Source organism: Lytechinus pictus, chromosome 19, assembly GCF_037042905.1.
Source record: "Lytechinus pictus isolate F3 Inbred chromosome 19, Lp3.0, whole genome shotgun sequence".
NCBI classification, from domain to species: domain Eukaryota; kingdom Metazoa; phylum Echinodermata; class Echinoidea; order Temnopleuroida; family Toxopneustidae; genus Lytechinus; species Lytechinus pictus.
Window position 1 is genome coordinate 15476731 of NC_087263.1, and position 288358 is coordinate 15765088.

General features: G+C 37.3%; 7 protein-coding genes across 9 annotated transcripts; 5 read left to right on the forward strand and 2 right to left on the reverse strand.

Moving 5' to 3' along the window:
- Positions 1-5074: 5074 nt before the first annotated feature.
- LOC135157616 (uncharacterized) lies at positions 5075-12831 on the reverse strand. Of its 2 annotated transcripts, none has more exons than XM_064113930.1 (3): positions 12709-12831; positions 7907-8012; positions 5075-7160 (listed from the first exon to the last, which is right to left on the reverse strand). In XM_064113930.1, exons 1-3 carry the CDS (start codon positions 12780-12782, stop codon positions 7008-7010), a joined length of 333 nt encoding a protein of 110 aa, XP_063970000.1. In that variant the 5' UTR covers positions 12783-12831; the 3' UTR covers positions 5075-7007. The 2 variants fall into 2 exon arrangements, with proteins under 2 accessions (XP_063970000.1, XP_063969999.1); XM_064113929.1 differs by lacking the exon at positions 12709-12831 and adding an exon at positions 10660-10754.
- A 30831-nt stretch (positions 12832-43662) lies between these two features.
- LOC135157675 (receptor-type tyrosine-protein phosphatase eta-like) lies at positions 43663-55342 on the forward strand. Its single transcript, XM_064114085.1, has 4 exons — positions 43663-43715; positions 45416-45771; positions 48908-49171; positions 51542-55342. The coding sequence occupies exons 1-4, from the start codon at positions 43663-43665 to the stop codon at positions 51841-51843; spliced, it is 975 nt and encodes a 324-aa protein (XP_063970155.1). The 3' UTR covers positions 51844-55342.
- Positions 55343-59951: 4609 nt separating this feature from the next.
- LOC135157676 (fibronectin-like) lies at positions 59952-75242 on the forward strand. Its single transcript, XM_064114086.1, has 9 exons — positions 59952-59958; positions 63425-63712; positions 65237-65503; positions 67350-67619; positions 70402-70671; positions 71411-71701; positions 72315-72575; positions 73405-73695; positions 73933-75242. The coding sequence occupies exons 1-9, from the start codon at positions 59952-59954 to the stop codon at positions 74310-74312; spliced, it is 2325 nt and encodes a 774-aa protein (XP_063970156.1). The 3' UTR covers positions 74313-75242.
- On the forward strand, positions 74133-174966 carry LOC135157577 (tenascin-X-like). Of its 2 annotated transcripts, XM_064113700.1 has the most exons (52): positions 74133-74211; positions 82480-82767; positions 83394-83648; positions 84324-84608; positions 84964-85109; positions 86108-86228; positions 87222-87355; positions 87988-88144; positions 88968-89225; positions 90037-90170; positions 91637-91787; positions 92757-93005; positions 93872-94150; positions 95118-95375; positions 96148-96332; positions 97025-97130; positions 97466-97627; positions 101257-101367; positions 102180-102446; positions 103029-103292; positions 104574-104870; positions 105611-105711; positions 110639-110795; positions 112012-112181; positions 113988-114099; positions 115113-115367; positions 116717-116995; positions 118909-119175; positions 120456-120740; positions 122423-122656; positions 124836-124936; positions 127466-127643; positions 128414-128704; positions 129475-129723; positions 131181-131477; positions 131942-132196; positions 132680-132804; positions 133463-133598; positions 136408-136501; positions 137865-138022; positions 139127-139399; positions 145052-145351; positions 146803-147108; positions 148451-148594; positions 149996-150142; positions 151921-152181; positions 153482-153727; positions 162679-162794; positions 163614-163824; positions 164273-164542; positions 165443-165724; positions 174794-174966. In XM_064113700.1, the coding sequence occupies exons 2-52, from the start codon at positions 82740-82742 to the stop codon at positions 174877-174879; spliced, it is 10233 nt and encodes a 3410-aa protein (XP_063969770.1). In that variant the 5' UTR covers positions 74133-74211; positions 82480-82739; the 3' UTR covers positions 174880-174966. The 2 variants fall into 2 exon arrangements, with proteins under 2 accessions (XP_063969770.1, XP_063969771.1); XM_064113701.1 differs by lacking the exons at positions 74133-74211; positions 174794-174966 and adding an exon at positions 168015-168101 and having other exon boundaries at positions 82647-82767.
- A 10017-nt stretch (positions 174967-184983) lies between these two features.
- Positions 184984-191417, reverse strand: LOC135157677 (uncharacterized). The gene is made up of 3 exons (XM_064114087.1): positions 187093-191417; positions 185968-186125; positions 184984-185195 (listed from the first exon to the last, which is right to left on the reverse strand). The coding sequence occupies exons 1-3, from the start codon at positions 187320-187322 to the stop codon at positions 184984-184986; spliced, it is 600 nt and encodes a 199-aa protein (XP_063970157.1). The 5' UTR covers positions 187323-191417.
- A 28153-nt stretch (positions 191418-219570) lies between these two features.
- On the forward strand, positions 219571-245747 carry LOC129282821 (uncharacterized). Its single transcript, XM_064114088.1, has 6 exons — positions 219571-219726; positions 221981-222145; positions 238992-239070; positions 241717-241816; positions 243825-244869; positions 245626-245747. Exons 1-6 carry the CDS (start codon positions 219669-219671, stop codon positions 245745-245747), a joined length of 1569 nt encoding a protein of 522 aa, XP_063970158.1. The 5' UTR covers positions 219571-219668.
- Positions 245748-252299: 6552 nt separating this feature from the next.
- Positions 252300-276453, forward strand: LOC129282531 (uncharacterized). Its single transcript, XM_054918422.2, has 5 exons — positions 252300-252669; positions 260294-260989; positions 267565-267700; positions 269550-269679; positions 270544-276453. Exons 2-5 carry the CDS (start codon positions 260602-260604, stop codon positions 270679-270681), a joined length of 792 nt encoding a protein of 263 aa, XP_054774397.2. The 5' UTR covers positions 252300-252669; positions 260294-260601; the 3' UTR covers positions 270682-276453.
- The last annotated feature ends 11905 nt before the right edge of the window (positions 276454-288358 follow it).

Genomic DNA, 288358 nt, shown 5'->3' on the forward strand with positions numbered 1-288358 from the left:
TTCAATGTCACAATATAGACTTTATCGGTCAACGTTTCATAATTTGAAAATATCTAAAGTTATCCACAATGCAATTTGACAAATATAAAATTTCGTGATGTTATTGAAGCGCCTCGACTCGTTCAGATGCGTTCAAACGCAACGTCCCGTAATGGTCAGAGTTGTATAAACATGGTAAATACTATGAACAATAGTGGTTTTAAATTTGACATGTTGACAAAGAACAGCCCTGTATTAGAAGTCGAATCTATCATAAACTAATGTCCCATGACGGTTTAAGTTTCAAAATTTCTTTGGGAATTGGTGAAAACTTGATCCTCTGTTGTATGACCGACAAAGGAGAGTAAGACTTGACAAATTGTTGACTGTAATAGTTCCAGAGACAAACAGATGGTTTACTGACCTATTTTTTCGATGATTAATTATGTAGATCATGGCAAAATAGGAGAGTTCGTTAGTTCACGAGCCACGAGTGAAGCGAACGAGAAAATATTCTAACCCCTCTTGATACGAAAAACTATAAATTTGAGGATAGATCTTGACAATATATCTAGATAATATGATATTACATTCGTTTTCCATTCCCTTTTTTACATTGTGTCTTGATGGTAGATATGAAGGGGGGGGCACATGACCCCAAGCGCCCATCTATACGCCAGTGATGAATAATATCGTCATTAGTAGTAGGAGATAGGAACGAGGAAAATTAGTTGAGGAGTAGGCTTAGTAATACTCGTCGTCGAAATAGTAGTAGTAGTAGTAGTAGTAGTAGTAGTACTACTACTACCAGTAGTTTAGTATAGTAGTAGTAGTATAGTAGTAGTACTAGTAGTAGTAGTAGAAGTAGTAGTAGAAGTAGTAGTAGCAGCAGCAGCAGAATTAGTAGTCGTAGTAGTTGGTGTAGTAGTAGTAATAGTATAGTAGTAGTAGTAGTAGTAGTAGTATATAGTAGTAGTAGTATAGTAGTTGTAGAAGTAGAAGAAGTAGTAGCAAGAGGAGGAATAGAAGAAGGCGAAGATGGGGGAGATTAATTTTATTATTTTGCGTGCAACAACTTGATCTTGAAAACAGCATGAAATAGTCACTGATAACCACCGCTATTCTATTGATTTATCTCTTTATGTAATCTCTTTATGGGATAATCATTTCTCACAATCGGATTATCCTCTCATTAATCTTTTACTGATACCAATATTTCAATTGCCCTATACCTCATTTAACCTTGATAATCGCATTTCCGCTTTGGATAAAGCAACCATGAGGATGGACTTAACTTTCACTTAAGTAGACAATTGCCTCAGGCTTATAAGAATACACCATTGTGCTAGATTAACGGTAATTTTACGACTAAGTGGTGCCACCGGAAGGTATTTTCTACGTCTTAAATTTCAAATATCATACTTGATTTGCTCTCTTCGATTTGAATAAGAGAAACACGCTTCTCGATGTCTATGGAAGGTTAAAGGTATATGTTCAGATAATCATCCCGTCATGACTTTGTCTGCATCCCTTTTAAAAGATGAGAAACCCCTTACAATAAGACCACATTGGAAGCCTATATAAACAAAGCTGTGAAGGATCAAATATTCCAATTAAAACCTAATGGTAATGAGAAAACTGTCCCGTAATATTGTCCTTGATCAAAACAAGCAACTCCCAAATACCTGGGTTTGGAGCCAAGTTCTATCGGTAAATTGCCACTTCGTCCACTCACCACATGGTCTACCTTCATTTAGTCTAATGCCATTCCGTCCAACATTTCGTCTAACAACCATTTGGCCCAATAACCATTTGGTCCAATCATCACTTCGTCTAGTCACCAGTTCGTCTTTTACCATTTCGTCTAATAACCAGTTGGTCAGTAACTAGTTGGTCTGATACCCATTATCTTTACATCCATTTTGCACAATGAACACTTTAGTGTAATTAGACCAAATGGTATATTGACTAAATGGGTATTGATCCAACTGGTTGTTAGACGGAATGGCATGAGCCTAAATGAAAGTACATCATTTGGTGAGTGGACGAACTGATGGTAGACCAAATGATAGTAGACGAGTTGGCAAATGGACCATCTGGCATTAGACGAATTGGAAATAAACCGTTCTATCATCGTTGTGGCCCCACAAAAGGACTATCCCATAATGTACAGATGAAGAATTGTGAAGTGTCTGAAGCTGCCATAAGGAAGACCACAGTTATGCATAAACTAATCGGGAATAAACGGATGTGCGATACAAAAAAAAGGGCCCTGCGATTTGAATTTAGCGAGTTCTGTCATCGATAAAATGGAAATTGATAGATTGAATTGACTTTCAGTTCGCTGCTATGCGACCGATCTCCTAGCAATACATGTAATGGACGAAGTCATTATTAACGCCTGCAGTCACACCTACGAAACCGATTCCAAACCGACCTATGATATCCCATTGGAAATAACGTAATAGCTTTGATCGGTCTAGAGTCGGTTTCCCTAGTGTGACTGCAGCACAATGTCCGGTCACACCAACACATCCGACTCCAAACCGACCGATGGTACGTCATTGGAAATAACGTAATACGTTTGATCGGTCTGGGTCGCATTCGGCAGTGTGACTGAGCATTGCCGATGATTAATCAGGCACTGTTTCGATGCCTGCCACAGTGGAAATGGGAAATTTGCTGAAGGCCATTATCATGATTGAGCCGATGAGTTTAACGAAGGTTGATCGCAGATTGGGGGGCCCTTCCCTTTTTTTAAATACGAGTTTTATTGATTGCATTGAGTCTTGTTACGAATTACTACACAGGTATAGCAATTATGCATGCTGCCGCGGATACTGATGATGATGGTGCTGATGATGTGATGATGATGGTGGTGGTGGTGACGATTATAAAGATGGTAATGATGATGATGATGACGATGCTGGTGATGATGATAATGATGATGTTGATGATGATGATGATGATGGTGAAGATGATGATGGTGATTATAGTGCTGCTGCTGATGATGATGATGACGATGACGGCGATGATGGTGGTGGAGGGATGGCAATTATGATGGTGGCGATGATGATAGTGGTGTTAGTGACGATGGAGGTGGTGGTGATGATGATGATAGCTATTTAGAGGAGGAGGATGATGACGATATTAGTGATAACGACAGTAACAATGTGAAACACTTTTTTTTCGTGAATTTTTTTGTTAGAATTTCACGATGTTCACAATCTAATTCTAAAAAGTCAAATATCACACGAACTGTGAGTAACTTTAATTGGTTTCAGAAACAAACTAAACCCCCTGGGTTTTTTTTTAATCTACTTTTCGCATGATCGAGTGAATCATTGTTGCAAACGTAACTAATATTCTATAAATCCACCTGTTACAGAGGACAAGGTTATAGAAACGTATGAAAAGTATTTGATAAAATATTCCTTCCCCAACTTAGAATATTTTAAACAAAGAAAATAAGACAAAAAAATGGGTCAGTATAGCAGTTATTTAATAGTCATCAAGGTTTCTGTTGTGGTCGGGTCATTGTGGCTGGAGATGTCACCGTGTGACGTAACAGGAATGCCTTTTTAGCCCCCTCAATTGCAGCATCAAAATAATGCGGATAACTCTGGTCCTCCTCCGATTTTACGACCAAATTATGCTGCTATTAGCCGCATAATTGGGGTTATATGTCATCCGATACGACACGATTTATAAAATAATAATCGCATTTTGCTTGGAATGTGAAATTTCCAAGAAGTAAAGTTATTACATTTGAAGTTTGGCATTATGTTCAGAACAATCAAATCATGATTTTGCTTTGCGGCAAGGCCTGTGGTCGGAGCAAAGTCTAAATCGGCATCAATTCGCAGCCGATGATGACGTCATTAAGATTTGGAATTGCATTTGCTTTTATTACTTCATGGAGGCGCGAAATAGCCTGAATGTCCTTTTCTGAAACTCTAATCGCTGAGACTTTATTGGTTAGAATGTTCGTATCAAATAATATTACAATTTCTTTGAAAGCCGGATCGCAACGAATCGCATAGTGTGCGCCGGGCTTAAGGTGGAGACTGGACTCCATACACTATGACGTGGTTGTGTGTGTGTGTGTGTGTGTGTGTGTGTGTGAGGGTGTGTCTGTGTGTAGAATCAGCAACAGCGTTATGAGCCAATCTAGTCTCCTACTTCAGACTCAGCATAATGCACTACGCGCAAACCAAGGGTCTTTGCCCATACAAACTAACACCGGATATCGATTATCATAATTACCACTGCTTCTCCCTGACCTTTAGAGTAAAAGTAGATCAATTTTTAATTGCCTGAGTGGGGACCTTGGCTTTGGTGGCAAATCGCCTACAGTGGGCGTTTCGTAAAGCTGTTCGTTTAGTTACGCATGACTTGACGCACGACTGGAACACGGTCAACTTTAAGCCAATTACATGAATTACGGGGCCTGAAACAATCTTATGTTTCCCTCATCTGTCTGACTGACCGTAAAAAAAAAGAAAAAAATGTTGCTATTTTCTTTTTGTCTTCCTTTATTTATTTATTCATCCATTTATCTATTTATTTATTCATTTACTCATTTATTTATTTATTTATTAATATATTCATTTATTTACTTACTTACTATCTTCTTTCTACTTTTATTTATTTATTTAGTCATTATTTATATTTATTTATTAATTAATAAATTAATTAATTTATTTATTTATGTATTACCTGTATGCAATGAGTACACAACGGATGGATAGCATTTTCCAACAGACATGACAGATAGCAAGATTTTTTTTACGTTTTACATCCTCTTTGCATCCGTAAGTGCAGTGAAACCGAGCCTTTAGTTATCACGTTAAAATCAGCACCACATGACCACCACAGCCATGAACACGACAACAGTTTGGAAAAAAAATAAGGGCTATGGAAAATTATCTCTTTTTTTTTTACAAGGGAGACAAGAAGTCAAAATAGTGATAATATCCGCCGAAATAATGACTCGCGAAACTGTCCTTGGAGAGTTTTATTGCATGCGTAATCATATTAATCATCATAATCAGAATCATTGTGATTATATCCATAAATATCATCACCATTAACATTACCGTTATCGTCATCATCATCGTCGTCATAATCATTATTATCAACATCTTCCTCCTCGTTATCATCTTCTTTATCATCATCAACAAAATTATTTCCTGAGCATCATCAGCATAAACTATCATCCCCATAATCTTCCTCATTTCCATCATCATCGTTTTCACTGTCATCATAAATCATCATCATCATTACCATCGTCATCTTCACCACCACTACCGTCACCATCATCACCATGATCAGTCATAATTATTATCAGGATCATCATCACTACCACCACACCATCACCATCACCATTATCACCACAATCAGCACCATCATCGTCATCACCACCATCATCATCACCATCGCCACCACCACCACCACCATCATCGTCATCACCACCATCGTTACCATCATCATCCTCAGTTTACCTGTTGGTTTGAAAGAAAGCGTAGCCATGTCAAGCTGAGGAGGGGGGTCGTAAAAAGTTATGGCGTAGTATCCGGACCCGGTGGTAGGCAGTAGGTCAATCCTAGTCTACAACTGTAGACCCACATCTGCAGTGTGTGTATCACAGCTGATTCAAGGAGTCTGCATAGCAGACTAGGTCTACTAGAGCCTGCAGATCATTAGAAATCTATTATAATGTTTCGCCGATGATATTTAAACTAACGAAAAAATGTTTTAAACATGTTTGTTAACAAGCTATTTGGTTTGTTCGTTTCAAAGATTGTATTTGTCATGAAATATTTAGTTTAAATATAAGAATCCTACTGATGACCTTTGCACAAAGAACTCTATTTGACCGTAACTCAAAATCAAACTTATTTCCCCACCAATCAATAGCGCGTACAATGGGGATTGCGTTTGCTACGTTTCAAAGCAACCCCTTGTGCCCGGCCCTTTTTGAAGAAATGGTCACCACTCACCTTCAGCATTACCATCAATCAATGAATCATCGTCGTCGTCATCTTTATCATTATAATCATCATCATTACCATCATTATCATCATCATCATCATTGCTAGTATCATTTTTATCAGCATCATCGTCATCATTATCATCGCCATTATCATTATCATCATCCCCAGGGCCCGATCCCCACCACCACCACCACCATCATCATCATTACCAGCATCATCATTATTCTTATCAGCATCATCATCATCGTCATAATAGTCATTATCATCATCATCATCATTACCACCACATCATTACTAGCATCATCATAATCATCACCAATATCATCAACACCACAGCCACCTTAAAATGCATTGTCGTCATCGACATCATTGTCATCATTACCATTATCATCAGCATCATCCTTATCAGCATCATCATCACTACTACTATCATCTTCATCATAATCATCATCGTCATCACCACCATTAATACCACCATCACCACAATCATCATCTTCATCAGTATCAGCATCATCATTACTTCTATCATCATTACCACCACAACCACTTTCAACGCCACCATTAACTTTCTCCTCCACCGCCTCATCATAATCATAACCACGACCGCCATTTATTTATTTATTTATCTATCTATCTAAAATCTTTATACAGGATAATATATAATAATAGATAGATAATATATACACTGTCACAACATCACAACTAAAACCATCATTATGACCACCACTACTACCACCACCACCACCGCTACCACCACCATCACCATCATCATCATTATTTCTGATCATCAATCAGAGCTTTCTCTGCCTCAGCACCTTCTCTCTGGAATAATTTGCCGTTATATTTAAGAATGATACCATCACTGGAGACCTTCAAATCTAAACTGAAGTCTTATCTTTTCTAACGGTATTAGTTATTGGCACTTTGACACTCATCCAAACTTTCTTTCTTTTCTTGTGCGCCTCGGAATATAATATTTCTAGATAGATGGCGCTATATAAATGCCTATTATTATTATTATTATTATTATCATCAATTCCTACCAGGCTCTAAGTTAGCCCGACAATATCCCATGGATGGGTCCATAACCTTCATGGTTGCATTGAATTCCTCGGAGTCGGATACCCGGGTGTATAGACAGACGGGTGTCGGATGTTGGTGAAACCCGGCTCCATGCACCGTTATCTAGGAGGAAATACAGTAAAATAAGATTGCAAAATTTAAAAATGAAGGATGTTAAATTTTCTCTTTTCTCTTGACTTTTATTTCTACAACATAAATATGGTGTGAGTGTTTTGATCGAGATATTCGTCGCCGTATCCTGGGGGCCGTTTCATATAGCTGATCGCAAGTTAAGGCGACTGGTGATCATTTCTTGTGGTAAATTATATAAACCATTAAATGTTCATTGGTGATTATTTAGAGCGTAAGAAAGGTTCACTAGTCGTTCTTAAAGTCGCTCTTAACTAACTAACATATTTATAAAACACCCACCGGGGCAATAATTGTCATTGGCAAAATGGGGCTCAGGAGTTTTTAAACAAAGCAATGACGTACAGACAGTGGGGGCCTAAGAGGCCCATGGATACCTAAAACAATTCACAACCAAGAAAAAAGGGAGAAGGTGAAAGAAACGGAAAGTTAAGGAATATGAGTGAAATATGAAACAATGTTCTGACTATTAATGAAAAATCCATAAAATAAGTTTTGCCCCATACGCCATGTCTGGCCCCACAATTTGTTCTGCTTTATGCGCTTCTGCCACAATCAACCTTGTAAAAAAAAATGTCGGGTATATCCAACGGTTACATCGTTTTTATACCGTATAACGAACTGCGCAGTGATATAAGCCTAACGAGAGCGAATCTGACCAATCAGAAGCTTTGTTACTAATTGCTCATCTTACATAGTTACAAAGATCTATATCTTACGTTGTAATCCATGTTTTCAGGTACAGCTGACGGCTTTATGGTCACAACGATCATGCAGTCAGTATGATTCCCCGCACATATATCACAGTTGTCAATGACAGCACCACTGAAGAAAATAAAGTAATTATCAAATTAAGACATACAATTACAACAAATGATTGATACACAATTACAACAGGTGGAATGCCTCTGGTGGTCTTACCTGCAGCAGTGCTGACTTTGAAAACTACTATAACTCGCACAAGATGTTCAGTGATACACTTACAGAGATATGATGGTAATTCGACAAATACCCCCAACATGGCCAAAGTTCATTGACCTTACATGACCTTTGACCTTGAACATGTGACCTAAAAGTCGCACAGGATGTTCAGTGATACTTGATTACTCTTATGTCCAGGTTTCTTTAGTCAGATCCATAAACTTTCAAAGTTATGATGGTAATTCAACAGATACCCCCATTATGGCCAAAGTTCATTAACCTTTAACCTTGGTCATGTGACTTGAAATGCGCACAGGATGTTCAGTGATACTTGATTACTCTTATGTCCATGTTTTATGAACTAGACCAATAAACTTTCAAAGTTATGATGGTAATTCAACAGATACCCCCAATTCGGCCAAAGTTCATTGACCCTAAATGACCTTTGACCTTAATCATGTGACCTGAACCTTGCACAAGATGTTCAGTGATACTTGATTAACCTTAAATGTCCAAGTTTCATGAACTAGGTCTTTATATTTTCTAAGTTATGATGACATTGCAAAAACTTAACCTTAGGTTAAGATTTTGATGTTGATTCCCCCAACATGGTCTAAGTTCATTGACCCTAAATGACCTTTTACCTTTGTCATGTGACATGAAACTCAGGCAGGATGTTCAGTAATACTTGATTAACATTATGGCCAAGTTTCATGAACTAGGTCCATATACTTTCTAAGTTATGTTGTCATTTCAAAAACTTAACCTTCGGTTAAGATTTGGTGTTGACGCCGCCGCCGCCGTCGGAAAAGCTGCGCCTATAGTTTCACTCTGCTATGCAGGTGAGACAAAAATGATAATTGTGATAGTAAGGATGATAATGATACAAATGTTAGTATAGTCAGTTTTTATATAGCGCTTAACACATGATAAATATATTTCTATGCGCTTCAGAAATAAATGGAAAAAACAGATGTGTCGGTGAGTTCACACTGTTGAGTTACAATTTTGATAAGTAGGTTTCAAGGGCCGTTTTGAATTTGTCAACTGAATCAACTGTATTTTTAAAGGAATTTGAACAGGGGCTGCATGAGCAAAGGAATGTTCACCATATGTTGTTTGTTAATATTGGAGGAACGATTAATACATTCTTCCTATTGATAATGAAAATGAAATAAAATAAAAGACAAAATACTGGTAAAGATTGTAGTAGTAACAATGACAATAACAATGATAGCAATAGTGGAAGTAAAAGTATGAATATGAATACAACCCGGAATACAGTAAGGCTAACAACGCCCGCTCGTCGCAAGCATATTGGGTATTTATTATGATCGACTGAAAATTGCCAGAGCCATGATCCAATTCAGATATTAATAATAATAAAAAACACCGGATAATGTTACAAATAATTATCCGAATACTTCGATACAATGATTGCAACAAACTAATTAAATGGCCTAACTTTCTTAGTCTTTAAAACTGCTTTTTTTCAATACAAGGGCATCATCCTGTTAGCCAAAGTAACTTAAAAAAATCAGTGCTCCTTGTTTGTAAAATCGATTTTATTCGAAATTGCGAAAAAAAAGTAAATACTCTACATTGTTCTGAAATACGTATAGAATAAAGGACTTTTTCAAATAAAACTTTGTTTCTTCCTCATTATAATAACATGTGAAAATAATGAATAACATGAAATCGTTAACATTATTGAATCAGAATTCATACATAAACATTTTAAATTGATTATTCCAAAAGTAAACTTCAAATTAATCTGTACATTCTTCTTTAATAATTTATTATCACAAAGGGAATAGTTATACAGCAAAGCAACTTCTGGAAATCTCTATGAATATGAATATAAAGCACATACAGAGTTATAATCTATAGATAAATATCAAGTTGCACATGATTTTTTTCCTTTACACTACCATTAAATCAAAATAAGTTGAGAAATTTATAATAAAATACACACACACAAAATAATCACACACTCAGCTACGCTTCACCCACCCCCATAAAATAATGCATGAGAAGAAGGGAAAGGAAAAGGGAGAAAAAACAAAAGCAAAATGAAATAAAATGGAGAAGTTTAGGATTCGTTTCATTCTTCTTCGCCATGACGTAATAATAAGCGAAATGTTGAGGGGCGCTCCCTTGGCATATACGATTACAAACTCATTTTGCATGGTATATGGTATTTGTTTGATAATGTTGTGTGAGACTTGGAAAAGCACTATTCTGAAATCTTGTGTTTATATACACTGCAAAAAGCGCCGGTGTTAATTTAACATTAGCCCGGTATCTATATCGGTCCTCACCAGAGAAGCGCGGAAACACCAGTTAAGAATCAAATCGATATTGGTTTAATGGGTGTTAGTCTAACGCCAAACTGGTGTTGTTTCAACACCTCTCTGATGTGGTCTAGGCCGGTGTTAAATTAACACCGGCGTTTTTGCAGTGCATGTTTGTGTGTACACGTGGAGACCTAGTTTCGGCGTCTGATGCTACAGAAATTGGCTATGGTATAGGATTGCATTTGTTGACGTACCTGTTTGGCTCTCCGTCACATCCTATGCATGACGTGTCTTCTCCGCATTCGTTGCATTCATTCAAACCTTCATTCATATCTAGCCCTGTACCACCGAGCACTAGCGTACCTACGGGGGGGGGGGGGGGCAGGGGGGCACTCTGCCCCAACTGACGAGCCACAACCCATACAAAAGACATATACCTGCCCCCCCCCCCCTGACGAGCTTAAAAGACCTTTTTTGCCCCCCCCTGACGAGCTTGAAGACCTTTATTGCCCTCCCTGACGAACTTGAAGACCTTTTTTTTTTTTTTTTTGCTTGTCAAATTTTTTTCTGTTACGGAAACCTTAATTTTTTTATTGAAGACCTTTTTTTTTTTGCTTGTCAAATTTTTTTCTGGTACGAAAACCTTTTTTTTGCTTGTCAAATTTTTTGGCGGCCGATTTTGCCCCCCCCCCTGTGAAAAATCCTAGGTACGCCACTGCCACCGAGGACGCAGTAGCCACATTCGTTGATCATGGCTCCGGAGTCCATATCTAGAAAGGATGAAAATCGATCTATATAAGCCCCCCTTTTTTCGCAAATTACATTTCTTTTTCATGCTTTTTAAATTGGATAGGAACTAATTTTACATTCATTTTTCTGAAAAGATGATGATGATAATAATAATAACGGTATATTTACCCAGGGTAGCCACTTCAGTTCCGAAAATTGTTCTCCCAGCGGGCCCTGCTATTATTATTACCCGGCTAAGCTTGGCTACCTATTCAGATGCACGCAGCTTTTTGAGGAATTACTTCCTGTCGGTACCCATTTACCTCACCTGGGTCGAGTGCAGCACACTATGGATGAATTCCTTGCTGAAGGAAATTATGCCATGGCTGGGATTTGAACCCATGACCCTCTGTTTCAAAGTCCGGAGACTAATCCAATGGGCCACAACGCTCCACAAAAGATGTTGTGTCAGTGATTGCCCTTCCGAAAACTATATATAGTTATATATATCACAACTTTGGAACTCTCTTTTTGGAATCCGTGCGCAATAAACCGACACATTTTAGTTTCAGTAATGGGTTAAAGAAAATTCTTCTCCACAAATATAAACCGCAGATATCCAACGTCTCTACTTAAGTAGCATTCTCTTTTTATTTTTATTTTTTTTCTTATTTTCTATTCCCCTCTCCTCACATTTTCATCTCCTCTTTTTATTCTTGATGTGCAGATTTCTTGTTTGTTTTGTCTGTTCTGGTCTTTTGGCTTGTTATCTGTAGTGTTTGTTTTGTTTTTTGTTTCTCTGTCCTGTTTTGTCCTGTCTTGTCCTCTTCGGTACACTGTCTTTGTTTTGTTTTGTGTTTTTTCCCTATTGTCTTGTTAAATTTATCTTACATACAATATTTGAATCGTTATCTTGTATGTATATATATTTGTATATGGGTATGAATATATTGTCTTAATTGTATTAATTTTTGTATAGTGCATAAACATACGAAGCTTGACCCCATTAGTAGTCTTCAAATATTCTATTGAACATTGTTAATTTCTATTTGTATTTGATAAATTTTAATCAGTTATTTATTTCAGGGGACTCACATAAACAAGCGAAGCTTTCCAGTGAGTTCCCTTTTTTTCATTTCTGTTATTCATATAGTATTTTGTTCCTACTTACTTTGTCAATTTGTTTGAAAAATGAAGAAAAAATAAATTCAATCAATCAATCAAAACTAGTCCCATATCATTAATATGCATACATATTTGTTAATGAGCTGTATCAACTTACAAATGTTTGGAATGGGATGTTTTGTTGTCGTCATGTTTTAAAACCTTCTGTGAAACCTGTTGTATATCGCATAAGAGAATTATTAAAATGTAAGTACTAAATCTCCCAGCATGATCATTATGTGGACCACAGCCCTCATGTCCTTTATGCTCTATTTCTCTATTTCTTTAAAATGTAAATCCGTTAATTTGTATCTGATTTATATGTCTTTTATTATGTATTGGAAATGAAGTAAAAGGAATGAATTGAATTAAACGCCTGCAACCCCAATGAGTATAGGTATTACAAATACCTCAAGGAACACTTCATGTCACAATCTCTGTGATCGGATGAGAGGAATGATGGGGCGCCATCTTCCGTTGACATGGAGCAGGCGTTACACGCATCTTGGTCGAAACCTTTTGAGGGGCATCCTGAGTCCTGAGAGAGAGAGAGAGAGAAAAAAAGTGTTATTCAATTTAATTATCATCTTTCCTTCATCTATATAGTACATTCTCATTTTACATAACCTTGTCGATCACTTTTTAACTATCTGATATGAAATATCGCCCCCGAATACGCAAAGGTCAAGTCCACCCCAGAAAATGTTGATTGAATAAATAGAGAAAAATCTAACTAGCATAATGCTGAACATTTCATCAAAATCGGATGTAAAATATACGGAGCCCGGGAAGGGACATTGTAAAAATATTTTTATCTCGTTAAAACGAGATAGTTATCTCGTTTTAATGAGATAGTATCTCGTTTTAATGAGATAGTATCTCGTTAAAACGACATAGTATCTCGTTTTAATGAGATAGTTATCTCGTTTTAATGAGATAGTATCTCGTATAAGTCCATTGCATACTGGAACCGGGTAGTCCCTGTATTAAGCCTATGGGAGTGAGAGAATTCAGTAGTCCACGGGTTAACAACATAATACCCGCGAGGCTAGACTAGACTGCGCGCGCTGGCGCTAGCGCGCTCGCTGCTTAATGCAGTAATAGCGTATATAGCCAGGCGGCCATGCCATGCCAGGCCTTGTACGTATGTACCAACGAACGTAGAGGGCAGCAACACACAAGCGTGTTGCTCTAAGGAAGGTCAACTCCGCTCGAATTTTGTGACCACTTTAAAAAATAAGGTGGGGTTTTGGGAAATTTGTCGAGTTGATTTTTTTTCATTTGTTAATTTCAAATATTTTTTAATGAACAATTATTAGATCGGTTATTCTGGGTATAAATATTAAAAATATTACTTACATTTTTAAAGAAAATATTTAGCTTAAATAATCATGATATTGAAATTTTTCCTCATTTTGGAATATTAAGCCTGTGACGAGGATACCTCGTATCTCTTATTTTCTTCTGCTGAATTTCGCTGCACCACTAATAAATGCATAGACAACCACCGTAATAATCGAGGTCATTTTTCTGGCCTGGGTGCGCCGAGTCTGGGCCGGTCGCGCAGCTAGCTAGTGACGTTGATGATGCGCTGGGGCTTCAGGCGACTCGTCATAGATCTAGCAACTTAGACAATGACGTCTAATTTGCCTGGCCTGATTTGAAGTGTAATGGCTTCAGGGCTGATGTTTATCCACGATGATTGTTCAAGGTTAGATTTCAAATTTTAAATGTCATTTGACTTTTAAGTCTATAAATCTGAAAAAAAGGCGCTGTATCCCCGAAATCCGGGTCTAAATTTCAACTCTGAGTCCGAGACCATGGCATGGACGGCGAAAAAACAACACATGCATCGGATGCATTGCATTGGCTGCGCGCTGCGCTGCAGCTGCACTGTGATGATGGGTTCAGCGAAGAGCTCAGAGAAAATAAGGTGGTTATATTCAATCCCGAAATGCTTTGCGAGTGGTCACAAAATCATCTCGACGCAAATCACCTAATACAGCCGTCTGGTGAAATCGCTGATAACAACAATCACCGATTTGGTAATGATTTTAGTTTCCTGAAACTTATATTTGTAAAGTTTTAAATATCAAAGTATGTTTTTATATGTATGTATATTCCTCAACATATTTTTTAAGTTATCTTTGATATTGTTGTAGTCATATTCTTTCATATTCGTTTTTTGATCGCTACTAATTTGTTGTTGTATTGGATCGGCATTTGATTTCGTTGGCATGGACAATAAAATACGCGCGCAGCTCAGCTGCATATGCGCGTATCGAGTTGACCTTCCTTATAGCAACACGCTTGTGTGTTGCTGCCCTCTACGTTCGTTGGTATGTACTACTAAGTTACGTCTACGGTAGATCGACTGAATTCAACCAGAAGTTGCCGGTTGCAATCGCGAGGATTGAAGGTTAGTTCACTTCTTTTACTTATTTATGGCCGGGTCATTCAATGTAAAAGTGAACAAACAGCTAATTTAACAGATTTGCTCTTTTTCGCGATCAGTTCTAGATCTGTGTAACGTTAATTTTAAGACTGCTCAATTAGCAGACTGCAGTCCCCATCGGAAGCGCCCTGTTCTGGGGCCCGACGCTTCAGGCTCTCCGCGGTCTGGGTCTGGGACCTTGGGCTTGGCCTGCTGGGAAGGCTGTGGTCATTTTGCAAGCTAGAGACAAAGTAAACTAGATCTAGACGTTACTTGTTTACGTCATATCTCCAGAGTCATTCCAAGCGGTCATGTTGGATTCTCCTGTTAGCACGTCCACTCCCAAAGCCCAAAGAGCATTGCAGAACTCTGTGGCATTGAATACATCCTCGTTGTCCCTAGAAGAGATGACTTCCTCACAAACCGGTTCCCACATGCCACTCATATTGCCTATTTCCGGGATTCTCTGGGCCAACTCTGGAAGCACTTCAGAACAGAGGTATTCGTAGGAGTCTATCATACGATACTGTGTCCAGAACCCACCTACAACGTCCAGGATGTAAGGTATCGTCAGTGCCCCATCTGGAAGGATCTCTCCTGGAGTCTTGAAGGGGTACCATTCATCCATTGGTGGTTCTGAACTTCTGACATCGTGGAAGTGGGTGTGGTTTGGGCTGTTGCCAGAGCAACGACCCAAAGCACTGTGAACGTTAGCGTGGAAATAAACATCTTGGTATAAAGTCACCAAATGAATTTACAACTCTTAGTCGCCAAAGGCTTGTACTCAAATCCTTTCGGAATGTTTACCTGTATAAATAAGAAGCGAAAAGACCACTTTAAAAATGACGATTCATTGGCCCTCGGGGAGGGAGAGACGGGCTAGATTGATCTGTCCCATCATGTCGAATGGTGCTGTTGGTCATGGCGATATACCTTTATATGAAATTTGCTCTCTGGACAATGAGCTATTGTTGTTCCTATCTTCATTTCTCAGCAAACATTAGGCTTAGGTTATGAATTCGCTGCACTGGCTTCCTCTCAAAAATCGGATTATCTTTAAGATTTTGTTGCTTGCTTTTTTTAGTATTCTTGGATCAGCACCAAAATACAGTCTTTCATTTATCAATTACTACAGACCAAGTAGGTCTTTGCGCTCATCCACTTCTGGCTACCTTGTTATTCCAAAAGTTTCAAAAACTTGGGGGAAAAGATCATGTGCTTTTGCATGCCCCACTTTGTGGAATAGCCTTCCTGAAGACATAAAAAATGTACCGCTGTCGAGACTTTCAAAAATCTTCTAAAAACTCTTTTATTTAACTGTTAGCTCTTTATGCGCCGTGAGCACTCTACAGAGTGGATTTGGTGCTTTTTAAGTCACATTATTATTATTATTATAATTATAACTCGTGGGATCCATGATTCTTGTCAAGGAGTAGAAAACTATCCATTATTCTGTATTGGGGCGTGAAGCCCATGCCTCTGACCTTTAGCCCTAAATATATAGGTCTCAGAAACCAGGAAAGGCTAACAAGAACAATTGGAAATGAACACATGATAGTTAGCATAGCTGTTGCACCAGTTCTTGTAGAAAATAAAAATGGGATGATAACATAAAACGTTAACTCTTATTTTATGCGACAGACAATATTGATTGATTATCCTACCGTTTGCAGTTAAAATTACAGCAATCGAATCGAACAGTGGCGTGGGAACTGTCTGAATCACCCAGTGTTTTTTGTTGAGCCCATATGAAGTTGGTATTGGGTACCGTAAACTTCCAACTCCATTTAAAAGACCAGTTCGTAGTGACTTTATGGACAATTTTGGTAAAATGAGCTCAAATGACCTTTCATTTCTTTCTGAAAGGCAGATTTCAAAGCAAGATATTACGTAAGCATGACTTACATAGCAGGATGAAGAAATTGAATAGACCAGGTGACTAGAAAGCACACCAATGAACACTCTATTTGTGACATTTCTACTTTGAATGTATATTATAGCATATTGTATAATCAAGAAGATTCTATGTCTGGAGTTCCAACAGGCAACAAATTTATTCAAGTAGCTGTTCATTTCTAAAGATGCACAAAAGAAAGATCGGCAATAAGGACCTTTTGATGTGCGCCTTCGAAGCCGCCAGTTTCAATGAAGAAATCCGAGGGGTGAAATTTTATGAATATTCATTTGTATAAATTTTTCATGTTTCATATTAATAAACAAACTTAAGTTTGAATGCATGACAAAACATCAATCACCAAGCACTATTACGACGAGATATTTGCCCATATTATATCAATTAACCTTTAATTAGCGAAAATAGAAAGAATTTGACCTTTACTGAAACCAGATTTTAACACTTTTCCGATCGTTTGCGGCGAAAATGTGGTCGGTGGAATATTGTTATTCATTACTGTATATGCCAGATGAGTGCCCGCACATGTCCAGTCGAGCAATTTGAGTCATATTTCAGGACATATTGCATAGTTTATTTTCGCATGCCTCCGAATTATGTACTACACATATAACCAGACCAAGATGCGGCGAAAAAGTAATTATCATCACAAAAGCATATTTCCCTTTATGTATGACCTATATATAGCTGCGGAGTCATGCGGGAATCATTTGTCTACACAATTGCAAGAGATGTTGAGCAAAGTGCATGCCTGACATACTTTTTGCTGGCGGTTCTTAACCTTGTTCAAAGTGATTTTATTTGCTGTTACTCCATCTCATTTGAAACCTCCTTGGTATAATGTACTTGGCAAACTGTGAAATACCAGTCATTCGTGGACGCATTGTTGTTTTTTGTGGATGTAAATGAAAAACACAATTCAAAAGAATATAATCAAAACATCATCGTTGGTGCTTATCTCATTAAATTTTAAACCACCATGTCACTTTAGTACCAATGACCTTCCTCTGATCATGCGCAGAGTGGAACTACGAACTGGATTATTGGAAAAACTATCAAACACTAAACAATTTGTCAGATTTCATATATAACAGTTCACTTAATTGCTGTAACGTGTTCTTGAATATGATGTTACAATAAATGTAATTAATTTAGATAGGCCTGCTTAAGATTGATTGATTGATTGATTGATTGAATTTATTCTTCTTCATTTCAAACAAATTGACAAAGTAAGTAGGAACAAATCAGAACATGATTAACAGAACTGAAAACGACAACATTTCTATAAATTAAACGTATATCAATAACATCATGTTGATATTCTATATAAGAGTATTCGTTTAGTTATTCGTAGATCAAAAGTTAGATGACTGTTATTCAAAGTGCTTACGTAAGAGAGATTTGGATCTGATATAGATGACCGAGTTCGGTTCTGAAAAAGAAACGCAGCAGCACAATGCATCATCCCATGGACCTATGAAGAGATGGACATTCATCGCTTAGATAATGAATTCACCAACAGGTGACTGTAATTGTCATCTGAATAACATTCTCTTCATACTACTTTTCTTTGGTCGTATGATCGTCACCGTGAGAAGGGACTGAAGCAGTTAGTGATTGGAAATTTATATTTCACAAATTATATGCGCAATAGATAACAAATCACTTAAATCATGGGAAATCGATGTGCAGTTCTTGTTAACCTTTGGTAATCTTAGTTCCATGTGTTTTATTTGGGGGAAATGTCTGCATATTTTAATAAACATTGTAGAGGCAATATTGTGATTGATTGTTTACCATTTAACAGTTTAAAATTTAATTTTCCGAAGTTTCTCCATAATATTCCAGATATACGTGGCACATAACACGTATAGATCGTGTATCTCTCAATGTTATTGAGGTCCTTATGTGTGAGCGGTAGTTAGCGGATCGAATAATATCATATTTTATATCATGAAAATCGTCTGCTTCTCAGGTTTGCTGCTCCATATATGAAGCATGTTGACTGAAGGGCACATGCTGAAACAGGGTATCAGCCAACAAAAATCAAGACCGGGAAACTGTTCCGTCTTTGAGTGATCAGATACCCTTGGTAGTCATGGTAATTGCTATTGTTACAACACCTGTGTGTTCTCATCAGGTGACGGTGACTATCATTGGATCAAAGAAATGCTCGCGTTAATCGTCCAGCTTTTCATAGGTCCATGGTTTGTCCAATGATCCCGTACTTAGCGCAAACGCTTGGATGTATCATCAGAGTTAGAGAAAATCGGACGTCCAATTTTGGACTTTCATTGAATATTATTTGAGGGCATTAGTATGAACAATCTAGTTTAGACATGAAGAATAAAAATGACATTTTACACGAGCCATGGCTAGCAATATGCTTCCAGTTTTGAAAATGAGTTATCCTGAAATGACTTATGAAAAATCTTGCAATTGCAGAAAATATCTTGAAGTTATTCGAATGGGATACGATAATACTTTCTGTGCATTTTGATTAATCGATTATTAGGGATGTTAATGTCATGAATTATTGAATTATGCATCTACTCACTGCATCAAAATTACAAATTCTACCGTCTAACATAATTTTTGTGAACAACCGGAGAGAGAGAACACAAAATGTAAATGCATTGATCTTACTGATTGAGAAAATATTAAAATTATTGTGCGCGTTTTGGACATCCTGATATTTATCTACGGAATTTTTTTAGATAACTTTAAAAATCCTGGATATTTGTATATTGCAGGAATTTTCCTTCAAAACCTCAAAATCTCCTGAAAATCAAAAGTTGAACCACGGGGCTTGCCTGTAATGCCTGCAGGGATTGAATGAAGCTATGTGCACTGCAAAAACTCCGGTGTTGATTTAACACCAGCCTGGTATCTATATTGGGCTACACCAGAGAGGCGTTGAAACGACACCGGTTTGGTGTTAGGCTAACACCAATTTGGCATTTAAGCAACACCAATTAGTGGTAAACAAATATCGGTTTGATTATTAACTGGTGTTGTTTCAGTACTTCTCTGGTGTGGCCATATATAGATTCCGGGCTGGTGTTAAATCAACACCGTTTTTGCAGTGTAAGCAATACAATATGGTCGTGAACGGCCATAAAAATTCCATGAATTAAACCCATATCATAAAGCTATACTATGCGAAACAAAAACACCGGTGTTGATTTAACACCAAACCGGTGTCGTTTCAACACCTCTCTGGTGTGGCCCGATATAGATACCAAGCTGGTGTTAAATCAACACCGGCGTTTTTGCAGTGTATAAGAGTATTCGTTTAGTTATTCGTAGATCAAACCTAGATGACTGTTATTCAAAGTGCTTATTTCAAGCAGTAAGAAAATGCAAACAATTGTTAATGTGTTTATTACATTTTCTATTCATATTTTATGTTATTCTTATCATTATCTTTTTTGCTATATATTCTTATTATTTTATTAATTTGTTTATTACACATCATTTTTAATTCGTATTTCATTTCATTATTCAAATATTTATTTCATTTCTATTTTCATTCATTCATTAATTATTTCTTCTTCTTCTTCTTCTTTGTAGTCTGCTTCCTTCAATCCTGAAGATTCTTGCAGAACTTGGTAAAGTGTGTGTCACAAGGGTAAAGTGCATGTGCCAAATATATACTTATTTATCTCTATCCTTATGTAATTTATGTATTTATTTATTCATTAATTCATTTTTTTATTTGTTTTATTTCTTCCCCCCTTTTTTTTTTTTTGGGGGGGGGGGTATTTACTATGAATAATGGTAATTCATGATGATGAAATCTAACATTCCGTAGACTCTCATCTTCGAAATACCTTCCCCAATTTTGTATATTTCCATAATAATAATAATAATAATAACTAGCATTTAGTACGCTCTCCATAGTTAACTATATCACAGCGTTTACAAACGATTTAAAACAAAAGTACATAATAATTACAATACAAATACACGCAAAATGAATTAATCGGAAAAGAGGTATGTTTTTAGAAGTTTCTTAAATTGATCTGGAGAGTTTGATGATTTAATGAAAGTGGGGATGTTGTTCCATTCTTTAGAAGCAGTAACACTAAATGTGCGATCACCTGTTTTTGTACGAGTTTTTGGTATGGCAAGTAAATATGGGTCTTTAGATGAACGGAGATTAGGGCGAGTTGGTCTATGGGAAGCAAGGCTATCTTTGATATATTTTGGCATCTGGTTATTAAAGGCTTTGAAGACAAAAAGAAGTAATTTAAAGACAATTCTCTTCTTTACAGGGAGCCAATGAAGAGATTTAAGTAAAGGGCCAGGATCATGACGTCGGTCCACCTTAAAGATAATACGGGCTGCCCAGTTTTGTAAACTTTGTAGGCGCTTCAAATACACTTGGGGAACAGATGTTAATATGCTGTTACAGTAATCTAATCTGGACAAAATATGACAACGAACAGCACTGTGGCAGGTTTCTTCAGTTATGTACTTTCTTATCTGCGATATGTTTCTTAGATGGAATCTGACAGATTTACATAATTGATTAACTTGTTCTAACATATTCATATTACAATCAAAGTAAGCACCAAGGTTTCTAACAGATTTGGATGATACAATAGTAGTAGAACCAATACCAAGGCTAACATCACTTAGGGAACGAAGGTTATGACTTGAACCTATGACAAGAAATTCAGTCTTTCCTTCATTGAGTTTAAGTCTGTTAAGAGTCATCCAACTACAGATGTCTGTGACACAAGCACAAAGAGTCTTCTTCGCTTCATCTACACTGCAAACCTTAGGATCAAACGTTACATAAAGCTGTATGTCATCAGCATAAGTATGGTAGAAGACATTATGATGGCGAGCGATGTCTCCTACAGGTAAGGTGTAGATACAGTAGCCGATCGGCCCAAATACAGACCCCTGCGGCAAGCCTATAGAACTCGCACTACACTTAGATGACTTCCCACCTATTTCTACTTTGGTAGTCCAGTCTGCAAGGTAGGATTTGAACCACTTGAGTGCAATACCGTTGACTCCTAACCTGTTTGACATACGAGATATCAAAATTTGCCTGTCGATGGTATCGAATGCTGCTGATAGATCAAGTGACAACAAAAGTGCCACATGACCTTTATCTAAGGCAAACATTATATCATTTTTCACCTTCACTAGAGCTGTTTCCGTACTGTGGTGTGGTCTGTATGCCGATTGGTGTTGCTCAAACAGGTCATTATCAGCCATGTGATCCATAAGTCTTCGACATACAACCTTTTCAATGATCTTTCCAATAAAACTCAAATTGGACACAGGTCTATAATTGGAAAGACAGTTCCTGTCGAGTGATGGCTTTTTAAGAAGTGGTCGTATAACTGCAGTTCTCGCTGCCGCTGGAAAGTTTCCTGATGAGAGCGAGGAGTTGACTATCTTGGTTATGATGGGAAGAAGATCTTGGATGTTTTCCTTCAAGAACCATGTAGGAATGGGATCCAGGCTGCATGACTTACTTGCAGAACCCTTGATGATTTTCAATATCTCATCTTCAGTTGTCAGATCAAAACAGACCATAGGAGATGATGAAAACGGTCTAGATTCAATCGAGGTCCCGGAACATGAAGTGATATCCCCAAGACTTTCATGAATCTTTTCAATCTTGTTGGTAAAGAATGTAGAAAACTGGTTACACAAGGTCTCCGCACAGTCATGGAAGGGAAGACACATATTCTTTCTGTTCAGTAAATAGTCCAATGTCCTGTAGACTTCCTTGGTATCAGAAGAAGAAAGTGCATGTTGAAAGAAGGACATCTTTGTCCTGCAGATCAGATTTGATGTTTCACGCTTTGCAATTAGATAGCTATCATGATCTATTGCAGACTTGCTTTTCTGCCACTTCCTTTCAGCTCTGCGCCTTTTCCGTCGAGAAAGATGGATCTCCTCGGTGTACCAAGGCATTCTTCTACGTACCGCACAGGTCCTTTCTGTCGATGGAGCCAAGGAATCAATAAGACCACGCAGCGTATCATTGTACCAGTCAAAACTATGATCAGTATCCTTATGTTGTGAAAACTTCTGAGTCATCGTTTGAAGGGAATCTCTGAATCTGTCCCTATCAATTGCTTTATAATTACGAGAGGTTCTTGTGATCATCTCTTGCTGACTGACAGGGATTGTCAGCTCCAACCTCACTACAGAATGGTCAGACATCAGCATATCTTGCACGCTGCATCTCTTGATTATTGACTCAGATTCTCTGGTGAAAACAAGATCCAGTGTGTGTCCCCGCGAATGGGTTGGACCAGTAACATGCTGATGTAAGCCGGCCGCTGATATAGCCTGGAGAAAACCATTCACATCTGTCTTAGTAGGATTGTCTATGTGGAAGTTGAAATCTCCAAGCAAAATTAGTTTGCCTGGGATTACATACATATTAGTCAAAAATATTAGATAACAATTTACTAAGTTCACTTTCAAGTTCAAGAACACGAATTCTGTTTATCGTTCAACTCCCAATTTCAAGGCCCTGATGGTGAGAATATTATATTATCACCCCCACCTTCAAAAAGTATTTCTTGTACCAATCGGTGCTTGTTACATTGCGTATTTATTAAGATACACATGTTGTAGAAAATCAGAGAATAGGGGGCCGGTTGCACGGAGCTCCGATTTTTGTTACCAATAAATCAAACGTAAGTCTCTCATACGCGTATTTCATTGGTTGAAAATCAATTAACGTTTGATTTTTGGAGATACCTGTGATCGCATCTCTTTGTGCAACGGGGCACTGGACAGACACGGACTACGTTTGTCGAAATGCAACAAATAGAATTGATTTTATTTCACCGATTAAACTAGGATTTTCTTTCCGAAGGTTAATATTCCTACCCCAGCTGTTCGCTAAAACACATCGATTTCACACCATCATTCGGTCTGCTTTAAGCAAAACAGACGCTATCGAATTGAATTGAATCATGGCAAATATCACTGACATGCATCCATAGCGATAATACCAAGATTGAAATCGAGGTCAATCCAAACTGAATAATCACCGTTTATTCATTTTCATCGATAATTCGAATGAATAATTATCGAGAAATATGCAATCAAACATAACATTACATAAAATTATTTATGATAGCCCTTATATACACGATCCTTTATAATGGGGTTAATCATTATTTTTGTGCAAAGAATAGTGGAGTTTTTGTTATACAGAGGTTTTACAGTTGTCCTACAGACTTTCTGTATCATCAGAAAAGGCCTTAGTGTTGTTGTACAAAGTGTTATTGTTGTTTTACAATGACAATAGTGAGTTGTTGTTCTATAGATAGTAATTGTTCATAAATCACAGTGATCATTTACAATATCATATCTAAAGGCAAACTCCAAATGTTGTTATTCAAAGTGTAATCTTCGTTATACAGAGGTTAAATTTCGTTGTACACTCCACTCTATAAAAATACTATTGGGTAAAATGCTCCATGAGGGTAATTATGTGTCCAACCAACATTGGGCATTTCTTTGGGGCATTTTAATTTATCCAGTGTGATGAACATTTCGCCCATTCTAAAGTAATTGCTGCTTATTCTTTAACCTTACTGGACAATATGCTTCCCGCATTGGGTAAAATACTGCCCCAAATTGGTTGGACACACAATTACCCTCGTGCTGGTAAAAATTTTACCCAATATTGTTTGCAGTGTATACAGAGTGCACATGGTGGTGCAGTCATTGTTGGTAATTGTTGTATTGGGGTGTTCCCGTAGAAGCCATTTACAAAGTCATAAATGAAAAGTTTAGCTGTTGTTATAAAGAAGTTCATTGTCATTATACAGAAAGTATATACGCAAGCATTTCTGTATAGAGATCACCATCTACAAAATCTTCTATAGCATAATTGTTGTTTTACAGAGGGAAAATGCTGTAGATCAATATACACATTTTCAGTTATAAGCGTAAGAATCGCCTTGTTCAGATTGCAATACTTATTTTTGTGATATTATATTAAACATGAAATATAATACAAAACTATAATATGTATACTATGTGAAAGCCATAGTATAGGATTGTCTTCGGTTATACTTTTGTTTGGCTCTAACGCTACCTTGTTTTTATGGATAAACTGATGTTGTCTGAGCTTGTAATGGTAATGGTGGTGATTTTTACCTGATTGCTAAGAAAGCATGAATGCTTGTAAGCAAGCAACCAGAGGACCGACGGCTTAAGGTCCTCTCCGAGGGACCTGGTAATGAGGATTAATGCCTTACCGAAGGGAACTAGCGCATCAAGTGGGAATCGAACCCGGGTCAACGGAATTCGAAACTCGTGCTCTACCGACTGAGCTATCGCGCCTCCTTGTAATATCCTAAGTCGAATTCCTGGTTTACTATGTACATTACAATTTCTTTATTTTTATTAATTAATTTTTCATTTATTTATTTATTCATTCGGGGGGGGGGGGGAGGGGTTGGGTAATTATTATTTATGCCCTAGTAATCATGCCCCCTGCATATGAAGTTGTGATTAACCTTTACAGACAAGTATAAGTTGTTTTACAGAGCTTGATATTGAAATCCCACTTGATTAAGCATCGATCGTAAATTAAAGATAGTAATTTTTTTGTAAGCTAAAAAACAACATTTGTGCTCAAAAGTTAGTGAACCCTGCACAAAAATGCACTTGTTCATGCTGAGTGCTGAACGTAGACAACAACGGTACAATGTTCGGCGAGCCCAGAGGAACACAACTTTATTAATGTAATTGTTTATCACCTGACTTCACAATTAAATATCTCAAACCTGGCATATCTTGAACACTTTAATATGTTCATTTTCTGGTGTCGTTCACCTTCTAAAATAAGGTGAATGATCCACTCCTCGAAGGGAGTGAATAATATTTCACTTGATTAAGAGTGACTTTCACTTGTCTTTGAGTGAGGTTCACCCTTAAAATAATAGATTTGTGTGAAACATCCGTACGTTCACTCTAAATTTACTCCAAACTGAATGTTTCTTGATTTCAGTACCAAGGAAGATAAAAAGAGAGTAAACATTTTTTTTTCAAAGAAATATAAACTGTATTTATTTTTGATCGTTCAATGATATTGAATTGTAAAATAAATTATTCTATTGAATTAGAAAATAGCTACTCACCAATTCAGATGACACAGAAGACAAAGAAAGACGGGAAATTATCCTCCATAAATTAACAGGTACATGTGTAGGCTAATGTATATCACGAGAAAAACAAATGAATATGATTGAAGGGTAAAAAGGGCGCGGATGATAACTCGTAAACGCGTTACTGCGCATGACCGTCAGTAGCGTGATCTGATTGGTGGGTTGTATTGATTTCTGGAGAAAGAAGGGAATAAAAAAAGAAAGAGTTAGAGAGAGAGAAAAGGAGAGGAGGGAAAGAGTTGGGGGGAGAGAAGATTGTAGAGAGTATAATAATATAAGTACTAGGCTAGGTACAAAATACTCGGATTTGTTTACAGGAAAATATAATTTCATAAATTATCCATAATTTCTGTTCGTATTTATATTTTACAATGCTAAATGGATTTAGCAATGCTAAAAGTTTTTTTTTAAATGTAATTTCAGACACGATCTATCAATCCAAGTGTGCTTCTAAATCCATTTGTTATAAGGACGTCATTATAAACTTCATTTTCAACGTTATTTCTATAAGACGTTAGTACGGACTACACTGATAATCCGTCGTGTTTATAAATTCACTTACGCGTCATCATCATCGTCGTCATCATCATCATCGTCATCATCATAATCATCCTCATCATCATTATCATCCTCCTCCTCCTCCTCATCATCATCAACTACAACAACAACAATAACAACTGTGGAAAACAACTCTTCGCGCTTCGGGGTCGCTGAGCGATGTCAGAAGTTGACGCCCGTGACATATTCTGCCCAAATTTGGCAAAAGGAAGCTAGTGACACATCAGTCAAATTTGAGTTAATGTTGTTTCTGAAACACCCTTTGTATGTTGCACGTTCAGGCAAAATTTGAGGAAGAAATTATTGTTCTATGGAAAGATATTGAAAAAAAAAGTTAAATTGCATTGATGCCTATAGATGTAAATGACGAACACACATTGCTCATTTACAACAAATGATACTTTTGTAACTTGCTTCCTTTTGCCAAAGTACGGCAGTATTAGGATCGGTCCATGAATGATCCTACAAGGGTTCTATGGTATTTGCTCCGGCGACAATAATGTTCCGCTGCAAATTCCACACATTAATGAAATGACCAACTTCAACCCTGGATCTAACACTCTACCCATCCAAACACACAACGTAAAACCCTATTGCAACCCTGACCCTATATCTTAGACGAAATAAAGCTCGGAGCAATTGTCGCCAGAGCAAATGTCGTGTCACCCCTAAAAGAAGCTTGACCTGCGGTCACGGCCTCCAGGTGGGTGTTTCATAAAGCTGTTCGTAAGTTAAGGGCGACTTTAAGAACGACTGGTGAACCCTTCTTATACGCGCTAAACAATCGCCAATTCAATAATATTTACCACAAGAAAGGATCACCAGTCGTTCTTAAAGTCGCTCTTAACTTACGAACAGCTTTATGAAACACCCACCCGTGTTGATCTTGGTCTCATAAATGGGAAGATATGCAAACTACAGTGTGATAATTTAGCTCCGACGATTTCAACATTTTGTGCTTGTCAAACATGGAGAACTCGTGTTATGATATTGACCAAATTTCAATTCATTTATTTATTTAATACTTTCATTAAAAACAAACATATATAAAGACATAATAACATAGACAATATATAATAGAAATAATTATGACATTAATAGTAAGCAAAACGATACGAAGAAAAACAAGAATGAAAAATTACTTTACTCGGATAGAAATGAAAATATAAGGAGTGGCAGAAAGGCTGAGCCTTTGAGCCTTATATAAAAGCCAAGCTCCAAACATGATTATAAACCAAAGTATAAATAACCGATCTAAACAAAAGATAAAATTTAAAAGGTACGTGCATACATGCAATCATCAACACCTATTTACAAAAAAATGGACAAACACACAAACACACCCACACACACCCTCTCACACATACACCAAACACACATCTTATTGAGTAAAATCATTCCACCTGTGAATAGTTTTGAAGTAAATAAAATTTCATTTTCCTTTTGAAACTATTTAATGATGGGCTTAATTTTATATCTAATGGTATGCTATTCCAGATTTTGGGACCTCTGAAAAAAATATTATTTTGAGAATTTGATGTTCTTACTAAGGGCATGTTAAATTTTTCTGCATACCTGGTTTGATATCCATGAATATCTTTATTCAACTGAAAACATTGTCAAAGAGAACTTGGTAAGATTTTTTTTGTAGCATAAATACATTAAAATTGCACTATAATGATAAATATATAAATCAGGCATTCTCAGAGTTTTCAGGCTATGAAAGAAAGGCATGGTATTGGCAAGATATTGGCTATGTGTAACAATTCTTATTATTTTTTCTGCAACAGTAGAAGTCTATTTGTATTCTGCATACTGGAACATGCCCATATGATAATACAATAATATAATTATCGTAACTGCTCTTCAATGTATTTTAATAGCATTATTAAGCGCCTTTTGCATATCCCCACTTGCTCTTTTGTATTTTATTACATGAAATTAGGTTTGTTCAAAATTTTCCTACCAAGAACTAAAACAATTGGATTGAAAATTGATTAAGTGCATGAGTTATTTATTTCATCATAAAGGAGACCCATCATTTACACATGTATAAAAATGAAACATTTATGATTTCATGTAATAACATTTGAAAACGGAAATTGGAGATGTGACATCATCAGCCCACCTAATGAATATTCATGACGATGTGCATATAACTGTTTTCACAAAATATTGATAAAATTTAATAACTTCGTTATTTGTTGTCTGATTTTGATGAAATGTTCAACATTTTGCTCTGTGAATTTTACTCTATTTATTTAGAAATGAATATTTTCAGCCCGGACCATCTCTGTAAGCTATAACAAGTTGTATTTTGAATGGGCAATGCTAAAAAGGAGGGGCGTATTCGCCCTTTGCACCTCGCCTGCATGGATCCGCCACTTGTACCCCAATTATTGATCCCTCGTTATGGGACATCCACAATAGTGCATACCGCACTCTCATAATTCTGTGAAATACTCATTCATATATTTATTTCTTCTCATCCTTTCCATATTCAGCACAACGCCCGGGGGTTTTCGTTCAAAAGAAAGCATTCCGATTCGGGCTCATGATTTCGCACAATAATCGTAAATTGCATCGAACTTGTCGATGACACCCGTGACATGGTACACCCACTTTGGAAAACAAAAACACGGTTTACTTACCGCGTCCCAGTCAAATATATTGCTGTACACACGCGTGACAAAAAAAAACGCTTTTAAAGGGGGTGTTTTTTCAGTTTTGGACGCGGGCCGCGCGTGCACTCGTAAAGGGTATCAAAAACACCGATTTTCAAAAAGGGGGTAGTTTTGAAAACTGGTCAATGGTCAATCGCAGGGTCAAACGTGTTTAAGGTATGTTTTTTCCCCCAAGCTTTTTCCCCGGGGTCATATTCTGGCGACAACTTGTTTAGGGGCCAAAATGCGAAAATAAAGCCCTCGAAAAACTTGTTTAGGGTGTTATTTTGCACACAGAGAAAAACTTGTTTAGGGGGTGTTTGGAAATAATTTGGCCACGCGTGTGTACAGCAATACATTTCATTTCATTTCCAACATGATAATGTAAGAAATACAACATAGTATTCATGCAAACAATATTCATTGACATAATATTTCTTACATAGTATTTGGTTTCCACGAGTAGATTATTAGCAAATAGGCAAATTATAATGCGTTATCAACATCTTTGGAAATTGAAGATCCACTAAAAAGTAAAGGTTGTAGTATTTAGACCTCGCCTTTCAGTGTGCAGTGCATGTGACTCAGTTGAGTTAAAAACAATCATGATCATTATAGTTCAATCTAGAATTGGGCTATATGAATTTAATTATGATTCCTTATTCTATCGATTCAGGTTTTAAATTTTAGCTTGGATTCGTCCAAAATTTGAATTAAAAGGATTGACAGTATATGATGGCGCGCACATTTTTTGTCTTTTAATCTATCATCTTTTTGTACCCTTTCTTGCGATTACTGGAAACATAATGAGAGAGTGGGCCAAAATGATTATCGTTTGGTTTGTAGTGATTTAGCTTGAAGAAGTACGAGTTTATACTCATAAAATATGCATACCGATATTTTGCATAGAAAATGAAAACTCTGTTCAGAATCGGGGCGACAATAGTTGCAAATCAAAATAAATGCCAAGGATTAAACACATCTAGAGCAAATTCCGATAGGGACTCGACCTATGCATTCCAATAGAAATTTCCCGTTTCGCCTCGCATGGAAATCTCCAAAAGGGTCAAAATCTCTATAATTATTTCCATATTTCTATTATACGCAACGAGCGACATAATACAGTTTATTTGCATGATAAACTTCGGGACCGGTACGGGTGTTTTGTTATTAATGCACGGCAGCGTGAATGTCTTCCAAAAGAAACTTGGGTGTGTTACGAATAGAGTTATGGAGGAAAAATGCAGTATCATATTTAGAACACCTTGAAATATGTAATATGAATCGTATATGGAATTGTGGCGTGCACACACAACAGGAGTGTATGTCCCTACGTGCATCGATCGCTGTACATTTTGGGCGTGCCGGTCCAGAGGGATCAAGTGCAAACTTCTCGAACTTTTAATTCACTTGCCCTCTTACCAAAGCAAAGATAAATGAATTCTAACCACCACTTTAAACCAACATTATAGTGAGATTTTGAGAGTTTTGAAAATTGGATTCCCTGTCGGAGAGTTTTAGGGGTGCAAAATCAGACTTCTGTTCATGTCTATCAAACCAGGGTATCTTACATTTCGTGGAGTTGGGGTGTGAGTTTACCCCCCTTGCGGGGTGCGACCTTTACCAATATGGATTCACGGATATCAATCTTTATCGGGTTCTGTCTCGTGTCGGTAAGTTATCAATATATGTATATACTTACCCTTAGCTTTTTATTTCAAGTGCCTAGGGCCTAGCGCTAATTACAATTAAGATTACTGTATGCCATTTAAAATAACAATTAAAAAGATCTAGATGTGGGTAAAAGGGAAAGGATTATTCGTAGAGGGAGAACCTTATATCAATATACCAAAAAGTTGGAAATATCTATCTTTGGTGCATGTAAGACCTCTTCAATACATAACCCAATAATAGCCTCTTTTATCTTCTATATAATCTGTATTTTGGTTCTGAGGATATGACATTTTCGTCATTTAATTAATCTAAATGACCAATTTCTCATTCTATAAAGTTTTTTTAATGTCTTTTCAATGTTAATAGATTTTGTATGTACACAATACAAATACAAACAATGTAATAATTGATTTTACTCATCTGTTACTGTTCAAGAGAATAAAAAATGGAATAAAATACGGTATCAATAAACCTGATGTAAATTGCATGAATAAGGGAAACTTATATAATATATAGACAAGAAATATAGCATAGAATTATTCAAGGCATTCGGTTATCGATACTTATTTGGGAAAACAGACGTTCTCCAATGGCATGACGATATGATAGTTCAACTATAGAAACCAAATACGATTTGAACAGTTACTCTAGTTTAAGCTAGGCTTCTATATCACAGTATGATTTATAATTACCCCCCCCCCAACTGAGCGCCCACTAATTTAGAAGACCGAGACATACATATAGTCTTTGGTACACTGTAAAAACTGCGGTGTTAAAACTGACAACAGTTGGTGTTAATAGAGGACCATGCACACCCCGAGGTGTTAAAATTACACCCTAGAGATTAAAAATAACACCAAAGCGTGTAAATGTAACAACCAATGGTGTTGTAATGACACCTATAGGTGTAAAACTAACACCACCAATTCAACACCGGTGTAAAATAACTGGTGTGGTCCTCTATGTACACCGGTTAACACCACAGTTTTTGCTGTGTAGGATGTCTTCGATCATGCTTTTATTGAGCCCATGACCACCGGTTTGTAAATTGGGTCTCTGCCTTTCTGCCACTTCGCTGTCATGTCACATTTACTTTATTACTTATTGACTCGGTAGGCCTATATGTTTACAGTTGCACGTCAGTAAATTGCGACATCATGACACATAAAAAGTTTCTATGCCTGCGATGATTTTAATGAAACATTCATAACAAATTATTGCCATAAAAGAGAAAAAGGGGAGATACAACTACATTTTATTCATGAATATAATGATTTATATCAAAATTAACTCGGAACTTATTGTACAATAAAAATACCAATTTATAATAATCGTATATAGAAATAAAGATTAATTGATGAGATTAACAAGTTGACATTTAGACAATCATAATAATAATATATCATAATATTTCACAGATTTAAACAAGTATACAATTAATTAGAATGTAGGAGCATGGTATCATAAGCAAAATAAACTAAGTTGTCTTTTAATAATTTGTATTTGGAATACCAGGTGGAAATTCTTCTTCTGAGAATTTTGATATTGTACATGCTAAACCATACATATTTTCAACTATAGATGTTGTGTAAAAGGTTATTTATCATATTTATTATTTCAAAAGAAATAGAAATAACGGCGTGAGATAGAACGCACCATGAATAAGCAATAAAATGGGTTTATTGTAGATCTCGATGGATCGAGGCATATTGAGCTGATCTAAATTTTGTTTTGTATAAAATAATGTATAATATTGTTTGCAATGTATTAAATGTATTTTGAATTTGATAATATGATTTGTGAAGAAATATTGAACATGTCGAATGAAGACTTTCTTTGAAAAAAAAAATGCTACATGAAACTAACTTGACAGTTGATATAAAAATGTGCTCGATAAACAACTTTCATGTTATATTTTGAAAAAGTCTTTTGCAATGAATTTTAGTGCAACTCTTGTTAGGATTGTGACTTCGTTGGCATCTGGATTAATTAATTCAAAATATGCCTTACTTTGGCTCAAATCAAAATCAATTTCACAACGAAGAATACTATCTAAAGCACACACCTATACTACAATACTACACACACAATTCGGGAGAAATTTGTCTTTCAGACCTTCATACAATTAATTATGTGTTCTCGACATGATTTGTCTTTAATTAAATTGATGATTTGTGAGGCATTAATTGTTATCTGACTCATACGGTATTTACGAATGAGGAAGAAATCGTGTCATCGTCTTGCCCCCCCCCCCCCCTTCAAATTGCCACCTATTTGAGAGGGGATGCATAACGGATATGAAAATCATAATTCAGTTTCCATTATCCTTTTCTATAAAGCATGATGGAAGTTGTTGTCTATCTTGTCTAAATAGCTTATATTAATTTTGACTCTCATAATCAATAATAACGATAAGGTTGGGTAGACATTTCGACGTATATGGGGGGGGGGGTAATGAATAATGTTTGTATGAGGTGCTTATTTCATTTGTGATTATACTACGTAATAACTTCGTACTCTCTCAGAAGTGAATTAAAAAACCGAGCATAGTTTGAGTTCAACGTAAACTGTAACCATTAGATAAAGAACTGACATAAGAGAGAAATTATCAATTGGATCCGTTATGTTATTGGTTAGAATGGCCTATGGTTTGGATAGGATTGTTGTTATGATAGAAAAATCGCAATGGAGAAACTTTAAATTGAAACAATGGCGATAACGGCCTGGATATCATATTCTCACCCAAAATAGACGCCCACACAGACATGCCCCATCTAACAACACACACTCACACGCGTGCATATACTTCTGTCTGACCGTACCCTTTCCCACTTTTTTTTTTCAACATGTTTTTATTAAGGATTTCATTCAAATGGATTACATAAACTCCAGATAAATACAAAAAATTACAAATCTTCATTTTATATCAACAAGGATATGCAATAAAAAATACATATATATTTACCAAAAACTGAAGCAAATAAGGACGGAATGAACTTCCTTAAGAATATACTTTTATATCTAAAAAAAAAAACTAACTAAACTGAGCCCCAACTCTCTATATATTCTAATAATAATTAATATTGATTGACGAAATGATTTGCAGGAAAACAGAAATCAACATACATGTATTATCATTGCATCCCATTTTACATCAAGTTTCAACATAACTTTATATAATTATACACACATACACACACCAACCTTAACACCCACACACACATGCACATACCATACATACGTAAACAAACATAATATATACGAATCTGTATGTTAACGTTTAACTTTTCGCGAAATAGGATACAGAAAGAAAAGAACCTGCAAATCATATTGATACAAGAGAAGGGGAATTGAAAAGAACTAGTAACAAGAAAAAAAGAAAATCATCAACATTCACACCAGGATTCACACTCGCACCACACTAGACACATCCCACCTGTTCACATTCAAATCTCTTTTCACCTTCTGTTCATCCCATTTCTGTAAATGTAAACTTAACTTGCCTTACTTCGTTGCCAGGCGACTTTCTTCCTCTATACATCCCATAATATATTTTTGTATTTTAATGAATGAAGGTACCCGGCCTTCAGCTCTGGAATTAAAAATTGCATATTTAATAAAAAGAATAACAAAATTGACACATTTAATTCTACAAGAATTTCCAGGTAATCCTAAAATATTTCCTTCCAATTGAAAGTTCTTAATTCAACTAAACAAAAATGATCAATACAAAATTGCCATAGAGGTTTAACTTTTATGCAATTCATGAGTATATGAAAGTACGATTTAGTTTTTGTACAACAAAACGAGCAGTAATTATCTCCCACGAAACCAAATCTCATCAAATGTTCTTTTTTATATATTTCTCCATGTAAAACCATAAACTGAAATTCCCTTTGTTTCCTTATAAGAGTTGTACTCCTGATATATCAAAATAATTTACAAATTTCTACATCAGTAAAATTAAAATCACTGTGACCATCCTTGAGTGTTAATTTGTATAGCTCTTGTAGATTGGTAATGAACAAGTTATAAATTGTTTTTGATTTAATTACCTCAAAAGCTGTTTCCTGTTTTCCAATATTCATTCTTATCTCAAAGTCTACGAAATCAATTTTTTAAACTTTATTGGACTATTAAAATTTTTCCAACTTGCTGGTATAGCGTGCACAATATCTATTATTTGGAGAAGTTGATTCCCACACACGCACGCACACCCACCAGCACACCCTCTCATCCACACACACACCCTTATTTATTTTAATGTACATAATGCCTTAGACCACTTTAACCCCGACTTAAAAATTTCATTGATGCTTGATACAAGAGCACGACCACGATCAAAGGTAGCAGCCTGTAATAACGCAGTGCCTGCTGAGAATTGAAACCCCGGCTTGCAAAGTATGAAACCAGCACCTCGTTTGCCTTATATATCACACGATATATGGGAAGGTGGGGCATAACCGGCATAACGGACTCTAGGGGCAAAACGGAATTTTGAAATTTGCACAAGTTAATAAAGTACGCCCTCTTTACAAATTCTTTGAAGCTAGCAGACGACATGGCGACATAAAACCATGAACTTTCATCAAGCAATATATGAGCACATCCGAGTAATGTCTCTTAAAAAAAAAGGAAAGAAATGCACCCTCGTGATCTAAGGGAAGGAGATGACTATAGAGCTATAAAATATGTAGTTGCTGTATCGATTCTTATATTAATCATTAAGATATCAACGTTAGACACACGTTTTTGGACGCCTTCTTTCCTTCGGGGATTTTGCATAATTGTAAACCTTTTATAAGAAAATACACCATTTTAAACAAAATGGACTGTAGACGTAAAAGACGAAATGAAACCATTTTGCTCCAAGTATGTTCCATTTTGCCTGAGTTGAAAATTACATTGTATATCACGCGCTTTAAGATCAGTTGCATTGTTTGTGGTAGTTCATGTAGTTGGAACCTCAATAATAACGTTTAGGTGTATTGTTTGCAGGTCGTCATAAAGATGGCCATGAACTACAAGCGGAAAACGACAAGACAGACACGGGATGAAGAGGCAATGAAGGGTGCCATAAAAGGGGGTGGGGTTCATTTCGCCCCAGTGGTGGGGCAAAAGGGATTTTTCTTTTGGAAAATAAATTCGAGTTTCTCTGGAATTTACACCTAGAAATTCATGAATTCATTCATATAAGAAAAAAAGTACAAACAATATTTATCTGAAATTGTAAGTTTCATTGTCTTTGCGCCGTTAATGACGTCAAAATGCACCGCCATCCTAGGCAACACACTCACACCCAATACCCACACTCACACCCTTCCATAATTTGTCCTCACGCACGCACACACACACACTGTGCGCTAACACCAAGGACATATCATAATCGACCTATATTCTTTATTGACAAGATCATCATCATAATCGTCGTCATTATCATCGATATAATTGTCTTCATTGTCATCATCGTAATCATCATCTTCTTCACCATCATCATCATCTCTATTATCATCGTCATGCCCATCATCATCATTATCTTCATAATCACCGTCATCATCATCATCATCGACATCATCATCGTCGTTGTCACCATAATGATGTATATTATAACATTAATTCAAGTAAGAATTTTAATCATTATGTGCCATCATACACAATTCGAAAACGATTATTATATATTCATATTCTGAAACATATTTGCTTTACAATAACAATCCGTCTTCCGCAAATTTTATGTTTAATGTACTGTATATTTCTGTTTTATTGTGAAAATTTCTCTTTTATAGTTGCCATATGGAAAAGAAAACTAGATAATTAAAAGCAAGTAAAAAAAAAATCAAAGTCAAATATCAAGCCCTCTCTGGAAGATACTGCTGTTAACAGATTTACGACTTAAGAATGACAAAATTAAAAAAATCAGTCCGAATTGGTAACACCCATTATTCTGATTCAATGTTTCCTTACGAGGAGTTTTATGAGTCATTAGGGCTCCGTATCACAACGGTTAGCGATTAATCGCTAAATGAAATGGCCTATCAAGATCATCGTTGCATGTGCATTTTGCCTTGTAGAGTGACTAGGAACCAATCAGAATTGTTATTTTAGCGATTAATCGCCAACCTTTCTGTGACGGGGCCCACTTTAGTGACCATGCTTCGTCAGGAAGCATCTTTTTTGCAATCACTACGTAAACCTTTTCTTCAATGCATCTATTCTTTTGAAAATGCAAGTCAAATCTCAGTGGACAGCTGAAAGGTTTTTGTTGAAAGTCGGTTGACTTCGACATCCAGCAAATCGTCCGAGGATTCGGACCGGGTGAATAATTGTAAATATTTCGTTACGGTCCAGAGTCCAGGACGAAATAGGTTTCTTGATGCACCGATTTTCGACAAAGACTGTTTTGTCATTCTCTGCGTTATAGAAAGAGTCTGCAGAGTGATTGCGAAAATGCTCTGGGGTCTGTTGCAGAAAGAGTTGCGTTTAAACGCAAGTCAAAAAATCAATCGCAAGTCCCAAATTATGCGCGCTGTTGATTGGTTGAAAATCAAGTTACGCATGATTTTTATAGTTGCGATTGATTGCAACTCTTTCCGCAACGGGACCCTGGTCGTAGTAGTACCGCGATTTTCGACCAGAAAGGATACAAGAGAGTGACTATGAGGGAGAGAGGGAGGGGGGGGGGAGAGTACTGTTGTAAACGCTTTAAAAGGGTGGGAGCGGGGGGTACTCAACGCTAAAACTAATAAAACTCCAATCCCTCTTTTTCATATCTAAAAATATTTTGGTTCAAGATTTGAAAACATGACATAATATAATATATGAAGGTAATACAATAATACACAGGGTGTTTCTACATAAAGGTAACCTAAGTTCAAAGGTCAGTATAAGATTTCGATTCTACATAATTGACTAACTCATCAAAACCAAAACCAAACCCTTACAACAAAGTTGGTTTCGTGCATGTAACCTCAACTTGGGAAAAGTAGGTTTTGTAGCTGCAAATACTCCGGTGTTGATTTAACACCAGCCCGGAATCTATATGTCCACACGAGAGAAGTATTGAAACAAAAGACCAGTTTGGAATCAACCCGATGCTATTTTATTACTAATTGGTGTTGTATAAACACCTATCTGGTGTTAGAACAAAAATGAAATTGGCGTGGACATATATAGATTCCGGGCTGCTGTTAAATCAACACCACAGTTTTTGCAGTGTACTCTTCGCCTTCGAAGCAAGGTGACAAATTAAAGTTGATGACTTACTCAATTATGTAGAATAAAAATCACAAGAATCAATAATGTATTTTTAATAATTATGGCTAACCTTTGAGAACTTCGGTTGCTTTTTTTTCATAGAAAAATCCTGTACATAAAAACTTTATAGTTTATTGCAATATTTATAGGTCCTTGCACACATTAGTTATTATTATTGTTACAATTTTGAAGCAGAAAATTGATTATGATTATAATATTATGCAAAAAAAAACATACAACTGATATTTTGTAATCGTTAATACAAAAGTAAGGCGCCGGGGCCGATTCATCAACTCTCCCCTTTCAAATTCAATAATGTATTGATCAATATAAAAAAAAATTGCCCTTCAATAGCGGTATGAATTACCTTTCGAATAAAAATCATGCATTTCACACACTAGACTATTGAAAGAAACGGGTAAAAACCTTTCTTTTACAGTCCTAATATAGACAGGAATTAGGAAGTATGATCATTAAAGCATGCAGTGAGGAGCAGCTGAAATGAAACAAAGATGGAAAATTAGAATAGCATGAAAAGTAAAAAGCATGAAATAAGCTGGGTAGGCAAAATCGATAACGTATTGTTAATCGGAGGAAAAAAAACCTCGCGTTGTTAGAATTAAAAAAGGGCACTAATCAGGCAAAAACGGGTCACATAAAAAAGCGGTGACCCCCCCCCCCCCCCGCATTTCGCACGAAGTCCACAGAGATACGATCTTACGTATACGTAAGCTCCCGAAGGGAGCGACGAAGTCTTAGTGGGATGCCCTCAACGTTGATAAATAAAAAAATAGGAGAGCGAAAATTAAAAAGCAGACGACAGACATAGAAAGCGCGAGGTGTGATGCCTGAATCAGGGAAGTATTATAACACTTCCCTGCCTGAATGATGGCCTGTTTTGCCTTTTGGAATGGAAGGGTGAGCTCCCCTACTCGATCATGTCGATCGTATGTCATTGTAAGCACCTCTGAGTGGATGAATTTTGATTCGATCTATCTTGAATTGAGGTAATTGGAAATGGTTCATTTATTAATTTGGGGCATGATTTTTATTTTGTTGGGTCTTCAGTTCAAGACTCAGACAAGACCAAGCCCTCATCACGTCTCGGACAAACCCAGGGGCAGGGAGCTCCCGCCCGCGCAGCGGGCGGGAGCCCAGGGGCTTACGGGAAATTATAAGATGGCAAATATAGCGATCTTAAACGCTTATATATAAGCGTCGAAATTTATAGCCATCTCCTTGTATTAGTCTATATTATACGACGTGTCAAATTGTAGCGAACTAGTTCGCTATTTCCACCTCTCCTACATATACGATAGGAAATTGTAGCGAACTAGTTCGCTATTTTTCGGATCTCCTCGATATATACGATTGGAATTGTAGCAAACTAGTTCGCTATTTTGGATCTCCTTGATATATAGACGAGGGGAAATTGTAGCGAACTAGTTCGCTATTTCCAGATCTCCTCGATATATACACCAGTGGGAATTGTAGCGAACTACTAAATAGTTCGCTATTGTTTGGATCTCCTCGATATATAGACGAGGGGAATCTTAGCGAACTAGTTCGCTATTTTCCAGATCTCCTCTAGGGCCTATATATACGATGGGAATTGTAGCGAACTAGTTCGCTATTTTTTCGGATCCCCTCGATATATAGACGAGGGGGAATTGTAGCGAACTAGTTCGCTATTTTCCAGATCTCCTCTATATATACGATTGGAATTGTAGCGAACTAGTTCGCTATTTTTTTCAGATCTCCTCGATATATAGACGAGGGGAAATTGTAGCGAACTCGTTCGCTATTTCCAGATCTCCTCGATATGTACACCAGTGGGAATTGTAGCGAACTAGTTCGCTATTTTGGATCTCCTCGATATATAGACGAGGGGAAATTGTAGCGAACTAGTTCGCTATTTCCAGATCTCATCGATATATACACCAGTGGGAATTGTAGCGAACTAGTTCGCTATTTTTTCGGATCCCCTCGATATATAGACGAGGGGGAATTGTAGCGAACTAGTTCGCTATTTTCCAGATCTCCTCTATATATACGATTGGAATTGTAGCGAACTAGTTCGCTATTTTTTCGGATCTCCTCGATATATAGACGAGGGGGAATCGTAGCGAACTCTCTCGCTATTTTCCAGATCTCTTCTATATATACGATGGGAATTGTAGTGAACTAGTTCGCTATTTTTTCGGATCTCCTCGATATATACACCAGAATAGTGAACTAGTTCGCTATTTTCCAGATCTCCTCTATATATGCGATTGGAATTGTAGCGAACTAGTTCGCTATTTTTTCGGATCTCCTCGATATACATACGACGGGAAATAGTAGCGAACTAGTTCGCTATTTCCACCTCTCCTCAGACGGGGGGGAATTGTAGCGAAATTTTCGGATCTCCTCGATATATACACCAGGGGGAATCCGAAAAATAGCGAACTAGTTCGCTACAATTACCCCTCGTGTACATATAAAGGAGATCCGAAAAATAGCGAGAGAGTTCGCTACAATTCCCACTGGTGTATATATCGAGGAGATCCGAAAAATAGCGAACTAGTTCGCTACAATTACCCCTCGTGTACATATAAAGGAGATCCGAAAAATAGCGAACTAGTTCGCTACAATTCCCCATCGTGTATATATTGAGGAGATCCGAAAAATAGCGAACTAGTTCGCTACAATTCCCCATCGTATACATGTATGTATATAGAGGAGATCTGGAAAATAGCGAAAGAGTTCGCTACAATTCCCACTGGTGTATATATTGAGGAGATCCGAAAAATATCGAACTAGTTCGCTACAATTCCCCATCGTATATGTATATAGAGGAGATCTGGAAAATAGCGAAAGAGTTCGCTACAATTCCCACTGGTGTATATATCGAGGAGATCCGAAAAATAGCGAACTAGTTCGCTACAATTACCCCTCGTGTACATACAAAGCAGATCCGAAAAATAGCGAACTAGTTCGCTACAATTCCCCCTCGTGTATATATTGAATAGATCCGAAAAATAGCGAACTAGTTCGCTACAATTTCCCATCGTATATGTAGGAGAGGTGGAAATAGCGAACTAGTTCGCTACAATTGGCCACGTCGTATAATATAGACTAATACAAGGAGATGGCTACAAATTTCGACGCTTATATATAAGCGTTGAAGATCGCTATATTTGCCATCTATAAAATACCGGGGGCTTACCGTGTATTTGACCATACTCACGGGACTAGCGTGATTTATGGTCTAAATATTTCTCCAAATGAATTGTGAAATTAGAAATTATGCACTTACCACAATTATATGGATGTAGGTCTAAGACTCTAACGAGTGGCCGTTTCCTGACATCTGGGCACAAACTGGAACCTCATCTCCTACCCCGTCTCGATCGGCCATTTTGTTACGATTCATAACAAAAATGGCCGATCGAGACGGGGGTAGAAGGAGAGAACTCCCTGGGTTAGTCTCGGACTCGAAATTGGTGCGGTGATTCACGCGGGGTGGTCTTGGTAGTCCCCCGGGCCAGGCCGGTGCTAGACAGCTGGCAGCCGTCTGTTTCGAATTTGAGGAGTTTTAAAAAACATTTTTAATTTCTCCTTGTACACAGACGGTTCGCTATCGTGCAGCCACCATTAGGGGGGGGGGGTGGTAACAGTGCAAAATCCCCCCTACTACGGGGCTCATCGAGACTTATTATGAAAAGAAATGTAACGTTAGGCCTACCAAAATAAAGATTATTATTCTGTTTTGGCCTGCATGAATGGGAAAAAATAAACTTAAAAGAGGAAAAAAACAGTGACTAATTACTTCGGCTGTCGTGCAAATTCACTTCCCTGTTTTATCCGAACTTAATACAAAAACAGGTATGGCCATTGAGTCCCCTGTACAGATCGAGCTAACGTTAACGTTAGAACTTCGGTCTCTGTATTTGGTGAGTGGAGCCAACGGAGTTCAGCGGAACAACCAACATAACAGAGACTGAAGCTGTTGGGCTAAGCCGGTGCATGCATGCATGCCCCCACGACAGCACAGGGCAGGGCGATTTAGGCCTTGCAATGGATTGGGCTGGTGGTGGTTGCTCCAACTTCATGATCGTTTGTGAGAAAATTATTGAATTGATAATCATGAAACTTATATTACTGGTGTTTGACATGTCATTAGCATGATTAATTTCACAGATTGAATTAGGCCTAGATCTAGATGGTGTTTCTTTTGTCTGAGACTTTGCTAGATCTATATGCAAGCAGTTTGAAACTGAGAGTGAGACTCTGACCCATATTCTGAAGTCAGGTTTAACTTAAACTCAGGTTTAAAGTTGTGGTTTAAGTATGGAAAGCCAATTGTTACATAAATCACTAACAGTAGAGATATCATACTTCAGCTCATTTGGCTCTCAAATCATTCATAATTGTCGAGGAAGTATAAATATATTATTGTCTTCACCATCAATGAACCAGGAAAGAGCATGGTAAACATACATGTAGGAAACATACAACTTAATAAAAATGTTGATACTTTTGGCTTCCCATACTTAAACTACAACTTTAACGTTAAACCTGAGTTTAAGTTACACCCGACTTCAGAATACGGGCCTCTGTGTCTGTGAGTGAGCTGAATATGCAAATGGATATGGCAATTGCCATTGGCATTGCTTGGGCATTGTTGGAAAAAAATGGGTGGTTTACTTCTAATAAACGAGTAACTAACATTGTGTTATAATTTCTGAAGGTTTCCATGGCGAAGAAGAATAGTGTAGTAGGTTTCACGGTACACCATGTATTTTTTCTTGGGCATATGTTGGTCCTGAAAAGGACCACCCAATCTCGACGTTTCGACAAGAACACACTTGTCGAAACGTCGAGATTGGGTGGTCCTTTTCAGGACCAACATATGCCCAAGAAAGAATACATGGTGTACCGTGAAACCTACTACACTAACATTGTGTTGTTACTAAATTGATTGTGTGCCTAGAATGGCAATATATTACATGTACTTCCAAATCAGAGTTATCCATTTTGAGTTGAGTTGAATCAATAATCATTCATGCACTTGCATAATCATTCATGCACTTGTGCAATATATATCTTGGTAATATATCTTGGTAACAAATATTCTTTTTTTAAAAAGTTTTTGTTCAACTTGCTCTCAATTCTCATTTCTTTATCTCTGCATCAATTTTCATCACAGTTTGCTCATAGTTCAAATGTGAATGAGCTCCTGAAGATGATGGGGTCAAAGGTCCTCTAAGTCTATTGAAAAAAAGGTCAAGTTTTTGTTTAAATTGCTCTCATTTATTTATTTCTGCATCAATGTAATTGCAAATGATCCTGACCTTGGGTAAAGTGTGTAGTTGACGTCTTCCCAACCTTTTTAGCATTTTGTCTTTTAAAAAAAATATGTGTAGACAGCTGGTAATGTCTGTTCCGAGGAGTTTTTATTTATTTTATTTTTTATTTTTCCTCGCACACAGATGGCTCGTGATCATGCAGCTGCCATTAGGGGGTTAACAATGCAAAATCCCTTGACGGGGCTCATCGATTTTTGTTTTTATTTCATAAAAGTACCGGTGGGTATATAAAAAGAACTGGACCAAAATAAAGATTATTATTCCGAAAATGCATCAAAACAGGTAAAAATAAACTTTGAAGGGGAAAAAACAGTGACTTCCCTGGTTTTTCCGAACTTAACACATAAACATATGGCCAATGAGTCCCTGTACAGATCGAGTAAGAACTTCACTCTCTGTAATTGGTGAGTGGAGCCAACGGAGTTCAGCGGAACAATCAACATAACAGAAACCGTGAAGCTTTTGGTCTAATTTCTGTGGTGCACTCACTATATGCTGTGCTTCGCAGAGGTGTCACCTCCATATCTTATTGTAAACTCTACAAATTTCAGAATATGAATAATGCTTTGAAAATCAATGTTGAATTTAAAGGACAAGTCTAACACCCTAACAAAAAGTTGATTTGAATAAAAAGAGAAAAATCCAACAAGCATAAAACTGACAATTTCATCAAAATCATATGTAAAATATTTTTTTTTTACATATTTGTAAGTTTCATTTAATTTCACAATTCACAGTTATATACCCTTGACTGATGGCATCACCCACTCACTATTTATTTTTGTGTTTCATTATAAGAAATATAAAATATTTTACTTTTCATTGTCATGTGAATAAAAACTTTCTTCTTCCCTGAATATGTGGATTTACCATTGTACTTACATATTTTGGTTCAGGCAAGTTGGCAATAATTAACAAATCTGTAAAAATGAAAATATTTCTTAAATTCAAACAATAAAATATTAGAACTTGTGAGTGAGTGACATCATTGACTCTCTCATTTGCATATCATTGAGTTGTGTGATCATCCCAAACAAGTCTCTTACATATTCCACTATCTAAAAAATCCTGGTGCGATCGATCCTTTGCTCATGCTAGAGCAGCCCTGTGGAATTCACAACTACAGGAGCTGAAGCTAGAGCTCTGCAACATCATTTAAGGGTAACCTAAAATTGCATTTGTTCACCAGCAGGTACTAGGTAAAACAATTCCTCATTTATAATGTACCTTTTCTTATACTTAGACTCTAAGTTCTCTATATACTTTTATGTTTTGCTCTCTTAGCATTTAATGAAAATGGAAAAGACTATGTGAATCCTATGTTTTATTAGTATAACGTTTTGTGAGAAATTAGGACAACTTTAATTATTTTGAAGAAATTTTCAGCGTTTTGCTTGTTTGATATTTGTGTATTGTCTATGAATCTGTGTGAATATTCATTGTGTACGTATGTGCAAATTGGATCAGCTATACCAAGCGAGCATGAATGATTGCGACTTGATAAAGACTAGTCAGTTCTGGTTTACACATGTGAACATGATGTTGCTCTAGTCTCATTTTGTGATAATTTCATAGATTTGCAGGAATCAGCACCAGGCCATGGGCTATCAAAACATATAAGCCTGTTCACGGTTGTAAACTGCGCACGAGCAGAAAAAGGCCATTTGAGATAAACCATGAAGGTGGCTTTCAAATTCACTGACATAGGCATTTGTGATTTGATGAATATTCATGTATTCCTTTCAAAATATTCATTTTATCACATCCAAGCTGAAGAGTAATAAATAGAGCCTTCACAATCACTGGTATTTGACAGTAGCCTATAAAGCAATAGTCAAATGTGCCATAGGCAGACAATAAAACAGATTTCCAAACTTTATCCCTGATGTAGTATTCTGGTCACCTGGTCTATACTAATGCCTTTTGTTCTTAGAATTTGAATACTCTACCGGTAAAGCTTACGCAACATCTACATTTGAAAATGATAGTGCTTATCCTAATGAAAAATCACAAAGGTCATTTGAGAAAAGTTGATCATGAGCTAACCGTGAACTGGCTTATTGATTCAAATCAACATTTTTCTAGGGTAGACTTGACCTTTAAGGATTCATGATACTAAATCAAAATATTTCTTCATATTAATCAATGTCTTGCAGCTTGCTATAGCCCAGACGCCTGGTCAGGTACAGGGCCTTGCCATCGACGGCATTCAGCAGTGGGGATTCAGCGCATCATGGCAAGAGCCACTGGACGGCAACACCCCAGTGCGTTACGATGTAACCATTGAGTTGACAAACCCTGTTAGAGAGGCTTATGAGATCAGTTTCGAACCGGCTGCTGATGGAGTGTACGAGGTGGGCCATCTCTACGATGATAGCACTTACAGTTTCAGCGTGGTAGCTGTTAACTCGGACGGCCAGGCGGGAGAAGCAGTTGTTGAGAGTAATATTGTTATTCCACGTAAGTATTAATACTTCACAGGCGAGACAAATACATGTAGGCTGGAGCAAAGGGTGACTCCTAGAGAACACAAAACTGTTTTTTCAGAATATTTTCATACTTATGTGACACATATAAACGCTTTGAAATTTTTGTTTGAACATTTTGAAATCAATGTATTTCACTCCCAAAAAGGTTGGATTCAAGCCCCCATATAAGTTGCAAAGAGGCCCTTTGAATGCCGGCTTCTTTATGATGAGGTGCAGGTGTACAAGAAGCCGTTCTGAATGGGAGAGGGGGTATGGGGCAGGGGAAACATCCAAGAGGGCCAGCCTGTCACAAAATGTTGATGGCATATGCTATGGTTATGGGAGGGTTGCAAATTAATTTTTATTTCAAATTAACTTGAAAGTAAGGGAGAAAAGCAATTGAGCATATCATGGGGGCCCTTTTGCATCTTTGAAGGGTTTGGGTCACCATTTTGGTGAATTTTTCAGATTTTTAGCAAAGAAGTGTAAATTTCACAATTTTGGAGAAAGTGGGGGTGAGGTGGAGGTAACAAAGGCAACTACCCCTCCCCTGTTATTAACACCGGGTGTTCTGGTGATGACCCCCACATGACCCCGGCCAAAATATTTCAAGTAAAAAAAAGATAAACAAAACCACTCTCAGAAGCAGAATATCATTTACATTGTGATTATACAGTGCGTATCAAAAAAAAGTTTACACTTTGAAAAAGCCCTGGGAATTCAAAAATATACAACATGTGGGTAATTTTTTCACATATAATCTTGGGTTTGGGTCTCATCTATCCAATGAAAGTAAAAGTTTTGACAGAATGTTACACTTGAGTGAGCACTGTCCATTTTTGTAAAGCTCGCAGAAATCTATATGCGCAGAAATGCTTGTTTTCACGCTGTGTCAAGGGAAAAGGGCGAAATCAATCTTACCCTGCGAACATTAAAGCATTTTGTAACGATCTTGCCACCCAAATTGAAATTTCAACATTTAGTAAACACAACATTACCCATTTTGTGCCAGCTGGATCTGAGGATATACCGGTAACTGAATCTGAACGAAAGTTTATATCAGACATCTCCAGCATTTTTTCACTTAGTTTTTATCATTTAAAGTGGGTTTACATTTCATTTTTGTCTCACCTGCATAGCAGAGTGAGACAATAGGCGCCGCTTTTCCGACGGCGGTGGCGGCGTCAACACTAAATCTTAACCTGAGGTTAAGTTTTTGAAATGACAGCATAACTTAGAAAGTATATGGACCTAGTTCATGAAACTTGGCCATAATGTTAATCAAGTATTACTGAACATCCTGCCTGAGTTTCATGTCACATGACCAAGCTCAAAGGTCATTTAGGGTCAATGAACTTAGACCATTTTGGGGGAATCAACATCAAAATCTTAACCTAAGGTTAAGTTTTTTAAATGTCATCATAACTTAGAAAATATGTAGACCTAGTTCATGAAACTTATACATAAGGTTAATCAAGTATCACTGAACATCCTGCATGAGTTTCACGTCACATGACCAAGGTCAAAGGTCATTTAGGGTCAATGAACTTTGGCCGAATTGGGGGTATCTGTTGAATTACCATCATAACTTTGAATGTTTATGGATCTGATTCATGAAACTTGGACATAATAGTAATCAAGTATTACTGAACATCCTGTGCAAGTTTCAGGTCACATGATCAAGGTCAAAGGTCATTTAGGGTCAATGAACTTTGGCCAAATTGGGGGTATTTGTTGAATTACAGCCATAACTTTGAAAGTGTGTTGGTCAAGTTCATAAAACTTGGACATAAGAGTAATCAAGTATCACTGAACATCCTGTGCACATTTTAGGTCACATGACCAAGGTCAAAGGTCAATAAACTTTGGCCGTAATGGGGGTATCTGTTGATTTACCATCATAACTTTGAAAGTTGATGGATCTGAGTCTTGAAACTTGGACATAAGACTAATCTAGTCTCACTGAACATCCTGTGCGAGTTTCAGGTCACATGATCAAGGTCAAAGGTCATGTAAGGTCAAAGGACTTTGGCCACTTTGGGGGTATTTGTTGAATTGCCATCATATCTCTATAAGTGTATTGGTCTAGTTCATAAAACGTGGAAATAAGAGTAACCAAGTATCACTGAACATCTTTTGCGAGTTATAGTAGTTTTCAAAATCAGCACTGCTGCTATATTGAATCGCGTGATGCAGGTGAGACGGCCAGAGGCATTCCACTTGTTCATTTAATACTTGTTTCTCCACACTTCTCCCCAAGCTTAACAATGATTAACAAAATGAAAATCAAGCCTAAGCCATTTCATGTAAATCACAGCTCAGTGTAAAGCAAATATCGTCTCGATGGCCTCGGTGTGTAGGGAAATGGGGTGGGGCGCAATGCACTCTTCAAAGTTTTTGGGCAAGGAAACAAGTTTGAAAAGGTAAAAGATATATCTTAAAATCAATTTTACTACCTAAATTCCACGTTTTCTTCATGATTACGGTCTACTTTTATTTGCATAACTATTTCAAAGTTCTGCGCAAATCACTGTTCACTAACTTTTCGAAAGTAAATGGTGCTCACTCAAGCGGAAATATTTTTCGACAATTATATTGTCATTTGCTTTAATGGATCTGTACCAATGTTAAAATGTGGAGAAATCTTCAGGATATTACAAATGTATAATTTTACAGAATTTTTTTCAAAGTGTAAACTTTTTGCTACGAAAGAAAATATCAATCTATTCATCTGAACTTTATGCTATCATTGAAATCGAGAACAGTGTCACGTCCGATCCGGTAAGCTCTGTCAGCTCGTGAAATACGATAACATCAATTGTGCATCGGCACTAAGTGGCAAAGATGATGATTTCCCCGCCAATTCAGATGATCTGAAGAAGTATCCCGGATGGGACGTGAAACTGTTCTCCATTTCAATGATATTAATACCTCAGTCACATTTTATTCATTTTTTATTCAAACCACCTTTATGTAGCTGGTACAAAAAAATGTTGAAATGGCCGCCCTAGGAGAAACATGACTGCAGCATAATCAGATTTATTTTCGCTTTCGCAAGTCAACTTTCTTCCTGGATGAATCAAAACGTACATCAGCTTAATCTTATTTTTGTTATTGACTCTTTTTAGCATGCCGCATTTGCCTCGATACGGCTGGACCTAACTTTTTCAGCTTCAACATTGAACCCACGTTCAGTGAACCTATTCGTTTCGTTGGACGATCGGTGGATGCGACATCAAGCACCGTCTATCCTGCCAGAAACCTCGCCGATGGTATTTCTTCATTATTTTACTTTCAGTCAAGCTCTCCACTTATACCTGGTGTCCTCTATGAATTTGAAGTGCGCAGCGAGAGCGATGATGCACTTCTTGCAGCATCACGATATAGAACAAGTGAGTAAAAACAGTTAGGATGGTATTCTGCTAATTAAACCTCGAGGTTTAACCCTAGTCTCAACTATAATTTTAAACCACACTTCTATGGAATGCTGGGCTGCTTAATATTTCTTCCATATTCGTGGCAATTATACGGTATCATTTAGTTCATTAAATTCCATAATATTTTTGTAGTTCCCTATTCCTCCCATTTCGCAATATAGGTAATGTTTGACAAAGCATTTTGTGGAATTAGAATGATTTTTAATTGGTGAATGCATGGGTTGAGAACTGGCACTCCAATGACTCTATACAAGTCTGGTCTAAGCTAACCCAGGTTTAAAGGTCAAGTCCACCCAAGGAAAATGCTGACTTGAATAAATAAAGAAAAAACAAACTAGCATAGTGCTGAAAATTTCATCAAAATCGGATGTAAAATAAGAAAGTTAGAACATTTTAACCCTAATTCTCCCAGGGGGGGGGGGCATAATGGCCCCCCTCAACAATTTTCGCGATACATCTGCTGCGCAAAATTTTTTGACCTCGCCGCTCCCTGAATTTTTACTTTCAAGTCTCGCGCAAATTTTGAGACCAAATTTGTGACGCCCGGGTACGCGGTTTACGACATTACGCAACATTATGTAAGTGCATGTCAGACCCAAAATTGCTCATAAACGTGATTTCATGTACAAATCCAATGCAAATTGTGTATTTAGCCAAAATTCATAAATGTATAATTTTTTCTACTTTTACTGATTAAACTTAATTAATTAATTTTGCCTTGTTTATGATCAGAATTAAGTCTGGAACAATTTCCATTGAAAAAACAATAAAAAAAAGCAAAAAGTTAAAAAAACAAAGAAATACATAAGAAATAAAAAAAACAATAAAATACATAAGAAATCGGTCTTGATACCAGAATTTTTTTCATTCACAATTGTTAGGAATGCTATAAAGAATATTTTCACCAAAAAATAGCATTCTAGGAGCTTTATTTAGTGAATCAGAGCAAAAAGTATGATTTCATGAATAAATTAGCATAATTAATTCATATAAAATAAAAATACATAAATTCAGTGAAATTACCAATGGAACTGCATAGATTACGTCATTCTCTACCATCATGCAAAATTTCGTCGTGATCGCGCAATCCACGGCTGAGATCTTAAGGGGGGGGTCATAATGCCCCCCCCCCCCGGAATGACAAGAATCAAAATACCCCGAGAGATTTAGGCTTAAAGTTTCGCTTATTTTTCACAAAACAGTGATATGCACAACTAAAATGTACATTCTAATATTTTTCATGTTTTAGGGGGCTAGTTCTCACAACTGACATGTATTGCTTAAATCTGTAAAATGTGCATTTCAATATTTTTCATGTTTTGGGGGGCTACATGTAGTTCTCACAACTTACATACATGTATTGCTGAAATCTGTAAAATGTACATTTTAATATTTTTCATGTTTGGATAAGCTTTAACATTGGATTAAAGTTTCCAGGGCTCTTTTGAGCCTTTTTTTTTTTTGGGGGGGGGGATTGAAATCGCTCGAGGCCCTGTGTAGTTTTTTCCCCTGCATCTCAGTCTTCATAGACAAGACAACAGGGACGGCAGGAAAGATGCAATGAAAAGACGCATAGCACCCTTATATGCAGATTCATACTAAAAGACATGGCACAGATTTTTGGGAATGTTGCCTTAATTATTACATGTAGTATAAATCACACAAGTAAATACTGTAAGCATAGTAAACTGTTAGGATAAAAAATCCTAGGACAGCCAGCAGCTGGAAATTGAGTGGGTCCATATTCCTTGCACCGTTGTCATACTGTTTTTATTTGGTGCGTCATGGTCTGGTGGTTCTGACTCTCGCCTTTCAAACAAGACGTGGGTGGGTTTGAATCCTAGCCAAAGCGTGTTTTCCACACTGTGCTGCACTCAATGCAGGTGAGTGAATGGCTCCCTGTCGGGATTAATTCCTTGAATGCACTGAGCACCGTTGAAAACAGGTGGTTCGAGCTAAAACCGGGGTAATGATAGCAGCGCTTTGTATCCTCAGGCAAAAAGTGCTATATAAATCCAGCTACTATCATTAATATTATTTTCTTAAAATATGAATATTTATAGTATCATTTCATTTTAGCATTATTATAATTAGTATTCTGACCCAGTAGGATGCAAAATGTATTGTACTTGTATGTTTGAATTTGCCAGAGCCATTATGAGGCTGCGATGAATGCAAGGAATGCTCTCCAGGGAGTGGAAATTGTGCACTTTTCATGCACATTTGAAAGGAATCCAATGACCGGAGTAACAATATGCTGTAAAGCGCTTTACGTCGATATAAAAATATATATATATTATTTTTCATTCCCTTTCATTTTTTAAGCTCCGTACCCTGTAAGGAACCTTCAGGTTGGCATCACTGGACTAAGCGTGACCATAGAGTATGAACAGCCGACCCAAATACGTGAAAATAGCTTTGGGTACAGGATCTCTTACAATGACGCTCAGGGCAACCCATTAGAGCGCCTTGTGGCGACGGAAGACACGTCCGTTGAAATTACTGGTTTGGAAGTGGGAGTTTTGTACAGTTTTGAAGTGCAGTCGTACAGTGGAGAGTTTGGTGACCGGACGTACTCCACCATTGAATCACAAGACATAAGCATAGGTAAGTATCTATCGGCTTAATCCTATTTTAGTGTTTGGGTTTTAACTCTTATTTGCATATATACATTATGCTAGTCTTCACCTTTAAAGGTGAAGATAATAACATAAAGTTGTTTATTTAAATACGTTAACACTTCATATTGACTGGATATTATAATTGCACATGGAAACAAACACTCTTTATTATTAAGTTCTTTGTTTTATTAAGTAATGCATCTAAACATATATTGCCATTTTATCTGATTTTATTTTGTATATTTGTAAACCCCGACTAGTGAGGAGAGCTTCATAACAGAAACTAGTTTTTCTTTTAGTCATCCTCAGGCACTAGTCGGTGGTAATTTATTCCTCTTGTATATATTCTTATTGTCTTTTGCCTGGAAATAAAATAAATAAAATAAAAGGTGTACTCCAGATTAAGAATAGTCTTGTAATGATAAAAAGAGTGAAATTAGCTATTCAAAATGATGAAAATTTCATCAAAATCTGATTACAAATACTACAGTTAAACAATATTTGTGAAAACAGTTAGGCACAAGAGATTTAATCCTCCTTGCGTGCGAACGGGCTCTGAACGGGGATTCACGTTCAGAATCTTACTGAAATTGTGAGCGGAGAAGTCTATTGAATTTCATTGTCTTCTCGCACAAAAGGAGTGTGCCACTGAACGGCAAAGCGAACGGTCGGATTATCAATGAATGAATACATGCGAACGTTCAGATTATCACAACGCTGGGCGCACACGCTGGACAATATTGTCGAGTAAGAAGGATTGACCAAACTTCGCGCTTTTTGAAATTAGACGAACATATACAACTTGTTATTCATATTTATATTGAAAGTTAATCAATTTGACATTCAGAATAGATTGTTGGCCTATCATTTCAATTAATTTCCCGAGTATGAAGGGATGTTGAAACTTTGAGTTTTTAATTTTTACGAATGGTATTCTGGATTTTTTTCAGTAACATTCACAATTAAAAACTAGGGACAAATCGTTGGGCGATCATTTCAAAACATTCCTCGAGTCTAAACGTAGCGGTTTCTTTATTTTTTCGATCGTATTTTGGTATTTCTTCGGTTACATTCGCAATTAAAAACTCAGGACAGATCGTCGGGCGATAATTAATTTGCAAGACAGTTCCAAGTATTTAGTTCCGAAACCCGGGTCCGAAACGAATCGGGTTTTTTTCTTTTTATTCTTACAAACGCATTCAAATTTCTTGAGTAACATTCAAACTCAATCAATGTAAAACGCAGGACAAATCGTTGGGCGATCGTTTCATAGCATTTCCCGAGTATGAATGGATGTTTAAACTTTTCATTTTCTTTCATCTATACGAACGTATTCCGGCATTTTTCAGTAACATTCACAATTTGAAACTCTGGAATTTCCCCGAGTATGAAGGGCTGTCTTAACTTCAGTTTTTTGTATTTATGTTTCCGAACGTATTCTGGTATGTTTCGGTTACATTCAAAAGAATGTGCGATCATTTTAAGACATTTCCCGAGTATGATAGGCTGTCTAAACTAAAGAGTTTTTTTAAGTTTCCGAACGTATTTTGTTATTTTTCAGTTAAAAGTTAATCCACATTACTTTTTTAATAGAACGTTTGACGCACATTTCTAAACATGTCCCGAGTATAAAGGGATGCCCAAACAGCATTTTCTTTTATGACGATCTTACTACGGTATTTATAAAGTTAAATTAAAAGTTAACATATTTGACATTAAAAATAGAACGTTTGACGCACATTTCTTAACATTTCCCGAGTATAAAGGGATTCTAAACTTTGCGTTTTTTTATTTTTACGACCATATTCTGGTATTTCCCCAATTCTACATTCACAGTCTATTATTCAGAACAGATCGTTGGGTGGTCATTTCCAAACATTCCCGGGTATAAAGGGATGTCCAAACTGCATTTTTTTGACAAACGTATTCTTGTATTTATTTGATTAAATTAAAAGTTAATCAACCTGACATTTTGAATGGATCGTTTGATTCATATTTCTGAACATATCCCGAGTATAAAGGGATGCCCAAACAGCATTTTTTTATGACGATCGTACTACGGTATTTATAAAGTTGAATTTAAAGTTAACATATTTGACATTAAAAATAGAACGTTTGACGCACATTTATGAACATGTCCCAAGTATAAAGGGATTCTAAAGTTTGCGGTTTTTAATTTTTACGACCATATTCTGGTATTTCCCCAATTCTACATTCACAGTCTATTATTCAGAACAGATCGTTGGGTGGTCATTTCCAAACATTTCCCGGGTATAAAGGGATGTCCAAACTGCATTTTTTTGACGAACGTATTCTTGTATTTATTTGATTAAATTAAAAGTTAATCAACCTGACATTTTGAATGGATCGTTTGATTCATATTTCTGAACATATCCCGAGTATAAAGGGATGCCCAAACAGCATTTTTTAATGACGATCGTACTACGGTAATTATAAAGTTAAATTAAAAGTTAACATATTTGACATTAAAAATAGATCGTTTGATTCATATTTCTGAACATGTCCCGAGTATGAAGGGATGCCCAAGCAGCATTTTATATTTTTTGACGAACGTATTCTTGTATTTATTTGATTAAATAAAAAGTTAATCAACCTGACATTTTGAATTGATCGTTTGATTCATATTTCTGAACATGTCCCGAGTATTTCCTGGTATATCCTCAGTTACATTAACAATTTAATGTCAAAAAAAGATTGTTAGGCGGTCATTTCTAAATCTTTCCGGAGTATAAATTCGTACCATGATACCGCATTCTTAGTACAGTAGTCCACTTTCAATCACTTAACATTTGTACAATTTATACTAATCTGCTTTTCCCCTCTCATAACTTTTTGGGTATATCTTCAAATCTCTCTTATACTTCAATCCATGATCGCATATTTTCACTTCACACTGTTAAAAATGAAGTGGTACTTTACCACTTAAAGTGCTTGCATAGTAACTGCACTACAAGTACTGATTGTAGTGCAGTCACTATACAAGCACTGTAAGTGCTAAATTAGCACTTCATATTTTTGTAGACCACTCTTCATCCTTTTGTCATAACTCTTGATTATCTAACTTCCATTTCCCTTTTATATTTCCAAATCACCACTCCCCCCTCACTCAGCTCTCTCTAAAACCCCCAAAGAAAAATCTGTAAAAAAAATGCTGTTATACAAATGAATCGTGTACGTTATCAAACTATTATTTATTCCAAGAATACATTCCATGGTAAAATACATTTACATTCAACAAATATACGTAATAAATACAAACTTAACTCCACAGCAAGCAGAAGTGAAAAATTGATGAAATATGGCAAATGAAGAAATTTACTATTACAAACCAAAATAAACCTAAATGCTCATACACAACCATAAACGATAACATTGAGTCTAACAATGAGTCTATGCCACAAACGAATACTAATGGCAGGTAACGAAACCAACGAAAACCATCTGTTAATGCACATGCATCGACCCAAAATTGATAAAGCATTGCCCAACGAAACAAAATAAAAAAAAAGATTTGGATTTTGAATAACATCAAAAATTAAACCAAAATAGACCTGTACGTTTGTTAAACTGAATGGTAAAATTTAAAACATTTCCATTTCAACATTCAAAACTGAAGGTAAATGAAGATAATTGTGGATTTTAAATAAAATTAAAGTTAAACCAAAAGAGATACATATTTTATTGAAGGGTAAATTTAAAACTTTCAGTTGCAACATTCAAAACTGAATTAGATAATAAAGGCAAATGAAGATAATTGTGGATTTTAAATGAAATTAAAAGTTAAATCAAAAGAGATCCATATTTCATCGAAGGGTAAATTTAAAACTTTCAATTGTAACATTCAAAACTGAATTAAATAGGCAAAATAAGATAATTACAAATATTTTATCGAAGGGTAAATTTAAAACTTTCAATTGCAACATTCAAAACTGAATTAAATAAGGCAAAATAAGATAATTACAAATATTTTATCGAAGGGTAAATTTAAAACTTTCAATTGCAAACATTCAAAACTGAATTAAATAAGGCAAATGAAGATAATTAAAAATATTATTGCACATGCATCAATAACGAATTCAGGCAAAATATTATCATATGAAAATTCCAATAGAAATGTCCACATAGCACACGTAAAGAGTTCTGACTTATCATCCTGTGCAACACCCCCCCCACCCTCTACCCCAGTTACCACCGATTTAATATGGTTGTGAAGGCAAAATCCTGTGATCGCAACCATCGAGCATCCTAACCCCCCCCCCGTATTATTACTTGTGAACGGAGAAGGAGAAGAGAGGGAACGAGGTGAAAATCAGGTTGAATTCAGGACATGGATGTTAATATGCTAGGCACTTGTTCAACATGCTATCCATCATTTAACTTATTTCACAACAATGACAATTTAACCATTGATTCGATTTACTGGATTGAATTTAAACATGTTATTTCTAAAAACGTATATGTAATTTTGATAACTTCCAGATGATAAGTTGGAAAAAGCTTCATAAAACTCAGACTTCAGTTATTTCCCTTCCTGCTGATGTACTGGTATGGATAGCCCCCCCCCCCCGACCCTTCTCCCCATTGGTGTTTCATTTGTCTCTTTTTCCTCTTTTCTTTCATTTTTTTCCTTACTTTTTCTCCCCTTTCTCTTTTCCCGTTCTATTTTAACCCACCGGGAGGGCGATGGGGGCACCCTGCCCCCTTCGCCGCCTGTTACGCCACTGCTTGAATCAGTGCTTCCACTTTTCAAAACGGAACTTCCTGGAATTTTCAGAACGTTCTCCAGTCTTCCATAAGTTATAATTCTCTTCAATACACAGTCAAAAATATGAAATATAGGGCTCAGTGCTGTAATGGAGCCCAAAATTATTGACATTCTGATTAAATAGATCTAATTTTGTTGATGGATTTTGACATAATATTCAGAACATAATATCATTCCCGAAAATGATAACTTCCTGGAATGATCCTGGAAAATAACAAAACTCCCGGAAATTTCCCGGATTCCAGGGAGGGTGGAAGCACTAGCTTGAATACGTTTTTAAAAGAAAGTCCAAAACGCTCAACCCTCACTCAAAATAACTGAAATCTTGTTTATAACTCGGGCGATACCTGATTATCTTATATCAGGTTTTTCTTATTTTTCTTTCCACTTCTCCCTTTGGCTCTTCATTTTCCTTTTTTTTCCTCCCTTTCTTTCTCTCTTTTCTCATTTCCCGTTTCATTTTAATCTACCAAGAGGGAGGGGGAGTGGAGCAGCCTGTCCCCCCCCCTTCGCCGCCAGTTACGCCATGGCATGAAGATGTTTTAAAAAGAGAGAGAGCCCTCTCATGAACCCTCACTAAAAATAACTGACATCTTGTTATAGCTTTAATAGAGCGTTTGTATTGTGTACACAAAGGCCGATCCGAATTTGGCCTGGCAGTGACTTTGCCTAAGATCGATATACTGTACGTCATTGTTCGGACGGGCGAGCTCTTTTGCCCTGGATTCAGAGCTATTGTCTGTTGTTTATACATCACTCAATTAATTTAGGGCAATTTAGGTATAAGGGATGCTACTCGGGGAATGCCAACGTGTTAGGATTCTTACCACTCGTACCAATCAACTTTCAATTTCTTAACTTGCACCCTTTACAATGTCCTTGCTCGCACGACGATGTCATAATGAGGGGGGGGGGGTAAGTAAATATAACAATTGTTGAATTGGGGTTTGGCCACTCATGATGAGAGAATATAAAATCAAACATACTCAGACCAGTCAGCTTTCTCTCAACAAGAACATTTTTTTCCACTCGCATTTCCAAAAAAAGGCAGAGATTACTTGATATTTCGTTTAAACATTTATTAATCTGTTCATGACGACGGAAACAAGAATATTACACACTGAATGCACTAGTTGATGGATTGTTATTCTAATTGAAATTTGAAAATAAAACCTTAATACAACGATACTGAATTCACTACTAATGTTTATTAAAGGATGGCTTGTGGGGAAAGTTGTTCACATGTGACATCCCACATCTTTGTCGCATTGCCAATTAGAGGATCTAGATCGCAATAATGATCTAAACACCAAATGCTCACAATTTTCTTATTATCTATTAAATTTTTCTCACTTTTGTTGATTTTTTTTTTTTTTCACACAAGCTAACATTTATCAAAGGTTTCATTTTCGTTTAAGGTCAAGCTAAAATACACTTGGTTGGTTCAAAATTGAGATGTATACACAGAAAATTACAATGAGATGCACTGAAAATGTCAAAAACACACTTTATATTGCAGTGTTGATATTGAGATGTATAATTACAAAAATTAAAATACACCTGAATGCACTAATTGTAGTATGTTTCCAAATTTTTTGATAGATGAAATGAAAATAAAACACATTATGAAACAATTGACACTCGAAAATACAACTGAACGCACTAATTGTAGCAAGTGCCCATATGTATATGTAGATGTATAACACGAAATAATAACAAAATGAAATGTGGCACTGTTTATAAAGCGAAAGGCCGCCGCTAAAATACATCTAAACGCACTTCATATTGTAGTAAGTATTAATATTGAAAAAAATGAAAATATGCCTGCCCTGAATGCACTAATTGTACGTTTCCAAATTTTTTGATGGGTGGAATGAAAACAAAACACAATATGAAACAATTGACACTCGAAAATACAACTGAACTCACTAATTGTAGCAAGTGTCCAAATGTAGATGTATATCACGAAATTAACAAAACGAAATGTGGCACTGTTTATATAGCGAAAGGCCGCCGCTTAAAATACATCTAAACGCACTTCATATTGTAGTAAGTGTTAAAATTGGCCACAAAAAAAAATTATAGTAAGTGTCCAAACTTGGATGTATTGTAGTCCAAACATGAGAAATTCACAATTCATATCAATATTTTCACTTTAATCAGTGAGCTTTCCGTCTGTGATCGTCAACATCCTTCTTGCTTGTGTACACGTATTTGCATCCTTCTTGTTGACAGCGACCCAGACCTTTATTGTGAAAAAGTTGCAGGTGCTCACATGGGAGGATGCTCTCTGAAGACAAAGCCTCGATGAATGTCTTGAAATGGCCAGGGTGCGATGTGCTGGGTGAAGGCGAAGGAAAATTCCTCAAGCAAGCTAGAAGTTCTGATGAAGCTCTTGGTGGATGAGATGAGCAATGGAAACATGAAGACAGAGTACATTTGCTGAAGATAATGGTGCCGATTCTGCGATCCATGTGCCTGTGTGTGAATTTGTACAGCTCATTAACAAGTGCATCCGTCCTTAAAGCACGAGTAGATCCACCAAGTACCCTTTTGACTTCATCGTAGTTGGCGTAAGGCATTGGAGGGGAACCACTTCGTACACAGTTGATGTTCACCTTGTGTCCTGCAAAGCAGAGATCCCTCCAATAAATGTCTCTGATATGGTCCATAGCACGATCGAACACAATGTCTTCTTTGGCCTCCTTCTCGTCCTTAGCCAGTCCACTCTGCTGACATGGTGGCTTACGTCCTCCCCAGGCAATGTCGAAGGCAGGTATACCGATGTCAGGACGTACAAGGTGCCCAAAGGTGCTCGATGATAACATTATCTTCCGAAGTACGTTTTAAAGGACATTTTTTTCAGGTAATATTCCATCATTTCATACCGTAATTTTATTGGGCCGGACCAGAAAAAAATGCGATATCTAGGACTACTCGTTCGTATTTGAAAGATATAGATAACATAGGGAGCTAAAATCAATCCGAAGTATGTTTTTAACAATCTAGGACCTTTTAGAGGTTCATATTCCATCATTTCATGCAGTAATTTCATGTCGGGTCGGATAAAAAAGATATAGATAATAACGCAAGGTATCATTTCCGACTCGAAACTCTTCCGAAGTATTATGTTTTGAACAATCTAGGACATTTTTTTTCCCGGTAATATTCCATCATTTCATACCGTAATATTATTGGGCCGGACCAAAAAAAAAAATGTGATATATAGGCCTACTCGTTCGTATTTGGAAGATATAGAAAACATCTTCCAAAGTATGTGTTTAACAATCTAGGACCTTTTTGAGGTTCATAATCATGGAGTGATGTCATGACGGGTAGGATAAAAAAGCGATACTCGTATAGATAATAACGCAAGGTTTCAATGCAATATTTTCCTGACTCGAATATGAGTCTGTGCGGATCGGAACTCTTCCGAAGTATATGTTTTTAACAATCTAGGACCTTTTAGAGGTCAATATTCCATCATTTCATGAGGTAATTTTATGTCGGGTCGGATAAAAAGGTAATACTCGTAAGTTGTTGAAAGATATATTAATTACGCAAGGCAAATAATAACCAGATTCTTTCCGACTCGGCACACTTCCGAAGTATTATGTTTTAAACAATCAAGGACATTTCTCAGGTAATATTCCATAAATCATGTACCGTAATGGTCGGAAAAAACAATCAAGAGATACTCGTATGTTGCATGGACCCTATAGATAATAATTACGCAAGGTTTTCTTTACGGGTAGGAACTCTTTCGAAGTATGTTTCTACCTTTTTGAGGTCAATATTCCAGAATTTGAAACCATAAGGCGATATTGGGTCGGATAAAAAAAAGTCGATATTCGTTCGTTGTTGGAAGGTAGATTTGATTCCCTCCGCCTCGAACCTCGTCAGAAGTTATGAGAAAAAGAGAGAGAGAGAGAATGGCTGCAGGGAAGAGAAAGATGGAAAGAAAGAAGGGAAAGAAGGAAGGATAGAAAAAAGAAAGAACAAAAAAAAATGAGAGAAATAAAAACTCAGGGGAAGAGAAAGAAAGGAGAGAAGGAAAGAAAGGAACGAATGAAGAAAGAAAAAAAGAAAAACAGGTAAAAGGAAAGAAAAGAGAAAAAGAAAAGGTAAAGGATGGAGGGAAGGAAGGAAGAAAGGGAAAGAAAGAAAACGAAAGGAAAGAAGAAAGAAAAGGATAGATGGAAGCAAGGAAAAAAAGAAAGAAAAGAAAGATAGAAAGAAACAAAGGAATGAATGAAGGAAGGCAGAAAGAAAAAATAAGAAAAGGTAAAGAAGGAATGGACGGAAGGAAGACAGAAAGAATGAAAGGAGGGGGAAAAGAAGGAAGGATTAAAGAAAGAGGTAAACAAAGGTTGGATAGAAGGAAGAAAAAATATAGAAAGAAAAGAATGACAGAAAGAAAGACAGCTATAAACAGAAAAAATGAATGAAAGAAGGAAATTTAAAGAAATAAAGATATATTCAAAAGAAGGAAAGATAGGCAGAAAGAAAGAAAACAGTGAGGAAAAAAACTCAAACTCATATCCAGTCATAAATAAAGAAGAAAATATATCATTTTCCTTGGCTAAAAAAAATAGTTACGAAAGAAACCACGTTTATCAACATACTCACAAATGCCCATGTTGGACTGTCAAACAATGCATTTCAGTGTGTGTGATACAGACGATCATTCGAAACCCGATCTTTTTCAAGCATAAGAGAAGTGAAAATTTCTCCTTTTACCTCTTACAAATGACAGAGCTACCCAATTTTTTTAAAGTATGGACATTACAAGAGTTTTCATTGGTAAGAAATGTGAATTTTGACAGTTCTTTGGGAGATTTCTTCCAGATCAAACTTCGTAGAAACCATGGGCTGCGAGTACTAGGCGCTAGCTCGCTATACTGCCATAGATTCTCTGTGTGTGTGTGCTGTCTGAGCTGTGTGTTAATTGCAGAAAATGGCGCAAATTTTGCAATTCGAATCATGACTTATAAACTTTTTTAAAAGAAGAAATTAATGATATGATTTTTTTTCTCTTTTTCTTTTCTATAATTTTGATGGTGAAATATGGGGAATATTCTATATGAGAATTTTGCTTGCCCGATTCGGGCAATTAGTTTTTGTCTTTGCTTCAAAACAATCGGGCAAGCGCTTTATAATATGTCGCACCCTGTATAATAATGTTTAACCTTTTGAGGGCAGTACTCCATAATTCTACACCCTCACAAAATCCCTTTATGTTCGCAATCTATTTTCAAATTCATGGGTACGACGCGGAGTTGGATGAAATTGCCGTCATACCCCCAAGACACTCGCACATCGGCGCTCATAGAAGGCCTTTCATGCAACGGCATATTGCAATTTTCGCCACCTTCGTCGCTTGGGTAAAATCCTAGATCCGGCTTTAGCTCTGCTTAGAGGATTCTGAACGCATCCGGTTCGATCCCGTTCTGAACGCAGTACTTAAGTGCTCTTCTATTGACTCCTTTGTTAATAGTAATCCTTGCGTTCGGGTGTATGCATAGGGCGCTACGAACGCATTCATAGCAAGACAATAGAGCATTCCGAACGCGCACGAACGAACGTGATATTAAATCTCTTGTGCCTTAGCAAGGGTTACTTCACTAAGTTCAGTAATAACCTGAAATCAGAAGGAGTGAAAAACAAATAGGCACATCAATTGTTCCAAATAATAGCTTGAATCACACATTTTACAGCCTTACATGTAGGTAATAATAATAATAATAATTTTTTTTCGGGAATCATCAAATAGGTTGCCCTTAAAAGAACCATATTGTCCTCGTCAAAGACTAGGGCCAGTATGATTCTGTTGCTGGCGACATATCGGAAAGGCCACTCAATATTATATAAATATACCTTCTGGACAATTTATAATATGAATGTGTGGCAATGCTATATTGGTTTTGACAATAGGGAATCTTGTTTGAAATTTGGATTCACATAATTGGGTAGATATTAACAATTAGAAAATCATTGTGCTAGAAGTACATGTAAAAGGGCAGTATTGCTGATCAATATCATAAATATTTTTTTTGTTTTATCGGGGATCGAGCGTAAGGTATCGTTCTTTGCAGTCATCTTGCCAAACAACAACAAGTGCATCATTTAATTACGAATGTATTATTTCTTACTGTTTGATGTTTTAATATGAATATAAAATGAAAGCAAACAGTTTATGAGTAAACGAATTGAAATAAAAGATAAATAATGATGGAGGTACGAAACATCCCTGGGGAACACCCCAAATTCAAATAGTTACTTAATTGTGATGATTGTCTCTCTGCAGTTCCTCATACTCCAGGTGCCATTCAAATCGAGGACACCACGCAGACTAGCATAAAAAAAAAATAATTTCCAAGTCAGCATTGCTGCTACACTGTATATTCAATCATGCAATGCAGTTGAGAGTGCCAGAGGCAGTCTACTTGTTTCTTCTATTTCTTGCTGTAATGTAATTTCTTTTGCACAGTTCAGGAAACTTTCTTTCTCAAATTCCTCAATGAGTCACCAGGGATGTTTGTAATGATATAAAGTGAACGCAGTTGTTTGGACATAAAAATAAAACAAATCATGCACTATCGCCTTTGATGATGTCACTCATCCTCCACACATTGTATGAAGTCATTTATTCTACCTAGAATAGGACAATATTCTTTCTTTGACCATCGATTTCCAATCAATGGTAAATTGGAATGATTGATTCATAATTTGTCTTTCATTCTGCCGTTAAAGATTGCAAATTTGTGAACTGCATCACTACTCTCTCTCTCTCTCTTGCAGCCCCACTCACACCGACCGTCAAGATTTCCATCGTCTCTCCAACCACCATCCTAATACGGATCACCCCAGCCACTGCTGGCGTGTTAGACTACTACCGGGTCGACGTGGCAGCCAGGCAATCTGCCCTTGGGGTCGGCCCTGACGGCATGGCAAGCTTTGAAATCCCAAGGGAGGCCTGCCCAGAGGTGTTTGTCACTGACTTGGTCCCCAGTGGAACGTACGATGTCGAGGTCGCCGCCGTTGCCGGGGAAACCGAGAGCAATGTTGTAACCCAGGATTTCTCTTTAGGTAAATATGAAACACTCAAGCAAATTCATGTATCTGTCTATTGCCCTTCCAGTGGTTTCAGGTTCGATGTTGATGCTGTTGTTGATATTCGATCGAGGCACAGTTCTGGGAAGTGTTAAACGTAGGTGGTGATTTTCACCAACAACTGTTATTAAATTCTGAAGTCCTTGCACTCTGAAGTCTCTGATAGGCTTAGAACAAAGTAATTGGTGAAAACTTGACATGATATTTTACACCAAGTCAACATTGGGGAATTTTTTAGGAAGCCAGTGAGGAATTTATCAGAGTTTGGCACACCGTGCAGTACTGCTATTAACCCTACTTTGCAACTTTGAATTCCTACGAAGAGCTCCCCCCCCCCCCCTCTCCAAGATCTCTGCCATGGATCGGGCGATTGTTACGATAATTTGCACGAAAGTAGAGAATGGCGTAATGTACGTGGTTGTATAAGTGAATTACATTAAATATGTATATTTTATTTCATATGAATCAATTATGCTAATTCATTCATGAAATTATATTTTTTCCTTTAATTTTCTAAACAAAGGTCGTAGAAGGCTAATCTTTGGTGAAAAGAAAATTCTAGTACCAAACTTGATTTATTTATAATCATTTTTAAATTTCTTACATATTTTTTTTTAGAAATTTTTTTTTTTCAAAAAAATTTGTCTTTGACATTATTTCAACCATAAATAGCATCAAATTAAATGACTTGTCAGTGAGAGTAAAAATAATCACTCACATATAAATCTTAGCTGAAAGCACTTGTTGACTTTGTAAATGAAATCACGTTTTTGAGCATGTTTTCAGTCTGATATGTTGCATAATTTCTAAACTTCTTACCTGAGCGTCAAAATTTGGTCTCATAAGTTGTGCAAGACTTGACAGTAAAAGTTCAGTTGACGGCACGGTAGAAACATTTTGCGCTGCAGATATGTTGTGAATACTGTCAAGGGGGCTTAAAAGGTGAGGGTGAAGGTCCATATACATGTAGATTATAACTCAGAGATGCTAGTATTTGCCCGATTTTCAGGTCCCGACAGCATCCTATTTCAGACCTTTCAGAGTGTGTATTGTACAGTACATATTGTGCTGGCTCCTTTTCAGTCCCAGGAAATAAAACTGGGCCCTGTTGCATAAAAGTTACTATTATCATGGTGACTTTGCCATCCAATGGGAACTTCCCTGAAATGCTTGATTCTGATTGGCTGATTAGCTTTGTTACCATGGTAGTTACCATTGGATGACAAAGCTACTATAATTCTTATAGTAACTTTTATGCAACGAGGTCATGGGCCCCAGTGACACAAGGTTAGCGATTGATTGCTAATTTGAAGGAAGAAAGCTGAATGGTTCCTGGTCAGTCTGTTGAGCAATATGCGCATGCAACGATGATATTGATTGGTCATTTCATTTAGCGATTAATAGCTAACCTTTGTGTTGTGGGGCCCTGATTGAGTTCTCAGGTGATAACTTGCATTAGCCTTTGGTAACAATTGCTGTTTTATACTTGATAAATTTCAGAGCCAATGATGCCTGGCCAGTTATATGTGAACGACCGAAGCCCCACATCCTTGGAAGTAGTCTGGGGTGCAGTCACCGATCAGACCTTCAACAACTATCTTCTCTTCCTGACCCTTGGGAGTGTCCAGGTCAGAGCCGAGGAATATCCCAGCAATGCAGAACGTAGAGTGTCCTTCGATGGCCTCATCGCTGGCACATCATACAATGTAGAACTTTTCGCCGAAGGAGAAGAAGTGACATCCCTCAGCTCTCTAGACACGTCTACAGGTTTGTTGTTGTTTCATGGTGCTCTCTTTCAAAGAAGAACTGGGGCCCGTCTTACAAAGAATTGCGATTGATCCGATCAATCTAATGTAGGATGGGGGGTCGGGTGTCCGGACACTTTATCTTTTTGAAGCCTTCTTTTTTGTCTTTGGATTACACTAAAAATATGAATTCAATACTTGTAATCATCTTCTGTTTTGTTCTTTATAATATTTCCTAACGTTTTGTACTAAAAATTGATGAAACTTCGCTTGTAATTTTTTCCAAATGACTTTCTAAAATTGATCGTCCGGACACACAACCTGTCCGGACACACAACAACTGGGTATATATGGAAATTCATCAATGTCATAATTTTTTTCTACCGGAAATTTGCAAAATGTCCTTTGTAAATAAACGAGAACACACCAAATTGGATATACATTCATATCTGGAATTTTTTTGAGCAAACGTGCATTTTATATGTTGACTTTGCTGACTTTCCATAGTTGCGATTGATTGGATCAATCGTAACTCTTTGTAAGACGGGGCCCTGGGCTCCGTCTGATAAAGAGTTACGATTAATCTGATCAATCTCATGTATATGGAAATCCATTAATGTCATAATTTTTTTTTCTTTTAGACATTTGCTCAATGTCCTTTGAAAACAAAGAGAAGCATACTGAATTGTCAAGAAAACGGTGAATGTACATGTATGAATATACATCATTTCTAGAAAATATTTTGAACAAACATGTATTTTGGATGTTGACGTTACTGGCTTTCCATAGTTGCGATTGATCGGATCAAGTGCAACTCTTTGTAAGACGGGGCCCAGATCTGCCATTCAAACATAATTATTTGTTCCATTGTTGCATTATTTTTTTTTGTAGATGATACCTTATATACAAGTTCACAAGAGACATACTGTGAGGCCCTTAATTTGAATTATTGATATTTTCTCACACTTGCATGTACAGCATTTCTGCAACAAATTTTCTCAGGAAATTATCATAAGCTGCTAGAAATTCCTGGGGCCCGTTGCAGAAAGAGTTGCAATCAATCGTAACTCTAAAAATCTTGCGTATCTTGATTCTCAACCAATCAACAGCACGCATTTGGGACTTGCGATTGATTTTTTTTACTTGCGTTTAAACGCAACTCTTTCTGCAACAGGCCCCAGATAGGCTGAGGAAACAATATGCTCATTGGTACCCATGAACGCTGACCCAATATTGGGTGGCAGACACTTTGAATCCCATGAGCTGCATTTTAATTTTCATCTTTAGAGAATGAACCTCGTCAGTGTTATTTAACAAGCATCTGAAGGCAGTGGCCTGTATTGTGACCATTGTCTAACTCTGTGCCAAATTTATGGGAAGCCGAAAATTTCAACATTATTCTTGCAATGTATATTTCTTTTGGTTACTGTGCCCTTTCCTAACTTTCTAACGATGAAGAAAGCTATCTCATTTATCCTTCCAAAACAGTTAAGAATGATTTGAGAGAAAAATTAGCTGATTCATTGAAATTCTACCGTTATAGATTTATGCCACTATGGGCTTTCCATACTTAAATCACAACTTTAAATCAGAGTTTAATTAAACCCAACTTCAGAATACAAGTCAATGTTTTTAATTCAGTACTTGATTTATAGGGTCACAGTGATTAACTCATACTGAAATTTACGCACAAACAATGGGATATCTAATTTAGCGTAAGAATCGGCCAGCAAACAGTCTTTCATAAAGTCAGGCATAACTTGTACAGACAGCTTTGTGAACAACAACCTACATGTACACTTGGAAACAGTGACATTTTTACTGAATCAATTTAGAATGACCTGAGACTTTTATGTACATCTCTACAGCACCGTATGCCCCTGCCAGCTTGTCCTTCCTGTCTGTCGAAGGTCAAGAGGTTGTGGTAGGGTGGCCTCTGGCAGACTCTTACGTTGATTACTACGAACTCTGCTGGACCCCCTTCAACCAAACACGAATTCTGGAGCGAAGTGTGACCCAGACCGTTTTGACACTCGACCAATCAGATGTGGAGTACACCATCTCCGTGCATTCCGTAATCGAACGTGAAGGGACACACCCTCTCAGGAGCGAGGCCGTCTCTCGTTTCATCACTATCGGTAAGTGGAACGGAATGTAGAAAGGTACGTCAAATGAAAATGCTTGGTTAAAATTTGAATCTTCAATAGATTGGGTCATGTGGTCCAGTGGTTAGAGCATTGTTCTCACAATCGCAAGGTTGTGAGTTCGAATTCCAACTCTGCCATTGTCTCCACTTTGAAAAAAAAGGCCCGAGAGGGATATCTGTCATCTATTAGGTCAGCCGCTATGAATGATTAACCTAGACGTGAAATTTTTCCATGACGAAAACCTTTCATTTGAGAACACTATACCCCAGTTTCCCTCAATCAATTCTCTTCTCCAAGTACGACAAACCATAAATGCCCCAAGCAAGCAATTTAAGTATCAAAACACCTGTTTCTTGACCTCGGTCCGAAGATAACACAACAGCCCGAGCAAAGCATGCCGTCATTTTAATTCACTTACTTTCCTTATTTCGAGGTCGATTTTCTTCGTTCGAATTGAAAATGGACTAACATTGGATTTCTGAATACAGTATGCCTTTAAAAACGTGATTAAATATCGATTACAATAATTTCATTCCTAAGGTCCTACTACAGGCAGAGAAGTCTTACGTAATAGCACAGCTGTTGTTTATCATTTCGTCGATCTTGGCTCAACGCTCATAATCTGGCCTGTGGAGTTAAAATTGAGACAGCAGGGATTACCTGGCCTAGCGGGGTTGATCAGGCGGGTGTTTCATAAAGCTGTTCGTAAATAAAGAGCGACTGGTGATCCTGTCTTGCGGTAAATGGTACACACCATTGGCGATGATCTAGCGCGCGAGAAAGTATCACCAGTCGTTCTTAAAGTCGCTCTTAACTTACGAGCAGCTTTATGAAACGGCCCCCTGGGCTTGGAAATGATTTTGGGATTTACAAACGCAAAATGGGGTATAGAACCGCAGTTTGCAATCTGAACTGCGGTCTTTCTCCAAACAGGGGTTTGACGTAATGCATAGGTAATTGGTTATGTACCAGCTTGGCGTTAACCAGCAAAAGCTGTCCTGCCGAGTTCCTACGGGAGGTACCACATTATAGATGGTGACAGGACATTTGCTCCTGTGACAAGTGCTTTGGGCTTAATTTCGTCTAAGATGTAGGGTTAGGGTTGCAATAGGGTTTTATGTTAGGTTTCGGGTAGGGTATAGTGTTAAATAATACATCTGTAAAGCGCTTAGACACGTAATTCCGATGTATTCAGCACTATATATGAGCGAATTATTATTATTAAATCCAGTGTTGACTTTGTTCATTCGATTAGTGTGTGGAATTTAGAGCGGAGCAATTGTTGCCGAAGCAATTATTGTCATGGATCCATATAGATAGATCAATAGATTTTATTAAATATATGTACATCCTGTCTAGAATTAGAAACTGAAATGATCATGAATTACTAATCAAAAGAATCACAACGACATTAAACAATAAAGAGTATATAACATTGGGCATCGAGAGGTTACACAGTTCCTAAGGGTCATACATGTACTTCATACAAGTACATGTATGCGACTGTCTTGTTAGTATTTGAATTTGTAATGTGCATGTACATGTATACTGTTCCTACCACCACTCTTTCGCGCATCGCATGCGAGCAGAAACGCACTTTGTAGGGTGCATAAGGGCGTTTCTGCACCATTGATGTGCGCTTTAGTATGGTGCTAAGGGCGTTTCTGCATCGACACAACGATATATGCTTTGATGTAACTTTGATGGAACTGTTTAATAGTTCACTTGCGTTTTTGTCTCACCTGCATAGCAGAGTGAGACTATAGGCGCCGCTTTTCCGACGGCGACGGCGGCGGCGGCGACGGCGGCGTCAACACCAAATCTTAACCTGAGGTTAAGTTTTTGAAATGACAGCATAACTTAGAAAGTATATGGACCTAGTTCATGAAACTTGGCCATAAGGTTAATCAAGTATTACTGAACATCCTGCCTGAGTTTCATGTCACATGACCAAGGTCAAAGGTCATTTAGGGTCAATGAACTTAGACCATGTTGGGGGAATCAACATCAAAATCTTAACCTAAGGTTAAGTTTTTGAAATGTCATCATAACTTAGAAAATATATGGACCTAGTTCATGAAACTTATACATAAGGTTAATCAAGTATCACTAAACATCCTGCATGAGTTTCACGTCACATGACCAAGGTCAAAGGTCATTTAGGGTCAATGAACTTTGGCCGAATTGGGGGTATCTGTTGAATTACCATCATAACTTTGAAAGTTTATGGATCTGATTCATGAAACTTGGACATAATAGTTATCAAGTATTACTGAACATCCTGTGCAAGTTTCAGGTCACATGATCAAGGTCAAAGGTCATTTAGGGTCAATGAACTTTGGCCAAATTGGGGTATTTGTTGAATTACAGCCATAAATTTGAAAGTGTGTTGGTCTAGTTCATAAAACTTGGACATAATAGTAATCAAGTATCACTGAACATCCTGTGCGAGTTTCAGGTCACATGATCAAGGTCAAAGGTCATGTAAGGTCAAAGAACTTTGGCCACGTTGGGGGTATTTGTTGAATTGCCATCATATCTCTATAAGTGTATTGGTCTAGTTCATAAAACGTGGAAATAAGAGTAACCAAGTATCACTGAACATCTTGTGCGAGTTATAGTAGTTTTCAAAATCAGCACTGCTGCTATATTGAATCGCGTGATGCAGGTGAGACGGCCAGAGGCATTCCACTTGTTTATTCTTATTTATACCATTGATCTCAATGATGCGAATTATATATATTCGTTGTTGATTATCATCCTTATCATATAGATGAGGGTTTGGAAGGCGAACTGAATGTGACTGATTACAATTCGTCTTCGATCTCCGTCGAGTGGAGCGAAGTAGTGAGCATCGTGTTTGAAAGCTATGGTCTCCGGGCTGTTATACAGGGCTTAGGGGTAATGGTAGAAAGCGAGGTACCCATCGTGGATCCGAGGACATACACCTTCATGGGCCTAATACCTGGTGTGAGATACACCCTCAGTAATATCTTACGCGGCTCTGACCCCACTGTGACGAGGATGGTGCATCAGAGAACTAGTAAGTTACTGTACATGGCGCCCTCTCAGGTGAAGAATGGCACAACTTAGACTGATGATGTGCAAAAGATGTTGTGTGACATAGTGGGCTTTGAACTCCACCATATATTTTTATCTTCTTTTGTTCTTTGTGCCTCTGGCTAAATCTACAGAACAAAGTTCTGGGGATGTTTTGCAAAGATTTAACTATAATTTTGAGATTTTTATAACCAATTCTGATATATATTCTCTTAAATATCACAAAGTTCAATTTGATTCAATTAGGTAAGTATGCTGCTTTTTCATTTACGTATAATTACCTGAACATGTGACTCCTGCATCATTGATTTTTATCATGTTAATACATTTTAACCATTGCAATCCAGTCTCTGGACTGCAAGAATGGAAATATTCAATAAAATCCTTCAATCAGTCAACCCAAGTCAACATTCTACATGAACAGAATAATAGTGCTTATGGTGCACCATTTGAGAAGAAAAATTTGTAAAGAACATGAAAACATTGCAAGGATCTGGGGCCTGTTTGATAAAGAGTTGCAACTGTTGTAACTTTGCCATTATGGCAACTACCATTGCAATGGCTCAGCAGCCAATCAAAATCAAGGTTGCCATGGTAGTTGCCATAATGGCAAAGTTACAACAGTTGCAATCCTTTATGAAACGGGCCCCAGATCTTTTAGATTTGTTCAAGATTAAGACAATATCTCTTAAGATTGTTATTGATTTCTACGCCCTTCCCAGGACCAAGCCCTGTTTCTGGCCTCGTCGTGACTTCAGTGACGTCCCAATCCATTACCGTCACCTGGCAAGAAGTCACTCAAGGTGTTTTCAATGACTACGTCGTCACCTACGCTCCCTCCGACAACCCTACTATGGTCAGGTTTGCCAATCGCATTCCTAACAGTGGCGACACGGTTTCTGTCATCGACGGGCTGCTCCCCGATACATCGTACCAGGTGACAGTCTACACCAGTAGTGGTATAGGTCAGGACCAGACGACCAGTACAGAAGCATCCGTTAGCCCTACAACCAGTAAGAGCGGTCCCACCTTCTTTAACAAACACCAGAGGCCCGTAACACAAAGCCAAGCAATCATCGAATATTTTTGGCGATTGATTGAATTGATTACAATGTAAAATCAATCATGAAAATTAAGCGTAAAATTAATTAATAACCTTTGGGTTCTTTGGCTCTGGAACGGGTTTCACAAAGACTAACGATTGATCATGGAGCTGATTTGTACAATTGATCGTGTACAATAATCAATGCAATCAATCGTAGTAATCAGCCCTACGATCAAACTAAGCTTTGTGCTACAGGTCCCTGGAGTTGTTTCGCAAAGATTCAAGTCTAACATACAGTAGGGTCGCACTTAAATTTCATTTGTCCGCACTATAACGCATCACTGCATTTGTCAAATCATGCACATGGGACGCGCACTAGCATGTATCCATCAATGAGGTCACGATTTGAATAACATGTGCATGTTTAATAGCCCTACCACAAACTACTGGGGTCATAGTGATACAGCACTCAGAAAAAACTTAATGAAGCACTATATAAATGTTGCATACTATTAGAAGTAGTATTTGTTACTTTCTAAAACAAAATAATTGAAAAAATAAATGTGTGTTTTCTTTTTCAGCCGCCCTCCCTGAATGCTCAATTCAAGTAATAGGAACCACATTTACTGAGATCACCGTTCAGTGGGGTTCATGTCCCAACGTCTTCGGTAGCTACCAATTGACCTTTGACCCTAACCCCAACGACCTGCAGCCAGGGAACGTTCCAATAAATGGAGAATTTGAATACACTTTCTCCAACCTGGTCCCGGGACAGAGGTACATTGTTGGAATCAGAGACGCCGGCGCGAGTGAACCGTACGCGACGGACGCTGTCTATACAGGTACGTGTGCTGTGCTCTCTGCTTGGACACACATTCTGTAAAAAGATATTATAAATTAAAGCAAGTTTATATCACAAGAGCTATATATACATGTATCTGGAATGACTCTTTACATCTGTTACCCACCCTTTGAAAGTGAACAACTGAATTATTGGTTAGTTGAAATTAAATTTTCTCTTGGAAAGAGAAAAGAGGAACAAACGAAAATGGTGGAAATCAGATTGAGGTGAACACAACTTTGAGGTGCACACCAGCCACAGGTTCGGCTTGGATGATTCTAGAAGCTTTCCCCTTTTTATATAAAGTTTTTTTTAATCCTCATCTAAATCTAGTAATCTTAGGTTAACCTCTTGACTTCTGAATCCTGTAATTCCTGTATCGTTTCTTCAAGGTCCACCCAATTCTTGAACATGTAGGTAATGGGTTAACATGTTGATTACTGAATGTTGTGATTCATATTGGCTTTTTACAGAGACCACCCCGGGGTCCGTTACAGAATGAGTTGCGTTTAAACGCAAGTAAAAAAATCAATCGCAAGTCCCAAATGCGCGCTGTTGATTGGTTGAAAGTCAAGTTGCGCATGATTTTTGGAGTTGCGATTGATTGCAACTCTTTCTGCAATGGGCCCCAGGTCCTGTAGGCAATAGGTTATTCTGTTGACAACTTAATCCTGTAATTCCCTTAAGATTTATTCTAGGATCACCCATCAGTTCCATCAGGCAGTGTGTTAATTTGCTGACCACTGAATCCTGTAATTTCCATATGGTTGGTTCAAGGATCACTCAGTTTCAGTAGGCAATGGGTGAAGTCTTAGTATGGTTTTCTGCAGATCCCAATTCACCCACCGTTCTGGTGGCAGCAGAGGTAACGACTTCCAGCCTCACGGTCCAGTGGACTCCTCCCGTGGGTGAGTACGAATCGTTCAGGCTGGAACTAAACGGCATGAACGGGGTGCAGCAAGCCACTTTGGGAAGGGACCAGATTGAAGAAGGCAGCCAGCCTTCCTTCATGTTTGATTCTCTGAGGCCAGACACACCTTACACGGTCAGCATCTGGACTGTCGTTGGAAGCGACAGCCTCCAGAAGAGCAGCGCTCCGTTGGAAGAAGAATTCACAACAGGCAAGTTAAAGTCATTGACCCTATTCTGAAGTGCTGTTTAACCCTATTTAATTGAACTATTTCAGGCCAGTTTCTTTTACGGGGGGGGGGGGGGGGGTTCATGTATGAAATCATTTAATCTTAATCATGCTTTGACACCAGCACCAACACCAAACCTTAAAGTCACCCCTTGTGTGATTGAATCCCCTGGAGTTTAGTTCCCCTTTGAATCATGTCCTATTTACAATTTGACTCTAGATGCCTTGGAACCTCGGCAGCTCTCAGTCATCGCCGTTGGCTCGCTTTCCATCACCGTGGTTTGGGGAGAAGTGACGGACATCGACTTCGCTGAGTATGTCATCCGGTTTCAACCATCCACCGGTAGTGCGATTTACGCAAGAGTCCCAAGGCATCAGCCAAGAGAGGCCACTTCATCTAACCTACTGCCTGGCCAGCTCTATACCATCTCACTGCTTGCCATCCAGGAGGACGGTTTGCTGGATGTCCCGTCTTTGAGTGATATCGATCAGCGCACAGGTAAGAATTTGCTTAATAGTTTCTACATCATATCATACAGTCTCACCTGTGTCCCTTTGCATAAAAGATACTATTTTGGTAACTTTGCCATCCAATGGTAACGACCATGGTAACGCTAATCAACAGCCACTCAAAATCAAGGATTCCATGCAAGTTACCTTTGCATGGCAAAATTACCATAATGGTGACTTGTATGCAACGGGGCCCTTGGCCCTGTCTTACAAAGAGTTATGATTGATCCGATCAACCTCAACTCTATGGAAATCCATCAATGTCATAATTTTTTCTTCAGGAAATTTACACAATGTCGTTTGTAAGCAAAGAAAAGCACACTGAATTTTCAAGAAAACAATGAATATATGAATATACAGCATATCGAGGTAATATTTGAACAAACATGCATTTTAGATGTGGACGTTGATGGCTTTCCATAGTTGTGGTTGATCTTTTTGTAAGGCAGGGACCAGGAGGGTGATTCATAAAGCTGTTTGTAAAGTCACGCAAAACTCTATGTACGGCTGGAACATATGTTAGGTACTACATGTATATACTTTTATCTTGTAGCATGAGAAAGGGTCCTTTTTTTAGATAGTTCTTTGGGCCTGATGTTGCCATCATAAAATGATGAAAAGTGACCCATGACTGCCACATAATAAACCATTTATAAGAAAATGATGTCACGATAGTAATTAAATGGAATGGGCAGTCAACCCAAAACCAAATAAAGCCAGGGGCTGAAGCCTCTTGCATCTGGGACTAAAACAAGTTCTCCCCTTCACAGTACGAATGGGTGCAAGCTAGGGTTGTCATCCCAAAAGGAAGCCTAGTCAGCTAGGAGCCAATCTTGACCTTGACTTCTAACCTCCCCTATTTTTGTGGGTCAGGTCATTCCTAACTTTCAAACAGCTTTATGAAACACCCACCCGCTCCAGCGAAAATGGGTGACCTGTCTATAAAGACATTTGCTTTCCGTTCATTAGGAAGCATCTACTTGCACATTCCCGTCTGCTCTAGCACCACCTGTTTTAGCCAAAATTCATAAATGTATCATTATTTCTACTTTTACTGATTAAACTTAATTAATTTTGCCTTGTTTATGATTAAGAATTAAGTCTGGAATGATTTCCATTGAAAAAAACAATAAAAAACAAAAAGTAAAAAAACAAGGAAATACATAAGAAATTCATAAAACAATAAAATACATAAGAAATTTATTTCCAAACCAAAGTTTTTTTTAATTGCGATTGTTAAGAATGCTACAAAGAATATTTTAACCAAAAATTAGCATTCTAGGAGCTTTATTTAGTGAATTAAAGCAAAAAGTATGATTTATGCATAAATTAGCATAATTAATTCATATAAAATAAAATCTCATTATTTTTGAAAATTTTACCAAACAGCCTTGTAGATTACATCGCACACTATCAGCGTCCCCCCTTTCCTAAAAGAATACGTTTTCATACCTGCCAACCATTCCGATTTTGGCAGAATTATACCGATTTTTCGACCTCCATTCCGAATTCCGAATTTTCAAACCAAAATTCCGATTTTTGGGGTAATCAATTTAGTGTTGAAATTATTGAAACGGCTGTATGATGCGACTAACGCATGCACGGCTGTAAGACGCACAAACGACTGGATGATTTTGTAGTGTGGGAGTGAGTTACATGTAGAGAATGTGTAGTGGGCTAGTGGTATATTGCTTACATGTAGTCTGCTGCGCTGATTTAACGGCTGCACACCGGCGCAGTTACTCTAACTTTTAGATGTATCCCACGCAATTTTAACATTGATCTGTACTTTATTTTTTCGAGCAATTGAGCCTTCGGAGTCGGAACACCAAATCTACTTGCTTCGCTTGCCTAAACTCCCGGCGCCCGCTGTGTTGCTGCGCCTCAGTCTCGCCGGCGCATGCCGCACCGCAATTGCTGTGGTGGGTGCGGGTCGGGCGCATGCAGCCGTTAGTTTCGGCTCCGTTTTTGTCATTGTTGAAATCTGCTTTCTTATACCAACAAACACTTATCCATTGTACGTTATGATGTAACCTTATCCTCAAACAGTAACCCCTGTGTGATGAAATAACATGAATAAGATTGTCAATGTTTTGCTTATTTCCCCTTGATGCATGATTGCATTGATGATGTTTGTTTTGTTTGTTTGTTTTATTTTATTTCTGCGTTCACAATACATTATCAAAAATTATTTACATTGTTTGCAATATATAAAACAATCCATAATGTTTACAACATAAACATAATAATTAGAAAAAAAAAATGGTTTGGGTATATACTTCACATTACATAAAATAGAAAAAAATGATTTGGGCATATACTTCACATAAGGATGATAATAAAAAGCAGCATAAACAAATGAACGCAGGAGACCGCCATCGTGAGCGGTTAAGCTTGTAGTTGATGGCGGCCTCATAAAAAGGGTTCGTGACTAAGATCGGTAATTGCTGAACAAGTGGGTGCGATGCAGGTGCAGGTGCGGGTGCTGTAAATAGCAGTATAATTATTGTTATTATTTTTAATTTATAGTTTTTGGTTGTTAATGAGAATCAATTTGAAGTGTCGGATGAATAAGATTGAATTATATTTTTTTTAAGAGTTGATTTTAATGAGTATAAAGTAGAACAAGATTTAATATTGTTTGCAAGATTATTCCAAATGTCTGGACCATGATGTCAAATTGATTTAGAGGTAATTAACAGTCTGGGGTTTGTGAGATGAAAGTTTCCAGATGTACGAGTTGGGTAGGTATGGACAGAACTATTGAACTTAAACATGTCATCAAAAGACGATGGGAGTAGATTATTGATATACTTAAACATAATGATAGCTACTTGAAGAGTGTACAAGTCGGCAACTTTCAGTGTTTTCTGTTTGAAAAATAAAGGGTCAGTGTGAGCCAGGTAATGCGATCCTGTACAAATGCGATTAATTCTCTTTTGTAATCTAAAAATAGAAGTCAGCTTTGTAGAGCCACAATTAGCCCAAACAATGTTACAATAGGTCATGTACGGGAGTACTAAGGAATTATACAATAGGAATAAAGTTTTAAGAGGCAAGATAAATTTTAACTTAGAAATAATTCCAATGCTTCTTGAAATACACATTGTAATATGGTGCAGATGCTCATTCCAAGATAAAGCTTCATCTATGATGACCCCTAAAAATCTAGAGTGCGTTTTACGTTCTAATGACTTGCCGTCAATCTGTAAGTGAATTTGAGTGTTAGAATTGTGAGAATGATGTTGAAAATATATGTAATGAGTTTTTTGTGTGTTCAGAGATAATTTGTTAGCTTTGAACCACTGTGATACTTTATTTATTTCATGATTTAAAATATTGTATAAGGAAGTGAGATTTTTATGAGAAAAAAAAATATTTGTGTCGTCAGCGAATAATACAAAAGATAAAATGGATGATGTATTAATAATGTCATTTACATATATTAAAAATAATAGTGGGCCTAAGATGGAGCCTTGAGGGACACCACAATGAATTAAAAGTGAATCAGAGTCGTGACCATTAAATGAGACGTATTGTTTTTGATTTCTTAAGTAATCTTTAAACCAAAGAAGGGATTGACCCCGTACGCCATAATAGTTGAGTTTTGAGAGTAGAATGTCGTGATTAAGTGTATCGAATGCCTTACTAAGGTCACAAAATATCCCAATGACATGTTCTTTGTTAGCAATGGCGTTTGTAATTTTGTCATAGATTTGAATTAATGCCAAGTTTGTTGAGTAATTCTTCCTAAAGCCATATTGAATAGAATTTAGCAGATTGTGTTTGATAATGAATTTATAAAGTCTATTATATACTATTTTTTCTAAGATTTTTGATATAGTTGGGAGAAGAGAAATGGGGCGATAATTACTAATTTCATGGGGATTGTCTTTTTTGAAAATTGGATTGACTTTGGCAATTTTGAATAAGTCGGGAAAAACTCCTTGTGATAATGATTTATTAAAAATGTTACTAAGAGGATTAGCAAGTGGGTGGATTATTTCTTTTAAAAGAGACATACTACCGTAAGTAACAGTGTATTAACCGCACCCGTGTATTAACCGCACCCCCCATTTTCGGATGGAAAAAAAAAATTAAAAAATCATTTAAAAAAAAAATAAATAAAAAAAAAAAAAATTTAATCAAACTTACTTTCTATCTCTAATATGCGTATTTAAGAAAGAGTCAAGAACCAAAAAATATCGAAGAATTACTGGTAAAAAATGATGGGAAATCAGCACTTCGTCACTTATCTGCAAGTTGCCGATATTATTGGCCACTTCCACACTCCGAGTCACCTCACACACACACATATGGTACCGGTGTTCATTGCAAGTACCGATACCAGCATCAACATGGGGGCTCACCCATACGAGAAGATCGTTCATATCATATTTCCTGCATCACAGCCCCACTTTTGCTTTCAGAATTCTGTCTAGCATTCAATGTCTTGACATGAATTTTAGACAAGGGAATACGGGAAGGTTCAAGATACGAGAAATTTGCGATTTTGTTCAGGTGTTTTTCTTGTCTGCTTTGAACCACTACCGGTAGTTCTCAATACGTGTGTGGCGGTATCTTACAGACAGCAAAATAGGAAAAAAAATACTAGTACCGGTATACCGTATTTTCAATGGGAGCTCTGGGCGGGAATAAAGTGAATAATAATTAAAAATAAAAAGTCGGAAGGAGTGAAGATGGGGATTGAAGATTGATTTTGAGATGATGGATGATAGAGAGAAATGAAGGAAAGGCAAATAAAAGAAATTAATTGTCAAATATTACCAATAATTTGTCAAACAAAATAACTTCCACGGAAAGTTAAAGCGCCAGCTTACGTTGACGTTGCGATAAACATTACACATGCATGTCTTATTCGGCTAGCTGCACCGCGCTGTGCGATCAATTGGCATCTGAACTTTGCCGCGATGACTAAAAAATGACAACAAAGACAGAGTCACACCATTAAAAAATGTCAGTTTCATGAAGGTAGGTGCGTTTGTTACCGTGATATAACTTTGAGGGACATTTACGGTAGATACCGGTAGTCATAGTTGCTTCCCTTTTATACCCGCGGCTCATACCCCTCTAAACGGGATTGCCCCAAGCGGCTACGCTCGGCCACCCGACGCGAGTTGAAAACTGGTAGTGGTATCGGGCTGAGATTGGCTTGGCTCAGACCTGTCACCGTGTATAAACCGCACCCCCGACTTTTGATTCTGTCCCGCCGAGAAAAAGGTGCGGTTAATACACCGTTACTTACGGTAATTATATCATGTCCATGTGATTTTGAACTGTTAAGAGACCGTGTAATGTTGATAATTTCAGTGGGGTCCGTAGGGTTAAGAAATATAGAGTGTGGATTTGATTCGTGGAGATAGTCGGTGAACCGCGCATTAGGGCTATTAATTTTGCTTGCAAGTTTGGGTCCGATATTTGTGAAAAATGAATTAAATGAATTTGCATGAAGGGAAGTGTCAATTTTAGAACCATTTAAAGTCATATCATCAGTAGGAGGGGGGGGGGGGTCTGTCTTTGTTCCCATTACCTCTTTAATGATTTTCCAAGTTGCATTAGTGTTTGAACTGGCATCCTTTATTCTAAAGGCGATTACGTGTTTGTATTGATTTCAATATACCTCTTGTTATCCAGGGAAGTTTGGGGATTTTTTTTCGATTATTTTTAATTCTACCTATTGGGATATTCTTATCATAATAATGTTGTAATTTATCATTAAAGTGATTATATGATGTGTTTGCGTCATCTTCATTATAGACATCCTCCCATTCCTCAATTATTAAGTCTTGTTTCAATAATTCAATATTACGTTTAGATTCTCTTCTATATGTATGTTGGTTAAATGTTTTGATGTAAGGTAGTTTTAACTCACAGGTTAGAAAAATTGGTAAGTGGTCTGAAACTTCAGAGCATAGAATTCCACCTATCATTTTGTTGTTCATGTTATGTACGTTGGAAAAAATGTTGTCAATTTGAGTTGATGAATTTGGGCTGATTTTAGTGGAATTATTTATAAATGAATGGAAGCCAAATGAGTACATTAGTTTCATGAAATTGTTTGATTTATTATTGTCGACTGAGGGTAGGAAATTGATATTAAAATCACCAAAAATAAAACAATTTTATTTTCATTACTTATTATATGGAGATATTGCTCTGTTTCCTCATAAAAAGAATCAAAATTAGAACCTGGTGGTCGATAGATTAGACCTATGACGACATTTTTAAATTCTGTGTTTTCAATTTCAATAAACAAAGACTCAGCATTTAAGAGTTTCACATCGGAACGGATCTTAAATTTTAGTTTTTCGGCTATGTAGAATGCTACCCCTCCACCTCTTTTTCCTGTGCGGTCTGCCCTAATCAGTTTATAATCTGGTAAATTAAACAAATCTGGTGAATTTTCATGTAGCCATGTCTCGCTAATACCAATAACAGAAAAGTTGAAATTGTTTAACGTGTGCAAGAGATTTTCAAAATATTCAAAGTTTCTATTCAGACTTCTTAAATTTGCGTGTAAAAGAGAAATATCATGATTACTACTAAATATGTTGTAAAATTCTTGAGGTGTGTAATATTTACTGTTGTGTGAATTTTCTATTAAATTGTCAGGAATAAAGGAGAGAAAGGAGAGTGAATTCATCCAAATTGATGAAATGTAAAGTACCAGAGATTATGTAAGGGGATATACTGCGATCGTGCTTGTGGTGAGGGTGCATGTGTGTGTAACTGTGGTGCTGATGTGCAGTTAATATAAATGAAAAATATGTCTACAAAAATAACAAGACCCATCTTGGTCAGCATATACAATATAGGATGCAGAACGGCAGAGCTCAACCACCTAAGTACATAGATACATGAGTTGAGATCATTACACATAAATAATAAACGATCATAATACAAATGAATTTGTATTGATAGTCAAAGATCTAGTATGTATTAATTGGCATGATAAAATCACTCCCATTAATTCCATGTATTAACACAGAAGGCGTAAAGTTTGAATAGCCACGCCCTCCCTGATCAGATAGGTGAATGTTTGTGTGCTAGTTTAATATTTATGGATAATTATGCGTATGGGCCTGTCTTATATTGGGAAATAATGAAGTTTGTTTCGAAGCGCTTATCTATCTGCCTTGAAGTACACGATCAGTCGCGCGTTTTGAAAGGTACGTCAAATCATGCATGAAATAGCCACACCTCCTCTGATCAGGGAGCGCTGTATACATGATGTGTGTATAGGCACACATATTGAATTTAGCAAATTGGACAAATCAATATAATTGGTCACATACAATGTGAAATCAACCCGTCTATCCCCTATTGAATATTCAAGTCTCGTGTCACAATAAAGATTGATCATGCATGTATAACACTGCCCTCTCTGACCAGATACTTGGGTACATGCGTGTTTTCATATTAGGACTCATTTGCAAAATAAGAATTTTGTAAGCTCACATCAATTATATCAGTTAATATGAATGTAATAACCTGAATGCCGGGCGTAGGAGGCTGGATAACGTTAGGCTGGATAAATAGATGTTTGATTTTTTGGCACATCAGTTTTTAATAATGTAGGGGCAAATTAAATCTAAATTCATCATAAAAAATATGCCCAGGCCCAAAATTCAATTGAATTCTTGAAATTATTTTTTTTTTCTAATTAAAAAGAGAATCTGTATATTTTTTTACCAATAGAGGGCCTCACAAAAATATGCTCAAAATTAAAGTTTTTGAGAGCTCTGGTGAACAAGAAAAATTATTCCTTACAGATTTAAATGAAAACAAATCACACCTGAATGAAACTGGGTGGGTTTTTGTCACAAAAGTGATATTTTAAAGACCTTTTTAAACTTTTGAATTGATAAATTAAGGTCGACTCTATGTAGGTCATCCTCTGGTGTGCTTTAAAAAGTGTAGGGAAATGCTACTTTTACATGCTGAAAATGCAAACAGTCCCTACCGTTGGAGCGGGCCGGACACCCGCTCGGCGCCCTCGTAGCTTTGATACTGATTTTTTATTATCAAAGGTTGGCAGGTATGCGTTTTGGTACAAGACTGTGCTTTTGCACATCAGGTGAATATATATCTTAAGCTTACCTGACATAGCAGAAAGACGTGGGGTCAGATGAATAAAATGTAGTAATTGATTTATAGACAAGTTTAGTACTCAATGTTGACATGTGAGGAGTCGTGATATACGAATTTTACTATACTTCATTCCACATCTTTCCAGCTCCTCTGCCTCCTTTCAACCTCGACACACAAACTTTGCAGGAAGAATCTATATATTCCATAATTCTGTTGTGGACCAGGCCCCTGAGTATCATTGACCACTACGAGCTGACGTACAGTCCAGCCGATGGACAGAGCGATAGGGTAATCACCCTGGACCCCAGCGCCTCGGCCTACACCTTCGGGGAACTGACGCCCTCCACGACGTACAGGTTCACTATCAAGAGTGTGGCCGGTGAAGATCCTACACAGACGGAGAGTATGGAGGTTTTGGCGAGCCAGCAGACATGTAAGTCATCGTTTACATTCCATTTTATCTTGATTTTACTTCCAGTAAGCAATGTGTGGAGCATTGTGGCCCAGTAGATTAGACTCCTGACTTTGAAACAAAGGGTCTTGGAGTTTCCATTAGCAAGAAACTGATCCGCATTGTGCTGCACTTGACCAAGGAGAGGTAAATGGGTACCTGGCAGGATTAATTTCTTGAAATGTATGTGTGCTGTAAATAATTATGGTCACCAAGCTAAAGCTGGGGTAACAATATCCAAGTCCTTTGGAAGTGGTACGTGACATTATAATCATAATGTGATAAAGGCTATACAAAAACTATTTATTGTATTTTTTTATTTGTATATATATAGAAAATGCGCTGCTTTTGTGAGAAAAAGTACTTGTTTTGCTACTAGATAATATAACTTGCGATAAGAATATCTTGGACAGTGAATTACATGTAGAGTATGTGTTATCATTCAAGTGGGTCTATATTACAAGACTACACTGCTCAGGATGTTGCATTATGGGTAATGAACCTAGTCAGATAAAGGTACATGTAGCTGAGGACGTGAGATGGTGCCATTAAGGTCGCTGGTCCATAGCTCCTTTAAACTAATCATTTTTTAAATCTCTCGTTGATAGTGTCATCCCCTCTTGGTGACCTCATCCTACGTCGTAAGACCACCGATTCCATCACCGTCACTTGGGGTATTGGAAACATTGCTGTCGGTGTTCCTGAGGGGAATTACGTTCTGAAGATCACGCCAGGCAACCGTGACGTGCTCGCGACCAACGAAGAGAGGAACGTTGAATTTGACATGCTGGACGCGGCAACACTCTACACCATACAGCTTACAGAGGACGGCAATGTGCTCAGCAACCTCACAGTACTAACAAGTATGTTCTGTATTGATGAATATACCATTTGTCAAACGATCTCTGTCTATCAAATTTGGATACTGGTAACAACTACGTTTTAATCAACAAGATTGTGTGTTACATGTACATTACCATGTGTGCGTCAACATTTAAACATGACTCTTAGTCATACTTAACTTTTTGTGAAAAAATTTCAGATGTTTTAAAATATTTTTTTTAATTTGTTTTTTCAGATTTGTTGGGTTTTTTTTTTCATGAAATCCTTTGCCCAAGAACATTCTCATGCTGTTTTTACTGCTTTTGTAAGTCAAATGATAAAACTATCATGCACACTCACCATGAAAAATCACTTTCGATTTCTTTACTATGCAAGAGCTTGTAAACCCGGCCTTGGACTTCGGCGGTGACTTAGCGACCCTTGGCTATTTTTCAGAGGGGAATATCATGCCTGTACTTTGTATCAGCTTATTTTGCACATCAATTATTCACAACAAGTGAAAATGATTACTAAAATGGTTTACTTTACCAATAATGCATGGGGAACAAATTCAATTAACGTAAGAAGACTGCAATTTAAACAGAGTCTTGAAATTTTTGCTTCTCATCATTTGAATGCTGACCTGCACCACGGTCTAATTCAAAACAGATTTCAGTATACGGTCCAAAGAACCTCTTGCATTCTCTTTACGACAGACCCTGTTTCACCGGCAATTTTGGGTATTCAGTCGGACGAGACGTCGGCTACAGTGTCTTGGAATCGATTTCTTGGTCACGACGTCGATAATTTTGAGGTGTATTACCGCAAAGCTTCCTCCATGGGCGAGTATACCCTAGCAGGTGAGGTGGACGGAGAGACGCAGTCACAGAGCCTCACCGGTTTGGATCCGTCCACAGAGTATGATGTTCAGGTCTTCAGCGTCGTCACAGTTGGTGATCAGACAGCAAAAAGTGAACCAGCCGAAATGCCATTCACCACAGGTTAATCTTCCTTGCCTATTTCTAACAATCATTTTAGGATTTATTTGATAAATGTTAATTCCTCAAATTTGCAATATCTTAGGATTGATTCGATCAGTTTTTATCATGTAAAATTGCAGGCTTTACTTGATCAATTTTTAATCCTCAAACTATTAGTATTCAAAGCTTTATGTCAGCTATTTTTCCTTCCTCAATTTGGCAATAGCTAAGGTTTGTTTAGCCCAGCTTTTATTTGTATCATTTAATGGAGGTAATTGTTTACACTGTAGCTGTGTTTGTTTTTGCTTTCAGTGCAGTTATGCTCGATATGGTATATTATTGTCGTAATCTTTAATTTATCTATTCAACGTCACAGGTGCCTTCGATCAATTAGAGTTGAGTGTCACAGACGTCACGACCACCTCAGTCTCTCTTATATGGGGCACCTGGGAGGATCGAGACAACTTGCCAGACTTCACAAATTATGAACTTAGTATCATTCCCCGTGATGTGAAAGAATTGGTGAGTTCTTAAAGACCGTCTTTTCGCGAAGACTGAAGCTTTCTCTTTTTGGAGGGGAGTGTTTTGTCCACATGTGTTACAACCGATTCATAAAGACTGAAATTTTCTCTTTTTAGGGGGCATTGTTTTGTCCACATGTGTGACAACTGAGAACCTGCCGGTATAACGTCACATTTCATTTGGTCATAGTTTGCCATGATGTTTGTTATAAAGTATAGGGAATGTGCTACTCTTTTGTCGTACACTATCAGAGAAAATAAGTGTACGTGTAGGTTTGCCTAATTTTATTGTTGGGCTTATAAGCTAGTTTGATATCTACGCACTCATGTTTTAGAAATAATATAATATCCATTTTAATTTCCACTCTGAGATTGATTTTAAGCCTTAAACTTATAACTCTCTGTAAAGCATCCTTCTTATATGCATCTTTGGGGTGCGTTGTGGTCTAGTGCTTATGACTCTCACCTTTTGATCTGAAGACGTGGGTTGGATTCCTATCCATGTCATGTTTTTCTTCAGCAAGAAATTTACCCACATTGTGCTGCACTCAACCCAGATGATGTGATTGGGTAACCGGTGGGAAAAAATTCCTTGGATGCTTGAGCGCCTAGTATAATAATAATAGCAGGGACGCTGGGAGAACAATTTTGGGAACCGAAGTTGCTACCCTGGGCAAATATACTGTACCATTATTATTATTATCACATACATGTAGTCAGTTCTTGTATAGCGCATAACACATTATGAATAATGTCTCTATGTGCTTTCAAAGGACTTGGATATTATTACCCCGGCTGTAGCTCAAGCAGCTTTTACGCGCTCCGCATTTCAAGGAATAAATTCCTGCCAGGTACCCATTCACCTCACCTGGGTTTAATGCAGCACAATGTGGATTAATTTCTTGCTGAAGGAAACTACGCCATGGCTGGGATTCGAACCTATGACCCTCTGTTTCGAAGTCCGTATTATCATAATTATTACTATCTTTTGTGTTGTAGATCCCCGGCCTGGATGAATTCAGAGCTACGTTTGACAGGTTGATACCTGGACAGGAATACACAATTCAACTCAAATTTACCACTCTCGCTGAACCTGTGACTCAAATCGTCCAGAGGACTAGTATGTATTCCACACCTTCAGAAGTGCTGATCCCAACCCCCCCCCCTCGCTAATTGCCCCTTCTCTCACAGAGAACAAGTACACGTTATGTACAGTTTTAGAAGAGGCAATTATACCCCTGTCTAGCTAACGCCCCTCCCTTGTCGAGACTGAGTGCATGTATGTGTTGAATGGTTTTATAGGAGACGATCTACCCCCCCTGCTAATGTCCCCTCCCTCACAGAGAGGAATTGCACATTTTCAGAAGTGATGATACATGTACTAACTCCCCTCACTAAATGCACCATCCCTCACAGAGAAGAAGTACTTACACTGTACAGTTTCAGAAGAGGCAATTATACCCCTGTCTAGTTATTACCCCTCCCTCGCCGAGACTAAGTAGATGTATGTGTTGAATGGTTTTGAAGGAGATGATCTAACCCCCCCCCCTGCTACTGTCCCCTCCCTCACAGAGAGGAATTTCACATTTTCAGAAGTTATGATCCTAACCCCCATCATTACTTGCTTCTTCTCTTACAGAGAACAGGTACATGCAATGTACACTCTTAGAAGCGGCAATTATACCCCTGTCTCGCTAACATCCCTCCCTCGTCGAGACTGAGTGCATGTATATGTTGAATGGTTTTGAAGGAGACAATCTACCCCCCCCCTGCTACTGTCCCCTCCCTCACAGAAAGGAATTGCACATTTTCAGTAGTGATGATCCCAACTCTGCTCGCTAATTGCCCCATCCCTCACAGAGGACAAGAATGTTCTGCACAGGTTTTAGAAACGACAATCATACCCCAGTCTAGATATTGCCCCTCCCTCTTCGAGACTAAGTACATGTATGTGTATGTGAGGAATAATTTGATATGTGCTTTACAAGATTACTACAAAATGTGACATTTTCTGCTTATATCACAGAGCTAGACCAGTATTAAACTGGAGCTCATAACATGGGGCATTGGGTTCAGTTGTACTTGAACTTGTGTATTTCTTTCTTTTTTGCAGAACCTGGCCAGCCCTTATCTCTTACATCACCAAGAAGTAATTTTACAGTTATTGATCTTGCCTTTGAGCCTCCAATCGCTGGGTTTATTGACTTCTTTAAACTCATGTACTACCAGATAGATGGTAGTGAGCAGGTAAATGTATTTGGTTCTCTTCATTTAAAGGAAAATCCATCCCAAATAAAAAGTTGTCTTTAGAGGAACAAGAAAAAACAGACAAGTTGATAGGTGAAAGTTTGAAGAATATCGGACAAAGAATAAGGAAGTAGTGAATTTTTCAAAAGTTGTAAATATTGGTAATCACTATACCAGTGGAGACTTCAAATTGGCCGCATTTGTGATGTCATAGTGAAGTAAGGGCAAGGAGTACTCATCTTTGTTATGCACTAAATAATCACCAATGAACATATATTGGTGAACATCATTTACCACAACAAAGGATCACCAGTCGCTCTTAACTTACGAACAGCTTTATAAAACACCCACCTGGTAACATAAGTGTGGTATGATTTATCATTCAAGTGGGCCTGTATTACTACACAGTTCAGAATGTTACATTTATAGGCTGGTCATATGTAGGTAGTTTAGGACTGGAGGTGGCGCTATCATGAATGCTGGCTCGTTTCTCTTTTAAAGGGTATACGAACCTGAAGCCTAAATAGCTCCACCTCAAATACGTAACCGATACATGGCCAGGTTCACCTCATGCGAAATCTTGTACCATCGAACTCATGCCTAATCGCTATTCCTATACTGTATCCTCACAGACGCCTATCATGGAGGAATTGTTAGCTGCTGATGAGACGTCGTTCTCAGTCGAGGGGTTGCAGCCAAACACATCCTACTACTTCAATCTGACTGCTAACAGCGGAACCCCAACGGACTTCACTACAAGCCTCCCAAGAGAAGCCATTTTCACCACCAGTAAGACAATAGCCAGTTTCGCACCGCAATGCAGAATACATTAAAGAACATAGAAAATGTATTGTCACATGACAAAGGGCAACCAAGAAGTCTTTGTTGAAATTCAGTGAATTGAAACAGCAGTTTCGTTCTGGACTCTGGACGAACGACACAGTTGCAGTTTTTCGTCAGCTCTGAATTTTGATTGAAAAATGATAATGATACAGTTATTAATTTTGGGTGGAAACCCCCAAATTGCATTGGATTTGTAGGTGAACTTGTGTTTTTAAGAAATTTGAGTCTGACATGGACTTGAATGATTTTGTGTAATTTTGTAATTGCGTACCTGGGCATTGCAAAATTGATCTTAAAAGTTTCATGAGAGAAAAAAAAATTACTGAAACAGATTTTTTCACCAAAAAAAGTTGAGGGGGATTCTTTACTGCCCCCCTCCCATTGGACTATTAAGGTTAAAATCTTCATAATGGTACAAGGTAGATACACACACCTGAGGACTGTTTCAACAATATTTTTGTCTGACAAGTTGTCAGATTGGACAATTTTCCTTGATTTTGATTGGGCGAAAAGCGCTGCTATTACAGTAACTCTCAGATAAAATGGCCCTTTCTTTAATGGTGAAGACAACTGTCATACTTATCCTTTACAAGCAGTTAATAATGTTTTGGGAGTCAAATGAGCTGATACATTGAACCTCCACTGTTAAAGATTTATGTAACAACTGGCTTTTCATAGTTGAACCAGAACTTAAAACCAGAGTTTGAATTAAACCTGACTTAAGAATACGGGCCTTAACATTTTACCTTGTATTTTCATGTTTGATTAGGTGCTGTACCAGAGCAAACGGTTGTATCTGGCTCCATCACTTGCGACACCATCAAGATCTTCTGGTCGCCTGACCCACAAGACGATGTCCTGTACCGAATAGCGATTTCACCTGGCCCGTCCACCGACGAGTTCAGTCGTATGCCGGAATACACCTTCATGGAACTCGACGCAGCCACCGAATACACCATTTCAGTGGCCGCTGTGGCGTTTATTGCGAATTATCGCTCTGACTATGATCCACTAACTGTGCAGACCCGTAAGTTCAGTTTTACTATTTTGATAGATGTAGCAATTCAGGGCTTTGTTTCACAAAGTGTTACAATTGATCCAATCAAGCTCAACTGTATGGAAATCCATCCATACCATTTTTTTGTACAGGAAATTTGCACCATCTCCTTAGTAACCAAAGAAGATCACATTGAATCTTCAATAGAATGATGAATGTACGTGAATATACATCATATGTAGAAAATATTTTGAACAAAAATGCATTTTAGATGTTGATGCTGCTGGCCGTCCATAGTTGTGGTTGATCGGATCAATTGCAACTCTTTTAATGATGGGGCCCAGTTCAAGTTCTATTGCAACCAGGGGCCCATAACACAAAGCTTAGCAATGATTGTAGAAAGCTTTTCTACGATTGATTACATTGACTACAATGTACAATCAATCGTCAAAATCAAGCGTACAATTATTTGCTAACCTTCGTTACGGGACCCAGATCGCATATTTTGCAGGTTGGTTTATCTACATATAAAATGATTGAGAATTATACATTTCACATTTCAAAGATTGGTTATCAATGTTGATTTAAATGCCAAAGTACATGTATGATCTTAAAAAGTCAACACTCTTTAAAAAAGAGCTTAAGTTAAAATATTGATATACATACTGAAAAAAGGAGCTCTGAATAAAAGCAATTTAAGAGTTGTGCCTTATTTAGGCATTTTTAGAAGAACCATTTAAACTAAAAATATTGCTTAGATTCTTTCTTTTTCCTCAAGACAACATTAAAAGAAGTAAACTTGTTTATACATGTAAATGGTACTTTTTTTATACATGCACAGGTCCGAATGGTCCCGGAAGTATTACCGTCAGTGACACAACAACCACGACAATCGAGATTACGTGGGCACCACCAGTAGACGGCAATTTTGATGCTTACATTGTCTCTATCTCATCTGAAGGTGGTTTGCCTAGGGTAAGTCAATAGAGTATCAACGTCATCAATTTTCACTTTTTGCATTTCAGCGTTATTGATACCATATTTTGGTAGAGCATGATGAAAAACCCCCACAAGGCAAATTTGGTGGGAATCAGTCCATGAGGGCCTTAGATATGATATCATGTATACATAATTAGACCCGTTGAAGTTAGTGTATTATTGGCCTGGTTCCTAACATTTAGAACTTGGCCAAAATTACATTGATATCAATGGGGCTAATTATGCATTCACGAGGTCGATCATATCTAAGGCTCCCCATGGACCGATTCCCACCAAATTTTGGTAGTGGGTGTTTTTCATCATGCTCTACCAAAATATGGTATCAATAAATCTGAAATGCTAAAAAAAAAATTTATGATGTCATGTCTTTGGTACTCTATATGCATATTCATGAGTTCATAATATGTGAATGCCCCTTTGCCAATGAAATTTGAAATATTGATGCATGCATGTATACTATGTGCATGTCATTATTTGTTAGTATGCAGATGTGAATATTCATTAGTTTGTGAATGTGATGCTTTCTTTTGAAATGAAAATGATAATTCATGAATGTGTATGTTGTGTCTTTATTGATTATGAACAACATTAAGCTTAATGTATACATGTAAATGATGATTCAATTACAATTATCATAATTATGTATATATTCATCATGAATATCAATAAGAAAATGATGTTGCAATTGTGGTGCATATTCATTTGTGAATGTGAAAATTAATTCTGTAATCAATAATACATTGCTAGACCATTCTGTAATGAGTATTAGTACATGTAGTGTATTCCTATAAATATTTATTCTGTAATGAAAGTAATGTATTTCTATGAATATTCATTCTGTGATAAAAATACATTAATGAATGTGAATAACTAACACATTTCTATGAATAAGAATGAAATATTGAAGATAAGTATGTCTTATGTATCACATCAATATTTGCAATGTTGTGAACACAATTTTTTACATGAAATTGACATTCCTTGCATTAATTTATTGTTATATTTATCATCAAATATTCCTTTTTTTAACAATATCTAGATAGATTCTTGTCATTTGATTGGTTGTTTGATGTCGATCATTCGGCCCATTTTACAATGACGTCATCGTTTGTGCTATTGAGGATCTACATGTACCATCATAGAGTTTTAGATCCATATGATTTTGTCCATTGCGTGCTCGCCGAGACTCATTTGCATTTGAAACGTGCTTTACTCTCACATGGACAGTGTAATTATGTGACAATCTGTGCATCCACATTTGTGAATTTCAAATGACAAGGATCTATTTTCAGGTTTCATATAAAACAAATACTGAATTTTTCTTTCATTCGTGCCAAACTTCACCTAATGAAGTATTCTGTCCATTGCACTTATAAACTTTCACTATTTGTATATCATTCTATGATTTTCAAATTGTTATTATCTTCATTATTATGATACAGGAGTATGACGAAATCCCTAGGTCGGAGGAAAGACGACTTTCTATCACCGGACTTGATGCTGATGTCCTTTACACCATTGAAATCGATACAGTGATCTACGGATCACAAAGATTGATAAGCTGCGAGACTGCTTCTATAGATGCCAGGACAGGTAAGTGCTCCATGAGCTTCTTGCGCTACAAATTAAATGGATGCTCCAGGCTGAAGATATTTATACCTCAATAAATTAGTCAAGAGTAAAATTCACAGAGCAAAATGCTGAAAATTTGATCAAAATTGTATAACAATAACAAAGTTATTGCATTTTAAAGATTTGCATTATTCCGGTGAAACAGTTCTAGGCATGTCTTAATGAATATTCATTAGGAGGGCTGATGATTTCATAACCCCACTTGTTCTTTTGTATTTTATCGTATGAAATTAGGTTTATTTAAAAATTTCTACCAAAAACGAAAACAATTGGATTGACAACTAATTAAGTGCATTATTTATTTATTGCTGCAACTTATTTCATCATAATGGCGACACAGCATTTACACATTTATGAAAAAATGAAACAATTATGATTTCATGTAATAACATAAGAAAAAAGGAAAGTGTGCATGTGATATCATCAGCCCACCTAATGATTATTCATGAAGACATGCCTAGAACTGTTTCACCGGAATAATGAATATCATTTATTATTATCATTTCAATGGAATAATGCAAATCCTAAAAATTCAATAACTTCGTTATTTGTTATCTGATTTTGATGAAATTTTCAGCATTTTGCTCTGTGAATTTTACTCTATTTATTTAGATATAAATATTCTCAGCCTGGAGTATCCCCTTGATAATCGCCAACAATGTCCATGGTGAAGGGGGGAGGGTATATCAACTACCCAATTTTAAAAAGTTAATATCAATTGCACATTCATTCATAAATTCCAATTATGTAAAATAAACTCAAGTATCATCTAATTTGCATATCTGATAAGAGTGTGGTGACTTTTTTATTATTCTCCTGCCGCTGATTTTTGATTAAATTTCAAATCTGTAATATCTAGCACCCTCTCCCTGGGATGCATTTCGTTTTCATTTAAAAGATTCTTTGACCACATATCTTGCAAATTTCTAGTTGCCTTGGATGAGGGTCAGATCACAGTTACAGCCTTCACAACAAATTCCATCACAGTCATCTTTGGTAAGAAAGAAGATGCTAGGGGATACATTGTAGCCTTGAGGAACCTCGATGGTAGCACGCCAGTGGAACGTGAAGCCAACCTGCAACCTTCGGCTCGCGCTCGTGTGACCTTTGACATGCTAACTCCAGGAGTGAATTATGCTATCACACTTGACTCGGAAGGAGAGATTGAGCAGAGGACACGTAAGTATTTCTTTTTCATTTATTCCCATATTCTATTAAACAACAGAAAAAGGCATGACTAAAACAACAAAAATAGACAATATTAACAATTTCAAAGTACAACGAACAATAGCGCAGTCGGTAAAGCGGGGGTTTCTGATTCTGATGACTTGGATTTGATTCCTACTTGGTGTGCTAGTGTCCTTTGGTAGGGCATTAATCCTCATTACCCTTGGAGAGGACCTTAAGCCATCAATCCTCTGGTTCCTTGCTTACAAGCATTGATGCTTTCTTAGCTATCAGGTAAAAAAAGAAAATCACCACCACTACCACAACCAAAGAAACAAAACATGTAAATCTGAATATGGAGGGATTGTCAAAGCCAAAGATGGTTATCAAGGGGATCCCAGAATAAGATTATTAAAACATGTATTTCAAGATAAGAGAGACAAAGACATAAAGTGCAGAGAGGGGGAAGGATTGATAGAGAGAGAGAAGGAGAGGGGAGAGAGAGGGAGAGAAAGAGTGGTATAAGATGATAACTGAAAATATAAGGATAAGGAAAGAGTTGATGGTGTCTTAAAAAGATTGAAATCAGAAAATTACATTTGATGGAAAAGCATCCCTATCAAGAAAAATCGCCGCATGTTTTGATTTGTGCTACCCACTCTACTAGATATTATTGTTGCCATTGTCAATAATTTATTATCACTTACATTTATGACTACTAATTTTATGATGATTATCATTTTCATTCATGCAGTTATCATTTATATGTTTAACTGATTTTTTTTTAAAGTTAAAATTGTAAGTTTATCCCTTCATCGTGTGCTGCTAGTCAACATATTTGAATAAATGAATAAATGACTTTCCTCTTGTATGATCAGGACCTGTACCGCCTAGTATCGTCCTGACTCCAACCTCCACCGTCACGTCGTTTGAAGTCGTCTGGAACCTACCACTCGGAGTCTACCACAATTTCCTTCTTGTCATCACCAACCCCGATGGCACGACTAGGCCAGAGGTTGCCCTCGGGCCAACGGACATCTCAAGGGAAGTTGATGAGCTTCTTCCGGGAACAGAGTACTCAATCCAGCTTTATTCCACCGTGGGAACGGGAGATAGCTTGATCCGTAGTGAGCCCACTGAAGTTCAAGGAATGACTGGTAAGGTGCTCCGGTGACAATTGCCCCTGCGACAATCGCTCGAGTCTTGATATCTCAGACGGCATAGCGTTAGAGTTAGAATTATAATAGTTTTTGGTTAAGAATAATGTAAAGATAAGGATTTGGATTTGGACTTAGTGTTGATGTTTGTTTTTATGTTTTGCTTAATGTGCAAATTTTCCATCAGAACAATTGTCGCCCGTGCAATTCTCATGTAACCAGTCAGAGAGTAGTTGGTAATGTCACTCATTAAGCCTGTTTGAGACTGACTGATTTTGCTCTAACACATGTTTTTTATCGACTATAAATGATTATTATCTGGATATTTATACAGCATTTAAGACATACACGTTGCATATCTAAGTGCTTACAGATTGACTATCACACCAGCTTTCTGATTCAATCAGTCATTCCTGTACACAGTGTATGCACATCCTCCACTCCCTGGGGAGTTTTCCAGCCAGTCACCATGTAAGGCGCTCACAATGCTGAACAAGCTAATGTACATGTACAATGACTTCATAACCATTTCATCTACTTTCATAAATAGATGAAGTGGAGATTAGAATCTGGGCATTAGAACAAGTGATAGTTTGATCACATGGTGCTACTTAAACATATTGATGACCTAGTGCGCTTACCCATGATTACCTTAGACAATATGAGAAGTAGTAGACAAAGTTGATTAAAAAATCTGGTGTATGTTTGCATGTATACGTTTACTTTGACCATAGGAAGTAACTCAATATATACTTTATAATATAATCTCTAAGTGCACTGGAAGTGGTCTTTATAGACCAAACCACGGACAGTCTAGAGGTTGCTTGGGGTGCCAGTCCTTACCGTTGTAACTTCCCTCTTTTTGTTCTCTTTTTCCACTTATCAGCACTTGAGCACATCCATGTGGATTAAGCTCCTTAGGAATATTCTTTATTATTATGAGTATTAATGTTGTCCTGTTTTATAGAATCTCTAAGTGCGCTGAAAGTGATCTACATAGACCGGACCACGGATAGTCTAGAGGTGGCTTGGGGTGCCAGTTCTTCACCCAACCCCGGTGGGTACAGGATCTTCTTCCACCCTGAAGGACAAACCGACACCACACCTCTTATCGCCCAGGATAGAGACATCAGAAGAGGATCTCTTCAAGCCGGGCAGCTGTACAACGTCAGCGTCGTGCCCGTAAACTACCCTGAAGAACTTGGAACTCTGGCAGTCAGAACAAGTAGGTTATTGTCAAAAGACCTTCAGACTCTAATGGTTTAGGCAGTCATGCAAGTTCATTGAAGTGTCTGATTTTTTTCTCATACAGTGTATTACAAATTTATTTCCCAATGGATATGATTTAGGAGCGCACCAAGTTGCACCTATTTTGTTGTTATGCCTCAGCCAAGTGAAGTTGTTTGCAGGAGGCATCATGTTGCAGTTTTTTGGGTTGCCCATTACTCTTTCCCATTTTGGTTCTTTTGATAACTGGAGACTTGTTTGATCAACTTCAGACAGGGTCCAAGTGTGCATACAGAAGTGAAAATGATCTGATTAGTTTTGGGGTATCAAGCTTAGAGGGACAAAGGTTACAGAGGTCATTGTATTCATTGTTAACTTGTTCTTGCAATGATTTGAGAGACACAAACTTCAAAGTTTCTTCTATTATATGTATCACATGTTTAGTGTCTCAAGGACAAAGGTCAAAGTTTGCAAGGTCAGAGGACAATTTTGCAATAACTGGAGGACTGTTTAAGGGTTAAATTTTAAATGTGGCTCATTTACATAATATGCATATGAGTGCAGATAATCTTGTAGATTTAAAGTGAAAGGTCAAAGGTAACACTGGTCATTAATCTAGATTTAAAAAAAAAATTCTGGCAATGGCTGAGGCATAAATTTCGGCTGTGTGTTGTCGATTATGATCACATTTTAAACTTAATTCATGTTGCTTTATGAATGATCTGATTGGTCCCAGATATTGGCATTTATGTTTTCTTATTTTTGCATAGTTCCTTTTGCTGTTCGGGGTCTGGAACTGGCTGGGGATCCCAGCTCTATATCATTTGCCATTTCTTGGATCCAACCGGTGAGCGGAGTTTATGATGGCTATGTAGTGTACATTGCAGGCACAGACAATGTAGAACGGCAGATAGCCAGAATAGGTGATACTGATACGACACAACTCCTTATTGAGGTGAGCATACTACATGTATGTCTTCTACTTTGAAGGTGAAGTGAGATGACCAACACTGCATGTGCTTTCTAATTGTCTACCTACATCTATTCTTAAAATATACCTTTTGAAATAACTATTAGTAATCCTGAAAATTAATTAGCCAATAATTTAATTTCATGAAATAATCATCATTTTTTGTACGTCCTATCCTAATTTTATCAAGGTTCGGTTATTTTCAGTAGCCACTCAAGCCATGAGAATTTGAGAGCATTGCACCTTTTAATATGGCACAAAGACCAATCATGCCAGGGGGCCGTTTCATAAAGCTGTTCGTAAGTTAAGAGCGACTTTAAGAGCGATTGGTGAACCCTTTTTACGCGCTAAACCATCGCCAATTCAATATACCATTTACCACAAGCATGACAAGAAAGGTTCACCAGTCGTTCTTAAAGTCGCTCTTAACTTACGAACATCTTATGAAATACCCACCAGGAATGTCCCAAATGTAGAGGGGAGGGATGGACATACTTTTCTTATTTTCATACTGTGTTTCTGTTTTTCTTTCTTTGTTTAATGCGCCTTGTATCTAATGAAAAAGCACTATATGAATAGAATGTATTATTATTATTATTATCATGGAAGTGACCAATGGTTCCTCAAATCAGGAAGACATTCCAAAATTGTTTTTCTCTGTCTTTCAACCTTAACAGGACCTGGACCCGAATCGTGAATACATCGTGTCCGTCTATGCCGTTGCAGGCTTTGACCAGTCTACAGAGGTCCTCAGCGAAGTCACCAAGGCTGATGTCTCAACTGGTAGGTGCTTCATAAAGCTGTTTAACTTTTACAAACTACTTTACAAACGACTGTAACATCTCTTTAGGTGCTAGCTCAACTGCTTAGTGATATATTATTTAGCACAAGAATGAGTCTTCTGTCATGCATAAAGTTATTTGTAACTTGCCATCAGCTGTATGAAACAGATGATCGGTTCTGTTCAAACATTCAGTCAATGGAATAAAGATCTTGGTGTCAAGAGCATGTCATTGGAACTTTAATGTTAGGATCAAAAATATACTTTTGCTTGGTATCCTTTACCTGACAATAAATTGCTGCTATTGACATAAATACTTTTTGCCTTATTCATCAAGTGTCGCTGGATCCGCTGGCATTGGAGACGTATTCATTGACTGAGACGACGATTGGTGTTGCCTTCGGACCGGCCAGTGAAGAAGACCTTGTGGGCTCTTCAGGATACACTTTGGCATTGACACAAGAAGGCTCAACCATCGAGGCTACCAACATACCAATTGGTAAGATCAAATATGACCCACCAACTCAAAACCCATAATAAGTAACCAGGGAAGGCCCTCTCTTGAATAGCTATAATAGTTATTTTGGTCTCCAGAAATTAAAATTCCCAAATTTGCTTGTGTTAAAGTTTATCCTTCTTCATACCATAAAAAAATCGAAGTTGTAAACTTTAATAGGATAGAGGAGTTTCTTTGACACCACTTGTTTTCTGGACTGGTTGGAAGTTTCACTGAGTTTGCAGCGTGTACACAACTCATGCTTGAGTGAACCCCAAAATTCAAGCCTTGTCTTCTCATGAAGTTTGCTCTTTGAATCTCTCTCTGAGTTCCTTCTACAGTCAATCAAGTACTTGTTTGAGTTATTGTCGATCAATTTTGACAATTTATATATCTAAAGCTGAGGATGCGCTTTGTCAATCTCAATAAAAAATCTTGAAAATCAATTTAGGTGACTTATTGGATTTTAGCAGGCAGGTCATAAATCACTCATAATATTTTTAAGTTCTTTAATCCATGCCCTTTCAAATTGGAGTGCCTCTTTTGGAAGCATATTGGAATTGAAGAAATTCCATAGCCATTTTTTTTAAATGCAAAGAGAAAAAAAAATCTTGCACAAGATATGCGCTTCTGATTGTTATGAAATCAAGTTATTTGAGTTAACTTTAGTTGCTTTTAATTTCATATTTTCTGCAAGGGGCAAAAAGCATCTGAAATGTATGAATATACATGTAGGTGGGATTGAAAATTATTTCCCTTTGAAAGACTTAATGATTCTAGATATACAGTTGTTGGACCTATTATAAAGGCATTTTTATACATGTAAGACATAACATGTGCATGTCAGTGTATATGGTAAAAAGCAAAATAAACTTTAGACATATGATTTTTGTTATACAGTATGTACATGCATATATTTTGGATGTAATTGACCTATAAAGACGTATGGTAAATAAGAAGTATGTCACATAAGTCAAATTCAGTTCAGTTCAGTTCATTTATTTGTCTTCCAACTTTGAGTTTGAATACATGACAAACATACAAGTGTGTATGAAACAATAAGCAGAGTACATGATAAAACATACAGGTATACGTAAAAGAGATTATGCAGAAAACATTGTTTTTAAATACATTATACAGCTTAAGACAGAAAAGAAATAAATTTAAGGAAGACGAGGAGACCTAAGTGAAGCAATACTTGTAAATTAAGGTTCCTCATTACGAATTCAAAGAACATTAGATAAACAACACAGAAATGGCAATATAATATAATATGATAACTAAAGAGAGATGCGGGGAGAGAAGAGGGACACATTTATGTACAAAAGGGACAAAAAAGGGGTCATGAGGACAGGGACCAGCCAGGCCCGGGAAAGGGGGGGATGAAACGTATTGATAAATTAGCATTAACTAATAAATAACACACACAAAAATAGGCTTTACGAATCACTTCCATAGTTACTCAGTAAATAAGATTTCAATTTTCGTTTAAACACTGTAGAACGAACTGACAGCATGTGTAATGTCAGGGTCAAGTGCATTCCAAAACCTGGGTCCAGTGCAAACTAGAGTGCCCAAAGTGAATTTTGTTCTTGCACGAGATATATGGAGAGTGGAAGATTGTCTAGTATTGTAATTGTGTACTTGACTATTTTTCTTAAATATCAGTGCCAGGGCTGAAGGGAGACTTCCTGAATCAATTCAATTTTCAAGAGATCCTAGCTGCATAAAGTAAATATCTTCCACTTTCAATAAGTGATTGTCATGAAATAAAACATTTGTATGGGCACGATAACTGACATTACATATACTTCTAATAGCTCTCTTCTGAACAATGAATATTTTTTGCAATTGCATTTTAAGTGAGTTGCCCCAGGCAAGCACACCGTAGTTTAAGTAAGGAACAATTAATGAGGAATATAATATAAATAAAATTTCTTTAGGGAAAACTGACCTCAACTTGTATATAACACCAGTATTTTTTTACAACAGTTTGCAGAGATGATTTACATGGAGTTTCCAGTTCAATTTCTCATCAATTATTAACCCAAGAAATTTAGTTGAGGTTACTCTTTCAAGACAGACATCATTAAACATTACATTGCCAGGCAAAATTTTTAAGGAATTGCTAAAAAGCATATAATTCGTCTTTTGAAAATTAAGTGATAATTTATTGGCTTGAACCCACAAGATAACATTCTTAAATTCACTGTTTCTATCAGGGTTAGAGGATTCCTATGTGAAAAAAATACACTAGAATCATCAGCAAAGAAAATAAAGGATAATTTGTTTTATGAATTTTGAAAATCATTTATATACAGTATGAATAAGAGAGGTCCTAGAAGAGACCCCTGAGGTACACCACATGTAACAGTTTGCAAGCTGGAATTAATTCTATTCAAAGATACAAATTGTCTCCTGTCAGTGAGATAACTCCTGAACCACTCAAGGGCAACACCTCTCACTCCATAATGGGATAACTTATGTAGCAAAATTTCATGATCAACTGTATCAAAAGCCTTGGAAAAATCTAAGAATATACCAATTGTGCTCAAGTAATTATCCAAGGCAGTGGCAACCTTATCAACAAAGTGCAAAATGGCATGTGTAGTTGTATGCTTCTCGCGAAACCCAAATTGAAAATTCGAAAAGATATTCGACTTTTTAAAGAAATGTATGACCCTTGCATGTATGAGTTTTTCAAGGATTTTTGAAAAAGATGTCAACAAAGAAATTGGACGATAATTGGTCAACAATTCGGGGTTGCCTTTCTTAAAAATTGGCACAACTTTTGCAATTTTCATGCTTCTAGGCACAATGCCATTTGACATTGAAAGATTAAAGATGTGAGAAAGAGGTGTCAAGATTCCTACAATAACATGTTTAATAAGTTCATTTTTAATATTATCACAGCCTGGGCTCTTTTTACTTTTGAGAGATCTAACCGCATCAGTCAACTCTTCCTCACTTGTAGGCAAAAAAAATAGACTTTCCAAAGTAGGCTCAGACAAGAAATCAACATAGGTTTTTTGACAGGGTGGAATAGCCGCCTGTAAATTTTACAATATTACAAAAATAATTGTTGAACTCTTCTACAATAACACTGTTATCATCCACAACTTGATCATTTATAATTACCTGTTTTATCTTTGAAACCTTAAGTGGTGCTTTAAAAACATTTCTGATCACTTTCCAGGTATCCTTAATATTATTAAAAGTCGCTTGGAATTGAGCACAGTAATATTGCTTTTTTGCATTGCGCAATGTAGCAGTTAAAGTATTTCTATAAGCTGAATATTTTCTATAAAAAAATGCTGACTTTGTTTGTTTATATTGTTTTAATTATACATTATATTGTAATAATGATCATGGTTTTTCATTCAAGAATGTTGAATAGAGATAATACAGTGCATTAGACTTAAAGAATATTGCTTGTTGACATAATAAGACATAACATATATCATACCTTCATGTATGACAATATTTTTTTTTACATGTACATGTATGTATGAGGCCATAAAAATAAGACATTTAAGAATTTTAGACGTGGTGATACATATAAGGCATCAGAGATTTTTGTGTAATTTGTAAGTTTATTTTAAATAGTTTTTTTTTCATTGTACCCATTACAGATGGTTCTACGAAGTATGTCTTCACCAATCTTATACCAGGGACCTTATACATTGCCCAGGTGGAAGTCAGGAACACTGATGTTCTTTCAGATGAATTGGGCATTAGAACTAGTAAGTCACTCATTTGTCTTGTGTGTTCATGGTAGAGTTCATATCTATTTGTTGCAATATGTATTGTGTGGGTGTGTGTTTTCTTTTTGTCAGACGTGTATCAATCTGATCCAGTGGCGGACTGTGACCGGAGGAGACAAAGCAATGGAGGGACACAGCATTGTTCACAAACAATACAGTGCCCCTCCAACCAATTGTTTCCTCCGGGTCACGGTCCGCCACTGATCAGATCTGATTATTTACATCTTAAACCGACCTTTAACATCACCCTCTGAAAGATGCGACCAAGGCTCGAACCTCAGCATCAATTTGTAACTTTCCCACGTAGCTGGGATAACTGGCCCATGCTATGCTACAATGCCCAGTTGTATTTTTTGTGGAATTTGAGAAAATTCAGATTAAGGGCAACAGACGATTACATGTTAAAGGGAGATTACAATGTGTTTTCATGGGGAATTCGACACCATTGGGGTATAAATCATCCAGAGTCGAACAAGATTTTGCAATAACCAGCAGATGCTATGTAATGCCACTGGGTATTACCTATGGGAAATTGTTTCCCTGCATTCCGAAGTTTGGTTAATTTAGGCCATGGTCTATTTCTGCTAAAATTGCATGTATGGGAAGCTGAAAATTTCCAATCATTGTAACTAATTTATCTATTTCTTTCAGTTCCTCTGCAAGATTCCAATTTTAGGGACACCATGGTTTCAGAAGATGAGATCTTGCTCTCTGGATGTCAACACTGAGTTGTGATGAATGAAGTATTAACTTCAGCTAATCATTGTCACCACTTTTACTTTTTCTTGTAGTTCCTCTGCAAGCTTCCAATTTCAGAGACACGATGGTTACAGCAGATGAAATCTCGCTCTCCTGGACGCCTGCTTCGGGTAACGTTGATGGCTACGACATCACCTACACTCCTGAGGGTGGTGAGGAAGTTACCGTGTCCGTCGAACCAGATCAGACCAGTGCCGTTTTGAGGAACCTTGCTTCAGCTACCGAGTACATAATCCTGCTCATCTCCAGGGCCGGACCAAGTACCTTTAGTGAACCTCTGGAGTTGTCTGTTACAACAAGTAAGTATGGGGTTTGATTCAGGTCATGAAGCCAAGGTCAAAGGTCATTTGGGAGTCAGTATTAGAAAACATGCTTTTGGGGAAACACTAATTACAGTTTCTAATTTTCAGTGGTTCGATGGTCTGCTGTGATGACCCTCTGGAGTTGGTTGTTAAGAAAAATAATAAAGGGGGTCCTCTGTCCAGACATTATGCAGAGAAACACTTTTGCTCCTGGTTCTCTGAACACAAATACATGTACCTCAAATAACTCAAAAATTTGTAGAGTTTTGTCCTTTTTTGTCTGATATTATTTCTTTCAAACAATCTATGAAATACTACTTATGAAGTTCTTGAAATTTGCTTTCTTTTCTGTACAAAAGACCTGATGGAAAGTGGCAAATGTACATGTAGATAAAATGCATTGCCAAAGAATGCGGGTGCTGTGATCGAATACCCATTACTCAATGCAAGTACACAGGTTATTAACATGCGACGATCTAATGACAGGGGTAATAATATATTTTGTACATGCAAAGCGCTTCGAAGCCCACAGTATTAAGCACTATATAAATGTAAATTTTTTTTCTTCTGAATTGTCAGGATCTGCCCTTCTAACCCTGCAACAGAGCCCCGATCCTTCAACCGACGTTGTCGTGGACTGGGACGAAGAAGCGGGATCCGTCCTGAAGTACGTGTTGACCTATGACCCCAATGATGGAGAGCCAATCTCCCCGATCGAGACCACGACCCCTGGCCCCGTCTCCATCACAGGCCTGAATCCTGGCTCGCAGTATGTCTTTACTCTCTCTACTGTTCTTACCAACAATGTCCAGTTCTTCTCCAGCAGTGTCTCTCATATTACAGGTAGGTAACCCACAGTATTCTGCCATCCCGTGGCACAAGGAACCAACTCTGTGGAATAAGTTTCTTCGTGAATGAGGAAAAAATTTGTCATTTTTTAATGCGGAAACATGTAGAGGTGCTTGCTTTTGACATGTCTGTATGGTTCCATGACATTTGCTCTGGTGACTATTGCTCTGCTCAAAATTCCACACACTAATCGAATGACCAACTTCAAGCCTGGGTTTAATACTATACCCTACCCTAAACCTTATCATAAACCTAACATTGCAACCCTAACCCTACATGTACATCTTAGATGAAATTAAGTCTTGAGCAATTGTCACAGGAACAAGTGTCGTGTCAATGACTGTATTTCAGATATTGTGGGCTATGTGACTCTAATTTCTTTACCATCGTGTTTAGCATACAGGAAATATCCCAAATCAAGATAAAAGTAGATGTTTTAAAAACAAAATCAGAGTTGCTTCCTTGTGTCATGGGATGGCAGTATGTATTTGCGATAGGCAGTTTTATATGGGGGCGATTCAATAAAGCATAAACACTACACTATTGCCACCTGGGCCCCGTCTTACAAAGAGCTGCGATTGATCCAATCAAGCACGACTATGGAAAGCCAGCAACATCAACTTCTCAAATACGTGTTCAAAATATTTTCTATATGTATCATTTTCTTTAAAATACAGTGTGCTTCTCTCTCTTTACATAGGACATTTTGCAAGATTACTTTAGAAAAAAATTATGGCATTGATGGGTATCCATACAGTTGAGTTTAATCAGATCAATCATCACTCTGTACGATGGGGGCCCTGGGCACCGTCTAACAAAGAGTTGCAATTGATCCGATCAACCATATCTATGGAAAGCCAGCAACATCTACACCTAAAATCCATGTTTGCCCGAAATATTTTCTGGACGTGGTGTAAATTCATACATTTGATTCGTTATTGAATTTACCTGAATGATAGGAGCCGGTTGATGTAGAGATTACAGATGTGACGACCTACACAATCTCACTGTCCTGATCTCTACGAAGCCTGGGACATTATACTTTGGCGAAACCTTTGGACATGTTGATGTGTCATCGAATTTACTAATTCACCTCTATGATATTGTATTGTTGTAGTCCCAAAGGAGCTGGTCGATGTAGAGATCACAGATGTGACGACCTACACAATCACACTGTCCTGATCTCTACCAAACCTGGGACATAATACTTTGGCGAAACCTTTGGACATGTTGATGTGTCATCGAATTTACCTCTATGATATTGTTTTGTTGTAGTCCCACAGGAGCCGGTTGATGTAGAGATTACAGATGTGACGACCTCCAGCATCACTCTGTCCTGGTCTCCACCCAGCGAAGGACAGTTCTTCGGCTACATCTTGAACTACAGAGGAGACGGTCTTTCATTAGAGCTTGGCCGCACCCCTGCCACCAGTCTCTTACCAAGTTATCAGGATTCTATTACCCTCAAGGGCTTGACTCCGCGCTATGATTACAGGATGGTAATAGCAACATACGTGGATTACGATGGTGTGACCTACACCAGTAATAATGTTACAAAGATTGACCGCACATGTAAGTGAAATATAACCCAAAGCCTATCTGTAGCTTTGTTAAATCCCCCCAAAAGTGCATGTCGCTATTCATTTCATTTCTAGATTACATTAATCCATGTGCCTCAAGGGGGTTGTGATATGAAGGATATCAACTAACTAAAAATGTGTTTTATTGGATAAATTTACTGATTTTTCAAAAAAGAAATTATTTGAGTAGTTGGTTGATCAAAATAAATGTGAACTTTTGTCTTGTGTATATAAAACACCTCGTGCATGGAATGGGCTGAAAGTTTAAGGATACTATCTGTCAGTGCCTTTCCTATAGCCAATAAATGAAATATTTGAATTTTAATGAGTAATAGATGCATCAATGACTACTATGCTTAAAATGTAAGATTGTAAAAATGTATGATGACATTGGATTATGGTTCACATTACTGACCCTGATAAGATTTGAAGTGTCTCATTTGCATTTTTCAATAGAGAGGTAGGTGTAACAAAGTCATTACAGCAGAATAAAGAATTCAGTTTTTAGCAGAACAAACAATCGCTTTCTTCATGGGCTATAATACCCCACTTGTATTGTAACATACATGTACAAAAGTTGGGGTAATCTTCCAAATAGGGATTTCCCGGTATGCCCTTTCTATTGGCCTAGTGCAAAGATACCATGTTGCTTTACATGCTCGATATAGCATTATGTATGATTATGATAATTGTTTTTATATATCTTTTTCTTATTTTTCTCTCTCTTTCTAGTATTTTCATCTGATCTGAACATTGTGGTCAAGTTTGTAAACCAGACATCTATTACATTTGAATGGCAGCTTGCAGTGGGAGCAGACGGCTACGAAACAATGGTAATTTTACATTGATCCATTACCTTCCCTTCCCTCTTCTGCCCTATGAAAAGAAAAACATCAAGTATCATGGAGATGACATTCAAGTAGAGCTCCTAGCTGCAGCTCATGTCATCCATTTTCCATTTGGAGTTTTATGAAAGGAAATACAGTGCCGTCCGTGGGAAACGTCACAGTGCCCCCTAGGGCGAACGCGGTAGCCCGTAGCGGACATTTGAGGGGAGCGGACGAGGGAAGACGCCCGCGTCCGCTCTCCTAGGACATGAGTGCCCTAGGGGAGCACCCGAGGGTAGTGCCCGCGTTTATCCTAGGGTGTTTCCCTAGGATGTTCGGCCGTGCATTCTTGGTCGAAAGAAGAGGTGTGATTTGACACATTCAAGACTGCATGTGATTTTTATCTCATATCAAGCATAAGTTTTCGATCATTTATCGTGGATAAAATCTGTTATGAAAACTACAAAGTTTTGGGTTGATAACTGGGATTTTAGGCTTTTTCGCCGAATTACTTATTGTGTTCGATTACACACTGGCACCAGCTTAAAGGGTCTTTTCCTATATATGAATATTCTTCCTGTGGTGTCCGTTATTTCATTCACTGACATGGTAAGTCGTGATCGTAAATGAGTTTCTGACAAAGGAGCAGGTATTTGTCGATGTTGACCCTACATTCCGGAGGTCGTCCTCGAACTATTTACTCTATTCTTTCCCTGCATGGTCATCCTTTTTTATATACCCTGACATGCCTTTCAGGCGCGGATCTACGAGATGCAGATAAAAGGGAGAAAAAGAAAGCAAAAATGAAAGAAAAGGCGAAAATGAAGGGATGGATTGAAGGCAAGAAGGAAAGAGATAAGAGAAATAGAAAAAGTGAGAGAAGGGGAAAGGGGAGAAAGAGAAAATATAGGGGGGGGCAAAGAAGAGAAATAAGGAAAAGGTGAAATGGAGAAGAAAACAGAGGGGATGAAAAAAGGGAAGGTGAGACAGAAAGAAAAGAGGGAAAAGGAGAAAAGGAAAATAGATTGAAAATCGAACGGGAGATGAAGAGACAAAGGAAGAAAAGGAAGGACAGAATGAGAAAGAGAGAATGATAAGGAGGGGGAAATTAAATAAAATGAAGAAGGGAGACATAATAAAATGGAGTAAAAAAGCGAAGGAGGGAAGAGAAGGAAGGGTGCAGGAAAAGGTAAGAAGTACAGGGGACAATAGAAGTGGGACTTAAGAAAAAAGTAGAGGAAAAGAGAGAAAGCGGGAAGAAAAATTTGAGAAATTGTCCAGTTTTTCATGTCAGAAAATACTTTAGTAACTCGCACCTGCCCATTTTTACGCAGATGACAAGTATTGAACATTCTTGCGCTCAATCTTGTAATTATTTTCTCTCACCATGCTCACAATTTCCTGCTCTCGTTGCATCAATTAAAAACTTGTCCCGAATTAACATCCGCTCATTCAAGAAAGAAGAATGAAAAATGAAAGAAAAATTCAAATAGGAAGGGATGGAGGGGAAATGAGAAGGAAAATAGAAAAAGTGAGAGAAGGAGAAGGGAGCGAAGAAAAAAAGGGGAAAGGGGAGAAAGAGAAAATAGAGGGGGCTTATTGTTTCATGGTAATATGGATACCATATAGTTCTGCAGTACTTAGTTATGAAACTTGTTTTACTCAGTAATGCTCACGCGTGATGATTGAAAGGATTTTCGACTATATAGAGGCGAACCGGGACGGGGCTTTCATTCTTTAACTTGGCTTGACTAACTCCGTTGTTCCCCGAAAAGAATTGTTAGGTTTGATAGTTAGCGTTTGCGTGAGCACCCACCAAAACACTTAACAAAAGAAAAGAATGGTTTGTATAGCTCCATTCTTGCTTTGTCGGCAAGTGATTATTAACTCGTCAAGTACTCATTCCACACACTACGTCATAGTAGCTTTCGAAAACATACTTTTACTTGGGTATGTGTTTAAACATTGAAGCTAAATGTGCTAGAAATTTTTTATATAGTTACATTATGTAAATAGCTTTTGTTGGTTTGCTCTGAAGCGCATTGAGCATCCAATCAAGATGGAAAGTGCGCTTCACAAATGTTATTTTTAGCTGCCATATAACACTGAAGTCTGTATTATACCAAGCTGTGTCTTGGTTTTATAATTTCCAATTCATATAACAAAATATATTTCGAAGGAAAATCTTGCTTTACTGAAATAAAATAAATAAATAAAAATGTTTATAACTTTAATTGATGTCGACTAATCTATCAATATAAAACCGCAGTTCGTAAATATGATAGTTTAATCTTTACTTCGACGTCAATCGTGTTATTATCATAATTTAGGTGCATCAGGGATATCAATATTCGTTTTAATCCCATCTATAATTTTGTATAAAATTGCGCGAAATATATGCGTTGTTCTCATCATGAAGCTGGAACCCCTCTTCATTTTTCTCATCCTCCTCTTCCTTCTTCTCCTTTATTATTTCCACCACTTTCATCTCTTCCCAATTCGAATATCTACCAATGCAACTTAAAAACCGCAATAGAGAGCAGGTAATTTAATCAGATGTTTAAGCAAAAAGATAAATCTGTTCCATCTGTTACATTTTGGTAAATTCATATTTTTTTTATCGGGTGAGGGCTTTAGAGACCCGATTTGAACCGAAATGAAAAGAACATCCTCATTTATTGTTGTTAACGCATCAACAAATTAATCCCCCCCCCCATTTCTATGAACATCCTGTCATAAATTGGGAAGCGGATGTGATCAAAGGAGATCAAAGGTGTGGGCGGGGAGCAAGACTACCAGACTGTTGACAATAACAAAAGAACCACATAACAAATCGATGAGCACAACCAGTTTTGTTGGTGTTCGCTTTTTGCACGTCTACTTTGTATGATCTTGGTCATACTAGTATTCGTTTTCACGTACCTTTTCATTCCCTTTATTAGGGTTTTATCAACCATGTCAACGAATTGACGATTCCAATATTGACCGCACGTTTGTTTTAACCTAATGAGAATTCGCAAATGCCCTTGATATTCATAATTCTGTTTTATTTTTAGTTTGTCATTAATGTTTGTTAACATTCACTCTGTTAATAACTTGTCAATTTTGATTTACAAAAAAAAATCAAGTCTGCTTATTATAATGTCTTTTATCTATTTTAATTTTTTGTTTGTTGATATGCCTTTCTTTCTTCTTTCCTGATTCCACCCTGTGCACCCCGTTAAAACTCAAGGAAGAATGTTTCAAATGTTTTCTAGTTCTTACACTGTTCATAATAAGGAGATGGGATTAGGTGTACAGTTCACCACGCTGAAGGGAGAGGAATGGGTACGTATGGAAAAAAAAACTTATCGATCCCAAAAGATAGAGAATTGATCTCCATGACATTAAATCACAATTGTGTCCTATATTTTTTAAACAAGTTTGTATGATACATGTATGCCTCCCACGTAAGGCGTAAGGAAAAAAGTTTACCTAATGTATCAAATTAGATTAATTGATTAGATTCATTGCGGTAAATGGAAAACAATAAATTCGATGTTCCAGCCAGGGTGACCAGATTTCACAAAATTAAATACGGGACAATCGACAAAGCACTATGTACCATCGGATCGACCGAGCCAGGCCAAAAAATCAACAAAAAGGCTACACAATGTTAGACTTGTTAACAAAATATATTAAGAAAGGGGAAGGGAGGGTGAGCGGAAGAAAGAAAAGAGAAAAAAAATGAGGAAACAAGAAATGAATTGAGAGGAAAGAAAAAAATAAGGAAAAATTAAAAGGAAAAAAGTTTGAATAAAAGGATGAAAGAAAGAATAAAAGACAGATAACGGTTTCCGTCATTACTTGAAATGAATAAAGAAAGAAAGAATTAAAATAAAGATAGGGAAGATGAATAAATGTGTGAAAGAAAAAACATAAGGAGAGAAAAGAGAAAAGTAAGAAAAATGGAGGAAAAGAGAAAGAAAGAAAAAGAATTCCTTCATTATTTGAAAGAAACAAAGACAGAAGAAAACATGAAGGAAGGAAGAAAGGAAAGAGGGAATAAGGGAAAAGAATTAAAAGGGAAAACAGAAATTAAAAAATGAAAGAAAAGAAAACAAATAACATCTAAAATAAAAAAAAAATAATCTACAATAGATTCCGAACACGCTAGTTTAAAAGCATAATGGTCTATCACAAGATAACCAAAGTACATGCACATGGAAACATAATGCAATGTACGTACCCTAGGGTACCCGAGGATAAGTGCGGGCACGGCCAATATTATATAGCACGCAGGAAACTGCTGGCGCGTCTAAACACCCTAGTGTGCTCCCCTTGAATACCCTCGGTTAGACGCGAAAGCCCCCTAGGGTGTTTGCGTGCTCGGGCGTGACGTTTCCTGCGGCCGGCACTGTACATAAAATTCTTTGATCTTTCAACTCTTTTGGTAATATTAATCATCCAATCTTTGAGATTAAGTCGCGGAAGTGCTTGCTTAGTTTTTTATCAATCGCGCACACAACCATTAAGATCTTGCGAATAACCCCCAACTCCCCCTCCCGCTAGACTTTGCAACTTCAAAGTATATCACAGGCTATACAGCATTAAAATTTACACAGCTGATACGAAACTGTTAATAATAATTATTCCGTTCTTATATGGCTCTTAATCCATTGGAGTGACGTCTCTGATATATTGTTGTATCCTGGGGAGCATTCCAACAACAGTTTCTAGACTCAAGCGCTAGGAGTACTACATAAGGTCTTTGCATCCTACCAGGTACCCATTTAACACCTGGGTGGAGAGTGGCAAATTGTGGATTGATGCCTTGCCAAAGGATGCTAGGCCATGGTGGGATTCGAACAACCCTCTGATTACAAGGCAAAAGTCAGAACCGCTACACCATGACGCTGTTATAAACTCATTTTATAATTTATTTTTTTTCCAGGTGTTTGACCCCACATCAGGAGGAGTGGGGTTTCCACTAACTGTACTGAATGGTATCAATGAGAGAACGGTTTCTAACTTAGTCCCCGGAAGGAATTATCAGATCTCTGTTTCTGCTTTAAGAGTGGATCAGAGTGACTCGATACAACAGAGAACATGTAAGAGACAGTTTGATTGATTGATTGATTGATTGATTGGTTGGTTGGATGGTTGGTTATTTGATTGATAGATCGATGGATTGATTGATTGGGTGGTTGGTTTGTTGGTTGATTGATTGATTGATGGATGGATGGATTGATGAATGGATGGATGGATAGATAGATAGATAGATAGATAGATAGATAGATAGATAGATAGATAGATAGATAGATAGATAGATAAATAGATAGATAGATAGTTGGATGGATGGATGGATGGATTGATGGATGGATTGATTGATTGATTGATTGATTGATTGATTGATTGATTGATTGATTGATTGATTGATTGATTGATTGATTGATTGATTGATGGATGGGTGGCTTGATTGATGGATTGATTGATTGATTGATTGATTGGGTGGTTGGTTTGTTGGTTGATTGATTGATTGATGGATGGATTGATGGTTAGATAGATAGATGGATGGATGGATTGATGGATGGATGGCTTGATTGATGGATGGATGGCTTGATTGATGGATTAATGGATTGATTGATTGATTTGATGATTGGTTGATTGATTGATTGTTTGATTGATGGATTGAAAATCTCTGACTTGCAGCCAAATGGCTGAATTTCACAAAATCCACTCTGTCATGCTGAGAGTTGAATTTAGACAACAACATTACAATGTTCAGCGAACCCAGAAAAACAAATTTTATTTCATGTAAAATTTTATCACCTGACTTCACAATTATTTAAAACATGGCAGAACTTACAGAACTTGAAAACTTTATATATTATTCATTTTCTGCTTTCACTCACTGTTTAGCACCACTGTAGAGAATAATATGCAAAAGAAAAATCATGTTTTGAGCAAACTATGGTTTGATGTCCATGTGCAAAAATTGAAAGTCATTTTATTTTTCAGGTGAATATATCTACAGACACACCATTTCTTAACCTCATTTCTAAAAAGAATATTTTATTCATCATATTCCATAATCAGTTGGAATTTATGGAAATCATATTCTATGATACATGGGGGAACTGCCCGCATATGATGTTGCATATGAAAAACATAACAATTCATAACTCTCTTGCAATTTGACGGATTTTCATGGTCTCCAATATTTTTCTCCCATTTTTTTCATCTTTTATTAAAACCAACCTACTGTCAGGGTCAAATTCCCTTTTTAATGCAATTCTGATTTTGATTTTGTTACTTCATTTTCAGTACCCAATGCACCAAGTGACGTTAGTGTGGAGCCTGAGGCAGCAGCATTAACTTTGTCTTGGGATCCAGTCCCTGGAGATGTTGACGGTTATTATGTCTTCTACCAGCTTGAGGACAACCCCTACCAGATATCAGAACTCTTTTATGTGGAGGATTCACCTAGTCCGATGGTAAAATATTGTCTGATGGTTGAGAGTCAAACTTCAGTTCTGAGTGTAATTTTGGCTAGAGTGAAAATCTGTTAAAATTGCAGCTGGAAAATGATCCCTGCCAGTTATGAGAACTGTTTTACATTGGCGATCATTTACCAACCATATTTTTTATGGTTAATTTTAACACTCGAGTCTTGGTGTGAGTGTAGCTGAAATTGCTGATGACAAACTTATTCTAGATATGAGTCTAGCATGACATGGACATTTCAGCCGGAAGACTTCCTTTCTCAGACATTAGAACTGTTTTACATAGATGATCTTTCAAGTCCAATGGTAGTGTATTGTCTGATAGTTGACTATAAACTCTATTTCTTTGAGGTCTAGAAGAGTTTCGTGACTTGAAAAAAAAAACTCTTACTACCAAGTAGAAATGACCCATACATAAAGTATATTCCATATATCAGAACTGTTCTATCCAGCCCACACATTTCCTTGCTCTATGCCATCCACACTTGCCTATTCTCTAGTCTATGGTACTCACACACATTTACTTTTCCCGTACTTGATAGCATCAATGGACCCACACTCGCAAACTCCATATTCCATGCAACGAAAACACACTTGCCTTTCTACATATATGGAGGGTACCAACACACCAAACTCACATTTTCCATACTCTGTCCATCCAACACTAAACTTTATCCCATTCACCCACCCACACACACCTCTGTACTCAATCCAACACACACCCACACTCAATTTCTTCCCCACTCTAACCCACCCAACCTTACTTCTCCCGTTTTCTGTGCCGCCCACACACCCACTCTTGCCTTTTCCGTTACTCCACAGTGTAGCTCATCCACCCTCACACTGCACTCAACTTTTACCTTGTCTAAGACATCCACATGTTCAGTTCTTGAGACCACTGACATGCCCACATCCACATTTTACACACTTTATTGCACCTCCCACACTTACATTTTCCCCAATCTGTGCCACCCACACCCACCTTTTCCCAACTCCATCCCTCCATACATCCACATTCGCTTTTCTTTTACTCTAGCTCATATACTGGGCACTCTAATATTTTCTATTGGCTGGTCTATGATATCACACACCCACACGTACCTTTACCATACTGTAACCCACCCACACTCACATTTTTCATACCCTATGCCACCTACCAATACAAACACTTTCCATACTCTATCCACCCCACCCACACCCACTTTTTTCCCTGCTCTAACCACCCACATACCCACACACGTTCTGTTTTCTATCCCATTCAAACACCCACACTCACACTTTCTCTAATCTATCCCACCCAAACACACACACACAATCTTTTCCCCGACTGTAGCCTGCCCAAACCCACCTTCTTCTCTGACTCACCCACCTACACTTTCTTTTTCCTAGTGTAAGCCACACACCCACACTCGCCTTTCTCTACTCTATCCCACCCACCCACACTCTTTATTTCCCTAGTCTGGGCTCCCACTCAACCACATTTCAACTTTATCATACTCTAACCCACAAAAAAGGCCTACACTTCTATTTTTCCTACTCTATCCCACTCTCAAACCCACACTCACTTTTTGCCTACTCCACCCCACCCACACACCCTAAACTTTTTTCTCTAATCCGTCCCACGCATATATCCTTTTTGAATGAGAGCGCTATTAATAACCAATCAGCAACCCACACACACATTTTATCTTCCCTATACTGCCTACACACAAAAACTTCACTTTCCTTCTATTGGGCAACATAATTCTTCTTCATGTGAAGTTATTTCTCAACTACCAGTATGGTTTGTTCTTTTAGGTGCGAATTACAGGATTAAGACCTCTCACAGACTACACTTTAACCGTTACATCATATTCCGGTGAAGGTATTGAACGTGAAATCAGCTCCACAGTTGTCGAAACTGCCACAGGTAATTGATTCCTCTTATTACCATAACAAAGGCAAACTATTTGAAGATTTCTGTAATCCTTGACATCTACAAAGAATATGCAGTGTACCATGCTGGGGGCTGTTTCATAAAACTGTTTGTAACTTAAGAGAGACTTTACGAATGACTGGTGATCCTTTCTTACGCGCTAAGTAATCACCAATGAACATTTAAGTGTATACCATTTACGACAAGAAAGAATCACCAGTCATTCTTAAAGTCGCTCTTAACTTACAAACAGCTTTATGAAACACCCACCTGTTCATGAGCTTGGGACATCAGAGTCCTTAGCTTTGCAACTTCCTAATATTGCTAAATTTTGTGCATGTTTTTATGAACAACTGGAACCTGATGGGTGTTCCATCAAGCTGTTTGTAAGTTCCGAGCGACTTTACAACAACTGATAACTGTCTCTTGTGGTAAATGATATGCTGCAAATTTTCATTTAAGTTGATTAAGAATGGATCACCAGTCATTTGTAAATTCGCTTGTAATAAACAAATAGGTTTATGAAACACCCACCTGGGGACCGTTTCATAAAGGTATTCGTAAGTTATACTATTTATCAATACATTTGGCGAATTCATCTGAAGGCGGCCATTGATGCTCATTATTCTCATGATCTTTATTCACATGTATCTTTGTGTACATTGCTCTGAATGTTATCGTCACATGCTTAAATACGGATTCAATCTTGTGTTTTTTGTGCTCTTGGATTTATCATGGATTTACACAAAAGAGAAAGTGCCAGAGATTTTACTGAATCTGAGCCTCAAAAGAAAGAGGATTCATTTCTTTTTAAGGATTCTGTTCTTTATATTACATGTACCTCTTCAAAGAAATTTGTACCATGCGGCACATCTCAAATTATTTTATGTCAAAATTGACTTTTGAGCCTCCAAATTTCTACTTTTTACTTCGAAAGATTGGCAGCTCTGCTTGTATAAAATAGGTGCATAGATGGGATGACGTTTTCATGATTCTTCCCCTTACAGTTGACTACAGACCTGCTGAGATCGTGATCGAAGAAGTAACAACCGAAAGTATCCGTCTCTCTTGGGGTGTGTCCTCTGATCCAGCAGCAACCGGCTACGTCATTGAGGTATCTGGTGGGGATGACGTGTCCAGCTACTCCAGGGGATTATTCCAGCAGAATATTGTCATCCCCAACCTCACACCCGGAACATTCTACACTGTTACAGTCACGGTGACCGGAAGCGGAGAACAGGATACCGCAAGTGCACTGACAGGTTGGTCGATATTTTCTATTATTAACCGTATCAGACATCTGAGCAGGGCAACTTTGAAACATTGTTGCCTGCTTAAGACTGGGATCAAATGGCCGGTCAATAAAATTCCAATTGTTTATCCACGAGCCCAATTTATCGCCCGCTCAGGAAAGTCAATGAGAAAATGCGTGGAAATGTAGCTGGCAATAAAAGGCAGCGCTAACATCCGGGTATTCTACGCGCGTCCTTGAACCGCGCAGCGCTATATGTCATAATGGTAATCAAGTTGAGACAATGCTGGATACTGCGTCCCTAGGCCAGGGACGCGTCATTTCAATAACGTCACAATGGTAAAGTTCAGAGGCCCAGTCTGCTCAACATGATAAACTAGATTCTCATTCTAAAAATTTAAAATATCTAAATTTTAACGATTTTTGCTCTAGATGTCTGATATGGTTAATAATAGCAATATTGACTGGCCTGGGGGCAAAAGGACATATATCGCCCTAAAATTGATATCACCCTCGTCTACGACTCGGGCGATATAAATCTAGTTTGGGCGATATATGTCGTATTGCCCCGAGGCCAGTCAATATTGCTTTACTATTCCACCGCAAATTTACTCCTCAGTTAGTATTTTGACCTTCTCCCTCTACAGTTGAATACCATCACCTATCCTAGTGACTCTGGTTGACTCGCCAGTGTATAAAACTATTAGTGCATGTTCAATTTTCAGGAGAGATATAGGTTACTCTGTTCCTTCTGATGACTCCTTGGGCCCGTTTCATAAAGGACTTGCAACTGTTGTAACTTTGCCATTATGGCAACTACCACGGAAACATTGATCCTGATTGGCTGCTGAGCCCTGTTACCATGGTAGTTGCCATTGTTGCAAAGTTACTGGTGAACAGAACTATTAGTGCATGTTCAATTTTTCATGCAAGCAATAGGTAACTTACTGTTTCTCTATCTGTAGTACACATGTAGCGCAGGCGAAATGTGAGGTAACACTGTCCCAACAATCACCCAAAGAAACTCCCCTATTATAAACTTGGATCATGTGTATCTTTCAGTGCCTTGTGGACCCAGTCTTTACCTTGACTCAATCTTTAAATTAGTAGTCCGAGAATGTTTTATTTACACTACAAGAACAAGAACATAGATTTTTTTAAATATGAAGTAATAGTGTGTGAAAAATTCCACACATACACACATGACCAGTGTGTTTATCTCCATCATCTTGAATTGGCACTTACTCCGGAAGAAGAAGGAGAAGTGTCTTGGTCTTCATGTTAGGGCAAACTGGACAAGCATGACATCTTCCTGAGGTAATTGAGCTTTGACTACCTTTATGTTTTTCTTTCTCACAGTGCCTACTGCACCAAGGACTCTGTCTGTTGACTCTGTCTCTCAGTCCATTGTCCAAGTGTCCTGGTCTGCTGGCGAAGGTGACTTTGATGAGTTTCAGATATACCTGAGGCAAGACAGTGAATCGGAGATCCACATTGATGATGTTCCTCCAACGCAGCTCACCCAAACTTTCGAAAACCTTGAACCTGATACCATGTACACTGTGAGAATTGTTTCCGTCGTGAGGAGACAGAATGTAGAACAGAGGAGCTCGTCTGCAGAAACTGATTTCACTACCCGTAAGTTAAGAGGGGTTACCACTACAAGCTTAGTTGTTTGAGAACCCCTTAATTTTTTATTTTATTCACTTTTATAATCTTGAATCTTTAGTTATTTACCATTCATGTTATATAATTTCTATTGAATTATTTGTCATGAAATATATTTTGTTTTTGTTTACAGTTATGCAAGTGAATATTCATTGATTCATTATCTGAAAATGGTGATTAGCTGGAAATGAAAATAAATAAGTGAATAAAAATGTGAGTGGGTCTTGTAAGCAGCTTAGTGATTTGCAGAATTCTTCAGGCAATGGGTTAAAGCTTAGGCTTTCATAGATATGGGACAAGGAAACTAATCAATATACATGTAACGCCCAGCAATATTTCATGTACAAAATTAATAGGATATGAGGTGAAAACCAACAATTCTGCAGAGACGGGGAAAAAAATTGCCGTCCTACTATCAAATTTTTAAGACTATTTCTCCAGAGTGTGATGCCATGAGGTTATCTGTGCCAATTTGATTGGGAATTTTTTTTTAATCGTAATAATAATAACAACAATAATACTCAATATTTATAAGATGCTTTTCCCACATGGCCCAAAGCGCTCACAATTTCAGTTAACTTATTTATACAAACAAAAATCAGAATGACATATTAAATGAAGGCAGTTGCCTGGAACAAAACAGTTTTAAGGGACTTCTTAAATGACTAAATTGTTAGGGAGTGTCTTATTGTGAGAGGGAGTTTGTTCCATTCCATTGAGGATGCAACGGTGAATGTTCTATCTGCGGTATGTTTTCTTTTGGTTGGATATGTTAGTGTAAGTGGGTCTTCAGAGGATCTAGTTCTTCTACCTCCTGGGACACAAATTTCTAAACAATCAGACAAGTATTTTGGGGCTAGGTTATAGAGTGATTTGTATACAAAAAAAGTAACTTACGGTAGCATACAGTAGCAGGCATGATTATTAACAGACATAGGGTGGCTTGTTGGTAAAAGGGGAATCCAGCCTTGGCCATAAAATGTTGTGTTGGGAAGGAGAAAAATAAATTACACAGAATGGTGAAAGTTTGAAAGAAATCGGACAAGCAATAAGAAAGTTATAGCTGCTTTAAAATTAGATCACTAATAGTATGTAGATTTCAAATTGGCAACTGGGTAAGTAAAATTATGACAAGTGGCATGGACAACTTTCCCATAGGCCATGTTCTTTATTATCAGGGATTCCCCTGGGGCAGTAATCTAAATATAACCCAGGTAGTATATTGTTTAATGTCCTCATGAATGAAAAAAATAATTTGAAATAATTTTTTTTTGAAAAATGACATTTTAGCCATAATATGTATTGGAGTACATGGAAGAGTAGTCCTTGCCTTACATCACTATGACATCCCATATGCAGCCAATTTGAAGTCTCCATGAGTATAGTGCTTACCAATATTTACAACTTTGTTTGTCCAATATTGTTCAAACTTTCACCTATCAACTTGTCTGATTTCTCTTTTTCTTATAAAAACAAGTTTTTATTTGGGTTGGATTCCCCTTTAAATTGTCCCTTGGTCTACACCCACTTCGCCCACTTTCTGTTTCGTCTCATACAACATGGTCTAATCCTTTTTGTCTACAACCATTTTGCCAACTAACCATTTGGTTTAATTGAAATTTAGCCCTGCGCCCTACCCAGGTGAGATGAATGGATAACCTGTAGAAATTTAATCAGTCCTTGAACGCTTTAGGGCCTGTACGATGGCTCGGCTACAGCCGGGGTAGTAGTAATATGATACCAAGTATCAAGTGCAGTAGAGTATATGCATATAGTAACTGCACTTTATAAACTGACCGTATTATCAATATTAAACACTTCTGCATTTTGCCATCCAAGCAACGATATCTTGTCATTTTTCATTTTCTTTTGTATTTCTTTAGAACCTAGAATCATAAATCTTGAGCAAACCGGAAGAAATCTCAGGGTGTCCTGGGCTAACGAATTTGGAGATGACATTCTGAAATACCAGCTGATCTACATCGAGGATGAGGTAGATGCTACTTCCATGTCTGTGTTTGTTGATCCAGGGGTTGCGCCATCGGTCAATCTTATGAGATTGCGACGGGGCCAAACATACACGTTTATTTTGACAGCCGTCCGACTCTCCGGGAACCGAGAACAGCTGGCTTCTACCTCATACACTCTAAGTAAATCCATTTGATTCAATTCAGTTCATTTATTTGTCGAGTATGAAAAATACATAATGGATATCAGACAAATACCATGTAAATTGAACATGAAAATTTTACCACTGACACCCAAGTCAAAAATGAAACTTTGGAACCCAAGAATTACCCTTCATTACAATGTTAGGGAAAATGCCGGATTATATGATACAACAATTCACTAGGAAGGTTTTCTTTTAAGGAAACTCTTCCTCTTGACTTCTTGTAATTATTATTTTTTATTCAGTTTTATTTGTTATTTCCATCAACTTTCAGTAGGGGATTCAGTGGGGATTCTTTTATTTCATAATGTCTAGATGAGTTGTCAAATGTTGTCTTTTTTTTCCAAGTATAAACTGTAAACATAATACGGTGTGCTTAGAAATGCCCGTAGTAATCGCCTTTGTGAATATTATGTATCATTATTATTAATACTAATAATAAATAATCATACATATGATTTATATAGCGTCTTTTCCATTTTTATTAAATGCTCAAGGCACTTAGAAGAGAGCAAACAGAAAAGTAAAAAGAACTTAGAGAAGTACAAGAAAGGGTAAATTAGAAATGAGAAAAAATGTCTGTCATCAAACCTAGTACCTGCTGGTGAACAAATGCAATTTTAGGTTGCCATTAAAGGATTTTTCAGAGTTATCATTATTATTACTATTATTATTATTGTCCTATGTGATTCCCTTTTATCTGTCTTGATAGTATTGCTGCTATGCTAACGCAGAATGAAAACTATCCCATTGGATGAAGTTTTATGACAGCCATATTTTTCACTCTCATGGGGAGTGTTTCATGAAGAATCTTGTCATTCATGTCCACTGACCTATTTGCTTTTAGCCAATCAGATGCAAGGATTTCAGTAGCTTGGAACAAATACTCTGTGAAAGTCACTGACTATTTGTTTCATGAAATGCTCTCCAGAAGGTTGAGCTCTTTTGGTAGGCAGGACATTTATCTCCTCCACAGCATTATGCTTATTAAGCAACATTATTATTTTGTGTAGAGCCTTTTTGGTAGAACGTTGTATTCTCTTTTGGGCATGTGATTGGTCCTGAAAAGGACCACTCAGGCGACTTGACCGTTGTGTTCTTTTCTTCAGGAGAATGGGCTTGGATCATTTTTTTCTGGACCAAATAGTTACCCACAGTAGAATAAATGCTGTAGCCTCTGTACTTATTCGTGCTTTGCCACGGAATCCTACAAAACTTACTCAAAGTATTCTTGTTTTGTCTTTTTTTTTTCGTTCAAAGCACCATCACGGCCACAGTTCACTCTTTCCAGACCCTTCCCGTCCATCGTGAGATTCCTCGCAAGGCTCCTTGGTGGAAAATATAACTTCTTGCGTTTCAGGGTCGTGCTACGAGCCTCTCCAGCAGGGGCTGGCACGCCCATCAATATCGACGTCCAAGTCCCAGCTGATGCCTGTCCAGAAATAGAGCTCTCCGGTCTCATCCCTGACACCGACTACCAGGTCACTTTCCTTGCAGAGTCCGGTGCTTCCTCAAGTGAACCTGAAATTGTAACATTCACAACGCGTGAGTTTGTTAACATATTATAAGTGTAGTACAACATTTTACATTTACATGTTTGAGTAAAAGCACAGCTAGAATTAATACATGTAAATTTAGAATACGTGTCACTTATAGTAAATGTAGAACCGGGAGTAATTTTTGTCTCACCTGCATAGCAGAGTGAGACTATAGGCGCCGCTTTTCCGACGGCGACGGCGGCGGCGGCGGCGGCGTCAACACCAAATCTTAACCTGAGGTTAAGTTTTTGAAATGACAGCATAACTTAGAAAGTATATGGACCTAGTTCATGAAACTTGGCCATAAGGTTAATCAAGTATTACTGAACATCCTGCCTGAGTTTCATGTCACATGACCAAGGTCAAAGGTCATTTAGGGTCAATGAACTTAGACCATGTTGGGGGAATCAACATCAAAATCTTAACCTAAGGTTAAGTTTTTGAAATGTCATCATAACTTAGAAAATATATGGACCTAGTTCATGAAACTTATACATAAGGTTAATCAAGTATCACTGAACATCCTGCATGAGTTTCACGTCACATGACCAAGGTCAAAGGTCATTTAGGGTCAATGAACTTTGGCCGAATTGGGGGTATCTGTTGAATTACCATCATAACTTTGAAAGTTTATGGATCTGATTCATGAAACTTGGACATAATAGTAATCAAGTATTACTGAACATCCTGTGCAAGTTTCAGGTCACATGATCAAGGTCAAAGGTCATTTAGGGTCAATGAACTTTGGCCAAATTGGGGTATTTGTTGAATTACAGCCATAAATTTGAAAGTGTGTTGGTCTAGTTCATAAAACTTGGACATAATAGTAATCAAGTATCACTGAACATCCTGTGCGAGTTTCAGGTCACATGATCAAGGTCAAAGGTCATGTAAGGTCAAAGAACTTTGGCCACGTTGGGGGTATTTGTTGAATTGCCATCATATCTCTATAAGTGTATTGGTCTAGTTCATAAAACGTGGAAATAAGAGTAACCAAGTATCACTGAACATCTTGTGCGAGTTATAGTAGTTTTCAAAATCAGCACTGCTGCTATATTGAATCGCGTGATGCAGGTGAGACGGCCAGAGGCATTCCACTTGTTGTAGTAATAGAAGTGAGTAGTCTCAGTAATGGTGATAATATTAGTAGTATTAGCAGTACAGTGGTACAAGTTTAAAAGTAGTGTTGTTTGTAGATTGAAGTAATAAAAGTTGTAACAGTTGTAGTAGCAGTAGTAGAAGTGTAAGTGCATGTAGGAGTAGAGGGAGTATTGTGATGATGGATGTAGTTCTTCTTAACAGTGAGTTTTTGCAACTACTAAACAAATGCTTTCTGGAACTTTGAGAATCTATTGTCAAAAAGCTCTTCATGACAAAACAGTCTTTTTCAAAAGTCAGTGAATCAAAATAGCAGTATCTTCCTAGATTCTGGAGGAAAATTATATTTGCATTTTTTTTGTCGGCTCTGAAGATTTCCTGAAAATTCCTGAATTTTCAATAGATTTACGAGTCTTGTACAATCCGTCCCCATTGCAATTGTGAAAAGTCACTAGTAATTCTGTTAGTACATTGGAAGTCTCCCATTTGGGGGATTTGGGATTGCCCGGTTGCATGTTCTTCTTTTTCCTGACCATGATTATTATTTTTTGGGCCATCTTGAAATATCAATGATTTTCACATCTTTTACAGCTGCGGTAACTGAACAAGGACAGCTGTCATTCGGCGAATTGACCTCATCCGGTTTCACGGTGTTCTGGTCACCCTTTAATGGTCTGTCCACATACACACTGACCATTAATGGAGGAGATATTGTTGTCCCTGCGACAAGTGATCCGGTGCAAGCTTATGAATTCAGCAACCTAAGCCCAAGCACACTGTACACAGTCAGTCTGGCTCAGGGAGGGACGGATAACATCAGAACACGTACGTTTTCTTTTTATTACCCCAAGGTTGCATATTGGGTCCTCTTTTATTTTAATATGTAAAGTGATCCAGTGTAAGCCTGAATTTAGCAACTCAAGCTCAAGCACACTGTACACAGTCAGTCTGGATCAGGGAGGGACTGAAAACATCAGAACACGTACATTTTCTTTATATTACCCCAAGGTTGTATACTGGGTCCTCTTTTATTTATGTAAAGTGATGATCCAGTGTAAGCCTGAATTTAGCAACTCAAGCCCAAGCATGCTGTGAACATTCAGTCTGGCATAGGGGGGGACAGAAGCCATCAGAACACCTATTTCTTTCTCATTTTACCCCAAGGTTGCATGTTGGGTCCTCTTTTATTCATTTTGTATGTCAATGACTTATGTAATGTAATTCTTGTTTTTATCTCGCCTGCATAGCAGAGCGAGACTATCGGCGCCGCTTTTCCGAGGGCGGCGGCGTCGTCAACATTGAAATCTTAACCAAGGTTAAGTTTTTGATATGTCATCATAACTTAAAAAGTATATGAACCTAGTTCATGAAACTTGGACGTAAGGATAATCAAGTATTACTGAACATCCTGCCTGAGTTTCAGGTCACATTACCAAGGTCAAAGGTCATTTAGGGTCAACGAACTTTGACCATGTTGGGGGTAGTTGTGGAATCGTCATCATAACTTTGAAATTTTATGAACCTAGTTCATGAAACTTGGACGTAAGGATAATCAAGTATTACTGAACATCCTGCCTGAGTTTCAGGTCACATTACCAAGGTCAAAGGTCATTTAGGGTCAACGAACTTTGACCATGTTGGGGGTAGTTGTGGAATCGTCATCATAACTTTAAAAGTTTATAGATCTAGGTCATAGAAACTTGGGACATAAGAGTAACCATGTATCCCTGAATATTTTGTGTGTGTTTCAGGTCACATGGCCAAAATCAAAGGTCATTTAGGGTCAACGAACTTTGATAATGTTGGGGGTATTTGTGGAATTGTCTTCATAACTTTAAAAGTTTAAACTTGGGACATAAGAGTAACCATGTATCCCTGAATATCTTGTGCTTGTTTCAAGTCGCATGACCAAAATCAAAGGTCATTTAGGGTCAACGAACTTTGATAATGTTGGGGGTATTTGTTGAATTGGCATCATTACTTAAAAAGTTTATGGATCTACACATGTAGTTCATGAAACATAGACATAAGGGTAATCGAGTTGTTTTGCACATGTCTGAGGTCACATGATCATGGTCAAAGGTCATGTTGGGTAAATGGACATAGTATTTTATTATCATATGAGTGTTTTTTTTTTATGAATAATTATTTAATAGTCTTTTTCAGAGTCAGCACTGCTGGTATATCAAATCGCGTAACACAGGCGAGACTGCCAGAGGCGTTCCACTTGTTTCCTTATTAGTATTATACAATCACTTCACATTGTCATTTATAACTCTTTGAAATCAATAACTTGGTTATCTATTGATTTTTTTGTTTATCTTAACACTGGTCAAAGTGATAATGCTTAGGAACAACCTCCCACTTCCATTTTAGAATAATAAATTAAAACAATTGAAATTATTGTATAAGCAATACCTTCTTCATTCATTAAGCGATCGATGCTCATTTTAATATTCCCTTTCTTTCTTCCCTTTTCTCTTAACCTGAGTGTTTATTTTTCTGCTTAAATCATCAAGGGAGAGGCAAAAAAATAAAGCTACCTTAAGGAGTGAGAATGGAAAGTTTATATTGATGTTAAAAAGATAGGATTGTGGGGGAATGTTTGAGTTCATACAGGCTTCCCACAGTCATGGAAAATCCTGGAAAAATTTGTGGTCATGGAAAGTCAGGGAATTTGGAAAATTTGTGAAAAGTCAGGGAATTGCATTTACATGTACCTCTTGGCTATGGCAGCTTTCCAGTTTGTCGTGTCTCGCAACTCTCATACTCTGTGATCATACTCTGCTATTATGATTGGTGTTCATAATTTTCATTTTTCCCAGTTTTGTGGCATCCCAAATTCTATATAACTCCCGGGACATCACAGGAAGTCATGAAATGCAGCAATTTAGTCATGGAAAAGTCATGGAATTCTGTTTTCAAATTTTTGTGGGAACCCTGTCATAAGATAAAGAATTTGATAATTGTTTCCTCACTCTAATTTTTTTTCTAATACACATAGGTCCCCATGCTCCTAGTTCCCTAGTGGCAACGCAGGTCTTGGACACCAGCATTCAGCTTTCATGGACCCATTCATTTGATAATAATGTTGCTAGATATGAGGTAGGTTGAGGATCATGATGGTGGTGGTGACAATGGGTGATTTCAAGTCCGGTGTTGGCGTTGATGTTCACAAAATTTGGATTGCTTCCCCTAGCTCCAAAACCTATTCTGAGTTTGTAAAACTGATCCACGGTCCTGTGACACAAAGGTTAGCGATTGATAGTACGCTTGATTTTCTCGATTGATTGTACAGTATAGCCAATGCAATCAGTCGTAGAAAAATGTTCATCGATGATTGCTAAGCTTTGTGTTACGTGCCCCAGATCACATTATTGACACCTCAACAACTAGTTAGTGACTTTTCAGGACCATCTTCATTTATGTTTGGTGTTATATTCCTGTCAAAATTGACCTAACACCAACACCAAAAGGTCAACACTGAACTTGAAATCACCCAATGGCATTGGCTATGGAGGAAGAATGATGATGCTTGTAATGACGAAGATGATAATGATGATGACAACTGACAATGATGGTGATGGTGATCTTTATGATAAGGATGATAAATAGATATGATAATATTGATGAAGATGACCTCATTATTTTATAGTAATATTGCCAGATACGAGGTGGGTTATGGTGATGATGATTGTGATGATGATTGTGATGATGATGATGATGGTGATGATGATGATGATGATGACTGAGAATGATGGTAGTGATAAGGACAATTGTATGATGATGATGATGATGATTGTGATGATGATGACTGAGAATGATGGTAGTGATAAGGACAATTGTATGATGATGATGATGACGATTGTGATGATGATGGTGATAAAGGTGATGATGATGACTGAGAATGATGGTAGTGATAAGGACAATTGTATGATGATGATGATGATGATTGTGATGATGATGGTGATAAAGGTGATGATGATGACTGAGAATGATGGTAGTGATAAGGACAATTGTATGATGATGATGATGATGATGATGATGGTGACAGTGATGGTGATGGTGATGATGGTGATGATGATGATGATGGTGATGGTGATGGTGATGATGATGGTGATGATGATGGTGATGATGATGATGGCCTCATGGTGGACAGTAATGTTGCTAGATATGAAAAGGATGATCATATCGATGTTCATGATGGACAGGAGAGTAATAATGCTGATATGAAGATGAGGTGTTGGTAATGATAGTGATGATGGACACCATCCATGCCTCTGATAATGAGGATAATTGTATGATGATAATGATGAAAGAGGATGTTGATGATAAAGGTGTAATATCTATTATGATGATGATGAGTACAATCATCCCCAAAATGATGTTGGCGATAATGGTGGTGACGATCATGATAATATTGATGTTGATGATGGTAGTGATTATCATGATGAAAATGATGATGATGACAGTGACAATGATTAACTCTGATAAGGAAGATAATGAGGATTATATTGACAATACTAATGATTTTAATAACCGTTTTGTCAATATCCTGTGGAGTTCTAGGATCTCAGTAGCTCATAAAAGTAAATTGGTGATATTCCCTAACAAATTGCATTTTACAGACATCCCCCTTGTAGTCCAGTTGCCTAATCAAAGGTGTAATGTTCTACTTTCGAGTTCTACGTTCTGCTTCTCAATCTCTTCTTTCGCAATCTCATACATCTAACAAACAATACGGTCAGCGTTCTTTCTCTTATGCAGCTTCATTTATTTTGGAATAATCTCCTCCTACAAATTCGCAATGCTAACAGTGTTAATACATTTGAAGTTATGCTTAAAACTCATCTTTTTAAATCTTAAATTGATCTTATCATATGTTTATTGGCCCATTTGATGGTATTTCTTTATTCATGATCTGGTGAGAAAGTTGTAAATTGTAATATTAGTTTTGATACATTTTGTTTTGCAAAGTATTTCAATTTCTATTTCCTGTATACTTCATTTTCCTTTCTCCTAACTGCTTAGAGGCAATTTTGCGATTTTGCGGTATATAAAATTGTTATTATTATTATTATTTTTTAGGATAAGAAAATAGTTATTGAAATATTAGTTGGAGCAGGTCCTTTCAGTTCCCTGTAATTTTAATCTCAGTGCTTGATCATATAACTGATTTCTCCACGAGATTGCATATCATAAGCGGCAAATAACCAATATGATCAATCTCCAGGCTTTGTGAGAACGGCCCTTTTGAAGTGTCTTTTTGTTCCATAAAGTGCATGTTGACGGGACACACCATCGATATCTTCACGCAAATACGCATACTTTTTACTTGTGGATGCTTTTGAACGCAGGCTGAAGCCTCTGTATCATATCCAAATTCTGTCTCCTCTTTTGGCTGCCTGGTTTACATCTCCAATTCTTATCCAGTCCTTCTCGAAGCTGTGGATAGTGGGTGCATTAAATTAATAAATCATTACTAAGACTATTCCCAGGTTTCCTTATTCTTCTGTAATGAAATTTCTCTTGTTTCTCAATGACTGACTTTCGGATATAACATTTTGTATCATGAACATTGGTAGGCCCATGCACTTGACTCTTCTCTATATTCCGTCAATCCTTGGTTGTTAGATATGCTATTCGCCCGCTGAAGAGTCTGCCTCGCCCATTGCTGTCCCTGGAGGCAGGTCCACCAACCAATACACCCTGACGGGACTTGATCCAGACACCATATACATCATCAGCATTGCTGCGGTCACGGATAGCCCCGAAGTCAGGAGTGAAAAGCAAACAGTCTTTGCCACAACAAGTGAGTCACCAGGGCCCCATCTTTAAAAAGAGTTACGATTGATCCAATCAATCCCAAGTATATGGAAATCCATCACTGTCATACATTTTTCTTTAGGAAATTTGCTCAATGTCCTTTGTAAACAAAGAGAAGCACAGTTAATTTTCAAGAAAACGCTGAATATGTGAGCATACATCATTTTTAGAAAGTATATTGAAGAAACATGTATTTAGATGTTGCTGGCCTTCCATAGTTGCGATTGATGGGATTAATCGCAATTATTTGTAAGACATGCCCCAGGTTACTGTATACATTTTGATCTGATTGGTGTTGGAGTAGTAGTAGTTGTAGTAGTAGTAGTAGTAGTAGTAGTAGTAGTATTGAAGATTTTAGTGTAGGTAGGTATTTGGGTATTTATGATGAAAGTTTCGTGAATTTCATGTGAATGATGTGTTTGATGTGATTGAATTCATGAAAAGTGTTCGGTAATACAATCCACTACTGTACCTTTATAGCAGGATTGCTGCTAAAAAACACAGCACAGATATCTGACATTTTTCACAAATAATAAAGTAAATAATGCACAGTTGTGAGTGTACTTTATATCATTTATATATTTACAATATACAACAGGATGAAGCGGTTGCACCATGTGCTTTTTCTAAATATGCATGCATCGCCACTAGCATCACAACTCTTTGTAAGATGGAGCCCAGGTTAAAATATGTTGAGACAGCCCATGGTAGTTTTGTTTTCTTGATAATTTTATCTGCGGAACTTTTTTCTTGTAGTTGCTGACACCACAATCCCCGTGGCCAGTAACTTCGAAGTCACCACCACCCAGGCCGCAGACCATGTCATTGTCTTGGGCTGGGATCTTCCTGAAAGATCAGCCTTCGACTTCTTTGAGGTGTCCTACACCCCCAACGTCGGCTCCCCGTCATCTCCTGTCAGACTGTCCAAGACCGCCACAAGTCTTAGCGTTATGAATGCCTTGGCTGATACAGTATATGAATTTGATTTAGTCAGCGTTCGAGATGAAGAGATGACTGACCCACCTCTTACTGTCACAGGCCAAATAGGTAAACTTTACTCTATTTTACTTTCCTTTCATCTCACAATCCTTTAAGGAATATTCTTGTTCATGGATCGAAAAGATTATAAATGAACAGCTCTATATTGTCAATTTCACGGGAGTATGTGCTTCAAGCAGAGAATTTTACAGTTTTACTGAGGTTATGATGTTATTTCATTTCTGAATTGGCTTTCTAACAATATTTTCATACGAATTTAAGCCTTAAATTGGTCATGTTAAATTATGGAAGCAGCTTTGGCTTTTTGATTTTCTCAATTTTCTTGCCCATCAGGTGTTGCAAGAAATTTGCGATCAATTGCAAGTCTATTTTCGAGCCCCAAATCAATTATATGTCTTGAAATTGATTGCTAATCTGCTTCTTGGATAAAGGTGCGCAATCTGATTTTCTACAGCTAAAACTGATAAAGCACTTGTAAAATTGCAACAGAATACATGTATTTTTAGTTGATTATAAATACTTTGTGGCAACACCCCCTACATGTAAGTCTTCATCAAACATTGTTGGTTGTAAAGCATCCTACTTTCATCACAGCAGGCACAATAAGCTCTGTGCAGTCAATGGTTAAGTTCCTTGCATGTTTGGGATTGCAAAGTGTCCTCTGTGGCATTATGTGGTGCCCTCTTCCGGGAAAGACAGCGATTCTGCAAGGGAAAGTGTGGAACACCAAAACTGTATCGGTGTTCCTACTCATATCATTGTTTGGGAACTTTTGCACCTAGGGACACTTTTTCTTTCCTTTTTTTTTTTGTTCACAGATGTCGATAACCTTATAGTTGTTATTGGAGAGAGGACAACCACATCTCTCGAGGTCTTGTGGGGTGAACGATTGGCTGTTGATGAGTACCAGGTCTCCTACGATGGGGCTCTCTTTGAAACTGTTGATGGGAATGATCCTAGAAGGGTCGTTATCACCGGTCTTTCTCCTGGAACAGAGTATACTGTGACTGTAGCGGGCATCGATGCAGGGGTTCCCGTTGCAACGGACACGGAGACAGCTTCCACATGTAAGTGCCTCCAAGGGTCTCTTTTAAAATAGTTTTATTTTACAAGAAATTATTGCCACAAAAAAGTAGACATACAGAAGGAAATACAAACTACTTTTTAAAGCTTTATTGGATACAATTTTGTACATCATATTCATTAATGTCAGTCAAAATTCTGATTTTTGGCCATCTGATTTTTTTAACAGGATAGAATGCCATCTTTCTAGAAATACATCTATATGGTGCACAATATATTGAGCTACCTTATTGCTGTGTTGTTGAAATAGATGTAGATGTCTTGATTGTAGTCAATTAAACTTACCTATTAAATTTTATCATCAGCTTCAATACTTCAAAAATGGGGTCTTCTTCCTTCTTTTCAGGTGCTCAATGTATTTCAATAGAGAAGGGTATTAAAATGTATATGATTTTTTGCAGACCCGTCGGAAGATCAAACTTAGCTGTAATGGCTACCCTGTGTAAATAAGAGCCAAGCTAGGAACCGTATTGTTCTATCAATATGCCATCTATATTACAGCTGAAGTGCATGATTGCACAAGATGTCTTAAATTATTGATAAAGTCATAGTGATGTTATGTACCTGTGATCACCGCACAAAGCAGCTTTTTGCACATTTTTTTGCACGTAACAGGCTTTTTTTGGTGTTATTTGACCGGGGGAGGGGGGGTGAATCACCCCCCCCCCCCCTCCTTGAGATCTCAGCCGCCGCTTGTGCGAATGCGGTAAATATTGGCTTGCTAATAGTGTGGGATGTAATCTACAAGGTTGCATGGTTAATTTTTCCTAAATCATTTTTTTTGGATGAATTAATTATGCTAATTTATTTTTAAATCCTACTTTTTTGCTCTAATTCACTATAAAGAGCTTCTAGAAAGCTAATATTGGGTTTTAATATTTTTCATACCACTGATAACAATTACAAATCCAGGTTTGAGAAAGAATTTCTTATATATTTTATTGTTTTATACATTTCTTATGTATTTCTCTGTTTTTCAACCTTTTGCTTTTCTTTGTTTTTTGCAAAATTTATAGCAGAACCTTTTTGAAGCATAATTATGCTAAAATTTATTGATTTCAGCTGATGAAAGTAAAAAAATAATCTCATCTTTATGAATAAGATGTGAAAATTGACTTTGTACACAAAATCACATTTTGGAGCAATTTTGGGTCTGACATGCCCTTACGCAATGTTGCGTGATTTTCCAACTGCATACATGTACCTAGGCATTGTAAATTTGGTCTCAAAAGATGTGCAAGACTTCAAAGTAAAAAGTCAGCTAGCGGTGCGGTCGACAAAATGCCTGTTTCCCTGTCTAACCACTTTAATCTATTACTTTGCAGCCATGGTTCAATACTTGACACCACCTTTGACCAATCAGAGGAATGAATTATTTGCCATTCCTAAAGACAGGGTTGTATCATAATTTTTCCTGGTTTTATGATTATTTCTAATCTAGTGCATGAACCAAACGGACTATCTGTGATGGTGACTGATCAGTCAGCCTCCATGATCCACCTTACCATAACTCCGCCGTTCGAAGATCCCCAGAGATACGACGGGTACTACGCCCGAGTACGCGTAGGTGGCTTGACCGACTTCTCGAGTCCGGTCGCACAACGCATCACGGTCGCGAAGTCTGCATGCCCGGAGCTGTGGGTCAAGAACCTAGAACCTGACACATTGTACGATGTTGAGATTGAGTGGTACAGTGGCTTGGATATCAGTGAGCCATTGATGATTTCAACCAGCACGGGTAAGCAACAAACCTTTTCCTTTCGTGTTCAAATATCTGACCAGTGTTTCGTAAAGCATATTTTCAGTGATTTTTCATGGACAACTCTTGCTCCGAGTCAATCTTATGCAAAGATTGCAGGGGCTTATAAAAGATGGTGTTAAATGGAGTTAGACCTATTCCTTACTGGAATTCTTACAAACTGTTTGATGAGCAATTAGACTAACTGGGTAGTAGACAAACTATAATTGATTAAATAAAAAAAACATTCTGGTGCTATTTTTTTCAGCTCACAAGCAAACATTTGCTTCATTGTGTACAGTTTAAATCTGACCCTTTGGCAATATCAGGGGCACTTTTTTAGTTTTTCAGGTACAGTTGAGGCCAGAAGCTTACATACATGTACACCCAGGAAATTCAAAGAAAAGTTGACACTTGCCAATATTTTAACTTGCAATATCCCATCACTTGTGTTTCTCTCACAGTTGCTGCCGCACCGCTGGAAATAAGCGTGATCGAGCTGGGTACAGACTCCATGACCGTGTCGTGGCAGGAAGGAACGGGATCCTTCTCAAATTACCTGGCCTCCTACACACCCGGTGGGACCACTCCGACACTGATTGCAAGGGGAGAGCCACGGGTCCTGGACCTGACAGGTCGGGTTCCTGGAACTGCGTACACCATTACAGTTCAACAGCAAGGACAGACCTCTGACCTTGAGACACACATCCAACTTACATGTAAGTGGACAATTCCACAGAATAGTTCTGTTCATTTTCTCAGCATAAATACAATATATTCAGTATCTACTGGAATGAAAAACGACATGTTTAAGAGAAAAACGGAAACTGCTGAAAAGTTTATGAAAACTTGTGAGTTGTAGTTCCTAGTAAATCAAATTAATAAACATTATATCAAGATGCTCATTCAGTGACGTGGGTGATTTTTATCAGCATAATCAAGCACTTTATAACATACATGTATTGCCGAAGTTTCGAGCAAAATTTAAGTGGATTGCTCAATCCCAATCTCCAATACCCTGATGTATTTGTTGTAACTATTGAATGGAGAATTCTAATCTGCAGTTAATTTACAGATCCTGACATCATAATCTGTGCTCATCTTACAGATTATTTTTATTTTCGAAGTATTTCTATTTCAGATTTGAATTTCAAACAATAAATTATGGATTTTCATACTCCTTTTCCGTTTCATTTTTACAGTGCCTGCAATTGTGACTGACCTAGATGTCACAGAGTTTAAACTTGCACTCGATGTTACATGGAGTGTGCCCTCTACAGGCAACTATGATGGATATAGGGTCTGTCATTACCCAAGAGGCACTCTGGTGAGTGGTGTAGTAAGTCTCATAACATGGAAACCTGCCCCCCCTGTTCCATAGATGCAGGCTATGTTAGAGTGGAACACACTCTGTCCCTCGGATAGGACATTAAATGGAGGCCCCGTGTAGAGGAGAATCACCACTTTTGCACATTAAGAACCCACTGTCGTATAAGAGTAGGGGGAACCCCCGGTGTAGTGGTCCACCTGCACCCCCCCCCCCTTCCAATCAGTTATATTGGGAGGGGAGACCTGCATGTCTTACAGATTCAGTTTGCTTTTCACCTCCTAGACAAAGGTGACACCAAGCAAATAATAATAATCCAATCCTGACTATGTGGTATAGTAGCGCCTTTTACTTGCAGTAAAAAGTGAGGGATTTCGCAATTAGATAACATGCCTGGATAACAGGTACCTTTGACGTCTTTATCCATTTAGTTCTATCATTCTGAGCATAAATAGTAATTTTTTTTACTTGTGATACATTAAGTTTTACTTCTGCTTTACCATAAGAAATTTATTTTTTTCTTCTATTTTTGAGCAAAATCATATTTTTCACTCAAAAAGGTTCAGAAGTCGGCCATCTATTTCCACATTATTAAAACTTTCATCAGTCTGTTTTTTATAGATACATGTATATTGGATTTCTCTTTGTTTTGTTTCAGAGTTCACCTCATTCCTTGGATGGTGTCACGTCGGTCAATCTCCCTGGTTTAAATACCCTCACCTACTATCTGGTTACTGTTTCAAGTCGCATCCTTGCAACTTACGGGGAACCATCCACAATCACTCGGCAGACACGTATGTTTCTTCTTTTTTTCACCTACCCGGCTTATCAGCTGATTAGGGAATAATTTCCTGATATTGCAGTGCAATTAGCTTCACATTTTTTCAATGAATGCTGCACAGCTTTCTTTGCGTAGCTATGTAATTTCATATACAATACCAACAAACAGTGCTACTAATGGACCGATAAGTCCATCTGATTCTGAATCTTATTTTAACCCAGCAAGCCATTATACATAAATTACAAGAATTTATTCCTGCCAGGTACCCCTTACCTCACCAGGGTCGAGTGAGGCACAATGTGGATGAATTCCTTGCTGAAGGAAGTAACGCCAACGCAGGGATTAGAACCCATGCCCTTCTGATTGATCATAAAGAGTCTGAACCACTAGACCTCACAATTTTTGGATGATTCAAGCCTTTATTTTGCAGTAAAGTCCAAATTACATGTAGTTCAAATCGTAGCCAATTCTATGATCGCTATGACGTCATTACGACTAGATATTAAATTCATTCTTATTCTAATCAGGATGACAGCATAGTCACAGATTTGAACATGGTATTCGTACAATTATTTAGAACATTACACAGTAAGATATTCCAAACGTGATATTTGATGTCTAAACTGTAAAGTCTATGTTCGTCTCTGGGTCTATAGTCCATCTGTGTCTAATCTAATATGCGAGTGTCTGAGCCTCTACCAGAGCTGCCAAATAGTACGATTTTGTCGTATTCCATACGATTTTTCACTTAAAATACGACACTAGGATTTTTACAAATAAAATACGATTTTTTGAAAATATAGCTATGGTAAGATCGACATTACAGAAATCCACCTCGGGCAATCATTATTGAAAAATGTTAAGTTTTGGTGGCCCGAATCGAGCAACCAATAATTTTCAAAGTAGCGCAATTTTTCTCCCAATTTTGCACCATTTATCAACTTTATACAGTTCAAATTGCAACCAATTCGTCATGCGCCCTTTTTGTTGATCTACACACAAATACACACACACATGACAGTACATAGGCTTACCGCTCTAGCATACAGTAGCTATTATCCAGCCGGCCGGCTGGCGTGCGTGAGCTTTGCATGAAACCACTGCAGCTACATGTAGCTATCTGTGCGCTATCAGCCTATTCAGACTCGGGGAGCTACGATACGAAATGTTGCTGCTAAGATATCTTCCACAGAACTTTGAAAATCTATTTGCAAGCATTAAAAACAGGAATTTTGACCTCTCTTTTGACTCAAAAAGACCGATTTCCAAATGTATTAGTACACATAAAAACACATAGGTGAGTACATCACAGTCCCATATGTGCATTTGTATGTATGCTGATACTTGGTTTCTTTCGAAGCTGTGTCTTTTCTAGCAAAAAATAAGCAGACAGTTTTTTGTCTCACCTGCATAGCAGAGTGAGACTATAGGCGCCGCTTTTCCGACGGCGGCGGCGACGGCGGCGGCGGCGGTGGCGTCAACACCAAATCTTAACCTGAGGTTAAGTTTTTGAAATGACAGCATAACTTAGAAAGTATATGGACCTAGTTCATGAAACTTATACATAAGGTTAATCAAGTATCACTGAACATCCTGCATGAGTTTCATGTCACATGACCAAGGTCAAAGGTCATTTAGGGTCAATGAACTTTGGCCGAATTGGGGGTATCTGTTGAATTACCATCATAACTTTGAAAGTTTATGGATCTGATTCATGAAACTTGGACATATTAATAGTAATCAAGTATTACTGAACATCCTGTGCAAGTTTCAGGTCACATGATCAAGGTCAAAGGTCATGTAAGGTCAAAGAACTTTGGCCACGTCGGGGGTATTTGTTGAATTGCCATCATATCTCTATAAGTGTATTGGTCTAGTTCATAAAATGTGGAAATACGAGTAACCAAGTATCACTGAACATCTTGTGCGAGTTATAGTAGTTTTCAAAATCAGCACTGCTGCTATATTGAATCGCGTGATGCAGGTGAGACGGCCAGAGGCATTCCACTTGTTTGTTTATAAATGACTTCTTAAACCACTCTTCAGAAAGAAAATACTTTGGGAAGGCATTTCTTTGAAATGAAATGTGATTTTTTCAAATATTTTCTTTATATTTTGGGGTCACCAAACTTTAATATCGAGCCACCAAAAAAAATAATTTGAAGGTTTTGGTGGCCCGAATGGGCACCACCAAAAATAGTTAATGTGGAACCTTGCCTGTCGGATGTAAAAATTACAGTGAGCACAACAAAATAATGAGATGTATAGTAGGAAAGTACACGACGGGTATGAATAGGATTTTTTGTCTAAAAATAGGATTTTTTGGGTGAAATAATAGGATTTTTTGTCTAAAAATAGGATTTTTTGGGTGAAATAATAGGATTTTTTGTCAAGTGTGGTTGGCAGCTCTGCTCTACTCTGTATGTGTCCATCTTATAATCAAGAATTCTTATTTATATCATTTGTATTGGGGGTGTAACAATTTAAGGTGGGAGTGATCTAAACATGCTCTGATTGGTCTACAGGTTAATGTCTATCAAACTTCCTCAGGTATAAGGGGTGTGGTGATGCTCTATGAAGTAACTGGGGCTGGTAGTATGGGTCATACTTGGAACTTTTGTTCCTTAAAGTTAGCTGAGAGTTGGTCTTTTATGGTCAGGGTTTAGGATTAAAATGGTAATGGGGGTTTGGGGATTCTAAGATGTCATTGGGGGAGTTTTTAACAAGTGAAGGTGAATGGCCTAAATGATTTTAACAGGAAGTTAACAACGTACTACATAACATCATTACAAATGCTGTATGATTTATTATCCTTTGTGCAGTGATTGGCGATCCCGGAGACATCAATATTGCTCCCGAAGATGTCGAGACCGAATCGATCAAAATTACCTGGGTTACAGTCGATACAATCACAAGGTAAGTACTGTGGTTTATTTCAAGTTCGTTATTCATTTTAGTATTAGGGGGTGTTGCAAGAAAATATTTGCAATCAATTTCAAATTTCTGATGCAACTTTACAATTTAGGATTGGTAAGGTCAGGCGACTACTCGACCAAGCCTCTACCGAAAAACTCATTCATGCCTTCGTCTCATCCCATCTAGACTACTGCAACTCCCTCTTTCTTCCATCTCTCCCCTCCAGCGAATCCTCAACACTGCAGCGAGAATGGTAACCTTGAGCAAGAAACACGAACACATCACCCCTATTCTCTGATCACTTCATTGGCTTCCGGTTCACTCTCGCATAACGTTCAAATTCTACTCATTGTATACAAAATTACCCATAATATGTCGCCCAAATATCTCCAAGACCTTATTTCCCTTCATTCTTCCTCTTCTGTCAGATCCCTACGTTCATCATATTCCAATAGTTTAATTCATGGCCCTCGCACTATACTAAGACCCGATATGGTGATCGTGCATTTTCTGTAATTGCTCCCACCCTCTGGAATAAACTCCCAACTCGTATCCAAAATGCTCCCTCCGTGGAAATTTTCAAATCGTCACTTAAAACTCACCTTTTCTCATAACTTTTTTTCTTTTCCTTTTTTGTTTTTTAATGGATTGACTGTATATTATTATAATCTGCCAACCTGTGTGCTTTGAAACACACACCAGTATAAAGCGCCCTACAAATATTATTATTATTATCATTATTATTAATTGATAGATAAATTTTAACTAACTAAAAGTAAATCACTTTATATTTGTACAAGAAGCAGTCCATCAATCAGTTGCAAATTTGCAATGACATGCATGACTATCAATTGATTTTTGGACCTGCAATTGACTTCCAATCAATTCCAAGTTTCATGCAACACCCCATTAGTGTTAGAAGCAATAGGGATATGAGACATCAATAAAATGTCTTCCAACTACATGTACACAACAGTTTTTGGCAACAACGTGCTATTGTCCAACAAGATTATTGAAAAAAAAATTGCGCAAAATGATCTTTTCCAAAAGTTACCTATGTTACTCGGACAAGCTCGTCAAATCCTAACACTTGCTCATGACATAAATAACTTATTATGATGTCATATAACATTTCTGATGATGTCTTGATGGATTCATTATGTTGTTATGAATTAGTCTTGGCATCTTTGTTATTGAGACATGTATTCCACGTTCATTAGCATGAAATATGAAAAATGCTGCTGAACTTTCTCTCATAATAGTACATGTATTGTAACGATACTTAATTTATTGTGAAACAGCCCATTATGTGATGTCATAAAGATTTCATCATGATGTCGTAATTATGTCATCATCTTTGCAGGTACACTGTTGGAGGTGGATCCCAGGCTCCACAGACTGTCACAGTTGCCTCCCAGGCGCAAGCTGAATTCACCTTCACCGGTCTGACACCAGGCACTTCGTACACATTCTTTGTAGAACCTCAGGGGAGTCAGAGGAGGGAGAGAGAACAATCTACAAGTAAGATTTGGTCAATAGTATAAAAATGATACACATCGTTGTGGGCATTAGTAAGAATTATACACACAATCTGACACCAGGCACTTTGTACACATTAGAATCCTTGGGGAGTCAGAGGAGGGAGAGAGAACAATTTACAAGTAAGATTTAGTCAATAGTATAAAAATAATACACATCGTTGTGGGCATTAGTAAGAATTATACACCCAATCTGACACCAGGCACTTTGTACACATTAGAATCCTAGGGGAGTCAGGGGAGGGAGAGAAACAATGTACAAGTAAGATTTGGTCAATAGTATAAAAATAATGCACATCGTTGTGGGCATTAGTAAGAATTATACACCCAATTGGACACCAGGCACTTTGTACACATTAGAATCCTAGGGGAGTCAGGGGAGGGAGAGAAACAATGTACAAGTAAGATTTGGTCAATAGTATAAAAATAATGCACATCGTTGTGGGCATTAGTAAGAATTATACACCCAATTGGACACCAGGCACTTTGTACACATTAGAATCCCAGGGGAGTCAGAGGAGGGAGAGAGAACAATTTACAAGTAAGATTTGGTCAATAGTATAAAAATAATACACATTGGTGTGGGCATTAGTAAGAATTATACACCCAATCTACATGTACCTTTGGAACAGTCCTTCCACCTGGAAGCATACACGTACATGTAGCTGTGGTAATAGCCATGTATGTACAGTTGTGAACTGCATGCTGATCAGAATTAAGCCAGGCAGGGGGCTGACTTAGATTTAAGCAAAATACAAATGGCTATTGAATAATAAGAACGTTAAGAATTTTACTTAAGCAGAATAATGAGTAAAATACTTAAAATCCTGGCTTAACTATAGAATTTAATACCGTCCCTGATCTTCTATATTCTATATTAGATTGTGCATTTCTTCCAGAAATACATGTATTTACATTTCCTATTGTCTCTTTTACACAGTATATTGTGCAATTATGATAAACTCTTTAGATTTTCCCAGGCAATGACATGAAACTTGAATAAACGAATAATCTTAAAGACGTCATACTACATTGTAGCTTTAACAAATTATTAAGTTAATAAATTACAATTTCTTCTCATTTTTAGAGCCCAGCGCCATAAGGAATCTGGTCATTGCCGTGGTTACAACCGATTCTATCACCATTACATGGGAGAGCCCTCTTACAGGTGGAGTCGACAGCTATAGAGTCATGTACTCCCCGTCAAATGGTAACCCCACGTCTCCCCATACCATACTCGATAATGAAAACATTGCCCAGAGCCTCACGGTGACCGATCTGCTTCCGTCGACCCCTTACACGTTCACCGTGGTCGCCATTGTGGATGATTTGGTTAGCGAGCCGGTCAGCAGGGAGAGTGGTGAGTATACTTAAATAATCGGGTGCGCGAAATAAAGACGCAGGGATAGAGAAAGTGAATCAGTTGTATATCACTATCACTTTATTATTATCTCCTTTATATCTTGGTTCACTTTTTACTCCAACACTGTCTTAAGACTTCACAAACAAGGTTCGCATAATGCATACAAGATTGAAGATCCAACGACAAGGTTGCATGGCACATGTATGCCTACAGTCTTCAATATGAAGGGTCCTTTCCAGGACACACCCTAAAAGCCAACCAAAGAGTTTTTTCTATTCATTTTAACACATGGCCTGGTGCAGGAATACAATACAGGCTGACCTGTATTGTACATAACTTTTTTTTGTTCACGCCCTATGTGTAAAGGCCACCGCACACCTTTCGACTGTTTGCAATCCGATTTTGGAACAAATCGCATTTTGCTCATTTTCTGAGAATATGAATGGAACATATCATTTTATTAGAGGTTGAAATTGATTGAAAAAATACTAATATAACCATTTTGAAAGGTTGAAAGCCTTTATTTTGGAGTAAAGGCCAATTTAGTTTCAAATCGTAGACAATCGTATGACTGCTTTGACGTCATTACGACTAGATATTAAATTTGCTTTTATTCTAAGAAGAATGATAGCATAGTCGCAGATTTGAACATAGGTATTCGTATAATGATTTCGAACATTACACAGTAAGATATTCCATGTCTCAATATTAGCATCAAATTCTACTACAAAATCAATTCCAAAATCGGGTCGCAGACCGATCGTAAAGTAAAGTAAAGTTATGCTTGCACCTGTATTCATATCGCTACAATACTAAAGGGGAAAGTTCTCCCTGACAACAGTTGGTTTTGATAGAAAGCAGTGAAGAAATGAACATAAATATTGGCAAGTTTGAAGATAAATCATTATAACGAAGAAGGGATTCATGACTTTTAAAGTTGTAGATTTGTGAAGTCATATGCAAGTAGCTTCCCCATATGTTGTGTAATTTTGCATTCCACAAATTTCGTTTTTTTTTATGGTCCATGATGACAAAAATATATTTGTCATGGAAGAAAGTATGAAATAATTTGTCTGATGATGAATTGAATCCACTGCAATGGATTGGTCAAGGAACTGAAGTTTATGATTGCTCAAGCACATTCATCAGTGCAAGCAATTTTTTGCTAAGCTTTATAATTATGCCCCTGAAAGTGTTAAAGCAGCAGTGAACTACAGCAGCCTCAATAGCGCCACCTCAAGTCCTCAACTATTCACATCTGGCCAGCATAATGCAACATTTTCAGCTGTGTACTCTTGTAATATAGGCCCACTTGAATCAGGGTTGTAATAAAAAACGTTTTTTATTTAAAAAAACAAATAAAACGTTTTTTATTGTTTTAAAACGTTTTAAATCGTTTTAAAACGTTTTTTTTTCCAACGAACGATGTAATTTTCCTGTAAATCAATTAAATTATACACTTAATACAGTATGATTTAAGCTCTTGATGTTTTAAATACATTTATGGAGTAAGTAAGAGATGACTACAATTTTTGTTACTGAATTTTCAACAGAAAAATTCATATTTTTCCCAAAATTACTAAATCAAGGAAATTGAATGCCGAAAAATTAAGTTGACATTTTATAAGTTTATTCCTCATACATGTAGTCTCAGGGTTTTTTAGTCTTGTCAATCTAGGGGGTGAGAAGAAGTTGCGCTATGTAAGAAAACAACATAATCTATAGAATATAGGCTTTCAAAGCTTAATTTCATTTACTCAATATGCTTTATTTCATTTGAATCAATTATACCAATTTTAAGTAATAATAATGATAATAATAGTCCGCTTTTATATAGCGCTTAATACATTGGAACGATGTGTCTAAGCACTTTACAGATATATTATTAACCCAGTCATCGGATCAATCAGTCATTCCCGCACACAATGTATGCACATCCTCCACTCCCTGGGTAGTATTCCAGTCAGTCGCTAGTGAGGCGCACACAGTACTGGACAAGCTACAATGATTTTCGCATCCTACCGGGTACCCACAAGTGCATGAAATATAAGTTTGGGTTTAAATCTATAAATATTAGGCCCTTGAACTGCTTATTTCTTTAATTGAGGAATTCTGATCAAATTGTTTTTTTCAATGTTTTTTTTAACTTGTTTTTTTATATTTCTTATGTACAGTTTTGTGGTTACTTTTGGTTTTTTTTATAGTTTTTTAATGAAAATCATTGGCAATAATTTCCCAATCATTAACAAAAAGCACAAATATTGATACAGATCAAATGTTGGCAAAAAATTTGCATTGGCTTTATACATGAAATCACGATATTGAGCAATTCTGGTCTGACATGCACTTGTGTAATATCATGGAGCTATCAATGTGCTGATAGCTCCATGGTAATATCATAACCGCATATCCATGCATGTATCCAAAAAATAGTCTTGAACAATATGGCGTGGCCCTGCCGTGCTTATGGATTTATCATAGAAATTTTTAAGGGGGCCATTACAGTCCCCTGGGATTGTTAGGGTTAAAGGTCAAATCCACCCCAGAAAAATGTTAATTTGAATCAGTAGAAAAAATTCAAACAAGCATAATGCTGAAAATTTCATCGAAATCGGATGTGAAATAAGAAAGTTACGACATTTTAAAGTTTCGCTTATTTTTCACAAAACATTTATAACAACTCAGTGATGTGCAAATGAGAGAGTTGATGATGTCCCTCACTCACTATTTCTTTTGTTTTTTTAATTGTTTGAACAATACAATATTTCAATTTATACAGATTTGATAATAATGACCAACTTGACTGAACCAAAAAATGTTAAAACAATTGTAGTTCCACTCATGTTCAGGGAGGAAAAAACTATATTTTACATGACAATGAGAAAAAAACGACATACAAAATAAATAGTGAGTGATGTCATCAGTCCCCTCATTTGCATACCAACCAGGATGCGCATATAACTGTTTTGCGAAATTAAGCGAAACTTTAAAATGTCATCACTTTATTATTTTACATCCGCTTTGATTAAATTTTCAGCATAATACCTTTTTCTTGGGGTGGACTTGTCCTTTAAGGTTTGCTAGCTGATCATCTTATTATAAATTAAACTACTTTTCTTCATCTTTACGAAGCGCAAAGTTTCACCTACTTTAGTGTGTACCTCAAGGTTACAATGTCAGTTATACTGTCTATTTGCAAAATATTATTGTGCTTGTGCAACACTTCCATTTCATTCAAGTACTACTATTACATATTTGAGCTTATTTTTAATAGTGTTTCTTTCCCTGTCTAAAAGTGAGCACAACACTCAAATGCTTGTTAAAATGAGAAATATAGATTGATGTACATAATTGAACAGGAGGAAAGGAACACGACAAAGCAATGGAAAAAGGGAGAAGGGGGGAAAGAGAGAGGAGAAAAAGAGTGGTGTTGAGAAAGAGATTTAGTTAGAAGAAAATAATATACCACTTAAGAAATAAAAGTATAAAAAAATATATTCATGTAAAATCACATCCATGCATATTCATAACACACAAGTCTATGAGGCGTTTTAAATCACGTTTTTTTTGTAAAAAAAACGGGTGTTTTAAAACGCGTTTTAAAACATGTTTTAAAACACACCGTTTAAAACGTGCCAACCCTGACTTGAATGGTAACAATAATTCACCACTCAATATATTCATACCACACTGATCATGTTAACAAGTAGCAAAAAAATTACTGTCCTCTGATTTTTGTCTCGCCTGCATAGCAGAGCGAGACTATAGGCGCCGCTTTTCCGACGGCGACGGCGGCGGCGGCGGCGGCGTCAACATCAAATCTTAACCTAAGGTTAAGTTTTTGAAATGACATCATAACTTAGAAAGTATATGGACCTAGTTCATGAAACTTGGACATAAGGTTAATCAAGTATTACTGAACATCCTGCTTGAGTTTCAGGTCACATGACTAAGGTCAAAGGTCATTTAGGGTCAATGAACTTAGACCATGTTGGGAGAATTATTTTCAAAATCTTAACCGAAGGTTAAGTTTTTGAAATGACATCATAACTTAGAAAGTATATGGACCTAGTTCATGAAACTTGGGCATAAGGTTAATCAAGTATTAGTGAACATCCTGCCCGAGTTTCAGGTCACATGACCAAGGTCAAAGGTCATTTAGGGTCAATGAACTTTGGTCAAGTTGGGGGTATTTGTTGAATTACTATCATAACTTTGAAAATTTATGGATCTAGTTCATGAAACTTGGACATAAGGTTAATCAAGTATTAGTGAACATCCTTCCTGAGTCTCAGGTCACATGGCCAAGGTCAAAGGTCATTTAGGGTCAATGAACTTTGGCCAAGTTGGGGGTATTTGTTGAATTACCTTCATAACTTTGAAAATTTATGGATCTAGTTCATGAAACTTGGACATAAGGTTAATCAAGTATTAGTGAACATCCTTCCTGAGTCTCAGGTCACATGGCCAAGGTCAAAGGTCATTTAGGGTCAATGAACTTTGGCCAAGTTGGGGGTATTAGTTGAATTACCTTCATAACTTTGAAAATTTATGGATCTAGTTCATGAAACTTGGACATTAGGTTAATCAAGTACCACTGAATATCCTGTGCGAGTTTCAATTCACATGACCATGGTCAATGAACTTTGGCCGTGTTGGGGGTCTTTGTTAAATTACCATCCTAACTCTGAAGGTTTATGGATCTAGTTCATAAAACTTGGACATAAGAGTAATCGAGTATCACTGAACATCCTGTACGAGTTTCAGGTCACATGACCATGGTCAAAGGTCATTTAAGGTCAATGAACTTTGGCCGTGTTGGGGGTATTTGTTGAATTACCATCCTAACTCTGAAGTTTATGGATCTATTTCATAAAACTTGGGATATAAGAGTAATCAAGTATCACTAAATATCCCCTATGAGTTTCAGGTCACAAAACCAAGGTCAAAGGTCAGTTAAGGTCAATAAACTTAGGCCATGTTGGGGTAATTGTTGAATTGCCATCATAACTTTGAAAGTTTATGGAAAGAGTGAATGAAATGTGGACATGGGTGTATTTGACAAGTCTTAAGTCACCGTTCAAATGTCATCTATGGTCAATGAACGTGGTATTATGTCATTATATGAATGGTGTTTTTGTGAATGATTATTTTATAGTAGTTTTCAAAGTTAGCACTGCTGCTATATTAAATTGCGTAATGCAGGCGAGACTGCCAGAGGCGTTCCACTTGTTTCTTCTCTGTATCAAATGTAAAACAAAATGGGGGGAAGCGCATTCATCCATGCAGGGCCCTTACTATGGAATTCCCTCCCACAAGAGATCCGAGATAGCAAGAGTGTTGAAACATTGAAGATTAAGCTAAAAACTTACCTCTTTCACTCATTTTATCAATTATTTTCTGTTACTTGTAATTTTGTTGGCCCCCCCTTCACTAGTGCGCCTTGAGCATCTCTTACGAGATGGATATGGCGCCTAACAAATTGCATATATTATTATTATTATGAATAAAGTTATAGGCTAATTAATTATCTATATTATTGATTGTTATCTTAATATGTATATATGTAAAACTAGTCAAAGAGTTGGTCATTTTACTCTCTCTTTGATAACAGTGTTTTCTTTCTTCTGTTTGTCATCTGCCCTAAAGGAACTACTATCGGCATGGACATCGGCGATGACTTCACCAGCACGCAATTCACCGTTGTTTGGAATATACCGACCGGGGACTTCAACCAGTTCTACGTTCGATACACCCCTTACGATCCAACCCACCCCAACGCGCAGCAGGATCTGCGAATCATCTCTGTGAGCTCATTGGGTGGGGCATCCCAGGGGACTCTGCTTATCTACGGCCTCGTGCCCGGAGAGCTGTACAACGTCAATGTGCAGACGGGAAAGAATGGTGAACCTACTGATGATGGCTTTGGGACAATATCATTCAGAACACGTAAGATCGATCATGAAATAGTTACTTATTTCTATCAAGGCTACTCCAGAAAGACTAATATTAGTCTCTGTTGTTACGCCAACTCTTAGACAGACTATTCATTATGTATAATGTACAAATACAATGTATACCATAGCAGAGAATTATTCATCCAAGGTTTAGACTGGTATTCACAGATGAAAATTGTTGTGTTGCCACTCCAACCAAGAGGAATGATTCCCACTAATACTTTGTGGCCATGGTTCTTACCACATTGCTGTACGGCTGTGAAACATGGACAGTATATCGGCGCCATGCCAGGAAGTTGAACCATTTCCACACCACCTGTCTGAGAAAGCTTCTTGGCATCAAGTGGCAAGACAGGATACCAGACACTGAGGTCCTCACTCGTGCGAACCTGCCCAGCATTTACACCGTCCTGATGCAGTCTCAGCTCCGGTGGGCAGGACATGTAGTTCGCATGCCGGACGAACGTCTTCCAAAGAAACTTCTGTTTGGCGAGCTCCAGGAAGGAAGACGCTCTCATGGAGGCCCAAAGAAGCGCTTCAAAGACACACTAAAAGAATCACTTAAGTCTTTTAACATCAACCATGACACATGGGAACAGAAAGCCCAAGACAGAGGAGCATGGCAAACAGCTGTACATAAGGGTGCTGAAGCATATGAGGCCAATAGGACCGTAGTGGCCGTAGCCCGCAGGCAGGCCAGGAAGGCAAGGACCGCCAACCCTGTAGCAGCAGCCAATATTCCCTGTCCACACTGCCAGAGACTATTTAGGGCACAGATTGGCCTGACTAGCCATCTGCGGACCCATCAAGCTAATGATTAAACCCCAGGATGATTAGATGGTCCTCGTCGCATCGACGGACAAACAGAGAGAAGAAGTGCCTGGTATATTTGTTTTACATCCCTTGAGTTTGAATGATTAATCTTGGAAATCTGTAGCCCTAGTTGGGCCATGTCCCTGTTTGAGACCAAATTTATTAAGCCACTTCGCTTGGCGGAACTTGCTACATGTAAGTGTTTGTGCCTTTAAATTAAAGGAGTTGCCCGGGAGGGACTATTGGCTGTTCAGTGTGTCTAAGACTTGACGAGAGCTTAGAACTTCTTTTCACTTTGTTTCCTGGGCAGAACTGCATGCTCAATGGAATAGACAGCACTCTGGCAGTGAAGTAATCTTTCATCACCTGAGCATCACTTGACTATTCATTTATTTAGGATACTAATATTCTCTTGAAGGGATATACAAATGAAATATAGGCATTCAGAGCACATAAGATTGATCATGAAAACCATCATATTGCCTATCAATTCCATGTAGAAGATGGTTTCTTTATTAAAGTCAGGTCCCCTTCCTAGAGAATTGTGTTCCCCCAAAAATAATGTATTTGTATGAGGGGATTATTTTCAGCATTTTGATGATGATCCATATATTATTGTATTAACTCTAGCTCCATTACCAGTGACGGATGCCGTTGTAGTCGAGCGTGGACCATATTCCCTCTCCCTCGACTGGAGCGATGTCAACTCTGTCGATGTTGAGTACCGAATCACATACGAACCAGAGGAAGGAGCGCTTTTCGAAGACGCAGACGCCACGCAAGCTCTTCCGTCCAATCAGGTGTCAGGATCTCAAGTTGTAGCTCGAAGCTTGGCCCCCGGTAAAGAATACATCTTCATGGTCGAACCTGTGAGTGGAACGGGTTCACCAGAAACTGAACAAGCCGGGGAGGCACAGACCGTGGTTGCATACACACGTAAGTTTTGTTCTCTTCTCCTTGATTCTTTAAAATCCTAAAGGTATACAACTTTCATGAGGCTGAGGTTTTATCATTTTTTTGATCTTCAATTTGGCAATAATTGTGAACTTTCCATTCAATTTCATACTTTGAGTTAAAAAAATGTGGATGTAACTTGAATTTGAATTTAATAAATGATAGCAACATCTTAAACTCTGATTTCATTTTGCATCTTCAAACACTAAATGTTGGTGATTCTATGGTGTTGCCAATTTAAAATATGTAATGATGATAGATCTTAAGTTACATAGCTTTTATACGGGAGTAGCTTTTATACGGGAGTGGCACCACGTATGATTTACGTGAATATGTGTCAGTGGGGAAAAATTTATTCTTGTGGACTTGACTCTGAACTTCTAGCCTAGCCTTGTCTAATCTACATAGTCAGTAATATTTATGAGAGTCATGAATATTTATATTCATGAATATGGATAAGATTCATGCAATCCTGTTTTGCATATAACCACAGAGTCCTAAGATTTTGATTGATACCCGTTTCTTGGTGTTCACACTTTTGTGGAATATACTGAGACATGAATGTTTATAATAGTTAAAGGGATGGTCCAGGCTGAAAATATTTATATCTTAATACATAGAGTAGAATTCACTGAGCAAAATGCCGATAATTTCATCAAAATCAGATGACAAATAATAAAGTTATTGAAGTTTAAAGTTTAGCAATATTTTGTGAAAACAGTCGTCATGAATATACATTAGGTGGGCTGATGATGTCACATCTCCACTTTCCGTTTTCTGATGCTATGACATAAAATCTTAATTTTTTCATTATTTCATACATGTACTTGTGTGAATAATATGTCTCCCTTATAATGAAATAAGTTGCAGCAATAAATATCTAATGCACTAAATCAGTTGTCAATCCAATTTTTCTAGTTCTTGGAGGAAAAAAATTGAATAAACCTAATTTCATATAATAAAATACAAAAGAACAAGTGGAGATGTGACATCATCAGCCCACCTAATGATATCCATGATGACTGTTTTCACAAAATATTGCTAAACTTTAAAATTCAATAACTTTGTTATTTGTTATCCGATTTTGATGAAATTTTTGGCATTTTGCTCAGTGAATTCTACTCTGTTTATTAAGCTATACATACTTTCAGCCCGGACCATCCCTTTAAAAGTTTGTGGACAGAATCATGAATATTTATATTTATTAATTTTTTTGGAAAAGAACCACTGAGTCCTCAGAATCCCATTGAGACTGGTGTTAGTGTCGAGGTCTTGACACTATGTAGTCATGAATATTTATAACTTTTATAAATGTTTTGCACAGAACCTCTGAGTCCTCAGAATCTCATTGTGACTGATGTTGAGGTCGAGGCATTCACTATTTCCTGGAGTCTGCCACCAGAAATCAACTACCCAATTGCTTACTACTTACTGGACTTGAATCCGGACGAGCCCATGTTCCCTTTACGTGAGTATTGCTTAAAGTGACAAAATTTGATGTGATGACGGTGTTAATCGCAGCATTTGTGTGATGCAGTCTTTTTGTAAAAAAAATCAAAGGTGTAATATTCAGAAATGCCACATTTCTGCTATTTTTCTTTTTAAAAAATGCCTGACTTTCTTTTGATTAAGAGGAAGGTACAGTACTCTGGATGGATGATACATGTATCTTATTATAAGATGTTGCAGTAAATAGACTTTTTATTTTTCCCAGAATGCCACAAATCATACGTGCCCCCGCCTTGAACCCCTTCCGGGTCACTGCCCCTGCGCCACATCTGCACTGCTGGGGCTTAATTTCCCCATCAAACATATTCAGATCTTTTAAGGAGACTTAATGTCATATCAGAAGTTAATGATGTTATGTTGATGTTGATGTTGAGGACGCTGATGATAATGGTAATGGAGACAATGATAATGATTATAGTTATGCTGGTAAACAAGGTTGTAATAATGATATTAAGAATGAGAGTAGTGATAATAAATATGAAAATGACTGCATCAATGATGAAAAAATGAAATAAGAAGAAAAGAACAGGAAGAAAAAAAACAAAAACAAGAAGAAAGGAGCAAAACACAAAGAAGATGAAGAACAGGAGAAGGAAGAGGAAGCAGAAGACATAAAGAGGTAGAAAAAGGAGAAGAAGAAGAAGTAGAAAAAGGAGAAGAAGAAGAAGAAGTAGAAGTAGAAGAAGAAGGAGAAGAGGAAGATGATGATGATGATGATGATGATGATGATGAAGATGATGATGATGATGATGATGATGATGATGATGATGATGGTGATGATGATGGTGATGATGATGAGGATGATGATGAAGATGATGATGATGATGATGATGGTGATGATGGTGATGATGATGATGATGATGGTGATGATGATGATGATGATGGTGATGATGATGTTGATGATGATGATGATGATGGTGATGATGATGGTGATGATGATGAGGATGATGATGAAGATGATGATGATGATGATGATGGTGATGATGGTGATGATGATGATGATGATGGTGATGATGATGATGATGATGATGATGATGATGATGGTGTTGATGATGGTGGTGATGATGATGATGATGGTGGTGGTGATGATGATGATGATGATGATGATGATGATGATGATGATGGAGAGGAAAGGATAAATTAGAAGAAGTAAAAAAGAAGACAAAAAGGAAGAAGGAGAAGAAGAGGAAGAAAGAAAAGATGAGGAGGATGAAGGAGAAGAAGGGAAGGAATAAAAATGCTAAGAGGAGGAGGAAGAATAATATACTCAAAGATACTCATGATGATAGTAATAAACCTAATATTTTTTTCAGATGTGTGCACCATAATGTTTGTTATATTCTATATTTATCAATTATAGGTATTAACAGCTCAAGAGAGGAATGGGAAGTCCACGATGGCCTTGTTTCTGGAAGGGAATACCAAGCCTCCATGCGATCAGTTATCATCGATGCAGACAACCAGCTAATAGCCAGTGAACCTGTCACATCAGCATTTTTCTTATTAGGCGAGTTCGTTATTTTCTTACAGTTCTTTATCTAAGGATTCTTCCTTTGGAGTTGCTCCCCTCTGGAGGATATTTGCATTCATGATAATTTTGGTAGCATTTTTCTTCTGCACCCACTTTCAGCTTTACATATTTTTATACTATCAATTGAACTTGCCTAATACTGTATGAATCTCTTGGGACCTCATAACTCTGGGTATCATAAGCCAGATTCAACTTGGAAGCCGTAAATAATGCATACTTCAATGTTCTTGTCGGTAATATTGATTTCGCCTTGCCAATTGTCAGAATGCCTCCACACACCTTACATTTGGAATAGCACCCAATTCGGGAACAGCATGTTCCATATGTTTGTACAATATATATATATATATATATATGTGTAAAGTTATACATGTACAACAGCTTTGGCAACTCTTTTATTTAAATATTGTAAAGAAATGGATGAAGAGAACAATGGTAGGCGTAGCTTAAATCAAGGTTCCCCAGAGCTATCTACCCTTTGGAAAAATTGGTGATGCCGAAAAAATGTCTCTGCCGGGAATCGAACCCGGGCCCCCAGCTTTGAACGCCGGTGCCTTAACCACTAGACCACAGAGACGGGTTAGTGGCTAGGGCGACCCCGATCCGATTGACCGTCAGATAGACAGATTTTCGACACTATACCAATGATAATTTCCTTTGTCGGGTGAAGGTGGGTTTCGAACAATGACAAGCCGCCATGCTTCAGCTGGATCAAAGCTATCGCTTTGATACAGTACACGAGAAAGTATACAAATGTGTAAAGTTATACATGTACAACAGCTTTGGCAACTCTTTTATTTAAATATTGTAAAGAAATGGATGAAGAGAACAATGGTAGGCGTAGCTTAAATCAAGGTTCCCCAGAGCTATCTACCCTTTGGAAAAATTGGTGATGCCGAAAAAATGTCTCTGCCGGGAATCGAACCCGGGCCCCCAGCTTTGAACGCCGGTGCCTTAACCACTAGACCACAGAGACGGGTTAGTGGCTAGGGCGACCCCGATCCGATTGACCGTCAGATAGACAGATTTTCGACACTATACCAATTATACATGTAATTTCCTTTGTCGGGTGAAGGTGGGTTTCGAACAATGACAAGCCGCCAAGCATGGCCAAGCTACGCCTACCATTGTTCTCTTCATCCATTTCTTTACAATATTGTCCCTGAGCCCCGACCAGTCAGATATTTTTGAAAAAAAATTATTTAATTCACAAAGACTACACACTGCCTGACAGGTTACGGTTTCATCCCTACAAATTTATTTCATCAATAATAATAATAATACAGGTATATTTACCCAGGGAAGCCGCTTCAGTTCCGAAAACTGTTCTCCCAGCGGGCCCTGCTATTATTACCCTGGCTTTAGCTGGGCTGCCTAGGCGCTCAAAGCATTCAAGGAATTTCTTCCTACCGGGTACCCATTCATCTCACCTGGGTTGAGTGCAGCACAGTGTGGATAAATTTCTTGCTGAAGGAAATTACGCCATGGCTGGGATTCGAACCCACGACCCTCTGTTTCAAAGTCCGAAGACTAATCCACTGGGCCACAACGCTCCACGTGTGATGCATGTGTGATGAAAATAATGATTATCAGTGGTATTTAAGGAGCACTTTTCATGCTTGTACTGCAGCCTTCTACATCTAAAAGATCCATTATTAAATGACAATAGGTTAATCAACATGAACAAAAAAAATCATTCAAGAAATGTGTTGACGTGTATATGACTTTTATGTTTTGCTTTTACTATTTTGCAGTTCCCCTGCCGCCAAATAACCTGGAAGTGGTTGAGGAGACTCCGTTGACAGTAACCTTCAGCTGGGGTCTAGAAGACACTCAACTGGACAACTTTGTCATCTTTTACATGCTGAACGGCGAGAGTGTCAACGTGACGGTTAACTCCGGGCTGAGGAGTTACACACTGATGAATCTGCAGCCTGATACAATGTACGACTTCAGTATGGTGACAGTCAGCGGGGATAAAGAAAGTGTCTCTGTTCCTGCACGTGGAGCAACAGGTTCGTCACAAGCTATTTTTTTCTAGTCATTCTTGTCCTTATATAACCCCACTACTGTCAATTAGTGCCACCAAAGCTGGCTTTTCATTTCTTAGTCATTCTTGGTCTTGTCCTTATCCCCACTACTGTCAATTAGTGCCACCAAAGCTGGCTTTTTATTTCTTAGTCATTCTTGGTCTTGTCCTTATCCCCACTACTGTCAATTAGTGCCACCAAAGCTGGATTTTCATTTCTTAGTCATTTGTGTCCTTATCCCCTCTACTGTCAATTCCGCATACATTCGTAATTCCGAAGCTTCGTTATTTCGAAGCTTCGTATTTCTGAAGGTTCGTAATTCTTAAGGTTCGTTAGTCCGAAAACGGAATGAGGTTCGTAATTCCGAAGGTCCGTTAGTCCGAAAATGAAATGATTAACGAACCTAAATTCGTTTTCGAGTAACAAACCTTCGGAACAACGAACCTTATTTCGTTTTCGGATTAACGAACCTTCGGAACAACGAACCTTATTTCGTTTTCGGATTAACGAACCTTTGGAACATCGAACCTTATTTCGTTTTCGGATTATCGAACCTTCGGAATAGCGAACCTTCGGAATAACGCCACAAATGTTCGGATTAATGAACCCTTTTACGCTTTCGGATGAACAAACATCGAGGTATAGGCAATTTACGTGTTTCGGAATTATGAACCTTCGGAATTACGAATTGTAATCGTCAATTCGTGCTGCCAAAGCTGGCTTGCTTCTGTTGATCAGGCATGACAGCTCAGTGGTAGAGTGCCCGCCTCAAATATTTTCTAGAAATGATGTATATATTCATACATTCACTGTTTTGTTCACAATTCAGTATGCTTGTCTTTATTTTCAAAGAACATTGAGTAAATTTCCTAAAGAAAAATTATGACATTGGTGGATTTCTATATACTTGAGATTGATCAGATCAATTGTAACTCTTTGTAAGACGGAGCCCTGATTATTTACATTCTGCCCAACTTGGCAAAAGGAAGCAAGTGACACCTCAGTCAAATTTGAGTTTCTGTTATTTATGAAACACCCTTTGTATGTTGCTAGTTCAGGCAAAATTTGGGGAAGAAATGATCGTTCTGTGGAAAGATATTGAAGAAATTATGCTGTTAAATTCCATTGATGCCTATAAAATGATGAACACACATTGCTCATTTACAACAATTTGCTTCCTGTAACTTGCTTTCTTTTGCCAGAGTACGGCAGCATTTAGTTCACACTGACCCCCTAACTTAGATGCATTTTAAAGTTACTTTTCATTCTTCTACATCCTGAACAGTTGCCCTGCCACCGAACACCATCCTAGCTGTGGAAACGACAGCCACAACCATCAATCTATGGTTTTCCCCCATTGTCGGCCCGACCGGTGCATACGTCGTCGAGGTTGAAGGGGTGGATGGTCCAAACACGATTATCCAACCCGACGAGCTGCTGAACATTCAGCTTACTGGCTTGTCGTCGAGTACTGTGTATGAGATCCAGGTCAATAGGATGACACAGAATTATCGTCAGTCTGTCCGGACAAGTAAGCCTAGTCTTATTTTGTATTGATGTGGTTTACAAGTGAAGTGGTTAAAGGATTTCTTTTTTTTTCCTGTTCTTTTTCTTGTGCTTCTTGATCTTCTCTTTGTTTGTCTTCTCCTTTTTTTTGTTACCTCTTCTATATAGGTGTTTTTTTTACTTTCTGTTCTTTTTCTGTTCTCTTTCTTTTTCCCCCTTTTTTTTCTTTGTTTCATCCTTTCCTTTTCTTCTTATTGCACTTTTGTATTACTATCATTTTGATGTGGAAGAGGTTCATCGTGGTGAAGGATTGAGTAGAAGAAATTAACCAGTTGTCTCACGATGTAGCAAACGTAGTGTGAAAGCGACGTTTCGTCTGCAAGCTGCTAGACTTCGTCAGGCAATGAGCAAAGACGCTGCTGCGCACGGGTTATATAGCGTCGGGAGTTATTGTCTGGCTCCACTCGGGCGTGAGCCGCGCTGTGATTGGCCGAAGCCGCTGGCCAATCAGGGTCCGCACTGGTGCTTGGTGCCCGCTGGAGCGTGCACCGTGCGCTGTGATTGGCCGATGCGGCCGGCCAATCAGCATCTGCGCTGGTGTCAGGCACCTGCTGGTGCGGGCGCCGTGCGCTCTGAACGGTGGATGCAGTATGCCGTCGGATGGCCGGTAACCATGCATCAGGGATCTCAATGCCGCTGTCCCTATTGATATTGCTCGGGTGCAAACGGATCTGAATCGCTTCCTTAACGCGCCGCGTATACCAATGCTTATCATGAGCAACGCAGCTGACCTCATCCCAGTTAGGTGGATGATCGGAGTCCCAAGCATGTTCTGCAACAGCAGAGCTATCAGTGCGCCTAAGCCGAACATCACGGCGATGTTCCTTCATGCGTTCCCCCACAGGTCTACCAGTCTCACCGATGTAGACTTTGTCGCAAGTCGAGCATGGGATCTTATAAACAACCCCATCGCGTCTGTCGGGGATCGGGCGGTCTTTCGGACGGACCAGCTGGCTGCGGATGCTGTCGGACTTGAATATAACTCGGATGCCATGCTTCTCCAAGCGCCGGCGGAGAAGATGCGCGATACCATCAACAAATGGGATTACTATAGCGGATTTACTATCATTTTATTATACTCGGTAGTAGCATGATTATTATTGATAGTATTTTAATCATTATTTTTATTGAAATTATTGTTTATGTTTTCTTTATTTACTTTTACTGTTAACATTCATTGCTTTAAATCATTACTCTTTCTGTAATCTGTATGCATATCTATTCTATACACTCACACAAAAAGGGTTTCTATGCTCTTGGTTTTCATTTATCCAATTATCCTATTTATACTTCCCAGACAGTAAAGAATGACTTGAAAGTCAAAAGAACTGATTCATTGAACATCTATCGTTAGATATTTATGTCACAATTGGCTATCCATAGTTAAACCACAACTTTAGACCAGAGTTCCAACACCAAAACCAGACACTTTATTATTATTTTATTGGACGTTGCTGAGTGGGAGTCAAGCTTAATTTTGGAAGCACCTTGTAAGTTGATTTAACCTGATCAATACCAATTTTGAGACGATACTGTCTCTTCATATACATTTAAGAGTGATTGACAACGTTTAGGAGCAATTTTGAATCATGGCTAACAATAAAACTAAGTCTCGAAACCAAAGTGAGGCCTTAGAAGAAGTCATCGAAGTTGCAGCCGAGTCCTCGTCCGAAGATCCCTCGTCCGAAGATCCCCCGTACCGACTGCTGACACATAGAGGCTTATTGCCAAATGAAATTGCTGGTCAACGAACCGTAAAAGAGCGCTCAAATTCAAATTCTACCGCCGATATCAGAACAATGATCGCCGATGAAGTAAGGAATGCTTTGATTTCTGAACCCGTTCTAAACACGATTGTTGATGCCATCTACAATAGAATCTACTAAAAGCTTGCCGACGAGCTTCATGCTTCCTTCCAACTGGAACTCAGAAGAACAGAGCAATGCATGGATGCCCTTGCAACGACCTCTGACCCATACCTGCCAACCTTTGATAATAAAAAATCAGTATCAAAACTACGAAGGCGCCGAGCGGGTGTCTGGCCCGCTCCAACGGTAGGGACTCTTTGCATTTTCAGCATGTAAAAGTAGCATTTCCCTACAATTTTTAAAGCAAATTTACCCTCATTACCACACCAGAGGATGACCTACATGTAGAGTAGACTTTAATTTATCAATTAAAAATTTTAAAAGGGTCTTTAAAATATCACTTTTGTGACAAAAACCCACCCAGTTTCATTCAGGTGTGATTTGTTTTCATTTAAATCTGTAAGAAATAACTTTTTTTGTTCACCAGAGCTCTCAACATTTTTAATTTTAGCATATTTTTGTGAGGCCCTCTATTGGTGGAAAGTGAGATTGATGCAGATACAGATTCTCTTTTTAATTACAAAAAAAATTATTTCAAGAATTCAATTGAATTTTGGGCCAGGGCATATTTTTTATGATGAATTTAGATTTAAGTTAGCCCTACTTTATTAAAAACTGACGTGCCAAAAAATCAAACATCTATTTATCTAGCCTACAATACATCATCATAATGCAATCATGCATCAAGGACAAGGGGAAATAAGCCAAACATTGACAATCTTATTCATGTTATTTCACCACACAGGGGTTACTGACAAGGTTATATCATGGAGGTATTAACCCGAGAATAGCTCTATGGTTATATCATAACCTACAATGGATAAGTGTTTGTTGGTATAAGAAAGCAGATTTTCAACCATGACAAAAACGGAGCCGAAACTAACGGCTGCATTCGCCCGGCCCGCACCCACCACAGCACGTTGCAGTGCGCCGGCGAGGCTGAGGCGCAGCAACTCGGCGGGCGCCGGGAGTTTAGGCAAGCGAAGCAAGTAGATTTGGTGTTCGACTCCGAAGGCTCAATTGAGATCAAAAGTTGAAAATCTCCTTTCTTCCTAAAAAATTTGACAAATATTCGAAAAAATAAAGTACAGATCAATGTTAAAATTGCGTAGGGATAGATCTAGTAAAAGTTAGAGTAACTGCGTCGGTGTGCAGCCGTTAAATCAGCGCAGCCCGACTCGGCAATATACCACTGAAATCGAATCACCAACACACTCTAGACATGTACACTACACATTCTCTAACTCTCCCACACGTACACTACAAAATCATCCGGCGACATGGGCAATACCTCAAATAAAAAGTGATTTTTTTCTTACCTAAATCACCATATTTCGCATCAAAAATATCGCCATCGGTGATTCTTAACATCGTAGTTAGAAAACAAGGGGTCTAAAAAAGTGAAATTTTCACGGTTTTTCTGATGTTCGTGGATTGTAAAAACATGTCCTCACTAAAAACTGGCACTTTCGCTAGCCGATGTCAGCCGCCATTTTTTTTCCGGAAGTCAACGCTAACATCGGCTCTAAGTGCGGCCGTTGCGTGTACGCTCGTTATTTTCACATGCATTTGCAATGGAACTGCACACTTAACAGTGTTTGTGCGCCGTTTACTGTGTATTTGCGTAGCCGTGCGCTCCTGTCGTTTATGCGTTAGTCACATCTTACAGCCGTGCATGCGTTAGTCGCATCATACAGCCGTTTCAATAATTTCAGCACTAAATTGATTAACCCAAAAATCGGAATTTTGGTTTTAAAATTCGGAATTCGGAATGGAGGTCGAAAAATCGGTATAATTCCGCCAAAATCGGAATGGTTGGCAGGTATGCTGACCTCCTTGGTAAGAAGATCAAAGAACTTCAATCGTCCGTCAAAGAGCAGAAGCAATACTCACGTCGCCAGTGCCTTCGAATCTACAGGCTGCCAGAGAACCGCAACGAAGACACCGACGACCTCGTTATTGCACTAGCTGGAAAGATGAACATCACAATTGGAAAGCAGGACATCAATCGGAGTCATCGAATTCATCTGAGACGTGAGAGTCAACGACAAGCTTCATCGTCTCAACCGATTCGCTGATTCGTTGATCGTCAAGTTTTCACGCTACAATGCTCGGCTATTGATGTACAGAGCGAAGTCGCGACTTAAAGGCACCGGCATTGTCATCAGAGAAGACCTTACGGCGACTCGGCAGGTCTTGTTCTCTAGAGCACCCCTCACCAGAATACGAAGTTTACATGGAGTATCGATGGCAGGATCTTTACTGTGACGAGGGATGGTCGTAAGGTCCCTGTGAGGAATAATTCTGATATCGAACGTTTGGAATAACGTTAATCATTACGTTAATTCTCAATTAAGTTTAATTCATTATAATGCAAGGAGTCTAAGGAAGAATTTTGATAATAATCATAGCGATTTAACACTATTGAAATACTCTTTTACCCTTATTGGAATCTCTGAAACATGGATGGGAGATAATAATTGTTTGTTCTCTTTAGGTGGTTATTCTATGTATAGTTCTAATCATCAGTCTGGTCGTGGCGGTGGTGTTGCATTTTTTATTCAAGATCACCTGAACGTTTCTATATAAATTATGCAACATTTGATATCCAGGGAGTTGAGTCATTATTCATTAGTATACATATTCAAAACAACAAAAATATTATAATTGGAGTCATTTATCGTAACCCATCTAGTAATGTTTCTGATTTTATAAGATAACTTGATAGTATTGTGGACACAATTTGTAAACAGTCTAAATACAGTTATATTATTGGAGATCTGAATGTCAATTTACTTAACTACGATACCCAGCCTTCTGTTCAAGGTCTTGTTGATTCTTTTAGTTCATATGGCCTATTTCCAATAATTGATAGGCCTACTCGTGTTACAAGAGAGTGCGACCCTTATTGACAACATATTTACCAATGTTATTAATAAAAATATTTCCTCTGGGATACTTTTATCAGATGTCAGTGACCATTTTCCCATTTTTCATATAGCAGAATTTAACATTCCAATAAAAAGAAATATAAGTTTCACAGTTTTGCATCGTGATATAACTCCTTTGGCTTTAGCTTCTTTTTTTAATGACCTAAAAGATCACGACTGGAAAGAAGTGCTGAATTCGAATGATGTTGATATTGCATACGATATTTTTTTACATGATTGTCAATATTATTGTGATAAACACATGCCTCTGAAAGAGCGATCCCCAGTTAATATGCGAATTAAAAAACCGTGGATCACACGAGCTCTTTTTAATTCCATCAGAAGAAAAAATATTCTTTATAAACGATTTCATTCGAAGCCAACACTTGTGAATGAAGACATATATAAGAAATATCGTAATAAATTACATACACTTATAAGTTTTGCAAAACAAACAAATTTGAAAAAAAGGTAATCTGAAGAAAACATGGACGTTTTTGAATGAAATTCTAGGTAGAAACAAACCGTCTATAATCAATGGAATTATACATCATGATGTAAAGATAGAAAATCCATTTGATGTGGCAAATGTATTCAATGACTCTTTTGTTACCATAGGGGAAAATCTCACTCGGTCTGTACCGAATTCTAATTCAATATTCTCTGATTTCATGCCTAAAATATTTGATAAATCTTGGTTTTTTAATCCGATTACTGAACATGAAGTTGCTAATATAAAGAAAATCAGCCCTAGAAAGAGCCCTGGATACGATACTTTGTCAATTGATATTATTAAACCTGCTGTGTGTTTCATTACTCAACCATTGACTCACATATGCAATTTATCTATTCAAACCGGTGTTTTTCCTTATAAAATGAAGTAAGCAAAAGTTGTGCCTGTATATAAAAAAGGAGATAAATTTGATTGTAATAATTATTGACCGATATCTGTTTTGCCATTGTTTTCGAAAGTTCTTGAAAGACTAGTATATAATAGGTTGTACAATTTTTTGATGTCCAATAATTTACTCAATCCCAATCAATATGGTTTTATGAAAGACTGTTCTACCGAGTTTGCATTAATTGAACTAACTGATTTAATTTTGAATTATATTAATAAAAACAAGCATGCAATCGTTATTTTTATGGATTTATCAAAAGCGTTTGATACTTTGTCACACTCTATCTTGCTGTCTAAGCCTTCTTTTTATGAAAAAATTAGAGGCTTGCCTCATGCCTGGTTCTGTAGTTGTTTAAAAAATAGGAAACAATTTACCATGTACAATGGCCAATCATCAAATTCCAAAATCATTTATTCAGGTGTTCCCCAAGGAAGTATTTTAGGCCCCCTTTTATTCTTAATTTACATAAATTATGTAGTCAACTGTTCAAACTTCTTTAAATTTGTACAATTTGCAGATGATACCTCATTGATTGCCTCTCATATAAACTTTCAATCTTTAATCCACACGATCAATATAGATCTTAATTTTGTTTATGACTGGCTTGTTTGTAATAAATTGTCATTGAATATTTTGAAAACAAAATTTGTGATTTTCAGAAATAAGCAAAATAAAAGATTAGACTACTCTAGTGTCAAATTGTTTCTGAACAGGTCCAAATAGAACAATGTTCTACTTTCACATACCTGGGCGTACAATTAGATGAGTTTCTTACATGTACATGTGATTCTCACATTAATACAACAAGTACGAAAATATGTACTGGTATTATGAATAATGTTAAGCATATATTACCACTCAAACTTTAAGTACAATGTATAATGCCTTTATATTACCTCATGTTTTGTATTGTAATGTGGTATGGGCTTCTCTACATGCTTCTAAGTTATTAAGAATATATTGCCTACAAAAGAAAGCCCTTCGCATATGTGCTAATGCCCATTACCTAGCTTCTTCCCTACCCTTATTTCGCCGTTTTTCAACATTGAATGTGTATGACTCTAACAAATTATCGGATGCTTCATTGATGCAAAAGTTCTTTACCAAACGTCTCCCTCCTTATCTAACTCAAATGTTTTGTTTAAATGTGAATGTTCATTCTTATTCTACCCAACAGTCAACCAACTTTCACCTCTGGAAAACAGAAACCAATAATCTCTAAAAGTCAGTCCTTCATCTTGGCCTAATTATTTGGAATTCCTTGCCTCCTGAAATTCAACACACACAATTCAATTCACTTTTTAAAAAAACGATTGAAAAAATTCTTCCTCTCCAACCTAAATAACTATTAAACAATTTTCCACTCGGCATTTTAGAGGGCCGGAGTGTGGCGTCGCATTTTTTTTATTTATCCCTCTCAGACCGGTTGCTTGCATTTATCAAACACAGCCTCATTTTCTTGTTTGTTTTTTCTTAATTGTTCACTTAGTGACCAGCTGGCATGTCGTCAGTGTTTTGGTTTGAAAGAAAGTACTGACGACGTGCCCGCCGATCATCGCAATCAAACTCTAATGTTACTGTTGTGGCGACGCATTCCGGTACTCTGTTCTATTTGTAAATCATTTTCTATAATCATTTTTGTCTCACCTGCATAGCAGAGTGAGACTATAGGCGCCGCTTTTCCGACGGCGACGGCGGCGGCGGCGTCAACACCAAATCTTAACCTGAGGTTAAGTTTTTGAAATGACAGCATAACTTAGAAAGTATATGGACCTAGTTCATGAAACTTGGCCATAAGGTTAATCAAGTATTACTGAACATCCTGCCTGAGTTTCATGTCACATGACCAAGGTCAAAGGTCATTTAGGGTCAATGAACTTAGACCATGTTGGGGGAATCAACATCAAAATCTTAACCTAAGGTTAAGTTTTTGAAATGTCATCATAAATTAGAAAATATATGGACCTAGTTCATGAAACTTATACATAAGGTTAATCAAGTATCACTGAACATCCTGCATGAGTTTCACGTCACATGACCAAGGTCAAAGGTCATTTAGGGTCAATGAACTTTGGCCGAATTGGGGGTATCTGTTGAATTACCATCATAGTTTTGAAAGTTTATGGATCTGATTCATGAAACTTGGACATAATAGTAATCAAGTATTACTGAACATCCTGTGCAAGTTTCAGGTCACATGATCAAGGTCAAAGGTCATTTAGGGTCAATGAACTTTGGCCAAATTGGGGTATTTGTTGAATTACAGCCATAAATTTGAAAGTGTTGGTCTAGTTCATAAAACTTGGACATAAGAGTAATCAAGTATCACTGAACATCCTGTGCGAGTTTCAGGTCACATGATCAAGGTCAAAGGTCATGTTAGGTCAAAGAACTTTGGCCACGTTGGGGGTATTTGTTGAATTGCCATCATATCTCTATAAGTGTATTGGTCTAATTCATAAAACGTGGAAATACGAGTAACCAAGTATCACTGAACATCTTGTGCGAGTTATAGTAGTTTTCAAAATCAGCACTGCTGCTATATTGAATCGCGTGATGCAGGTGAGACGGCCAGAGGCATTCCACTTGTTATGTTTTATTCTTGGTTTCCCTTTTTTCAAGCCTTTGAGACTTTTTGGGATACTTTTTTCTTTCATTATTTTTTTTTCAAATCTCATCTTAATGTTTCATGATTATGTTTGTATATTTATGTTCAAAATAATGTATGATATTTGTATGTTTTTACATGTATATATTATTGAAAGAAATAAATGAGAGTATTTCCACTCTCCCTCAATAAAAAAAAGAAAAATTGAAATCTCACAATGTAAAACAAACATGTTAGGCTTCCGTTGATTTTAGCATACAGATCAAGACCCAAGTTACACTAGACTTCAGTGTACGGGCCCAGTATTATGTTTAAAAAAATTATGTTTCTGCATAAAAACATTACATATCGATAAGACCATCTGTAAAGATCGCATTTCTTGCCTTCCATGAATGTTTGAATGTATATTTGTTTCACTGTAATTTATTATGGTAATTGTAATCACCCCTGTGCAGTGTTTCACAAAGCATCTTGTCATTGATTTTCACTTGCCAAATTTGCTCTTAACCAATCAGATGGAAGGATTTCAGTAGCTTATAACAGGTGTCAATAATAGTCATTGACTATTTGCTTCATGAAATGCTCTCCTGATCATTTCTACAACATAGATCCACCAAATCCTGGCAATGTGACAGACGTCGAACCTGGTCGATTCGGCGTTGAATTCAGCTTCAGCCCTGGGCAACCTGCAGATGCTGTCAACTTCTATGAGATATACGGCGAGGTATTGTAGTTTATATTCATATTGATGAATGTCTCATTGTTTCATGGTATCATTGTGTCATCTTGTGTCATTTTCCCAGTGTACATATATTTCATTGTGTCATTTTTTTCTATATATTCTATTATTGCATTGTCTTGAATCATTTTCCAATGTATTTTGATCGTCATATTGTCATTGTTGCTTTGGTGCATTATTCCTTGCCAACAAATTTTGTCATTGTGTTTTCTCTTTGTGTCATTTTCCTCAAAGTATTTTGTCGTTGCACTTTCTCATTGTTTTTTTCAAGTAATATATGTTTTTGATTTGTATAATTTTCCCCAATGGATTTTCTTATTCCATTGTCTTGTTTAATTTCCCAGTGTATTTGACATTGCACCATCTCTGTCCTTTTTCCCCAAATGAATTTTGTCACTGTATTTTCCCATTGTGTCATTTTCCCATTGTATTTTGACTTTGCATTGTCTCCTTGTGCTTTGGGGGCATTGTTGTGTAGTGGTTTTGACTTTCGTCATTCAATCTGAGGGACGTCGGTTCGATTCCCAGCCATGGCGTGTTTTCCATCAGCAAGAAATTTACCCACATTCTGCTGCACTCGACCCAGGTGACATGAGTGGGTACCCAGTTGGAAGAAATTCCTTGACTGCTCGAGAGCCCGATCAAGGTAGCTGTGCTAAAGCCGGGGAAATGATGACACTATCATGTTAAGTAGTGCCCATTGAAAGAACAGTTTTGGGAATTGAAATGGCTGCCCTGGGTAAAATATGACATTATTATTATTGTTATTATTATTATGGGGTGATGTTTGCCTTTATCTTCTAGGATGATGGTTCTTCAAGAATCCTGGGCAACCCCTCTTGTTGCAACCAGGTATTGCTTGCATCCATTCCTGCCGCTGCTCCTCTGACCTTTGAAGCTACGGGACTTAATCCAAATACACCTTACGTCTATGAGATAAGATCTCTCCTGGACAGTGCTGGTGACTTTCCCATGCAAAGAAGTAATAAAGTACAGCTAGTTGAATTCACGACAGGTAATAGTTGGAATTATAAACCTCACAGTATACATGTATGTGTTATTGTATAGTGTAGTCCTATGATTGGTCCAATGTGCAGTTATTGAAATTGCTATCGACTGCAAGGCAGTCTAGAGGAAAATGTAAATTCCTTGTATGCCTTCTTGTAATAGGAGTTGTTTTGATGGTCTGTTGATTTAAATGCCTTATTGGTTCAAACTTTTCTTTTCACTTTTTTTTTTGCTTTTCCATAGCTCCACCCCCTTATTTTTTATCAATTGAACTTCGTACTTTACAATTACCATTATTGTTTCAAAATCCTTATTATTATGATCATTGTTGATATTGTTAGTTTTTCATCATTAAATATATCTTGACTATCATAATTTGTACTATAGTCATGTATCACTCTTACTAGTTCACCCCTAAAACAAATTGACAGTTTCCTTCCAATTTTTGCTTTCAGCTTCACTCCCGCTTGGCGACCTCGACGTCCGCGACATAACAACCACCACAATCAACCTCATATGGCTCACGACAGGCTTAGAATCACTGGCATTCTTCATCAGCTACAAGCAGGCGGATGCGAGTTCCTTCAACACTAGTTTTACAAGAACTGAGCCGGGGACCCAGTACGCGGAATTCACGCTGGAGTCCCTGCTGCCCGGTGAATTGTACACTGTTAGAATACAGAATGGAGAAAATGACCTCAACGATGAAATCACGCAGAGAACCCGTAAGTATGACTGAAACGTGAACGTCAGTTTCATAAAGATGTTTGTAAGTTATGAATAGCTTTGTGCACGACTGGTGAGCATTTCTTGTCTTGTGCTTAATGGTGTATGCCTATGTAGCAGACCTAGTACCCAAAACATGCTCGAGTCATGCATAAAGTTGTCTGTGACGTAATGTACTTCTTTATAAAATATCCATCACTGGTCGTAAAAATTAAAAAATGAGTTCGTAAAATAAAAGAATCTTGTAAAATGACAACCAAAGTGTGTATATGTATGAATAAAAAATATGTGCCAAATTGTTTCTGCGAATGTGTAATTACTGAGAAACTAACAGAACTAGTGTGGCATTCTTGCAAGATATTTGGTCTTTTCCAAGCAGTAATAATACTACACTGCCCCTTATGTGTGTTAGTGATCTTAACTAAGTTCGTTTTTCAGATTGAATAATTTCACAGTATTTATGGTTTATGTTATTGTTTCTGTTATTGCTATAATTGGTGAAATTTTTTAGTGTATTTCTATATTAACATTTTGTTTATTCGTAACTGCAAAACGTAAAGAAAACTACTATTATGCGCTTAAAAAGTACCCTACATATTGTTATGATTATTATGTAAATAAACATTAATATCTAGATCTACCTTTCTGTGGTGACAACTAATTCTAGTTAGGGTCAAAGGCCTCTTGTCATAGGATAGAACTGCAATGGAAGGTCCTCATGTGATTGGGAAATGTTGATTATAACATGCATAATTAATCCATGTAAGATTTTGAAATCGCCAAAATAATCAGAAATAAACCAGTATTTTTGTGATCCATTTTATTTTATGATTTTTCAAGAATTCATTTTGATTTTTGCACGGTGGCTCATTCCTTCTCACTTACCTGGTTGTTTCCAGGTCCGAATTCTATCACGCGATTGACGACGACCGCCCGCACATCCACCAGCCTCTCCCTGGAATGGGGTGCAGCTGACGGTGTTCTCTCCTACTATGAAGTTGTTTACGACCCCCCAACCATCTATTTTCCACGACGAACCAAAGTGCGAGCAGAGGAACCACTCAATCTCACTCTTTCTGGACTGTTCCCTAATACAACTTACACTGTTATCGTGGTAACGTGGTCTGGCACTAGTGCCGACGAAACATCTAGCACTCCATTCATTGGCTCGTTCCAGACAGGTATGCAAGCAATCTAAAATCTCTGGAATTAAGCTCAGGTTCAATTCTAGACTGAACAAGAATTTGAGTCGATACAGGTATTCATGAAGTCCTCTGAAAGGGGGAGCATTTCATCATCATTTTTGTCCCACAAGCTGTCAGACCTGATAACTTCTAGATTGTCATTGGCTGAGAAGAACTGTTGCTGTGGTAACTGTCAGATATAATGGGACTTGTCTGATAAAATGTCCAAATCCTTTCATGAAAAACTCCCCAGGAATGTAGTGACATCTCCAGAATCCTTACAGAGTTACTAACCATCTCAAAAAATTCTTGTTTTCCATTTGATTTAGTGCAAGCCCCACCGCTGACACTTGTCCTCCTATTTGTCAACAAGACTCAAGCCCACTTCACCTAGGGCTAAGCTGCTGGGGTAAACACCTACAATGTTGAAGTGACACGTCCTGAATCCTTACAGAGTTACTAACCACCTCTAAAAAATTGTTTTCCAATTTGATTTATTCCAAGAACAACCGCTTACACTGGTCCTCCTATTTGTCAACAAGACTCAAGCCCAATTCACCTGGGGGTTTGCTGGTCATGTGAACACTTTCTTGGCTATCTTGATGTATTAGCATCAGCTTAAAAATCCTGAAAACCTCATGCCAGTCAGTGCTAAATATTGTATTTATAATTACAATAGCAGAAACAATGATTTTGAATTTCAGTTATGGACAAGGCACTACCTGCCTTTGAAACTTTCTTGCTTTCCATGATTTGATTTAGTGCAAGCTGAACCACTGACGCTCATCCTATTTGTCAACAAGACTCAACCCCACTTAATCTGGGGCTTGGCTGCTGTGGTAAACACGTACAGTGTTGAAGTGACATCTCTAGAATCTTTACAGAGTTACAAACCACTTCAAAAAATTGTTTTCAATTTGATTTAGTCCAAGAACAAACCACTGACGCTCATCCTATTTGTCAACAAGACTCAAACCCACTTAATCTGGGGCTTGGCTGCTGTGGTAAACACGTACAGTGTTGAAGTGACATCTCCAGAATCTTTACAGAGTTACTAACCACTTCTAAAAAATTGTTTTCAATTTGATTTAGTCCAAGAACAAACCCTGACACTCATCCTATTTGTCAACAAGACTCGAACAAACTTAATCTTGGGCTTGGCTGCTGGGGTTAACAAGTACAGTGTTGAAGTGATATCTCCAGAATACTTACAGAGTTACTAACCACTTCTAAAAAAATGTTTTCAATTTGATTTAGTCCAAGAACAATCCCTGACACTTATCATATTTGTCAACAAGACTCTAAACCACTTAATCTAGGGTTTGGCTGCTGTGGTAAACAAGTACAGTGTTGAAGTGATATCTCGAGAATCTTTACACAGTTACTAACCACCTCTAAAAAATTGTTTTCCAATTTGATTTACTCCAAGAACAACCGCTTACACTGGTCCTCCTATTTGTCAACAAGACTCAAGCCCAATTCACCTGGGGGTTTGCTGATCGTGTGAACACTTTCTTGGCTATCTTGATATATGTGCACCAGCTTAAATATCCTGAAAACCTCATGCCAATCACTGCTAAATATTTTAGTTATAATTACAACGATAGCAGAAACAATAATTTTGAATTTCAGTAATGGACAAGGCGCTACCTGCCTTTGAAACTTTCTTGTTTTCCATGATTTGATTTAGTGCAAGCTGAACCACTGACGCTCATCCTATTTGTCAACAAGACTCGAACCCACTTAATCTGGGGCTTGGCTGCTGGGGCAAACACGTACAGTGTTGAATTGACATCTCCAGAATCTTTACAGAGTTACTAACCACCTCTAACAAAATTGTTTTTCATGATACATAGTCCAAGAACAACTGCTGACACTTGTCCTCCTATTTGTCAACAAGACTCAAGCCCAATTCACCTGGGGGTTTTCTGGTCGTGTGAACACTTTCTTGGCTATCTTGATATATGTGCACCAGCTTAAATATCCTGAAAACCTCATGCCGATCAGTGCTAAATATTTTAGATATAATTACAACGATAGCAGAAATATCCCATTTTAATCTCGAGAATCTTTACAGAGTTACTAACCACCTCTAACAAAAATTGTTTTTCATGATACATAGTCCAAGAACAACCACTGACGCTCATCCTATTTGTCAACAAGACTCGAACCCACTTAATCTAGGGTTTGGCTGCTGGGGTAAACACGTACACTGTTGAAGTGACACCTCCAGAATCTTTACAGAGTTACTAACCACCTCTAAAATATTGTTTTTCATTATACATAGTCCAAGAATAACCGCTGACACTTATCCTCTTATTTGTCAATGAGACTCGAGCCCACTTCACCTGGGGGTCGGCTGCTGGGATAAACACTTCAGTGTTGAGGTGACATCCTCTGCACAGGACAGTCAGATGAAAACTCCAGTAGAGGTCCTGCCTGGAGCTGCTCCTTCATCTGTGAGTGGCGAGCTGATGCCGGGTACCTTGTCTGTTGCCAATGTTCGAGCTGCTGGAGGACCAGGACCTGGTCCCGACCTACTCTTCAGAACGAGTAAGTCTTCATTATTTTCCCTTTGCGCAAGAGACCAATTCAGAGTCATCTCGTGGGCAAGTTTTCATTAGGATATGCAAATTTCAAAGCAAGATATTGGGGTGTAACTTAGCTCTGTCGGGGCAGCGTTCTCCCGTCTCGCAGTCTCCAGAACCCAGTCCACGCTGTTCTTCACTCATATACTTGTTTTGGGGGAAGATTCTCTCACAAAAGTCTATTGTGCAACCTGATACGTCTCTCTTCCTCTCATACCTCTCTGAAATACATGCAGAATGAAGCACTAACACTCACCTTATAAGTCTTAGTTTTTTAATCGGATCTAACTATTCACAACCGCATGTCATCGCAGCGAACTGACGTACCTCTCCATAAACGCAAGTATCACAACATCAAAAATTCGCCTTCTGTGATCAAATTATGACATAACCTAAAGGTACAACTCATTATGCTACACAGCCCCTCCCCAAGTCTGAGCTGTCCTCGGACCACATGTAAAAATAAAAAGCCTAAAAACATATCCTTTTAAAACTCTTAGCCAGTTTCCGTCCCTAACCTTGATAGGACAGGGCCATTGTTACCTCACTCGATTCCGTCGGGAACGTAACTGTTGAGGTATCATGTCTGGCGATGTCTGTTGTTTCAGAGCATCTAGACCGAAATCTCTTGATCGTCGTTTACACGTAAGATCATGACAGAGACATTGTTCGCCAGCTCACCTCTGGCGTATGCTTGCTGCGGCTAGGGATTGCTCCGCTCAGCGGACATCCATCGCAGTCTAGCCTTACGGGCCCTCTCGGCGATGGTGGCTTCAGCTAAGCCACGTCCCGCCGCAGGTGCTTTATTTAGTACGGGAGAAAGGGGATCCGGGGTCCTCTCTTGATCGCTCGGTCTATCACACTTGTTATGTCGTGATGCGTGCCGCGTTTTTTCTCCGACACGCCCGGTTGAGCTGTTTTGACCAGACTGTTCTATTCTACATAGACAGCAGGTCCGTGGCATTTTCTTATTAACAGGATGGCACTCAGTCGCTTTTCTCGACACATTGACTGCCTTACGAGTGGTTTACTTCAACCTTACTCTCTGTCGTTCCATGTCCTTACCGGACCGCTGGAAACGTCCTGCCACAGCTCTCTATCAGAATTCTGCAGATGTTCTGCCCTCACGCATTTGAGACAGATATCGAATTCTGGGCGCTTTCTCCCACGCGGGGGCTTCTGAAATATCTCGCATTCCTTACGTTTGCATGGTTGCGGCTTGGCTTAAATTATTAAGCCGGTGACTTGACCGTGGCTTTTATTAACCCCGCTGTTGCCTTCTCAGATTGATTGATTGATCACTTACTGAACCGTAAAAGTTTCAGTCTTCCGATCACGATTCTTGTCGAAATTTTCAACAAAATCGGATCGTTTTTTGATCATCGGCAATTATCATCCCTCCGGTTACGGATGATTAACCCCTTCAATCCGAATCTTACAAACTCTTGAGTTATTCTCAAACGTTGAGCTTGTATGGCTTAGTCCGTCATGGCACCTGTCGGTCGTTCTTGACGCTTGACTAACTCCCTCTTGGGTCGGTATTCAGGGTATCTTTTGTCTGTCTATCAGTCGAGATCCCTCCTGTATCTGTTTATATGTAACCATTTACAGTACAAAGCTTTGCATACTTATGCATCGCTCCCGGACCGTTGCCGGGATTGGCTTAGATTAGGTGTGACTTCTAACCCTTGTCTTTGTTTGCCATTCTTCAGACAATTCCCAACTCTGTGCAGTTGGTTGTTTTGTCGCGCGAGCCGTTTGCGGCAGCTTCTCGAGACATCTTTTCACGCTGGATTGTTGAAACGATCAAGTCAGTTGGTGATGATGTTCTCCTGACACTAGGCCGAGGGCCCATGATACTATAGTATCATTCTTCTTGGGCTCTTTCTATGGAATCATCGTATACGACATCTTGAGGACTGCCTTTTTGACGCTCTTCTATTCCTTCACTTCCTTGTTCTTAAGGACTTTACTTCGCATGAGGCCTTATTTGCCTCCTCTGTCCTTAAGGCATCGACCTTCGTGTCTTCATCTCCCTATTTTTTACGCACTTCTTAGTCTAGACATGCCTCCCTTCACGTTGAATCCGTGTTGGTCTAGCAAATCAAATGAGTATATCCCAGTTATTGATAGTAAATTATGAAAATACTTACCATGATTTTCTTATTTACGAGATAACTGGATATACTCATTTGAACCCCCCCACCGACCCCTCGCCTTGCATGGCAACATGTCTTGCGTTCAGGTTCATAAGAGGAAATGGACGCCTATTTGCGTGATGATCTTGGGATAGTGCGTGCGTAGGGAGATGCTGTGCACGCGCAGGAAAAATTGTGTACTTTTATTCGGCGTGCAAGTTAATCGTAATGAACTAGCAAATCAAATGACTATATCCAGTTATCTCGTAAATAAGGAAATCATGGTAAGTATTTTCATAGTTGTCTAACTTGCGGTAGTCAACAAAGAACCTCTTCGAAACGTCCTTCTTCTTCACAAGAACAACATTGGAAGCCCATGGACTGGATGATGGCTCTATCCTGCCATTCGCCAGCATGTCCTTGATCTGCCGATCATAACTTAATCACCAATACAATAGACAACTGAACTACCAATTTAAAGCTTAGAATCTCCTCTTTCATCTGATATTACTTAGATTATTCCTCGTTTATGCATGAGTGAGCAAAAACAATTTGAAGAAAGGATACCAAAACTCATTTGGCGGGGGGTATCTGAATTTCAAAAAGAAAATCACATGCATAAAAAGTTCAATATCTGCTCTTTTATTTGATACCTTAATCACAAAAAATGGTCAAGAAGTAAAAAAGTTATGTTCCCTCAAAACAATGCTTGTATTTCCATAATTTCATGAAATAAACGTGTTTTCACCGGTTTCCCAAAAAAGCTATCGCATGGATAACAAAAGACTTAATGCGTGGCTGATCGTCAACAAAACAGAGTGTTTGAACGCAAGCCTATAAAACCTCTTCATTTTATGAAATTATTGAAATTCAAGCCTTATTTAAAAAAACCAGAGCTTTGTTATTTCTAAACCATTTTCTGTAATTGAGGTATCAAATTAAAGAGCAGATATTGAACTTTTTAAAAATGTGGTTTTCTTTTTGAAACCCAGATACAGCCCACCAAATGACTTTTTTGTATCTGCTCTTCAAATTGTTTTTTCTCACTCATGTGTGAATGAGAAATAATCTAAGTAATATCAGATGAAAGAGGAGATTCTAAGCTTTACAATGGTAGGTCATTTGTCTATTGTGTTTGTGATTAAGTTATGATAAATTATCGCTAAATCTCGGTTTCGTTTTTGTGGGACGCACTGTACAGCATGTTTAGAAAATATTTTGAACAAAAATGCATTTAAGATATTGATATTGCTGGCTTTCCATAGTTGTGGTTGATCTTTTTGTAAGGCAGGGCCCAGGAGGGTGATTCATAAAGCTGTTTGTAAAGTCACGCAAAACTCTACGTATGGCTGGAACATATCTTAGGTTCTACTGTACATGTATATACTTTTTATCTTGTAGCATGAGAAAGGGTCCCTTTTTTTAGATTGTTCTTTGGGCCTGATGTTGCCATCATAAAATGATGAAAAGCGGCCCACGACTGCCACATAATAAACTATAATTAGATAATGTGACAATAGTTAGATGGAATGGGCAGTCAACCCAAAACCAAATATAGCCAGGTGCCAAAACCACTGCTTCAGGGACTGAAACAAGTTCTTCCCTTCACAGCACGAATGGGTGCAAGCTAGGGTTGTCATCCCCAAAGGAAGCCTGGGGCGGTATTCTGAGGTCATTTTATCTTTAAAATATCTTATTTTATCTCTTAAAATGAAATTGGTATTCTGAGATGACATTTTATCTCTCAGATAAAATTAAAATTTTTATCTTGAGTACAAATTTTATCTTGCATATCTACAGATACGCAACAGAGTAGTGCCTGCGTAGACATACCCATTGCGTATCTGGCCATTGCAACACGGATGATTTGCTTGCGCCCATGTTACTTTGATGAAAAAATAAGATAAACTTAAAAGAGGGTAGGGGCTATTTTATCTCCGCAACATTGATTTCATCCTTATTTCTTAGTGAATTAACTCCAAATGTTGACATGAAAATGAATTGGGTGTGGGTGTTTCATTTAGTCCGTGAATATTTTTCCTCTTCAATTGAAATATTATTCAAACTCTTAAATGTATTTTAAATATTCGAGTGTTTGATTAGGTTTTCCAATTAAGCTTTCGTAATTAATAATAGCTATTGATTTTCTCAAATCTCAAGTGTTCTTAGGAAGATGGGAATTAATAATCCACTCTATTGTTAACTGATATTGGAACAAGAACCTACTAATTAAATGCTATTATAAAATTTACTCAAAGTGTCAGGGTTATGTTGTACTGAGTATCCGTTCATAAGTCTACCTCTCTCTTTTCTTTCCGGACCCCAATATAGGGCTGTGACAATGGGGGCTTGTCCGGGAGAGGTAACTTTGTTAGGATGATCGGTACTTCATTTGTAGATTGTTGAGGTGACTTTTATTTATTCAGTGTTGATCATAAAAGGCGACTAATTTCATGAGTTGTAGTACTTACACCGTTCGGCAGGATATTAGTTCAGGTAGTATCTATTTTATGACTCTTGCAATAGAATACTGGTAAAAATAGAGGTGGAAACTTTCCTAATGTTAGGCAGAGAATGTGGTCTTCAAGGTCAAGCATTGTTAGACTTTGTAGAAAGTAGGGAGAAGGCACGTAAAGAAGAAATTCATCAACAACATGAAGTTGAACGTGAGGAAAGATGAATAGTAAGGGAAGAGCATGAACAGGAAAGGGAACACAAAATTGAGTTGGCTCAGTTAAGGGAAAAACATAATGCAGGTAGTCATTGTATCCCAGGTAGTGTGCCGAATTTGCCAGTGTTCAGAGCAGACTCAGACGAGTTAGATGCTTACATATTACGCTTTGAACGCCATGCAACTTTGCAGAAATGGCCAGAGGAATATTGTGCATGCGTACGAGGTAATCTGTTAGCGGGGAGCGCGTTAGAAGTCTATACACGCATGTCTGCCGAGGATGTGAGCAATTACGCAATAGTGAAACGAACGCTGTTACAGCATTTCACTCTTACGAGTGAAGGCTTCCGGAAGCGTTTTTGGGAAGCCAAGCGCGGCAATAGTGAGACTTTCATACAGTATGCGGCATGGTCGATGTCTTACGCTAAGCGCTGGATTGAATTAAGTGGGAGAAAACCCTGTTACGATACACTTCTTGATTTGGTAATAATGGAACAAATTTTAGAAGGGTGTGATCGTTCAACCATGGTGTTCATTAAGGAACGTTGCCCGAAGAACTTAGAATTAATAGATATTGCAGAGCAGTATAGTGCAGCACATGGACATTTGTCGCGTGGTCCAAGCAGGAACACGCAATAGGGGGATAAGGTGCGCAAAACTGCAAACGGAAGTGAACGGCATGAAAAGGGTCAGATCACTAAAGGCCCCTGTTATGTCTGCGGTAAACAGGGACACTTAGCTAACAAGTGTCCAGATCGCAAGCGAGATGTCAATATCAAGTATATAAGCAGCCCCCCTCATTTCAGTCCGGAAAGCGCAAGCAAATGGTGGGTGCTTGCATCGCTGAATGTTGTCCAGGATTAGTCTCTGATGATAATGATAATCACGTAAGTACAGGTTTGACCGATGAATCTCAGTCTGTTACCCTACAGTGTGGGTACAAACTCCCGGTTATTAGTGCAGGATGCACCGTAGGTACGTATATGCCGGTATATAAGGGCATGTTAGACGGTAAGCCAGCAAGCGTACTTAGGGATTCTTGATCAAGTTTTGTGATTGTACGTTCTGGGTTAGTAAATGAGAACTTAACTGGTGATAAACAATTATGTTTGTTCATAGATCAAACTGTGAGATCTGTTCCAATTGCAATGGTAGAGGTAAGGAGTCTGTGTTTACTGGTAATGCTCTTTGTATGACTAACCCCCTTTATGATGTTATAATTGGCAACATTCCAGGAACAAGGAAAACCGAGGAGGCACATGATCGGCAGCCAGTCGAAGTAGTCGCGGACACTGGAGTGGACACCGACGATCCGCAAGATGAAGTGACACTGGACATCAACGAGATCGATTCCAACTCTGGCACATATGACGAGGAAAACACTCAGGCGGTATCAGAGCAGGATGAATCGACACGAACTACAGCAGCAGCTGGGGTTGAGACGCGTGGCATGAGGCTTCGGAAGAATAAGCCATGGAAGCCGCTGGAGTCATCGGGTGGACCCGAAATCACAGCTACAAGGGAAGATATCATTGCTGCTCAGAAGCAAGATGAAACATTGGAAAAAGTTCGGAAGATCGCCACTGAAGGAGGTAAACGTAAAGCAGTAGGTAAATGTAGTCAGGTTCGTTATTACTATAACAATGGTCTACTTTTTTGTGAATTTCAGACATCACTGGAAGCACGCGGACAGATGTACACGCAGCTGGTGGTTCCTACCCCCTTCAGGACCCAGGTTTTTCGGCTTGCCCATGACTCAGCTTTATCAGGACATCTCAAGGCAAAGAAGAATACAGAGCGTATTATGGCACATTTCTATTGGCCGGGACTACAGTCAGATGTTAGAAGGTACTGTGCATCATGTGACTCGTGCCAACGAACCACTCCGAAAGGAAAGGTTGGTAGAGTCCCTGTAGTAATGCCACCCCTGATAGACACATGTTTTAGGAGAATTGCAGTAGACTTAATAGGACCATTGCAACCAGTCACTGAGAGGGGAAATAGATATATTCTAACGATAGTCGATCTGGCCACAAGGTATCCCGAGGCTGTGGCACTACCGAAAATTGAGGCAGAACGAGTGGCTGAGGCCATGATGGATGTTTTCTCTAGGCTGGGGGTTCCGAACGAAATTCTCTCAGATAACTGTACGCAATTTGTATCAGGAGTAATGAAAGAGGTTTCTCGCCTGTTAGGCGTAAAGCAATTTCACACTTCTCCATATCACCCCATGGCGAATGGTGCGTGTGAAAGATTTAATGGTACATTGAAACAGATGTTAAGAATGTGTAAAGATTGTCCACGGGACTGGGACAGGTATTTGCCCGCCCTCTTATTCACTTACCACGAAGTTCCTCACGAGAGTTTGGGATATTCGCCGTTTGAATTGATGTATGGACGGTCAGTGAGGGGTCCCTTGTCAATCTTAAAGGAATTATGGTCTGAACAGATACCAGAAGAGGAAGTTTAAATTTACTTACTAGTGTATAAGCTTCTCTTTTAATTTGCCAGTGATATTCAGCAGGCATTATGGGTGAAGCTCTTAAAGTGAAATTATATTCTTTGAATGTAAGAGGCCTTGGTGATAACCTAAAACGTCGATGTGTGTTTGACTGGCTAAGAAATACTGAATTCGAAATGTTTTTTCTTCAAGAAACCCATAGCACGGTTGAATGTGAAAAAAATTGGTCCAATGAATGGGGATATAAAGTTTTCTTCTCTCATGGAAAATCCAATAGTGCAGGGGTATGCATTTTGTTGAAACCTAATTCAGGTATTACTGTACACGCAGTACACAGAGATGAATCTGGTCGTACTGTGCTTTTAAATGTATCGTATGGTAACTCAAAATTTACCGTGATTAATATATATGGTCCGAACAAAGATGAGATAGCAATGTTTGAAAATTTACATTCCATGATGCAACAGTTTGGTGAGGAACCTTTTATTATAGGTGGAGACATGAATACTGTTCAAGACCCCAACATGGATCGTTACCCTAACCATACCCAACATCACCCTCATTGTTTTACTCTTATGGAATTAATAAAAGAAGACATGGACTTGATAGATATATGGCGCCATATGAACCCTTGCATATTTCAATTTACATGGCGTTCTATGTCTGCTCAAAGTAGAATTTATTATTTTCTTATCTCTAGTACGCTGAAAGCCTTTGTAGATTGTGCTGACATACATTATGGTTACAGAAGTGACCATTCAGCTATCAGCTTGTCCGTCAAACGTTGGGTTCCAAAAAGGGGCCCAGGCTTTTGGAAGATGAATACTTCTCTATTATCAAACCCTTTATATAAATCAGATCTGAAAAAAATCTTACAATCATGAAAAAAAATAAAAACCAAATATGACTGTATACTCAAAGACATGGAAAACATTCAAGATGCTTTGGCGGATAATCCTGATGAATCTTTTATAAAGGAACAGCTATTATGTAAAGAAACAGAGTTACATCGTATGCATGAGGAACGTGTAAGGGGAATAATGGTTCGCACTAGAGCCACGTGGATATCGGAGGGATAAAAAATATGTTATTTTTTAAATTTAGAAAAAAGAAATTTTGATAAAAAACATATACAGAAGCTGGAGAAAAGTGAAATTATTATTACCAAACCCAAAGATATATTATCAGAAGAAAAGAATTTCTATGAAACATTATACGGTTCAAATAATATAGAAGATAACGATATAAAAAATTTACTCAATAATCTGGATATACCTACAATTGGGCAAGATTTAGTCGGGTTATGTGAAGGTTGTATTTTAGAAAAAGAATGTTATGATGCAATCATGTCAATGGCTTGTGACAAAACACCTGGTACCGATGGTCTACCTGTTAATTTTTATAAGATGTTTTGGGAAGATATAAAAGAACTCATTGCAAAGTATTTTTTGTTATTCGTTAGGTGAACTATGCCCATCTATGAAAAAAGGAATAATAACCCTTTTACCAAAAAGGACAAGGATAATCTTTATTTAAAAAATTGGCTTCCAATCTCACTCCTAAATACCAATTATAGAATTTTGGCTAAAATTATTGCTTCAAGACTTCAAAAAGTTCTACCATCTATTATCCATTGGGACCAAACTGGATTTTTAAAGAATAGATACATCGATGAGAATATTTGTTTACTCTTAGACTCAATATGCCTATGTAAAAAAGAGAAACTAATGGTATTGTCTTCTCAATATATTTTGAGAAGGCTTTTGACACGGTTGAATGGAATTTTATAGACATTTGTTTGAACAAATTTGGTCTTGGTGGCACATTTAGATCTTTTGTTAAACTTATGTATACAAACATCGAGAGTTGTATTATAAATCATGGTTTTTCATCTAAAGTGTTTAATCTCCAAAGAGGGGTAAGGCAGGGCTGCCCCCTTAGCCCATATCTTTTTTTAATTGGGGCGGAGATATTAGGTGATTTAGGTCTTCTGTTGAGACAGAGTAAACAAATTCGGGGAATTCATCTTAATGTACATGAAATACGCGTAAGTCAGTATGCTGATGACACATTAATTTATCTTGATGCAAATGAATGTAACCTTTTAAATTGTTTTGATATTTTGACAAAGTATTCTAATATTTCAGGACTTAAAATAAACGTTAACAAGAGTAAAATTGTAAGGCTAGGTAATTTCAAAGGCACATTATGTAGACAGTTAAATGTAGAATGGGTTGATGAAACTATTGATTACCTTGGAATATACGTGATTTATCAAGTATTTTTTCAATAAATTTTTATATTAAATTAAAAGAAATCCATAAACTTTTAAAAATTTGGAATTTTGCAATTTGACACTTTTAGGTAAGATTACTATACTGAAATCCCTGGTACTTCCAAAATTTGTTTATCTATTCAGTAACTTATCTGATCCACCTCAAAGCTTTTTTGATAACCTTCAAAATATATTCTTTGAATTTTTATGGAGTGGAAAGAGAGAGCTGTAAGAAATATAATGTATAATGAATATGAAAATGGTGGTTTAAAAATGACACATATAAAAAGTTTTTGTAATGCACTCAAAATTTCTTGGGTCAAAAGGATATAAGATAATCAGAATAAGGGTATGTGGAAACCGTTTTTTCTTCATCAAGTAAATTCACACGGAGGTGAATACATTTTTTACAGTAATTTCTTTGCTATTGATGTAACACTTTTTCATGTCAGCCAATTTTGGCATCCTGGTCTTCCTATAAATATTACAACCCGGTCAAATTTAAGGAGATTTTATCTCAACCCATTTGGAATAATTCATTAGTAAAAATAGATGGTAAATTGATATTTTTCAAACACTGGTTTGATAAAGGAATTAAGTCGATTGGGGATTGTCTTGATATAAATGGATGTTTTCGATCTTTTGAAGAAATGCAGCTAATTTTTAATTTACATATAAATCAGTTTATGCGTTATTACACTATTGTTGATTCTATAAAGTCAACCTGGTCAAAAATGTTTACCAAACGCAACCCCGCATATTCGTCTGAAGACAGGAAACTTTCTTTATTTTTCTCACAAAAGAAACCAACAAAATTTTGTTATTTTATATTTGTAAATGATGTATGTTTAAATTTGGAAAATACCAATCACTTAGATAAATGGGAAAGTGACCTAAATCTAAGTTTAAAAACACTAATTCAGTGGCAAGACCGTTTTAAAATATTATATAGGGCGACCTTGGATACCAAGATACGTTCAATTTAAGTTTATTCACAGACGTATAGCAACCAATTTTATTTTTTTTTCGCATTGGGGTAAAAAGTTCACCTAGATGTAATTATTGTAAATACGAAACTCGAGATCTTATGCACCTGTTTTTTTGTTGTCCAGTTGTTGAATTTTGGAATGAAGTGTACAAATGGTTAGTCAATTTAAACATTCTTACTTTGCCTTTTTCAGTTTTGGAGTCAAAATAAAAAATAGTCTTATCAATACTATTATATTTTATGCAAAATTCTTAATTTATAAACAAAAATACAATGAGAAAATGTTAGTCTTCAAACACTTTAAAAATGAAATTATTTTTTTAGAAAAAGTAAAGCGAGCAATCGCAGTAAAACAAGGCAAACTTTCAGTGCACTTTGATAAATGGAATTCATTAAACAAGTATCAAGATGTTCTTGCTGAATTGTAACACTTTTTTTTTTACTTATGTATATGATTTATAATATTGCTGCTATTATTTATGTATATTGTGATTTGATTTTGAAGCAATAAAATCTATAATAATAAAAAAATTAAATAAATCTACTTACCAGTACGTAATTGATTTACAGGAAAGGCTTGAATCGACATGCGAAGTGGCGAAGGCACAACTCGAGAAGTCGTCGAGAAAATATAAGAGGCACTTTGACGTTAAGGTCAAAGAGCGAAGATTCGAATGCGGAGACTGGATGTTGCTGCTTCTACCAACCAGCTCTAACAAGCTCTTGATGCAGTGGAGAGGACCTTATAAGGTGATGGGTAAGGTCGCAAGGCATAACTACTCCCTGCAAATCGGTCAGAAGAGGAAAACCTTCCATGCAAACCTTATGAAGCGCTACATAATGAGGTCATCAGGTGATCCTCTTCTTGAAGCCACTCAGAAAGATGACGAAGACGACATCGTGAGTGAGAAACGTTTGTCCGAGCAAAGCTATGATGGTATCGTGAACGAAGTTGACGAACAGGTGGAGGAAACGGCATTGGCTACCGGTAATGCAATCCAAGTAATCAATGACAGTGATGGGGAAAATGGTGACGTCGCTGAAATGCCTTTCCCAACGTTAGATCAAACTGAAGGAATAAAGGACGTGTTGTATGGGGAAGGAATTGGCAAAGACCAGCGAGCGATTATGGAAGAGCTTATATCCATGAGTTTGAAGACATCCTTAGGGATGTACCAGGCAGAACGGACATCGAGCACACCGTAGAGCTAAATACAAGACAACACATACGTTCGAGGCCATATCAAGTGCCACAGGCGTTGAGGGAGACGATACATGAGAAGAGGTTGATACGATGATGAAGATGGGTATTATAGGAAAGTCTAACTCTCCATACGCGTCACCAGTCGTAATTGTCAAAAAGAAGGATGGTAAGAACCGATTTTGTGTCGATTACCGCACGATGAATGCAGTCCCCGTGATCGACAATGAGCCCATACCCAATATGGAAGAAATCGGGGATGTCGGGACAGCAAAGGTCTTCTCGAAGATTGACCTCTGTAAAGGGTATTGGCAGATACCAGTTAGGATAGAGGATAGATCCAAGACTGCGTTTGTAACACCGGATGGACAATATGAATTCAAGGTCTTACCATTTGGAATGGTAAACGCGCCATCCCTGTTCGCAAGGATGATGAGGACCTTGCTAGATGGTATGCCCAACGTCGTCCACTACATAGACAACATTTTGATTTACAGCTCTTCGTGGGAAGAACATACCATGATGTTAGAAGAGTACTCACTGCACTCAGAGCAGTGAATCTCACAGCAAAACCTAAGAAGTGTCACTTTGGATGCACGACAGTAGAGTTTCTGGGACATGTGGTTGGAGGTCAGATCCGGCCTACCAAGGAAGGCATCGAGAAAGTGATGACCGCAACAAGACCGACGAGCAAGAAAGAGGTGAGGTCATTTATCGGACTTGTTGCATATTATCGCAAATTCATACCCAATATGGCAGTAATATCCACCCCCTTAACAGATCTGACCAAGAGTAAAGCACCAAACAAGGTAAGATGGGGACAAACAGAGAGAGCGTTTCGGACCTTAAAGGAGAGGGTAAGTAAATACCCCGTACTTCGTCTTCCCGATAGTTCGAAGGACTTCGTGCTTCGAACAGACGCATCGGACGTCGGCATCGGTGCCGTCCTCGTGCAAGAATACGAAGGCAAGTTGTTCCCTGTACAATTCCATGTCGCAAATTGCACCCACGTGAGCGCGCTTATCCAATCATTGAGCGCGAATGTTTAGCAGTAAAGAAATTTGCATACTATTTGCATGGACGCACATTCACGCTGCAAACTAACCATTTCCCTCTTGATAGTCTCTCGAAAACGCAAATAAAAAATCCACGAGTGATGCGATGGGCATTGGCATTGCGAGCACACCACTTTCATGTGGAAATCATCAAAGGTTCAGAAAATATTGGGGCAGATTATCTAAGTCGTTGCCCACAAAATTAAACTAATGGGGATAACTTATTTTCTGTTTCTTTTCCTTTTAGCGTGATTCCCGGGTAAAGCTTGAAAATTTCAAGATAAGTAATTTTGCGGGATCGTTAAGAAAGAATATTTACAAATAGATGCCAATTTTTTTGTTGAGGGGCAATTGTCACAAGTCGAGTTCCTAAATTGTAATTTTTTAACATATATTTTTCTTTTATCTCCCAAAATTTAACCGAGGAAAAGATTCCTTAATATTTACATGTACATTTAAACAAAATGCTGGTCAATGATCGGGCCAATTTAAATGTATAGCAAAATGGCTTCGTGGCGAATTGCCGCCGATTTTCTTTCTTAGCGCTCGTCGCTATGGCAATTATGCAAATTAGTTCACCGAGCATACGTGGCTCATAATTTCTGTACGAATGTATGTACGTATACGTATGTGCCACGCCCAAGTTGATACGTCGGGTAAGGTGTATTGGTTGGTGTACAAGCTAGTAGCAGGCATTACGTTTTTTGCTTTCGTTGAGTGAAGACATGTAGTCGTCTGAGTTTAATTCCTGCCAGTCGCCATTCCTGAGTTGTATCTTCAAGATATTTAGTCACCAAATGAATCTCACTTATTTTTGAAGTCTTCAGTATTTACCAGGTTTCGAATCAATTTATGAAACGAGTAGAGAAGTCATCCTTTTTTTGTGTATTTGAAAACTCACTGCGGTGGTAAGCAATCATTGTATTTATTTATCTATCTGTCAGGCAAAATACGACTTCTGAAAGCATTTGAATGCTAAACATAGTACTGATTTAAAATTAATAGTTATTGAGTATTTGCTCTAGATTGAACTCAATTACTAAATGATTAGCCAATGTGATAGAAGCATCTTTTGTAGATGTTCGATCATTAATTGTTAATTGATGATTCTTGTGAATGTTTTAAAGAGCATATGAAAGGATAATTCAATTTTTTCACATAATTTATGTATAAAGATTTTGTTTACCTCGATCTTTAATGCGTTAGGTAAAATGAGGAAATGTAATCCAAACGGGCATGATTGGCATGTTTGCATGAGGATGAATGCGAATGTTTGTTTGGGTAAATATAGCTATACATCTCAATGATCCTTTTCTCGAAAGACTTTTTGGATTATTGTTTTAATATAGAGTTCTATCGCAGGGACTGGAGTCGGCTATTCTATTGGGTACGTTTATGCAGCCATTATTTTTTGAGGGATCAAGGACAGCTCAAGGTTGTCATTTTGGGACGTCGCAACACAGTTCATCGATTTGCAGCAGAAATATCGACAGCGCCATCTCCGGCAAGATCGAGTTGGAACCGTGTTTCAAAACCAAGGGGCCCCACCCTACCGCGAACTGATAATCAGGTTTCGTGTGAATGCGTGTGTGTGATTGGGTGTGGGTGTTTCATTTAGTCCGTGAACATTTTTCCTCTTCAATTGAAATATTAAAACTCTTAAATGTATTTTGAATACTCGAGTGTTCAATTAGGTTTTCCAATTAAGCTTTCGTAATTAATAATAGCTATTGATTTTCTCAAATCTCAAGTGTTCTTAGGAAGATGGGAATTAATAATCCACTCTATTGTAAACTGATATTGGAACGAGAACTTACTAATTAAATGCTATTATAAAATTTACTCAAAGTGTCTGGGTTTTGTTGTACTGAGTTTCCGTTGAAGTCTACCTCTCTCTTTTCTTTCCGGACCCCAATGTAGGGCCGTGACAGTTATTATTATTACTATTATTACTATTAAGCGCTTAGAGACATTCTTTGTGATAAGCGCTATATAAATGATGTTAATTATTATTATTATTATTATCATGATTATTATTATTATTACTATTATCATCATCATTATCATTATTTGTTTGGCGTCACCTGTGCCTGGGAAGCGAAAAAGGCGAATCGAATCAATGTGACCTGCAGGTCTCTCCTCCCGATATAACTGATTTTGGGATTAAATGTGGACCACTACACATGGGTTCCCCTAGTGTAGTGGGTTACGTGCAAAGGTGGTGACTCTCCTCTACATGGGGCCTCCATTTAACGTCCTATCCGAGAAACAGATTTTTTTCCACATAACATGTAAATGATTCTAACACAGATATCAAGTTCATCGCATGATGCTCGCACAATGTCCGTAAGGCATTCATAAGATAGTCAAATCCATCTTCAAGACAGTTTTTAGGTCACTGATGTGTCTTTGTGGAATATGTTGATACTATGATAATAATTTTGGTATATAAGATTTTAAGTTTTACATGCGAGGACTACGTTGATAATGAGAATGTTATTTTGTGTTGTAGGATAACGATAATAGTATGTAGCTGGTATAATTTTTTAATGATATTATACAGATAATGTATGCAGCTGTCATAACAACCATTGTATATGCTTATAACAATTATGGTTTAAAGTGATAATGATTGTTATATAATAACGATTATAAAGATAATGGTATATAGAAATCATAATACTATTTAATGATTATATCGATGACATATAGGTTCTATAACGATTATCATACAAAATGATCTATATAAAGTGGTAATGGCATATGTACCGATTATAAGGGATATGGTATATGGCGATTATGAGGGTTAAGGTATGCATGGTAAATAGTATGTACAATTATGCTTTATACTTTTTTCAATTTATTTGACTTCGATTCTATTTTTTTTTCAATCAACCATTGATTGATCAATCAATCAACTTACCAACCAATCAATCAACCAACCAATCAACCAACCAATCAATCAACCAATCAACCAACCAATCAATCAAATAATCAATCAGTCAATCAATCAAGGGTTATGGTATATAACGTTCGTAACGGTAAAGGTGTAGTCCCATCCATAGAATGATTAAACACACTCATGGTGTATTACTAACCTGAGGAGAGTTGCCTGGCATAGCGTACACAAAGACACACGTCCCAGGACTCTCCTTGTACATGGTAGAGACCATGAGCGTGAACTTGTATGTCTTCCCAGCGGCCATATGAGATGCATTGAACGTGATAGAAGGTGATTCTACCTGCTCGGGAGCAGGAAAGAATGACCCGTCCTCGTTTGAAACACAGAGGATGTTCTCTGGAATCTGGGATGTAAGAAAGAATATAATGTGTTGAGAGCACGCCATTGATAATAATAATATAATAATAGAAAAATATAATAATGATAGTAGTAGTATAGAAGACGAAGTAGTAATAATGATAGTTATGATAATAATGATATTAGTAATAATGATAATAACAATATATTTTATTTCGTATCGGAGATCTACTCCCTCGACATCCACCCCCGGATATCCACCCTCTAGGACATCCATCCCCTAGGACAAGTACCCCTTAGAACATCTACAATCCGGGCATCTACTACCCGGAATCATTTTATTTACATAGCTCCTATGCTTTGCCCTTTTCTTATGATACAAAGCGCATTGAAGAAAGAAAGAAAGAAAGAACGTATGGAAACACGTATTGGGGTTTTAAAACTTAAAACCACACAATTATGATCCTCGTATGGAAACTGTACAAAAAAATTGAATAGATCAGTTTTTAGACACTTCTTAAACGAGGTAAGCGTCTGGGAATTCATTTTCAAATTCTTTCCGCGGTCCCTCTTTTGAAATAATGATAATTTTTTTGTACCTGAACACATCTCCATGTGAACTATAAATGATCGTTACCACTGCGATCTGGGTCACGTGATGCGGAGCCGTCCAGCACCACCAGCCCACTGCCGATACCGATATTCCTCTCCCGACCACCGACGATCACCGCCACGGGATCGGACGAATGCGTTGTAATTGTGACGTCACTATTCGGACCGGCAGTGCCATTTGCGCCTTGAATTGCCACAGTGAAGGTGATGGAAGTGTCAGCTATGGTAAAATTAAAGGAAACCATTTTATTGTTCAGAGTATTAACACTTGCAGTCACGAACCAAAAGCACTGTATTAAACAAAATTGTATAAACATTTACAGGTTGCTCAATATGCGAACTAAGAAACTGCAGTTTACGATATTCACAAATTAAATAACTTTTAAAACGATATGCTACTTTTTAAACAACAGTTCTTAGAGTGAGGGAAGGATAGGGGGGGGGGGTATGGTGAGGGAATCTCGGCAGCCATGCCTATGTCAAATAATATAGGTATATGTATACGATTTTCAATCACAGATTCAAAGTAAAAATATATAATTGTGTATTTTTTCCACAATTTTTCGTATCAAATTAACGAAATACTAGACTCAGGAAAAAAGTTATATTGAAGTTCTTCTTGGTTCCTACGATCAAAGATATTCTAAAGGTACTTATGAGACATGTCATGTTTTATAGATACATCCTTCTATAACGCCGTGGTAGCCATTTTGTAGTATAAAGTGATATCCAGTAGACTAGATGATAAACTAATATGATTTCCTAATATCTATAATTCAAATAAATATGACAACATATTAAGGGTCTAGAATTTCATCTTGACGGATTGGTAAGAACGGTAAGTCTTGGTAAGTCTGAAAGCACTGGTAAGAATCTCCATGCTTTCTTTATCCCTCCGTTCTCTACCCCCCCCCCCCCCCCTCTCTATACCCCATGTCTCTCTCTCTTTCTGTCTTTGTCTGTCTCACTCTGTCTCTCTATCTTTCTCTTACCTGGAAGAGAGAAAGCTGGTACGTAGAGGGACCGGGAGTTTTTTGTTGTCTCATCTAATATGACGTCATTATGATCCGTTGACCACGTATAATCTGTTTCCGTCGGTTCGGCTCCCTCGCAGTCGGAGTAAAATGTGACTTGGGCGTGAAGATAGAAGCTATGGTGATAATGTGATAAGGAAGGGTAAATTGAGAGGCGCATTACTTCGGTGTCGGTATACATAATGACCACGTACAATTCGGAAATTATTACCATCATCATCATCAACTTCAATGTCATCACTATCATCATTGGGCCATATCAGTGTCAGTGACATCATCACCATTATCGCTATCGTTGTCACCATCACCACCACCACCAGGATTATCATCAACCATATCATTAAAACGATCGTTACCATTGTCACCATCAACATTATCATCATTGCCATCACCATCATCATTAGGCCCTACCACTATCCGCGTTATCATCGTCATCATCAACATTATTATGATCACCATCATTATCATTATCATGGTCACCATCACTATCATTATCGATATCATCACCCTTATCAGTACCATCATCATCGTCACTATCATCCTCATCGCTATTAGCATCATCACCATCATCATTACAATCGCTGCCGCCACTACCATCACCACCATCATCACTTTCACCACGTCCCTTTTCATCATTATTCTGGACCTTTCGCATTTCCGAGGAGGAAACTCTCTACAACGCACCAATTCCTTTGAAAATGCAAGTAAAATCACAATGGAAAGCTGAGACTGAGGCTTTTGTCGAAAGTTGATGGACCGGGACAGCATCGGAATCTCTTGACTCTGGACAACGACATATTTGCAATTGTTCTTCCGTGGCAAATCTTCGGATGTTCTGCTGTCCCAGTCTACAAACTTTCGACAAAAACCTCATTGGGATTTTAATTGCATTTTCAACGGAATCGATGCGTTGTAGAGAGTTTCCGCGAAGTAAAAGCAAAAACACCCTAATTATCAATAATCACTGTCGTCATCAGCACCCTCATCATTATAACCGTTATCATCCCCCACCCCAATCATCACCATCATCATTGTCGTTATCATCATCTTGATAGAGCTAAAATGTGAAATATTATTAATAACCTTTCTGACAGCATGACCCTCCTTGGTGTAATGGCACTTGGTACGATCGTTATGCCCGGGACCATGTCGGGAGTACGGACCACATCAAGAGTCCCGACACCAGTTCCACCCAAGAAATTGGTGGCGAAGGCAGTGAAAGTATAGACCACATCCTCAGCCAGGAGATGGCTGTCAATGTCCAGCTCAGAAGTTGTTATGCCTGGATGTAATGAGGAAAATTTAAAGCACATACGAACCAGCAGCTGCACAGTGCCATCTTAGGTCCTCGGCTACTCAAATCTGACCAGGTTCCCAACCCACAATCCAACATTCTGAACAGTTAACGATATAGGCTTGTAATATAGACCCGCTTGAAGGATAACACACTCACACTACTCGGGGTATTCATACCGCAATAAGTATGATACCAAGGAGCAAAGCAATTACTTTTCCTCTGAAAACAGTTTAGTGTCTCTATTCAAACAACATTCAAGGCAAATTTATTCTCTATATTATTCATAGTTTCCACAAAAAGTGGATTTCAAGACTAGCTATTTATAACACAGTAAATGAGAGAAAAACACACATTGTTGATTGGCTCGCTCCCACTTTGAAAGTAAACGGTCTCACTCGATTTAAATGACGCCGGCTGAACTATTCAAGTTCTCCCTATTTCGCTCTTTTCCTCTTCATAAACATTATTCTGTAGTGCTCCTCAAGCTCCCCTCCTTCCATCTGTACACCTGTTATTATTAACCCGTCCCATCCTCTTAAAGGGAAACTCTTTCCAGGTACCACTGTGTTATCAGACCAACCGGAATAAACAGAGTGACAATGGCATGATATCATTGTTATCACATTTCTTAATGATGTTCGGTTGTCACACCTTGACATTTTAGCCATGCAGCATAAGTATGCCGACGTACTGTATGTATGGCCAACCGTTTTTTTTTTCAATATTAACTAGTCTAATCTTGATATTATAAACAATCCTTGAAAATAGCAACACACACTATCAAGAATCCAAGTTCTTTATAGAATAATTGCTTGTGTGGCTAGCTAAATGATTTAAGAAACTATTTTCATGAAAAGTGATACAGCCTAAGTATGTTGGCATGCGCTGGCTAAAATGTTCAAGTGTGAGAGCCCCCCCCCCCCCCCTTATTTTTATAATAAACTGGTCCTTCTAAGAAAAAGTGTCACTGGGCACGTTTGTAAGGGGGGGGGGCATTTTTCTTTGGAAAAAGGGGCATTTTTCTTTGGAAAAAGGGGCATTTTTCTTTGGAAAAAGGGGCACTTTTTTAGTACTTAAATAAGTGTGGGGACAATGTCACTTCCCCCAAGATCACCACCGCTGATGTGCAGAATGTATGAAATTCTAATGAATTAAAGGGCAAGTTAAAAGGAAAATATGAAAAATTAAAGTTCACGAGTTTATGATCTATCTTTTCATTTCACTCTCCTTCACCATTTTCTCTTTCTGCATGTACTTCACTAAATTTTATCTATACATTTATAAGTACTACCCCCTCTCTCACACACACATTTCTCCCCCCCCCTCCCTCTCTCTTCTCGTGCTTATCCCTCTTTTCTTATAACTTTCATGTCATGTGATATCTAGTATTACACTAAGTTTTGATAGAATACTGTAATTATTTTTTATTTGCTTCGTTATATTGTAATTCATGCATTTGTACATTGGCCCCTTCAGCATGTGCTGCTGGTTAATATTCATGTATACACCAATAAAATAAAATAAAACAAATTCATCCCTGATTTTGTTTTTTGCTTTCATCTCTCATTTGTGAACTTTTGATGCATTTGTGAGTTAGATTGTATGCCGTTGTGTCTTCTTGATTTGATGTGTTATGATTGTGTCAATTTAACTGGCTTGTTCTTGTATGAGTGATCAATGAGTGATGATGAAATGTATCCGCTACAAAGACTTGGTCTTTAGGGATATACATGTATCATTTCATTTTATGAATGACTTTACACATGAATTAAAGTCCCACGCTGCACTCTTACTGCCACATACAAGCAATATAACACTCACAATCAGGAATGAATTAGAGTGGTGGTAAGAAGTTTGTAAACCCCACCAGACAATGAATATATTTCAAGTGTTCAAGTCTGCCATATTTTTATATTTTATCCTGAAGTCAGGTAATACAATAATTACATTCAATAAAGTTTGTTTGTCTGGGCTCACCAAACACTGTAGTGTACTGTGTTGTTGTCTCCACTCAACACTCTGCATGCAGGAGTGCTTTTTCTGGTGGGGTTCACTAAATTCTTAGAACCACCGTACATGTATACAGTGTATTAATACATTACATAAAATTGAATTCATCAAGACAATGCATTTAATTCTTACACCGAAGTGATTGACATTTTTCAAACCGGTTGTCAAAAGACAGGAACATTATATCACATTCATTCACTAGTTATTGTCTTTCATATGTCAGATAAACTGCACTGAAACTTTTTGTAAATGGGAATACAAAATAGCTGCAGTTTTGCAATAATATAAAAAAAAAACCTCACTATTAGAAAGGAATAAAAAAAACAGTCATCACTATTGCAATAACCAAGATGTAAATGTGAAAAAAAGTGCATTTCACAAAGCTTTTGAATTCCCAATATGATTCTGTATTAGTGATTCAGTCTCATTTGTAGTGGTATAATCTCTGTAGTTACCAACAGAAAACATCATGTACATGCAATCTCTTTAGAGCACACAATATACATTTCATCTTCACTGTCAATTTGCCTTTAAAAACTTACAAATAGACAAACTGCAATGGCTCACTAGGAGTGTGATATTGAATAATATGTATACATTTTTTTTTTAAATTCTCTGTGAAACTTCACATCTGTAGTAGTCAAAAGGGGAAATGTCTGTTCTTTCTTTAATCTACGGGAAAGGTAATTGCACTGTTAAGTGCTATAATGATCCTCAATCAAATCTAATGAAAATGATTCAGAGTCGATTTCTCAGATACAATCTCTGCAGTAAACATATCTACAAAACTCTATACAGTATGATAGCATGTAAATACACTGCACAATACATGCCTAGAAAAGGGTAATCAAAAAAAGGATCATTTTCCATAGCCCTTATTTTTTTTCAACATCACCTTGCCCTTTTCTGAGTTAAAGGGATGCTCCAGGCTGGAGATATATATATTTCAATGAATAGAGTAAAATTCACAGAGGAAAATGCTGAAAATTTGATCAGAATCGGACAACAAATAACGAAGTTATTGAATTTTAAAAATTTGCATTATTCCGGTGAAACAGTTCTAGGCATGTCTTCATGAATATTAAATAGGCGGACTGATGATGTCACATCCCCACTTTCATTTTTCTTATGTTACAGGCGCGGATCCAGGAGGGGGCCGAGCCGGCCCCGGCCCCCCTATTTTTTGACAACCTACAAAAAAAAGTGTACTCTTTAACTTGATAGAAACTATGAAAAACAGAAAGAAAAGTAAGAAAGAGGTATCATACCCATGATGTGTAATTTACAGCCTCGTAACGGCCGGCCCGACCCCGAAAGGAAACCAAAAAAAGTGAGGGGAAGAATTGGAAAATAGACTTTATATACAAATTTTCGCTCGCGCTTCGCGCTCGCATTGCCTGTGTAATGAATCACATTCAAGAGGATTAAATGGCACTTATATATCCAGTTCTGAAATCAATTTGCAAACAATATTTGAGCTCGCACATCAAGCTTTCATTATTTTGTTTGATTTACACAAATTGTTTATATATATCAAAATTTTCAGCTCGCGCGCTGCGCGCTCGCATTGTTTGATTTGTGAGTTACCTATCCTCTTTGGAAATTCTTACCAAAATTTGTCAAAATGCTCCTTTATCATGTCAGTATATCAAAAAATTAAGCTCGTGCTTCGCGCTCGCATTATTGTTTGAGACACACAGCTTGTTCTTTATTTAAATAAAAACGCGCTTAGACTGTCCAGTTTTCAGGTCGGAATGTCAGAATATTGAGCTCGCGCTTCGCACTCTCATTATTTAATTGGTGATACTTGTATCCTCTTCATTAATCACTAAAAAACCAGTCCTAATTGAGTCCCTTTTCACGTTACTATAATAGAATTTCGGCTCGAGCTTCGCGCTCGCATTGTTTAGTTGGATACTTTTTTTTTTCATGATTATACAATCTCCTCAGAATCTTCAGGTCTAAGGACATAAAATATCAAAGAATTTGAGCTCGCACTTCGCGCTCGCATTACATATTAAGACCACATGAGATACCTTATCTTGTTTATAACAATTAAAACAAATATATACTTAAAACTACAGTCTTTAGTTAGGACTACCCCCAGAAAAACAAACAAAAAAATCAGATTATAGCGGTCAATCGAGAAAAATGTTGATGAAAATATTTTTCGGCCCCCCCTATTGGCGAAAGCTGGATCCGCCCCTGTGTTACTACATGAAATCATATTTGTTTCATTTTTCATAAATGCGTAAATGATGTGTCTCCTTTATGATGAAACAAGTTGCAGCAATAAATAAATATGCACTTAATCAGCTGTCAATCAAATTGTTTTAGTTCTTGTTTGAAAATTTTTGAATAACCCTAATTTCATATAATACAATACAAAAGAACGAGTGGGGATATGACATCATCAGCCCATCTAATGAATATTCATAAATGCCTAGTCACTGTTTCACCGGAATAATGCAGATCTTGAAAATTCAATAACTTTGTTATTTGTTGTCCGATTCTGATCAAATTTTCAGCATTTTACTCTATTCATTGAAATATATATATCTCCAGCTTGGAGCATCCCTTTAACTCAGAAAAGGGCAAGGTGATGTGAAAAAAAATAAGGGCTATGGAAAATGATCCTTTTTTTGACAAGGGAGACAAGAAGTCAAAATAATGATAATATCCACCAAAATAATGACTCGCGAAACTGTCCTTGGGAAGTATTATTGCAAGTGTTTTTACAAACATTTTCCTCACATTTTTGTTGATGCCTTTTTAACTCCGGATATCCTGATTACTCTACCATAAGCTGTGGATATTGGCGCCATTGTTAGAAATTGATATCCACCCAATTACCTAAATCACTTCGGTCAACAGAGGGCGACAATTACAGTTTTGGGCTTCAAATATGGATAATACATTGTGGAGCGTTGTGGCCCAGTGGATTAGTCTTCTGACTTTGAAACAGAGGGTCGTGGGTTCATATCCCAGCCATGGCGTAATTTCCTTCAGCAAGAAATTCATCCACATTGTGCTGCACTCAACCCAGGTGAGGTGAATGGTATACCTGGCAGGAATTTATTCCTTGAAATGCGTGTGCGCTGTAATCTTTGTAATTACGGCTGCCAAGCTACAGCTGGGGTAATTATATCAAAGTCCTTTGGAAGCGCATAATGTGATATGCGCTATACAAGAACTGTATATTATTATTATTTCGTTTGTTTGATGGAATCTAATTAAAGTCAAATAGTATTGTACACTGACGTACTGGTGCATGGTGAAACAGTTCTAGGCATGTCTTAACATGCTTAATGAATATTTAATAGATGGGCTGATGATGTCACATCCCCATATTCCTTTTTCCTTATGTTATTACATGAAATCATAATTGTTTGGTTTTTCATAAACGTGTAAATGATGTGTCTCCTTTAAAATGAAACAAGTTGCAGCAATGAATAACTATGTACTTATAATCAGCTGTCAATCAAATTGTTTTAGTTCTTGTTAGAAAATTTTTGAATAAACCTAATTTCATATAATAAAATACAAAAGAACGAGTGGGGATATGACATCATCAGCCCATCTAATGAATATTCATAAAGACATGCATGCCTAGAACTGTTTCACCGGAATAGTGCAGATCTTGAAAATTCAATAACTTCGTTATTTGTTGTCTGATTTTGATCAAATTTTCAGCATTTTGCTTTGTGAATTTTACTCTATTCATTGAGATATAAATATCTTCAGCCTGGAGCATCCCTTTAACTCAGGGAAGGGCAAGGTGATGTTAAAATACAATAGTACAGTTGTTAAGTTAATTTGCATTGGAATGATGTACATGCATAGGAATGCGTTGTCACGCGATCTGATCCATAAAAAAGACAAAAACCAGAAAAATGCAATTTGAACCGCATGCGGTTTCTTCGGATGGTGTGGGGGAAGATTTACGGAGACTAACCAGTGGAATTTAAAGTGGCATCGTCTCGTCTACTGCCAACTCGTCCACTCACCACATGGTCTACTTTCATTTAGTCTAATGCCATTCCGTCCATCAACATTTCGTCTAACAACCATTTGGTCCGTCTAATCACCATTTCGTCTACCATTTGGTCCGTCTAATCACCATTTCGTCTACCATTTGGTCCGTCTAATCACCATTTCGTCTAAATACCATTTGGTCCAATCATCACTTTGTCTAATCACCATTTCGTCTACGACCATTTCATCTCATAACCATTTGGTCGGTCTATTATCCATTTCATTCATTTTGCACAATTAACACTTAGTCCAGTTAGACCAAATGGTATATGGACTAAATGGCTATTGGACCAACTGGTTATTAGACGAAATTGTGAGTGGACGGATTCGCAATTAGATCATGTGGATAGTAAACGAACTGATGGTAGACCGAATGATAGTAGACGAGTTGTCAATTGGACGAATTGACATTAGACGAATTGGAGGTATACCAATTATCGGGTTAGGTGCAATATCCTCTAATTTTACTATTTTATTAAACAGGTGAATTCATTTGCATAGGTATCCCCAAAATATGCCAAATGAATGGGGAATATATTCAAAGCAGATCCATGATATTCATAAACTGGCGTCGTACAACATTAATTTTTTTATGTTTAGATAAGTTATTTAACCTCTTAATTAGACAAAGAGAAAAATGGAAAGATGTCATTGACAAATGAATGAGGTCGGAATGTAAACCAAGGATGGTAGAATATGTACAAGATCAATGTATCATTGACATTTGCATTGTAAGTGAACAATATGCATGAGAAGGTCTCCAATTATTAGAGGACAAGTCCACCCCAACAAAATGTTGATTTGAAAAAAGGAGAAAAATCAAACAAGCATAACACTGAAAATTTCATCAAAATCGGATGTAAAATAAGAAAGTTATGACATTTTAAAGTTACGTTTATTTTCACAAAACAGTTATATGCACATCCTGGTAGGTATGCAAATGAGGAGACTGATGACGTCATCCACTCACTATTTCTTATGTATTTTATTGTATGAAATATTCTAATTTTATCCTCATTGTCAAGCGAAACGACGATTATTTCCTCCATGAACATATGAAATGAGCATTGTTTAATACTATATGGTTCAGTCAAGTTCGTCCTTATTGTCAAATCTGTAAAAAATGAAATATTGTATAATTCAAACTATAAAAAACAAAAGATATAGTGAGTGAGGGAGTGAGGGACATCATCGACTCTCTCATTTGCATGTCACTGAGTTATGCATATCACTGTTTTGTGAAAAATAAGCGAAACTTTAAAAATTCATAACTTTCTTATTTTACATCCGATTTTGATGAAATTTTCAGCGATATGCTAGTTTGATTTTTCTCTATTTATTAAAATCAATGTTTTCCTGGGGTGGACTTGACCTTTAAGCAAAGTTGTGTTGAAAGTCAGAAAATATGTAAAACGAGCAGAATATTATGAAGACAAGGATTAGGATTTATTTAGTTTCAGAGGTTAGATTTTATGTTTGACTTAACGTCCAGGGTCCCGTTACACAAAGGTTAGTGATAGATCGTACACTGTAAAAACTGCGGTGTTAAAACTGACACCAGTTGGTGTTAATAGAGGACCACACCCCGAGGTGTTAAAATTACACCCTAGAGATTGAACATAACACCAAAGAGTGTAAATGTAACAACCAAAGGTGTTGTAATAACACCTATAGGTGTAAAACTAACACCACCAATTTAACACCGGTGTAAAATAACTGGTGTGGTCCTCTATGTACACCGGTTAACACCACAGTTTTTGCTGTGTACGCTTGATTTTTTTACGATTGTACATTGTAGTCCATGGAATCAATGGCAGAAAAATGTTCTATGATCATTGCTAAGTTTTGTGTTACGGGCCCCAGATTTTCCTTTGGAGCAATCGTCGTCGGAGCAAATGTCATGGAACCGTTGTAAGCGGGTAGAGCGGCTTCTAAATTACTGAACTTTGAACGGAGTATCTAGTGAACTGAAATTGAGGTCTGAAAGGGGGAGGGGTCATCAAAGCGACACGTCCCCGTATCGCCGATGTCATGATGTAAGTGCCCCCCCCCCCCCCCCCCCGGAAGCTAATAGAAAAAAATATCACCAAATGAATGTATTTTTTTTTTAATATCGATTTAGCTCGCTAGTTTCACTCACTCGTATAAGAAGTACATCGAATACCCAGTCCCTTCAAATTCTCCGCATAATGTATTTTGCTAATCCCACGGACGTATCTGCAGTTTATACTTTATTTAAATGTCATACAAAAGACCTTGTATTATCAAGGTAGCTGAATCCCGCCCGAATTCTATTCTATCTGCCGCTCTCTTGCGAGAGAAGAAAGTTAGTCATAAAAACCGAAAACAAATGTCTGGCCTAATTTCTGTGACCCTCTCGACTAATTTCCACTCCCAATTTTTGTCACTCAACTTTTTTTTCATTTATGCGAAGGTAAATTAATTTATCTAGAAACAACTTAAGTCCCGTTATAAATTAGTAATTAATGCTAATTATTCAGAAGTTTACCCACGGTCGTCTACTTGATTAAACCACAAAAATTAAATGAAATCATATGATGTTCGTGTATTCATGCACTGCAAAATCTCTTGTGTTCATTTAACACCAGCTCGGAATCTATATATGTCCACACCAGAGAAGTGTTAACACCAGTTTCGTTTTGGTCTAAACACCAGGTGTTTATACAACACCAATGGTGTTGTTTCAATACTTCTCCGGTGTGGACATATATAGATTCCGGGCTGGTGTTAAATCAACACCGGAGTTTTTGCAGTGTGGACGACCTAGTTTAGAATCATGAATTTTGATCGATTACTTAATTTCACTATATTTCGTCGTTTTCATTTTATACAAATTTACAGTCAAGTAAATGCAGTCTATATGTCAAAACAAATCAATATGATAAATAAGATTGTGTAATCATACACTGTAAAAACTGTGGTGTTAAAACTGACACCAGTTGGTGTTAATAGAGGACCACACCCCGAGGTGTTAAAATTACACCCTAGAGATTGATCATAACACCAAAGAGTGTAAATGTAACAACCAAAGGTGTTGTAATAACACCTATAGGTGTAAAACTAACACCATCAATTTAACACCGGAGTAAAATAACTGGTGTGGTCCTCTATGTACACCGGTTAACACCACAGTTTTTGCTGTGTAATCATAGAAAAAGATATCCATATACAAATATTCATACTATGATTTTATGAATGTTTCTGTGACGTAACACTGAACATATTTTCACAAAATGAATTTGATAATGATAACAAAAATAACAATATCACTAAAACAAAACAAAACCACATTTGTCATAAATTGACGTCTCTAGGGGTTGTTCTGTCTATCAATATTGGGTTTTGTTCCTGATTTTGAGCACCGCCCCCCCCCCCCCCCTCTCCTCCGCCTAACACAAAGAAAAATTATCAATAGATAATATAATTATTATTTCCGCTCTTCCTAAACAAATCATGACTTATTATTCTCATCCGAGATGTACATGCTACTTATACTTAATGGGCTACAGCTTACTTGGTAGTAGTCTTTTGTCAAAGTCACCCGCTGTTTAATTAGTGTTTAAAATATAATCTAGAACGGGGTCTGGTGTCTAAAGACTACATTAACAAGCTGCGAAGTAGAGAGTCATGGAAGTAGTCTTCGTCTGCCCCTTTCAGCTCTCTTTTTATTGCCATTTGAAGGTTAAAAGCACATGATATTATGTTCGTGGAGTCTTGTAGAAAGTCTAACTCGCTATTAAACACGCAGGAACTCAGATATCATCAGCAAAAGGATCCGGAATGCCTTCGGACAATTGGTGTTCCGGTTCATTAGTAAACCAAAACAAACCGAATGGACATCCGTCATCGCTCATACCCTAACATATAACATGCACTGGCTAAATGTGGACGGAGCTTTGCACGCGAGCGAAAAAAATAAGATTAAAGGCCAAGTCCTTCCCCCAAATAAGTTCATTTTGTTTGGGCTCACTTGGCCTTTAAATGAATATACGTCTGTTTCATAAAACCGCTTGTATTGTTACGCACAATGTTTACGAGTAACTAAAATAAACAGTAGCAGAGAGGCTAGGGTGGCTGATATTTTTAGAAAATCATGCGAGTGAGTGTAGCGACCGAGCAAGAGCATTTTCCACTTTTAACTGTGAAACTTGGCAATTTAAACTTATAACACGGAGAACAATTTGGTACAGCAGTGGTTGAAATGCCGACCCCTCCAAAATTAATGTAAGCTGTCTTTATTTATAAGAGGGAGCGTAGCTACCGAACGAGAAATGTTCCCACTTTTTAAAATTTGGCATTTCCAACCTACAATTGACTGTAGTCGTGAACGGGGTCTGTGTCATAGCCCTCAAAACAGAGAATTTCCGATAATTGTACGCGAGTGAGTGTAGCGACCAAGCAATGTTATTTGGAAATTTTGATAGTAAAACTTAGCATTATGGCGCACTAAAAACACTACATTTTGGAGGCAAACATCTGCCGATAACTTTTAATAGCATATGAACTACTTTACTTCTGGCAAATTTATCTAAATGGTTCAATGCTATCCTGCAAATGATAAATAACAAATAAATGAATAGATAAATGAATGAATACATTAAATAAAAAAAGAAAGAAAAAAAAATGAATAAAGAAATAAAGAAAAAAAAATGAATAAAGAAATAAAGAAATAAAGAAAAAAAAAGAAATAATGAAATACAAATATAAAGAAAGAGAAAGAAAGAAAGAAAGACAGACAGACAGATAGAAATAAAGAAAGAAAGAATGAAAGAAAGGAATAGATGAATAAAGAAACAGAGAAGTAAATAAATGAATGAATAAATAAATAAACAAATATAATAAATAAGTAAACGAATACAATACTTTGTCGCCTTCTAGTTAATAAATTCCATTTTCGACTAAAAAAAATTAGGTACTGCTTATACACTAGGAAAAGCAGTCGTAAACCTCTCATCACGTTAAAATGAAATTGCCTACTTTCGATTGTGTTAATTATTACCTTTAATTGATTCCTTGTAAAAAAATGACCTTCGGTGATTAATCAGATGTTAAGCCAATTGAATAAGGCTTAAGATAATGATTCATGCATTGTTCATAATATGATGACAATACGAAATGACCATGGATTCACACTCTCAATACGAACAATGATATTTTCGATATGGGGTAAGATGAGGGGTGTCGGGGCTGTATTTACCCCCCCCCCCCCTCCTCCCCTCAAACTTCTAAGATGCTAAAGAAACTCAATGGTCCGTATAAATCCCCTGTGCAAATTGTATAAAAAAAGGAACACGTAACTGCTTTTAACAAAAATGTTAGTGTGACTTAAAGTTGCAATTAACTTCCCAGTTGTGTGCCGTATAATATCACGTGGAGAGTGGGGGGGGGGGGGTCATAGAAAATTAACGACACTGCAAAACACACTGCTTAAAATTTCAAGCTCTTTTTTAAGCATGTCATTCCTAGCAAGTATTGTTTAAACTTTTAAACATGTTGTATAAATTATTAAACAAGTTCTTTAAAAATTTTAACGGTTTAAAAACAATTGTTTAAAAGTTTAAACAATAGTTGTTAGAGCGACTGGTTTAATCAACGTGGTTCAATTTTTAAGCAGCTAACAATGTTTAAATGAGAGGAAAATGGCATCCATCGTGTTGATTCCCTGTTCTGAAAAAGGGCAGCATCAAACATTCCCTTTTCATCTTCCTCGTTAACAGCACTTTCTCTGGATATACAACTCGTGGGTGTTTCATTGGTTAATTTCCAATTGATCTAATGCCAATTCGTCTAATTACCAACTCGTCTATTATCGTTCATCAATTCGTCCACTTTCCATACTTTGCCATATCGTCCACTCACCATTTCGTCTAATAACCAGTTGGTCCAATAGCCATTTAGTTCATAAACCATTTGGTCTAATTGGATAGGTGCTAATTGGGCAAAATGAATGAAAAGACAATGGGTATTAGACCAACTGGTTATAAGACGAAGTGGTCATAGACGAAATGGTGATTAAACGAAGTGATTATTGGACCAAATGGTTGTTAGACGAAATGCTGATGGACGGAATGGCATTAGACTAAACGAAGGAAGACCATGTGATGAGTGGACGAGTTGGCAATAGAGAATCGACAGTTTACCGTTTTATAAAGGTGTTCGTAAATTTTATACGGACGACTTTACGAACGACTGGTGATCCTTTCTTAGGAACTACAACAACACCGATGACAACATTGTGGTATGATTTAACAAATGAAAGGATCACCACTCTTTCATAAAGTCGCTCGTAATATAAGTTACGAACAGTTTTGAAGAGATGAAGGCTATTGAATTGTCTTTATCCCTGTGTGAAACAAAAAAATGTCTGTATGAATAAATTATTCATTTGTAAATAAATTATTCATGCAGACTTTTATCTCTGCTACATATTCTATATAACTTTGTAGTCTATCTTCCTAATCATGAAAGGCAAAAATTAATACATCGACGGCTTCAGCATGACCTGGGGCCCGTAACACAAAACTTAGCAATGATCGTAGAACATTTTTTTTCGATTGATTGCATAGACTACAATGTACAATCAATCGTGAAAATCAAGCTTACGATCAATCGCTAACCTTTGTGTTACGGTCCCCTGATGTGTCTGTATGACGGAAAACGTCCCTCTTACGTCCGCCTCAAATTCCCATCAAAACACACCCCTGTCGAACTAGGGACGTGACATTAGCTTATCATCCCAGGACACTTATGTTCACTCCAACAAACTAATTACTAAATCAAACATTTTTTTCAACAGAATGATACCGCGTGAGGGTGGCTTCGGGGATTGAGAACACCTCTACCTGCGCCACACATGCACACACACTCACCCGCGCATAATTTTTTTTTTTCAACATGTTTTTATTACGGATTTCATTCAAATGGATGACATGAACTCAAGATAAATAAAAAAATTACAAATCTTCATTTTATATCAACAAGGATATGCAAAAAAAATTAAAAATATTTCCCAAAAACTGAAGCAAATAAGGATGGAATTAAATTCCTTAAAAGTATACTTTTATTTCTAAAAACGAACAAACTAACTAACTAAACTGAGCACCCAACCCTCTTTGTATTTTAATAATAATTAATATTGATTGAGTGAATGATTTGCAAGAAAACAGAAATCAACATACATGTATATTATCATTGCATCCCATTTTACATCAAGCTTCAACATAACTTTACATAATTATACACACACCCACTTTAACACCCACACACACATGCACATACCATGCATACGTAAACAAACATAATAATTTATATACAAATCTGCATATGAACGTTTAATTTTTCGCAAAATAGGATACAGAAAGAAAAGAACCTGGAAATCATATTGATACAAGAGAAGGGGTAATTGAAAAGAACTAGTAAAAAGAAAAAAAATCATCAGCACTTGCACGTACACACACACATACAAACGCCAACCAAGAAACAATAGGATCCCCAAACCCAACTCCTTCCTCCATCGGCACTATTTTATAAACTAAGTGCATCCCACCTGTTAGCAGATGGGGAGAGACCGGGGAGGGGGTGTAATAAGGGGGCAATACTTATGAAATGTCAAGTTTTGATCGTGGAGTTAAAGGCCAAGCTTAACATTGATTTGATTTAAAACAAAATCTGAGCTGCAAGGTCCCACTTGTCACCTGTGTCTGTGATATGTTTAAAAAAATAAAGCCCCCCCCCAAAAAAAAAAAAAATAAATAAATAAATAAATAAATGAATAAATAAATAGATTTTAAAAAAAATTAATCAAAAATTGCGACAGAAATTAATGTTTCAAAAGTGAAATACAAAGTGACCGGAAACACCGTCTTAATTTGATCCCATAAAATATCATGTGTAATATTATTTTTCCACGGTGATTAAATAAATGGTGATCAAGTTTCTCCCACTGATATCTTGAAAGTATCTGCACAATTTTTTTATTCCTGCTTTTTTCTATCTATATTAATAATATTGAATGAAACATTAAGCAAAGTTCAGTATTTAACCCTATGCCTTTAAATTGTTTAAGTGCACTGGCAGATACCATTACCTAATTACTCATACTATTGCCCCTCAATCTATCCGTGATCGATCAAAACTTACAGGTGCCTGTTCTTTCCCCCTTTTTCTTGCCTTGTTCTTAGTTTTGGGACCTGTTTCAAGTTTCAAATTTTGGTTTTTTTCATTTGTCAACTCAATCATATACAGCATGGAAAATGATTACACAGATATTAAGTGATATAACCATACAAATCAATACAAATGAATATACATTGTAAGCAATGTGACTATACAAGAGAAATAAGTGTTTATGGTAAACACACAGACTAAACAATGTAATATGATCAAGAAAGCTATAATTGAACAGAAAACAATAGATAAATAAATAAACAAATAAATAGATAAATACAATGAATCGAAACTGAATGAATGTAGACCATTCTCGATAAACAATTTACAAGTCTGTTTTTACTTTGTTTTCAATAAAATCAATGTTGAGGAAATGGAGGGATCCACTAAAAAAGCACGGCTTGTTGAGTATGGATCCCTGAAAGAATTTATCAAAGATTTGTAGCTATATATTAAAATGAGAATGAGAGAGAGAAAAAAAATGAATAAAGTTGACGTAATGGTTGATAAGAGCCGTTTCCTAAAGCTGTTCGTAAGTTAAGAGCGACTTCAAGAATGACTGGTGAATCTTTCTTACACGCTAATTAAACACCAATGAACATTTAATGGTGAATATCATGTACCATAAGAAAGAATCACCAGTCAAGAATCACAAGTCACTCTTAACTGACGAACAGCTCTATGGAACATCTCCCAGGCGTTAAAAAAAGTCGGGTACCGGCTGTGCATTCAAGGAATAAATCCTGCCATGGACCCATTCACCTCACCTGGGTTGAGTGCAGCACAATGTGGGTAAATTTCTTGCTGAAGGAAAACACGCCATGGCTGGTATTCGAACCCACGTCCTTCTGATCGAAGGACGAGAGTCATGACCACTATACCACGTCGCCCCCCCCCCCCCCGTCATGACCACTAGACCACGACGCCCACACACTTGAGGTTTTGTGGTTTAATTATGGACAACCACTTATGACAAAAATCTAACGATACAGCTTCGATTTGTTATTTGACTTTATTTTTCATATTTCACATAATTATACATAATACAAAAACAATTTAGCGGCTCATCTAAAAAAAATATATATATATTTGTGCAAGTTTTGTCGATGCATTTAAAATCACACGTCCTTAATTTGTATGCACTCGGTTGAAAAAGAAAAAAAAGTATTCAAACACCCCTTCTCCCTCCAGTCATCTAGTACAGTCACGAGGCACTTTATAACCCCCACACCCCTGGGGATAGTATGAAATATAACAGCTGAAAATTACATGAAAGTTATGATATGCGATATGATATGATATATATCGCTAAAGGAAATCTACTTACGATAGATTTATCGTGTTTCTTAACTCCCAAAATGATTATACAGGATGTTTAATAGCACGTGTTTATCGGTCGATGATGACTACAACGTAGAAAATACTAACACCCCGCCCCCTATCCCTCGATCCTTCCTTTCCTGTGACCCCCCCCCCCCCCCCTCCCCCTTATTCGCCGACTTCTGGGGTTAATCCATGGATGTATCCGTTCTCCCTGGATAAAGCATAGAGCTATTAAAGTATGATATATCAACCGATGTAGTGTTGTGTATATACAACCCCACACCCCTCAATTCGAGTGATTGGTTTGCAAAGCCCCCCCCCCCCCCCCACCGGGGGCAGTCAAATTATTGGTGTACACATGCGTGACCAATCGCGTTTAAAGGGGTGTCCTTTTTTCAGTTTTGGACGCGGGCCGCGCGTGCACTCTTTAAAGGACAAGTCCACCCCAACATAAAGTTGATTTGAATAAAAAGAAAAAAATCCAACAAGCATAACACTGAAAATTTCATCAAAATCGGATGGAAAATAAGAAAGTTATGACATTTTAAAGTTTCGCTTTAATTTTACAAAACAGTTATATGCACATCCTGGCGGGTATGCAAATGAGGAGACTATGACATCATCCACTCACTATTTATTTTGTATTTTATTATATGAAATATCATAATTTATTTCCTCATTATCAAGTGAAACAACGATTAATTCCTCCTGAACATGTGGAATTAGCATTGTGTAATAATATATGGTTTAGTCAAGTTGGTCCTTATTGTCAAATCTGTAAAAAATGAAATATTGTATAATTCAAACAATAAAAAACAAAAGAAATAGTGAGTGAGTGACATCATCGACTCTCTCATTTGCATGTCACTGAGTTGTGCATATCACTGTTTTGTGAAAAAATAAGTGAAACTTTAAAATGCCATAACTTTCTTATTTTACATCCGATTTTGATGAAATTTTCAGTGTTCTGCTAGATGGATTTTTCTCTATTTATTCAAGTAAACCTTTGGGGTGTACTTGACCTTTAAGGGTATAAAAAACATCGATTTTCAAGAAAAAGGGTAGTTTTGAAAGACTGGTCTATGGTCAATCGCGGGGTTAAACGTATTTAGGGCAAGTTTTTCCCAAGCTTTTTCCCCGGGGTCATATTCTGTCGAAAACTTCTTTAGGGGCCAAAATGTGGATAATAACGCCCGCGAAAAACTTGTTTAGTGGGTTATTTTGCACACAGAGAAAAACACGTTAAGGGGGTGTTTGGAAATAATTTGGTCACGAATGTGTACAGCAATACATTTGACTGCCCCCCCCCCCCGGGTGCACAGCATACTTACCCCCCCCCCTGCCTCCATTGTCTGCAGACACAGACCGTAATTGAAACTTTGATCAACAAGTGGGTCTCCATGCAGCCTACTCATGCCTTGTGGACTGAATGCCAACAGCAAGTTTTGTATGTGCTAGGTTTGCGAGGAGACACACTTGGTGATCAAAGTTTCAATCAGGGTCTGTGCCTGCAGACTAGAGAAGGCCTTCGGTACACAAGGCATTACAGTCTGCACGTTCAGACCCTTAGCTCGAGTGAAGGGTTTGCACAACCCCCTCCCCCCCCCCCTCTCTCTCTCTCTCTCTCTCTTCTGCCTCTGGGGTTGAACTATGAAATATGAAATATCATACCGCTGTTGTATGTAACAAACTAGCCCCTCCCCTCCTCGATCACGCATCACAGCTGTGAGGTATCCACATGACGATCATAATAGGAAAACGGGTGGAAGTTATTCCTGACACAGTGGATGACGTAATCGAGCTGAACCATCGCTGGAAATTCACAATGTACGCATTTCTTTCATATTCACTGAAGAGCAGACTCATTCGGATAGAACTTCATTTTCTTCCTCTTAATTTTGCTTTGTGTGGCGTCCAAGGCGCCAAAATGGTCGACAAGTTCGCATGAAAGTGCTCGTGACATTTTTATGCTCACCTACAAGGGTCGCTATTTTTAGATGTTTGGTGATGGTGTTTTTGACGCGGAGGACTCGATAATTTGGGAACATTTTATTTTTTATGATGACCAGTCGACCGCCATCAAATCATGCACTGATTAATTTTGGTGAGTTGTAAAAATTGATAAGCACATTTTTGTTTCATGTCAATTGAAATATTGTTATTGTCTCCCAGATGTTAGTGGGGTTATACCAAACTTCAACACACAGATGTAGAGCATTAATAGATTCGTGGGGGTAAATCATTTGTGTTCACAATGATGTGACATATCGTTGATAATATCTAAATTGAAATCGCATTAGCTGGTTTGAATAAGGTGACAAGACTAAGTATTGCTATAACTATCTGAATCACTGGAGCAAAAAAGAAAACTGTCTATATAGTATATCATCATGAAATGGTTTTATATTTCTTCTTGGAAATTATCTATAAAAAACATGGAAAGGAAAAGATGAATGATTTGAATTTATCAATGAGGCACTCATTGATATTATGTCTTCATTTGGGCGAGGGGGCTGTAAAACACCCTCAATTATAATGCGTCTCTGTATTTTATAATTATATTGCTTGCCAACCTCTGTGTAAGATTTTTTTTTTTGGGAGGGGGGCTCTCATTAAAAGGAGAGAGGGGAAGGGGAGGGAATCTCAATTTCCTATACCATGTTTCAACTAATGAAAATGCTACTTCATGATCACATGTTATTTGTCATTTCATTATATATCAATCCGTATCAAAACACACACACAAAATAAAAATTACACGACTACCCCTTCCGCAAAAGGCACCACATACTATGACTCCCCCTTCTATCCGGCGTGTACATGTGGAACAGTTCAGTGAAGAGTAATTTTCTATCTTATCATGAGGTTAAAAAAGGGTTTCATAGGCCTATTGATAATTATAAACATCCTATATGCTATGCAAGAATAGATTATATTTCAATATTTTCCATTCATATCATTCTGATCAGCTCAGCCGCGTGACTCATAAAAAAAAGATCGCTAAATCCCGGTACTATTTTTATTTTTAGTTCACCCCCGGTTCGCATTGTGGAAAGGCATGATGATACATGTGTTTTTGATCCGGACAGGGCACTCAGAATGTTTCAATTATTGATTTGGGGCAATGTTTCACATGACCGTTCATAAAGCTAAGCATGGCTTTGAAGAAGATTGGAATATAATTATGTTCTTAGGTGGTAAAGCCAGCATCAAAGGAACATAATCATCTAGCGCAAGAAAGGGTGCCCCTTTGTGCGTATATTGATTCGTAACCTTTGAACAGCTTTATGAAATTTTAGCTCCGTTCATTGTTGGGCAATATATTTCAACAAGTAAATGAAATGGATATCGCCATGTTACATACACACAGTATAAGAGGGACAAATTTGACTTGACCATTATTATTGTTGTTAGGATTTCAAAGCGTCTCGTGTTTGAAAACGTTATTGTAAATTCACTCTGTTGCACTGTAATCTGCATCGAAACAGGGAGGTCTCCTCCCAACACCCTGGTCGAAATGAGCATTTTCCTTTATAAGATACATCACATTTCAAGAGATCAACTTTGGTGACGCTCCTGACCCCCCTCCCGATTGTACGAGGGGTATGAGTAGCAATTAATTAATTAATTAAATTAGTCTGCGCCCTCCCGCAAGAAAGATTGTGGGTGTGTGTGAGCATAGGCCGATCTAGGGGGGCCAGAGGGGCCCGCCCTCCCCCCCCCCCCCCCATATTGGCGGAGCAAAAAATAAATAAAAAAGGGGGAAAGAAAGAAAAAGAAGGGAAAAGAGAGGGGAAATTGAAAGGGTAACATAAGAGGAAGACCAATTTTTAAGCTCGCGCTTCGCGCTCGCATCAATAGTTTAGTTATATACTTATCCTTTTCACGATTTCAAAAACTGCTAAGAATCTTTTAGTTCGCGCTCGCATTATTTGATTGTTGAAATATGTAACGTCTTCATGGCTAACTGCAAGCAGCTGTTAACAGATCCTTTTTTGATCAGATCAAAACGTTTATTAAAAATTTCTGCTCGTGCTTCGCGCTCGCAGTAATTATTTAGTTGGATACGCATCCCGTCTAGGATCACAAAAAACATTGCCCAGAATGTTTAAGTTTTAGGACAAAATACATGAAAAAAAAAATAGATCGTGCTTCGCGCTCGCACAATTTCATAAGGCTTATGAGATTATTATATATTCATGTTGATTTATATTAGAATAAAGCTTAGAACTTGAAGTGACTATTAGGACTACCCCTTCAAATAAACAAACAAAAATAAACTTCTTGCTGCCGATCGACCCGGGGAAAATATGGCTGAAAAATTCCGCCCCCCCCCCCCCCCCATTGGCGAAGGATGGATCCGCCCCTGTGTGTGAGGGTGTGTGAGAGTAGGTATGTGAGTGGGACTAGACTGCAATTTATTGTCGTTAGTATACCTCCAAAATTGAATTAGTCTGCTCCCCTCCCAAATACGCATGAAAGGAGTGTGGGGGGGGGGGGCTTTATCAGCTTGCCAATTGTTATAGCTATGATATCATGGGGCACAGTAATAAGTTTGTATTTAGTCATCCATTCTTAGGTGCTAATTCAAGTGACATGTTGTCTGTCGATATAATCCCTTGATGAGGCCCAAGAGAGAATCGCATTTCCGAAGTAGACCTAATTTACAGGATCATGCTTAAGTTGATGAAAATAATGGTAAAAAACGTATCACTTTAAGTGATAACACCTGGTAGAAAGTATACTTTTATAATGGCAATTGGGGATATAAGTAATGCTACGGGCACAAATATCTTTACGAACGCGATAAGAACAATGTTCATACATAGCAGTAAATGGTATGAAATCGTTCGAATATGCGGCATATTTTTGTTACGCTAGTTTATAAGCTATTTAGCATTAAATGAATAGTTTGGCCCGTATTCTGAACTCGGGTTTGAATTAAACCCTGGTTTAAAGTTGTGGTTTAACTATGGTGAGCCAATTGGAGCACAAATCCTATAACAGTACACATTCAGTTTATTAACTCGTATGACACCAAAATTGTTCATAATTGTCTGGGATTGATAACTGAAGTATTTTTTTTTCATTATGAAAGCAAAAGGAAACAAAATACTAAACATAAGAAATATACAATATAAACATAATTTTTGAACTTTTGGCTCCCCATAATTTTAGCACAGAGTTAGACCGTGGTCTAAGTTAAACCTGACTTAAAGGTATTGTTTAACTTTGTGAGCAGCCGATTAAAAAAATTATCAAACCAAAATGAAAAGCTAAAACTACAAGGCAAACCCCGAATTTGTAAATAGGCGTCTTATAGACGCCTAAATAGTACACATAAGTGTATGGGATGAAATTAAGATGGTGTTTTCGGTCACTTTATATTTCAATTTTTGAAGCACTAAATAATCATTTTCGAACGCAATTTTTTCTGGGCTTCATTGTTTAACATATCACAGACACAGGTGACAAGTGTGACCTTCTAGCTCAGATTTTTAAAAAATCAAACCAATGTTAACCAATCACTTTAAGAATACGGGCCTTTGAGTTTTCTGAAACGCAAATGTATAGGCCTATAGCTTTCGTAGCATTGATTAACAATTCATACGTTCAAGAACTCATTGGTTCATTACAAAATTATATTGAATCTAACAGGAATCTAAAATCTTTTAATTTAGTCTATATTTAATGTTACTCCTTCCTTATCAAATGCTCTTGAGGAACAATATTTTGGGCGACGGGTGGTTTAATCACATATTATACCGCGAACACTAGCGTACCTAAGGGGGGGGGGGGCAGGGGGGCAGACTGCCCCCCCCCTGACGAGTCACAACTCATGCAGGGGACGTACCCCTGCCCCCCCCCCTGACGAGTCACAACTGATCCATTTGTAATGTAAAAATGCAATAAAAACAGACGTGTGGTTTAAGCAGTGTTGCGTTTGGAGTTGGAAATAGCAATTTCCTACCAAAACGCAACCGTTTTGAATTCCCAATCTGTTGGCAATTAAAGGACTCTCACAGAAAGCATTCCATACAGAAATCCCGATGATAATTCCTAACGGAAAGTATTAATAAATGACAAATAGAAACAGGTGCAGGGCCTTTCGCCTCTTCCAATAGACCAGTTCGTACTTCATGGACAATTTTTGTCAAATGACCTTTCATTTCATCCATTATGATGGGCAGATTTCAAAGCAAGATATTACGTAATCTTGCCTTACATAGCAGGATGAAGAAATTGAATAGACCAGGTGACTAGAATATCACATCAATGAACACTCTATATGAAGGTATTTTCTTGTATTTTCTACTCTTAATGCATATTATAGCATGCTGCACAATGTACTTGGCAAACTGTGAAATACCAGTCGTTCGTGGACGCATTGTTGTTTTTTGTAGATGTAAATGGAAAACACAATTCAAAATTATAGATGAATAGTCAAGACATCAAAGTTGGTGCTTATCTCTTTAAATGTAAACCACCATGTCACTTTAGTACCAATGACCTTCCTCTGACCATGCGCAGAATCTTCTGATCATGCGCAGAGTGGAACTACGAACTGGCTTATTGTGTATCATATATCATTCCTAACAATTGTTCGATTTATTATTATTGAATATATTGTACATAATGGAACGTCTTGAATAATGCTGTCAAAGTTTGTGATGGCTGGATTTGTATCTGTTACTTGTACACTCTTAAAATGTTGCGCAACATACTGTCCACACAACAATTGGTTAAAAAAATTATCCAACTGTGGGTAGTTTTCACTCAGTCTGGGGTTGCCACGCACTAAGCTTAGCTTATATAGTGGCAACCCCTGCAACCTTTTAAAAATCGAAATGTATTAATAGAAAATGCAATTTTGTTCAGTGTTTTGCTTGTCAGTTATACGTATATTATTATTGTATTTTCTTCGTTAATATGTTTATGAAAAAGTGTTGCAGAAACCAATAAATGAAATGAAAACCAATAATGTGTATATAGTTTTCACCCAAAGCACACATTATTGGTTCAAAACTACCCAGAATTGGATAAAGTTTTAATCAATTGTGGGAGTGGACGGTATGTTGACCAACATTTTTAAGAGTGTAAACTCTAAATCTGCAGGGGTTTAAAAATTATCCAAGTGGGCAGAGAATAGCAGTGGCGTAATGTGCCAAACATGGAGCAAAAGTTCGTAGAAGACGCGAGCGAGCCAAACAAGCGATAAGATTACTTTTTGACACAAAAATCTATTCTTAATAGATTTCGACAGATATCTAGAAAATAATATAATTTTTCAATATCTTTTTCTTTTTTTTCTTGGTCTAGACCAAGCCCCCCCCCCCCCCGATCTTTAGGACAGAGGTCAATATCAACTAGCCGAACATTGAATTCAATTTGAGTCATAATGACTTAAATGATATCGGTTTTATGTGTTATCAATTGCACCAATCAACTGAATGAAAGATTAATCGCTATGATTTGTGTAATGCGGTCCCATGCGAGAAACATCAACTGGCAAACGAACGATGTTGAAAACAGGTTTCTTGTGCATTGCCGAATATATCATGAAAAATGTTCAGTCTTATCTGTATAAATTCAGTTTTATTTTCAGTCTGTGTATAGTATATGGGGGGTGAGGGGTGCTCGACGGCGCCAAGGTCATGCATGATTTGATTCATGTGATCAAAACTTCTCAATCTGATACAGTTTTTAGTATTTTGATGGGGATGGTGGAGGGGGGGGCGGCAAAATAAACGAAGTGACGTCACTTTTTTCCAATTGAATCTAATGTATAGAGTTACACGACATATGCGTCTCCGGCGTGCAGATAGGGGGGGGGGGCTTGGGGCATGGACCCCCCCCCCCCCGCCCCTCCCCAAAAAAGAAATATATATATATATATATATAAATAGAATAAAATGAAATAAAATAAAATTACCAAGATAAAAGAAGAAATAAAAAGGAAATGAAATGAAAAGTGGTGAAATAATGATATTATATTCTCAATATTATGTCAAAATCTGATTCAAACAAATTATTTTGTGTTAAATAGGTAAAAATTGTTGCTCGCTCGCAGCTTTTTATAGATTTTGCCCCACATGTCATGTTTGCCCCCCTCAAAAACGTCGGCTTATTACCTACTGCTCTTCTTTCGTCCTTCCTCTTTCTCTTTTTAGGGGGCGGGCACCTCGGCCTCACCTATCCCTATAGCAACAGTCCTTGTTTCAACATGTTCAAACGTCATTTTTCCTGACGACAATAATTGTGCTACTTGCAGACCATTTATTTGTGATAGCTTTCTCTTTTATTTGTTCATCTCTCTTTGAGTTATGCAATGAAATTCAAATTCGTCGCAATTTACTGCAAATACATGATGCCGCTCTCTTTAAAACGGTTAATCCGATTTTATCGTAACAAGTTTTATGAACATGATGAAGCGAGGCCCAAATCGTGTGATAATATTTTTGCCCCTTCTTTTCATTTCTGGCTGAAATATTCAGGAGCGCAGCTAGGGTGTTTTGATGTTGGGGCGGGGGAGCAAGCCAATCGAAAGATGATTTTTTTTTCAATTCAATAACATGCAGTGTACTATAAAGTTATACATCCCTACATCTATCTTTTTATATCCTTCTCTCCCCCCATCTCTCTTTCCTTCTGTCTTTTTCTTTATCTTTTCAAGAATAAAAAAACACATAGAAGGAGGTCACCCCTGCTCCCATGTAGCATGTGTAGCACCGCTCGTGCATATATTTAGGCGAATGATTCAGGTGTTTTTTTTAGGCTAATCACAACATATAGAATGATTCAAAGATATTTTTGCCTGATGAAAAGATTGAAGAAATAAGAAAATGTATTTTTTTTCGTAGACGCTCGTGAATCATCGTGACGCTATCAGTGTTATCGTAAGAAATGAAGAGGAAATGAAAAGGGTGAACGCGATGCAACATCGATATCTTAATTTTAGTTAAAGGCGTTGAATGAAAGGGTGATCTTCTAAGGCGATACGTGATTTAGAATTAGAATTTTAGATCATAGTTTTAAACTGTTGAGCGAATACCTTACAAATGGAAAAAAAAACTGTTTATAAGCGAATACCGTGCAAAAAAATCTGTTAAGCGAATACATTCGGTTGTAAAGTGATTTAGCACTCTGTGCGCACCTGCGTACTTGGCACCCCACCCGCCCCCGCCCCACCCTCTCCCCACTTTTTTTTTTCTCTCTCTCTCTCTTCCTCCCACTCCTTCCCCTCTTCCTCCTCCCACCCCCTCTCTCTCTCTTTCTCTTTCTTTGCCCTCTTTCTTTTTTTTTCTCTCCCCTCCATTCTTTCATTCCTTATCTCTTCACTTTCTCTTTTACTCCCACATTCACCGTTCTTGGTGTCACTCTTTCTCTCTCTATTTCTCTCCCCTCTCACCCCTTTCCCCACTCTCTCGATGCACACTGTAAAAAAATGAAGTGCTAATTTAGCACTTACAGTGCTTGTATAGTGACTGCACTACGAGTGATTTTCTATTTCAAATTTAAACTAGAAAATCAGCACTCGTAGTGCAGTCACTATACAAGCACTGTAAGTGCTAAATTAGCCCTTCATTTTTTAAAGTGCATCTTTCTCTTTCGCACATACACCCTCCCTCACGCAATCCACCCACACACACCGGACATACCTACACTCACACACACATTGCGTTTTTAAGGATGATAATTGTGTTTGCAATTCAGCATACAGAAATAGAATGATAATATAATGAATCAATATATTGAAAATAATCCATGAATAAGTAAAGTATCGATTACATAATAAAAAAAAATATATATCAAATTGATTGAATTTACAGAGTGAAATAAGTAAAGAAAGAAAGAATAGAAATAGTCAAATGGGGGTGGGGAGAAGAAAGAGGGAAAGAAAGAGGAAAAAAGTAAAAGGGAGATGTACAATGTAAAGGGGTAAGATTGTTTTTAATAAAAACTTAGTTGTACCCTAATATTAAATGGAAAAATTGTGTCCTTTTTAATGCAAATCGAGCAGAAAAGATGATATTCTTCTTCGCTATGGAAAATTAAATGCTAAAATATGTCTTCGTTGGGAATCTTGTAATAATCTAGGATGGTGGGATAATGAATCACGATGTTAACCACAATCTCGGAGGCTCGGGTGTGAATCGTCTAGAGAGGTTTAAAAGACTATCTTAATTAATTAATATGATCACACTTTCCTGCAAAAAAATGCATCGTGGGATTACGTGTATTTAAAAGGGAAATCCACCCTATTCTAGCATCAATTTTCTTTTAATGAAATCAGGAAGGAATGACAGAACCACTTCGAAGAAAATGATGGCAAAAACCATAAAAGAATAACCGAGTCTTCACACAATTATTTTTTTTTATTATTATGACATCACATTTTCTTCTATTCGCAATCATTGAATAAATTATGAATGATAGATGTATGGATTGACAAGATAGATAGATAGAAAGATAGATAGACTGATAGATAGAATGATAGATAGTTAGATCGTTAGAGATAGATAAATAGGTAGGTAGGTAGGTGGGTAGGTAGGTAGGTAGGTAGGTAGGTATAGTGGGTAGGTGGGTGGGTGGGCGGGCGGTTGGGTGGGTTGGATGGATGGATGGATGGATGGACGGATGGATGGAAATAGATAGAGATTTTGATTCTATTGAAATCATCATTTCTCGCAGTTTCCCTGTCACAAACTGAAATGAACCTGAATTACAAATAAATCAAACAAATCATAAGTCATATCCATTGGGAATGTTTGGCATTACTAAATATAACTTTGGATATCAAGAGGTTATATTCGCACTGCACCAAGAACAATCTGCAAAAAAATATCACAAGCTCTATATTAAACTGTTTACAAATACAGTGTCCATCAAAGGGGAAGTTCACCCCGAAAAAAAAAGGTTTGTTGTAAAAAAGCAAAAAAAATAATAAAAAATATTGGTGAAAGTTTGAGGGAAATCCATTAAAGATAAAGTAAGTTATCAGAATTTCAAGTTTTGGATTTGTGACGTCATAAACGAGCAGTTCCCCATAATATGTATAAAATGCACAAATTTCGATTTGTTAATGGTTCTTGATGACTTGTTCTTGGTTTTTTTTAGGAACGGGTGTGAAATGATTTGTCTATTGTTTTTATAGCAAAAACCATTTCAGTTTTCTTAATAAATGATATTTGATTGATTTTTTTACCATACGATATGTAGGAAAAAGCTGCTCGTATGTGACGTCACAAAGCAAATACTTAAACTTCTAATATCTTCATCATTCTTTGATGGATCTTTCTCAAACCTCCGGTGAAATTTTCAATTATTTTTCTGCTATCTTTACAATGAACCTTTTGTCAATGTGAACTTCCCCTTTAAGCAAAAACGCACCCAAACCCATCAGCCGTTGCTTGGCCAGGCAAGCTTATGAATTTGTCTAACCATGGACCTACTGCTCTGTCAGAGTGTCAGAGTAGTATGGTCTAATCAAGCAAAAATACACGAACGCGGCCCTCAATCCGACAGGTGAAATAATGATAATCATTGATTGTTTTTGTGTTTTTTAATGCCACTTTAGGGAATTTATAGGGCACGACATGAAAAACAACTCACATGTGATGAAGAAGAAAAAAAGTTGAACTTCAGTAATGTCCTTTTCCCGGGTCCTTTTACTTTTGACGGACCTTCGTCATATACATCTATTGATTTGTTTCTCCCCTTTTCTGCTGGTATTGAAATTAACCTGATTCCTGGGTTAATCACCTCCCCTCTGAGATAATGAAGAAAATATTATATTCCGTTGAAGGCCTATACGCTCTATATAAAATCAAAACATAAAAATAATACGAGTATTGGTCATCGCATGACTCGTTCTCTTTGGGGAGCGGAGATCATTTCATTTTCCTGTGGGTGGACACGCAATAGTAACTCGAAAATAAGTTCTTAATTATGTAAATCTCATGAAAAAGTACGATGTATCACGAAGCGCTATACACAAAGGCACTACAAGGTCAAGACTGGACACTTTTATGTTTTTTTTTTTTGTCAAAACGTTCAATTTCGTACGTAGGGAAGGGCGCCCTCTCAATTTGGGTATAGTCAAAGGACAAGTACATCCCAACAAAAAAAAATGATTTGAATAATGAGAGAAAAATCCAACAAGCGTAACACTGAAAAAATCATCAAAATTTGATTTAAAATAAGAAAGTCATGACATTTTAAAATTTCGCTTAATTTCACAAAACAGTTTAACTTTAAAACTTTAAAATGTCATAACTTTTTTTATTTTGCATCCCATTTTGATAAAATTTTCAGCGTTATGCTTGTTGGATTTTTTAAAATCCTTTTATCAAATAAACATTTTGTTGGGATGGACTTGACCTTTAAACCTATGCATATGGGCATGGGATTGTGTATAAAAATATGAGGGGAGGTGATAGAATGGCGAGTGAAGGGGTACAGGGGCGGGACAAGCTGATAATTCCATCTCTCCTTTCCAAGAAATCTCTCAGATATATTTATTTATAGTTTATTTAGCATATTTTTATTCCAAAAAAAAATCAAAAAAATCACCCGTCCCTCACCCCTTTTAAATTTCCCTCTATAATAATGTTTTATACACATTCCCTATGACGATTTGCGAATGCATACCTATACCAAACATTGTTCATGTTGTTGGGAGCCCTTCTCCTGCGTTCCATTAAGTGCCCAGTCTTCCCCTTGCAGTGTCTTTAACCATTCCTTAACCCGATCACTTAACCAAAATTATATTCAGTTTGCGTAATTGTTACGTTATGTCTTTTTTTATTGCTTTAGCTGCATACATTAGTTGTTGAAATGTTATTTTTGCATGATTTCGGATTATGTCTCTGTTCTGATACAATTTGCCTGCTATGTTTATTACAGTGTTATTTGATTTGTGTATTCACAGCTGCAATTATCATTGTGTTTTATATTTCCTTTATTATGTATGTTTACATTTTATTTGAATGAATAATAAAGATTACTACAATACAAAAATATTCCCAAAACAGACACAAAAACATGATCTTTCAAGTAAAACAATATCCGTTATAGATGCCCGAAAATATGGAACGATTTCCTGACTATAATAATACAATAAGTCAACAACTAGATATTAACACACGGTTGTCATGTATTCTCAAAATTAGTATTATGTGCCCCATGTAACTACTTTGCACTCATATTTGGAACCGATTTGGAACGCCTAACTTTCATGATTTGTGTTTCTATTATCATTTATTATGACACAGTCACACCAACGAAACCGACTCCAAACCGACCGATGGTATGTCATTGGTAATAACGTAATAGCTTTGATCGGTCTGGAGTCGGTTTCTGTAGTGTGACTGCTGCACAATTCGGTTACGCCAATTAACTCGACTCCTATAACCAACCGATGTTATGTCATTGGTAATAACGTAATAGCTTTGATCGATCTAGAGTCGGTTTCGTTGGTGTGACTGTAACCAAAACCGACTCCAAACCGACCGATGGTTTGTCTTTTTTTTTATCCAGGTCGACCATCGGTTGTTGGTTACAAAAATCCTAAGCCATTGTGTATGCGATTTTGATTTAATCACAGAGTAAAAACACTGCTTATTTTTTCATACAACGTCGTTAATTTTATGAACCTTACAGTAGTCGTTCAAACAATTTAAACAAGTTTAATTTTTGATACGTAATTTTCAATTAATTATTCATGGTTGTTTAAATTGCTGAAACAACTACTGCAAGGTTCATATAATAATCAGCGTTGCATAAAATTAAAAAAAAGTTTTTATTGTGCAGTAGTCGGTAAGTTCATATTTTAATCAATTTCTTATTGGTTGGTTAAACAATGTCTGAGAGTATAGCAATATGTCGTTCTTATTCACCCTATTAGGACATGTTGATGGCATTATCACCTCGTTTTCATGTAAACCATAATTTCCGAAACAATTATCTGTAATATCCCATGCGACTCGGATGACAATGCATGCAATCAGAACTGATGTTTCAGTGTAACATCCCATGTTGATGTTGTTTCTATTGAATTACTCGGGCACAAACATAACTGACTCAGCAAAACTGTATGCAAAATATTCCCTTCTTGTCCACATCATTTTAAACATATTCTTATTTCCATTGGCAAAATGGAAGATTGCCCGACCAAGCATTGTATTCTTATACCGATATTGAGGGGTTCTAGTGACTCGGTTACAAACGCTATTGACTCAGCGATTTTTTAAATAAAATATTCCTGATGTTTTCATTTATTTTACACAGAGATCTGATATGTCATTGGCAACATGGGAGATTGCCCGACATAGCAATACATCTTGTAAATTACACTGATAGGTTTCGATCTCAACCCGGTTACAAACACAACTGACTCAGCTAAAATGTGTGCAAACTATTCCAGATTTCTTCATTAATTTTACACATGAATTTTATTCGCTATTGGCAACACGGGGGATTGCCCGACATAGCAATGCATTCAGATGAAGAGATTGAATGGTTACGATTTCAACCATTAATAATGGAATGTATTCTCAAAGGGTCACAATTACAATGCTGTTCTATTTCAATATACTTGACTTTTTTTTTTATCTATCTGTGTGTAAATTTCCTCGAATATGCCTGTCCTTACTAATTACAAGATTTTGTGAATACGTATGCATTATCCCATTTATTTTAGGAGGATGATAAAATGATTAAATTTAGTTATGATATTTCAAAAATGCCATGATTTACATGACAATTAATTTGATCTGGTGCCCGATTAAGATAGAAATATCTACATTTTTAAATTTTGATGTATAACCACTTCTCAAGCATGCAATGGATAAGATAAATTCTAAATTTATGAAATAAGTGTTGAAATGGCCATTGTTAAAAAGAATTTTAACCGAAAGATGGCGCTAGACATTAAACAATTAAAACAATTAATACAAATCATGATTTTGATGGTCATTATACGTTCGTATTACAGTTTGCTGTGAGATGGTACTCGACTGTAACTGAGTTTGTAGCTCTAAAGAGATTTGAACAAATTTATTATTAAGTGGCTTTGAACATTTTCCAGATTCGATATGACATTTCGCGTTTACCGTGTATACTAAAGACTTCCATATCCGCATAATAGTTCAGGGGCTGCCCAGGGTAAATATATTTTCAGAAAGGAAATTGTAACTTAGTGTATTCTAATCATGGAACTAGTTGGAAATTGTGGTTAAATTGTCGGAATTCCCTGACAAAGATGATGAGATATATAACAGATAGCATCGCTCAAAATGATAAACATTGTGGGCGGGAATTTTAATAAGTAATAAGGTATATTTCCTCAAATGCCTTCTGGTTCGGTTTTTCCTCCTCCTAGTATGTAATCACTTCTTCCCATACGAATTTGTTCAGTTATTAATTAATTCATATGATGCTTTCATATTCATTTTTCATTTTAATGTATAACCACGCAATTTTTGGGTTCTAATTATGTATTATGATTATACTGTATACATTGTAGATTTTTTGTGTATATTGCAAAAAATGTAAATATTTTTGACAATATATTGTGAACGCATAAATGAAAATAAAACAAACAAAAATACGTATTGATGTATTCAAGTCACCTACAGTTTCATTAAGTCATTCGTTGTTTCATATACTCGTTTATTCATCGATTGGTTCATTATAGTTTTAATATTTTATTTCGAGGTCTTAAGGCTCAGTTGATAAGTCTATGGACTTTGAACCACAAGGTTAGGGGTTCGAACCCCACCGCGACACTCGTGTCATTTGGCAAGGCATTTATTTGCATTGCCACTTTCCACCCAGGTGTAGTAGATGGGTACCCAGTAGGAAGGAATTCCTTGAATGCTTGAGCACCTGGTCAGGGTCGCCATAAAATCCGGGGTAATACTAATAATTTGCAGCGCTAAAAAGATCGTATTACGCGCTACATAAATGTTGCATGCCATTGTTATTTTATTATCATTATTAGTTTATATATCTATGCATTTTATCTCTATATCTATGCAGTCATGCATTAATATTTATCTATCTATCTATCTACAGTATCTATCTATCTATCTATTTATCTACAGTATCTAGCTATCTATCGTCATCATTTATGCAGAAATTAAGCTACGACACTCAGTCATGAGTACCCCCTCCCCACACACAACACACACATACCCACGCACACATCTGGAGTCTGAGGGAAGATAGTGGGTCGTAGCAAACCTTGAAAAGTCTCTGGGGAGAGTTATGGATATTGATAGTCATTGTCGCTTGGCATGAAACCAAATATTTATTTGCATTCACAATATTTACTTCCATTCTGTACCCTTCTAATCTATCACAGTCCTATATATGCGCCACATGAGTTGGATCAATTTTATCATGGATATAGTGAGACTCCAAAACAATTCATTTATCCCTTGATTTTGCAGACAATCTACAATTGAAGAACACCCAGCCACCGCCATGACCATGCTGTGCGATTTACAATTGGAGATATTTTAGAAGGATTTCTTACAAATATAATCGCGATTGTCCAGACTTAGGCCTATTTTGTAAATCAAACTAATTCAGCTATGTTGATTTCACAATATTGAATCCAAATTTCATATACATTGTCTGTAAGGAAATGCCTGTGAATTGTGAGGTTGTCCTTGACATACTTTCGCTCCATTTTGTTATTTGCAGCATCCATGAAAAATAGTCGATGACTTCAGACTCGTTTCAGGTGTAGATAGCAGGACATTCGTGACAGAAATTGTCGACGAGTTTTTGTGCCGCCACCATGTTGGATACGCAGATCAATGTACCGCATGGGCGGGAGGCGGGCAAGGCTGATGAAGGTAGGTTTTTCATAATTTCCTTTTTTTTTCGTTTTTCTTTTTTGTCCCATCGTCATCAACATCCTGATCATATTCTCATGACTTTGTCGTCGTTGTCATCTAGAGTATCATCATCATCATCATCATCACCATCATCATCGTTGTCATCATCACCATCATCATCATCATCGTCATCATCACCATCATCATCATCTTCATCATCGTCGTCGTCATCATCACCATCATCATCATCACCATCACCATCATCGTCGTCTTCATCATCATCGTCGTCGTCATCGTCATCATCATCATCATCATCACTATCATCTATGATTCACCACAATTTCCACACCACCATCTTGATTCATTTCAAAGCAGAAAAAAATATTGTTCGTTAGTGCCCTTTAGAAAACCCCATCAAACAATCAATTTACCCCCCCCCCCCCCCCCCCCCGTATTGTCATCTTGGCAATCCGGCATCTGTCCTATGTAAGTATGATGAGTTGTCACAAGTGAGCGATAATTGAATATCATGAAAGACTCACTAAAGAAATTCACAAGGGTAGCCTTTGAACGGATCGATTATGTAATCATTGTATTATTCATGAAATTGGACAATTACCGCTTCCTCATTTTGAAATCAGGCTATCTCTCCTTTGACCACTGTGAACTCTGTAGCTCGAAGCAAAGCTAATTCATGGTAAAGTCACAAGTCACAACAAGGAGAAACTTTTGACTTCCGATCAAAGCTATACTGCGTTAATTCGAATGGCGCATCATCGGTCGGTTTGGAGTCAGTTTTATTGGTGTGACTGGTGACTTTGAAAATGAGCTAATGACGCAGCCAGGGGTGGGGTAGATTCACAATCTCATAGATCAAGGAGGGGAGGGGGCAGTAGCAAAATATGAAAAAAACACGATGCAATTGCCTTTGAAAATGACAGGCTGGCAGGATTAAGCCTCTCATAAAATTTGAGGAACAATGCCAAATTTTTAACAAATGATGGGAATGGCACGTTTCTGTTGTGACCTTTCCTGGATGTACACGTACGAGGGGAGGGGGGGGGGGCAAAGAAGTTATGCGTTCCAGTTCAAGCACTAAAAAGGGTGTATTGGCGAAATCCAGGTGAGAATGGAAGTCAGATCCTAGGTTCGAGCCACGTCCTTTATGAGTCGTCACTTTCCGTCTTAAGGCCACCGTTCACATTACGATTATTCTACGACCCGATTTTGGAATAAAATGTAGAAGAATTTGATGTTAATATTGAGACATGGAATATCTTACGGTGTAATGTTCTAAATCATCGTACGAATACATATCTTCAAATCTGTGACTATACATGCTATCATCCTTATTAGAATAAAAGCGAATTTAATATCTAGTCGTAATGACGTCATAGCAATCGTACGATCGGCTACGATTTAAAACTAATTTGGCTTTTACTCAGAAATAAAGGCATCAAATCATCCCAATTGTTACATGAATATTTTTCGGTTAATTTGAGCATGACATAAAAAATATATTTTTCATTCACATTTTCAGAATTAATGATAAAAATACGATTTGTTCCAAAATCGGATTGTGGACCAGTCGTAAGGTGTGCCAATGGCCTTCAATCGTAGATAATCATAAATTATCTGATTGATACACGTGCCGTGGCCGAGTGGTCTAAGGCACCTGAATATACATAGAAAGTCCGGGGCCCGGGGGTTCGATCCCGGCCGCAGCACCTATGTCCGTGAGCAAGGCATTTAACCGACAGTGCTCTTTTATTCTGCATTCAAATCAAATAAATGAAAATGCTGTATGCATTCTTGGTAACTAGGTGTGCACTATTTTTTTTTTATAATAAATAATAAAAATCATTATTTTTATTATTGATTATAGTAGGGGAGGGGGTATTCTCCCAAGTGGCGCAACACCCCCTTAGAAATATAAATGAATAATTGAACGAGTGATTTAAATGATGAGGATGGTGATGATGATGATGATGATGATGATGATGATGATGATGATGATGATGATGATGATGATGATTGTGGTGGTAATAGTGGTTGTGGTGGTGATAACGACGACGATGGTGATGATGATGATGACGATGATAACCATGATAATAAGAATGATAACCTTTAGGGTAATATAATAACAATGATAATAATAATAATATGATTTTTATTATCATTTTTATCATGGTAATCATCATAATAATGATAATTACAATGATAATAATCACGATAGATATTTTTCACATTTTACCATCATTCTCTGCTACAGGACATGATCGGATGGGTGGGGCCTGTTTATACTGCGTGGCTCAGATCCAACCCTTGGCCAAATCGAGCACCAAATGTAACCGTGATTGGAATTCGACGTCGGATTCGAAGCTCACTGACGACGACGACGATGATGACGAAACGAATTTCGTGTCCCAAGAAATAAGTAAGAATTTTATCAGTGTATTTTGATTCAAGTACAGTACGTCCCAGGAAACTAAGTCGAGAAATATGTCGATGTCTTAGTTAAACTTAACAATTTTAATCAATAAATAGTTGATATCGATTTATATCCTTATTATCATGAAACATTTTTATTTTTTATCATATAGTTTGTTTGTTTTGTTTTGTTTTATTTCAGAAAAATGATTTTCACTTTGAAATTCAGATCAACGACTCTTTGGTATCGTTTCTTCACATATTTTGTTTGCAAAACTCCCGCGTGAGTTAATAATTACTTTTAATGGCTGGTTTCACCGAAATGACAATCTTCCTTTTGTATTATCCATTTGATATTTCAACATGTTGGGCATGGCCCCTTCATTCAATTCATTGACTTTATTTTTGTTTGCTCTTGCCACACCTGTAAAACAATTTCCGAGTATTTGGTGATTGGTATTCTTGTTCAATTCTTAGAATACGAATAGGACTTGTGCTCAAATGTGTTCAATTGTCATGCCATGTTATGTCGTATTCCTTTATTCTTTATTCGCTATACATATTTGAAATTATATCTTGATATTTGAATTTACTATTTAGGTGTATCTCACTACACATTATTTTATTTTGGAGCTTCTCACTTTATGTCCTCCGCCAATGTCTGTTTCGTTTATATTCGTTCCGTTCTCACTGACTTTGCATCGTTCACACTTAGAGGTCTTTGCCCTACGTGCTCAGTTTTGTGTAAGAATCCTTTGTGTTGCGCCTCCTCGTCCTTCATGTTCTTTATGTGTTTTGTGTTCTTCGCCTTCTCCCCTCGCTCTGCTACTTTGCTTGACTGCCCTTTATATGACCTTGACCGACACTTTATTGGACATAACACAACACTTTCGGATATGTACTGACTTCTTAGCATAAACAATACACCCCAGTTTCCATTTGCATCATTGGAAAATGATGACCTCTTTAGCGAGTTGAGACCTCAGGATACTGTACTTAGAAACCCAATGAATCCTTCATTTTATGATAATTTGGTTACTAATAATATCAATTTAGCTTCGGAAGAATTAGATCTCGATTTTGAACAGGATCATAATATATTGCAAAATCCTTCTTCTGAGTATATTACGCAACATCAGGTAAATAATCTTACAAAAAAATTTAATGACGATACATTTTGCATAATGCATGCCGATATAAGAAGTTTAAATAAACATTTTGATGAACTTCAGTTACTTTTGAATAACACTTCAAATTCTAAAAAATGCCCCTTTTCTTTAACTGGCCTCACTGAGACATGGATATCGTGTGATTCTAATCATCCATTTTCACTAAGCGGATATGATTTCGTAATGAATAACCGAGAAGACAGACCTGGGGGTGGGGTAGCGTTCTATATTATTACTTTAAACTAAAATTAAAACATAAAATTATTATCCTTTTTTTATTAAAAAAATCTGACACAAGTCCTTCTCAGATGTGCTCATTATTGTGTCTATCCTCTCCTCTATTTTCTCCTCTCCAGTCCGCTTATCCGCCTTCCTACCGGTTATTTGTTTAACGGCATCAATCACATTTATCGTGCATTATATTCTTTCCAGGTTATTTTATATATTTTTTCTCCTCTTATACACATCATTGAATCCAGTTTGCTTGAGTCCACGACGGCATGTGTTCTATCTACGTACAGCAGCACCCATCCATCTTATCAGGGCATTCTCCCCCTTTTTCCCTTTTTTTTTTTTTTTTTTCTTCTCAAGTTTTTCTGGGGGGGGGGGGTGGGAAGGGTAGATATTTTTAGGACGGGTTGTTTTGTCCTTCACCAAACTGTATATTTTTTATTACTTTGTATTTATTTTGTGAGTATTTCCCTCTCATTTATTCATTCTTTTCTCATTTGATTATCTGTATTTATACTTTGTCATTTTGTTATTTGTTGTGTTATCTATTTCTTGAGGGGCCCACATTGTACAAGCATTGCTTTTTAGTGGGTCCCTCCATTTCCATCTTAATTTAATTTATATTGAAAAATAGTATATATATTTAAAACCTACAATGTGTTGCCCAAATCGTCTAAGTGTTTTTTTTTTTTTTTTTTTCACTACATATGTATAATTAATTTTGTTTGCAACGGATACAAATATTTATGTTTTATATATGGTATACAATTTGTTTTTGTTTGATGGAAGTGAAATAAATGAATTTGAATTTGAATTTGAATTTGAATATTTCACATGACTATGAGTATACGGTTTGTGATTATCTCAACTCCATGAACCCCACTGTAGAATCTCTATTTATTGAAATTAATATTCCTGGTAGCAAAAATATGATCATTGGTGTAGTTTATAGACCCCCAAACTCAAATACGAATGACTTTCTAACTTACCTTTCCGAAACAACAAATAATCCAGTTCTCGTTAATAAGGATGTAGTATTTATAGGTGATTTTAACATTGATTTATTGAAACACAACAATATATCTCAAGATTTTCTTGAAACTTTTTTTTCGGCCTCCTTCTTGCCACTGATTTCTAAACCTACTCGTGTAGTTAATGAAACTGCTACACTTATTGACAACATTTTCTGCAACATTCTTCCTCCTCCCGATTCTTCTATAATACTTTCTGACATAACGGACCATTTCCCGATTCTAACTCATTTTTCATTAAGACGACCAACTAGACCGATGCACTCCCAACAACGAAGACGTAGACCTATACGCACGAAAATACAGCCAGTTTGGGTGCTTCTTTGGACAATGTCGACTGGTCAGTTGTATACAATTCTGTAGATGTTAATGCGTCCTTTAACCTTTTTATGAATATAATTAATGAGAAATTAATCCTGCATATACCGTTAAAAAAAGATAAGCGTAATACATACAAAACGATATCTAAGTCACCATGGATATCGCCATCTATCTTACGTTCGATTAATAGAAAAAATAACTTATTTTATAAATTCAAAATGAAAGGTACAGAACAATCAAAAATAAAATACACATCTTATAAGAATACACTTACTAAAATATTACGCATTGAAAAGAAAAATTACTTTGTGAGACAGTTGGCTCTATATAAAAACACATGCAAAACACGTGGAAAGTTCTAAAACAGACCATGAATTTATCCAATAATAAATCAAGTATTTCCAAAATTAGATTTAATAATGTTATTGTTGATGATGGTGACAACCTTTCAAATATTTTTAATAACCATTTCTCTTCCATTGGCGCAAATCTGGCAAAAGATATTCCTCCCGCGACGAAAAGTTTTTCGGACTATCTCGGCCCGCCTAACCCAAATTCAATATTTTTTGCTCCAACATATAATCAAGAAGTTATTGATATCGTATCTGGTTTGAAAAATAAAAAAAGCCCTGGCTTTGATGAAATTAATAATTTTATTTTAAAATCCGTAATAAATTCTATTGTTTCCCCACTGGTGCACATATTCAACCTTTCCTTAGAAAATGGTACAGTTCCAAATCAAATGAAGATAGCCAAGGTAATCCCTTTATTTAAAAAAGGTGATAAGTTGGATGTCGGTAATTACCGACCTATCTCTCTTTTGTCCACATTCTCTAAGATCCTTGAAAGAATAGTATACGTTAGAACCGAAAATTTTTTGTCAATGCATAATATTTTATCTGATGTTCAATTTGGGTTTCGCGAAAAGCACAACACCACTCATGCCCTGATGAATTTTGTCAACAAAGTAGTTAATGCTCTAGATAAATCTAGTCACCTTGTGGGTATTTTCCTGGACTACTCCAAGGCCTTCGATACCATCAATCATGAAATCCTACTTAAAAAAATGTCTCACTATGGTGTGCGAGGGAAGGCCTTGGAGTGGTTCAGGAGTTACTTATTCAACAGACAACAATACGTGTTTGTTAAAGATCATAACTCCAATTTAAAATATGTTAACTGTGGAGTCCCTCAGGGTAGCTTATTAGGCCCACTTCTTTTCACAATTTATATAAATGATTTCTGTAGATCATCCAAAATATTGTCCCTTATCTTGTTTGCAGATGATTCGACCTTATTTTTTTCTCATCAGAATCCACAAACTTTAGTTGATGTTATCAATTCTGAACTTATTAATGTTACTGAATGGATAAGAGCCAATCGATTATCTTTGAACCTTAACAAAACAAAATACATGTTATTTAGTAATTCCATAGACAAGTTACCGATGAACATTATGTTTGATAATACCCCATTACAAATGGTACCTTACACCAAATTTTTTGGCATAACAGTCGACAGTAAACTTTCTTGGAAAAATCATATTGAAAATATATCCAAAATAATTTCACGAAATATAGGTATTATTAATAGGCTAAAATTTTGCATTCCCTCCACATCACTAATCATGCTCTACTCATCCTTAATCTTGCCTTATTTAAACTACGGGATTCTTATTTGGGGTGATACCCATCAATACTTATTAGACAAATTGTTGCTTTTGCAAAAGAAAGCACTTCGTATTATTTATAGTACATGTTTCCGTTCTCATACGGACCCACTTTTTCTAGAAAGTAAACTGTTGAAAGTCAAAGACCTGTATTTACTACAGTTAGGGCACTTCATGTATAGTTATAATAATAATGCACTTCCCCATATTTTTGATGCCATGTTCCCTAAAAATCAATTTTATCATAACTACCCCACGAGACACTCTGACGAACTTCACATTCCACTTTACAGAACTTTACTGGCCAAAAATACATTCCTTTTCAACGGTCCTAAATTCTGGAACTCACTAGCTAATAATATTAAAGACAGTGTCTCCTTAAATTCATTCAAACATAAACTCAAACTTATCCTGCTTAATTCCTATAATTCTTCGCAACGGAACTAACACTTCATTATCTTGATTTTAATCATTACATTTTTCACTTTCATTGTTTTATCTTTTTTCATCTGATATTGTCCAGTTATATCATCTTTTGTCATTTCACCAGATCAAGCTGGTTCGTGGTCAGCCCTTTCCCATTCTTAGTATTCCTCCTTTTATAAAGTAGTTATCTTGTCTTGTACTGTCCTGTCTTTTGTTTTGTCTTGTCTTCTATGTCTTGTCATCCCCTCTCTCTCTTTCTGTTTTTTTTTTTTTTTTTTTTTTTTTTCTTTCTTTCCTTTCTTCTGTCTTGCGCAACACATCCTTTACTACGAAGACCTCTTTGTGTGAAAAGCTTTGCATTAGTTCAGTAATTATATTTGCATCCGTATGATTTCTTTTGTTCTCTTTTTCTTTCCTGTAATAGATATAATTATGTACGCATATCAGAATAAGTCTACTATACTTTTTTCATTTCCAAGGGGATCCACACTTTACAAGCTTTGCTTTTTAGTGGATCCCCCTCATTTCCATTTATGCTCTATATTATACTGTTTTTTCTGTTTTGTTTTTTTTACGAAGTAAGAATGCCCTTCTGTAAAATTGTACTTGATTTGTATTACTTTATATTACTTTGTATTATGTTTTTTGAATGGAAATGAAATAAAAGAATTGAATTGAATTGAGCTCCATCTAATTAAAAAGGGATACAATTATCAGTGTAAGCTTTAACACGTATAGTATTTTAAAAAAAATGTGTGGTGATGCTATGAGAAAACATCGAAAAATCTCAGATTATTTTTATCCGGGGACGCAAACTTAAGCTTGTTGAATAGTCAGTGGGGAAGGTCTGGTTTTGCCGTTTTGTGTGTTTTTCTTCAGAAAGAATTTAACCCACGTTTTGCTTCACTCAGCCCAGGGGACATGGTAGAGTACCCCGGTTTAAAAATAGGCAATTCGAGCTGAGGCAGGGGTCGTGCGCCTCGCTCGGAAACGATTATATCTAGATGGCGCTATACAAATTCGTCATGTTTATAATAATTTTAGTGAATAAATGCAAATTTATTACCACAGACAGTCTTCGGGGGATATTTGTGACATGATGATGTCCCGTTTCATGAAGACAATTTCTATAGCAAATTTACTATCAGCCAATCAGATTGCAGAATTTCAGTAGCTTTTAACTGTTATTGCAAATTTGTTATCCTGGTAAATATTATGAATTGGGCCCCTGATTGCTAAATTTTCCCTAAATAACATCATGAAAATCAGAAAGGCACGATGCATGCGCAGATGGAGAGTTCAATTGGAATTGTACTTTCTTCCCAAAGTAACGAGAGCCACCAACCACTAGCATGCAGATGTGGAATTTGGGGGCTCCCCCCCCCCCCACAAAAAAAATAAAAGTTATACAACCTATACAACCAAAAAAGAAAAAGGGAAAAAGAAAGAAAAGGAAAGGGAAAAGGTTAAATATGATGATTGTCTGAATATCATCTCAACATTTATTACAATTTTTTATATAAATTATAAAGAAGCCAAATTTTGCATACTCGCTTCGCTCTCCCACAGCTGTTTAGATATACGCTATCATTCTGGCCCCCTCAAGTTGAAGGCTTTTTTTTCCTTTTATTTGAACAGTCCTACCTACATGTACATACACATTTTAGTGGGTTTACATGAAGCACATTGACACTGAATATTGAATCATATTGGCAAGGATTTACCAGCTAGAAACAGCTTTTAAAAGGAGGAAGTGCGGTCTGGAGTTGAATCGCCAGGCAATTACACTTTCCAAAATCTCCGCGGGGCAATTTACAAATTTTGAAACATGTGTTTGGGGCCAATATCCATAGCAACTACCGCGAGTGACTAAAACTTTGTTGCGACAAATTACCCGGCCTCTTCACGCAGGTGGATGATGTAACGATGACTTTCCTCCATAACTGACCAATCAGAGGGCAGCATGCATGCCATCCGTGAAATCGTCTTGGTAGTGCATCGAAGAAAAAAAATGAAATTCAGAATTGTCGATTATTTACTATAACTTAGTCACATTGTAAAGTTTAGAATTTACTTTTTCCTCACTTATAACTTATTATGATTCCTCATGTACTCACAAGCGAGTGAATACAGTGTGAAAAAAATATTTCAAAAGTAACTCAAACTCTCTGACTGTCCCTAATTCCAAGCCCCGGGTTGAGCATGTGAAATCCGTTGTTACACAGTAAAAAAAAAATTATACAACGCTGTTTACTATATGAACCTTACAGTAATTGTTTAAACAGTTTAAACAAGTGTTTAAATCTTAAGCAGCAAAGTTTAATTTTCAATATCTAATCTTCAATAAATTAAACATGATTGCTTATAAGATTAAACAAATACTGTAAGGTTTATATAGTAAACAGCGTTGTATAAAATCTTAAACTGCGTTTTTACTGTGTAGTTTTGCAAAGTAAAAATGCTGTTTAACAATTATCATGCAACGTTGTTCACAATGTGAATTTGACAGTACTTATTTAACAGTCTATTTAGACAAGACTTTGAAATCGCAAACGACAAAGTTTTCTTTTTTTATTTATTATTCTTCAATAAATCATACTGTTGAACAACCACTGTCGAGATCATATATTAAACATCGTTGTATAAAAATTTAACAGCGTTTAACTGCACTGCAAAAACTCCGGTGTTGATTTAACATCAGCCCGAAATCTATCATGTCCACACCAGAGAAGTATTGAAACAACACCAGTCTGGAATCAAACCGATGCTGTTTTAATACTAATTGTTGTTGTATAAACACTTATCTGGTGTTAGACCAAAACGAAACTGGTGTTGTTTAACACTTCTCTGGTGTGGACATAATATAGATTCCGGGCTGGTCTTAAATCAACACAGGAGTTTTTGCAGTGTGTGTGGGTAGCCAAAATTGTCATTGATTGCTATAACTTTCCTTACATTACATACCAACATGATTATTTTTTTCATTAATAAATTTTAATGATTAGTTCCAATAAACCAACCTGTTCATTGGGGGCGATGCAAGAATATTTTGACAGGCGACAAGAGAACATTATTGTGTCGCATTTTTATAATTTCATACAAAGTGTGAACATGCCATCATCAGCCTGCTCATTCAATATTCATGAAGAAAGGCATATTATTGTTCGACCGAAATAATATATGCCAAATGTTGAAATGTCATGACGTTGTTTTTCCTTGTCTGATTTTGATGAAATTTTCGGTGTTGGCTTGCGTGATGTTAGTTTATCTGTTCCAATCATATCATTTTTATAGCCTGTAGTACTCCTTTAAACGGAATACAGTACTCCATGGGTGTCTTAAAAATATTTTGTGGATATATTTAACTAACAACATCCAGTCGCAATCAAGCCAGCAGGCCCTATTTCTAGCCAAAATCACGACTATGTTATATAACTCTAACGTTATCAGGAACTCGTGTGATTGCCGTTGATAGACCGGTTATTAAACTGATCTGGAATATTTCTTGTCGTAGTTATTAACACTGACTACCCACTAAAGATTGATGGCCAATATGTCGTAATTAATTACATTGGTCCACCAAAATGTGCTTGAATTGAGCTATCGTTTGGAAACGCCATGCAGTCCAGTCGCATTAGCCACATTTTCGCAAAACTGTAGAAAGATCATAAAAACAATCGAAACTTACAAAATCTATCGAAAAACTGACGATTAATGAGGCCTATACAGTTGATTCCCTGTTTTCAACGCAAAAGTTTGCAATTAATCGCTGCATGGCTACTTGGCAATGGCCAATCATGATCGTCGTCGCATGCGCATTTTGTTCAAAACACTGATCAGGAGCAAATCAGAATTGTTCTTTCATACCTGCAAATCATTCCAAATGTTGTGTTCATCATGCAATATCGAGTTTTCGCATTTACTACGGGGGAACTCTTTACAACGCATCGCTTCCTTTGAAAATGCAATTAAAATCACAATGAGGATTTGGTCGAAAGTTGGTGGACTGGGACAGCAGATCATCCGAAGATTTGCACCGGACGAACAAAGACAAATAAGTCGTTGTCCAGAGTCAAGATATTCCGATGCTGTCCCGGTCCATCAACTTTCGACAAACGCGTCTCAGCTCTCCATTGTGATTTGACTTGCATCTTCAAAAGAATTGGTGCGTCGTAGAAAGTTTCTCCGTACTAAATGCGACAAGTCCGGATTATCGAGTTCTTTTACACCGGGGACAGATTCTAGAACATATCAAATGCATTGAAAATGCCCATCAAATCACAATGAACAGCTGAGAGGTCTTTGTCGAAAATTCATGTACCGGGACAGCAGATCATCCTAAGATTCGGATCTGACGAAAAAAAAATGCAAATATGTCGTTTGTCAAACGTCACGGACAATACTGCTGTTTCGATATACCAATTTTCAACAAAGACTCCTTTGTCATGAAGGGGTTTTGACAATAGATTCTCTACGTTCCAGAAAGTGTCTGCGTAGTGGTTGCGAACGCTCCATAATGACGTGAAAGTGATTGCCTTCCTGTAATGAGTTCAAACATGATGTGTGTTTATAAATACATTGTCATGAACTAATTGATAAAATGCAGGGGCAGTTATAAGGAAGTTACTTGTTAGAGACGTTGGGTTCAGTTAAAGGCTTTGGTTAGGCCTACCATTGATTTGACTTTTTTAAAATCTGAGCTGCCATATCCCATTTGTCCCTGGCCCGTATTCTCAATTCGGGTTTAACTTAGACCATGGTCTAAGTCTATGCTAAGTTATGGGAAGCCAAAAATTCAAAAATTATGTTTAGATTGTATATTTCTTATGATTACTATTTTGTTTCCTTTTGCTTTCATAATGAAGAAAAATACCTCAGTTATCATTTCCAGACAATTGTGAATAATTTGAGTGTCAAATGAGTTAATAAATTGGATGTATACTGTTGAGGATTGTGCCCCAATTGGCTCTCCATACTTAAACCACAACTTTAAACCAGGGTTTAATTTAAACCTGAGTTCAGAATACTGGCCCCTGTGTCTGTAATAATTGTATATTATATCAAAAGAAGTCATTAAAAATATTGTTCCCGAAAATTGAAATTCAATGAAAAATAGAAGTGACCGGAAATGCCACCCCAATTTTATTCCATTAACTATATGTGTTACAATTAGACTCACATGAGATAAATAAGAATGGCGGTCTTCCAGTCACTGATATCTTGAAAGTGTTGGCACGAATTCGATTTTTTTTTCTTGCTGGATTTTTTTTTTTTTTTTTTTTTTTTTTTTTTTGGGGGGGGGGGGGTCAATATGAACAATATTCAATACAGTGCACATCAAATGTTGTGATTTTTATTGTCTCACCTGCATAGCAGAATGAGACTATAGGCGCCGTTTTTCCGGCGGCGGCGTCAACACCAAATCTTAACCGCAGGGTAAGTTTTTGAAATGACAGAATAACTTAGAAAGTATATGGACCTAGTTCATGAAACATGGCCGTAAGGTTAAACAAGTATTACTAAACATCTTGCATGAGTTTCACGTCACATGACCAAGGTCAAAGGTCATTTAGGGTCAATGAACTTTGGCCAAATTGGGAGTATTTGTTGAATTACCATCATAACTTTAAAATTTTATGGATCTGACTCATGGAACTTGGACATAAGAGTAATCAAGTATCACTGAACATCCTGTGCGAGTTTCAGGTCACATGATCAAGGTAAAAGGTCATGTAAGGTCAATTAACTTTGGCCATGTTGGGTGTATTTGTTGAATTACCATCATATCTATGTAAGTGTATTGGTCTAGTTCACAAAACGTGGACAAAAGAGTAACCAAGTATCACTGAGCATCTTGTGCGAGTTTCAGGTCACATGACCAAGGTCAAAGGTCAATGGACATTGGCCATGTTGGGGATATTTGTTGAATTACCATCATAAGTATATTGGTCTAGTTCATAAAACTTGGACATAAGAGTCGTCAAGTATCACTGAACATCTCATGCGAGTTTCAGGTCACATATTCAAAGTCAAAGGTCATTTAAGGTCATTGAACTTTGGCCATTTTAGAGGTAATTATTAGATTGCTGTCATAACTTTCAAAGTTTATAGATATAGTGTATAAAATGTGGATATAGGGGTAATCAAGTATCACTGACAGGTTTAAGGTCACATGATCAAGGTCAAATATCAATGAACGTAGTATCGTATCATTATATGAATGGTGTTTTTTGTGAATAATTATTTTATAGTAGTTTTCAAAGTCAGCACTGCTGCTATATTGAATCGCGTGATGCAGGTGAGACCGCCAGAGGCATTCCACTTGTTTTTGTTTAAGATCTTTGTAATGTCAATCTATGTCATTTAGATATAGGAAATAGCGTGAGACATAGAGGATGGTAATGGCTGAATGGACCAGCAGTTTCTAGGGGTAGCGCCAATGGAAGGAGGGGGTAACTGCCCGGCAATTTTATTGCCCCAAAATACCCTTTTCATTGATCATAACTTTTGTTATAATAGTAGGGAAATGGACGAGGAGAAGAAGGGAAGAAAAGGGTATCAATATTTGGGAATAGGGGCTGGATTATTGCATCTGTTTTTATTTCGTTGGTTAAAAGAGGATAAATTTATGTCATTTGTGCCCCCCTCCCTCTCGCTATCAAAACATATTTCACTTCATTGGTGTCATTTCCAACCACTCACACTCCGCTATCCCCACCGATCCCCCCTCTCTCTCTCTTTCTCCTACGAAGTCATCATAACATAAAATATCAACGTTATGGACACCGTTCTCACTGCATTTCTAAAACTAGTTTAACGTGTAGTGAAAACGGTCGAAGCGATCTTCCAAACCGGTTCAGAAAACATTAGTGCCTTCTCTAACATTACCCGATCCCGAATTGGAAAGTTCATGGAATATAGGCTAGAGCACTTTTTACACAATACGTGGGCGTTTGACCACGGACCTACCTCCAGCTAACTACACACTAATAATAGCGCTGATTCATGGGGTACACATTAGTGCCAAAAGTACCACTATTTCATATGAAATATCATATTTCTATAGCACAAACTCTGCCAGAAATTATTGAGAGACCTGAAAAGTGCCCCGGTGTCAGAATTTAAACAATCTAGGAGAGTTGTTTCGTGTGATTACCCTTTTTTTTCTTTATCAAATTATTTTTATTACCTCATAAGCCTATGTCTCTTGACCATGACTGTTTTGTGAGAAATGGAGAGAAATATGGAAATGTCATTGTAAATATTCTTATTTCACGTCCGATTCTGAAGAAATGTCCTGCCTTGTGTTTGTTCTAATAATATCTTTTTTAAAATCAAAACAAATTTCAGATGAACGTCACCGTTTAAGACCCACAGACCTCCATGTTCATGAGGAATTCGACACAGTCACATTAAAAAAACGGTTTATTTTCAGTTATTGTTATTCGTCCAATTACCAACTCGTCTACTATCATTTGGTCTACCATCAGTTCGTCCATTATCCACATGATCTCACTGCCATTTCGTCTAATAGCCATTTAGACCATAAAAATTACACAATTTGGTCTAATTGGACTAAGTGTCAATTTGGCAACATGAATGAAAATAAAATGGATATCAGACCAACTGATTGTGAGATGAAATGATCTTAGACGAACTGGTGATTAAACGAAGTGATGATTGGACCAAATGGCTATTGGACAAAAGGTAAGTAAGACGAAATGTTGGCCGGAATGGCATTAGGCCAAATGAAGGTAGACCATATTTGATGAGTGGACGAGTTTGCAATAGACGAATTGGCAATTTACAAAAAAAAAACTCCAAACCGACCGATAACGTCAAAGCTATGATCGGATCGGAGTCGGCTTGGGCTATGTGACCGTGTCATCCTCTCTCGTAATTTATTCTAACCAACCCTCAAAGTTGGTTAAATATTAATCTACCAACCAGGGGTGGATCCAGGAATTTTCAAAGGGGGGGGGGCACATTTTCCCAAGGAAAATTTGACAAGCAAAAAAAAGGTCGCCACTTGTGTACGAACGTCATATTTCCAAAAAATATATGTGACTCTCAAAGGGGGGGCACGCTTGTGTATGAACGACAACTCAAAAGGGAGGGGCACGGGCCGGAAATGCCCCCCCCCCTTATATCCGCCACTGCTACCAACTGTTGTTTTAAAAATCGTTTTGCATACAATATTGTATAGAAAAGTCTGAAAGAGGAAAATGACTTGAATTAAATTGAATTTTGTTTTAATCATCAGTTGCTAAATTGGTAGGTTCAATTAACCAACTTAGACTGTTATAGGTTGGTTAAAAATGTCTGAGAATTTAACAGATGTTGTCATTGGGATGTCTATCACCTGACTCTTATGACCAAATATGTTACGTAATCTTCTGTATATATACATTATGTATCATCATAACGTTCTCCATATCGGAAGGTCATTATCCACGATCCCCCGGTCCGATGCAGGTAAAATCGTGCAGGCAGGGGCGTTGCAGCTGTGAAGGGGGCAGGCTGGATTTGATCATTTCGATTCGTCCCTCAATAATTTTGACAATTGAAAATAAAATATATATTATGCAATGCAAATGTTTGGTCTAAAAGACATTGGATATCATTATAAAACCATTAAACTTGGCATAACACTTCTATTAAAACATGCAGAATGGTCAATTTCCGACTCTGGACGATAATCTTGGTCGGGGAGGGTGCCGAAAATTGTAGACATATTATTTTTATTCACTTATGCCCCTCCCCTCCGATCCAAAACATGGATCAACACCCCCCCCCCCCCCCCCGCGTGCAGTGACACCGTAATTCGAAGAGGCCCTAAAGATTCCGCCTCAAACACAGGTGTTCCCAAAGCGTTTCACAAAATCGGGGGTCAGCGAATTATTATCTACACCATGAATGCTCAAAATCGGTTTCTATACCTGCATGAAAGAGAATTTTTGAAAAAATCTTGGGCAGGCATAAAAATTGATTTTGATTGAATTACTTAGGAGTACATATATATACTGTTCTCCCCGAAGGCCATATGCACATGTGCTGTATCGTTAGTCTTTATAAATTAACCCTTTAGAAAATTTCAGAATGAAATTCCGATCTATTTCAAGATCTATTTAAATTATGAATGGTGGGAAGTAGTCTGCGGGGTGCAGACCCTGATTGAAACTTTTATCAACAAGAGTGTCTCGATACCAGACTAGGACAAATACAACTTGTAAGAGGGTGCTTCTGTGCCCAAATCCCATCGGGTCTTTAGGCTGTGTATTCAGACCACTTTCCTCGAGCGAAGGGTTTACAAACGAACTCGGATTTTTTTTTAAAGATGCTTGACAGGGGAAAAAAAAGAAGAAGATATTTCGTTATCATTTTAGTTTGGCGTCTAGTGATAAGACAATATATACCGGATCCATATGCTGCACTGTACAGCTGTAGCTGGACGTAGTTTTTATTATTTTAACCATAGTAGGTCCATGTTTTAACACTGTACTTTATTAGGCCTGTTTAGGAGGCTGCGACCATACGCTATAAAAAACAACAACAAAGAATCGAATATTTCGAAGATGATTATGTAGAAGAAAGTAATTGCAACACGTTAGCAGCAGATTGACGAAGGTTTCAAGTTAATAAATCATGTCGATCACGCGATCTAGTTTGGCTATGCGTGAAATCGAAGCAGCTGGATGCAGGAGGAACAAAAGATTGAAAAGAATACAAACTTGAACGGATGCAGAAGTGGTTTGATATTAGAAAGCAGATTGGAAACGTTGGAGCCAAGACGGATGAAGAATGTGAACTTGTGAAGGGAAATGAGGGCATTTTCCCCATCGCCTCTTCATGTGTGTTTGTATCATCATTCAAGGATAGATCAGATTGATTTTTTTTAGAAGAATCGTTCATCATTTTGGCCTCGCACCTTCGCAGTTTGAAGCATTTGCAAATTCAACTTACCACGGATTTAGATTAGCTTCTGCTCTTTCGGATTTACTATGGATTAACCCTAACGCTGATGATCTGTAATAGATCGTAGGATAATTTCTAAACGACGCTGTTCTTCAATATTTTGGAAAGGAATGTGAAATATTCCATATTATTTTTCTCAGAAATGGAAATGAAAGCGGAAGCAGGATGATACATATGCTTGAGTTTTTACATTTTCGAGGATGCCTTATTAAATTGAATTTTATCATTTATTAACAAATTATATCGGCATAAGCAAAAGTTAATGTTGAGAAATAAAATGTAACGTGAGGAAAACTGGACTTTTTTAAGGGAAACGAATAAACTTGCTTGGGTTGATCTGTTGTAGAGAGTTTTGTGCTGGACGAGACAGCTCCTAGACTTTCCTTATACGGTGAAACAACGTGAAAACATGGCACAGGTGATGGACCAATTTTACGAAAACATAGACGAAATGCGGCCCATGTCAGAAGGACATTCGTCCCATTCAACTAGCATGACTAGTTTAATAATGCCAACGCAATTTAATGGTAATAAAAGCAGTATTATAGATATCATGTCTACTTTATTTTATTCTATTTAATATCCTATTCTGATGTGTGTGTTTTTTTTAAATAGTAGAAGGTAATTCATGTTAAATAACCAATGTTATCATGTTTACTATTTCATTAAAGGGGAACTCCCGGCTGCAAATTATATCGTTTGAACAGTTAAAGTAAAATCAAACAAAGAAAACACTGGCATTTTCCTAAAATATCGGACGAATAATGATAAAATTATGATATTTAAAGTATTACATCATTTCCGTGAAACATTTCTAATTATGTCTGCAGGCATATGCGATGGGCAAACTAATGATGTCATGTCCCACTCTTTCTTTTGTATTTTGATAAATATGAAATTATATTAATTCAAATTTTTCCCTCCAAAAATGAAATGAATGAGTGACTACTGATGTTGATATGTACAAGACAGTCACCGCTGCAACGGATTTTGTTACAGAGGATACATGTCTTGCAGTTGCACACACACACATGGAAATATTATATAATTATGATTTCATGTAATAAGATAAGGAAAAGAAAATTGGGGACATTACATCATCAGCCCACCTATTGCTTGCTTTTTCATGACGGCGGAGTGCATATGAATGTTTTAACAGTATGTTGCTAAAAATTTTAAATTCAGCAACTTCTTAATTTGTTATCAGATTTCGAAGATATTTTGAGAGTTTGGTTCTGGGAATCTTACTTTACCTATTTTGATATAATCATTTTTCAGCCCGGAGTACCTATTTAGGCAGATACGAAATACAGTTTATCTTTACACAAAAGGCTGTATAAGTATTTGTAATACATTATTACTTCTTTTACTACGCTTTAAAAAAGGGCTTAGTAACAATTGCCCCCTGATTAATAGTGACTAATAATAGGTGAAATAGCAAAAACTCCTGTATTGATTCACCACCAGCCTGGAATCTATGTCCACACCAGAGAAGTATTGATACAACACCAATTTGGAATCAAACCGATGCTTTTTAATACTAATTGGTTTTGTGTTAACACCTAGCTGGTGTTAGACCAAAACCAAACTGGTGTTGTTTAACACTTCTCTGGTGTGGACATACATATGATATAGATTCTGGGCTGGTGGTATTAAAATCAACACCGGAGTTTTTGCTGTGTACGTCTGTTCCGAGTCGCACGATTGCACCAGGGGATTGTACTCCGAATTCCCTCTTTATATCATTACCCCCAAGATAGAAATAATATATTCCGAATCGCACTATTACCCCCCCCCCCCCCGGCTTTAGCTTCGGCTACAATTCAGGCGTTCACTTCACCTGGGTTGAGTGCAACACAGTCTGTGTAAATTCCTTGTTGCAGGAAAACACGCCATGGCTGGGATTCGAATCCACGACCCTCAGTCTGAAAGATCAGAGTCGGAACCACTCTATCACGACGCCCCCACCAAGCTGGCTGAATATTATTGATGTGTATTTTTTTTCTTGTTTATTTATTCCTCATTGTGTAGAATTGCAATCAGAGTTAACTGCGGCTCAGTATACGATATCGATGCTCAGGAAAAAGATAGCTGAATTGAAAAAAAGGAGGTAAGTGGTAAATGAAAATTATAAAATTCCTAATCACGGAGTCGCCGCAATGATGTAATTCATTGGCGCCGTCGTCTAATTTTACCATCATCCTCAACAACAACAACAACAACGACAAGACTACTGTGATGATTATGGTCATTACCATTATCATCATCATTATCCTCCACATCATCATCATATTTGTGGTCATCATCTTCATCATCACCACCACCACCACCATCATCATCATCATCATAGTCATCATCATCATCACCATCATCATCATCGTCACCACCACCACCATCATCATTATCATCATCATCATCATCACCACCACCATCATCATCATTATTATTAAAACCACTGCGATTATTTTAGTTTCTCTATCAAGTCTATCTGGGAAATATTTGATTGACGGCCAAAAAGCTTCATTGTTTAGCTTTATCCAGGGATACTTCTCCTTATACTGGCATTTCTCATGATTAATTGGATAGAAAATAGCGAAAGTGACAACAAAAAAGGTTGCTTAGAATATTTGATCCAATATATTCCAAATGTTGTAATCTAATCTCATTACCATTTAGGAAGATGAAGATGATGAAAGGATATTGATATCTAAATTATTCAGAATCAGTCATTTTTTGGCTAGGGATGGGGGTCGCCAGTCAAAATGAATGATTTCACGGGTAAAATTCAGTGCCTGAGGTGAATGGGGATAAGTCTATTTATCATTTGGCATGTTGTTTTAAAAAAACATAAAATGTGGTCCCCTTTACGTCATCAGTAAGTTCAACGCACTCACGTACATTAAATTGTAATCCTGCACTTTCTTGTAATTTAATAAGAGTGTTAATCTGTACATGCCTCTATTCCTGTTAGATTGCATCTGATTTTAGTTTTTGCTGTTATGAATGTTTGATTTTATAGACTATCCTCGTGTTACTAAAGCATTTTGCAACCTGCCCCTTTCCACATGTGTTCTGTTTGACCCGTCACGGTGGATGGCAGGGGGTGACAACACCAATAATGTTTGTTTTTCAGTAAAATAAACAGGGGAGAAAAAAATTCAGGAGCAAGAAAGAGGAAGGGCACTATAACTCGAGAGACTGAAGAGTTTAACTCTATGACCATCCCCATAATACGATAATGGCGTCCTTTTTCGGTCACCCCCCCCCCCCATTATCGCCCCTGTCTTTGACCCCTCGACATAGATATGGAAATATTGTATTTCCTTTTTGGAGATGACACAGTCACGATGAAGGAAAATGACAATAACTAAGTCATCGTCCGCATTTTGGACACTAGTGCGTGATTGGGGCGTGACAAAAGACAACCCCAAGAGATTTCAGAAAGAAAATTGTGTGAGTATCAAATTAAATTCAACGATCGTCAAGATTTTCGAGAAATCTTCAGACGCAAGGGAAGCGGTGTCATTTTCCTCCCTGATTCATTCACGTTTTAAATAAGTTTTAAGGCATGGGATTTATAACTAGAAACAAATACTGACCATTGTATCAGATATGCTCCCTCCCCCCCCCCAAGGTATAAGGATTTGACTACTGGCCAAGGGCCACCCCTAGTCCACACATGCCCCTTGCTGACGAGATATTAAATGCACACAATTTTGTTTTTTAGGGTGACGATTGCAGGTGTCATAAAAATACAACGATAGAATATGTAACACTCTTATCTTTGGTGGAATTTCTCCGAACGTTCTTTAGGCATATACTTCTCTCTTTTCCCGCTATATTGAAATTAAGTGCGCGGTCTTTCTCTCGAATCGTATCACAATTCGATAATTAGTTATTATACAAAAGAGGCCCTGCCAGTAACTCCGCTGCACAGCCAAAAGAAGATACTACATTTGTATGGAAACAGAGTAACGATGACGTCACATTCCGGGGGTGGTTACCCAATTAAATATCCGGTCACTTCAAAATTCTATAAATATGAACATGTACTGATTGAAAATAAACAGTTGCTGCTGTTCGTCAAAAGTAGATAAACTAGGTCTATTGTTCTTTTTCATTTTTGTTTTGCTGTCACTTGAAGCTTTTATTCGGAACCTATGATACACCGAAAAACATTTTTTTTGTGTGTGTATTTATTTTTTATTGAAACTGTGAACGTTATATATTTACAAAAGAACAACTATGACGTCATCTCAGTCATTTCAATTATGAGACCATTATGGGATAGGTTTATACTGGAATGAACACAGTCTGAGGATATGATTTGAAAAGATAAAGAAAATCAGACAAACAAAACACTGAAAATTTGATTAAAATCGGACAAGGAATAACAAAGTTATGGCATTTTAAAATTTTGTTTTCTTCTGGTGAAATAGTTCTAGGTTTGAATTCATGAATATTCAATGCGCAAACTGATGATGTCATATCCCCCACTTGTTCTTTTTTATTTCATACTATGAAATTAGGTTTATTTAAATTGTTCTTCCTTGAAAACTTAAAACATTGGATTGAAAACTGATTAAGTACATTAGATATTCATTTTGTTCCACTTTTGAATAACTTTTTTAAATTTTATTTCACTCTATTCTTACACTTTCTTTATTTATTATTTCCTTTCTTTGTCTCTCTTTGTCTTTTTATTCTTCCTTCTTTCCTTTCCAACCTTCATTCCCTTATTTTTCCCTTTTCACAGTCTAAACATGATTCCTCTGAAGGTTCATGATGAAATGATCCAGAAGTCGGACGACCGAGCGCTTCGCGCTGAAAGAAAAGTATCTGTCCTTGAACAGGAGGTAAGCGTATAATATATATATTTCTTTAAATAGGCCTGATATGGTACATGCTAATAATGATAACAATGGCAAAATTCTGGAGTTTTTTATATAGCGCGTGTCTGCTGAACCCTTATGGTTCAAACCGCGGTCAAATATGTCAAACAGTATGGTCTATAGTCTATATTGCATGTAGCCTACATGTATATGGAAATGTCGAACACGATGACGTGGAGTTCGAAATAAAGATTTGGAAATTTCACTTTTTTCCACAGTGTACATGATCTGTTTTGTTCCATTTTTATCGAATTGGTATCACGACATGGTATCATGACAGTTGCTCTTACGACAATTGCTCCTCCGCGAATTTATGTGAAGATGAAACGTGAAGGTTAAAGTTATGATATATATATATATATTTAGTTAAGAGTTATAATGGAGATTAGGATTAAAGTTAAGGGAAGGTTTGGAGCAAAATGTCATTGAACCAGGCGAGCGTTAAACTATCCACCCTTTCACACGGTAAAAAAAATCGTAATTTGAATGATGATTCCAGTGAGAAATACTGCTAATGACGAATATTTAGCACGTGTGAAACCAAATTAGAACATGATTGGAATCACGAACGCCAATCACAGTCACGATAACAACAGCAACCATCATTACAATGATGATTCAAGATTCACATGTAAAAAGGCCCTATGACACTCCCCCCCCCCCCCCCCCAAAAAAAAAGGGCCGTTTCGCGGTTTGCTGCTGGCTTTACACTCTGTATATGTGCTGTTTATCTTTCAAAGACACCACACAAAATAATGGATAATAGGATGTTTGTACGTTTGGTGAGAGCACTCGTCTTATGAAAATGAGGGTGGGGTGGGGGCATAGGTTTAAACAAAACTATTAGACAAAGCTGACCAGGGACGTTTTTGCCATCTTGCCAAGAAAACGGGGAGGGTGAATGGCCTTTCCTTTCGCGAAAGTTTGACATTCATTGCCACATGATGGCGCCCTGACAAATTAACAACTAGTGTACCTTAGGCACTCGAATAACCAATAAACTAAACTTGAGCTCGTTTACGAACTCATATTTCATGTGGCAGCAGTTTCTATATCTTTCTTATGATCTGAAGTGGAAAAAAACGTAAACACGACGCACTAAATTAAAAATTATAAAATAAAATTAAAAAGCTTACATGATTTGTTCCCAACTCAAAGACTTTTTTTTTAAGGGATAGTCCAGGCTGGAGATATTCATATCTTAATAAATAAAGTAAAATTCACACAGCAAAATGCTGAAAATTTGATCAAAATCGGATAACAAATAACGAAGTTATTGAATTTTAAAGATTTGCATTATTCCGGTTAAACAGTTCTGGGTATGTCTTTATGAATATTCATTAGGTGGGCTGATGATGTCACATCCACACTTGTTCTTTTGTATTTATTCAATGAAATTAGGTTTATTAAAAAATGTTCTACCAAGAACTAAAAGAATTGGATTGACAACTAATTAAGTGCATTAGTTATTTATTGCCGCAACTTATTTCATCATAATGGAGACACATCATTTACACATGTATGAAATAATGAAACATTTATGATTTCATGTAATAACATAAGAAAAAGGAAAGTGGAGATGTGACATCATCAGCCCACGTAATGAATATTCATGACGATGTGCATATAACTGTTTTCACAAAATATTGATAAAACTTTGAAATTCAATAACTTCGTTATTGTTATCCGATTTTGATCAAATTTTCAGCATTTTGCTTTGTGAATTTCACTCTATTTATTTAGATATAAATATTTCAAACCCGGACCATCCCTTTAATACATTTGTTTGACTCGAGAGGGACCTTTTATCGTTAAGCCATAAAAGTAGCTCATACCAGATTTAATATTTCGATAATCATCATGAGTAGATCGAGGTCTACTGAGTGGATATAGTACGAAACGATGTATCGAAATAGTTACAAATGAATAATATTAGTAATCGGTAACCTTTGTTTTTTAACTTCTTTATTAGGTAAAGAAACTACGAGTGCAGCTGAAAAATCAAACTCCAGCTCCAATCTGTACCTCGTCTGTGATGCTCCCTATCTCCGAATCACCTAGCGAAGGATATGAAGAACCCCACCGAAGTCGCCGTGAAGAGATATACAAACCGCACCATGTAAACACGAGGTTCCAAGGGGTTGGGGTTATGCCATCAGTAACGACGCCCTCTACGAGAGAACCCACAAAAAAAGCCAGTGACCACCCCAGGAGTAGAAAGGACCACACCAATGACGTGGGTCGTCATGGTACAACTGGAAAGCACACTCTTGTTCTTGCTAACGGACATACGAACATCCTTGGTCGCGAGCAGCCATCACCACGGACATTACCGACTTCAAATTTCGCACGCGGTGTCAGTGTCATGCCTTCGGTGGTTCCTCAGCCGGTAATCTCATCCGTTGCGACAGTCAAGTCGGCAGCGAAGAACAGCCACTTTGAGGAATATCCTGAAATGCATGTGTTTCCTGGCTCCAAGACTCTCGGGCGCAACGCGGGCCAGTCCGCGAAGACATTCCGCAAAAACATCGGTACTGTTCACTACACAGCAGCTACAAGTAAGCTAGAGCGTTTGGCCGGACAACCAAAGGCTCGCCGAAGACCAAGTGTACATTCCCTGGTGACGCAATCAATCGTGAACCTTGATGACCAGCGAGAACGTGAACTGATGGAGGATGCAGAGCGGAGAGAGGCCGAGGAGAAGGAAAGACGCGAGCGGGAACGTGTTGCTATCCTGAACAATGAAAACAAGGCAACCAAACAAACTGGAAAGTTCAGGAAGACCACAAAGGCTTCCAAGTTCTTCCTATCTCGCAAACGCACCTCGAAACCAAAGTCGGGGACACAGAAGTCCCTGTTGAGTCGGATGCATACCAAGTTCTTCACCTCGCGCAGGAAGTCCCTGAGGCACATCTATGACCTACCGGAAGTATCCTCTCTGGAATCGTGTAGCTTGACCTCGGATTACGAGACGCCTTCGCAGAAGATGCAGAACTTTGCAGCCACTCCTCTAATCTGTAAGTAACGCGCCCTCTATCTTCATAACTTAAACAAACGTCATACTGGAATGTGTCAGCTTTGGATGCTACATGTATGTCAGTTAGAATAGCAATTTATCATATGATCGTTGATATAGTTAAAGTATGCATATAATTTTCCCCCATTTGACAATGCTTTATTTTCATTGTATCACGCCATCTCCATTTTCCAATTGTGTAAAAATGCTACTTCACCTGTAAATGAGATCATTTATCTTCATTTATTCATCCATTGTGCAAAGACATTTACACTATTTTATGTGTTATGTGTTATTTATTCATTAATTTATTTATTCACTCATTCATTTATTCATTTATCAATTCACTTATTTTTTCCTCTCATTATTTCATTGGAAACATAAAATTCAAACATCCATTCTCAAACGTAGGTGCAATGACTTCAGGTTCCTTTTAGATAATATGAATATTTCATTTTGTTTATTGTCATAAATGGGATTATCTTGTTTATCTAGTACAGGTGGATCAAAGTTCAGTTGTTGTTTTTTTCGACTTTTGGTCCTCCAGTCAATTTCGACATCATACACATGATGCATTCTCCTATCTACAAAAACAACAACAATAAACAATTGTATCAATTTTTGCGTTGCCTTGTGAAAGTTCAACTTGGGTCCGGCGTCAGGTGTGAAGTTGGTTTAGACGTGGACAAGATATGTCTCCTCCCGGTTCCCGAACCGAGTTCGTACAAGTAGTTTCAATTCTATTTCCTTACATTAGGTCCGACCTCGGATACTAAGAAACGACCCAAACCGCGGATATATCCGCGAGTAAAGACACTCAAAAAGACCGGGAGCGTCAGACGAAAACCGAGATCGAAGCGGACCTTTCCTACCGGTTAGTTTTTAAAATCGCATTCGCATCAATTTACTTCTACTACTAATAATGAAATAAGCTAATAAACCTCATAATGTGCATATTGCAAGCTTGTTAAAATTGTTTTATTTGCTTAAGTGCTAAACTCTCTTTTGTTTTGATAAGTTTCTATAATTCACATAATATTTCTAGCACCAACTTAACAAAGCAAAGTTTGACTTCTGCAATTGAACAGCTAACTCTTCTGTTTTGCTTTGTTTTAAATCTAAATAACAGTGCAGCTCTAAATAAAAATGCAGTTGAATCCCTTCTGGTTTTTCCGCCTGAAGTTATCGCATGCTACAACACGTTCCATAACTCATTAACATTGGCCTTTCACATAACATTCTTAATTTCACGGAATGAAAAACACCTAACTTTGCACGTTCAGCATGTTCAGAATTATGCAGTGCATGTGCTGCAACTGCAAATGCTTTCTGTTGTAAACGTTTTCATACAATGAGAATGAGCAATGAGTTTATTTAATTATATTTTCTTTTATGGTTTTGTATTCATCTGATTCCATTCAGTGCGTTTGTTTAAGGCATGCAGAAGTGTTCGGTTGTGAGTGTATTGGTGAAATAATGAGAAACATTTTTTTTTTTGCGTGTTTTGTTATTTTGGTATCAGACTGTCTCGAGGGGAATGGTTTACTATGAAATTTTGCCGTACAGCCCCCCCCCTCCCCTTCCTCCGCATTACTTCCCAAACTTTTTTTTTCGGGTTTTTTTTTTCGATTCGTTAATTTTCAATAAACGGGCAATAACCTCAAGGTGGAGATGCCGCGGCCGAGTGGTCTAAGGCGTTTGTTTGGAGATGCGAGGATCGGGGGTTCGATTTCCGACACGGCACTTATATGCCCTTGAGCAAAGAATTTTATCCACATTGCTCAATGTTTTATCGTACATCAAATAAATAAAAAAAAACGCTGTATGCATTATGAAGACCAATGTGTGGACTTGTTTAAAAAAAAACTCGAAATGCCAATTTGCTCCCTAAATTATGCAATTGTACCCTAAAATTATGGTACCATTGGGGACAGTGACGTACAAAAATCTTCTTCCAAGCAATACAAAATAATAATTGATTGGTTGATTGATTGATTGATTGATTGATTGATTGATCGATTGATTTATTTATTTATTAAATAAAAAAAATAAAGAAAAGCCCCCCCCCCCCCCCCTGGAGAAAATGGGTCTAAGAGCCCACAATTTCCCACCTTTAAAGTTTAATCTACGAGTCGGAGTGATAGAATAATTGATTAATATTCATCCTAACACTGGATACGCCATGCACGCGGTAGTTGTAAAGGGATATCTCAAACGATGGGCGGGGGAATATTTAACCTAGAATTACGAGCTACGGGGATTATTCATGTAATTCGTTCGGATTACCTTAAAGAGTTGGGGTGCGTTAATGATGATTTGGAGGCAAAATTTATATTTATGCCAGAAACCGTTCTCGTTATGGTTGTGTGCCAGGAAGACGGAAGAAGCTAGTCTGCTGTACAAACCCTTCATTAGAGTAAAGGGTCTGAATTGCAGCCTACCCATGCCTTATGTACTGAAGGCCTGAATTGAAACAGCAAGTTATGTATGTGCTAGTCTTTGCGTGGAGACACACTTGTTGATCAAAGTTTCAATTAGGGTCTGTGCCTGCAGACTAGGAAGGAAGCCGTAGTAAGGCAACAGTCCCACCGGCGAACCGATTCAAGACCGAGCAAAGATATTACTTTATTTTTAATGTCGAATCATCGATCGGTTTGGATTTACTTTCGTTGGTGAGACTTACATTAAAGTCTACAATAGCTTGTCGAAAATGACGGAATGAAAGCGTGAGTGATCATCATGTTAGTCATTATGATTATTTCTAATCACTATTTGATTCGAACGCGGTCTTTTCTGAATATATCAATATACTAATGGACATGATTAGGATAATTGCAGTCATCTAACGCCGTTTTAATTTTTTTTAATAGTGTATTATGAAGCAGGTGCGGATACGGGCGAGGGCCAAAAGGGCACAAATCCACCTACCCTTTTTATAGACAATTGTAAAAAAAAAAAGATGTCTGACCCCCACCCGGTAAATCCTGGGGAGCGTTTCATGAAAGGACTTGTCGGACGTTTTATCCGACAAGTCCTATTTTATCCGACAGTTACCATAGTAACAGTACCTCTTAGCCAATCAACATCAGAGAAAGATGTCAGATCTGACAACTTGTCGGATGAAAATGTTGATGAAACACTCCCCAGAATCCACCCCTGAATGAAGGAAAGTAGATAGGTCGTTCCACGTTTCCAGGGCGTATGTGGATGCCTTCTTTTGCAGTAAAAATCGTATGAATTCATATTTGTAATTATTATTTCATAACTTTCGGTGAAATATGTTGAAGGACGGAATGCTCTTTAGAATATAGCCCTGCCTACGTATGTGGTAAAATATTTAAAGGGCAATACAACCTTTAATAAGTGTTAATATACCTTGCTCATTTTGAATAAATTACTCTAATCATGTATTCATGCTGGTACAATATTTATGTTTCCTTAACATCATCGTGCTGGGGGGACTTAATCGATGGTTTTAATGATTCTATAGGTCAAGGTGTAGTATTATCATCACTGGTCATTGACCAGCGTGGCATACTATGATAGACCTAGAAGAAAACCGCAGGAATCATCATTTTCTTCTTCATTTCCTTTCTTTTGCTTTGAGTCACGGTATTACAAACAGTGTCGCCAGGTATTGCGATAATATTCCTCCCTTTCGCTCTTGAGTCCCGCAATTCCCATATCCTCTTTCCGTAAACTTATCCAAGTTCAAGGACACGTAACAGCCAGTTTCTTCATACCTCTGAAGAAAATATGTCAAACTTTTCACCTAAAATGTACGATAATTTGCAAAATTCTCTCCATACCATTTTGATGCGTCAAATAATGGTAAGTTGTGTGCGAGGGTGGGTGGCCGTGTGTGTGTGCTCAAGGGTGTGTGAGGGTGTGTGTGTGTGTGTGTGTGTGTGTATTTGATTTTTTGAGACGTGTATCAATCTGATATCATTATTATATCTGGGACCGACAATTTAACGTCACCATCCGAAAGACGTGACCAGGATTTGAACCTCGATCCTCTGCATCAGTTTGTATAACGTCCCATGCACATAGCTTCGATTGCGCAACGCCCAGTTGAATTCTCCCCGCATTATTTATGCAGTTGTTTTACGTGTTGCAAATGTCTCATTTTCAATTGATCTACGGCCATCGTATGTTGCCCCTAGCGTGATCGTATCCTGCTAATAATACGCCATTCCTAGGGTGGCAAACGATGATCATGCGATTTTCGAACGGATTCGCGGTCGTCGAAGGGTCTCCGATTTTGTTTAGCGCGGAGTCATACAAATTTTCGAAATCGCAAGATCGTAACCAATAAGCACATCGTAGGGGAATCGTGTCATCAGCGCAGGGCCATCTTACAATGCATAGGCATCTTATGATCTCCTTACGAAAAACGTGCATTATAACTACAATCAATAGGGCCATCTTAGAATGTTCGGGCTTACGAGCAACGTAAAATGTAGGTACGAGCTCTTTAATGCTTTGTCTTTGGCCAGCTATGGAGCCTGAAACATGAAATTATAAGATGGTCGTTAAGAATGTAAACAGTAATAATGTATTTCATAGCTCCATTGCCCCCAGCGATGCCCCTTAAAAACCGCAGACTCCACGGTACCACGATCGTAACACGATTAAGCTAGACATTAACACGAGTTAACATGACATTTAGTATGTGTGAAAGTGACAGATTGATGCCGGTGCAATTATATTGTTCTCAACCCTATCAGTACTAGACCTTGTAAACTCCATTGACTTCTTGCACATCTACATGCCTAATCTACTGAATCTCCCCAGTACCCCGGCAGCTGGAGAATAAAAAAAAAACATATAGGGCCTATAATTAATATCACTGTGTTTGATTTGTGTTTTTAATATTTGCACACACAAATATGAATAAACAAATGCCCCTACTGGAAAGAGTACAGTGTCCCACAGTGTGTTCACTGTGTGGAATACACTGATGTGAAATCACCTTCACACTGTAAAATTTGAACCTTTCAACGGTGTGAATCACATATTCACATTAGTCAACCATGTGAACACGCGGAGTTTCTCAACTGGAAAAAACAGCGTCCCACAGTGTGTTCACAGTGTGAAGCACATTGTAAAATCACCTTCACACTGTTAAACTTGAGCATTGTGACTCAACAGTGTGAATCGCATATCCACATAGTCGACCGACCATGTGAACACGCTGTGAACAGTAACACTGTCGAGGTATCCACAGTGTGAAAATATATTCACACTGTTGACTTTGATCAATTTAACAGTGTGAATAATATTTTCACATAGTCCATTACATGAACACACTGTGCTCACACTGTGTTCTTTCCAGAAGGGTGAATTGAAAAGGAAAATAATTTGTTTTCCTGTTTCATTTCTAAATATACATATTTTTTTATTCTAAGCAGTGAAACTTGGAATTTTACCATACAACACTGTAGAACATGTAGAAAATGTGAAGGGACGATTTGATGTGTGAGAGGGAGCGAGTCGACCGAGCAAATCAATTTGTTATTTTCACCTGTGAAATTCAGTATTTAGGGGTTTTGTCATTTTTAACTTGTTAACGGGTATAGACAAGGGCCGCGTCCGGGGGGGGGGGGTGGGTGGCAGTGATGTCTATTTACATTAATGTACAGATCAATGAGCGCAAGATGAGTAATATATGACGTCATTATTTTTTTTTCTAAATAGAACAATAGGTGTATGATTTCGTTTATATCTGGCCAGCAATTCTTCTTTTAATACTTATCTCTCTTCTTTTTCACCTTTTCTTCCCTTTTAATCCTCTTTTTTTTTTTTTTACTACTTGAAAATGAATAGGGGTACGTCGCCCCCCCCCCCTGTGGCTTCAACGCTGTGTATTGAATATGGTGATTTTTGCAGGTATATCCCGTTTCTGAATATCTTGGGTATATGCCATTTGCCTATTGAAATATGACGCCCGTGTGGATATCAGTTTTCATTTCTATTTTCGTATTCTCTAACACAGACGAGATAGAGTCGTGCCTGTACCATACATACTGTAAAAGACCATGGAGCTACCTGTTGATAGCTCCATGAAAAGACATACGTAAATTGAAGAACAAGGTCATGTGCAACAATGAATGTTGATTGAGCACTTTTGCCCTCGAATTCCAGCCAATTTTTATTTACTTTTTATGTATTCTCCCTCTCTCTCTCCTATTTCTTCCGTCAGTCCGTCTAATCACTATTTCGTCTCATAACCAGGTGGTCTAATATCCATTTCATTTTCATTCATTTTGCACAATGAACACTTCATCCAATTAGACCAAGTGGTACATGGACTAAATTAAATGGCTATATTGAACCAACTGGTTATTAGACGAAATGGTGAGTGGACGAATTGGAAATTAGACCATGTGGACAGTGGACCAACTGATGGACGACCAAATGATAGTAGACGAGTTGGCAATTGGACGAATTGGCATTAGACGAATTGGAAATAAGCCCTTACCCCCCCCCCCCTCCTTACCTTCCAACTCCTCTGTAATAGAAATTTAAATGCCGAGAAGCAGGTGGCGCGTCACGAGGTTGAGCACGATATGGTGTTAATTTTGAGCACCATCTGTAACATAACTGTTCAGGTATTGAGGATTGGTGTTAAAAGCAGGTGCTGCTAATCCAATGTAAATTAGCACCTGAACTCAACTGGCAAGTTATCCATAATTATCTTATTGTACACTTCTAGAAATCTTCTAGATTTATATACGAACTGGATATATCTTAAACATGTATTTCCCCCGTTTTATTTCCTTTTCTATCAATTTCCCAAAGCATCACTTCATCCCCTCTTTCGAGCCCCTCTCTTTCTTCGTCTGTCTCTCCATCCCACCCCCCTCCCTACCCTTCTTCCAACTGCACTGATGGGGTGATGGGAAGGGACTCTGCTGCTTGAAATTTGCACACCAGTTTCAAATAATAATGTTAATTTGGAATTAGATTATGCCTGGCTTGCTTTCTTCGCTCTCTCGCAAGTTTCCAATAAAACAAAAGAAAAACAGCGGACCGTATGTCGGCCGTCTCATTTAAAATAAAAGATATTTATATGTTGTTATTTACTCGGCTGATTATTAATATCATTTTCATATTTTGGGGGTAAGATGGGGGGACTCTCTCGCCCCCCCCCCCCCCTTCCGCCCATTTTCTCTCTTTTAACTCTATTTCTTTTCCTCTCTATGTTTTAGTCCGGCTATGATTCGCCTTCCTTTCTTGGTCTTTTGGATTCATTCATAGCCAGACTCTACGGCTAAATATAGTTCCGCTTTCAGTTCATCGAGCGAACGACGAAACAACACACGAGAACAAAATATTCTGAAACAATATTTCCCCCTTTATTGTTATCGGGAACAAAACGTGAAGAAATCCCCAGCAGCCTATTCGGTTGCGCATGACAAATACGTCATCGTAAAAACATGCCGCACAACACTTTGCAGCACGGCCAAAGTTTGTGTCAATAAACTAAATATAATATCATGTTGTATATATAATGTCAGAGATATCAATGTTCGCACGGGGCATTATAAAGAAATATTACACGGTCATGGAGACATCATATTAGTAACGGGGGTGGAAGCAGATCGATGATAGATGTATATATTCACCGCGTTGCATTCCGCGAGTCACACTTACGCTTCGCGGACTCTTTAAGTTCTAATTATCACGTTCGGTGCGAGAATGTATTAAGTGGGACAAAATATCTTAATAAGGATTTACAATACAGAGGTGCTTGATTATTCGTTGGAAATAATTTCTACACCACCCAAGTTTACAGGTAAGTTTCTTTTTCATATACATTTTAGCAGCCCCCCAAAATGTGAAGAATCATTTTTACTAAGTGTTTGTTTAAGTTTGACTATTGTAGTTTTCGGGCTCCGGGGCCCAGGACTATTAAATAAAACGCAAAATCATGTTTTCCTTCTAAGTTAATTCGTCTTTTTAAAGATAAAAACCTATAAGAATCCATTTTAACGTATTAGCAGTGACATGAAAATAACATATTATTGTCCATTATAAAATTATATAGATATTTATTACCTGTAAAATCACATCATCACGTTTCATCACTATTTACAATTAATTGAGCAATGATATCCATGTGTTATATAACACCTGTATGTCAAATGGCGATTATATCCCTATCCGATTATTAATCAGATGTATCACGAATCCCATTAACGATTTCTTCGTCCATGATATCCAACAATGTATGAACTAAATTAACATTTTCAAAAATTTAGAAGTGTAAAGGAGAGGTAAAATCCACTCTTTTAACCATTTTCACTGATAATGTTTCTTTTTAGTAAAATGAGATAATGGGAGCCCTTCTGGGGTGGGGTTGAGGCGGAGTGGTGTACTAAATAGTCAGTTTTTATGTAGCGGACATCACGTAGTGTCTCTATGGCGCTTCAGAATATACATTAAAAAAAAAAGATGTGCTACTGAGATAATTTTGTTGAATTGAGGTACATGATGAATAACCGTGGATCTAGGTCCATTGAATGATTAATTTTTAAGAACTGTTTTGAATTTGTCTACTGTATCGATACTGTTAAAAGGAATTCGGAAGTTTGTTCCATAGAATAATGTGAATATGTGAATAATTGTTTTAAGTGTATATACAATCTTCAAATGTAAATAATAATCAATGTAAACATTGCACAATAAGTCTTCGGACTACAGCATTGTAGTCTGTTTTATATCTAATAAACCGAATTGAATTATGAATTATGAATTATGAATTAGAAATATGTATCATCTGTACCATTCACGTTCAGTTCACCTTTTTCTTATCATCTTCCGCTTTCTCTCTGTCAGCTCCCCTTTTGAACATTCGAACAAAAGTCCATAACAAAGGTCCGCATAACTGCATAATGACCTCATCTCATATTTCACCATGAAACCAACAAAGATCCATTCTTTGTCTATTACTCTTTTTATTGGGGGCATAATTTTAAGATTTGAATAATGTTAAATATGAAAGAGGAAGTTGTAAACATTATATTTTTACTGAAAAAATATTTCCACTTTGACAGGTGAATGTATGACCATTCTTCAAATATTCATTTCAAATTTATCACCTAATCATAAATCGGTGATTTGAACAAAATTTACATTCCCTTTGATATTTCAAAGAAACGTGGGAAGCACCTATTCCTTCTCTTCTTGCACAAAACAATTTTACACGAAAATTATTTACGTACAACGACGTCACGCCTCAGTCACACTAAACGGAACTGACTCCAGACCGATCAAAGCTAATACGTTATTACCAATGACATACCATCGATCGGTTTGGAGTCGGTTACATTGGTGTGACTAAGGCGCTATTCGGGTAGAGGGGAATCCCCAGCGGATCGGCGTGTACAGATTTCAATGGTGGAATATAATTTGGGGGTTGTCATCCATAAAAGCACCTTTCAAAATCGAAATTAGCCATTTTAACAACCTTTGTGCACATTTATGATTAATGGTGACGATCGATAAAACACCCTCTTTATGTAAACAATTTCCTTCGATCAAACACACACAAAAAACTAATGGTGCAATAAATCAATTTACACAGACACGAAATTATTTCCAATATGATTGTCTTTCAAGAACACGAATCAGTTGAGGGATTTTTTTTTAGAATGCGACTTCCTCAAAGGAAAACACACCATAGGGACGAACAGGGGAAAATTGAATATTAGTATATCGTTTCTTTTCAGGGACAGCCCACTGGAAAGAACACGGTGTCCCACAGTGTGTGCCACAGTGTGTTCACAGTGTGGCACACAATGTGAAATCACCTTCACACCGTTGAATTTGAGCATTTCAACAGTGTGAAACACATATTGACATAGCGGACCATGTGAACACACCATGTGAACAGTCACACTGTTGAGGTGTCCACAGTGTGAACACATCTCCACACTGTTGAATTTGAGCATTTTAACAGTTGTGGACAATATTTTCACATAGTCCACTATGTGAACACACTGTGTGTCACTGTGTTCTATGTTTTATATAATCCTACATCCTATACAAAGCCTTCCTAAGGGTATTTGAAATTAATTTTAAACGTTTCGCTTCTTCCTTTTTCTGTTTAGACAAGATTATCGTCATATGGCTTAAATATTAGTATTTAGGGCTTGGTATTGCCAATTTTGGCATTCCATTTTTTTTGTCTCAGTGTATAGATCTTTAGTAGCTCTATAAGATGATACCGAAGAAAAGTTGAAATTCCCATTAAAAAGTGAACAAAAATGGCAAAGAAAAATCTTCTTTTTTTTTCAAAAGGGGTTAGGTCCATTTCAGTTTGGTTGCAAAAGGGGTTAGGTCGACAAAGAATTTTTTTGGAAAAGAATATTAAAAAAAACACGAGGACAGATAGATTTCTTTTATATCCAATTTTATGTTCATATGACATGGGATTATGAAAATTTAGTTTCGCATAAGAATATTGCAATATGGGAGAATTAAAAAAAAAGATTTTCGTGGAGTGGACATAACCCCTTTTGCAACCGAACTCTTCTGAAGAGCTCATTTGTCAAAAGGGGTTAGGTCCATTTTTCATAAATTGTATTGCTTTCTGTCTCAAAACCTGTAGATTTTTAGTCGCTGTGATGATACCAAAGAAAATTTGAAATTCACTTTGAAACGTGAATAAAAGTGGCAAAGAAAAATCACTTTTTTATTCAGAAGAGATTAGATTAATTTTAGTTTGCTTGCAAAAGGGGTTAGATCCACAATGATAAGTTTTGAAAAATTAAATAGAAAAAATTGTTAAAAAGGGTACATTTCTTTTATACCCAATTGTATGTTCACATGCATGATAGGGTAGTACATCATGACAATTTAGTTTCTCATAAGAAAATTTCAATAAGTGAGAATAAAAAAAAACATGATTTTTCTTGGAATGGTCCAAAGTGGACCTAACCCCTTTTGCAACCAAGCTCTTCATATACTCCTAAGTGTTGAGGTATACGTGCTGGGCTCAACCCATGTGAGATAAATGGGCAACCTTTAGGATTAATACCTTTAATGCACTGAGCGCTGCCGTTGAAGCGGAGCTCGAGCTAATGCCGGGGTAATGATAGTTGCGATTTTTGTTTTCTTGCAAAAAGCGCTTCATACATGTAAATCAAGCTGTTATTATCATTGTTGGTATCAGAAGGATATGCCACGTACTTCAGAACTAAATTCCTTTATATTTGTAGAAATGATGAACTTTGGCAATTCTTTCTCCTTTTTTTAAGAAAGAGGAAAATGAGGAAGTATGAAATTTACCTGTAGGGAGGCTATTTCCGCCTCTAATAGATTAAACAACACTTGTAATCGCCTACAGTAGCTGCCAATTCAATTAACAAATTGGGATTTACTCAGCAGATACATGCGTCAAATGCTCCTCAGTTACCAGGTATCATTGAGATCATTGTCAATATTCCAAAATGATCGTTCAAATATACTCAAGTGAAATATAATATCTCCGCATGTCCTGGCTTGTTAAGGAATGATGATAACACTTATGTAGATGGAGTACTGTTTACAAAATATTGCCACAATAAATAAAATCACGAATGTTTTTGGATCAAACTGCATATGTCGGACGTATATTTTGAAATAATAATAATAATAACAATATGCAGCATTTATATAGCGCTTAATACTAATGTTTCTAAGGGCTGCATACTATTACCCCGGCTTTAGCATGGCTACCCTGATCGGGCGCATCGAGCATTCAAGGAATTCCTTCCTACCGGGTACCCATTTACTACACCGGGGTGGAGAATGGCAAATGTAGATAAACGCCTTGCCAAAGGACGCGGGATTTGAACCCCGGCCCTTGTGGTTCAAAGTCCGGAGACTTATCCACTGAGCCACAACATCTCTGGTTTGAAATGGGTTTGATGAACAGAGAAGCCTCTTTTGAAATGATTCAAGTCGATTATATTCGCATAGTTCGGCAAACACTTCTTCCAATTTTTTTACAAAACATTTGTTTGATTGTTTTATAACTTTAATTCATCAAAATATTGATAAAGCGTACAAAAAACCACACATACCAGCGAATTGAAAATAGTAACATTGCAGAGCTACAAGTTTTGCTTCTTGGTATTTCCCTCATTTTCCCCCACAATTTCTTCAAAAAGTTACTTTGATCCTAAACGTATTGATTTGAACAAAGGTGTATATTTTGTTAGTAATGTGATTGATAAATTTGTACACTGCAAAAACTCCGGTGTTGATTTAACACCAGCCCGGAATCTATATATCTCCACGCCAGAGAAGTGTTGAAACATCACCAGTTTGGAATTCTAACCAATGCTGTTTTAATACTAATTGGTATTGTAAACACATATCTGGTGTTAAACCAAAACGAAACTGGTGTTGTTTCACTTCTCTGGTGTGGACATAATAGAGATTCCGAGCTGGTGTTAAATCAGCACCGGAGTTTTTGCAGTGTATGTGTCATATTATGTTGAAAATGGAAATGAATGATTGAAATCAAACTAAACGAAATGAGGAAATTGCCAAAAACAACACTTTCAATACCATGTCCAGCTGGATAGTAACCACATTTATGACGAAATTCCTTTACCAATTATCATGATTATTCTTTGCATCGAAAGGATTATGGACACCGTTTTAATTTCGAAATCCAAATGCGGGAGCATTATATAAGGTTGGACTCTTCCAAGTAATTTAGAAATTGATATTGTAACTAAATTATTAGTCTGAAACACAAGCTGGTTTAATTATTAATCCGAGGTATATAGAGTTTCAGCGATGGCAATGGAGTCATCCTGTTTTCTATACACTGTATTGAGTAAAACTTTAACCAGCACGAGATTAATTATGTGTCCAACCAATTTACCCAATGCGGGAAGCATATTGTCCAGTAAACATGGTTAGGTTAAAAAATGATCAGCACTTTAGAATGGGCAAAATTTTCGTCACACTGGATAGATATAAATGACTAATGTTGGCTGGACACATAATTACCCTAACAGAGCATTTTTACCCAATATTCTTTTTAGTGTAGGTACAATAGGCATACACTAAAAACGAACTTGATTATAAAATTGCAAAACAATTTATATGATATGCACATTTTATTTTACAGCCATCTATCCGATAAAGTACGCTCTAAAAAAAATGTGTTTTATTAATTCCAAAGTTGGTTAATATATGAAGATATTTTGCGCGTAAATGTGTTTTAACCAAGTGTTAGTCGGTTAAGTTGGTCAAACAATCTGAGAGTGAATCTATGTATAATTCATGTATAATTCAAGCAACTCCACCCCCCCCCCCTCCATGAAAAACTAAAAATAATAATCATACACGGTAGAAAAACTAATTATATCACATGCATAAGAGTTTAATACTATAAATAACCCTTTACAAAGTACCTTTGCTTTTCTTTACACCCTTATTTTCTTTCAATATTTACATTCATACCCAATTCAAAATATTAAACAGTTAAAGGCATTAGTTGTTTGACTTCCATAAACCTCAGATAGAAGGTTCCAACTGTCACCTATATGTCTGTCTGCGATATGCTGTAAATTGAAACCCTAACAAAACACATGCGCCCGAAAATCATTATTAAGCGCTTCAAAAACGTGCAAAGTGACCGGAAACACCATCCCATTTTCATTACATATATAAATGTGTTACCATTAAACTCATCATGCAGGATATAATAAATAATGAATTATATGATTTTCAGTCACAAATATCTTAAAAGGGTCTGCACAGATTTCTTTTTTTTTTCTCTCGTTTTTCTTAAATCCATCTGAACAATATTAAATACAAATCATATCAAAGTTCGGGATTTTTTGTTTATAAGACCTTTGTGATAATAACCTATGTGTTAAAATGAGTCACGGTTGCATTTCGTATATGGAAAACCCCGATCGTGACAAAATGCGATAGTGAAAATGTCAAACTGATATCACCAAATTCCCATGAATAAATGGTTATGTGGACTTTGTATTTGTCATAACTTTCCCAATTCTTTGGGTTTTTCTCAAAGGAAAGCAAAAATGGCAAATCGATCAAGCAACAGATCTGCAGATAGAGAGGCGACTTTCGCTTTTGCTTTTGGTCATTTACCCGTCACTCGTGTGAAACATGCGCATGGGTCAGTAAACGCTGAGTTGTGTATTGCCCTTGACTTTAATACGCACCACTGCTGGGAAGAACGCACTGTGTCACAGTGTGATCACAGTGTGTTCACATAGTGGACTGTGTGAAAATATTCACACTGTTTTAAATGATTCAACAGTGTGAAGATATTTTCACTGTGGACACCTCGACAGTGTGACTGTTCACAGCGTGTTCACATGGTCGACTATGTGAATATGCGATTCGCACTGTTAAAATGCTCAAATTCAACAGTGTAAAGATATTTTCACACTGTGGACACATCGACAGTGTGACTGTTCACAGCGTGTTCACATAGTCGACTATGTGAATATGTGATTCACACTGTTGAAATGCTCAAATTTAACACAGTGTGAAGGTGATTTCACATTGTGTTCCACACTGTGAACACACTGTGGCACACACTGTGGGACACTGTCTTCTTTCCAGTTGGGATAGTCTTTCTATCAACATGTATCTCACTCTGTTTCGCTTTCTCTCTCCCTCCCTCCCTCCCTCTATCTATCTATCTATCTATCTATCTATCTATCTATCTATCTATCTATCTATTTACCTATCTATCTATCATTCTATCTATCTATCTATCTATATACTATCTATCTATCTACTATCTATCTATCTATCTATCTACCTATCTATCTATCATTCTATCTATCTATCTAATATCTATCTATCATTCTATCTATTTATCAATCTATCATTCTATCTATCTATCCATATATCTATCCATTTATCCATATATCTATGTATTTATCCATCTATCTATTTATCTATCTATCGATCTATTTATCTTTGTATCTATCTTTCTATCTATCTATCTATCTATATACCTTTCTATCTATCTATCGATCTATTTGTCTATCAATCTATTTGTACATTCTATCTATATATTGTCTATCCTTTTATCTACCTATAAAATTATTAAATGACTTGCGTAAGGGGAAATGGATGCTTGAATACAAAAAAAAAAACATGACAAAGAAGACAAAATAAGAACACTAATACCCTCTCTCTCCCTCTCTCTCTCACTTTTTTCTCATTTCTTTATCATCAGCACTTTACTAAAAAAATATGCAACCATATTCTAAGCCCTCTTTCATTCATTAGACTTTCATCACATAAATCCTTGGTAGAAAATGATAGATCAAGTTCGATAAAATATATATCTCCCGATCCATTATATTACTATTGCATGTATGTTCATTATTTGTGTTGTATATTTCTCTCTATTTCTCCCTCTCTGCAAGCTTTCACGTACGACCCCGGAGAGAGACACACACACAGAGACATTCCTCTAACACACAGGGACGAATTGTGTGTATAACCAATAAGGCTCAACCGTGTCCGCAAATAGAGTCAAAATATCATATTAAACGTCGTTAAGCACAATTATATACACTACTGCTTTTTGCGCGACGGTAGAGCGGCAGCGAAGTGACAGCATCTATTTTTGGATCACGAGAGAAAGGAAAGAAGAAAAGGTGGAAGTGTATTACGTCATCAACAGCATCATCAACATCTTCTATTGTACTAAACGCGGGCTAGCATCTGCAAGATGACGAAGTCTGATGTGGCTTACCAAGCAGTGGGCAGAGGCGGAGACGACAGCGGTGGAAGCACTGGCGGAGATGCTGAAGAAAAAAACAAGCCGACACTGCAGCACAACGAAAACAATCACCATCGCAAGGAAAAGCAGGAGCTGTCGCACAGCCCGAGGGCGAAACCGAAGCGGTGTTTGGAATCGGACGACGTGATCATTGAAGAGGAGGACGACATCGATGATGAGCTTGACTCGAACAATAACGACCCACCATCGACGTCATCTTCGAAGGGAAGGAAGGGTGTGATACGGAGGACGATGTCGTTCTTGGTCACACTGCCCAGGAAACTGTATAGCTACGTGAGAGGGGTCTTCTATACGTCGCAGCAGCCCTGGTCAAAGGGTAAGTTAAGATGAGTGTCCAGGAGTTATCAAAGATTAAAATTAGTTATTTTTTGTTATCATTATTTTATTTATTAATTTATTTACCGTATAAACAATCTAAATAAAATACATTGTACAAATATCAAAAATGAATATATAAGCACTTTAAAAGATACGGATTAATCATTCGTGTCAGAGCCATTGATATAATGGCTCTGTTCTTCCTAGAGGTCCCATTGCGTAGCTTCTTTTTGTGAGAATATTAAAGTGTCACTCCTTTCATATAGTGAAAAACAACTTGGTTGAATGGGGATGCGAAATGATGACGAAATGTTCTTTTAATAATTCTGATTTGAATGCCTCAGAATTTGTTATCATTTATGGTGGAAAAGCGTACAGAGAGCATTAAACCGGTCATTTTACTTCGGATTTAAATTCACAGTGTTCAACACCAATGGGTGTTATTACAACACATTCGACTGTTACACTGAACATTCTTTGGTGTTATGTTCAATCTGGGGGGTGTGATTTTAATACCTTGTGTGTTACCTCTGGGAACACACACTGGTGTAAGTTTTAACACCCAAGTTTTTTCAGCTTAGGTGCTTTTGTTTAAGGCATGGGCCTTCAACATGCTTGATCAATAGAGATTTGAATGAGTTATCTGCAAAAGGTTATTCTGCCCCGGATGTGACCCCTCCCCCTTGTTACAATGGAGTCCCTTTCAAGGCGCCATTTTAAGGATTCATCAATTCTCATGTGCTTCCGTTGTTTGATAATGAGCACAAAATACAGAGCTAAAGTAAATGTTTTCACATTTTGCTGTCGCTAATTGTCATAGTCTTTGAAACTGCAAGAAGATAGTTGGTAATGAAGGAACTAGAGCCATTGGGAGCCATGTATGGGGAGGAATAAATCTGATGGGAAATGAGTGAAGAGAGAGGGGTGGAGATATGGAATGAGAGAGAGATAGATAGTGAGAGTGACAGAAAGAGAGAGGGAGACAAATATAGATAGAGGGGGAGGTAGAGAGGCGAAGAGGGAGAAGGAAACATAAATGTGTGTGTGTGTGTGTGTGAGAGAGAGAGAGAGAAAGAGAGAGGCGGAGGCTGTTAATGAATGAAGTGTTGGTGATTGTTTCCATTCAACAGAATATTGAAAAGAGTGCGAAAAGGCGTTCAGACACACGCACTGCGTGTGGGGATATTACGTAACCGCATCGCGCACGCTATCTACTGAAGATCTGAAAACATTGAAAAGAATGAGAAGTGGCGTTCATGAAGACGCACGCACTGCGTGTGGGGGATATTACGTAACCGCATCGCTCGCGCGATCTAACGAAGATCTTAACACAGTTCGTAGCTATGCAACGATAATAAGCGGCCGCCCGGACTTGGCAAACATAAAACATTCATAAATTACTTATAATTATGGTAATCTCTGCCATCTATGGTAACAATAATGCACAGTGGTCACCAGTGAATTATATTCAAGGTTCACATGTAGTTATATTAGGCTTCTATTTGCAAAAAATATCGTTATGCACTTGGGCAAAACAGCTACAACTGTCTTGCACATGCTCAGAACAACATTTTTCATTCTGGAAAATAATTTGTGTTTGTGTTAACAATCGGCAATTCTTGATACCAAGAAATTGAATTAAGAAAACGGTTTTCCCTAGCCTATGTATGTGTGCACGGCGTGGCAGCCTCTTCACATAATGATGAATGTCGTCACAGATAATGTTACCATTCATGGATAAGTGATGGCAGAGAATGAGTAATGCTCGGGTATCAATCTAACATGCGTGAAATCGAGCATGAATGAATAGTTTTAAAGCTCACTTCCTTTTTGAGGTATGCCTTAATAATCAGTTCATTTTTAGGCCTGTCATTTTCCATAAGCAATTAATATTTTCATACACTGTAGACCAGGTACCCCTTAACAAACAATCATGTTCAGAATCTATGAGATAATCGTTTGACATTACTAAGGAGACGCTGTGCATAACTAAAAAAAAAATTGCCGCCGCTGGTCATTTTCAATGTTTAATCAAAATAATATCATCAATAATAAATGATAATAATAGTGATAATAACTATAATTATGATAATAATTATAATAATGATAACAATAGTGATAATAATAATAATAATATTAATTGATATATTATTATTATGAATATGAAAATAGAATAATAATACAAATGAGAATAACGACGATGATGATATTAACACTTATGATAGTGAATATTATATGATCAGCCATGTCTGTCGAAGATAATGTAAAATAATCTGTGACATAAATCAGTTAATGGGATTCATACTACATAAATGTGAGACTGGTTTTAAATCAATTTCATGTCCTTTTTCTTGTTGCTGTGAATCAAACCTTATCTTTAACAATGTGCTTAACATAAGATTGCTGAGCGATGAGTAATGCTTACGATGAGAGACTAGTGAGGTTGAGTTGCTCTTCGTCACGCTGTGATGTGGAGGAACTGTGGTATCAATGACTGAATTCCTTCCTCAAGAGCACGTTCAATGATGTTTGGGATTTGCAGAGATAGAGGAAGTATTCATTGATGTAGAAGGGGTATTGTTTCAAAACTTAAATAGTGATGAAAATAGTAGGAGAAGAGATAGTAGTACGCTGATAGTAGTAGCATTAGCAGCAACAGTAATGGTAGTAGTAGTCTGTGATAGATTTGGTAGTGTTAGTAAAAAAATGTAGGTAGTAGTAGTAGTAGTAGTAGTAGTAGTAGTAGTAGTAGTAGTAGTAGTAGTAGTAGTAGTAGTAGTAGTAGTAGTAGTAGTATAGTAGTAGTAGTAGTAGTAGTAGTAGTAGTAGTAGTAGTAGTAGTAGTAGTAGTAATAGTAGTAGTAGCAGCAGCAGCAGTAGTAGTAGTAGTAGTAGTAGTAGTACTAGTAGTAGTAGAAGTAGTAGTAGTAGTAGTAGTAGTAATAGTAGTAGTAGTAGTAGTAGTAGTAGTAGTAGTAGTAGTAGTAGTAGTAGTAGTAGTAGTAGTAGTAGTATAGTAGTAGTAGTAGTAGTAGTAGTAGTAGTAGTAGTAGTAGTAGTAGTAGTAGTAGTAATAGTAGTAGTAGCAGCAGCAGCAGTAGTAGTAGTAGTAGTAGTAGTAGTAGTACTAGTAGTAGTAGAAGTAGTAGTAGTAGTAGTAATAGTAGTAGTAGTAGTAGTAGTAGTAGTAGTAGTAGTAGTAGTAGTAGTAGTAGTAGTAGTAGTAGTAGTAGTAGTAGTAGTAATAGTAGTAGTGGTAGTAGCAGTAGTAGTAGTATAAGTAATAGTAGTACAAAAGTATAATTATGTAGAAGTACTTATTTTGTCGTTGATGTTGTTATGATAATGGTAGTTTGATGATTTCATTATTTACTTCTTTCGTCATCTGAAACTAATATAAAAATAGATAATCCCTGATTGAAAGATAGTCTTCTTTTTCTTTTCGAAAGTCAGAGATATAGTGTTCAGTTTCTCTGATCCCTCCTCCACCAACACCCCCCCCCCTCCTCCGTGCTTGTGCGTCCCCTCCCCCTCCACCGTACCATTCACCCCCTCCCATTCTTATTCTCGGTATAGGGAAAACGTCGCCATTGGTTTTCCCTCTCGTAACGTAGCAACAACATGCTCTTGAAAAATCAATACACATGTGGGGATCTTCACCGTGATTCGAGCGAAATTCCTATACAGTAGAGATAACATCTATGATTTTCCATATTTTATCATACGACTTCGTGTGCTTCCGATTTTGTGTGATGAATGGTAGTATAATACGCCTTCTCGTATTTCTATCTATCCCCATTTCTTTACCACTCTTCACCCCACCCCCTCTTTATATATCTCTCTCCATTTCTTCGTATTCTTCTTCTTCTTCTTTTTATGTTTCTTCTTCTTCTTCTTCTTCTTCTTTTTCTTCTTCTTCGTCTTTTTTTTCTTCCTCTATTTCAACTTTCTCTACCAACTTTATTTCTAACTCTCCCCTTCTTTCCCTCTCTCTCCCCGTCTCTACTCCTTTCTCTATCCCCTCTCTCCCTCCCTTCCTCTCTAGTCCTCTCTCTCTATCTGTCTGTCTCCCTCTCTCTTTAATACACTTAATTTCAGTCATTATAATAATGAATCATTTATTGTTAATAGGCCCGAACTCGACGCATTAATATCGTGTTTTTTTCGTAACTGGCGAGGTGAATAATCAACCGACATAAATTTAATAAGACCATTTACACAATATATTAATTCACACCTCGTTTGAGAAGTGCCTGGATGCGAATCCTCTAACGAAAATAAAACTCAAATTCCATGCTGTGGGATTAAAGGGTAAGCACAAATTGATTCGAAAGTATGTTGAGAAACCGTAAACATATAAAGCAAGAAAGATTATCTTCGTGAATCAATAAAAATGGTAGATTTTTATGAACATTTAAATCCGTGATTACACCCTCACTCTAAGGGGTTGGGAACGGGTTCAAGTTTGCGCCTTAAACATGTTAAATGGGTCTAAATTTAATTTTCATCATCATCAATCGTGATCATCATCTTATCCTTCATCAACACATCATCGCCATCTTCATCCATGACTCTTGACCACAATCATATTCACCATTTCCATCATCATAATCGTCCTCATCATCATCATCATCATCATCATTATCATCATCACCATCATCATCATCAGGGCTGCACCTTGTTTGAGGGAAAGATTGCGCCATAAGTGAAAAGGGTGCAAAAATGCAGCACTTTATGAGTCCTCTTTGCACATAAAAGTTGCCAACTTGCACATCTAAAGTGTACAAATCTGCGTGTTAATTTATCTAATTGGTAAAGGTGCAAAAAGAGTCTTCGGGCTCAACATTTCAGCAAAAGAAAGGATCACTCTCAGTGTTGCAGCATTTCAGTATTTTTCATAAAACTAATTTTTTTTTTAAAGAAAGATATGGTCTCAGCATTATTTTTATACAATGCTAATATTACATGTATTAAAACTACTGTAATTTTCTTCCAAAATTGAACATAATGATTATCATTTTGTTCCTTTTTGCTTCAGTTTTAATGTAGGGTTGTGTAACCTTTAACTTACGGTCATACAGAGTTATGGTTATCATTTATTCGTTGTGGGTTAATTACTTGCATTCATTTGGGGGAAATTGGCTGTTTATCGGTTTGAATAAATTTTGTCATGACATCAAATTTATTGCATATCGTTAATAACTGGGAGCAATGATATGAATAATTAGGTCTATATAAAGGGCTCGTAAAATGTATAGAATAGGCAAATTATTAAATGGAGGTATAGCTCTGTTTTATTTTACATGTATTCAAATTTTAAGTTAAATTATTCTATTCAATGCAGTATTATTTCAAGGTATAATTGCTTTTCGAAATGCTATGTAACACAACCAGTTCAGAATGGTGATGTATTCGAAATTAATAATAATAATAATATTCCGCATTTATATAGCGCTTAACACATCGGAACGACGTCTCTAAGCGCTTTACATATATATTATTAAAAGACAATTTCAATTTGGGTATACTATATGTGAACAATGTTCGTACATTCGCATGCCTACAAACAAACAGGCTCTGTCGCATATCATAAATTCATATATCACACCATGTTAGGGTGATATCGTTTGCTATTTACGGGAGCAAAATCCAAGTTACCATGGCAACGAAACCTGTTATTGACATGCAGCAATCGCGACAGCCATTCAAAACATTTTTCCATTTATGAACTATTTGTATTTCTTTTAAGAGAAATCTACCCTGACATAAAATTTGTTTTACTATAAAGATAATGAATATAGAAAAACTGTGAGTGAATTTCGATTTGAAAATAAATGAGTTGTACAATTTTTTTAGAAGTTTTAATAAATGAGTTGTAAATGTTTAAAGGTTTGATACCTAACCGCCTTATGCGAAAAACTCAACAATGCGAATTCCATGAAATGTCATTTTGATGATGATGATGATGATGGTGATGATGATGATGATGAGCGGTGGTGGTGGTGGTGGTGGTGGTGGTGATGATGATGATGATGATGATGATGATGATGGCGATGATCATGATGATGATCATGACGATGATCATAATGATGATGATGATGATGATGATAATGATCATGACGATGATGATGAAGATGATGATGATTGCGATGAACATGATGGTGATCATATTCATAACGATGATGATGATGATTAAGATGATTATGATGATGATGAGAATGAATGTTCATCTTGATTAGGATGACAACAGGAACCAAATCATTGTTGTTGCATTCTGCACCTTATCCATGCCTCCTTTAGTTTTCGCATGAACAGGAATCAGAATTTTTATCAATTTGAATGAAATCTATTTTTCTTTATTTATTCTAATCATTTTGGTTTTGCTTGATATAATATCCTGAATGCATGTAAAAGCCCCTTTTAAAAGTGCAAATGTATGATTTCGATAATTATCAAACGTTTTGTGTGTCACTTAAAAACATGACTTTTTTACAATTATTTTGATTTTTGCCATATTCAGCTTTAATCAGTATTAACATGATTTGTGTCTGTTTGGTTTATTCTATTGGTCAGTTGGTCACGACCATGAAAGCGAGGACAGTGATTGGTCATCGAGCGAGGACGGTGTGACGTCACGACTGAACAAAGCGAGACAGGAAAGAAGATCGGCTGGGAAATCAAGGGATAGACATAAACCAAAACCAAACAAGTAAGTTGTCTTCTTCTTCTCTCCTCTTCCTTTTGCTCTTGATCATTTTATCATCTCTCCCATCTTTTTAAGCTTTTTATTCCCCTTCATTTCACGACGAAATCGTGATTATAATAATCACCATAATCATTATCTTAATCATTTTCTACTTCTTCATCATCAACATCATCATCATCATCAACAACAACAACAACAACAACAACAACATCACATTTTAATATTATCTTCATCATTTACCATCATCATCATCAACAACAACAATATCGTCATTATCAATATCAATATCATCGTCAACCATCATCATCACCACCATCATCATCAACATCATCATCATCACCATCATCATTAGTCATTGTCACCATCATCATCATCGTCATCATCATCACCCTCATGTCTCCTACAATGTCCCCACCACCATCATCATCACCATCATCATTAGTCATCGTCACTATCATCATCATCATTAGTCATCGTCACCATCATCATTAGTCATTGTCATCATCATCATCATCATTAGTCATCGTCACCATCATCATCATCATTCATTAGTCATCGTCACCATCATCATCATCACCCTCATGTCTCCTCCTACAATGTCCCCACCGCCATTATCATCATCATCATCACCATCATCACCATCATCATTAGTCATTGTCACCATCATCATCATCACCCTCACGTCTCCTCCTACAATGTCCCCACCGCCATTGTCACCATCACTATCATCATCATTATCGTCACCATCATCACCACCATCATCATCATCATCACCATCATCATTAGTCATTGTCACCATCATCATCATCACCCTCATGTCTCCTCCTTCAATGTCCCCACCACCACCACCTTTACCACACTAAGCAACATTTTTGCCACCACAATCTTTATCATCGCCATCATTGTAAAAAAAATCACAATCATCTCTATCATCATCGTTGTCGTGATCGCCATCGTCATCGTCCCCATCACCACTGTTCTCAAAATCATCACTACCACCTTCATCACGATCACGACGGTCATCATCATCCTCATCATCACTGATGTTGTAACTCACATCTTTAAATACAATTTTGTTATCTCTTCGTTAGTCATCATCCATTTAATGTATAACATTTTCCGTTCATAGTCACAATCATGTAGGCCTATTATTGGACGGAAAAGCTGAAGACACGTTTTTTTTTCACACGCCCGCGGGGATAATTATTGTTTGCACCTGCGCCCTCTGTCGTGCGTGAGTGTCCCAATGTCATTTTCATAATGTTTAATGGGTGACGAGCATGACATTGATGTACATGATTTTGTGTGCATGGCAGATGTTGCCACTGTACCCCCCCCCCCACCCACACAAAAACAATTCCTGGCACCTATGTGTCAATGTTTTAATTGGGCAGATGAAATAGCTATCCACTATTAGATACACTTTTATTTGTTTATTTATTTATTTATTTGTTCATTTATTTATTAATTGATTAATTTATGTATTTATCTATCTATTCATTTATTTATTTGTTTATTTACTTATTAACTGATTAATTTGATTAATTTATTGTTTTTATTTGTTTGTTGTTTGGGCATTTTGTTTCTACTTATTCATTTATCTATTCATTCATTTATTTATATTTTTTTCATATCATTCAGTCAAATTTATTTATTCGGTTATTTATCTATTTATTTTTTTTGGGGGGGATAAAACTTCATCTATCTATTCATTTATTCATTTATCAGAATATTAAACAGAACAAAATATCATGATACCTGTTTACATCGTATTTCACAATACAACACCACATGAATATCACGTTCTAATTCGAATTCATATATCTTTTCTTCACCCCTCTACCAATACCAGGGCGACCCCTCCTCCAATAGCGCCGAAACCGAAGAAGAGAAACAACCCGAGTCCTAGCGGATCCAGCAATCCGCCATCATCACCGGATACTACATCGCCGGATACCACACCGGAGATCTCATTTGATGACGTAAGTTTTCCCTGTTTGGTTAGGTAAAAATAGGGACTTTACAGTACACGTCGGGAGTGGTCCCAAAAATGCTCAATACTTTTATAGGATTAAATAGAACAAAACTGATGAAAAAAAAAATGATTCCCCTTCTACCCACATGGCAAGGATACATCTCTCTGATTTTGCTTTTTTTTTCACGGCGTTATTTAAAGAACTGGGAAAATGTTCACTTTCAGATATAAATTGAAAAGCAGAAACGGAGAGGTGGGCACATCCGGCCCGTACCCCCCTCCCCTTGAGAGCCATACTCAATATTTTTAATGTCAATATGCCTTTCTTACACAAGTGTGCCCCCCCCCCCTTTGAAAGTTTCAGCATATATGTTTGGATGGGGATATGTCATTTATACACAAGTGAGGACCCTTTTTTTTTGCTAGTAAAATTTTCTTGGAAAAAATTACCATAATTTTTTATGAAAACTTTTATTTTTGCTTGTCAAAATTTGCCCCCCCCCCTTGGAAAATCCAGGATTCGCCCTTGATATATGAATGGATAAAATGAGATGAATGAATGAATAGAGATATGTAGATAGATTGATAAATGACTATAATGGCAATGTACAGATAAATGAATACATGAGTTAATCAGTCATTGAATGTAGGCCTATATAATAATTTCACAAAATAGATTAGTGATCAATCAGACTATTCAATGAATGAATTAATTAGCGATGAGAATGAAAATGTAAGCACTGACTGCCTTTAATCAGGTTTGCATAAGAATTATTGGCTATATTCAAATCGCTCAAATAGGCCATCTTTTTATTTAGGTGTTGGCTTATTAACAATTTTGTTTTTACTTCTTTTGCTTATAACTCTTTAGATTGTTGTTGAACCACCGCAGTTGAAAATATACAAGCGGATACAGGGACCGCCGGGAAGGAGGAAACCGCAGCGGTTCTCGAACCAATCCGATGTCCGACAATCCGAACTGCAGAGGGAGTCCGATCTGTGGCGATGACGTCATGATCAAAGTGATGCCGTGTAGAAGCAGAGAAAACTGACTCTTTCCATTGTTTCGATTGGAATAAGATTACATTTTGCCTTGTTTTGAAGACGATAAAATATCGGGCGTTGTAGTACGTGTTGAAAGCTTTCACAGTGCTTGGAATTAGTTTGTCACATGGGATGACGTCATAATTCGCGGTGCTTTTAGCTGAACAGTGCTTGCCTTGCAATAATTTGCAAAACGTGCAGATTACTATAAAGAGTAAATACTGTAGAAAAGTTCGATCTATTTTATATGTTTTGCTCGTATCAATGCTTTACTAACGGATTATTGCCTTTGAATATTGAAAAAAAATATTATTTTCATAAATACATATAGCCTATGCGCAACGATGCCTTTGGAGTATAATAGGAGCTGCATTTGATGTTAAGGATGAACCACTGATCAGTTTTATACTGCCTTGTAATTTCTCTGAAAAAATACATTTTATTCTTGTTCTTACTATTTCACTTCAAAGATGCCAACGTCACATGATATTTCATAGGAAATTTTGCATGTATCACTTCAGTTTACGTAAGATTATATTAACAGCGAACAAATCAAGATTTGTTGGGGTTTTTTTGCAATGAATAGAAACAGATAAATGGTTTCTTATCTGCATGGAAATTATTCCTTTTTGCGTTTTTATTCCACAATGAAGTGTTAATGTACCTTTTTTCACCTTTATATTATGGCAATTATTTAGGTGCTACACTCGTTATAATCACGTGATCACTAACCATAGCTATAGAAGGATGTAACTGTAGAGCCGGGAAACTAACCGAAGGATTGGAACCGGTTAGGCAAACTGATGAAATATTAAAAAAAAACTACATAATCAAAACAAATTGAACCAAGATTTCCATTGCTTAAATAATAATAATAATATACTAATTTGTATAGCGCAGAAACTATGTGCATATATTCTACTGCGCTAAATAAAATTTGATGGCCACCAAAGCCAGGGTAATAAGGATTTAAATATGTTATTGTAGAGCCGAAAGAGAAACCGAATAACGCAATCCGACAAAGGAAACCATGTAATAAAAACCGATGTAGCTGAACCGGTAAAATCCAAATTACTACTGGGGTGTTAAAATATAATGATAAACATAGTAATATAGAGTTGAATGATGTAACTCTGCATAACCGGAAAAAACCGAGAGGTTAAGAGGTTAACCGGTTAAGAAAAGAGCGATGTAAACAAAACCGATGTAAGTGAACCGATAAATGTACTAAACAAAATGAGGCAAACGGATTGAAGAATGTGATGGTCATCTGAGCCGATTAAATAACCGAATGGTGGTAACAATCGTAGAAACCGAATAAATCGAAACCGAACCGATAACACCATTGTTTAATGTATTAAACGAATTGGAGGCAAACGGATCGATTAAGAGTTTTGGGCACCGGAACCGAGTAAGAAACCGAAGTGTGCAACCCGGTGATTGAAACGGGTAATTGAAGTGATGACGGACACAATCCGGGTCATATTTAATCTACCCGGATGCCGTGGACAAAGTACTTTGAAAATGAAGCATGGAGTGGCCACCACGGTGAAGGTAGTTTGTCGGGGCGAAAACCGATTATGAGAAACCGACGGATGAGGCTCTCGGATCCATCTAGATTTCGTACGCTGCCGCATTCCATGATCTAAGTATCCGTGACATATTCAGATAGAATATCGTCGGATCTGTCCATGGTTTAGTGACCAGGAGGTGGCAATGCAATACAGATGTGCTTTGAGTCTCTACGCTGCCGCACACCATGATGGTGATATCCATGACATTATTCTGACAGGACATTGTCGGATCTGTCCATGGTTCAGTGGTGACAGAACAGAAGGTGACGATGCAACCCGGATCCATCTACAGTCACTACGCTACCGCACTCAATTTTAATGGTATCCAAGATGTTATTAAGATTAAGAAATATTTCATCGGTTCTGTATATGGTTCAGTGAACAGAAGCTCACGATGCAACCCAGATCCATTTAATGTCTCTACGCTGCCGCACTGGGCGTGGTCGTTTCCATGACATTATTCTGACAGGACTTCGTCGGATCTGCCCGTGGTTCAGTGAACAATGCAGGTAGCAAGCGATGCAACCCAGATCCAGCTGAAGTCCCTACGCTACCGCACTCCATGCTAATGGTATCTAAGATATTATTACGATAGAAATATATCATCGGATCTGTCAATGGTTCGGTGAACAGAAGCTCACAATGTACCCCATATCCATCTAGAGTCCCTACGCTGCAGCACTACGCGATGGTGGTTTCCATGATATTATTCTGACAGGACTTCGTCGGATCTGCCCGTGGTTCAGTGAACAATGCAGGTAGCAAGCGATGCAACCCGGATCCATCTGAAGTACCTACGCTACCGCACTCCATGTTAATGGTATCCAAGATGTTATTACGATAGAAATATTATCATCGGATCTATCCATGATTCGGTGAAAAGAAGCTCACGATGCAACCCAGATCCATCTAAAGTCCCTACGCTACCGCACTACGCGTTGTCTTTTCCATGACATTATCCTGACAGGACATCGTCGGATCTTTCCATGGTTCTGTGAACAGAAGCTCACGATGCAACCAAGATCCATCTAAAGTTCCTACGCTACTGCACTCCATGTTAATGGTATCCGAGACATTATCAAGATAGAAATCATCGGATATGTCCATGGTTAAGTGAACAGAAGGGGACGATGCCAACCGGACTCATTTAAAGTCTCAGCACTACCGCAAGGACGGTGGTTCCACGGCATTATTGCGACAGAATATCGTCGGATCTCTGTCCACTGCTCAGCGGTGACAGAACGCAAGGTGGCAAAGCAGCCCAGACCTAGAGTGAAGGGGTCCGAGATCATCATTGCGAGAGAGCGAGTGGGCCTGTTAATCGATTCAGTTCGCGAATCCCTGTCAGGAAATGCCCGTGCTATTTGGTAAAAGTCCAAACAATACCACCCACGGCTCGGAAAGTTAAGAAAGAACTTTATTTCGATAATGTGATAAATGTGTTTTACTTAAAGTTGATCTGCATTCACTGAAGGTGGGCGAATATCCATGGGGTTTGGCGATAAAGGAATAGTGCACCAATTCGACAAACGTTTAATGTTTATACCCGTAATTGCAATTTGGACCTTTACAAAAAATAAGTGAATGCGTTATAAGTTTGGAGTAGACCGAAAAACCCTTACTTTATTTTATATAATGTGTTATTAATTAAGAATTATCGTTAGTTATGTATCAGTGCATTTACTTCTTTTCTTTGTTCATTGTTTTGTATGTAAGTATGTAAATCTATATTCTCTTCAGGTATTAAGAACAATTCTTATATTTTCATCAAATTTGTTATTTTGCTTAACAAGAAACATCCAAGGTGCTTAAGGAGGCGTGGCCCTGTTATCGTAGCAATTACTTGTGTCTCATTTGAATATTTTGCTGATTTACCCCTCCTTGCATTGATAATCCGGTGTCTAATTGTCTGTTGTTTATTGGTTACAATTTTCGTTGTGAATTATAATGTGCGCCAATGTGTGGGTTTAGTGACTAATAATTGACTTGTGCCACAAATGCAGTTTTCATATTGTATAATATCAGATCGTTCATAATTATCAAAGGTCAGTTTAACCATGGAGCTATAGCTCTATGGTTTAACAATATTTAAGTGATGTTATACGATTGTGTCTTACGTGATTTGACTTAGGTACTTGTGGTATTAGAGGATGACGAGCTTTTGCCATAATTACGCTACAAAATGGGATTTTAAATCGGTACTCCGGGCTGAAAACTATGATTTGAACAGGTTAAACAAAATCGGACAAACAAAACACTGAAAATGTCATCAAAATCCCACAAGGACTAACAAAGTTATGACATTTTTAATTTGGCCTTATTACAATGAAACAGTTTTTGTTGCCTGTCTCCATGAAACATGCATTGCTGCAACCTATTCAACTTTTTTACAGGGGAGACACAATACACACATGTATGAAAATATGAAACCATTATGATTTCATGTAATAACATGAGAAAGATTGAAAGTGGGGACATATATGACGGCATGCATATATAACTGTTCTTCAAAATATTGCCAAACTTTAAAGTTGATACCTTCGTCATTGATTATCAGAATTTTTTTTTTTAATCTTAGCGGTTTTCTTTGTTAATTCTTGTTCGATTTATTGATTTATTATTTCGACCCAAAGTGCCCTGTGGATCGAGGACCTCCGACTTGCTCTCTATATTCGTAAGAGGGCGACATTCATGAAATAGGCATTGAAAATAACATTATAGCAGGAGTGCTTGTAAGCAAGCAACCAGAGGACGGAAGGCTTAAGATTCTCTCCGAGGGACCTGGTGAAGAGTACTAATTATAATTTCGAAGCCACCTCTACAGATTGGCCTATCATGCCTATTATCTGCGAGGAAATATGTACACTTTCAATATTTATCATGATAGGGCATACCTTGCAACTTTTATTTATAGTAACGGTCTGATCGACCACCAAATATTGATTGATTGTTGAATTTATTTTTTCTTCATTTCAAACAAATTGACAAAGTAAGTAGGAACAAAACACAATATGAATAACAGAAATGAAAAAAAGTGAATTCACTGGAAAGCTTCGCTTGTTTATGTGAGTCCCCTGAAATAAATAACTGATTAAAATTTATCAAATACAAATAGAAATTAACAATGTTCAATAGAATATTTGAAGACTACTAATGGGGTCAAGCTTCGTATGTTTATGCACTATACAAAAATTAATACAATCAAGACAATATATTCATACCCAAATATTGTATGTAAGATAAATGTAATAAGACAAGAGAAAAAAACACAAAACCAAACAAAGACAGTGTACCGAAGAGGTGCACTGTCTGTATGGACGTTCACAAATATTTTCTTTAATATTACAGTATGCCAAAGCTCGTTGCAAAACTATAATGCAAATGAAAATCCAACATACACCTTCGACTGCAATATAGGCGTAAACTTGTGTACATGGAGGGGACAGAGTGCCCCCCCCCCACGCAGATTTTTTTCCCTTTTTTTATAAAGATTTTCAGAAAATATTTGCCCCTCCCAACCTGTTGTATAGGTAGGCTGCTGCTCTCATATTAATACATTTTGATTGTTGTTTCTTTTTAAATTATTATTATTACCTTACTAAAATGTACATTCAAATTGTTTCAATACTTGATTTGTTTCAATATTTTCAGATATGTAAGCAAAGTGCTCGTGGTGAATATGACTCTGGGCTAAGTGTGATGATGTTGATGCCGATATTGATGGTGACGACGATGATGATATTGATGATGACAATGGTGATGATTATGACGACGACGATGTTGCTGATGATGATAATGTAATGACACTAATACGATGAAGATTATGATAATGATAATAATGATGATGATGATGATGATGATGATGAACATTAACATGTATATTTATATATAGGCCTACATTATATAAGACGGTTGTACAGTATAAAGCTTCTTTGCTTAAAAATTTTCGGTCCATCTACTAATGTGAAGCACATCTTTTTTTTTATGGGGGGGGGGGTCTTTTCTTTTTGTATTTACATTTAGTAATTTTTGCCTTCAAATTATTGTGATTATCATTAGGTATTTATATATTACGTAAGATCTGTGAAAGATAATTTGTTAATACATTCTAATATTTTATGTCAATAATAAAATTAAAAGTAATAGATTTAATAATGTTACTATAACTAATTTGGTGTCCGGTCAATTTTGTCAACTTGTGTCACTTTCCAAACACCTGTCGAGTTCAAAGGGAATCCAACCTAAATAAAAAGTTGTTTTATAGCGGAATGAAAAGAATCAGACAAGTTATGTAGATGAAAGCTGGAACAATATGAGACAAACAGTAAGAAAGTTATGAATTTTAAAATGTCAAAATTAGGCACAATCCCCATTCAGACTTCAAGGCAAGGAATATTCTTCCATTTACTCCAATACATAAAATGGCTTTTAAAAAAAATCAAACGTTTTATTTCAAATTATATTTTTCTTTCATGAGGAAATAAAACAGCACGTTATACACTCTAAATTCCAAGGATTTAAAAATAAATCCAGATCGGCTGCGAAAAGTGACCGGTCGAAATTCGAATTTATTTTAAATCTTGAGGATAAATTTTTCAGTCTCAAAAGATTTAATTTCAAATCGTTTTAGATTTATATTTAAATCAATAAGTTCTAAATCTAAATCTAATATTCGACTGGTCCATATTCACAGCCGATCTGGATTTGTTCTAACTCCTTGGAATTTAGAGTGTACTTTTTTTTATTACTGCTCCAGGGGGTAGGGTATATAAGAAGAAAACCTCCAATACCTGATAATTAATGAAATAATGGCTTTTGGGGTAATTTGCCCCAGCCACTTGTCATAATTTACTTACCGAGTCGCCAATTTGAAATGTACGTTGTCTCTGGGATCTCAATTTTAAAATAGCCATAACTTTTTTTTTTGTCCGGATTCCTTAAAACTTCCACCATTCTGTTTTACTTCTTTTTTCCCGTCCCACACATAATGACCAAGAATGAATTCCACAGTATCACACTAGGTGGTTTCAGACCGCCTTGAAGTTCGTCAGTTCCAAGTATTCTCTGATCGGGAAATTTACCCCGATCAGAAAATACCAGGTATTTTGGTAATGTGAAAGCAAACTAAGCGTAATTTCCCCGAAAGAAAATACCCGCTAAATAGTAGGTACTTGGCGAAAGGTGTTCTTAGTGGATCGAATAAAAATGTGATTCAAAATGTTACTTTCTAATGGTCAAGTCCACCCCAGAAAATGGAGGGGAAAAAATCCAACAAGCACAACGCTGAAAATTTCATCCAAATCGAATGTAAAATAAGAAAGTTATGACATTTTAAAATTTCGCCTTTATTGTTCACAAAGCAGTTATTTGCACAACTTAGTGATATTGAAATGAGAGAGTCGATGACGTCCCTCACTCACTATTTTTTTTATTGTTTGAATTATACAATAATTCAATTTTTACAGGATTGGCAATTTTGACCAACTTGACTGAACCATAAAATGTTAAAACATTGGTGATTCCACATGTTCAGGGAGAAATCAAACTTTTTTTTCACATGACAATGAAGCGAAAATTAAAATATTTCATATTTCCCCTAATGAAAAAAAACTAAAGAAATAGTGAGTGGATGATGCCATCAGTTGCCTTATTTGCATACCGAATAGGACGTACATATAAAATTACTGTTTTGTAAAATCAAGCGAAACTTTGAAATGTCATAATTCTCTTATTTTACAACCGATTTTGATGAAATTTTCAGTGTTATGCTTGTTGGATTTTTCTCATTTTATTCAAGTCAACTTTATATTGGGGTGGACTTGTCCTTTGAAATGCTCACAATGTGAAGGTGACTCCAGACTGTCTCCATAATGATCAGAACATTAATTTGAAAAAGACTATAGATGGCGCTAGACTACATACATGGCATAATGTCGCTCAGAGAGTTTGGCTCATTGTCACTTGTTTTTCCAATGATAAAAAAAAGAATAATCACTCTCACTGAGAACCCCAAAAGATAATTTTAACCCCATTTTAACCCCATTTATATTTTTATGAACTATGTTTAGGCAACATAACGTATATCATCATCATTATCATCATCATCATCATTATCTTCATTATCATCGTCGTCGTCATCATATCACCATCACCTTCGTCATCATCATGATCATAATAATCATCATAATCATCATCTTTATCACCATCATCCTCATCATCATCTTTATCATCATCATCATCATCATTATCATCATCGTCGTGGTCGTCGTCATCATATCACCATCACCTTCGTCATCATCATGATCATAATCATCATGATCATAATAATCATCATAATCATCATCATCTTTATCACCATCATCCTCATCATCATCTTTATCATCATCATCATCATCATTATCATCATCGTCGTGGTCGTCATCATCATATCACCATCACCTTCGTCATCATCATGATCATAATGATCATGATCATCATCATCATCATCATCTTCATCATCACCAGCATGATTGTCATGATTGTCGCTATCATCACCATCATTATCGTCGTCGTCGTTGTCATCTCACCTCCCTCTTACCCTAACTCTCTCTCTCTCTCTCTCTATCACTATTTTCTTCCCTCACCCCTTCTTAATACGCCCTTCTCTTACGCCCTCTCTGAGCAGTCTGCCCCCCTCTCAATTTCTCTCTGCTCAAGACTTGACGTCAATCCAAGTGGGTCGCGATGTATCATCAACATTACCTAATGAACACCTTGGCTAATAAAAAGTACAATGAGTCAATCTCATAAGAGTTAATAGAGTAAATCAAAATGAGTTAATTAGTTAGATTAAAAGGGGGATTTCCTGTCCTATGTCTGCCTAATTTCATTTTAACGATGTGTAGGCCTACAATTATATACAACATGTTCACTATGTAATTATTCATTGATTACGATATGTAGAAGCACCAGTGAACCACAGAGAGTGCACAATTATGATCCGAATGAGTTTATGAATATTTATTTTTCTAAATTAATAATAATAATAATGGTGATGATGATAATGCTGATAATGATAATTAATGATGATGATGATGATGATAAAAATACGGATGATGAAAATAATAATAATGATAATAATAATGATAGTAATGATAATAATGATAATAATAATGATGGTGATAATAATAATGATAATAAATAACTAAAATGATAAATAAATAAATAAAAACAGATATATAAATATATGAATAAATAAATAAATAAATGAAATTCTGTTTATAGCGCATATGACATATTATTGTAAGGGGTACTCCATGCAGGCTGAAAATAAGATGATTTGAACAGATAAAGTAACAGACGAACAAATCAACATCAAACAAGGAATTACAAAGTTATGGTATTTTTAGTTTTTAGTTTTGCATTAATTCAGCAAAACAGCTATGCATGTAATTCATGAATATGCAATGAGCAAGCTGACAACTTTGAAATTAATTTTGGTATCGGGTTCTGATCAACTTTTCAGCCTTCTGCTCAGTGACTTTTACTCTATTTATTTAGATATAGATCAACCCGGAGTACCCCCTTCGACGCCTCTTTTCGCTTCCAAATGGCTTCTAGATAATCATTCCCTAGGCTTAGGCCGGGCAAGCCTTTTTTTAAGCGCACAACCATTCCAAGGAATTGATTTGTACCGGGTACCTTAATTTTTACCTCACCTGGGTAGAGTGCACAACAATGTGGATCAATATCTTGCTGAAGGAAAAGAAAACCTATATAAGCCATCGATGGGATTCGACTCCATGACCCTCTGTTTCAAAGTCCGGAGACTGACCCACTGGGGCACAACGCCCCACTAAATGAAGCCCTCGGAAATCAAGGAATACTCTAATTAGCCTCCTTCAATACGACGGAGAGCAGGCTCGTGGGGGGGGGGGGGGGGAGGGCGGGCGTTGTTGATTTTTGCAGGGGAAAAGTTAACATGAAGAAAGTGGGGTTGATTTTTTTTCTTCTCCTTTTGTGTCTGCGGCTGTGCGATCTACTGTCGTAGAGGGGTGTACATCTATTCGAACACACAATCATGATTGAATGCTAATTGGATTTTTGCATTGTGACGCACAACGCCTTCAAAAACATAGCAAATGTATTGTCATATACACTTCGTGACCAAAAAGCAGTCAAGAAAGTTTGTCGAATATTGGCGAATCAAAACAGCATTTTCGTCCTGGACTCTGGACAAACGACGTGTTTGCAATCTTTCGCCAGCTCCGAATCTTAGGACGGAGACTGCTCCAGTTCACCATTTTTCGACAAAGACCTCCCAGTTGTTCATTGTCATTTGAGTTGCATTTGCAATATACTAGTACTGTGTTCTCGAAATCGTTCTGCTTTGTCGTGCAAAACTCCCTGATAATACCTCCTTACCACTGTCCTGCGATCCTTTACGAAAGCCACGATTGGCCTTTCGTAACTCATCGCGACAAGTCCACCTCAACAGAAAGTTGATTTGAATAAAAAGAGAAAAATCTGACAAGCATAACACTGAAAATTTAATAAAAATCGGATGTGAAATAAGAAAGTTGTGACCTTTTAAAATTTCGCTTAACTTCACAAAATAGTTTTATGCACATCCTGGTCGGTATGCAAATGAGGAGACTGATGACGTCATCCACTCACTATTTCTTTTGTATTTTATTATATGAAATATAGTAAAGTTGGTCCTTATTGTCAAATCTATAAAGAAATGAAATATTGTATAATTCCAACAATAAAAAAACAAAAGAAATAGTGAGGGAGGGACATCATCGAATGTCTTATTTGTATGTCACTGAGTTGCGCATGTCACTGTATTGTGAAAAATAAGCCAAACTTTAAAATGTCATAACTTTCTTATTTTACATGATCCGATTTTGATGAAATTTTCAGTGTTACACTAGTTTGATTTTTCTCTATTTATTCAAATCAACATTTTTTCCGGGATGGACTTTTTCTACGATGAATACGATTGCCACGACTGATATGATATGATCTGATACGATCTGATAAGATCACTACGATTACTCCACGATTAAGTACGCCGTTTGAATCGTGGCGCAAATCTTCACAGTGATGGGGACTAGGTATTGGCTGCATGCACGTAGTCTGCAGGCACAGACCCCACGCAAAGACTAGCCCATACAAAACTTGCTGTTTCAGTACACAAGGCATGAGTAGGCTGCAATTCAGACCCTTTACTCAAGTGAAGGGTTTGCACAGCAGACTAGCATGCACGCGTCTCTATCCATTACTAACGTAGTAATTGGATAGTTGATTACCCTAATGAAATTTACTGTAAGTGTAATAATGAATAATTCAGGAGACCTCTTGTGATGAAAAATTGGTATAGCCGTTTCAAGGTCGGTTTTAAAAAAGAAGATGAATTTACTGGAATCGCGCTATATAGCCTATTGACAAACTTTGCGATTAAAGTCGGCTATACCAGTGCATTTCATTTCGTTTGATTTTTATTTTAAGGTTTTATTTTCTTTCAGGCCCTCTTAGATATATATCGTCATTATTTTCGTGGTTCATCTTTTTGGATATTGTTATGCCCACCTCACAGAATCATAGTACGAAAAACTTGAAGTTTTTATCGAAATATAACCCCCCCCCCCCAAAAAAAAAAAAAAAAAAAAAAATTGGGCCAAATCATGTATTATTTGGACTTAAACAACTTTGCGGACCCCTACAAACACCCAATTCCATAATAATGTTTTTAATCTCTTGCACAGAAAAATATAGTTGCCTTACCGCAGGGGCGGATCCTGAATTTACTGCGGGTACTTTAAAAATGACAAGGGGGAGGGGGGGGGGGGAGTCCTCAAAAGAAGGAGGCACCTGCCCCTTTGCACCCCAATATCATAGCCGGAATAAGACCAGTATAAAGTCGCTATAGTTTTTTTTCCACGCCGGAAACTAAACAAGCCTTGAGGAAACGAGGGTAAAAAAAACTGTTACCCCTCTAGCAAAACACTAAAACACTTAGGCCTACTCTGGTCTAAGGAAGGGAGACTGACTCTTTCCCGATACTACTAGATATGGTCTACTGTTCCACCGTGTTATCGGAAGTTAAGAAGAGGAGGAGGAGGAGGGGGGGGGGGGTGGTCAGGGAAAAAATTCGATGCAACATCATATAGACATAGGACAGGTCTATAGACCTAAAAACAAATCACCGAGTATAACAAGGTAGCCTAGATAATATCAGAACGAAATGGTCAATAAAAAACGAAACAATCCAAATACAAAATAAACGCATGGAAGGGGGGGGGGGGGGGGGTTATGGGAGTCCAAGTAGAGTGGATGTGTGCAGAGTGCCCAACAGAAGGGTGGAAATATAAAATAATGGAGCGAAAAGCAAAACAACCCCAGACCCCCCCAAAAAAAAAAAAAAAAAAAAAAAAAGAGAGCAAAAACAAACCAGAACAAAAAGACCCTGGGTCGAGTGAGAGATGGAGCATACGATGAGCAAGAAGTTCATCAAGGAGATGATTTCTTTTTTTCGTTTTTTAATAACTTGCCTCTGGAGATTTAAGTCCGGTAGAAAGTAAAGGCATGACGGGGGGGGGGGGTAGGCTTACTGGAGCTTTGCCTCCCGCCAACAACTTGGCTCCCGAACTTTCCCACAAAATATATGGAAACGGGGAAACGAGTCAATCAAAACTTCGATATTTTGTTTGTAAACATGTTTCGCACAATGGGAATCCATAGCAAAATAATCCCACCTGAAAAAAGTGAAAACGAAACCTAAAGTGTGTAAAGCTTTGGGATTAGGACCAAATCTTTTGAGGTTGTCCAGTGGAGTCACTCTCCAAAGCCTGCGCGAAATTGGCGACGGGCAACGCAGCGAGCTAGCTCTACAATGTTGTAATGATGCGATTTATCAATATTGGTGATATAAGCGCGCTCCGCTGGATCAGGAATCTTGCTCTTCATTCGTTTGGACTCGACTCTGCATTGCTCCGGTATCCACCTTTCTCATTTCGAAGTGACTTTTCGGGATTAGCGGATTGTCTTTTGGACACCTTGAGCTAGTTTGAAGATTCGAGATTCGTTTCAGCTTTTCTTGATGCTTCTACCTGGCTCCAGTTTCCGACTTTTCTTGAAAAAAACCCAACTCAACTCTTCTGACTCTGAACGTCGTTGAGCTTTTGGTAAGTTGGAGAAAGTTTTTATCATGCGATCGCGAGGCCTCGCTTGCGAGCTAGCGCTCCGTTATCTCGTGGGCGTTTCGAGAGGAGCTACCGCTTGTTGGTGGACAAAAAACACGGCCGCAGAAAGCCATGTTTTGGGCGACAGGTGTGTGAAGGAATTGAGTGATTTGAAGTGACATTTGCTGAATGACCTACTCAAATTTTCATGTGTTGATGACATGTGTTATTGGCTTTATTTACGAGAAGCAGTGAGTGAGAGGGGCTTTTGATGGGGAAATCAAAGCTATAAATTCATAAATGGACTTGAAAATATTAAGCCAGGAAAATTTGATGTGCAATGTGAATGATTGGAGAATAGCGGTGGATCCATGGAGTTGGCAGAGCCAAGATGACTCCAAGTACATGATAATGATTTATTACATTACATTTTAGTTGTAATATATACATTGTACAAACTATCCTATATCCACTCCAGCAACTTTTCCAGATGAATGCAATGGTTGCATGCCTTATCTGCATCGACGTTGCTATGTTGGGCAAACAAGACAAGCTTTTGGTTTTCAACCTCAACCCATATGTCAATCCTAAACATAATAACAATACAGAAATAGGAGTGAGTAATACGACTACAAATTGAGAACATGGTTCCAGGTTTGAGAGTACACTTTAGAGTAGGCCTATACTATAGCTAGGGTGTCTGAAGCCACACTGAAAAGTGTCAGCATAAAACAGGCTAATTTAGGGGGAAATATGGCACATTTTTTCGGGGAAGTTCAGGCTACTAGAAAAATGTGATCTGAATTGATTATTAACTTGTGTTTGGCATGTATGGAAAGAGAAAATTCAGGGGCTTCTTTTGACAGTAAGGACAAGTTTATATGATCATTTTAAATAAGGATTTAGAGATAAATTGCAAACCCTTAATTTTGTGTGTGTTGAAATTGCCATTTCTCCATGCGTTTTCTATGGGAAAATAAAATTTCTGTTTTGCACAATTTTTTTCACTTTGTCGCAATTTTTCATTGTGATCTGGTTTCCAAATCTTTATAAAAATCATACCATCAGATAGAGCATGAAAAATCCTATTGGACTCTTTATGGACAAGTTTTTGGCATTAATAATAAATTTATAACAGCTCTCGGAAGCTAAAAATGTGGATTTGTGTGTGTCCATTTCTTAACTACACAGTCTATGGCAGAGAAATGCTGAAAATTTACCTAATTTCATTCTTCTTTTTGGCAGCCAATAATTTGATTTTTTTTCAAAAATGTTACATTTCTGTCAGTCTGAAGGTAATTTCTCTTCAAATTCACAAAGAAAATGTGATATTTTCTTGAAATAAGAAAAATAATTTTTTTCTCCAGACACCCTACTATAGCCTGGTACAATGTTGGGCAAAGTGACAAGCTTATACAGTTTTCAACATAACCCATATTGCCATTATTCAAACCTAACCTAATTACAATAAATAAATAGGCCCAGAAACTGAGAACACAGTTCCAGGTTATGTTTATTCTGGTGCCATGCTGGGCAAAGTGGAGCAGCTTATACATGTAGTTTTCAACACAACCCATATGTTAAACCTAAACATAATTACAATAAAGTAGTAGGCCTAGGCCCAGAAACTGAGAACACCGTTCCAGGTTAGAGAGGGCTCTAAAGACAAGTATATTCTGGTGCAATGCTGGGCAATGTCAGCCAGCTTATAGTTTTCAACATAACCCATATGTCAAACCTAAACATCATTACAATAAATTATTAGGCCCAGAAAGTGAGAACACAGTTCCATGTTACAGACGGCTCCGAAGACAAGTAGGCCTATATTCTGGTGCCATGCTGGGCAAAGTGGATCAGCTTAGTATAATTTTCAACATAACCCAGACGTCAAACCTAAACATAATTAGAATAAATAGGCGTACAAATTGAGGACACAGTTCCAGGTTTGAGAGTGCTCTAAAGGTGGTTTCAGACCGCCTCGAAGTTCGCCAGTTCCAGGTATTCTCTGATCGGGAAATTTACCCCGATCAGAAAATACCAGGTATTTTGGCAGTGTGAAAGCAAACTATGCGTAATATCCCCGAAAGAAAATACCCGATAAATAGTAGGTACTTGGCGAAATTACGAGAACTTTCGCGGGGATTTTTCCAAGGTCGTGGGTATTTTGGCGGTCTGAAAGCAAATTACGGGAACTTTTAGCCCAGCATGTCGTTGGGTGCGGCGCCGTGCATGGGTTGCTGCTGGGCTAGTGATTTTGAATTTCGCGCCTTGCTGCTTATCAGACCATACTGCGCATGCTCGTAACTTCAGGAACTTATCCCGAAGGGTATGTTTCAGGGCGGTGTGAATGCAGGAATAATTAATGGGTATTTTTCAGCCTAAAAAAGTTATCGTAAATTAACGGGGATTCTTGTGATCGAGGCGGTTTGAAACCACCTTAAGAGTACAATATGTTGCTATCTGCTATGTTAGGTTAAGTAGACAAGCTTTAAGTATCCACACATTTTTTTTTTCTATCCTAAACATGATTTCAAAATTAGAACATATTTAGGACATTGTTCCAAGTTGGAGGGTGCTGTACAATATACATGTAGCCTGTGTTGCTGCCATATCAGGTAAGCACCTCATTAAGTTTGTATTCATGTACAAACTATTGTGATTGTGTGAATTTTGTTATCCATAATAACTAAACCTTGGATGAACCTTCCACAAAGAATCATGAATTCTTTTAATTTAAGTCACAAATGTGGGTAAAAGAAAGCAGCGAGCAAGCAAGAGGGTTTCTCGCAGGGATAGGAGAAGGGCCTGGGGAAGCTTTATTGTGGGGTGTGTTGAAATGTTGTAACTGCAGAATGGGAAAAACAAGCTCAAACACAGATCAATAATCAACATTTAAAGGCCCGGTCCCACTGCACTTATGAATGCAGAGAGGATGTAAAACGGAAAAAATCTTGCCACCCATTGGAAAATGTTATGTACATGTATCTGTTGTATACTCTTTGCAATATGCGTGTTTCATACGCTCTATATCCACCGTGCATCAGTCCACTGTGATTTCATTGTTTGCCCATTTTGTCCATTGTCTTGAGCGGATGAAATCGGATGGAGCCACCCCGAAATTTTGCTTGTCTGTTGTATGAATATGTTTTGTGTGTGTCGGCCAGTGGACCAGGCCTTAAGAAAATATAACTCACTTGAGACTACAGGAAAATAGAAAAACTTGAAGAAATAGGGAGTGGCTTGATTTATTTATTTATAGTTTCTTTACCACAATAAAACTATTTGCATAAAGATCAATCAGGAAAAAAACAAACAATAGTGTGAGCTAATTGAAATGTGAGAATTTTATTCATAAATAGACAATAAGAACTATTGAAGATGAATAACATTTTGATGTGGAACAAAATAATCAGATGTGAGAATGTAATGAAAGAGCACATTCAAATAGGAAAGGAATAACAAGTGAAGCAGGTTGAAAGTCAAATAGAAATGGATGCCAACATGAGCATCAAGAGTGTAACAAAGCGGAACTGAATACCAAAGCTGGGACTGAATAATTGAAGTGAATTTTAATTTATCTGAACAAAATGCAAACCCATTATTAAAACAAAACAAGAGTCGACATTACCTTAACCTTTATCACTTACTTGATTCAGCCATGCGGAAGTAAATTCAGAAATCAATTTCAGTTAACATTACACGAAACTTAGCAATTGATCATGCAACTGATATTATCAATTGATTGCATTGAGGATTACATGCAATCCATCCTAAATATGAATGGTAAGATTGATAACTCTGCTTTGTGTAACCGGGACCCAGTTTGCCCTTTAAAACATTGATTAAAAGAATGATGTAAGGTCACTCATGACGTTACTTTACACATGTTATGCTCTATTTATTTGTCAGTTTGATGAGCATTAGATTATTATCAAATGCAGCAGTTCAAGGCAACTCATGTGGCATGCGACAAGTTTAATCTTAGACTGTACATGTGGAATTGCATCAGGTGAATTAAAGGGAGTTATTCTAAATAAAGGCAGCATTTCTGTTTCATTCTCTAGACATATAAAAATTTGTACTTTTGTGTAACTAGAGTATCAAGGGGAGGTTCACCCTTTTAAAAACCTTGTAGAAATGGCAGAAACAAAATAATAAACAAAATATTGGTTTGATGAAAATCCATCAAAGATTTTAAAAGTTATTGGAATCTTATTTTTTTAAATTTTGACGTCATATGCAAGCAGGTTCCCATGTATCATGAATTTAATAAATTAATGAAATTTTCTCAGAAAATTGAAGATTGGTTTTATTGAACCTTCAGTGTACCAACAGACAAATTATTTCACACCCTCTTTTTTACAGCAAACCTTTCTTCAGGGTGAACATCCCATTTAACTTAAAGAAACATTTTCTCTCTTCTCTTTTTGTTAAATGATGCATTTCAGATTGTAACAGATTGCAATTCATGTTATAAATATCGATTCTTTGAATTAATCTTTTACTTGTATATATGATGACAAGCAGCAGAGGAAGATAAAGGATGAAGTGGGGGGGGGGGGGGTGGAGAAAGAGGAGAGGAGGTGAAAGAGAAAGAAAGAGAGAGGGAGAGAGGGAAAGTGGAGTGAGAGGAACAAGGAAAGGAGAAAAAGGAGGAGAAAGATTTAAAAAAAATAATGAGAAGAGGGGACAGCCCTAGCAACGGCAAAAAAGGGGCCCATAACACAAAGATTAGCAATGATCGTAGAACGTTTTTTACGATTGATTCCATTGACTACGATGTACAATTAATCGTGAAAATCAAGCGTACGATCAATCACTAACCTTTGTGTTACAGGACCGTGGAGTTCTAGCTAGGCCTAATGCAGGATCGATACCACAAATGTTTGCTTCTTTTTCATCA

Excerpts from the sequence above, each read along its gene's own strand:
- LOC135157616 (XM_064113929.1), bottom strand. The coding sequence starts at position 10,736 with ATGAATGAAGGTTTGAATGAATGCAACGAATGCGGAGAAGACACGTCA. Across the intron at positions 8,013-10,659 it reads TGTGACGGAGAGCCAAACAG|TGGTGCTGTCATTGACAACT; the intron begins GTACGTCAACAA and ends TATTTTCTTCAG. Across the intron at positions 7,161-7,906 it reads CTGAAAACATGGATTACAAC|ATAACGGTGCATGGAGCCGG; the intron begins GTAAGATATAGA and ends ATTTCCTCCTAG.
- LOC135157675 (XM_064114085.1), top strand. The coding sequence starts at position 43,663 with ATGGCCAATGAGTCCCTGTACAGATCGAGTAAGAACTTCACTCTCTGT. Across the intron at positions 45,772-48,907 it reads GAGTAATATTGTTATTCCAC|CATGCCGCATTTGCCTCGAT; the intron begins GTAAGTATTAAT and ends GACTCTTTTTAG. Across the intron at positions 49,172-51,541 it reads AGCATCACGATATAGAACAA|CTCCGTACCCTGTAAGGAAC; the intron begins GTGAGTAAAAAC and ends TCATTTTTTAAG.
- LOC135157676 (XM_064114086.1), top strand. Across the intron at positions 65,504-67,349 it reads CTCTCTAGACACGTCTACAG|CACCGTATGCCCCTGCCAGC; the intron begins GTTTGTTGTTGT and ends ACATCTCTACAG. Across the intron at positions 71,702-72,314 it reads ATCCGTTAGCCCTACAACCA|CCGCCCTCCCTGAATGCTCA; the intron begins GTAAGAGCGGTC and ends TTTCTTTTTCAG.
- LOC135157577 (XM_064113700.1), top strand. The coding sequence starts at position 82,740 with ATGGAGGTTTTGGCGAGCCAGCAGACAT. Across the intron at positions 91,788-92,756 it reads TTCTATAGATGCCAGGACAG|TTGCCTTGGATGAGGGTCAG; the intron begins GTAAGTGCTCCA and ends GCAAATTTCTAG. Across the intron at positions 133,599-136,407 it reads CACAATCACTCGGCAGACAC|TGATTGGCGATCCCGGAGAC; the intron begins GTATGTTTCTTC and ends TCCTTTGTGCAG.
- LOC135157677 (XM_064114087.1), bottom strand. The coding sequence starts at position 187,322 with ATGTGCTTTAAATTTTCCTCATTACATCCAGGCATAACAACTTCTGAG. Across the intron at positions 186,126-187,092 it reads AGGGTCATGCTGTCAGAAAG|CTTCTATCTTCACGCCCAAG; the intron begins GTTATTAATAAT and ends TTATCACCATAG. Across the intron at positions 185,196-185,967 it reads ACCAGCTTTCTCTCTTCCAG|CTGACACTTCCATCACCTTC; the intron begins GTAAGAGAAAGA and ends ATTTTACCATAG.
- LOC129282821 (XM_064114088.1), top strand. The coding sequence starts at position 219,669 with ATGTTGGATACGCAGATCAATGTACCGCATGGGCGGGAGGCGGGCAAG. Across the intron at positions 222,146-238,991 it reads TTTCGTGTCCCAAGAAATAA|AATTGCAATCAGAGTTAACT; the intron begins GTAAGAATTTTA and ends CTCATTGTGTAG. Across the intron at positions 244,870-245,625 it reads TGCAGCCACTCCTCTAATCT|GTCCGACCTCGGATACTAAG; the intron begins GTAAGTAACGCG and ends TCCTTACATTAG.
- LOC129282531 (XM_054918422.2), top strand. The coding sequence starts at position 260,602 with ATGACGAAGTCTGATGTGGCTTACCAAGCAGTGGGCAGAGGCGGAGAC. Across the intron at positions 267,701-269,549 it reads CATAAACCAAAACCAAACAA|GGCGACCCCTCCTCCAATAG; the intron begins GTAAGTTGTCTT and ends TACCAATACCAG. Across the intron at positions 269,680-270,543 it reads CGGAGATCTCATTTGATGAC|ATTGTTGTTGAACCACCGCA; the intron begins GTAAGTTTTCCC and ends ATAACTCTTTAG.